The 249,141-nt window shown below is 38.6% G+C and overlaps 16 protein-coding genes across 33 annotated transcripts in view; 10 read left to right on the top strand and 6 right to left on the bottom strand.

Annotated features, from left to right (window-relative positions):
- Positions 1-21,707: 21,707 nt before the first annotated feature.
- On the top strand, positions 21,708-43,814 carry LOC134619229 (immunoglobulin-like and fibronectin type III domain-containing protein 1). The gene is made up of 24 exons (XM_063465001.1): positions 21,708-21,753; positions 23,042-23,101; positions 25,245-25,367; positions 25,510-25,649; positions 25,776-25,875; positions 26,151-26,193; positions 26,320-26,491; positions 27,613-27,817; positions 28,209-28,481; positions 28,597-28,857; positions 30,361-30,483; positions 30,650-30,766; positions 32,662-32,786; positions 34,204-34,345; positions 34,479-34,772; positions 34,996-35,292; positions 41,339-41,518; positions 41,649-41,777; positions 41,872-42,180; positions 42,481-42,566; positions 42,674-42,866; positions 42,961-43,257; positions 43,345-43,671; positions 43,769-43,814. The coding sequence occupies exons 1-24, from the start codon at positions 21,708-21,710 to the stop codon at positions 43,771-43,773; spliced, it is 4,047 nt and encodes a 1,348-aa protein (XP_063321071.1). The 3' UTR covers positions 43,774-43,814.
- A 1,624-nt stretch (positions 43,815-45,438) lies between these two features.
- On the top strand, positions 45,439-51,900 carry zgc:66479 (uncharacterized protein LOC327541 homolog). Its single transcript, XM_065469661.1, has 5 exons — positions 45,439-45,920; positions 47,323-47,810; positions 48,225-48,288; positions 49,211-50,264; positions 50,400-51,900. Coding segments are annotated over exons 1-5 (1,887 nt in total). The 5' UTR covers positions 45,439-45,641; the 3' UTR covers positions 50,402-51,900.
- Positions 51,901-53,381: 1,481 nt separating this feature from the next.
- Positions 53,382-59,207, top strand: LOC134619227 (protein phosphatase 1 regulatory subunit 12B-like). Its single transcript, XM_063464999.1, has 6 exons — positions 53,382-53,466; positions 54,740-54,830; positions 54,915-55,109; positions 55,228-55,303; positions 56,149-56,273; positions 59,082-59,207. Exons 1-6 carry the CDS (start codon positions 53,447-53,449, stop codon positions 59,205-59,207), a joined length of 633 nt encoding a protein of 210 aa, XP_063321069.1. The 5' UTR covers positions 53,382-53,446.
- A 26-nt stretch (positions 59,208-59,233) lies between these two features.
- On the top strand, positions 59,234-76,074 carry LOC134619330 (protein phosphatase 1 regulatory subunit 12B-like). 3 transcript variants are annotated; one of them, XM_063465096.1, is made up of 8 exons: positions 59,234-59,889; positions 64,918-64,934; positions 65,046-65,175; positions 66,663-66,767; positions 66,926-66,976; positions 67,125-67,175; positions 68,991-69,058; positions 73,730-73,830. In XM_063465096.1, exons 1-7 carry the CDS (start codon positions 59,788-59,790, stop codon positions 69,027-69,029), a joined length of 495 nt encoding a protein of 164 aa, XP_063321166.1. In that variant the 5' UTR covers positions 59,234-59,787; the 3' UTR covers positions 69,030-69,058; positions 73,730-73,830. The 3 variants fall into 3 exon arrangements, with proteins under 3 accessions (XP_063321166.1, XP_063321165.1, XP_063321164.1); XM_063465095.1 differs by having other exon boundaries at positions 68,988-69,058; XM_063465094.1 differs by lacking the exon at positions 68,991-69,058 and having other exon boundaries at positions 73,730-76,074.
- Positions 76,075-76,154: 80 nt separating this feature from the next.
- LOC134619537 (synaptotagmin-2-like) lies at positions 76,155-144,440 on the bottom strand. 7 transcript variants are annotated; one of them, XM_063465413.1, is made up of 11 exons: positions 144,424-144,440; positions 143,062-143,126; positions 114,536-114,605; positions 92,124-92,336; positions 91,625-91,785; positions 86,201-86,338; positions 85,804-85,971; positions 85,119-85,286; positions 84,484-84,601; positions 84,030-84,163; positions 76,155-82,578 (listed from the first exon to the last, which is right to left on the bottom strand). In XM_063465413.1, exons 4-11 carry the CDS (start codon positions 92,314-92,316, stop codon positions 82,363-82,365), a joined length of 1,296 nt encoding a protein of 431 aa, XP_063321483.1. In that variant the 5' UTR covers positions 92,317-92,336; positions 114,536-114,605; positions 143,062-143,126; positions 144,424-144,440; the 3' UTR covers positions 76,155-82,362. The 7 variants fall into 7 exon arrangements, with proteins under 7 accessions (XP_063321483.1, XP_063321482.1, XP_063321480.1 ...); XM_063465412.1 differs by lacking the exon at positions 144,424-144,440 and adding an exon at positions 143,349-143,377; XM_063465410.1 differs by lacking the exon at positions 144,424-144,440 and adding an exon at positions 143,228-143,342.
- A 318-nt stretch (positions 144,441-144,758) lies between these two features.
- oard1 (O-acyl-ADP-ribose deacylase 1) lies at positions 144,759-147,311 on the bottom strand. Its single transcript, XM_063463984.1, has 6 exons — positions 147,244-147,311; positions 147,000-147,108; positions 146,725-146,890; positions 145,380-145,438; positions 145,150-145,262; positions 144,759-145,019 (listed from the first exon to the last, which is right to left on the bottom strand). The coding sequence occupies exons 1-6, from the start codon at positions 147,306-147,308 to the stop codon at positions 144,872-144,874; spliced, it is 660 nt and encodes a 219-aa protein (XP_063320054.1). The 5' UTR covers positions 147,309-147,311; the 3' UTR covers positions 144,759-144,871.
- Positions 146,725-149,515, bottom strand: guca1b (guanylate cyclase activator 1B). The gene is made up of 4 exons (XM_063463985.1): positions 149,050-149,515; positions 148,482-148,631; positions 148,242-148,356; positions 146,725-148,015 (listed from the first exon to the last, which is right to left on the bottom strand). The coding sequence occupies exons 1-4, from the start codon at positions 149,251-149,253 to the stop codon at positions 147,891-147,893; spliced, it is 594 nt and encodes a 197-aa protein (XP_063320055.1). The 5' UTR covers positions 149,254-149,515; the 3' UTR covers positions 146,725-147,890.
- Positions 149,516-151,828: 2,313 nt separating this feature from the next.
- LOC134618699 (serine/threonine-protein phosphatase 4 regulatory subunit 2-A-like) lies at positions 151,829-157,316 on the bottom strand. Its single transcript, XM_063464216.1, has 9 exons — positions 157,179-157,316; positions 156,436-156,517; positions 156,085-156,255; positions 154,940-155,033; positions 154,781-154,818; positions 154,528-154,602; positions 154,216-154,362; positions 153,641-153,927; positions 151,829-153,094 (listed from the first exon to the last, which is right to left on the bottom strand). The coding sequence occupies exons 1-9, from the start codon at positions 157,210-157,212 to the stop codon at positions 152,805-152,807; spliced, it is 1,218 nt and encodes a 405-aa protein (XP_063320286.1). The 5' UTR covers positions 157,213-157,316; the 3' UTR covers positions 151,829-152,804.
- A 35-nt stretch (positions 157,317-157,351) lies between these two features.
- LOC134618700 (eukaryotic translation initiation factor 4E type 3-like) lies at positions 157,352-161,643 on the top strand. Its single transcript, XM_063464217.1, has 7 exons — positions 157,352-157,862; positions 158,684-158,756; positions 159,057-159,151; positions 159,236-159,296; positions 159,382-159,448; positions 159,600-159,755; positions 159,847-161,643. Exons 1-7 carry the CDS (start codon positions 157,696-157,698, stop codon positions 159,891-159,893), a joined length of 666 nt encoding a protein of 221 aa, XP_063320287.1. The 5' UTR covers positions 157,352-157,695; the 3' UTR covers positions 159,894-161,643.
- A 1,133-nt stretch (positions 161,644-162,776) lies between these two features.
- Positions 162,777-175,376, top strand: LOC134619167 (forkhead box protein P1-B-like). Its single transcript, XM_063464940.1, has 16 exons — positions 162,777-162,871; positions 165,448-165,588; positions 168,571-168,705; positions 168,792-168,881; positions 169,682-169,802; positions 170,040-170,145; positions 170,249-170,356; positions 170,628-170,715; positions 171,020-171,097; positions 171,211-171,406; positions 171,568-171,644; positions 171,735-171,836; positions 171,961-172,088; positions 172,880-172,934; positions 173,114-173,280; positions 173,376-175,376. Exons 2-16 carry the CDS (start codon positions 165,463-165,465, stop codon positions 173,536-173,538), a joined length of 1,740 nt encoding a protein of 579 aa, XP_063321010.1. The 5' UTR covers positions 162,777-162,871; positions 165,448-165,462; the 3' UTR covers positions 173,539-175,376.
- A 1,844-nt stretch (positions 175,377-177,220) lies between these two features.
- Positions 177,221-181,587, top strand: LOC134619226 (2-epi-5-epi-valiolone synthase-like). Its single transcript, XM_063464998.1, has 5 exons — positions 177,221-177,348; positions 178,750-179,380; positions 180,449-180,682; positions 181,126-181,378; positions 181,499-181,587. The coding sequence occupies exons 1-5, from the start codon at positions 177,221-177,223 to the stop codon at positions 181,585-181,587; spliced, it is 1,335 nt and encodes a 444-aa protein (XP_063321068.1).
- Positions 181,588-182,795: 1,208 nt separating this feature from the next.
- On the bottom strand, positions 182,796-211,801 carry LOC134618260 (microphthalmia-associated transcription factor-like). Of its 5 annotated transcripts, none has more exons than XM_063463590.1 (10): positions 211,724-211,801; positions 199,245-199,485; positions 190,069-190,284; positions 189,873-189,968; positions 189,497-189,614; positions 189,082-189,174; positions 188,929-188,985; positions 188,703-188,778; positions 187,625-187,772; positions 182,796-187,075 (listed from the first exon to the last, which is right to left on the bottom strand). In XM_063463590.1, exons 2-10 carry the CDS (start codon positions 199,431-199,433, stop codon positions 186,680-186,682), a joined length of 1,389 nt encoding a protein of 462 aa, XP_063319660.1. In that variant the 5' UTR covers positions 199,434-199,485; positions 211,724-211,801; the 3' UTR covers positions 182,796-186,679. The 5 variants fall into 5 exon arrangements, with proteins under 5 accessions (XP_063319660.1, XP_063319656.1, XP_063319658.1 ...); XM_063463586.1 differs by lacking the exon at positions 211,724-211,801 and adding an exon at positions 210,749-210,969; XM_063463588.1 differs by lacking the exon at positions 211,724-211,801 and adding an exon at positions 210,749-210,969 and having other exon boundaries at positions 188,929-188,982.
- Positions 211,802-216,960: 5,159 nt separating this feature from the next.
- frmd4bb (FERM domain containing 4Bb) lies at positions 216,961-236,504 on the top strand. Of its 5 annotated transcripts, none has more exons than XM_063465126.1 (24): positions 216,961-217,124; positions 224,485-224,550; positions 225,320-225,414; positions 225,539-225,631; positions 225,887-225,971; positions 226,319-226,375; positions 226,467-226,489; positions 227,270-227,353; positions 228,040-228,105; positions 228,374-228,431; positions 228,517-228,603; positions 230,019-230,095; positions 230,313-230,451; positions 230,524-230,665; positions 230,917-231,050; positions 231,224-231,340; positions 231,956-232,184; positions 232,262-232,315; positions 232,412-232,559; positions 232,788-232,955; positions 233,168-233,952; positions 234,393-234,531; positions 234,829-234,948; positions 235,596-236,504. In XM_063465126.1, exons 2-23 carry the CDS (start codon positions 224,485-224,487, stop codon positions 234,944-234,946), a joined length of 2,964 nt encoding a protein of 987 aa, XP_063321196.1. In that variant the 5' UTR covers positions 216,961-217,124; the 3' UTR covers positions 234,947-234,948; positions 235,596-236,504. The 5 variants fall into 5 exon arrangements, with proteins under 5 accessions (XP_063321196.1, XP_063321200.1, XP_063321195.1 ...); XM_063465125.1 differs by lacking the exon at positions 216,961-217,124 and adding an exon at positions 223,341-223,433; XM_063465130.1 differs by lacking the exons at positions 216,961-217,124; positions 232,788-232,955 and adding an exon at positions 223,340-223,433.
- Positions 236,505-237,566: 1,062 nt separating this feature from the next.
- lmod3 (leiomodin 3 (fetal)) lies at positions 237,567-239,815 on the top strand. Its single transcript, XM_063465117.1, has 3 exons — positions 237,567-237,854; positions 237,954-239,555; positions 239,750-239,815. The coding sequence occupies exons 1-3, from the start codon at positions 237,567-237,569 to the stop codon at positions 239,795-239,797; spliced, it is 1,938 nt and encodes a 645-aa protein (XP_063321187.1). The 3' UTR covers positions 239,798-239,815.
- A 1,944-nt stretch (positions 239,816-241,759) lies between these two features.
- LOC134619129 (PRA1 family protein 3-like) lies at positions 241,760-246,580 on the bottom strand. Its single transcript, XM_063464880.1, has 3 exons — positions 246,325-246,580; positions 245,239-245,456; positions 241,760-243,238 (listed from the first exon to the last, which is right to left on the bottom strand). Exons 1-3 carry the CDS (start codon positions 246,504-246,506, stop codon positions 243,063-243,065), a joined length of 576 nt encoding a protein of 191 aa, XP_063320950.1. The 5' UTR covers positions 246,507-246,580; the 3' UTR covers positions 241,760-243,062.
- Positions 246,581-247,423: 843 nt separating this feature from the next.
- Positions 247,424-249,141, top strand: part of LOC134619032 (NEDD8-activating enzyme E1 catalytic subunit-like) — a 5,904-nt gene continuing 4,186 nt past the window's right edge. The window contains exons 1-7 of one of the 2 annotated variants that reach the window (XM_063464727.1): positions 247,424-247,504; positions 247,607-247,645; positions 248,287-248,410; positions 248,560-248,640; positions 248,762-248,844; positions 248,949-249,029; positions 249,138-249,141. The exon at positions 249,138-249,141 is cut by the window's right edge and continues 40 nt beyond it. In XM_063464727.1, the coding sequence (XP_063320797.1) occupies positions 247,485-247,504; positions 247,607-247,645; positions 248,287-248,410; positions 248,560-248,640; positions 248,762-248,844; positions 248,949-249,029; positions 249,138-249,141 (432 nt within the window). In that variant the 5' untranslated portion in view covers positions 247,424-247,484. Of the gene's footprint in view, positions 247,505-247,606; positions 247,669-248,286; positions 248,411-248,559; positions 248,641-248,761; positions 248,845-248,948; positions 249,030-249,137 lie in introns of both variants that reach the window. The other variant, XM_063464728.1, reaches the window with a different exon arrangement.

Below are 249,141 nucleotides of genomic sequence, written 5' to 3'. Positions count from 1 at the left end.
AACATACTCTATACCCCGGGTCCAGGTACCTTCACCCCCAGAGGGGGAAACGGCACCCAGACCCAAGAGATGTGACCCTTTCCCCCGGGGTGGAGGAAAGCAGACTGCCCCAGGCTCCGCGGCAGCAGGGAGGCCCATCGGACAGCAAACACCTCCTCCCAGCCCCCTGCCTCGATGGCTAGTAGAGAACGGGGGTGTGTGAAGACCCCATACCTCCCTCCTCCCGCTCATGTGTAGTGTTGCTGCGTGTTGTTCTAAAGTGCATTTAAAATAAGGGAGGGCATGGTGCTGCTGCCAGAGAGCAGCAGGTGTTAGCACGGCCCCTCCCAAGAACCCTCAATGTCTACATGGATTTAAAATTGAGAGGTGGGCACCGGTGCCAGAGGTAAGGTTGAATACACAGACCGTCCACTGGACGCCGTTAACGTGGTCACCCTCAAGGCCCTATATATATGTGTGTGTTATGAGAGTGTGAGGAATGTGGATGTCTAAGTTGTGGAATAAAATTGAGGCACAGGTGGCCAGAAGGGGACGGGGGGGGGGGGGGGGGGGGGGGGGGGGGGGAATGCCTCCCCTGCACCCTGGTGACACACCCGCACCCCAAGGCCCTACCTGTGTAGGGCCAGCTCCCCTGCTGACCCCAGTAGGCACCCCCGTCCTCTGGTACCCACCAAGGCAAGGGTGCCCAGGCCCATCCAGACCGGGGCCTACGGTAGCAGCACCGCCAAGCCCCACAGGACCCGGGGAAGCCCACCCTACCCCACCGCAGAGGAAACTGTACCCACCCCAACATTCAATCATCTCCCAGACTACACAAGACAACAGACACCCAGGTTAGGTTTATTCTCCACCTCTCCTATGTCTCTCCCCCACCTGCAGAGTGGACTTGTGCAAGGATGGAACAACCTCCCTGCCAGTTGAAGAGCCCCCCAGTTAGGCCGATGCACCAGAGGCCCCCCGCGCCAGGGCTGAGCCCCTGTGCGCCCACCCGCCCACAACCTCTGCGCCCACCCGCCCACAACCTCGGCGACACACCGACGAGGACCGAAGCCCCCAAGGCCCAGCCAGAGCCCCATCACGGAGACGAAGCACCCCCGAACCCCAAGTCCCCCCGCCTGCCCCGGATCCACTCAGGGGCAGCCAGGCTACCAGGCCAGTAACCTACGTCCGCCAGTACAGACCATCCCCCAGCCCCGCTGCATGCAGCCACGAGGAGAACACCCTCTAAGAGCGACCAGAGCCACTAACCAGGTTATGACCACAACCCCCCGGGTTGAGCCCTCCAGGGATAACGTCTCTAGGGGTTCTCCAGGCGCCCCAAGCCCGTCCCAACCTCCACATCAACCACAATAGCTAAGGCGGGACCAAACCACGACCCCCCACCCCCGCTAGGTGATGGAGCCGATCAAAGGAGCCCAGAGGGATTGATCTAATGTGGTGGCAGAGGTTGTATCGAGACTAATGTGATCTATTAGATGGTTTTTATATTGATTAGGATTAAGATTATTTTTATTTTTCCAGTTCATGAGGACCGTTTTCTTGGCAATGCATAGGGCAGTAAAAACCACGTGGACTGTATTAGTTTCTGTAGTGACATCATCCAATTTTCCCAACAAGCATACTAAAGGGGAGGCTGGAATGTTACATTTCAGACACTTTGATAAGTCTTCACATATCTCACGCCAAAACTTCTGCACTGGTGGACAGAACCAAAGAGCGTGGATGTAATTGTCTGGTATATTGCCTTGACAGTGTGAGCAGTTGTTGGAAGATGTAAAGCCCATCTTGAACATCCGATGACCAGTGCACTCTATGTAGTATTTTGTATTGTATTAATTGCAGACTGGGATTTTTAATCAATTTAAAGGTTTTTAAGCACACCTGAGACCAGAAATTTTTGTCTAAGCTTACTGATAAATCTGCTTCCCACTTTGCAATAGGAAGGGATATTGATTCATCTATTTTAGAAAGTGTTCTGTATATTTTAGATAATAATTTGGGGGATTTAAGAGTAAGAAAGTGTACTGCACTTGGTGGTGTTTGTAATTCAGCTTGACTGAGGTAAAATTTCTTTTTTACTATGGATTTAATTTGTTGATATTCTAAAAATCTTTTCTTGTTGATCCCATATTGTGTAACTAGTCTGTCAAATGGAATCAATTCTGTTCCCTCTAATATATGTTCTAAGTATTTAATTCCTTTACAACTCCATTCTGGAAAATTAATCATATTATTGTTTTGTAATATGTCAGGGTTATTCCAGATAGGTGTACGTTTGCATGGGATTAATGAAGACTCCGTTATTTTTAGAAACTCCCACCATGCTGTCAGAGAAGAGCTGATGTTGATGCTTTTAAAGCATTCATGTCTTTTGATGTTTGAGCTGATAAATGGTAGGTCTGAAATCTCTAGATCATTGCATAGTGCCTGTTCAACATCTAGCCAAGGTTCATCTAAGAAGGTATGTTTTAACCATTCTGAAATGAACTGAAGCCTGTTGGCTAAGAAGTATTGTTGAAAGTTAGGCAGATCTAATCCTCCTCTATCCTTGGTTCTTTGTAGCGTTTTTAAGCTGATACGCGGGGGTTTATCTTTCCAAAGGAATTTAGAAATATATGAATCCAGAGATCTGAACCAATCTTGTGATGGTTTGTTAGGGATCATTAAAAATAAGTAATTTATTTTTGGCAAGATCATCATTTTTATAGTGGCGACCCTTCCCATGAGTGATATGGGTAAAGATTTCCATCTAGTCAGATCGCCTTCTACTTTCTTTAGAAGTGGGATGTGGTTTAATTTAGTTAAGTCTGAAAGCTTCGGAGAAACATTAATACCTAAATATTTAATATTTCCAGATTGTAGTGGGGCAGAAGAAGAATTATGGAAGGAGCAGTTAATGGGAAGAACTGTAGATTTTGGCCAGTTAATTGAATAATCTGAAACTCTTGAAAACCAGTTTATTAGAGTAATTACCTCAGAAAGGTTGGTTTGTGAGTTTTGCAGAAAAAGCAACACATCATCCGCATAGAGACTGATTTTATGTTCTATGTTCTTACATGTTATGCCCTTAATTGTTGTAGCCTGTCTAAATGCTGCCGCTAGTGGTTCGATAAAAATTGCAAAAAGCGAAGGGGAGAGAGGGCATCCCTGTCTGGTGCCCCTCAGGAGACAGAAGCTGGAGGATGTCTGGTCATTTGTCCTGATACAAGCTGTTGGGGAATTGTATAATATTCTTTTCCAGTTTATGAAAGAGTTTCCAAAACCAAATTTGTGTAAAGTTGCAAATAAAAATTTCCAGTTAACTCTGTCAAACGCTTTTTCTGCATCTAGAGATAATATTATGGTTTCAATGTTTTTACTGCATGAGTAGTCTATTAAATTAAGTAATCTACGAGTGTTTGTTGATGAGTGCCTACCTTTTATGAAACCAGTTTGGTCAGGATGAATTAAGAGGGGGGTTATTTTCTCTAATCTTTTTGAGAGAGCTTTGCAGATTATTTTGAGGTCTACATTTATAAGAGATATTGGACGATAGCTTGAGGGAAATAAAGGGTCCTTGCCTGGTTTTAGTAGGAGACTAATGTTGGCAGAATTCATATTTGGTGGTAGTCTGCCATTTTCCTTGATTTCCTGCAACATTCTGTGGAATACTGGTGCCAAAATTGTCCAGAATTCTTTGTAGAATTCTGCAGGAAAGCCGTCTGGACCTGGAGCCTTATTATTGGGCATACTTGTCAGGGCTTCCTGGAGTTCACCTGGCATCAGTGGCGAATCCAGTGCCATTGCTTGACTGTCTAGTAATTTTGGAAGATTTACGTTGTCAAGAAACTGATCAATTTCATTATTAGACGGGTTTATTTGTGATGAGTATAAAGTTTCATAGAAATCCCTAAAAATGTTGTTTATTCTTCCAGGGTCATATATTGTGTTCCCCGATAGATCTTTAACAGCACATATAGTTGTTTTTTCTTTATTTATTTTTAACTGGTTAGCTAGAAATCGACCGGATTTGTTACTGTGTTCAAAATTCTGCAAGCGAAGTCTTTGTACTAGGAATTCTGTTTTTTTATTAATAATTTCATTTAATGCTAGTTTTGTTTTGCATATTTTGTTCATTATTTCTTGATCTTGGTCGGACGCGTAGGCTTCTTCTAAGGATTTGATGGTTTTTTCTAATTCCTGAATATTTTTGTTTTCTTCTTTCTTTTTATGTGATGAGAAAGAAATTATTTTACCTCTCATCACAGCTTTCCCTGCTTCCCATAGAACAGAAGCTGATGTTCCGGGAGTGTCATTAAAGTCTAAATATGAAGTCCACTCTTTTTTAAAGTATTTGATAAACTCTTCATCTTTGAGCAGTGATGTGTTAAATGCAAGTAAAAGTTTTTACTTGGCGTAGTATTATTCTTGTGCATTAGTGTTAAAGATACAGGAGCATGATCGCTGACCGCTATAGGGTGAATCTCAGTGTCTGAAATGTCACTCAGCAGTGAGCTGCTGACCAAAAAATAATCCAGACGAGAGTAGGAGTGATGAACATGTGAGAAGAAAGAATATTCCTTACTGTTGGGGTGGAGGGAGTGCCATGCATCGCAAAGGCCATAGTCGCTCATATACTGTTTGATTATATTTGTGGACTGCCAATTACGCTGAGTTCCTGCTGTATTGAGCCTATCCATTTCTTCATTTAGTCCAAGGTTGAGGTCGCCTCCAAGAATAAGTGTGCAATCAAGATGTTCAGAGAGTGCACTAAAAAAACCGTGGAAGAATGAGGGATCATCAACATTTGGACTGTATATACTTACAATACATAGCTTTAGGAATCTACCCTCTGGATCTATAACTGTATCGAGTACTGTAAAATTAACATTTTTATGTATTAAAATTGCTACTCCCCTTTGTCTAGAATTATAACAGGCTGCAAACACAGTAGGAAACTCAGGTGTTTTAAGTTCATTTAAACCTGTGACAGGTCTGTGAGTTTCTTGTAATAAAACAACATCTGCCTGTAGTTTTTTAAGCTGGTTAAATATCTTTAACCTCTTTCCTCTGGTGCCAGCTCCATTTACATTCCATGTGATAAACCTCAGCGTGCCCATAATTGTGTGTGTATGTCTAATGATGTGCGTTGGGTGTTTCCTTTAGACGGGTGAAGAGAATGTGGAAACATCACTTGTTTGTAAATAGAAAGAGAAAAAAAGTGTGGTGAGAGGCTCCATAAGTCTGACTATGTGTGTGAATATTCACTAATATGAACAGGCGTGGCTTGCTTATGTGTCCTGTAAGTCTGTGCGCGCTGTGAGGCTGTTGTAAATGTGCTGCCGTTGAGCGCATGTGTTTGCGTGATCGTGGTGTGTGAATATGCAGAAATAGAGGGTGTTGTTTGTAGGTGAGTGGGGAGTAGGTGATCGCAGCAGTGAAAGAAAAGAGAAAGAAAGAAACCACGTGAACTGTGAGCGACAACAAAAAAAAGAAAAGAAACGGAAACATTCCAATTAAAGCAATGACGGAGGGTGACGGTGTTATATCTGCTATGACATCATACTGATATTACTAGGTTAAACACATGTTAAAGAAGAGAGTGTGAGTGAATAAGAAAAGAGTGTAGCGGGTTCTTATCTGGAGTGCAGTCAATATAACCACGGAGTGGTGCCGGGGTCGCGGTAGAGCTGTCCGTCCACGTAGAGCCGGTCCACGGCGATGACAGCACGGGAGCCTCTCTGGATGAAGTTACGTCGAACTGGAAACAGGACCTTGCGTCGTTCCAGGATTTCTTTGGGGAACTGGTCGTTCACGCTGAAGTCCGCTCCTTTCAGCTCCCTGCCGCGACTCTTCACCTGCTCCTTCTGTTTGAATTGGCTGAATTTGGCCACAATAGGACGTGGTCTCCCGGCCGGCGACCTCACGCCCCCCAAGCGATGCACTCTATCGAAGGCGATGTTCTTTACGGTGTCCTCCGGCAGCTTCAGGTGGATTTTAATGAAGCTTTTCACCGTTGCCTCCGCGTCCTCTCCGGGAGATTCTGGAATACCAGAAAACACAAGATTATCTCTCATGCTAGGGGCTTGTAGATCGATAACGGACTCTTTTATTTTTTTATTTTCTATGTTTAGCTGGGTCACGTTATCGGTGAGAGATTTGACCGACTCCCGTAGCGTGGCATTTTCAGCGGCAAGCGTTTCCACCTGCTGCTGACTGAATTCCAGGGATTCTCTCAGAGATTTAAATTCCCGGTGTAAAATCTCCACCAGAGACAGCCTCGCATCGAAACTGGACAATCGCCTGTCGATTGACTCCAGGATGTCTGCAATGTCTTTGCCGGCAGGCGATGTTGTTCCGGGGGAGTCTGCCGGGCGACATCTCTTCGATGACGGCGTCTCAATTTTGGCCGGGAAAGATGCACTCTGGGCCTTCTTCATTACTATATCTTGGAAACAGCGGTCGATGTAATCCTGGAGAGCGTCTAAACTCTCCCCGTTGTCCTCCAGGGTGTTAGAGGTGATATGACAGATGTAGTTAGTTATATGACAATTTGATTAGTATATTTGGTAATAGTGAAGATAAAGAAATTTTGTTAAATTCTACGCTACCATTCGCTTTTTTTCCGCCAAATCTCCGGCGTCTGACGTCACCTACAACATGGGTCGCTTACCTTACCCGTCACTTCCCTCTTTTCCAAACTTGACTGTTGCGCAGACAGATTTTGCTGGTGCATGGTTCATGTTTTACTACTGAATGGCTTACAATTGGTAAGTGTGTAATCTAATAGTGACCAAAGCATTCACAAGGAGGTTTTTTACCAGCAACTGCCAGCAACCACTCCTCAATAAATTGGGAACACACGTTCTTTCCTAGTGACCAAAGGTTGCCAGGGAATCTGCATCAAAAGGGCATTAGATAAACAATTTCTTTACAAGTTCTTTTTAACTAAAGTTTACCTGCAAAAAAAAAACAAAAAAACAACAACTTCGATTTAGGTAAATATTGTTGGTTAAATTGTGGTTTCAATACTAAGTTAAGGTTAGGAAACCATAATGATTTGGAAAAATGAGTGTTGGGTTAAGATTAGGAGAAAGTTATCATAACTAGACTATAGACTGGTTAAAACTTATCTGATGATGTTTTGAAATGACAAACTATAACCATAAGTAATGTATTATGTGTGTTTTGTTAAGCCCGTGCTTATTTTTTATTTTGTTTGTTGTCCTGAAATTTTTCATATTAGGTGTGAAATACTTTCTCATGGATTCCTGGAAAACTTTCAGTCATATTAGAATCCCCTTTTACCCACATATTGAAGATCACAGTACACTACTGAACTTATCAAGTCTCATTTACTTCAATATTCCTCTGCTGTTGATTGGGTTAAAAAGATATCTCACACTGGTTAGATGAAAAAAAAAAAAAAAACGAAATCCCCAAGGGAAGACAGCTTGGAGATATATTGTTGTTTTGAGTTATCTGTAGCATCTAGAAATATAAAAGCCAAGTATTTTCTACAAAACATTTCCAAACACATTGTGTGTAGATGCATAAATAGAATAGAATAATAGAATAATCCTTTAATTGTCCCACAAGGGGAAATTTGGTTGTAACAGCAGCAAAAAGACACATATACAAACAAACAGTACACAGGACACAGAACAGAAACATACACAATTTTTCTTAAATATGACACTTCCATTAAAATCCAGTTGCAACCAAGGTACAGGTATATGCATAATGTGTTTAATTTAACAACAGATTTATTTTGTATTGCCATTCAGCTTCAAATAACTATTTCAGTAAAAGGTACTGTGGATTTTTGAAACAGCCAGAGTAAAAGTAAGTTTAGAGGCATTTTTTTTCCATTTTAATTTACAATAAGGATTAGCAGTACATGCTAAAGAGGTGTTTCATGGGGCTAAGGCCCATCCACTTCATAAAAAGAACAGAAGGTGCAGTCTAGTCTTGTAGTCTTGGATGATTACCATTTTCCTCCATAATCCTTATTTCAGCCACTTCAACTTGGCCTCTGGAAAACAATAATCCTCATACAGTCACATACTATCATACACAGCACTGGCATTACACAGACACATTGATCATCAACATGATCTGCTTACATTTAATATATCAATATTTTGTAATATTGACTTAACTATGGAATAATTACTTTTGGTGATTTGCAACAATTTTTAGAGTCAAACCATTTTGTTTTGGGTGTTTGTTTTGTTTTGTTTTGTTTTGTTTTGTGGGGGGGTTCCCCACTTCATTTAATTTGAGAACAAATCTATAATGTTGAAAGATCAGTTTATCTATTCTGACAGATATATCAGACTGATTATAAAATCAGTCATATTAAAGATGGACCTTGGGTAGCAAAATAATTAACTAGGATTTTGATTTAAAGAGCTCTTTTACAAACCCTCTTTCTGGAAAAGACCCTTATACTGTGTTTCATGTTGTTTGTGACTCAGGATGGATAAATGGCATTTACTTCAGGGCACCATTAACTTGGGCTTCCTGATGATCTAGCATTAAAATCTAAAGAAGAATAAAAGTTAAGAAAGTTCAAAATATAATTAATACCTTTTTGAATTTTGTCAACTTTTGACAGTTGTTTTACCCTTTGAGATTTCTATGTTTAAAGTTTTTTTTATGTTCACACAATTACAATATTCTTATTGACTTACTGACTAAAATTTTATCTTATTGACTAAAATTTTAATTTCTAGTATTTCTACCTTCCCTGAGACCGAGTTTATGTTGGATACTAGCAACCTTCCAATGGAAGCAAACGCTCTAATCATTACACCACAGAAAGTTTGCCTTTACAAATTAAGGCTATTTATGTGGTTATAACTATATTTAAGAAAAGTTAAATAGAAAATTAAGAGGACACATCTGAAAGCTTTAGAAAGTTAATTAAAATTGTATTGTTACATTTTTAACAACAATTAATAACAATCATCACTCAAGTAATAAGTGAACTGGATCTGAATAATTCTGAATAATGAAGTTTATTTTTTTGCTCATGGTACAATCATGATCTGCAGTAAAGATATGTTTCCCTTTTTTTTTCCTTCCCTCAAAAGAATAACTGAGGCATAAAAGAAAAACAGCCCCACATTGGAGGTCATTACTTTTGGAGAATTTTCACGACCCTAATATTCAGTATTTGAGCCATAATGCCAAAAAAGACATTATAAGAGTCAAAGACGGCACTGGCATCAAATGTGTTTGACTAGCAATCAAATTGGCTGTAAAACTCTAATGAAATTTAGTCTGCTGAATTTATAAGTCAAAAATCATTGTGCTGGAGCTTAAAAAAACTCAAGTGCTAAGTGACATTTTTATAGAATACCCAAATTATGCTATACAGACAGTAATAATTCATTATAGTACAAACTTTGACGCATGGATGTTGAAAGGTCAAATTAATTAACTTTATTTTCTCTATTTTCACGTAGTGTGTTCTATATTATGGTTGAGAAACACAAATGATGTAAAAAGTGTTTTGTGTGATGTTAATACTACAGCAGTTTTTACTTCACCTGAGAAATTGAAACCAGAAAATATAAAAATTGAATTTTTACTGAAGAAATTTCTCCAGCAAGGTAGAAGGTGACATTAAATATAATTATGCCTGCAGGACGTAAATTTCCCACTGTGGCCTACCACAAAATAAATTCTCCAAAATTAATGGAGGCTCTGTTGTTTAATAAAATGAAAGCTTAAAAATGCACCTTTATGAGGGGGTTTCTTTCATCATCATTGAGGAGCAAAGGCCTATTATTATCATGGAATTATTTCTTGCCATCATTCCTCAGCATTGCCTACTTAAGGAAGGAGCTGTAAAGAAGAGCTATGGTCTCTAAAGGGGGAGATATACAGCAAGCAGAGCTTCACATGACAAATGAGGAGCTTGGCCCACGCTTATTTATGGCTACTTAAAGCTGTCAGGTGGAGATGATAAAGGGTGACCACTTGATTAGAAAGTGCTAGAATGGTCCAGTCCTTGTGACCTGCAACAGGGACAGATGAGCAAGGGAAAGATGTGATAGCACTGTTGAAACAGTTTTTTTCTTGGCAGGTTCAGCGGTTTTGGATTTTGGCAGATGAGAAAAGGATGATGGAAAAGGATGAGAATGACAGGTTGTCTTGAGAGGTGTGCCTATGTCGGGTCCATCTTCTTCAATATAACCTACATTTGAAATGACTGACATAAAAAGATCTGAGGATCTGCCATACAGTCATTGTCAAGCTATGGAAGATGGCAAAAAAACATAAATTACAACATGAAACAGAAGATGGACCGTAATGGGAGGGTTGATGGTTCCCTGGGTGATAGGGGAAGAAATTGATTTGGAAAAAAAAAATCAATTTGCAATCACCTTCATTACTAAGTGATGACCTTTACTTGGACATTTCAAATGTAGTCTTTCAAGCATATAGTTGGAGAGGGTGGGGGTAGTGCAGTTTGCCCATTCATTTTCTTTTTTATTGAAATCCATTATTAAAAAAAAAAGAAACATTTAGTAATGACTGAAAGGCTAAGCATACAGTTCTGGATTTTATATTTTGATTTTATATTTCATAGTTTTCTCACACTTTATTGTGAATATTAATATGGAAGAATATACACGATGGGACAGTTAAAATAACTCTGTAAGTACTTCAAAATTGAAAAATAAATACAATGGCCACTGCTATACCTAAAACCTCAACAAATCAGCTATACTTGTAAAGTTTTTACATGGTCAGCTTATGACCTCACATCTTCAGATGGCTTATCTACCATCTTCTGTATTTAGTGGGTCTTCTGCTGCAGTGCAGTTAAGAAGCAGTTCAAAGACTGATAGGCACTCACGGCCCTTTTTTTCCTAAATTGCTGCTGCTGTGCCATCTTGTTAAGTGGATGGTTAAGTATCGTGGTCTCGCTGAAGCATGTTCTGTTGGTTGATGGACTAGGATTTGCTGAGATAAGGAGTCAACGACACCAGGCATTACCAGCAACAGTCTCAACAATTTGATCATAGCTTAAATTGCTACATAAGTTGTAACTATGGTTAAAAAAAAAAAAAAAAAAAAAAAAAAAAAGAATAAAAAACAAAAACAAACAACAAACATATATATTCTGCTGTTGTTTCTTTATTTTGGTTTTGGAAAACCTTGAAAATCTTCAAATCCATTCAAAGGACATTTTTCAAGCGAAAAAGCAATTTGGTTGCCAATGTCTGTCTGTGCGCAGGCTTAGGAAAAGATATTAAGAGCACAATCAGTATCCACAATTAAATTATTTTCCTGTTGCCAATAAAGTCCTTTCTAAATCATAAGCTATTGAAATGGGTGTATTCTACAGTTTTAAGTTTATAGCTTCTGTTCTCTGTGATTTATTGATAATCTAAACTACAGTCCCAATCAAAAGTTTAAGACCACTTGAAAGATGGCAAAAAATAATTTTGATTTGTTGGATCTTAACAAGTTTCCAAATATAGCTTCAACATGCAACAGGAAGAAATGCGAGTGAGACAAAATATTTTTTTGAGCATGTCATTTATTGGCAACAACACTTAAACTGAAACAGACAGTTTTAAAGCTGATCAAAAGTTTAGGAGCACACCTCCAAAAAACTCCGTAAACCCCCCAAACATAAACTCAGTAATGATTAGCTTCACCATTATTGTTGATAACTTCAAAAATTCATTGTGGCATGCTTGATACAAGCGTTTTCAAGTGTTCTCCAAGTGGTGAAGACCGACACACTAAGGGCATCTACTGTCCGGAACTATTGTCCATTTCTGTAAACTTCCCTTGCCATCCATCCCAAAAGGTTCTCAGTTGGATTTAGATCAGAGGAACACGCAGGATGGTCCAAAAGAGTGATGTTATTCTCCTGGAAGAAGTCACTTGATCTGCAGCCAATGTGTACTGTAGCGTTGTCCTGTTGAAACACCCAGCCGTTACCACACAGACGAGGGCCCTCAGTCATGAGGGATGCTCTCTGCAACATCTGGACATAGCCAGCGGTTATTTGACGCCCCTGCACCTCCTGAAGCTCCATTGTTCCACTGAAGGAAAATGCACCCCAGACCATTATGGCACCCCCTCCACTGTTGCGCGTAGAAACATCTTAGGTGGGATCTGATTGTCATGCCAGTAACGTTGGAAACCATCAGGACCATCAAGGTTAAATTTTTTCTCATCAGAGAATAAAACCTTCTTCCACCTTTCAATGTACCATGTTTGGTGTTTCTTGCAAAGTCCAAACAGTCAGTTCTGTGGCGTTCAAGGAGACAAGGCCTTTGAAGACGTTTTTGTTTTTGAAGCCTTTCCGTCTCAGTTGCCGTCTGATGGTGCAGCAGTCGGCACCAGTAACAGCCTTAATTTGGGTCGAAGATCATCCAGTGTCTTGACGGACAGCCAATTAGATCCTCCAGCTCAGTGCTGGTAAAATTTTTTGGGGTCTTCCACTTGACTTTTTTGTTCCATAACCCTCAGGATCATTTAAGAAATTCCAAATGACTGACTTACTGCATCCCAACACAGCACATTGGCGCGTTGTGAGAGACCCTGCTTATGCCGTTCAACAACCCGACCACGTTAAAGAAGGGAGGGTTTTTTGACTTGGCCATCAGAACATCATGACAGTGTGACTACCTGACAGAAAATGAAATTAATCTAAATGTTTGAACAGATTTGGCCTTATAAAGGCATGTGGTCCTAAACGTTTGATCAGCTGTAAAACAGCCTGTTTCACTTTAAGCGTTGTTTTCAATAAATTGCATGCTCAAAAAAATGTTTTGTCTCGCTCCCATTTCTACTTGGTGCATGTTGAAGATCTACTTGGAACCTTGTTAAGATCCAACCACGCAAAATATGATTTTTTGCCATTTTTCAAGTGGTTTTAAAGTTTCCATCAGGACTGTATTAAGGCATATTGGTATAATCCAGCAATATAAATAATAAAGAGAAAATTTTCTATTGAATTTATCTTGTTAACCTCCTAGGACCTGGCATTCACATATGTGGACATCACATTTTGGGTTGTCTAGACCACAATACTAAATGTTGCTCTACAAGGGCCTGATATCCACTTACGAGGACAAAATTTAAAACAAATGTCCTCATATGAGGCCCTTGTAGGGCAAAATCAGGTAAAAAGATAATTCTTTGTTTTTACATCCATCAGGTCCCAATCAGCCCAAATAGCAAAGAGAAATTAAAAATGCATGTCATGAAAGAGTTCAGGTCTTAGGAGGTTAAGGAATCTATTTTCTACTTTATTATATGGTGATTGGCACAAGAACACAATAAAATTCTAGCTGGATGGCAAGACTGTCTTTTCTCTTGAACAAAATACTGCTGTAATTGCTTCTTGGAGTGGATTTTAGTAATATCCTGGTCCTGGTTAGTATCAGTGTATATATCCTTCGTGTGTACTCCGGTTTTGCCACTGGAGAAGGTTTATTCATTAGTCAACACAGAAAACTGCAGACCTCATAGTGTGTGTTCACATGTAATGATCCAAATTTAATGACATTTCTAACTTTTTCTCATGTAACCAATATCTGAGTCGTTTTTTTTTTTACTCTGTATTCAAAAAGTTTCTGTTTCTGGATTTCTAAGAGATGTGGACAATGAGGAAGCAACTAATTACTGTATTATTTTTGGTGAGTTATTTTTATGGTGCATAAAATGCTGGAAACTAATATAAGTGTCCACTACAATTTTTCAGACACTTCTATGTTTTGATTTGTCTGGTCAGCAGTTCAAGAGTTTAAAATACAACCATGAAAGTGAAAAAAAAAGAAAAAAAAAAAGCTTAGCAACAAGCAAAAACAAATTATCTGGATTATATAATTTAATAGTGCATGAAAAAAAAGTGTTGTTCTTGTTTGTTCACTTTCTTTTTCTTTGGTCTATGTTTTGGTCACAAGCTGTTTATACTGCCAGAATATCAACATTGGGTGTATTATGCATTACGTTAACTGCCAATGTGGGTCTAATCTCGTGGTCATAAATGCTGTGCAGATGCCATACAACATCAGGAACAGAAGGTAGACGGTGCTTTAAAATTAGGAGGAGCCATGCAGAGAGGCAAGCAGCCCCACACGACTGCATACTGCGGACTCCTAGGGTTAGGGGACAATGGTTCGTTTAATTTTGAATTTCAAGTTTTGAGTTAGTTCCTTCAGAAACAAATAGTTAAGAAGGTGATGATACATGATGCTGTACTAGTTTGATGCTTTCCCAACAAGCAACATTTTGAGGGCCATTTGTCAAGGAGTGTCACTGCATATTAATGTATGTTTCAAAGAGCAAAAGCTCCCTGAACGACGCAATCCCAATCCCTTCCAGACATGTATTTATCATTGGTATTGTAATACAGTTAGATAAAACCTAAGCAAGTGTTAATAAAATTGACCAATAAGTAATATGAATTAATTATTAAGCGCAGTAATACTTTTTTAATATTGCATGTCAGAGGGTGGGCATGATTATTGCTCAGCTACAGAGTCTCCTGAGAAGCCTTTTCATTTATCCCACCAAGATAGCCTTGGCATATCATCATATAGTGATTTTCATATCCAGTAAAATGAATCTATTCAGCAGATGGGAAATTCAGGGAAGAAAATTACGGTTGAAATCTTGATTTATTAAAATGTAAAATATATATATATATATATATATATATATATACATACATGCCATAAAAATAGGGAATTGTCCTTGAGTGCCCAATAACTATACAAATGTTTTGTGATAGCTTTGTCAGAAATTCTTGCTGTAGAAAAGGATTCACTTTGATTCTTACAAAAGACTGTGACTATAAACCAAGGAAATTTACTGCCATCTTGTGGAATCAATAGTGAAAAAGACATCCCAAATGGCAAGGGAGTCTAATCATCCGAAGTACTGGTCAAATAATTAACCCTGTGGGATACACATCACTCTAAAAAACATAAGAAGATGCTTGTAGGAGTTTCATTTAAGCACAAGTGACAAAAAGAGATAGCAGCAACCTTGTTTGGCATATAAACAAACTTTCTGATAGTTAAAACAATACTTCAGACTGTACTGTACAGCTTTACCCTTGGTTTGCTCCGTCTGAATTTATCTTATTATGTAGAGTGAAGGCTTGAGTTAGACCTGTATCGTAATTAGAATTCTCATATCACAATTTGGACTTAAAAGTAGGTGAAACCAGTTTCATTTTACTACTTCTAAATAAAATTTGTATAAAAGCAGCTGGAGTCAATCATTACCAAAACTGCCCAGTGATATTCCAACAATCTAAACTGAACAGTGTGGTGAGACCACAAGCTCAGCATTGTGTCTGCTGTTGAAGACTGTGCCATATTTATGTCAGTCCCAGGCTCTTTAATATCACTGTGGTATGGTGTTGATCCTAGATGGATGAAGACTAAGGCCACCTCTTAGACACATGTTTAAAAATCGTAATATTTTTGCAGAGGGAAACTGCACTGAATGCCATTCAGGCCAAGTATAAGCTCTCAGTTTTGAACAGCTTTGTTGTGATTGGTCGGACCCTAAGTACATCGATTCAAATGTAGCTTTACCGAGGGAGTACACAGGGAACAATCAGAAAGCCGGAGTGTGAGTGTTTAAAGCACACAGATTATTTGTCAGTGGGGGGAATTAATCAAGCTTGGAGCCTTTGGAGCTGTGAGTAATGAGGATGGAGATGGGCCACCAGGAAGATGTGATGAGGATTTAGAATGCAATTCATGGCAGGGAAGTACTATCTCAAAGAGATGAAGGCTTTTTCCCGCCTCTTTTTTCGCAAGCAGAGACTTTTCAGTCACATCTTGTTCCTGCTTGACTTATCTCATACATAAGATTGTGCAAGTTAAATAAATTGTCTTACTACTCCTTCAAGTATATTTAATGACAGGATTAAAATCAAGATGATAAGACAGTAAAATATTTTGTGTTTTCCCCTGCTGCAAAGCATAAGCCTTTCAAGTCATTTAAACTGAATCCAGGTCTTTAAGACTTTTACAGTTATATATTGTATGCCAGTGTATGTGATGTGCAAGTCATCACTGGCATAAGAGAAACGGTAGATCAGATGATTAACAGTATATAGACCAAAGACAAATGCATACATAATGTGTTACAGAATTTGTCTAAGAAACAAATGTTGTATATTCCAGTAGAAAGACAGCATCTTTTTGAAAACATAAAACTTCAAGTTTTTTATATATAACCTTTTATACAAATCAACTGGAAAATTATCTTTTCCCTCCTTTTTCAGATTGCACTTCCAATTTCTTTATGGTAATATCTGACTCTAGATATCTCCTGTTTTCATCAACAGGTGATATACTTGATGCAATCAACAATCCATTCAGTTTTTGTGCATGTATTTCAAGCTCCATATTTTGCAATTGTTTGTAAAATGCTCTGAAGAGAAGAAAACCATATACTTGCGTTAGTTTGATATTCAACATGCAGATAGGATCCTGGTGCTGAGTGTATTGATCTCACAAGAGATTAGATATGTTTTACATATGTCAAACCACTGATTTAAGTGACACATTAATTTATAACGAAATCACCAGTTACATGGTGAAGCAATACTATTCTAGCGTGTTACAAATTCAGCCCTAGATGAAATTCACATGGCTCATAACTGATATATTATTTCTCTAAATTCTTTAGTAAGCCACACTCTATATCTGTGTCCCAATTTTATAAGCATAAGCTTAAATCAAATCAAATTTGAATTTGTTTGTTTTCTTTTCTGCTGTGGACACTGGATCGCCTTAGGTTGTTAATCTCATCAAAAATAGCTTTTCATTACTGAGCAAAGATGCCTGGGCTGCTCTGGTCTGAAGCCCAGATTTGAGAAACCCAGAATACATGGACCACATTTCATCCACCTTTCTCAACACCTAGAAATGGCAATATACGCTGTCCATATGGCAGCGCCTATTTTCAAGTAAGGACCATATAACAAATGTATCACAATCACAGGATCTTCGGCATGTAATGAGTTCAATGATTTACAGCCATCAGTGGTCAATCAGCACGACAGCGGCCGTGTGAATGGCACCTAATGTATCAAAGCAATACCAGGTCTTTGAGTCGATTCTTGGTCAGTTCCAACGGTAAAAACAGGATAACATATATTGATTACGATCAAGTGTCAGAGAGTTGAGATAAGATCTGTTTAGAGAAACAGTGTTGAGATGTCATCAATAAAGTAGCTACTAATAGTAACTAAAAGACTGACTGGCTCTATTCACCGAATGTCTTTTTACTTATTACACCCATTCAAGCCTTGAGCTTGCCTTAACAATAACATGAAACATTCAGAAACGCATTCAAACCTGTACGCTCACAATCAGAACCTTGGACAATGACGAAACAAGGATGACAATAAAAACAGAAGTACAGGGAAAGACATGGAAGGAAAAACATCCACTGAAACCTTTATCGATGGCGTGAATGATATTAAAAGTCTGTAAAATTAAACCTACCTAAACACTTACCCTAAATGTTTACTTACTGCCATAATGGTCTATTGGGAACAGAAATTGCTATTAAAAATGCCATAAATATCTTGCAAGGAAGCACTAATTTCACTGAACCACATTATTTTTTTGTTTTGCATCAAAATTAAATAAAAGCCTGATGTGTCATTTACTTGTGCATTTCAGAGATAATAAGAAATCTCCATCACATTTTTATCAACATAAAGTCTGGATTAGGTGCTATCTGATAAATATGGCCCCCAACCACTTCACAAAACAGCTCTTTCCAAATGACCACACTCAAAGCCAGGATGGGAAAGCCAACCCTTACAAATAGGAGGAGAAACAATGCAGTTTAAATAGTGTGGATGCATGAATAATATTCATGTATCATTGTGGAAAGAACAAACAAACACAGGAGTAAGTTAGCGTGAAGGCCAATGGATTATACCAAAATGCAAATGAGACAATATGCTTACTCTTGGGAAACTGTCGGGGTGTTGCCTCACTATCAAACAGTTATCATATAAAATAAAACAAGGAACAAGAAAACAAATTCCATTCATGCTACAAATTTTGCTAGTGTAAGACATTCCTAATACAACTTCTTTTTTTCTTAAAGAGCTCGTCTAGTAGTTTCTAGTTTCTCTCCTTTCCTTTTTTATTTACAAATAGATAATTAGACATCCAAGCCATTTAATATTCCTGAAACTGTAAGGCATACATTTGTTTATAATTTTGCATATCGTTACATCACGTCATTATTTTGGAAAGTAACTATGTTTCTTTGTGAAATATCCTTTATTATGAAGACGTGAAAGGAAAAAAATGTAAACATCACTGGGATAGGTTATTTTACACCAGTTATTATCATTAGAAATAAATTCACTCCTTATTGAAAAGTGACTGACAAGACCTCTGCTGATGTCCTGTTGAGGTTTCCCTCAGAAGAGCTATCTACACTACAGAGAGTCAGGCCAGGCTGTCTAGTTAGCACCTCAGGGGCAGCTTTCTGTGGTTTCCCATGACTGGAATGAAAGCTATGCAGCATGACATTTCATCAATATAAGGAGGGTAGGCTGAGGGGGTTTAATTCCTAATCCAGCTGGTTTATGTGAGCTCCAGAGCCTATTCAGATGTATTTGAGGTACTACATGTAGAAGGACAAGCATGACATAATGCTGGCACCAACTGGACCTAGTGCTAGTAGATTCTATGGGTACCGAGAAAGAGACACCAAATGAGTTGCAAATTTGTTTTTTCCCCCTAATATTTAGTCCCTAGACAGTTTTTAAAGTATCATTTGATTAAATTGGAGGTGGTGGAACTATAAGTTAGGATTTGTTCAAAACCAGAATATTATAAGAACTCAGGGTGCATGTTTTAAGTGGCATCAGTTTTTCTAGAATTTAAAATGTGGTGTTTACATAATAAAATATTGAGTTCACTTGTAGATACAGTAGCAACATTTTTGCATGGACTGAGTTAGTGCTATAGGTAAGCCAGTGTTGTTTGCTACATCAAAAAGAGTTTATCCTCTATGCAACATTCAGATTAGGATATAACTGGCTTAACTTCTCAAGCTCAGTTATGCATTCTCAGATGTCACTTCATCAGTCTAATCTGGGCTTTGTCAGCCTTGACTACTGTACATACAACCAGCATGCAAATATTTGCACGATAACGTAATTATGCTTGGTTTTTGGTAGCATCACAGGATATTTATTTTCTACTCATGTTTACAGGGTTGTGCAAAAAACAGAAGTCAAGAAGTCAGACTTAAGCAGCAGATGAACAGTACCTGAATGCCATGTCCTTAAAAAATAGAACAGAATCTGGACCTTCAGTTGATCCAGCTACCTTTTGCTGAAGCCTCGTCGGAAATGGTCTCAGTGGAAGCTGGTGTATTAAGATTTTCTTTAAGAAAAGGTGAGGTAGGTTAAACTGCACAAGAACTGAAAATCAGTCACAGCAATCTGTAAAACACGGTGGACACTCTGTCATGGTTTGGGCTGCATTTCATCCAGTGTTGTTGGAGATGTCAAAACTGATGGAATTGCAAATGCAGAAGTATAGTCGGAGAACTATTCCTGAAGATTACTTCAACTAAGAGACAAGACAGCTTGCCTGAGAGAGTTCATACTGTGCTAAAGAATAAAGGTGGTCATTCAACATTCAATCTGGATAGAATTGTAAAACCTCTGGTTTTACCTTATTACTGTATTTCCATTTATGTTTGCACATGTCAAGAAATCATTGCACCTATTCCCCATTTTCCAAGCAAACTATAAAGAAATAGGGAGTGGCTCAAGACTTCATAAGACTCTCTGTAAGTATAAATCTTAAAATACAATACGATGGTCAATGTTTCTTCAGTAATTGTTTCTTGAGACAATTATAGTGTACCAGACAACCAACAGGCTGATGAACTGAATAGCACTGCCATGCTGTTAGCGAGTCAAATAAACACATGGGTTTCCATGGAAAGAACATAACAGGAATTAAATATAGTTCCCTCCCATATGAAAATTAGATTAGCAACTGCACAAACACAGTGTGTTAAATTCAACTATTGATGTTTACAACCGGCTGGCGTTACATCTGTTTGAGTCAATAATTTCATGCACTGTAAGTTGTCCACATTGCACATTTTAAAAACACTTATACACAATTTAAATGTGTGACAAATGTAATGGACATTCTGGTGCTTGACCTTGAGACAATCAGAGTCTTGTTCTTCATTTGATCTTCCCTTTCCAAAGTCACAACTGCTTCAGAGCTATGCTGGGATTATAAATGTCATAACCTTGATTATGTAATATATCGTAACATAAGAAGTACATTGCAGACAAGGGATAAGTACCTTGTTCGCAACATGTGATCTTCACTAATATCCAGACAAGGGTACAGTTCAAAGCGGGATTAAACTGAATATGTTTCAACATTATACCACCTCAAAGTTTAATAAAAAGATATGGCTTTGAGTCACTTTCTTTTCATATCTTCATAGGCCAAATTAATGCTTGCCTTTACCAGTTACCTGCCAGCCACCACTTAAATGGCTAATTTTATGCAGCTCCTAATACAGTATGGTTAAAATCAGCCTGTGATGACAGCTCAAACTGAAATCTGTTTCTTAAAAATAAAAAAAAAAGCCAGTAAAATACATTTTGAACAATTAATGCTCTACTTAACTGGAATTAAAATCCCCACTGATACTTTCACTGTGACAGTTACAGGTGTGTGTATCTGTAAGAATCAGAGACTACACAAACAAAATGAACTCACCAATCATTTTCTTGTCAGCAGCTGTTCTGTGAAAGATGAGTGTGCTGTCATCAGTAATTACCGCAGTGAGAGATAAACTTCACCACTAACTTGTCATTGGTAGCCCTTCCCTCTCCGTTCGGCTATTCATCCTGCCTTACCTCATCCATTGACCCACCAGCTCCCCCGCTCCCTCCACCCACTCCCTCTTAATAATAACCCACCCGCTCTGAGCATCCATCTGCCTAATCAGAAGAAGCCTCTCTTTGACAGTCACTACCTAGGCACAAGCTTGCAGACAGGAAAATCAAACATTTTACCCCCAAAGGATTTAATATCCAGTGAAAACGAGGAGGCAGCAAGTTTATAACGCATCTATAAACCAGTCTCAGTGGGAGTGAACACAGAGCTATACACAGGTAAAACACCCTTTTCTCTGTTTGTTTGAGACTGTGTGTGACCAAAGCTACATCCTAACCACAGGTTAACCTTCACATCTTTATTATATCCAAGTGGATTTCAGTTTATGAAGTGACAGAAGTTAAACAAGTTGGGTATTTACAGGATGTCCTCCAGAGGAGTATTAGGTTTCTACTGAAGAACAGTGGATCAGAGAGATGGTTTTCAATATTTGTTTGTTTTCTTTTTTTGTTTGTTTGTTTTCTTTTTTGTGTGCTTTTATAATATATGCAAAAGCATCATCTTCCTCATAACATAAGCTGTCATCACTTGTAAAGCAATGCCTAGAAAATGTTAACTGGGTATTTTCCCTACAGTACCCCTTAATATAATGTGTTTAGGCTCACGAGTTTGAAGAAATGCACTGGATTATCTTTTCTTATCAAATCAAAGATTATGCAAAATAACACTCTAGTACTCCCGTTGTTATCTGTTGCATTAACAATATTCACTTTCTATTTCTAGGTCGCCTTTTGACAGTTAACACTTGCCAAAATGTGGAAAAGAGGGAAGAGCACGGGGACCACTGCAAACAGACAATGTAAAGGACTACAATTCTTACTACTCTTTCGTTTTGCATTACATGTATGCTTCTTAAGAAAAAAAAATCAATCACTATTAGGCACAATATGCCGTCATATTCTCTTGGTATTATTTTTGCAATAGATAAAATGTTCCAAGTGTAAGAGATGGCTTTATTGTATCTAAAGAATTAAATATTTGTTCAGTTATTTACAAGCTTAATCCTTGCCAGATTTAGGCCCTCACTTCAGCCAGGAATATTCAAGGCTGTGTTGTATTATTAAAAATTCTCCAAATGCTTAAAGCATTATATAGAAGAAAAAATGTATTTTTATATCCTGAGTGAACACTTTGACAATAAAGTAGGCCTTTGGGGTAAAACTATTTGGCACCGACTATCTGTTATAAAAGCCTACATTAATCTTTGACACAGGCAAACTTAATTACTGTCTCATATATAGCAAACTGTGCACAAGTTAATTAATCACCAAAAGTGGTGGGAAATGAGCTGTCACTAATCCTGCCAAAACATAACATATTGCTACAGTCAAATAAACAATTAAGAAGGTAGAAAACCGCCATATGGTGTACCTACTGATAGATTTATGGCTTTAAAAACACTTTGAAATTCGTAAGCAAAATGAGTAACGCTTAGACTTCAAGACAATAATAGAAAAACTAGAGGAAAACCCCTGGACAAGCCCTGCTTAGCACCAAATAACAGACAGACACAATCAGTGAATAGGTGGTGAACACAGTGGAACATTTAGCAGCTAAAGAGCCAGATATTTCCCTCAGGAGTTGGTAGAGAACAGAAAGAGAACTGAAGGAAAGCCATTACTGGATTTTCAGGTGGCAAGAAACAAAACTTAAATAATATGTCGATGTTGTGTTCACAACTTTCTTGCACTGTTACCAGGTGGTGTCACACATGAAAACACTGAAACTACCCACAAGATACACAGAGCAGTTTCTCCGTTAAGTTATAAAATGAACTAAGAATTTGTGAGTTTTCTTAACTAACAGACATTTAGCCAGTTAACTAAAAGTCTATTCTCTAAGGCTTCAAACTGAGGATGAGAAGAAAACATCCCTGGATTAAAGTCGCCTGTCTGCTGCCTTTTACTGTAACTCTCTTAGAGCTTTATTCAGGCCTTTAAGAGTTTTCCTTTTCCACATTATGCCTTACTATGTCTTCAGCTCCTTTTTACTCAATTTCATATGTATACCACCTACTGTCCTACAAGCATAAACCAGCATTCCCTCATGTATTTGAGACTGATCTAATGTAATTTCTTTTCACCCAGGTTTCTCCCTTGTTCATCAATATATTCAGCGTTTTAATGAGGTGTCTGGAAGCAAAACAGGTGAAATGAGCACTGTTTTATTTTCTGTCGGACAAACTTACTGTTTTTTGAGGTTGCAATGCACTGGAGTGCTGTATCAACACAATACTGAGAAAGAGCCATTATGCTGAATAATGGAAAAAACAATGAATAATACATTAGGCATTACTGAATGCTGTGTCTGTTTGTGACCTGTTTTACCTTTGTATTGATAACCTGAAACACTACCTTGTCAAAGCAGTGACATGTTTAATTAGGTGGCAGCTCTCCTATTTCTGTCCTTGTCATAATAATCATTAATCCCTGGATTAATGTTGTTCTTTACTGACTCCTGTGTGATCCTTTGTCTTTGAACATTCAAAACCTGATAAAGAAATGTTCAGCTGCCAAGCAGGGAGGCAGAGGATCACAGAATTAATTCATGGCCTGATTTTTAAATGACTGAGTGAATTAGTCCATAGTCTAGTACAGAATGTGAGCTGAAGCTGACATTTGATTGTGAAGAGATTCACACTGCACATTTTTTTGACGATAAATTGTCTGGGTCACTATTTTATATTGAAATTGGCGAACATTCCGTATATCAAGCTTTTCTGAATGTTATATACACTCATCAGCCACTTTGTTAGGTACACTTTTCCAACTGCTTGTTCATGCAAATATCTAATCAGTCAATCACATGGCAGCAACTCAATGCAATTAGGCATGTAGACATGGTCACTTCATAAACCAAGCATTGGAATGAGGAAGAAAAGACTGGCCTGAGTATTTCAGAAATTGATGAGCTACTGGGATTTTCTCCACACAACCAGGGTTGTATAGGGTTTACAGAGAATGGTCTAAAAAAGAAAATATCCAGTGAGCAGCAGTTCTTTTGGTGAAAATGCTTTGTTGATGCCAGAGGTCAAATGAGAATGGCTAGACTGCTTCAAGCCATAACTCAACTAACCACTTGTTACAGCTAAGGTATGTAGAAGAATATCTCTGAAGGCAAAAACCATTGCACCTTAAAGCAGATGGGCTACAGCAGCAAGAGGACTACATTAGGTGAAACTCCTGTCAGCTAAGAACAAGAAACTGAGGCTACAAATCAGACTGGCTCATCAACTGAAGACTTGCTTCTCTGATGAGACTCGGATGGTACTGTATGTGCTGTGGAGGACATTTTCTTGGCACACTGTGGGCCCTTTAGTATCAACTGAGCATTGTTTAAAGGCCACATCCAATCTGAGAATTCTTGCTGACCATGTCGATCCCACAGCCTCCAGCTTCTAGCAGGATAATGCACCATGTCACAAAGCTCAAGTCATCTCAAACCGATTTCTTGAAAAATGACAATGAGTTCATTGTATTCAAATGGCCTCCACAGTCACCAGATCCCAGTCCAAAAGAGGAACTCTGGGATATGGTCGAATGGGAGATTCACATCATGGATGTTCAAACAACGAATTTGCAGCAATTGTGTGACGTTATCATATCATTATAGATCTAAGAGGAATGTTTACAGCAGCTTGTTGAATCTATGTCACAAAGAAGTCACTTTTGAAAGCAAAAGAGGGTTCACGCTGGTGTTTAAAAGGTTTACCTAATAAAGTGGACAGTGAGGGGAATTCTACATGTAAGATATTTAGATTTTGGATGTTAGTCATGTTAAAGAAAAAAAATAGGTATGGACATTGCCTTCAGCTTTGGGAAACTGGTGTTTTCTAAGAGTTTTTTGTCCTAATTATGATGTGAAGTACCATTCTAAAGCAATACACATTTAAGATATCCAAGAAAAACATTATCCTACACAATAATCATGTTCTTTTTCAAGCGATAGATGTTACCGTGAACCATAACCGACAGACAAGATTTTGTACTATTCACATCTCCAAAATTAAGGAACATAAATTGATTACCCTACGTGCTACTAGAGCTGGTATAACGTAGAAAAACTGACAACTAAACCTGGAATCAAAAGCAGTAAGATTTGTGCACTGTACTTTCCATTTGCAACGTTACTGTTGCTGTCAACACACTAATTGTCACTGGGAAAATGTTTGACATTTCTGACATCTGCTGGTAGCAAAAAAGAAATCTGTTTAGTTCAATCAAAACCAGCAAACTCATGATTAATTCTTATGATTAACTCTGTTTCTTATTTTCCCCCCATTTTGTTTAGCTGCTATTCGGAGGAGATCTAAGACCTCTGGAGTGATGATCACGCAGTATTTAGTAAACATGCCAGAGGGAAAAAGCACCCCTGATTTCCAGTGTAAACCAATGGCAGTAACTATTGAGAAAGGTGGGTGCTTTAAATTATACCTGACCATTAAAACTGATGCATTAGTGAAAGATATTGTTGCTTTGGTTTCAGCAATATCTTTCACATTATAAAACAGAACTCAAATTATAGATGTAAAGCTTATAAAAGACATGTCTTTTAGGAAAATTAGCTGTTTTCAAGGCTGTGGTGACAGGGGATCCAAAACCAGATGTGTCATGGAGAAGAGCTAAGGGAACTCTTTCAGATAAGGAAAAATTTCAGACTAAATATGATGAATCAACTGAGGAGCATATATTAGAGGTGAGTGAATAAATTATTCCACATGAAGATCTTGAAGTATTTAGTACTGATACTATTTTTTTCTCATGAATGTATTGATCTATAATGTATTTGTATGTGAATTGACACATAAATGAATATTTCCAGATTCACAAAGTGTCTGTTGCAGAAACAGATACATACAAATGCTTTGCTGCAAACGAATATGGAAAAGCTGTCTGCACAACAACATTAACTGTGACTGAGGGTAAGACTTGTCCATTAAACACTTTTAAAGATGATTCTGTACTTTCTTTCTTTTAGTGTGCATTTGGGAGAGTTTTTCTATTGGTGGAGTGCTCTTGTAGATTTTAACATTTCTTATTATTTAAGCTTATAATGACAGACACTGAAAAACGAGAGAAACACTGTAGCTCTAAGGGCCTAGTTCTGTTATTTTATTACAAAAATGATATAGGACTCAATGTGTATTTAAACTGGTATTTATCTAAATAAAACTTGAATTTCATTTGCTGTTTTCAGCTTCAACAAATCCAGCAGATTTCAGAAAACTGCTGAAGAAGAGGTAAGAACTGTAACCTATTAAAATACTTTTTAAAAGAGGACATTTCTGCAAGAGTATTAATTTACTTACTGATCCTTTTTTTGACAGTTGAATACATTACATTTAATATTTTCCTGTTATCTTCAGTAAAGTAGAGACAGCAGATGGAGAATCTGATGAAAGGTTCTGGGATGCTATGTTAAAAGCTGACAGGAACGACTATGAGCGCATCTGTTCAGAATTTGGTGTTAAAGACTTACATTTGATTCTCAAGAAACTGGACGAAAAGAAGAAGGAGAGATCACAAAATAAGAGGAAGGTATAACAACACCCAACTCTCACACTGGATACGATATCTTAATCTCTAAAACTCAGAATTAATAAGTAAATTCTTGATGTGTCAGTCATGGAGTGTAATTATTATTTGACTCAGCTGCTGATGAAGCATTCTTTCTGAATACTCACCAAGCTCATACTGTGCATTGCAACAATATGTTGATAGTTCAAACGCAAATATGACATCAGCAGAATAACTATTAACTACACTCAATAGCCACTTTATTAGGTACCTTACTAGTATCAGGTTGGAGCCCATTGTACCCTCTGAATTATTCATGACATAGAATCAACAGCATGCTGCAGACATTCCTCAGAGATTATATAGTATTGGAGTTGCTGCACATTTTTTTGGGCTGCATACCCATGAAACAAATCTCCCATTCCACCACATCCCAAAGGTTGTCTATTGGATTGACATCAGGTGACTTTGGATGCCATTTGAGTAAAGTGAATTCACTGTCATGTTCAAGAAACCAGGCTGAGATGATCCGTGCTTTGTGACAAAGCCTGTTATCCTGCTAGAAACAGATGTTAAAAGAGTGGTAAACTGCAGTCATAAAGGTATGGACGTGGTAGGTTGTAGCATTTAAAGAATGGTTCATTTGTACTAAGAGCCCCAAAGTACACCAAGAAAATGCCCCCTTCACACCATTACACCATCACCACCCTGAACAACACGAATCAATGCTCTCATGCTTTGAAAATCTGATCCTAGCATCTGAATGCTGCAGCAAAAACTGAGACTCATCAGAAGAAGTAACCTTTTTCCGATTTTCTATTGTTAAATTTTGCATTAACCAAGGGCCAAACATCATTACCTAATAAAGAAAGTGTATACATTTAGCCATAGGCATATATCATCTTTTTAATTGTTCATATTATTAACTGCATTCCTTTCACTTCTGAGATCTCTTCATTTAGGACCAAAAAAGTAAACAGATAAAAAAAAATAAATGCTTGTATAAATTTCCTAAAATAGTAACCAACAATCCAGGTCAGAGATATCGATTTGCTGATCCCTGTACTGTGTGTAAGTACTGTAAGTAATATACAAAGCAGTGAATCAGTTAGAAATAAGGTTTTTTTTTTCTGTGTACCTAGCAGGATGATATAATTCCCTACGATGAAAATGGAACAGAGAAACACAGTCTAAAGAGTGTTGGAAGGACAACGAATTTCTCTGTTAATGGCCTGATGCAAAAGGACACAGAGCTTTGTAAGGGGGATATTCAAGAGGCCAACCTTCGAAATGCAGGGCTGCCTCAAATGGATCCTGAAAAGTTCATACTCCCTGCAGAGTTTAAATGTAGGTTTAAAAACCAGCTATGGCTAGGCCTGGAAAAAAAAGAAAGTCTTCAGAACATAAGCATTTGGACAGTTGCATATTGTTTTTGTTGTACATTCGACTTTAAATAAAATAAATGTGCATATACTATATGCTAAAGCTTGTAAAAATTTACTGACTAGCCCATAAGCAGACACTAGCCATTATATTTATCCAGTAACATAACTTTAACAGCCGACACTGAATGTACTGAAGCACACAATCATGTCCAAATAATAGTCTTGCTGTCCCAGTACTAAGTATACAATGTTCTCTACATTCTCTAATTGAATAGAAGATGAACAATACTGATGATACATATATTATATCAAAAAGAAAAATCACATGAATATAATATTTTACTTTTTTGCAGTTTCCAAAGTCGACTTTGTGATCAAAATTCAAGAGATTAAAGCTGAAGAAAGGGAGGATGCTTTGTTTGAGTGTGTCCTGACACACCCACTACCTAACATCACATGGATGGGCAAAGGCAACATCCTGGAAGATGGAGAAAAATATAATTTAACTATGTCAGACCACAAACTCATCCATAGGCTCCTCATCAAGGACTGCCAGATGCTGGACAAAGGCATCTATTCCGCTGTGGTTGGCAATATATCCTGCAATGCCTGGTTGGTTGTGGAAGGTATCACTGTATAACATTACCTTAACCATTGCTATTTTCATATTATCATCATCATCATTATTATTATTACTATTATTATTACATAACTAATGATGTTGTACTTTTAACTTTTAAGCTGACAGTAATCCTGCACCTGGTGGTGAGAGGAGACCCCGTAAAACTACTGTGGCTCGTGGAGCACGGACTGACTTTGAGAAAGTGGCCCAAGAGCAGCAACTAAAAATACAAGGGGAGATGGAGAAGCTCTTGGCAGCAGTAAATGCAAAATACGGAGCAGGACATATAACCGACAAACTATCTTTAGAAGAACTGGCATTAGAAGAACTGACTTTAATCTTAAGCACAGGTGGAAAACACAGCAAAGTTACTGGACAAGGTAAAAACATGTATCTCTGACTCTGCCAGTACCCTCCCTGTCCTTTGGAGCAAAAACTCAACAAAATCTATTATCTCCTTAAAGTTAACTCCATTAAACTGTCCTATCAATCCTATCAGTCCCACATTCTGTCTCACCCTTCACGTCTTACCAAAGCATTTCTACTACCAGCACTGCAGTGAACAGCCAGTGTGGCTAAAACTGTGTTGATGATAAAACACGCTTACTGCTACTTATTTCAAAAGATTAACAGAGTGGATTAACTTGTGTCATTCCTGGCTAATATTTGGTCACCCAACTATGAGCCATCTTTTATTTTTCAGTGGCATTAAGTATGACATAGAAGACTTTTGACTTTAAAAATCACCATCTTTTATTTCTAACTGGTAGGTGAAAATCAAGAAGATCATTCTGAGGAGACTAAGAACTTCACTGGACATGCAACTAAATCAAAATACCTAAAACAAAGTCGTGACTCAGAAATCGGAGTAATTGGTAAGAAACATACAAAGCAGTACGTGTGTCCATTCCCTTGTTATAGACAGAAAAGTCTAAATATGTAAATAAATATTTTGACCTTTAATCCTGTTTTGTGTCTGTCCAGAGTCAACTGACAAATTTATGGATGCAGACCAGTCTCAAATGCTTACCATTAGTCAACAAGAGCTGGGGGAATCTGATAGAAACAATAACTCCACTGGGTCTGTCAAAAAACAAATGAAAAGAAAGAAAGTCCAAAGGAAACAACACAAATCTGGTAAGGACTGAATGACTGCATGCATATCTTATTCAAGATTATACTTATGTGTATTAGATATAAATATATAGATATAAATTATAAAACACTTTTCAACTCCACTTAAGCACTCAAAGCACTTTATACAGCATGCCCCATTTACCTATTCCCACTCATTCATACAAGCACTTGTTCCTGCACCTGATGTTTTGTACCTAACATTCACACACATTCATAATCTGATGAATACATTGGATCACAACTTGGGGTTCAGTATGTTACTCATCATGCAGAGTGGAGCAGCCAGCTTTCCTCTTGAGCCACAGCAACCCCAATGCACTGATGTACAGATGGAAAAACTGTTTATTGCTATATTATTGTCAGTTTTTGTGCAATATTGAATTACAAAATGTATTTTCTTCCATTTGTATTTTTTTTTAACAAAATGTAACCAATATGTATCTGAGGCTTTTGTTTCAAACCCTTACAAAGTTTTGGGCCGTTTCTATTTGCACTTGTAAATTATAGTCGTGAATTATTATTGTAAAACAGTTTAAGTAATATTGCACCATGAGAATTGCTGTCAAAGCTTCACATGACACAGTTAGCATAGAAGCTTTATCTTCAATAGTGTAAAATTTCAGAAAGATGTCCCTTAGCACTTTTTAAATTAAAATTTTCTTAATTAATCAAAGAAAACAAAATGCAGCACAGTTCAAAACTTAAAAAATCACTGGATAAAGTTGTGCATGTAATACCTGACACAGATTCAAACGAACTAGCAAGTGAAAACGAATCAAGTGGCTATGATGAGGATGAAGACGCTACTGACCAGGACAAGCACACAGTTTCTCCAAAGCAAGACCAAAAGCCAAAGGATGCACTCGATGGTAAGGGAGCACAATTAGTGTGGCATTGCAAGGGGAATTTGTATGATTCAATTTCCTCCATGAGGAAATTCAAGGATATATTCCTGGATATATGTTTTGCTTTAAACCATATATGGTATGATTTTGAAAGAACATTTCTAGCTGAGAGAAGATTTTTATTTTAAAGGTGAAAGTGCACGTCTGAAAGACGACATTAGGTGTGACGAGACTGAGGATGGCACTGAATCTTCAACACATATGAGGCGTAAAAGACACGCCCCTCCGATCGAAGATTTGGTGATTGGTAAGTTTTTTTTAAATTTTTGATGTTTTTTTTAAATCAATTATCTGTTTAACTAAACTGATTAACACTTAAACATGTAAAATTCAATTAGCTGAATTATTCCACTTTATTTCTGTCTTATTAACACTGACATGACTACCTTTACCTGCATAAACATACCTGAACAACATTCTGCACTTGTTGATAGATCGTGAAAGAAACATTAAAGTTTTAGATATTTATTTGTGGATGGAAAAGAAAAAAATATAATAAAACTATTATATTAAACTAAAACTAAACTAAACTAAAATTATCTGCAGATAGAAAAGACTTGTTGTTGTAAGATTTTGCATTTATAATTTATTTCATCTACCAATATCCAAAATCCATTAAAGTGTATTGACTGGTGTCACACTTCATAATCTATGGGACAGTATTATCCCTCTTTGGAACAATTTGGCTGTCAACCTTGAGCATTTTCCAACATAAGAGCATGACTCTGATCCTTCAACCTTTTCTCTCAAGTTTATTCGCTTCAGGTAGTTAATACTTAGTCTTATCTCCAACTCAAGTAGTTTATCCAACAAAGTTTTATTCCTCATCTCTGGAATTCATATCTTTAATTTGCAAAGAAAAGGCATCTAACTGAGATACTTGTATCTCAGTTTGTGACACTCTTTCAGTGCAATATTTAATCTCCTTATTTATTTCTGCTTTGATTTCCATTTCCATCCACTTCTGAAGAAAAACTCAGACTTGTAGATATTCATTGTTAGCAGTATTGTGTATGAATCCAATAATTGGATCAATTGGAACTCAAAAAGCTAGAGCCCAGTCTATGAAGAACGCAATGAAGAAACAGTAACATTGTCACCATTTTACTAAGAAAAGCTCTGTGTGACGCAAAAACACTTTATAAACAAGACTATGAAAATCTCTCTCTTAGATGCCAGTATATTGATATATTAAATAACAAGAAGCACTCCACTCTGCCAAGGCAGCTTACTCTCTGATCAGTATTTACTTTTAATGCAATATATATTTCGTATGTAGTAATTTAGTTTTCTTTGTTGTTTTTAAATGTACTTTAAGAAGTTTGTAATGTAGTAAAAAATAACATTTTGGAAAATATTCTCACTTTGCCCTTTAGATCAGTCTATTGACCTTGCAGTGGAAGTCGGAGTTTAATGTAAGATGATATTTTAAATCTTTATATGGCCCCTTACATATGTTGACAATATACTCCATGATTGTAAGAACTATATTTTATTAGTTATATGGCTTCTTGTCAATTTTTGACTAATAAATCACTAAATTAATCTTGAAGACCTTGGTGGATGCAAGTGAAATTTTAATGCAACATGATCCTACTCTAAAACCTGAACAAACAGAAAGAATGGTACTCGCGCACATAAATGCTACTAAAAACACAACCTCCTAGGCAGAGGTAAAAAAGGGATCATATAATCCAAACCTATATATAACCTCAGTTTACTTTAGAAATGTATATATTACAGTTAAATCAAGAAAGTGGTAATAAGGAATATTTTAAGTATATTGGAATGCAGCAATAGGCTTGCATTATTTAGTAAGAAGATAAAAATATTGCTTATATTGGAGTTTTCTCTGTGTCCAAGATATTATGCTGTATTCCCACAGCAGGGAGTTTCCGTGGGAGTAAAACTACACCGATAATTAGATCAATTGTTTAATTGTTTATTTTTTTATGTAACAGATCTGTATCTGGCCAGAAACAGGAAAGTCAAATTTCTTTTACCAAAAGAACACTCATTTTACAAGGTTAAAAAAAATTTACACAAGACGGTTTAAAGATTTAAATTAGACCAGTTACATTGAAACAAAATATTGCAAAATCAAAATTATTACTGATAAAAAATCATTTTAACTGTTCTTAGATCCAGGGGTTCAGTTCATCTGTGGTTTGACTGATGTCAGTGCGATCATCAATGAGATCGCTGAGTTAACATGTAAGCTTAGCAGTGAAGACTGTGAAGGAGCCTGGTTCAGAGATGGCAAACAGGTTAGTCAAACAAACATATACACATTATATTTCTGTTCTGGTACAGTTCTGTGTTCACCCACACACCCAAGTTACTGTGACAGTGGATCAATAAATTTTCATACCATGCCTAACAAATTCATAACTGAGAAAAAAAGAAAACAGGTCCGTTGTAACAGCAACAAAATAAATACATTTTTTACAAAGTAGCATTAGGGTCATATGTATTTGGACAGTTAAATTTTTTGGCAAACAGTGTCATTGTCCTGAGACTTGTGGTTTAGTTCTTTAGAATTCTGAGATACTGTCCTTGTGTTCAGATTCTTGAGAGCCTCTGAGTTTATATTTATATTTAAAGTTCTTGGTTCTTGTTCGTCCCTGTTAGTTCCCCTTCTGTTCTAGTCTTGTCTCTGTCTTCATATCTCCTGAATGAAGTCAGTTTTGTCTCACTCTGCTCTTTGTTGCGTACCTCCTCATAGTGTGAGAGTTTCCATCCGCCTGTTTATCAGTCAGTCCGTTCAGCATTTTGTTAGTCAGTTTGTTGCAAGCTTTCTCTTGCAACAAACTAACTAACAAAATGCTGTGCATTGAAGTGCAAACTTTTAGCTTTGCAGTAGCTTTGCCTATAGCCTTTATAGAGGCTCAAAGATATTTGGACAATTCACCAGCAAGCGGTTTTTTAGCCAGATGGGGCTTGTTCCTACATTTTCTGTGACAAATTAAGCATATAAAAGATCTGGAGTTGATTTCAAGTGTTAAACTTGCATTTGACAGGTGCAACAAGGTGCAAACCACTGGTTAAGCTGAAGAACAAGAACACCAGATAAGACTGAAAACATCTAAAAGAGTTTAGGTGGGAAACACAGCTTTTGGTGATACCCCTCTAGACTTCAGGATAGGATATTTATCCAACTATTCTTATATTTTTACCTGTGGTAGTTAATTTTAAGTATCTGAAATAAGCTGACTATATATAAAAACAGTAATTCCAAAACACAATGTAACATTTTGCTGCATCTCTCTACTTAAATTACATCTTGACTGTTTGATTTAAAAGCTACTTTGGTGGTGTAAAGAGGCAAAATTACAAACACTGTCAGTGTCCAAATTCTCACGGACCTAACTGTATGTAAATGTAGCACTCTACCATTCCTCGCCATCTTTTGATTCCTTATTGATGTATTTAAAATTTTTAAAAAGCCCAAAACTGACATTTAAAAAATAAAGAGTGTCATTACTGATGCCTGAAAATCATCACCGGTTTCAAGAACAGCTGTTCATCTTTAATTTATTTCAAATCTTTTGCCAGTGTTCAAGTACTTTGGGCCCATGTGGGAGACACACACAGCTGGACAAGAAGCCCCCTTTGAAAACCTAATTTTTAACAGGTTTTGCTTCATTTCTTTACTTTTAACTGTTTGCTCTCCTTTCCTATCAGATATTCCCAGATGAAAGTTTCACCATAACTAAAGATGGGCCGATTCATAAATTGGTCATAAGCAAGTGCACGGAAGAGCACTCTGGAAAATACCGTTTTGAGGCAGATGGCCGTAAAACAGAGGCAATGATAAATGTCAAAGGTTTGAGAACTGCTCATTAAAGCATGACATTTTGCAAACTGTAAATGGAAAATGTACAGGCATACTAATAAAGAAATGTTGAAGTAGATTACGGATAACATAATACTTCTCCAACTCCTAAAAACTTCTTTAGATCCTCCCAGGTTTGACCTTGAAGACCTCAGTGCTTTTACTGAGCCAAAGACAGTTAAAGTGGGGCACAACGCCATCTTCAAATTGCATTTTCTTGGACACAAACCCATAAAGATTCAGTGGTTCAGAGAAGGAGAAGAGCTCCAAGATGACAACAATACAAGGATAGAAAAATCTGCAAGCCACAGCCGGTTGCTTTTGAGCAGATGCCAGAGGAAGGACACAGGAGAGATCAAGATCAAGCTAAAAAACGAACACGGCTTCACTGAGGCACTCTCACGGCTTATTGTGCTTGGTGAGTGAATTATGGACAATGCAGAAGCTGAACAGATAAATATAGGTTTCAAACAACAGTAAAAATCTCCACTCACATACCCTCATAATATATTTGACAACCGATTTGAAAACTTGAGCAAAGTTGTTTTTCTGTTAAAAAGTCCTGTGATTATTAGTTCTACGTAAATACTGTCTCAGCAATACAGCAATAAAGTTTCTATAAAACCTTATTGCTGTTTCAGACAAACCAACCCCACCTCTGGGTCCTGCAGAGGTAACAGAGAGCTCAGCTACATGTATTGAATTTAGATGGCGCCCTCCAAAGGATGATGGTGGCTCCCCAGTGATTAACTACATAATGGAGCGTCAGCAAGTGGGACGAAACACCTGGAAGAAAATAGGGGAAATACCAGGTGTGTCCAGTTACCGAGACACAGGCGTAGAGCGAGGGCGGAAATACTGTTACCGCATCCGAGCAGTGACTGCAGAAGGCACAAGCGAAGTTACGGAAACTGACGAAATGCAAGCTGGCACACTTGGTAAGCAAAGCTGACTACTCACCAAGCTCAGTCACACAGAAATAACAGAATGCAAACGTCATATATTGATTTTTATTGTGGGATTCATTTGACTTCAACAGAAAAGGAAGCTTTTCATTATGAAATGCCAAATAGACGACCTTGTACCTTGTGACTGCTCACTGTCACCAGTTTTCAAAAAGGTTTAAAAATCTGCCAGTCAAAACTAGAGATGGACCGATCCGATATTACGTATCGGTCCGATACTGACCTAAATTACTGGATCGGATATCGGCGAGAAAAAAAAAATGTAATCCGATCCATTAAATATCAAAAAAAGCATCTCAAAAAACTTGCGACATGGCGTAACTCGCCTCATAACCGTAGCACGTCGGAGCAGTATGCGTCACGTGATAGAGCGGCTGTGTGTATTTGTAGTCTAGCTAGCAAACCAGCATTTCATCTCCGAGGAAGTTATCCCAGAGAGAAGTAAAGCAAGTGTGTAAGTTCATCTCTGAATGGTTGTAAAGCATTCCCATGTTAAGCTTAACAACCGATATATGGAGCGACTGCCTCTCGCTCTCCTGCTGCTACTTCAATCGTGAAACTCATTAATGATCAGCTGATCGGCTTTTCTGTCACGAGTCCGTCTCTCTTCTTTGTTTTTGGCCCACTTTGCACCAGAAAGAGGAAACCAGCGGCTGAACAACAGCAGAACGTTTAAGCTTGATAAGCTGTTGTTAGAATTTATTTAATATTACTTTCTAGACCAGGATCCTTTTCTACGTAGCGGACGGCTGGTAACTGTGCAGGAGCGGGTCTAGCAAAGTTTAGCCAGGGGGGCCGATGGGGCATGAACAGGGAAAAGGGGGCACAAAGACATACTTTTCTTTCCTATTTTCATTTAAAATGTCTAGCTTTTAATAAATAATTATCTGAATCTTACACCCAAAGTTTTAATCTGATATAAAATGTATAGAAGTCCATTACTGTATATAGTAACTGTTAAGTCTAATATACCCTAGTAAGCTATAGTACTTTTTCCTTTGGGAAAGTACCATCTGTGCAGTCTGCAATTCTGTGGAAGAAAGATGTTGAATCTATTTAATTATTCTTGAAAAATAATTTATTTCTGTGCATTTTTTTTTCACCCTGCATCAAATTAAAGTTGATTACATCGATTAAGCATCATCAGGTGGAGGGTGGGGGGTGGTTCCCCATTTTCTTTTGCTGGGAGTTTGCAACCCTGTTAGTTAGGTTGCTTAATATTTCTGCTAAGTACTCTTTAAAATACCAGAATAGGGAGGATGGAGTAGGTTTAATTTTATTAGATTGATCAGTGTTGCTGAACTATGAAATATTTTGGGCGCAGTGTTTTGTTTTGTTTTTTTTACATACAGGTATAACAGAATAGCTTTAGTGTTGTTGTTTATTTAAACTTGAGTATGAACTTATACAAAATGCAGCAAGATATTTAAAAAAACAGTTTTGTTGATTAAAAAACACACTATATCGGATTCATATCGGTATCGGCAGATATCCAAATTTATGATATCGCTATCGGACATAAAAAAGTGGTATCGTGCCATCTCTAGTCAAAACTTCAGGTTGCTGACATACAGTTAAAAGCAAAATGTGATCTCCCAATCAATTTACTTGTAAGATATATACAGTGTATATGTGATGATGGCACATAAGCTACAAAGTGGGTAGACTACACAGTGGGTAACTATAAAACGGTTACAACAAGCATTCTCTCTCTTATAGCACACAGCTAAAACATAACACACACAAACCACTGCACAACATAATGCAAAGAAAGTACTTACTGTTTGCAGATCTGCTTGAAAAATACTTCAAAGTGTCCCTCTGGACCATCTGCCTGTACAGCTTTGCAGAAATACCGGCTAGACTTGTCATATTTGACAAGCCTGAAATGGTCCTCACCTGAATCCAGTTATTCTCACCAGCTGTTAAAACTAAGCCTTTTTTTAAAAAATAATTATAAAAAATGATCCTGGGAGTGTAGCCACATGACCAGCAAGTCTTCAAGTCCTTTTGCAGATAAGCAAAGAGAAATTCATGTCATATTAAATAATTTTCCCTTTTAAAAACCTGCTGTTTTGTTATGTTTTTCCCCACTAAACTAACTTATTAGGTAGTTAATTATTTTTCACGGTTGAACCCAAAAATATAAACACCACTCTGTGTTTTCTACAATGGCTTTTTTAAAAATAGTAAGAAAGTAAAAAGTAGCTCTTTAGAGGATGATTCTATTTTTGTGCAAAGCTAACTGAATATTGTGCTATATTAACACAATGATAAAATAATATCACTAGATGGGAATTAAAACTTTAGTCTTTTTTAAATTCTAATTATACTCAGCTTGAATCTGAATAAAACAAACTGTTCCCTACATTGTAGATGGTGACTTTGCCTCTAAACAGGAAAATGTGTACACTTCCCACTGTACACAGAGGGATTCCACAGGTGGGGGAACCCTAAAATTGGCTGTAATGGCTCATTGTGGAGAAAAGAATCATAACTCACAATAATTTCTATGGAGAGTTCCAGTAGATTTTCTTAATATGCAGGTTGTGATCAGCTGACTTGCTGCTCTGTGTGGATTTATACAACTAAATTCAACCAGATGTCAGCAGATGTTTCATGAGTTGTCCTGGCTGATTTCCACCCTCTAGACTAGGGCTGCTCGATTATGGCAAAAATGATAATCACGATTATTTTCACTGAAATTGAGATCTCGATTATTTGACGATATTTATTCAACAATAACAATGTATTGAATAATGGCTTTAAAGATGTCAAAAATAATATAAAATAGTGTGCAAATACTGATAACAGTGCAAATGTTTGCAATATAAAAAATAAATGAAAAATGTAAACATCTATGTTTAGTGAACTTCAAAATACTGCATAATGTTGGTTGTTCACTGTGTTAATTGAGCAGTGGTCTTTGGCGAGGAAAACGTTACCGCGTTGGTTATCTCCTTGTGTCTCTGGGAGCTGGTGGGATATTTAGTCGCGTTGTACAGGGTAGCGTGAATGGAAGTCTGTGAGGATGAAGCAGGTGTTGTCAAGAGTTTTTCTCTATGCTCCTTCATTGTTTGATCGTATGTCACTTTGTGAGCGGTCTTCAAATGATTGAATAAATTTGTAGTGTTGCTCTGTGGTGCAGCTACGACACCGTAGCAAAGTTTCCACACTATGTCTACTTGATCCACGTCTGACTCCGCGAACCCATAATGTTTCCACACCACTTAAGTCGTTTTACCTCTTTTCAACCAACGGCATTCTTTCTTCAGCAGCCATTATCCTCTCCTCACCAAATAACTTCTGCTTAGCTTTCCTAGCTCTCCGAGCTTCCCTCGGGTCCTCTTAATTGTTGTGACGCGTGTTCGAAACGCAGAGAGGTGCGCTCGATTTGCCACACGGAGCAGCGCGAGAGGAGGAGCTAATAATCGGCTCAGTCATTTTTAATGATCGTTGAAAGCCCAGATCGTAATCACGATTAAAATTCGATTAATTGAGCAGCTCTACTCTAGACCATAGGCAGGGAATTCCAGGCTTCAAGGGCCGGTGTCCGCCTGGAGTGGGACACCATTGAAGTAAAGCAGGGGTCCCCAATCCCAGTCCACGAGGGCCGGTGTCCCTGCAGGTTTTAGATGTGTCCTTGATCCAACACAGCTGATTCCAATGGGTAAATTACCTCCTCAACATGTCTTGAAGTTGTCCAGAGGCCTGGTAATGAACTAATCATTTGATTCAGGTGTGTTGACCCAGGGTGAGTTCTAAAACCTGCAGGACACCGGCTCTCGAGACCTGGAGTTCCCTACCACTGCTCTACACTGACAGTACACTGTCTATGCTTTCTTTTTTCTAGATGCTATAAAGTTGGTATGAAGGTGGAATTTTAGTGAATGAATCTAAGCATCATCTGCTAAAACTCATCTACACTTCTCTGCTATACTTGATCAAACCTTACTATGACCATGAAACCCACCATGAAATCACAGCCATTGTGCACCAGTCACACACTTTTCCTTACTTTGCAGTGTAATGGATTTAAAGTATTTTCATACAACCTTTAAAATAACACTTAGTCTGTCTCAATTTGATTTGCAGCATGTTTCACAATATGAAAAAAAGAATGTCCCATGTACAGACCCAAATATCTGATATAAAAACATGACTTAAATGTAAGCTTTACATTTCCAGTTTATACCACTGAGCAGTCCTTACCTTTAATCTAACCTCTCTTCTTCCTCTCCTGTCCTGTCTTTCTTATCTTCCTCCATCTCTGAGTGAAGTTAGCTCTCTTTCTTTTCTCTCCCTGTGAAATACAGCAGCCGGACCTTTAGCTAGCGACACACTTTGTTGCTAAACTGCACACAAACAGTTTGTGTGTTTGCTTAGCTTGCAGAAACGCTGCATTTGAAATTACCTGCCACTTAAAAAAAATAAAAATAAAAAGTCACTCCCTCTATGCTCGCTGGTCTTCTGTAGGGCGAGTTAGATGCTTAAGAACCGCAACTTACGGATACCTGCAGTAGTTGTTGTCACACAAAAAAAAGAAAGAAAAACATCCTGACTGCACATCTCTTTTTACGCGACATCCTCTGGTGATTAATAAAGAAACAGGACTGGCAGTGATGTGTTTCTGTTTAGGCTCAAATCGGTTTGATGTTTTTTCGAAATGATAACGCGACCCAAATGCTTCAAACAAAAGTAACGGGCCTGTTTTGAAAATGTAAGGAGCAGAAAGTACAAATATTTTTTTCAAATGTAGGGAGTGAAAGTTTTGAAAAACAATTCTCAAGTAAAGTACAGATACCTGAAAATTGTACTTAAGTACAGTATTTGTACTTCTTTACTGCCACCACTGGACTTAAGCTCGGCTTTTTTGTGTATTTCATACAGGAAAGTTAATAGCATGTACATGAGTTAACATCAGTACATGATGTTATAGCTTAGGCTTAAAACAGATGACCACTTATATTGAAGCATCTGTTTTTACATGTTTCCAGTCCTAAAAGACTCAAAACTGTTTTTATACCAGTGGGATAATTTAGTGGCTTAAGTAGCTTGTATCAATGCAAATGATTTTATAGTTAATTATAGAAAATACAGGCACGGGTACATATAACCAGCAACAACAAATTTTACCAATGAATTTCTGTCCCTGTGTGCCTGGAATGGAGGGTTGTTTTCCGTCAGAGCAGCCTGGAAAACGCAGGTGTTACCACTGATCACAATAATGACTCTTCCCCTACAGTGTAACAACGAGCTAACAGGACCCTGAAAATGGTGTAGCTAATCTAAGCAGCAAACGTCATTATTTAGATCTGCTCTGCCTATCTGTGGCAAGTCCAAAACATGGTTCAAAATGCATCAACTGGTAGGAAAGCGGCGTTACTGCCCCCTACTGTGCTTTACTGGGCATATTCTCCTTTCTTAATGAATCAAGTGATGCGCAGTAAACAATTACTCTTTTTATTATTAACCATTACTTATGTCTAGGAGGATATGTAGTTGGCTCAGATTGCCTGTTTGTGTGTCTGTTTGTTAGTGGTATTACTGAAAAAGTTATGAGGTTTCCATGAAATTTTTACCAGTGATGGGGCTTGGCACAACTTAACTTTGGGATCCATCTGGATTACAGTCCACATCCAGGAATTTTTGGGACAGTTTACCACCGAGAGAGAAACATAGATAGGATGATATACATATATTATATACATATACTGCATTATGAAAATAAGAGACCTTTTTAGCCTTGGAGGAGGTGTGAAGCCTGGTGTTGTAAACTAAATTAACTTATCAATTATCAGTTTAGATGTTAATCATTTCAGCATAGTACATGTTGATAAATGAACATACATAGCTAAAACATTAACGTTTATATGTGCACTTATTGTTTTATCTACATAAATTACAGTGCTCTGATTCAAGGCTACTTCTTCATTTTGGTCTCAAGTAACAAAAAAAGCTATTTTTTTCTGATTGTAACCATCACCAGCACAATCTATTTCGTTTCTGCATTTTTCAGCCTTCCCTGGCCCTCCAGCACCTCCAAAAGTGGTCAGCGCTTTTGATGACTGTATAAATCTTTCATGGGCTCCTCCAAGTAACACGGGAGGTTCACGTATCTTGGGCTATATTTTGGAGAAACGAAAGAAGGGAAGTAATCTCTGGTCTGTTGTCAATGCCAATGATGAGCTCATAAAAGGTGCGTATTTTTAACTTACCTCAGTTTAATCTGATGGACCTGATGACATTAGACCATAACAGGACTCTTTTTGCTGTTGTTTTTCTCCCTTCCTCTCTTTCTGTCTTTCTCCATGTAAAATCTTTTGTAGAAAAGAAATATGCAGTGAAGGATGTTGTTTCGGGTATGGAATATGAATTCAGAGTTACTGCCATAAATCTCTCAGGAGCAGGTGAATTTAGCAGCCCTTCAGAGTTTGTTTTTGCACGAGATCCTAAGAGTAAGTGTTGCAACTGTTCTACATGAAACAAAAAAAATGTATTAACAAGTATCGCTTAGTCAAAACTAAATATCTGATGTTTGAACTACACCAGAGCCTCCTGGTAAAGTTACAGGCCTTAAGGTGACAGAAACCTCCTACACCCACTTGGTCCTAACTTGGACAAAACCAGAAGACAAACCAGGCATACAGGATGAAGCAAGAGGGTATTTTGTTGAGATTCGGCAAGCAGATTGCATCGAATGGTCCCGCTGTAATAGCACCCCCATCATCATGACTTCCTTCAGTGTGAAAGGCCTGAAATCAATGGACATGTACTGGGTAAAAGTGATTGCCATTAATGATGGAGGAGAGAGTGAGCCCGAGGAGCTGCCCAACTATGTACTGGCAATGCCCTCACCAGGTATGTCAACAAGTCTTAGATGTTTAAGATTCTGTTGGTTTGTTGCTGCTAAGAATTATTATTTTAAAGAAAATAAAGCTCCTCCCCCCCCCCCCCCCCCCCCCCCCCCAAAAAAAAGCCACTCTTTCTTGGTAGAATACAACATGTCTGTGATGATGTATCTTTGATTATATAGTTTTGTTCATTCCAATTAAGAACCCTAATAAATTACAATATGGTACAAAACCTTTTTTTTAATTGTTTTTTATTTATTTATTTATTTATTTATTTATTTATTTATTTATTTTGTCACCACTACAGTGAGGCCAAGATTCACAAACAACAAGATGAAGAGTTTCTTTGTGGTGCGGGCAGGAAACTCTGTCAGGATCACAGTCAATTTTGAGGTGAGAATTATATTTCAGCTTTATAATCAGCCAAACCATGGTTTCGCAAAAACAAAACAGGTGAGGCAATAAAAGAAAACGTTGAAGATATTCCTTTTTTTAAACAGGCTTCTCCTCGGCCAGCAATTATCTGGCTAAAAGATAATGTGCCAGTTACAAAGCGGATCACAATCAGTAACTCTGATGGCTCCTCCCAGTTGCTGATTCCTTCTTCTGAGCGCTCTGATTCAGGCATCTACTCCATTTTGGTGAAAAATCTCATAGGGCAGGAAACATTAAGTGCAGAAGTCAGGGTCACAGGTAAAATAAAACTAAAATTGTATGCTCGTTTTCTTTTGCAACATCTTTTCGAAACAAAAGCTGATGGATCTGATGAAAGTAAAACTGTTCGCAGATGATCCAAAACCGCCTGGACCAGTAGAACTGGAAGAAAATGTGCCTGGTACTGTGACAGTAATCTGGGAACCTTCTCCTGACGAGAAGCGTGATGACCGCCTCCACTACACCGTGTCCAAACTGGACTCTACCAAGCGTTCATGGGTCACAGTGGCTGACAGACTCTTCAATAACAAGTTCACAGTCTGCAATATCATGCATGGAAGGGAATATCATTTCCGGGTCTATGCCAAAAATGACATGGGCATATCTGCACCCTCTGAGTCACCAACCTGGGGGGTGGAGAAGAAGAAAGGTGTGTTTGTCATCTCAAACAATCTTAAAGTCCAAATACTCACTTTTTAAGAAAAAAAATGATCACACTGTGCCTGCTCTTTCATAGAAAAGTTTCTGGTAAGTGTACCAACCATGAAGGACTGTGATTTGCGGTGTGCCCCATCCTTCATTGTTCCACTGAAGCTGCACACTGCACCCAAAGGTTATGAATGCTATATGAGCTGTGCAGTGAAAGGAAACCCCAAACCTCGCATAACATGGTATCGAAATCACATCAGTCTAAACACTAACACCAACTATTACATCTCCAACGCCTGTGGAGTTTGCACCATGTTAATCCTCCGTGTGGGTCCCAAAGACATGGGAGAGTACAGCGTCATTGCAGAGAACAGCTTGGGACGAGCCGAATGCTCCACCATCCTTAATGTCAGAGGTGAGAAGAAAATATACTGGCTGTATTTACAGTGAGGGTTAGTTGGGGGGGGTTGATAGTAAAGGTCGATAAATCTGTATCTCTTTCTCTCACACAGAGTGAAGACATGGAAGATGCCAGTACTGTGTGAGCAACATTTATTTGAAAGATCAGCTGTGTAGCACAGGATGATTGGCAAGATTGTGCTCTTGTTTACTGAATTGGTACTGAAATAAAATAAATAAATAAATACATTTAAAAAAAATTACATTTGTTTATGGTGTGACAAGGTTTCCTGTTTGTTTTTGGTCATGATTTAAAGAGTCTTGGTTGAGCCCTTAATCCAGTAACCTGCAGAATACCCCTCAAATATTAGATCAGATGATGAATTATCTGAACAAATATTTGAGAGTTATTTGTAAAAATGGCTATAATTTATTGCAGGCATACACTTTAAATACTACAGCAGTGGTACAATCAGAATGTTTGTCAAAAAGCCCCGCAAAGAAATGTGTATTGTATTATTTACTACACATATAATCCCCTGATAGGTAACTGTGAGGCAAAATTTCTTTATGTCATATTTTGTAAAATGAATTAATAAAAAAATATGATGGAAACGTTTAAGTGGACACGAAACATGTATAAGTATTTATACGTATAAAGGCTAAATTATACCATGGAGCCATGCTCTCAAAAACTGCCATAGCTTTAATACTGTTGGTGAAGATGGCTTTAAGAAAGAACTGTTTACAGTTAAGTTTTTAGAAGATGTTTAGCGCCATCTTGTGCCAGTACAGAATGTCAACGGATTGGTTGGTTCTGGCTAATAGATTAATATTGTTGTTGTTGTAGTTGTTATCATCATTATTATTATTAGCTTAGTATATAATAAATAATAATAAATCGATGAGACTAAAACCAAAAATCATTCTAAGAGGATTATTTTATATACTGCCCCTGGCTGCAACAATAAGTTTTATGTTTTAAAAAAAAGGGATAAACTAAGTGGTTCCTTGTTGTTTGTCTAACTGCACCGAAACGGAAAATCCACCTGTTAGCTGTAATGTCAGTGTTTGTAAAATAAATGAGAACAGTTTATGTCAACCGTTTTTACTGTTCCCTATAGTTTTTAATTGTTAAACATTATTGAAGGCATATGTTTGGATGGACCATGGGTGTTTAGTAGCTCTGCTAAGAAAAACAACAAAAATAGTTATAGGGGAAAATGTGAGAGACGGGAAGACAAAAGACAACACGAAGGACAAAAATAAATGTAGAAATGAAGTATCAGCTGAAAAGGAAACATTCAAAAATGGAGCTGAGCCGTTAAACTAACGAGGAAGACTGAAACAAAGCAGCAAAGACCAAGAAAATGTTGACATTTTAGAAACTGAAGGTGACCTTTACTGCAAAGGGGAATTTTACTGAGTCAGAGAGTGACACTGAACACGGCCTTTCCAAAGTAACATTTTATATTACACGTTCAATATAAAAGAAAATTAATTGTACTTAATGAATATTTTCTTATGGCACCCTTTCGTTATATACTAGAGTGAGTCTGGTCCACAGTGGAAACGCGCAGACCTGCCATTTACACTTATGGCCTCTGAAGTAAAAAATAGCGCACAGCACTCCATCAGCGGACGCGCAGTGTTTCCATTAGATGACAGTCAACCACCCGGTGACTCAGGGCTCAGCCACTCCCGATGGCAGCCCGGCCCTCCGCTCCTCCTTGATCTTCCTGAATGGACAACCACGCTACCTACTGTTCACGCCTCCCTCTCTCACCTCCCTCACTACTGCTTCACCAACGACCCGCTGCAGCTTTATTGTGGAGTGATTAACCCGGGCCGATCGGTGCACCAGGCAACTTAAAGGATCCATCCGAAGTAAATCACTGCTCACACCACGGCCCAAGCGTGCTTACCCACCGGGTCCTTGAATATCACCTCACTACCTGATTAGGACATTGTGTCCTTTTGAGCGCAATGACAGCCAAGCACCGGAAAGCGAAAAACAACCACAAACATGAAGATAACATATTCAAAAATGAAGTTATGGAGACAGAAGTTCGCCCTGGAGGGAATAACTACACACTTCTATTGGTTTTATTTCTGATTTTTGTGATTGGAGGTGCCACCGGAGTGTGGTTCTGTTTCCAGCAGCACCAAACTTTAACCTACTTAACAGACAATCTCATGGGCATACAGATGAAGATAGTGAAACTACAATCCTCCCACGAAGAAATGCGACAGTCAGGCAGCAAGGTAAGAATGTATCCAGTCACCTAAAACTGCAAGCCACGAAAAGCACCAGATGCACTTATTGATAGCCAATATCTATAATAAACAACCAATCTTGTGAATCATATTTTCACGAGATTAGAATAAAAAAAAATCTCTGTACACACACACACACACACACACACAGAAAAAATAAAATAAGAAAATGCTCCAGCACACGTTGTCAGTTGCAAGTAAGGAAAGTTAGCTGCAGGCCTCTATCAGATTTCCACATGCCAACAGCCTCACTGGAGTGAGTACAAAACGCTGCTATTTCTAACATCCACACAGCTGCTGACGTTTGTAATGAGGATTATTCTTGACCTACAAATGCAGAGACACTGCCTGTACCAATGACTCAAATGTAAAATAGATCTCTTTTAGTCTCTACGTTCTGTGGAAAATTCTGTATTGTAATACCAGTCAAGAATATGCCCCCAAAGCTGTGCTGAAGATGCTGCCAAAATAATAATAAACAAGGCAGTAATGAGCCAAGGCTAAATTTAGTCTGTGATTTTGATACTGAATACCAGTTCAGAGGCTCTTTGCAGGCAATCTGAAAGACTGTAGAAAAGCAGAGAGAGCGATGTTGTGTGTGTCTGTCTATATATCTGAAAGGACACATTCTATGTAAGAGATAATTATATTTATAGTTAAACACATTACCATGAATGAAATTAACCTGTTATATCACAGTAAATAGTAGTTCATGACTGCCATGTTCAGTATTTTAGTCTTCTTCTTCTTCTGTGTTTCAAATTCAATTCATGGTATTCCAAGAAGTATTAAGTATATCTGTATTTCCTTCCCTTAAATATTTCTTCTATTCAGAAAAGTCAGGGTTGCAGAAACTTTGCACAAGAACGTTTCAGCTAGCTCAGTCTTGTTCGGCAAATATTTTCTGTATGAGTGGTAAATTGTTCTGTCGCTCACAACTGTGAAATGCTTCAGGATGCTGTAAGGATGCGGCTTAATGAAGAATCCAGAAAAGGTTATAAAGAATGCAAAAAAAGACAGTTTTAGCATAACTGCAAATAAATCAAAGATTTGACGTTAAGTGAGATTTCCTAAATGGCTTGTTCATGATCAGGCCTGTTAATGATGAGATTTTGGTGTAGCTACATATTTCCTTCCTCCAAGGATTTGTTATATTATATTATACTATACTATACAGAATTTAAGCAAACAATGCAATGCAAATAAAGGTAAAAGAAAATTAAAAAAAACTGTCCTTGGTGTTTCTGTCCCTTTAATGGTAAGAAAATCTTTTCCCAATAAACATAATTGTTGTCCAGTGACAGTTAAGAGTCTATCAATCATAAAAATAAGTGAGGATAATAGTCCCTTAGCTTGACTCATGTCATGTCATTCCTGTGTCTTGTTGCAGCAGCATATTTCGGACAACATGGAGGCCCGACTTAATGCCCTTGAGGAGTCCTATTCACTGGCCCAGAAGCAGGTGGGTATGGCCTTAGCTACAGCCGAACAGCTCAAGACATCAGACCTCCCTGCTCAGGTGCTGTCACTCCACACAGAGATGAAAACCCGCCTGGCAGAGATGCAACAAGCCACAGTGTCTCTGGAGCAACTGAGCCAGCTGCAGACCATGTTGAAAGGAAAGAGTGAGGAGTTTGAAGATGTTAAAATGAAGGTGGAGGTTTTAGCCACACTAACTGGTGAGCTAGCCCAGAAGGTCGACATCTTGACAGGCGGCCTGGAAGAAGCAGAATCTAAGCTGGAGGAGAAAGTTGGAGAAATTGCCACAGTGAGTGCCGCCCTGGATAGACAGGCTGCTGTGATGCTCAGACTGAAGGACCAGCTAGACGCCTACCAGACTCAGTTGAAGGCTAGCGTGGTCGAAATGACTACTGTCAGGTAGGTGGTGGAGTGGGAAAAAGAGCAGTGGAGAAAATAACTTGCCTCCTCTCACCCATAACTTTATGTTGTCTTTGCCAAAGCCCTGTTGGCTGCCACTGTCTGCAACTCTGTGTTACTCTAGACCAGAGTTGGTAGGTCTCTTTATCACACTGTGAGTTTGCCATGATCTATGTAAATATTTCTTTTGTTTTCATAAGTTTTAAAGCTGAAATGTTTGCTTAAAATTTAAGTCTTTGAAGCTTACATAACCATCAAGAGAACGTGGCTCACATGCGATTATTGTCATTTGAGTTTTGAAATAGAAGTGTTGTAATAAAACTATTAGTATATTTTGTGAGTAAAGCTTCATGAAGGTACAAAATAATGACCACAAGATCATAAGAGAAATTTATTCTGTCTTCTGTCTTTCAGAGAGTTGTTTGAACATGAACAGTCGCAGCGGCTTCATCAAGCCAGAGTACAGGAGCTTAATGTGGTACGTCACAGTCTGGAGGATCAAAACATAGCAGCCCATAATAACAAAGAAACCCATCGGGTGATCTTATTAATTAAATGCAAAATGGAAAAAAATAAAATGGAAAAAGGTAGCAAATCATGATCTTAGCAGTCAGGTCAAATTAATGTTAAATGGCAAATAAACAAATCAAATGTGAGTGCCCTTGCTGATGTAATATTTTATCTAATTTTGATATTTGTATGTTAAGCACAACCCTTTTAGTCCTAACAGTCAAATCTATTAAATCATCGTTTTGTTTTGCTTTATTCAGTCCGTCTAATAATATTTTTACGTTAAGTTTGTTGATGTTCATTCATATAGTACAGCTGCATGTGGCATGTGATATTTACATGATTCCTAAACCTTTTTTAAACCTGCCACAAGAACCTGAGAACTCATGATTAGGTAAGCAAAATATGGCCTAATAGCTCTCTAAATAGACTAACCAGGCTAGACCAGATTTATCTTTAAAAGGAAAATAAATAACAACTTGAAATACAATCAGATATCTAGGACTATATGTTAGATTTATTAGTTATTAAAATATGTAATGAAAGAACATTTTTAAGCTATCAAATTTAATTAGATTACATTTCAGTGGCAGAACATACTTGACATGGCTTAACACACATGCTGTCAGCACACATGGCCTCTTTACTATTTCCGTTCACAGTGTGCCCATTGGGAACCATAATAACATTTTCATCACATTAATTTGAAGAAGCTAATTGCCTGGCATGGATTCCCCAATGATTTTTATTAGCATTTACATTCGTGTGGTGCAGTTTCCTGTTTTGTATGTCAGTTAATCACATCACATTCACTGAGATACCTAGATGCCTACATAGCTGAATAGTGAATATTTTGCTCCAGTTATCTGATATGACTTTCCTTATCTTAGTCTGTGGCAGAAACTAAACCTGAGACCAAGCCTCTGGAAAAGACAGAGGGAGAAACAGTTCCTACAACTGAAGAAGAGGCAGAAACCAAAGAGGAAGAGGAAGCTGCAGGAAGTGAAGAAAAAGACGAAGAAAAACCTGTAGAAACTGAAAAAAGAGTGGAAACTGTAGAAACTGAAGAAGAAGCCTTGGGCAGTGAAGAAAAAGTAGAAAACGTAGAAACTGACGAGGAAGAAGAAGAAGAGGAGGAGGAGGAGGAGGAGGAGGAGGAGGAGGAGGAGGAGGAGGAGGAGGAGGAGGAGGAAGAAGAAGAAGCCTTAGGAACTGAAAAAGTAGAAGACATAGACACTGAAGAAGAGACACCCATAGCAGCTGGAGAGGAAGAGGAAGAGGTAGCTGCATCAGCTGAATCAGAAGAAGAAGAGACTCTTCCTACAGCTGATGAAAAAGTTACATCCACCCAAGAGGAAGAAGAGACAGAGTCTGATGAGCCAGAAGAACTAAATACACAAGATACAGCTCCTGTTGAAAAGGAGGAGTCTGCGACAGAAGAAACTGTTCCTACACAGCAGGCAGAGGCAGTAGAGGAAGATGATGCAAAACAAGAAAAGTCTGTTACTGTATCAGAAGAAGAGAAGGGACACACAACACTGACAGAAGAGGAGGGACACAATGCTGAAGAGCAGATGCCTGAAGAGGAGAACCGGAAAGGTGATGAAGAGGAGGCACCTGAAAGAGAGAAAGGTGAGGACGACTTAACAGTCCGAGATGAGAACCTCAAAGCAAGAGATGAGGATGAGACGGTGTTGGAGAAAGAGGAGTCAGAAGACGATGAAAGGGAGAAGTCAGAAGAACACGTACCATCTGGAGAAGAGGAGCAGCTTTGGAAGGCAGTGCTTGAGGCAGAACAACCAGATGTAGAGGAAGAAGTGTCAGAAGCAGAGGACGAACAGCAGGAAACAGCAGATGAAGAGGAGAACCACGGTGCAGAGGACCCACAGGAGGCTGATGAAGAAGAGGAGTTTTTAGAATTTGATGCTTTGCCAGAAGACAAATGTACGATTTCACTTTAGTTTTTTTCATAAATAATGGCTTGATTATCAATCCAAGTTATTAATTGACTATTCTGCCTTACTAAAAGGTGTTTACTGATATATCCATCCTAATATCTTCTTTTTAATGTTTTTACAGAGTGCATACCACCAGGAAGCAATTTCATTCTTTTATGCTATGGACCTATCCATCAAGAAAAACAGGAGCTTTCTCCGACTACCACCACTGTCTGCAATATGACAAATACTGTTAGAAAGAGTTATTGATCGCTGTTGTCGAGGTGCATTACTCATTTGCTTTCTGAAAGGCACACCTAATCGAAAATTCAGTCAACATGCAGAGCTGAAACCTGTACCTCAAAATCTAACATGGCTCGTTTTTGTAAGGAAATGAGTCATTCAGGGTTTACCTGCCAATAACAGTCTAACAAGCCTTAACCCATCAAATGATTATGTTTTTTTAAGAAAAGAAATTCCACTTGTCATAACAATTTACACTGTTTTCTACCAAGCTGTTAATGAAATAACAAGAAGCCAGTGCATAAGCTGTGACCTTGAAGCCATAAGTAATACCTGTCTTGGTGACAAAGTGTGCTGCTTTTTGTCACTGCCTGAAATGTATCACGAGAAACAACAATTACAGTACTGTAATTCATCGTGTCCCTGATGTTGTTTACACAGGAAAAAAAACTACAAGAAAATGGTAGAAAATCAATAATATGCAATAACTGAATTAATAAGAGTGTTTTTTTAAAGGTATGGCAAAGTTTATTAAACTTTTTTTTACTCTTTAAAGACATGTTTGTTTTTTAGTGTTTAATAACTAGAGCTGTGCTTGCTCTACAGATTTGGTCATTATCTTTTTATTTGCACTTTTTAACTGATTACAATTCCAGCCAGACAGAACACACTGGTGGTATTGTGAGATACAGGGAGGTCAAAAGGTTTGGTCCTGTAGCCAAGAGCTCATTATTACTCTGCTGCTTTTTAATCAATCATATTTTAATAAATGTTGTGTGTCTTTAACAAACAATCATAGAAAGACTATGCAACTTTAGAAAAAAAGCTTAATGATGCACCTCAGGGACAAATTGTTCTGCATATGAGGGGTTGGAGCCTGTACTGTGCTTAAGTTACATTTTTAGGACAGCAGAAGTATTCACATGTCATTCAAAGCATCAGTCACACCAACTAGAGAACAAGTTGTCCACAAAGCCAAGAGGCGACTCATTTTATACATCATCAAAAAATATCTTTTGACGAAAGCTCAGCTTTACAATAATATTGATGTAGTTTTCAGATTTAACTGTTTTTCTGCAGCACACTGACAGCAAAGGTGAATTGAGGGAGGAACAAATGTCGGTATTATTAACATGTTTAGCAACAGAAACAAAGCAAGAAACATGATTTCAAATAATGTGAGTTTTCCAATAATCAAAAATATTGTTGCTAAAGTGAGTGTAACCTTAGAGCAAAATATTTTAGTATCTCAAATGTCTTTTTTTCTTCATTTTTTTTTTAGGAAATTACAAATATGTGTATTCATATTTTACAAATGTGAAATATGTTTCCAAGAAGTGATTTTTACTGTGCATTTTTACAAAAAAAAACTAAATAAAACAAACCTATAGCGCACTGTTTTTTTTTTTAAGGTCGTGTTTATTATCAGTATAACAATTATGTTTGTAAAATAAACTCTGGTTCTTTCACTTCTGTATACTTGATTAATTGCTGCTGTGTCAAATTCAGCATGGTCGCCAGGAACACCTCAATCTGTTTCTTTTCTTAAACAGTTACACATTTTTTTTTATAATTTTGTCTCTGTACACCACAACACAGGAGCCTCTAAAAATTGAATATTATATATAAAAATGGCTGTAATTCTAAAAGAGTTAAATTACTTGAATTAAAACTAAAAGTTTGCTCTGCAATAACATTTTGATTGTTTGATATAAAACCCATTGTGCAGGTGTACCGAGGAAAAATTCTAATAAATGCCTCATTGTCCAAAATTCTATGAACCTTTTCACAATAAGTTATGCTGCTATCAAATGTTATCTATGTCCCTAAAACTTAAGTGCATTCTTCTATGCCATATTAGTGCATTAGTGCTTAGTTTTATTAAAAACTTGAGCCTGTTGTACAGTACTGGATGACATTATAATGAGCACTGAAACTTTAGTTATTAACACTAAAAAATGTTACTTTCCTGTGCACTTAAAATAGTTTTACTCCGCTGTATAAAGAAATTATGTATCTTTTTGGTTTACCAGTTTGCCACAAAATGTAACAAAATTCAGCTGAGCATGCCAGGTGTCACACCTTTCATCTTTTGCTAAACATGTTTAATATGTAAGTATGCTATCTTGGGTGCAGTGTTTAGGTATAAATCTCCATATTATGCTTCTTTATACTTTTAGTCTTCTAAAGGTTCAGTTGAAATATACCTTTGACCTCATGAAATATTAGTGTTACACAAAAAAATTGTAAAAAAAAAACAAACAAAAAACAACCCAAAAACAAAACTTTGATATGGACTGATATGCTGTAAAATATGATAAATACATATTTTCCACAAATTTCTGCTAAACTTTTAAAGTTTTAAAATGTGTTATTTAAAAGAAAAAAAGGATTCCAATACTTCCTGTGTCTTGCTTATATCGATATATCTATATTCATCTCAGTTTAGCAAACAACCTCATTAGTTATAGAAGCTAAATTTAGCCTTGACTTAACCATAATTGTACATTTAGTTATTAAGTTTCCTATGTGTAGATGGGATAAGGTTTAATCCTGAAGTAAGTGGATAAATAAACTAAGGAATGAATAACTAGATTGGTTAATGCACAATTCTGTTTTCTTTTTAGAATTCAAAGATTCAAATAATCCAGATAAAGAAAGATAATAGTCTCCTTATTTCTTCAAATAAAGTGCTAAATGTGTTTGCTGCTCACATGCACAGCTGAAGTATGCATAGACTTGCTTGCATCAGACCTTGGTAGATAGGAGCCTAAATTGATTGTGTATGCATCATTCAGGCAGGAAGTGCCCCCATCCCCCTCCTTTTCTCTTCCTCTCTCTCTCTCTTCACCCTGGCCAGTTCCAGAGTCCTTTTTTCTCCAGCCTCTCCCTCTCATCCCTGCAGCATTGTCTCAGTTCTTCAGTCTCTGACCTTCCACAGGGACCATGCAATCATTTGTTAGCAGGTAGGTTTCAATGGGGGGGCTGAGTCATGCTGGTCTATTCATGGATTCTTATTTAGCCATTTTCATTTTTAGATTTTCAATCTGTCAAGCGACCATTTTGGCAAGGCTCCAAGGCCTGATGTTTGTTATCTTAATGTAGAGTAACTATGCTGCTCTGTGCAGGTGCTGCAGGCCTCTAAGAACTAATGTGATGTGAGCCTTGGGATTGTTGCATATGGGGCTGAAAATTCATATTTTCCTTTGATCTATTTGATTAGCTTTTTTAAAAATGTACATTAGTAATTACTGTCTTAAGGCTGTTATTCTTGCTAACTTCTCTAGATGATTAAAAAGAAATTGTTTGAGTATGTGGCCTGAGAGGAGTAATTTGCAGTTTTTTCGCTTTTAAGAGTGGGTGGATAAAACCGAAATGTAAAACATGTAATAGTACTGGTTTTTCAGCATTCGCCTCTAGAACCCAGTATAGCAGAGATGGCTGCTATACTGGGTTCTAAATTCTTTTGTTCCTGATTATTTTCTTTATCAGTCGGTAGAATTATGCACATTAATGGAATCCAAGTCCTGAACTTTGCATACACTAGATTGTGCTGCTGTGCTGAGCAGCCCATTGAATCTCAGTGAACATTCAGGGTGACTCCACAACTGAAAGATCAATACCAGTAAAAGCATAGCAGAGGCAGTGCTAGCAGTTCAGTGGGTAAAACATGAGCCTCCCCACTGATGCTTGCTCAGCTTTTTATTTGTGTCTACGAAGACAGCCATAGATATCAGGCTTGCATCTTTTCAGAGCATGTTGATTCACTGATTTCCTGTCAAAGTGGGTAGAGTAGAATGCCAGGACAGACTATTAAAAAGTACAGAAGTGTGTTCAGCTATCACAGAAAAGCTGTGTTAGCAGCTTAACATACTTGCTGTTGTAACACTGGGTCACATAAAAGCCACATAATAATGGAATGTATTTGATTTTATTTGATTATGCTGTGTACAATTAATACTAGAAATTTTTACTAAATTTCGGAAGCTTGTAAGTAGATTTGGGATTTGTTAAGGTTTGTAATGCAAACCTAAATTGCGGCATATAGTCTATTATTGCTCATGTATGTAGCTTTGTTTTGTTAATAATACCTAGATAGTTAGATACTAAATTTAATGTCCCATTTGACTTGATTTGATTTTACATTTTTTAATTTAAAACATTGGTTCTTCATAGGTATGACTGTGGCCTCTTGCAGACTAATTACACCTATGCATTTGTGTGTTTTTCCCAACCCAGGTCGTATCTGACCCCTGTCAGGGATGAAGAAGCAGAATCTCAGAGAAAAGCAAAATCTCGCCATGCGAGACAAACTCGCAGGTTAACACAGGTACTGAAATGGTTGACACACGTTTAGATTTTGAAAGATTTAACAAACTGTTCACACATGTGAAGCTGTGTGAATATCCTGCAGGGTATGACTCTGACTGACCTGAAAGAGGCTCAGAAGATCAGCAGCCTGGAAGATGGAAAAAATGAGGATAGCAGCAGACTGGAGGACAGGTCCTGTCTGCGGATGAGCTTAACAGATGATAGAAGAGTTCAGCCTGGTGTGACAGAGTACACAGAAACAACTGATGTCAGTCTAAACTGGAGCCAAATGGACGAGGTTACAAGACAGAATTATTCAGAAATCGTTTTCTGCCTCAGATGTGGCTGATTTGAAGCTTTAGGTGAAATTTATGATTTATCTCTGTATTCTTCTTTATTTTACTCCAAATGTGCAGGAGGGTAACTTTGAAACCAGATTAGAAATCCTGCCTGACCTTCCGCACCGGCCTTACTGCAACAGCTCCTTCAGAGGTAAGAAAAACATCAGAATTTTTTTTGATTGTCGTGTTCTGTTGTGCTTCATGATCCATATGTTTTGTTCTGGGTTCCATGAAATATAATACAACAACAACAAAAAATGTGCTAGCAGCAGGTCACTATGATCCAGACTGTTAGTCCACCTAATGATTTCTGGACAGTTTTTGATGTTCAGGACTGTTCTTTCAATGTCATTTCAAACATCTTAACAAAAACTGTTGTTTTTTGTTTTTAAGTAAACATAACTTGTTAAAATGTACTTTGTAGGTAGTGAAGTATTTGATAAAAGTTACCCTGTAACTATTATCTGTTTAATCAGGCCTCCACTTGACATTCTTTTGTTATTTATGTTGTTATCTATTTTTGATTCTATTTTAACATACGTCTCTATTGATATTAATTCTGTTTCATTTGGTTTTAACTGTTGTGCAGTGCTGTGTGACTTATATGTTTATAAAAAGCACAATATAAATAAACTTTACTTGCACAGTACAGTAGTACAGTTTGGTAGAAAACTTTTCATGGAAGGCTGTTTTGTGTGTTTGTGTGTGTGTGTGTGTGTGGGGGGGGGGGGGGGTTGGGAGTGGCTGTGTTACAAAATGCAGACACAGAGCACATGAATTGTGTTTTAAGACACTATTAAAGGAATTAAATCACTTTTTTTGGTTTTCAGTTGATAATTTTTAAGAAGTTTTTGAGCTCTGAGAGCTCAGAATCACGAAGACCTCAATCTGAACATTAGGCCTTCAGTTTGTTAATCATAAAGCATGTCTTTATTTTCCATTATTAGTATTGATCTAGTATAATAATAAAAACACACACTTCCTTTATATGTCCAGTTGGCGAGAGATGGTGGAGAGATGAAAATCAGAACATTGCAGATTCAGCACAGCTGACTTTTGCTGCTAAGCATCAACAAAGACGGCCCTGCTTTGACACTGAAGGCTCAGACTACATTGCAAAGGTAGGTGGAAAACATCTATGCACTTTAATTTTAATAACACACACACACACACCAAGAGGCGAATGGTGGTTTCACAAAAGATTTTAACCATCTACCACTAGATGGAGTCAAAGGATTATCTAATCTATTTTTCCATCCATAGCTTGTTCCAGAGGAGGCCAGTATTTACAAAGCTTTTCTGTGTGATACATAGAAATTTCTTGAGAATGATTTTAAACTTAAAAATGTGATAATCAGTTCTCATGCTTCACAAAATTACTAAATGGTTTTTTTTTGGCATTTATTACAATGCCATGGAGGTATTAAATGCATCACCACTCTAATTTTAATATTGTGTGTAAGTCAATATCTGTTGGCACCATTGTTTCATGTTCATATTCTGTTCCTCCCTGACCTGAAAGCTGAGTGTGCTTCAAAGGCAGCTGCGCTCTGATCTCTGATGCAATATTTTAAGAAGTACTGCAATCACAAATGTCGAGCATGTGTTCACAGAGTACCGTAACAAGAAGTGCTGGATAATATCTCACAGAAAGATAGTCTGGATAGCCAACCCCCCACTCTCTTTAAGTCATTTTGATTCTTCACATCACATGGCTGAGGTGTCTCAGCATTCCATACCATATTGGGCAAAACTGAGACGGTCTCAGTTTAATCTTACCCTTGGATTCAGAGTGATTGGCTTTCCTTTCTCCTTTAAATTCTTAACTATTACTCTTCTCCCTCCACCTGCATGCTATCGGTGAAACACCCCTGACAAAAGCACTGACAAATTTAATCACTAATTACTCCTACTGGGTAAAATCTGGCAATTCACTTATTAAGTTTCACTTTAGATAATCTAGCCATCTGAGAAATGGAAGCAAAGTGGACACATAGATGACAGGGCTTTGACTTATACAAGACTGTATCCTGATAATAGATGATTATGAATGTCCTAGTAATACAGTATGAATGGAAAGTGGTGTCCATGTGAGCTGACTCCAGGTCAGAGATTTGGCTGTAAGCCTGTGCTGGAATCTGAAACAGAGATCTGTCAGTAATACGAGAGTATCTCAGCAGGTACTATATCTGTCTGTGATAATCATACAGAGCAGTGAGATTTTACCAGAAGCTGGACAGGCTGCCCATCGATAGAGTCGACCTCTGCGTGACTCCATGATTATCGGAACAGATTTTCCACAGTTCTTTTTATGATTTTTTCCAACAACAGACAAAAAGACAGGTGCAGAGTGAGACAACATAGAGATTCTGGTACTTAAGGGTGACAAGCAGAGATAGCAAGAATGCCACTTCAAACATACCTCTTTTTATCCTGGAATACATTATGAAATTTGATCTGAGTGGTAGTCCAAACTTAACTTCCACATTTCTGCTATCACTCAGGGGATCTTTGATAGCCACTTATTTTCTACTTTACTAAAATGCATGAGCATAGCATCCCATATGGAATATCCTAAGGCTAAGGGTGAGGATCAGACAGAAGGAACTCCAGCTGGGCTAGATTCTCAACACAACTATCCAAAACCAGTGCCAGTGTAATTTAATGTCTTATTTCCAGAGGGTCTCCAAGTTAGAATGTTTAATGTAAATATACTGCTAGACTACTCTAACTAATACCTAATTCCAATATCAGTTTTGTTAGAACTTACAATCCATGGTATTTGTCCTTAAAATTCAAGCACTGTAAAAGTTAGAGATGCAGGCAATGGTACTTGGGTTGGAAAATTAAGACCTGTTAGATTTCTAGTCTGGGTGACTTTCCAGCCTTAAACCAAAAGCCACAACACATCAGCTTCTCCACTTCTCTTTGATTCTCCCCTGTGTCTGTGCTCAGTTTCTTGCAGTCCTATCTTGCCTTCTATCTATTTGCCCTGAGCAAGGATGAGGGAGTATAGAGAACCGTGAAGTGCTTGCGTACCTCACTATAAAAGGAAGACAGCAATGAGCCAGCTTGAGCTGACTATGAAAGTAAGGGGTTACTGCTGGGTTGTTTAAAGGAACAGTTTGACATTTTAAGAAACACCCGTGTTCATTTCGTTGCCAAGAATTAGGTGAGAAGATTGATACCACCTGTATGGTCAACATGAAGTCAGAGCCAGTGCCGGATTACCTTAGCTTAGCAGGGAAAAGCAGGGAACACTGTTTGGTTCTGTCCCTGCTGAGCCTCATTAGTTAAAACATAAATTTTGTTTGTTTAACAACCAGAGAGAAAAAAAATTAACAAAATAAGACGTAACATGTTAATTAGAGAGTTTTAGAGATGCTGGGAAGCAGGTTTAGAATCTTTGAACAGAGCCAGTCGAACTGTTTTTCTCTTATTCGAGTGTTTTTGCTATGCCAAGTTAACAAGCTGCTGGCTGTAGCTTCACACAAGTCTGAGAATTCATTTAGTCTTTTCAAATAACTTCTGACAAGAAAGCAATAATTTATATTTCCCCAAAAATGTCCAACTATTCTTTAATAAAATGTTGACTATTTATAAACCTGTCTATCAATAGGCAAGTTTATAAAACTAAAACTAAAATCAATACGGCTGTGGGCAAAATGAAACAAGATTTCAGTTTCAGGAAGAGGAGATGTGTCACAAGTGCTCTGTGTTAACACTGTGTAGCACTAATACTGGCAACGTCCCCTCTCCATCACACTGTAGGGCGCACAGAGTTACTTGACACTTTACAGTTCTTGATGGCTCCTCAGGTGATACTGCATGTTGACCTACCAGGATACAAATTGCTTCAGCCCCCTCCTGACTCTGGCTTTGTGCTCCACCTCCTCTTATCCCTGTTCACATCGGTGGACAATTTTTAGCCCTCAGTGCCGAGTCTGTCCATAGCAGAGCCTCTGGCAGGCTGCCACAGAAAGCTGCCAAAGCTGAAGAGAGCCGGGAGAAGCAGGGGGCTGGGGGTTGGGGAAGCAGAGGGACCGAGAGGGTGACCAAATAGTGAAAGGAGCAGAAGAGAGAAAGCAGGAGAGGGAGGGAGATGGCAGAGAGTGTATAACTTTGGGGAACTCAGGAAGAGGCAGCAAAGGGAACAAACTTTTTCTCTCTTGTCTTGTTTTGGACTTTTGTGCATTTCATAGCGGACTTCAGTGCTGACAGAGCAGAACAAGGGATACTCATTCGTTTGCTTTCTTCATTGAATTGTTCTTTTTCTTTAGATCTCCAGAGATTATTTTGTTTTGTGGTTCTTTTTAACATTTTTATCTGCTTGTTGTTTAACTGCCTGAGATTTGAAGAAGGCGTGACCACACATTTGAAATCCTTCCAGATTTAGCAGCAACTGTGTCCACTTCTGGGACATTTGTGGCTGCACTGAAACACCAAACAGACATATAAACACACACACACACACACACACCTGTTGTTGCTGAGGATTCCCCAGGAGCACGGTCATGGACATCTGTGTCCCTGTTGCTTGAGGGAATCTGTGCGTGTGTGCAGCTGTTATCTGGTGGTGGCCTCGGTGAATGTTACAGTAGAAGCTGATCTGCCTGTCCGGGGTAGAGGAGGGAGATGTCATCCTACTACCCACGCACCAAGGACCTGACTCGCACCAGGAAGTCACTGACAGAATCGCCACCATCGTCTCCGTCCCCTACAGAAAAAAACTACAGAGTAAGCTTTATTTCTAGAGCGGTGCACCTTTGCAGGAAAAACTGAATGTGATACTTTTTTGTGATATTGTAGCAATTTTTGGTACTTTATTCCAGTGGCTTTAAATAACTTTAATATCACAACTCTTAGTTCATTTTTATCTTACTCTTTACTTATCTGTAAAGGGACTTTATAGTATGACCCCTCTGTAAAGTCAAAGAAAGAATAGTATTTTCTGTAGATGTTGATGACTAATCCTTAGACCAGGCTGATTTGTTGACTCATCTAAGACAACTGGACGCATCATTAAGCAGCTTTTTAAGAGTTCAGACATTTAGCTGAAGAATTTGTCAGTTAATTTATTAGATTTTTTGACTTTGAACGATAGATATATATAGATATATATTATAGCAGCATATATGTTTGGACATCTGCTGTTGGGATACTAACAGTTAAACAAAAAAACATCATTATATGATCAACAGTCTAATAGTTCATTTACTAATGTGTATTTGTCTAATTCTTCAGACACTTATCGCAGCTTATTTGTTGGCTTGTGAAAGCGAGGCAAGTATTTGCTCTGAAGCGCTCAGAGTCTGACCACATTTTCTGGAAAAGACTTTTGGATTGAAGCATTCCTTCTGTAATTTCCTGTTATTTTTTTTCTGCCTAAGTGGCTTATTCTCACGGGCGTAGTTTGACTGCTTATGTCAGTGCATCAGACTGAGCTGAACTCTGTGTGACAGGCACATTTAAAGGGAAAGAAAGAAAAGAGGGGGGAAAAATACCCAAACACAATGGGATCCTGTCTGTTTAGAAGCACGTACAGTAATGTCACGCAACACTACAGATACACTCATTATTATTGCACTGTTGCCAGCAGCGAATGCCTCTGGTGGATGTTTGGATTCTTTTGCTCGCATTTCAACAAGTGTCAGTCTCTCTCTGCCGGGGAAACTCTGGCTTTAATTTTCCATGAAGCCAGCCCAATCTGAATTGGCAGTGTGTTCCTGGGAGAGAAAAAGCCGTGGAGTCAGGTTGATGCAATAATTGTACCAATGTAATATGTGTTACAGCTGTGTGCAGCAGGAAGTCAAAGTAAACAGGAACACATTTGCATTATTGGCAGACACTCAACATTTGGCAGATGTTCACAGTGGTGAAATGTAAGTAAGCACATTAAGCCACGTGCTGTACAGAAGGAAGAATTTAGGATAGCTGAGATAGTCAGATCAGATAGTTTCTGCTACTTCTGCTTCATTATGTTTCTGGAAATATGTGCTCTCCATTCCCCCGCATTCAGAAATCACAGCCCACTAGGTTTATTTCAAATTAAAAAATGCTTGAATATGCAAACAAGTAATTGCACTAGATCCAAACACTTTTCCTGTAAAAATCTCTGCAGGTCCACAGAAAGATTTAAAAAAAATTACCTGATGTTCCACGAAAAGCAAAGACTCAAATTAGTCCCCCCATCAATAATTTCACACATTTGCTTTATCGTGTGATGCTATTGTGTGAAGAGATAGGCCACTTGGGTAGGACTCACTAAATGTAATCGTAATACATATGAATTAAAGCATCGATAGTAACAATATGTCCTAATAGGCAGTAATGTTTCCAAGTACTGTTATTTAAGAAAAATAACCCATTTCCACATTTGATTTGGTCATTTTGAAAACAAGGAAGATGCTCTTGGTTGCCTGGAGCTCTGAGATGTTGTGTAAAGAGTTAACACTGTAGAGAGGGAGGACTGGCTGAAGTAGGGAAAGGTGAGTGAATGCGGAAGATTTTTTTATGAGTTTATGTGTGTGTAGTGTAGTGTCATTTGCACTGGTGTAGCTCAGATTTTCCTACTGTAGTCAACTAGCCCGCTCTGAAGGAGTGATGCTGTGGCAGAAAGTGGAAAGGAAGAGAAGGCAGTGAGGAGTGTGAAGAGTCTGCTAATTATGATTTTCTTGGCTGACATTAGCATTATCATTTATACGCTCTAGCAGTGAGCTCATGCAGGTGGCTTGCGTGTGTATACTTCTGATGATGTTGATCCAGGCAAGCTAATAAAACTGGAAACAGTTCTGTTTACTGGGTGCCCATGGTAAAGCCAACACTGTTTCTGAGGCTGTTTTCACCAGTCTGACACACTGTTGTTCATCTGCTCCTCCTTCTTCTGCTCTGCCTTGCTAAGTTACATGTGGCACTTCTTCCTTCCTCAATTTTTCCTAACAAGGCAATCAGATTGGTGCAGCTGCCATCACAAGTAGAATTCAAACTATGGCTCATTTTCTGGCTTCGGTTCAATGCGGATGTTATGCGTTTATTAGTCGTATAAGGACTTGCTCTCAAAAATCTGGCAGTGTAATCCCCACAGGACCCGCTCAAGGTTTCACTGGTATTAAGTGTAAAAAAAAAAAAAAAAGCCTAATTTCCCCAATTTCCTAATCCTTTAGTGTGAAATAGGTTTGCGTACAGTTTGGTTCATATCTCCAAAAGCAGGCTTCATGAAAATGCATTCTTACAACCTGCTGCTTAATGAATGATTACACAATCTGATTGAGGAATCTCCTTGCTGTTGCACAAAGAGATCGGAGTGAGTGAGAGCTCTTCTTCACTCCATCCTTAGCCCTTTTTCATCTGAGGTCAGGGAGGTCTGTTTTTTCCTGGATAGCTCAGCTGAAGCACATGACCACATAAGGACAGGCAGCAGTGGCTCAGTTATGTAAACACTTGCTGAGGAACAGCTCCTACGATGCTGTGTAAAATCTCCTCTTAACTCACTAAATCTGAATGCAGGAATACCCATTGCTTTTAACATATACTGTTTTTCTAAATCATTCTTTTAACATCTGCTTCTTGTCTCAAACAGCTTAGACCACCACACTTGATGTTTATTGCCAAACATTTCTAAACACAGGTGTTTAAAGATTTCTTTGCCTGGCTGGAGATCAACTATAAATCTATGAATTTAGGGAAGTTTTACGAGACCGCAGCAGAGATCACGGATCAAGCTGGTCTCACATCATGCCAGCCTTTCTCACTGTATTACTTGTTTTTTCCAGTCTGGCATGAACAGTGAAAAAACCTCTCCTCATCATCTCATAACCACATTTATCGGCTGAAGGCAGCAAGTGTTTGTTTAGTCCAGTTTTGTTTAGGGCTCTCTGCAGTCATTTGACAAACTAAGTATGGAGATTAAATATGGGGTGAAATTCCTGGACAGGTCAGACCAATGCAATGCAAGGCTCAGTCAGTATGATAGCTGGTATCGACTATTTGAAAACAACTGAAGACATATGGGTTTTGTTTTAAGGGTTTCTAGGACAAAGCCTGTTCTTTCAAAAAAAGAATATGGCAGCTTTCTGTCTGATGGCTACACCTTGGCCCAAACTGGGTCATACAACAGGTCAATGATCCCACACATGCCAACGAATCTGAAACAGAAGCACAGAATCAAAGTGTTTCAATGGCACCATCACAATCCAGACCTCAAACTGATTGACACAACGCAATGGGACCTTAAAAGTGTTTTGCATAAACAGGTACTGTTCAGCTTCAGTGATCTGAAGCAACGGTGCAATGAAGACTGGACAAGAACTCCTGCACAACAATGTGAGAGACTAATAAACTCATACAGAAAACAGTTAGTTCAAGTTACAGCTGCTAAAGGTGATTCTACAAGCTACTGGATCATGAGGCGTACTTAGTTTTTCACAGAACTGCATAGTGTCCCATAGTGTAAACGTTCTTTTTCACATGACTATGAAGTAATGCAGGAAGGCAGTCAATAGCCATAAAAAATAGGTCCCTTAAAAGGGACATCTCTGAGGTAACGTAATTTCTGAAAACAGAAACCAAATACAGCCAAAGAACAGTATGCATACGCAACTCCTCCTGTCGCACAGTGCCCAGGCTGCTTGGTGAAGTGGAAACAAACACAGAATGTGATCACAACAGGCAACTTGGCAGCCACTTAGACTGGGCTAGTCATAGCAGGGACCTGCCAGGACAGTTTGATATCAGACTGTTGTCTGAGGTCAGACGGCAGCCTGTCATGCAAGGAATACTTGACTTCTGATGTCATTATGTCATATTTGTGCTGCAGGCATGCTCATTGCAGCAGCGTATTTTAAAAGATTAACCAGGCTCACCGGGGAGGTTTGACCTCTGCGAACCCTGTCAGAGCAGTGTTGGGGAGAATTGTATCCTACTTCTACATGCACTTCTTCCATCTGGGACTAAAGGCGTCCAAACATAGTTTATAGCTTATTTATTTATATAGCACATTTAATTACAACAGGAGCGTTGACCAAAGTGCTGTACAAGAATACAAAATACCTAATAAAATAACTTATGAATATGAATTAACAAATAACTCTCATGCTGTATTAAAAGCCAGTAAATAAAAATGTGTTTTAAGATAAGATTTAAAAAGATTGACAGTAGGAGCCTGTCTGATGTGTAGGGGTAAATTGTTCCACAGCTTAGGCGCTACGACTGCAAATGCTCAATCGCCTCTATGAAGCAGCCTCGACCTTGGTACGGCTAAAAGCAAAAGATCACTTGATCTAAGAGATCTAAAGGGGGTCTGCAAGTCTGCAAGAGGTCAGACAAATACCTGGGAGCCTGTCCATTCAGGGCTTTGTAAGTCAACAATAAAATGTTGAAATTAATTCTGAAGTGGACAGGGAGCCAATGAAGAGAGGCAAGCACCGGGGAAATGTGTTCACATCTTTTAGTACGTGTCAGAAGACGAGCTGCAGCATTCTGGACCAACTGCAGCTTTGCCAGGCAGGTCTGGCTAACTCCAGCATATAAGGAGTTACAATAGTCCAGCTGGGATGTAATAAAAGCATGAATCGCATGTTGTGATAATTCAACTGGAAGTTTTGTTTTTGTTCTCTGCTGTCTCAAAATGGAAAATATTTCTCAGCCAAGCCTTTGTTTGGTGATATCAAATGAACAGGACTCGATCTAACCGTGACAGAATATTTTCACAGTGTGATGATTCCATGCTGCTAGTCAAACTAACATGGCTTATTCCTTGTTTTTCAGCATGACAGAGTGTCAAGGTAAGATTTGGGCTTTTTTCTTCTGTATTACAGAACTGTAACAGGTAAGAGGAAAAAAACACTGTAAATAAAGCTGCCTTGCAGACTGGCTAAGAGCTGTGTTGCCTCTAGATTTGATTCCATTGGAGAGAGTGCTACAGACAAGTCACTGGGCCGCACCAGCTCATACACGCGCAGAGAGGCAAGGCTGGCTGCACTGAATAAACAGGAACAAGACTCCACTGCCAAAGACTATAAGAAGGTAGTAACTCTTTTCTCAGTTTCAAAAACACATTCTAATGTTACCGATTCAAAGCTGCAGTCCTGGATACAATTTGCCTTTAGATTTATGCACATTGTATCTATTTTTGTAGTGTAATGTCCCAGTAATGTAACTGGGCTTTCATGGGATTACGAGTGTCAGAAAGGAACTTTTGACCTGTAATCGTATTTTACTATTGTAATATTCCCTATTCAAGTATTTGCAGAAATGAAGTTATGTCTTACTGAGATTGCATCAAACCCGTATATGGAACTATGAACCTGCAATGCCACTATACAGTAAAAGTGGTAATACTGTTGATTTCATGTTGTCATGGCGGGGATTGATGTTGTGTTTGTGGAGCGGACCCAAAAACAGACACAGGAGAAATGAGCTGATGATCAAACAAAAAGCGAGCCTTTATGCGGCTGATACAAAAAACTGAAAAACAAAGTGAGGCGAAAGTAAGCTGAAAACTAAACTGGGGCAGAACTAAACTAACTGTGAAAACAATGACGAGAGACAAGAACATGAAACTGAACAGGAACATGTGACAACATAACAATGGAATAAACCAAACATGAGCATGAACACGGACCGGAACAGTGGGAGGGAAAAACTCTATGACTTGACGTGACCTGACATGAAGACAGACAGATGACCCAACAAAGAACAGAGGGAGACAGAGGACTTAAATACACAGGAGGGTAATGAGGGAAGTGGAAACACCTGAGGAGACACAGCTGACACAAATGATCATGACGCCACAGGGAAAAGTAAAACTAAACACACTGAACATGGAAACACCAGAGCTTTCAAAATAAAACAGGAAACATGGAGAGACACGAACATGTAAGGTTTTTGAAAAAGCTAACAGTTCTATATGTACTTTTACTACATTTACTTAAATAGATGTTGACAGGTGATGCTAACCCTAACTATAAACATACCTTAACATTATTATTTTTAAGACCGACAGAGACAGAGACCCCCCTTCCCCCCTGATCCCTCCTTGAAATTCGGGGACCATGCTCAAGTCAAAAGTGGCTCCATAGTCTACTGGTTTACACATTTACTGGGAGGAGGCACAAATTCCTTTGGGGTTGCATCAGGAAGGGCATTACAATTAGTTTACAATTGTGATAAGCATTCATCACCATCATCCTTTTAGGTTAGACATAATCAGATATCAACAAAAAATGCACACTCAATTTGGTCATGTCATAGTCAGAAACAAAAGAAGTAATGTTATTTTAGGCTTGGGTTTTTTTGAAAAAGCTTTTGCTACTGTGAAAAAAAAACTGTATTTATGTAAATATAATCGATGATCTTACATATTGTTTGAGTTCTGTGGTTCAACTTAAACTGTCTGTTGTTACTCTTTTTATGCCTTGTATCGTCATTAATATTTTGGTTATCAAAATTCAAATACTAAGACTTTCTATAACAAATCTATTCCTATATTTTTCCTTTTATTAACATTTTAGATGTATGCAGAAGCTTTGCATGAAAATGCAAAACTCAAGTCCAGGTTGCAGGAGAGCAAACAAGAGCTAGCCAAGATACGTTCCCAACTGGAGAAAGTCACTCAGGTACCTTTGACCCATTCTACAGAAAACTCACATTCATCCCTTCACTTCCTGTGTGCTTGAAGAAAGATTTAACTTTTTACTTCTTCAGTGAAGTCATGATTAAAATTTAAACCAGTTCTTCTAATAAATTTCTCCCATTAACATTACCCCTGTTTTAGAGACACGACACAATATCTGAAAGATCTTCAGTACTTGAATCAGAAAAAAGGGTAAGTGTCTTAACAACCTTCTCCTTGATAATACTACATATATTTGCATTCTTTCCAATCAGTTTCCTTGTCTACTTCAAATTATAGTCTTATAGCCTTTCATTTTTCCAGTAGAACTTACTTCAGTTTTTTTTTTCTTTAATTACAGGAAAAACAAACCCTTGAGAAAAGAGTGTCAGACATGGAGGAGGAATTAAAGGTCAGTCCATGCAAAAACAGTGTGTACTCACTTAAATGGCATCTATTTTGTCTCAGACACAAGTTGTGCTTAATTTGTCTCATTGATGTTTTCTCCCCAAAAAACATTATAATACTGATAGTCCTTGCCGGTACCTCCAGCCAAGCCCCTTTCACTCATTCTAAATCAAGCACACCTAAAGTATTTTTACAGAGCAGAACACACATATCGCTCACTGCAGAGTTGTGGTTAGCCAGGTGGGTTTGGAGTCAAGGAGAGAGAAGGTTAGTGCTTCAGGCTCATTACCCACAGTGTTCTGCTGGGCCACTTCCTGCCAGGCTAAGGAGGAGCCTGTGCTGCTGCTCCCCTGCTCCACTTATCCCACTGTTGGGGTGAACATTGTGACCTAGTTCCAGCTGAATACCGAACCCTATCCAAGCGCAAAAGACCTGCTTTTGTGAGACATTCCTGTGTTGCTCTGTGTGTATTCTGCCTCACAAAGAAACACAGGGCACAACTACAAAGAGATGTCAGGCCTGAGTAAAAATGGTCTGCAATTTATGTGGAAGCAATTACAAACTACACGATAAGATTATAATTTGATTACCCGAGAGAACCAACCAGCATAAAATAAAATGTGGAAAAAATACACAAAACTAGTTAAAGTAAAATGTCAATAAAAACACTCTGCAATGATTTGCAAATCTTGTGAGCCTGTATTTTATTCACAATTGAACAAAGAAAACATTTCCTATTTCATTAAAAATATTAGCTCATTTTGAATTTAATGGCAGGAACACATCTCAAGACAGTCTGAATGGAGCCAACAAAAGGCTGGAAAATTAAGTGGTATTAAAATGAAACAGCTGGTGGAACAATTTGCAAACTAATTAGGCGACAGGTCAGTAACATGATTGTGTAAAAACGAGCATTTTAGAGCGGCAGACTTTCTCAGACGATGGCATTGGTTTACCAACCTGTGTCTGCAAATTGTGTGATTTCAGGTTAATGTTTCTCGAAGTTAAAATTACAAAGACTTTGAATATCTCGCCATCTAAAGTACATAATATCATCAAAAGATTCAGAGAATTTAGAGAAATGTCTGTGCACATGGGACAAGGCCAAAAGTGTTACTGGGTGTCTGTGATCTTCGGGCCTTCAGGTGGCACTGAATTCAAAACAGGCATGAAATCACTGACCTCAGGAACACTTCCAGAAATTACTGTCTGTGAGCACAGCATGCCATGACTGGAAATGGAATTGGCAGTTTGCACATAGGGAAAGGCATCATCACTGCTGAATAGTACATACAAGTTTTAAAGCAACAATCAGGGAGCCCCTTGCATATTTCAGCAAGACAATGTTAAACTGCCTACTTCCCCTGTTACAACAACAACAACAAGGCTTTGTAGTAAAAACATCCAGGGGCTGAACTGAGCTGCCTGCACTGAAAACATTTGGTGCATCATGGAGCTAAAAATACCCTGGACTGTTGAACAGTTAGAGCCATATATCAGACAAGAATGGGACAGCATTCCTCTCCCAGAAGTCCAACACTGGTCTCCTCAATTCCTTCATGTTTATGGACTATTATTAAAAGGAGAAGGGATGCTTTTTTTTCATTAAAGTTGTCTCAATTCAAACACTGACATGCTTTCCGTGTTCTCACTAAAATGTGGGTTATGAGATTTGCAAATCTCTGCATTTTATTTTTATAAAACCCAACTTTTCGGGAATTCGGTTTGCATAATATATGCAGAATTCCAACGTACAACAGCAGCGTGGTATATAAGCAGCAGATGTTTGACCCCCGTATTGTCATGGTTCCTTCAGCAGGATGCCCCACTGCGGTTTCGCTGTGGGTACCAGCCCTGAGGGCAAGCTGTCTCAGGGAAGGGGGGACGGTGAGTGGTTGCTATGATACAGAGGTGTGACTGATACGTACCTATCACCTCACATGTTTCTGTTGTGCCAGAGATTGGGGCATGTTTACACATCTGGACTTTTTATCCTCTCAACAGTAACAGTAGCTTAGAGCGTAAAAGCTTTGGGAGCACATCACCTCAGAGAACTGGCTTGCACTCTCTCACAAAGTCACTTCTTCACTTTTAGCAAGTATCAGATTCTCCACATGGGGGAGCTGTTTCATTGCTGCCACATAAGTATCAAATTGCACCACCTACTGGAAAGGAAAAATAGCAGTAGCCTTTAAGAGGTATAGATGTGTCAAAAAAAGATGTTTATACGGTTATAAAGAAAATCCAATAAAATAAACAAAATCAATAAACTGCAGTTGTGACACTCAATGACCACAAGTGTCAGAATTCCTGAGCAGGTTACTCTCCGTTCCTATAAATGATACATAACAGCACATCTTTGCCTTTGCTTGCTGTAGTTACTTTTCTTGCAAATAGGGGTGCATTTTGGGGTTTTGGGCTACCCGCCCTGTAGTTCTGCACTTAATTAGCCTTAGTTATGGATTTTTCACATCAACAGCACTGTGTGTCGATCTTCCCTCTTAAAATAATGGGAATGTGGTAATACTCAAAGTGTCAGATTACTCTGCTGGGTTTTACATTTCAAATGGAAAAGCTCAATTATTCTTGACAGCCTCTAAACCTAATGAATAGTAACTCTGTAGAAATGATCCCCTAGAACCTGAGAGTGTAGTCAGATCTGATTTAATATCAAACAGCTCAATATTAAAAGAGTGTAATAAGGGATACTGGTCATTATGCATCCTTGGCTCACTGTGTCCTTTTCTTTACCACAGCCAAGGGCACCTTTCCAAAAACTGCGCTGTTTTAATCCAAGAGAACATTTAATGCATGAGCTGAAAAGTCCCCAAACCAGGCAGCTTTCATAAATGTGCGCAAGGCGAAGCTGGGTGTCCTCGTTTATATGTCATGCTTTGCCACATTCACCTCCACAAACTTGTCTGTCTGGGTGGCTGAAATGCCACAAGTGCCCTGAATAATGTGTATATGTGTGTGTGTCTGGTCTGCGGTTTACCTTCAGCAGTGGTGTCAAACCACAGACAGCTATGTTGAACCACATTGAGGTTTACCTCAAAAAAGTCAGGCCAGGAAGAGGGAGGAAATAAATGATTTCCATTCCTTTGACTTTTATCTGAAGAGGCTCTTGTGCAAAGGCTAAAATATAGCAGTGTTCATTATTTTCTCTCTTTTTTTAGCTTTCTATGAATTTTATTCCATCTTCTTTGCAGTTCTATGCATATAATAAAAAGTCAACACCTCACTTCTTCCCAATAAAGCCCACCTTTGATGAGCACAAATCCAAGTAGAACTGGCTTCATAACTTTCCTCGCTTTGTTGCAGCTTATGGTATTTTCTCTCAAAATATCTCTGTTGTGTAAATATTTGTTTATGTAAGTATTTCTGATAAATCCCTCAGCTGTGCTTCTTTGATTTCCCCTGTCTATGCTGCTGTGTGGGTGCATGCTTGTATGAGCGGATATGGCTGCAGTCTCTGTATGAGTATCTCTCTGTGCAACATGGCCTGCTCCCCGCATGCTCTCTCTGTCTGCCCCTCTCTGTATCTCTCTCCTCCTGTACGCAGGCTTTCCCTGCTCTGGCTCAGGTCCAGACCTTGCGGAGAGTGAACGAGTGTCTCCTGGCTGAAAATAGAGCCATGCTTCGCGTCCTCGCCCGCCTCTCTGAGACGGCCTCAATGCCGGAGACAGAGGACCTCTGATCCTCTGAGACCTTTCCCCCTTCCTCTTCTCCCCTTCCTCAGCCACATAATTTCTACTTCTCTTTCCTTCTGGTGCCTCTACAGCCCCTTCAACCTCTGCTGTGTTCCTCTCAGGCAGGTCTTGCACTCTCTTGATGCTCACGCTTTCCTCCCACCCCTCTCCCCCCCACACACACTGCAATGCATCCTCCTGTGCACTTTTTTTTTTTAAACCTAATCTCCTTTATGATCTAGACCAGCGGTCCCCAACCCCCGGGCCTCGGACCGGTACCGGTGTGTCGTTTGGTCCCGGGCCGCGAGAGTTGAGGCTCAGGTGTGAAATGTATGGTTTTCAGGGTTTTTATCGGTTTTCAGCGTTATTTTGTTATCGTTTTTATCGTAAACTCGGTTTTCCTGGGTCTTTTCACGTGTGTTATGAATAAATCTTCATTTTTTCGGTACCGGTACTAGTTTTATTTTGTTCTATTTATCCGCGACACCTTAAAGACCGGTCCGTGAAAATATTGTCGGGCATAAACCGGTCCGTGGCGCAAAAAAGGTTGGGGACCGCTGGTCTAGACCAACCCTGAAGCCCCCTTTCCTCCAAAACAGTTGTCACAAAGCCTTGTTTGAAGTTTAATTTTAGGTAGATTTGTGTGGCATGCTAGAAATGAACACTGTGTTTTAAGCTGCATTTATTTATTTACATAGGGGTTGCCATTTTGCATAAACACCTAGGACTCTGCATCATGGAAAATAGAAGCACCTTGTGAGCAGCTTTTATTTTCACAGTTAAATATATTCAAGTCCTGCGCAATGTGCTGTGCAATCAATGCAAAGTTGTTTTCCAAGGTAATAGCCACTCTATTGAATCTTCCAAAGGAAATGAAACGTGTCAGATCATTAGCCTTGAAAATGAACACGTGCTTTGTCACTGGATGAGACAGGGGTGCAGACGTACCAATAATTTTGTATGTTTTTGCTAATGAGCAGTGGACATGTGAAATTAAAGGTATCATTAGGCATTTTGGGGAAATAAGCCCAATGGCCTTTTTTTTTTTTGTTTTCTGAGTGTTAGGATCGATTCTACTCTAAAGTCTGTATGGCATATTTTCTGTTGGAAACAAATGGAAACATCTCACCAGCTAATCAAATCAAACCCCAAGAAACACACCCTGCAGTCTGATAATGGTTTAAAGATTTTTAGGGACAACAAAATTAACTTTAGCAAAGAATTGTTAAAGTTATGGCAAAATGTTTCGATTTAATGATTAAATGACTAATATTTGCAGAGCTTGACAAATTATTTGTTTTACTTACAGAAAAAAAACAAAGCCATAGTAGACTTGCTATAAATGAGTGTGGAATAACAAGGAAATACTGATTTATTTTCTTGTCCAATGTAGTTACAGTTTGGCATCTAGCCTGCAATTTCATCACTAGCTACAAATACATTTTTTTTTTATTTCAAATTTGGGGTTAGTGACTAAATATTCATAGAAGGGTCTGCATGTGGAGGCTGGGGTGGTGGAGGGGTCAACACTAGCACTTATATGTAGGAGTAAATAATGGGAAATTTTTCTGCTTAAACAAAATGCCAGATTGTGAGGGTGTAATTGGTGCATGATGCAAGGAAATGAAACACATTTCAGTGTATATGATATAGCGCAGGGGTAGGCAACTCCAGGCCTCGAGTGCCGGTGTCCTGCAGATTTTAGATATCACCCTGTGTCAACACACCTGAATCAAATGATTAGTTCATTCCCAGGCCTCTGGACAACTTCAAGACATGTTGAGGAGGTAATTTACCCATTGGAATCAGCTGTGTTGGATCAAGGACACATCTAAAACCTGCAGGGACACCGACCCTCGTGGACTGGGATTGGAGACCCCTGCTTTACTTCAATGGTGTCCCACTCCAGGCCTCAAGGGCCGGTGTCCTGCAGGTTTTAGATCTCACCCTGGGTCAACACACCTGAATCAAACGATTAGTTCATTACCAGGCCTCTAGAGAACTTCAAGACATGTTGAGGAGGTAATTTAGCCATTTAAATCAGCTGTGTTGGATCAAGGACACATCTAAAATCTGCAACACCCGCCCTTGAGGCCTGTTGTTGTTTTACTTCATTCTTGGAAATATTTTTCATGCTGTCTAAGCAGGTGTTTAATAAATAATACCACAACTTTTTCATTTCATCTTTTGTACAGATTAAACAAACAGTTTTAAAGGTGCTAACAGGAAAATTGCTTGCCTTTTATTCATTAATGCTAATCTAAATTAACAGCCCGCTGATAATTTATCGGTCATCTCGTCTAGCGTATTCCAAACCTATCAAACTATCATTTAATTTTTAATTTACAACATAGGATTGCCAACACAGTGGGGCTTTCACTCTCACTTTATGGATTAATATTCAACATATTGGGCAGGAACATGTTGACGTAAGACGTCTCTGCTCACTCACCAGTTGCGGTAACGTGTCCCAGCTAGCGCAGAAGGTTATTGTTTGTCTCCAGTAGAGGGGAAATACTTTGACAAAGAGGGTGGTTATTTTTAGTCATTGCTTCTCATGAGGGACATGACCTAGATTTGGGGAATTGACCATCCCTCACTTTGCTTCTCTCTGACTTCATTCTCTGTCACTTTTCACATTCAGGACATACTGTCACTGTCACACCACACTGCATGATCAAGTACTGTAGAGCATGTCCTCATTGCCTGACTTTAAACTTCAGTGAAAGATAACTTTAGTGGTGATTGAAGTTGCAGTGGATAGTCCTGGTTTAAGTCACAAAGATGTCAAGTAACCATTTAAATGACACAGCAAAAGCTGTATATTTCCCTGGTTTTCTAATATTGTTTTCTCCCTCTCTTTTTCTAGGTCTTAACAGAGCTCAAGTCAGACAACCAGAGACTAAAGGATGAAAATGGTGCTCTCATTCGAGTCATCAGCAAACTGTCAAAATGAAAAAGATATCTGATGCTCCTCTTGTGTGTCTGTGGACCCTCCAACCCTGAAATAGCGGTGTCATTATCCACAAGGTCCCAGGTTTTGACTCGTATCTGAGTTACTGTATGGTGACAGGCTAGTTTGGTTGCATTTTCAGAAACATCCTACTAATTCCTGTTAGAACTTGTGAAGATCCAAAGAGAAGTGTTAGCAATCTTCAGTTAATTTTACCATTATTAAAATTAAAGTTTCAACTATTTTTTTCCTTCATTATATGTTGTTTGTTTTAGGAATATTTGTCACGTGTATGAAATAGGGACCAGGTGTACTGTTGACATTTCAAATCCAAACAAATGCATCAGATTGCGTGAGGCTACTGTACCTAATAATATGCCATATAACATTTTGACACTTTTACTTTGGTTGTTACTTGTGCACTCCATAATCGTGTTTTAATATATTTTTTATTTGAAAGAGAAGACAGTCATTGACTTAGACTGTTTGGAACCGTAGCTTTCTCCTTTCTTGACCTAGTATCTCATTTCTCCTTTATTATGATGTGAGACGTTAAAGACGTTAAAAACTTATCACAAAAACACTTTGACTTGCTTTCACTCTAGGCTAAAGATAGTGAAGCTTCATAAAATGCATGTTTTGGGGTGTGTTTGCTTCAATTGACAACATTCTCAGGTTTGTCACTCAGCTGTTGCTGCTCGCCACAGTTGAGTGCCTCGCAGATGTGGATTTCCTTGGAAATCTGTGGGTGTTTTTCTACGGTTGCAGGGATGCATGAATGTGATGCACTTGACAAACCTTTGGAAAAACTATCATTCTAACAGGTCAGACACAAATTTTAGTCCAATTTTCAGCTTTTTTAAAATTTGCTAATAGACATTAGAGTTTAATTTACCTAGTATGCAAAAAATGTAACATGTATATGTGAGCTTGTTAAAGGAGACTGTACAATAGGCCTGAAAGGCTACTTTGTACATGCACATGTTAACAGTGCTGCTGTCATTAGCAGCCCTGTGACACATTCAAAATGGTACACTTTCTGAGAGGAGATAATATTAATGTTTGTCACACTTTCCTTTTTTGTGTTTTCAGCTGCCTTGCTTTTTTAAATGCATGTTCTTCCTAGAGGATATTTTTATTGAGCTAGTATCTCATTTTGAAAACAAATGAATGCCTGAAGAGAGAGACACCCCGAGTGCAAATGAAAATGCCGTATATATTTTGTTTTGTAATAGATATATATTTATTTATTTATGGATGTGTTAGTTTTAATCTTTATATTTTGCATAGTCAGTTTTGTTTCAAAGGAGTACACTGATTATTTTTTAGCTGACCCGTTGGCCTTCCTGTCATTAGGCGATTAAAATACAAATACCAGAATCGTGCACTTCCTTGTTATCATTGCTCTGTGAGCCTTCACATTAATTGGGTGGCCTTAAAAATCAGCAAAAGCCAGCGCTGTGAAACATAAACTGTTATCAGCTCTTTTATTCTGTAATGATTTCTCACAATTTTAATAGGTCTGCAGTTGTTCAAAGACTTTGTTGCCAATTTATAAGGCACACCTAGCTTCAGAGCAAGCCTATACTGCAGGCCTTTTAACAAACCAGAACTTTACCAAGCTTCTGTTTTTGATCTGGTTATTTTTGTAGGCTATATTTACTAGTGCTATGGCGATTCAATATCTTTCAATATTAGTGATGTCATGTTTTTATTAGTTGCAGTATGAAGGGACTTCCTACTTCTAATGGTTATTTAAGAACTAAACCCACAATGCAACAAAGTGTAGAGATTGTGAGTTTGCTTTAAAATAGGGTTGAATACATTGTGATTTATAAACTAAGCTCTGCATTTGATTGATTGATATACCTTTATTAGTCCCACAAGGGGAAATTTCAGACTAATTTGCATGAAATCTCCTTCTGTGCTGTACGTGGTGTGAAAGACACAGCAAGGATTTTGGTATCTGTCTTCTTTTCACTTAATGGTTAAGTTAACCAAGGTCCTCAGTGTTTCATATATTCCTTAAACCATGTGATGGTTTTGGAGTCCAGCCATGCCACATGCCACATTACCAGTGTTATGTTTGCTCACATCCACTAATTGAACTATAAATAAGCTACAGTATGATTCTGCTCTCTCTACATGTGCTGTAGATATACTGATTTACCGAGTTATTGTATATTCAACAGTCTGAAATGTTCTGAGTGGTGGCATAACACAGACACATTGCTTAATTCACTCTGCTTAATAAATGGTAAAAGGATGAAAATGTTTTGTTTTTGTGACATTAACACACAACGAACAGAGGAAGAGGAACTGCGTATTAAATACAAACAAGTCATGGTAATTAAAAGGCCTTTATTTCCTATTTGTTTTTACAGAACTGTTAACACATATGATAAATTTGTAATAAGTTATTTGGTTCCCTTGATAACTTTATAAGGATCCCCAACGTTTGTCCACATAAGGGTCAAGAGGAGTTTGTGAGCAACGTTTGTGTCCAGTCAAGGGCTAAAGCATGCGATCCACAGTAGGCACAAGTACTGACATGAACACGCGCACCACGACACTAGACACGAAGAAACACGGCTAGAGGACACAACCTGACTGTCCTCTGATGCTTTAAAAGAGGATGAAGAGAAAGAGGTGAAAATAAAAAGGGAAAAGAAGAGTCTTGAGAATACAGTTGCATCAGGGATGAGGGGTGGAGGACTAAGCGCTCAAGAGGGGAGTTTGGTACGCTCCTGCATGTTTGGCAGTATACAGTATGTCCATGTTGTAAACATGAAGGCCGGCATTCTTTACGCTCAGCAAAAGCAGTTTCAGTGGAGAAATCAGTGAGCCTGCTTCCTATTCAGCATCATGAAACCGACGGTACATGGTTGGTTACACGTAAACGAGACAAAGAGGCAATGAGAAAGCAAATGTGACAGAGTTTGGTGGCACATCTCTATATTCTACATTAAAGGCATACATCACAGAAAATTAAATGGCAGAAGAAGTGATTACACATATGCACAAGAATACAAAGGAGAAGTACAGCGAGTAATAGAGGAGACAAGACATCATGTTTCAAAGTGGCGTTTTTACCCGCTGAGAGGCTCCTCGACACATTTTGACAAGGTGGTAAAAGATCTGCTGAACTTTGGATGGTTTCCCTTTTTAAATCCCAGCGTTTGCAGAAAAATCGAATAAAACAAACAAACCACAACTGTGTGACCGGTGCTCTGAAGCTGTCTGCACAGCTGAAAGAGCACACAGTTTCAGATGCGGATGTGCATAAAGATATTACACAGTTACACAACCAGTAAGAGAACAGATTAAATTCCAGGTTTAAAACACAACTAAGACTGTTGTTTGACCATTACAGTCAAACGCACAAAGATGCACATTTACGAATGAGTAATGTGTCCCATGCATGCAGACCTGTACTGTATATTGTATAATCCAGTGCTGTGGTTTTGCACCGTGTCTGCTAAAGGGCATACACCTCATCTTTTTTTCCCACATACCCAAATACACACAACTCCCAGTCCCCCATAGAACTTGTCCAGCGGTCATGCTAAAAGGTACTAAAAAAAACCAAAAATATATCTCTAAAGTGTGCTATAGATTTACCTGTAATCACCTTTGCCTCATCATCTGAAGTGTTTGTCACTGCTCTGCGTGTACTGTTATTGTGGCTTTGCAGATTCAAACAGTGGTGATGAGTGCAGGCAACCGTAATCAGGTAGTGGCAGTATTTTTAGAAATGCGCTGAAATTTTGTGTTTAAATTATTCTCAGTGCATCATTTGGTCACAGTCTATAGCGTTAACGGGACAGTGAGTAAAAACTATATTGCATTAGACAATGTGTAGCGTCACACAACACACTGCAGATTGTTGCCAGAACAGATGTGGCAGTTTGACAGATCTGGCAGGATTGAGGTGAACTTAAAGGAATAGTTCCACACTTGGAAACCTTGCTCATGCTCTTGCCTAATATTGATTGGCTGACACCACCCCTGTGTCATTGGTTTTTTTTTTTTGCTTTTTTAAGTATAAAGCTCAGCACAAAGACTGGAAAAAGAGGTTGCCTCACTCGAAGTAAGAAAATATGCCTACTAGCACCACTAAAGCTCACAAAGTAACACATAATAACACTGTTTAAAATATTCAAAGACAGAAAAGAAAAAAAAAGGAATAAAACAAACTAGGGGAGTGTTTTTTTGTTCCATCAACAACTGATTTCAGGATGACTAAATAACACAAGCTTCATATTTTAGTCTGGACTGTGGAATCAGTTGTCTTTTCAAACTCTCTGCAAACTGGCAAGTCATTTCCCAAAATGTGAAACTATTTCTTTCAGTTAATTTTACGTGCATGACATCAAAATGATTTTTTCTGCCATGTGCCTGTGAAAATCATAACTCTATGCATAGTTCTATGGGAGGGATTCAGGGTTAAAACTTGGGTTCCACTATTAAGTTTCTCAGTTTTTGCTCTCATTTTTGTTGCTTGAGCAGTTTGCTCAAATAAAAAAAAATGAAAAGAAATAAAAAGAAAACAACAAAAACAAGGGTAACTTCTGATTAATTGTACATGTAGTCACCAGTACATTCTAAACTCTGCTAAACTGGAAGAAGAGAAACTAGAAGAGTGACCCAGTTTGGTTCATAAATTGCACTCAGCCCAAGTATAGAACACGCTCTCGTATATATATATATATATAATTCTTAGCGTTATTATTGAGAATCTATTGTGATGTCATATCTATTATTTATACTATCAAAACAAGGCATATACATTACTAATCACAATACTGGAAAATCAGCTACCTCTATGAAACAAGGACATCAACAGCTCCGAAAGTAGAAAAAGACACACTCACTCTACTAAACTCACAACTGTTCTCAATGCTCACATATACATTAAATGGATTTTTGCCCTCTTAATGAACAAAGACCTCTGAAAGGAATGTAAAAGAGAAACACTGGCCAAGGAAAATGAAGACATGTCAGATTTTTTTCTTCATAAATAAACTCTAGCTACTCAGCTGAGCTCTAAAGAGTTAGTGCTTGAGTTTTATGGCTTTAGTTTTATCTTATTCGTTTATCTTGTATACATGTACACGTATTGTATAATAAACACAGCAAAAGAGACACAGCCGTGAAGTATTTCAGGTCATTTAAATAGAAGAGAAAAGTAAAAACTTCCAAGTAAAGAAGAGACAAAAAGGGATTCCAAGTCATTCGCGTTCACTGGAATGGAACTATTTGTCTTTTGGCCCCAGGAAATGTATTTTCTATAAAGATATGATCCAACAGACATCTTTCTTGGTCAGTGCTGGCAGAAAACTGACTCCTACAATCCACCTACAAATTGCACATTTATTCAGCCTTTTCTAATAAGTTATTTCAGAATCACACTGTGTCAAATCTGCTATTAGAAACTGCTTATATCTTAGACTTGGAGATCCCCTTTCCCAAACATTAAAAACCCTAAATACATTTTTTGAAATAAAAAAAAAGCAATAGCAATTAAAATTCAGAAATGTGTCAAATATTGGCCTTCAGAAAGGTGCTGAAACAAAACAGATGGCAGATAAAAAATAAAAATAAAAATTCTGATCACACAGAATTAGATAGCAAGCATGCGGCTACATTTTCATCCTACATGAACTCACACACAGTACTGGACGACACACTTGCTTAAGAATTTCAGGCGTGGAAAGGATCTTATTAGTAATATTACTCTAATATCTGTATGACATTCTCTCCAGTGACCCTCATGGAAAATAAATACATATTTGTTTCATTTTAGAAAATATACAGTGCATCTTTTTTCCCTTCGTCGTGTTATTAAAATGACAAATGACACCCATTTACGTACACGAGATATTTTTGCTTCGTCTCTAAAACATGCTCTTATGTACAGTATTTTGTATAAACATGCAGTATCAACGTGTATGAACTATGTATATAGGCAAAACTACACACCAATGGGTTGCTTGATTGCTTCCGTGTTGCCTTTTCTTTAGTGTTGTTTTCGTTAACTGAAGAAAAGAATGATGGGACATGAAAAACTCAACTCCTGTCAAAGTTTGAAAGAAAAACGTCTGATTTCCAACATTCATTAAATTCCCAAAAAGCTGTGGTGATGTCTAAAAAGCCGACCGCATTTACTTTACATTGACTTATATTGCACACAGTTAATGGGTAGCTTTTGCCGTTGGTGCTTTCAGACAGCAGGATTTGCTCTTTTTATTTGTTTGTTTGTTTTTTTTATTCATAGCTAGCTCAGCAAGGAAGTGTATTGGGTTCCAAACACTCTACACATATCAGGAGCCTTTTCTGCTTTATTCAGGCTTGATGAGTTTGGGCTTTGTTCATTCCTAATATTTCTCTTCAACAGAATATTAATATACAAACATAGAGAGCCAAAGTGATCCCAAAACTTGTACAGCCAAAATATGCACAATATCATATCATTCTTAGACATCTGTGTTGGGCTTGTCAAGCTGAGGACTGTGGGTACCTCATGTATGATTCAAGCTGCAGTTTTTAGACTGCAGAAACTTAAAAAATATTTTTAAGGTGTGCCCTGGTTCAGTTTATAGATTTGGACAAAATAAGCTAAAAAGATTTAAAATATCTGCACTTTTAATTTTTCAGCAGGACCTCTAACGTTTTACTTTAAATTAATTTTTTTTATGCAACACTTTGGCTCTCTATACTGGACCTAAAACATTCTGTTAAGAAATGCATTAAACTGAAGGATCTCTCTGTTATTATCAGGTTCATTTATATGAGGAGACCCGTTTGGCATGCCACATGGTGCCACAGAAAAAATTCAATCTCACAACATTTTATCACAGAAAAACTACACAGATCAAAGAACAGTTTTACCACAGAACAGAAAAATACCCGATAGTGCAATTATATTCAACAGTTTGGTAAGCTGTGTATAAAATACACATGGATCAGTGCCTTCTTCCAGACCACACCCTTGCAATCAAGTGAGAAATATAATATCCAAACAATTAAAACGCATACGCAAAAAGCTGAGGCAAAAAAAAAGCAACAAAAACAACAACAACAACAAAAAAAGTCAATCACTGTCTTGCTGTCTGTTTGTTTTTCCTTTATTACAGCTAGCAGTAACTACTAACATAAATGATTAAAGCTCTGGTTTCTAAGTGTACTTAAATGTAAGATTTTGATTTAAAGTGCTTAAGGAATAAAAATGTTTGAAGTCAAATAGAAAAAAGGAACTGAGATAAAAGGAAAAAGAGATAAAAAAAAAACAGGGGAAAGAAAGAAATGAAGAGAACAACACTGCTAACTGGAAGGCGTCCCTGGTAGTTGAAAATTGCTTATTTTGTTACTTGGAAGGCTTGTCTCCTTTATGACTGTAAGACGGTTATAGGGATTCCTTTGAAGTAAAACCCTTGTGTCAAGTCCATGACTAATGGCAGTAGCACTGAACAAGTGAGATACAGAATCAGAGGCGTTGGGAGGGGAGGTGGTAGACTGCAGGCGGTAATCGACACCTTGTAAATATCATGTCATTGGTGCTTGGAATCAGTCTTTGTTGTACCTGCTCTGATATTTCCACGCTTGTTGTTCCGATGACAGATGCAGCCTTTTTGCACGGTGGAAAAAAATATATACACAAATACCCTTTTTTACTCCAAATCCATTATTCCCTCCCTCTCCCCTGACACACCACTTTAAGGATAAACTAACACTACTCGTGAGCCTTGGGTCCCTCAAAAAGATCTTGAATTGAATATTTTTCTCGTCTACTTGAGTATCAGAATAATAATAACCCGTTTAGAAAAAAAGGCATGGAGTTTCACTTTCCTCTCAGTTTTCCTGAGACGATGGGCGGAAGGGTAACTAATCAAAAAGGCAGTGTGTTTGTGGGTAACTGGATATGTGTCTATCCCTACTTTGCTACCCACCTCTAGGAATGTACTTTAAACTAACAGAATCATCTAGTATGATAACTGGCAGGTGTGGAACATGGTGCACAATACACCTAAGGAATGAACCTGCTTGTGTTATTTCTCTATCATATGGCAGTATAAAGCATTTTATTATTAAGCTCTATTCTAAGCAACACGTGTCACTAAAGGGAAAAGATAAGAAGTACAATATGAGTGAATGTTGTATGTTTTATCCCCTCTATGACCAGATTCCCATATAGCACTCTTACCCTTCTTCATATTCTACTATGTATTCTTATAATATAATGGAACCACAACCCCAATACAAAAATAGATCTAAAGGAAATCAACGGAGCATCTGTCCATCCTGTAACTTATCTTCTTTTTTTAGTGGCATGATTTTATATAACATGATGCTTTTTTTAAACTATATTTCCCTTCATGTCAAATGGTATCAGTGGATCTTTTGAAGGGTGGCAGTGGGGGAGGAAGGAGGAGAAGGGAAAAAATGTGGAGAGGGGAGCAGATGTGCAGTTGGGGTGTTTTTCTGGAATATACACTGGGAAATGGTGGGAAATGCATGGGTGGGTAGGTGTGGAGATGGTGTAGGTGGGTTTACTTCTTGGCATTCAGGGCTGCGAGGGCGGCATCCACCTCTTCTTCTGGCTGCAGTGGATGCCACTGGGCAATGGGGCGACGGGGGTTGGCCAGCATGTCGGACCAGTGTTTCAGCCCAGCCCCTGTGGACTTGCTTCCTACCCAGATCTTCCCAATGGCATCATTCTTGCCAATCTTGTCGTAATCCAGCACTGTGATCACAGCTTGGATTTTCTGGGAGAGCAGGAAGAAAGGATTACAAAATCTGAAGTAGACTGTAGAAATCTGACGTTACTGAAAGATGTTTTAATTGGTTACTGGTGTCAGAAGCCTGGGGGGTGTTTATGCTTTCTGCAAAGTATGAGCAATGCTTAGTGTATAGCGTCCTACATACCACAGACAGTCATCATATACAATGTTTTTGGTGCTAAAGTACATTTAACTTCTATTTTATAACATACAGTAACATGTGACAGTCATGAAAAAAACATTTTCATCATAGAGTCACATGACAACTTTCTTTTTCACATGATAAAAATATGTTTGCATGGTCAGTGGTCACTTTGGTCACAAGTGATAATAAATGGGTGTTAGTGTGGTGGTTTTCATTGTTTGAATAAAGTTAGATGAGAAGATTGAAATCACTCTTATGTCTGTACATGAAATATAAGATGTCCAGTACCTCTAAAGCTCAATAATCATCGCACTGATCCCACTTCTTGTGTACTCTACTTCACTACAACAGCAGCGATGGCAGCAACTTAACTTAAAGACTCTACATTAAGCTATGCTAACTGGCTGTAAGTGGTAGTCTCAAGTTTACCAGACAGATACAAGCATGGCGTTAATCTTCCAGTCTATAAAAAGCAAGAGCATTGCATCAATAAAAAAGCAGAGATGGATCATGAAGTTTTCTAATAAATGCCACCATAAGCTACCAGTCATACCAGACCCAAATAAGGCTGCTGCAGGAAAACTCAAGAGTATATTTAAAGCCAGAGTGCATTTTTATTACTCATGAAATTCTCTTTATATTTGCAAGAGATGGCACTACACATTGATTTACACCTTATTTCAATAAAATGCTAGAATGACTTTTAAATTTTTGTGATCATTACCATGAGCTGAAAACTACAAATACCATCATAAATTTCATGAAAGGCCTGAAAATTAGAAAGCCTGTATACACAGGTTGATTTACATACTCGCTTAACTGGAAAATACCACATCATGTTCTCATAAAATAAAAGGCAATTTGGGATAGTGACAATTTCATATAAATATAACTGCCACACAGTCGTTCGTGGTATGCTTGATCACAGATTACTTGATAGACAACATTTATATAAAGCTCGTTAAACAGCATGTGTCGACAGGATGCAGTGTTCATTAGCGTAACTTTGTGCTGAACATTGGGGGGGTAAATTCCCAGATCTCTGGGTAAATTCCCAGATGATTAAACATGCAACTATTTTGCTGGTAATACCTGAAATGAGTAAAGAAAATCAACAGCCTATTTATGCAAGATAATTTATAATTTTATTGGGGGGGTTATATTGGTTGGGTCTGATTATTGGGGGGGTCATAACCCCCCTAACCCCCCTGGAAATTACGCCCCTGGCAATGTTACTCTTTCTGCACCTGCTAAACGTTAAAGATTTGACAGGACTATTCCGCATCCTTACCTGCATTTGCTCAAGAGGGATCTCAAAGCTGAAGGACTCATTGTAATAAGGATTCAAAGTGTTCTTTTTCACTGTCGTCTTCTTCTTCTTCAGCCTCTTTCCATTCTGCAAAAGGTTGATTTTCACGTATGGATCTGAAAACAAAAACAGAGGAAAATCACGATAGAGGCTGACAGAAATCCCTCGCACATGCATGCTTTAGTCGCACTGCTTTAATGCACCAACAGATGGGGCCAACGCTGAACCCAGAAGACGTGAGGGTTGCTGCATGGTGAGTACTGCAGCGTCAGCACGTGAGCAGAGCAGAACCAACCTAATGGCTGTGCTCACATGCTCTCTCCTCCGCACAATGCAGTTTGCTACACGTAAATGTCTCTTTGCTCCAAAGAAATTAATAAGGAATAAAATATTTAAGCTTAGTACAGTATATATATATAGAGAGAGAGGAGCCCACCTGACAATCCACCCACATCCATTTTCTTGAGGTTCTTGGCCTCCAGAATACAGATGGTGAGTTTGCCGGCAGTGGGGACATAACGCAGGGAGATGCAAATGTCACCCAGCTTCTCCGGCTGTGAGGACGAGGCAGGAGGAGAGAAAGTTAAAGCAGATCTGAAGCAGAACCTTTTCTTTGCAAAAATACATAAACTGTGTCATTTATATAACATTTTAAGTAAGCATGTTCATTAAGAATAATTCCTGCTGCCATTACTTTATTTTTAATACTATCTATATAGCTGATGTATCCAAAGTTAATAAAATATCAGCAAGAAATAATTACAGTGGAAAAGAAGCTCTGTAGCATCACAGCATACATTACTGCTGAGACATAGGAAGAAATACAGAAAAGAAATTTTAGCTATGCTATACTGGTTGAAGGAGAATGAAAAGGGAAAGACCAAACTCTTGAATGAGCTGCACAAGAATCCCAGAGGGAAAAAAGTATTTCGTTTTAATTTATGCTTAAAGTGGACTTTTATTAAAGAGCTTTCTTAGAATAGCCTTGTAAAGAGGCACCTGTGTGGACATACAGCCGGTTTTTAAAGAGTGATATCAGCAGTGTGATAGAGGTAGTAACAATCTTCTTACCTCTTCTTGATCTGCACTGTCCAGGTCTCTCCACTCCTCAATTGGCTTTGCCAAGTCAAGGGTGTTCATGGGTATTTTAATCTCTCCAATGACGTCGTGCTTAGAGAAGCGATCAAAGTCATAAACGGACATTACCAGAGTCTTCCCTCCCATCTCTTGGAATGGTATCTGAAAGATAACAACCCATTTACCTATTTTACTAATTTAAGTTTAATTCAACTGGTAGCAATGATCACACATTTCTAACGGTTTATGACAAAAGATACTTGATGTATAAAAGATCAGATAAATCTAGATCAGACCAGTATTGGCTGTTGCCCCTGGCCTGGAGCTTCATAACATGCTGCTTCAGCAGAGCTGCCTGTCCCTGACTTTGACAAAGTAAAGCTGAGTTGTTTTCACAGAGCTGTGTCAGCACGCAAAGTGCACCAGAGGTGGCCCTCTCCTTTAATTTGATTCTCTACCATATTCTCCTTGTCAGACACCTTCAGTGTGTCTGCTGCTTTTCATCACTGTTGAAAAGAAATAAGAAACATAGTACCTGCTCAGCTCTAGAGGACAGAAGAGGGAAATTGGAGGAGAAACTGACTCTTATCAGGACCTGTCCACACATCAAATGACTTGACATTCATGTTGTTTTACTAAGTAATTAATAAAGGCCATTTAGCTTTTGCTAGTAACATACCTTAAAGGTAAAGGTCTCATTGAATACAGGATTCAGTGTTTTCTTGTGAACCTTTGTGTCAAACTTTTTCTTCTTGTCTGGGAGGACAAAGACTTTCACATAGGGATCTGAGGTGCCACCGCTGTCCATGGAGAGGAGATCAGCGGCTTGCAGGATTCCCACAGTCAACTAGGGAATAAGAAGTTATGCAGTTAAGGCAGGAAAGGCTGAACTAAAACTAAAAACCCAATTTTGGTTTCATTTTTATTTTGGCAAATCAACTAAGAACTACTACACCAGAAGATATGCTAAAAAGAACATTTAGCATGTGATGCTTCACACATTAGTAACTACTCACAGAGTCTGCTTTGAGTTCATTTTGACAAGAAAATGTCAAATAAACTACTCAAGCACTTGCCTTGTTCTCTTGGAAGTCATAATCAATTGAGTACTGCAGCTTCCCTAACTTTTCCTTCTCCTTCACTTCCTCTTCTTTTTCATCCCCAGTCAGTCCAGGTTCCACATCATCTTCTTCATCATCGTCATCCTGTGGTTTCTGCAATGACAGAAGGGGGGGACGGGCGGCAGAAAAAGGAGTGAGATGACGGTTCAGCGGAGCCATCTGTGCTGAACACCAAACCTTGGGTATCAGCAGTCGGGTTAGTCACAGCACCTACCTGCCACTTACCACCGTGTTACTAGTGCAATCTGCTCATCGATGACCACGGTTGCAACCTGACTTGATTTCACTATTTCTTGGGTGACACCATTTGCTGTTTTTCTTTTTTCTTTTTTTTCATGAACACTACAAGTCTTTTAAATCTGCGTAAATCAAAGGCAGGGAACTACAAACTGTTGTACAAGTGTCGTTTCAATAGAAGTGTATGTTATGTAAAAGACTGAGAAAGAGGGGCAGAGAGAGATTAAGATTAAGGAGAGAAACAACAGAATAAAAGCAAATAGAAAAGGAGTGAACAAAAAAAACAGGAACAACTTACATTGCAATGCAATCTAGTACAACAGCTCTGCGAAACCCTTGGAAGGGCTCAATTTCACTTCTTAAAGTCACTGTAAAATCTCAAATTAATATGACTCACTTGTGTAGCTACCAGTAATAGTGATATTACAAGGAGTGGACAAAAAAACAGAAACAGAGCGGGGAAGAGGACTTTTACTTTGAAGGAACAGCATCACACAGGCAGCTGCACAAATCCCAAACATGACTCATTCCAAATGAGTCATATTAAGTTGTTTAAAAAGTCTGAAAAATTGTGATGGCGTATCCCACACAGAGTAACGCTGTATCAGCAACGAAGAGCCAATGTCAAAAGCAAGCATGTTAAAGGATATCATGGGATGCTTTTCAAAAACAAGTTAACATTTATTACAGAGCTACTGCATTATTGCATTGCAGTGCTAGGTGTCCTTGCTATTTAATCCGCTCCGTGTACAGTGTTTCCAACAGAGGCTGAGTGTCCTCGCTGAGTGAATGTGAAGGACAGCGCTATCAGGCGTAGATGTGATTTGATCAAAGCACTGACGCAGTATTTACTGACACTTCATGAAAAGCTCTCATACTTGCTCAAACCACGGTGATATTGGCAGTCTGGCAATCAGGTTTACTGTAAGCCAGACTATATTAATGTCTGGCATTTATCTCCTCCTGACAACCTTAAATCCCATTAATGTGTTTACACTGGTATTGTTGTTATGACTTTGCTTCAATTACTGTACTCTGGGCTTACTGTTGTAACTAAGTGAATGATTGAAAGATTTCATAATTTATTCCAGAGTCCAGATTTTCTAGCTGATGCAAATTATTGTCCCACTTAATCACACGCCAGAACAACATTCAGCAGCTTACTGACATTTAACTGCTCCTGAGATAATCAGGGCATGATGAAGAAGATAATTCAAATCTTCTGTTATCGTGCATCTTGCTTTTACATTACACCCAGTGACTCTTCAGGGTCCCATATCTTTAGAGGCGGTCACGACTAATCTAGCAAGAGCAATTTGCTAAGATATGAATCTTAAAGTAAACTTTCATTTTGCTATAAGATACTGGATAATCTCTCAGCGTGGCCTCCTTTTCTACGGCTCCCCTCCTGAAAAAACACTGACGTCTTCGTGAGATCCAGCTACTTACTGATCTGGAAAAGGAACAGGGCATCCACACAGATAATGCATACACTACCGCGCACACTCACTACACAGCATACTGAAGCCCACCATATGCACACGCACGCACGCCCTTAGATGCATACAACGGCATGTTAGGACCATTCTAAGGGGTACAGGATAACGTGAGAATTGGGAGAAAATTCTGTGATTTGTAGAACTGTGCAAAACACTTGAGCCATCCCTCATTTCTTTATATTTTACTTCCAAGGAGTCAGTCTTTCTTGTAATCTTTAAAGTGGTCTTGAGCAATAATTTTCGAGGCATTCTGAGAACCTTGCAAAGTTTTTCTTTGGATATTTGCTGCCAGTCCAGTCTTTACACCTGATCATTTTCAGAGGACTGTTTTCTTTTTTGTTTATTAAGCTATTTAACACTGAATTATGAATCATTTAAGCATAAGAAATACACTTAACACAAGGAATGAACCAGTGTTGTGTCTAAACATAACAGACAACTTAACAAAGAACCAATTTTATCTTGTATCTTTAGGGACTTTGTTACAAGGAGGAAGTTGCAACATGTGATCTGTTTCTATTTCTTAAGTTGAGTCTACAAAAAACATAACAGTTTCATAGGCATAAAATAGCATTTTGCACCAACAGGTTATACCCAAAAAGCTATTATCCAAAAACTTGAACGACTGACGACCTGTCCAGCGTGTACCCTCCCTCTACCCTAAGACAGCTGGGATAGGCTAAAGCCCCCGCTGCGACCCTGACAAGGATAAGTGGAAGAGAATGGATGGATGGATGGTATGTGGCATGACCTTTAAAAATGTGACGAAACTGGACAAGTGGAGAACAAAAGAAGACGTGGCAGGCCTAAAAAAAAGTCTAGGGCAGATCAACCGTATCTGAAAGTCATGTTCTTAAGAATCAAACTGTGAAATTTCTGAATCATGGATGTTTGAAAATAACTCAATGCACCTATTTCCCAACTTTCCAAAAAAGGTGGCTCAAGACTTTTGCACAGCACTATAAGTCGTAAAGTCCATTCAATTTTTATGTTAAACAGGAAAAAATGTTCCTGTCAGGGAACCACATCGCTTTGCTCTCCAAGGCTGGAGCGACCTCACCACACCACATATGTTTTCTTACCAATGTGTAGACATCATATTATTGTGATTATGAGACAAAATTTCTAATCTAAAAAGTTTCTAATCCGGACGCTAAGATTCATTTAATTTCCTCTACTGCAGCCAGCACGTACGGAAGGAGCAGGAGCATTGACCCAACCTTGCAAACTGAAGCTAAGTGGAGGGTTTTTAACCCAAAAAATAAATCTTTTTGTACATTTATGGGCATAATCTCGTACTTAGAGTATTTTTCCCTCACAATATTACCCTCCATACCCTGGCTCTAGAGTTTTTTTTTTATTTTACCTAGAATGGCCCGAAAATGCTGTTGAACATGCAGACTTAAATGCATGCTTCACACCGCCACTCACCCATCTCCCCCACACACACACGCACGCACGCGCGCACACACACACACACACACACACACAACCAAATACACTCACATTCTCACACAGTGTCCTACGTGGCATTCTGTATCTTTATTGTTGTAAATGCTTTTCATTCAAGCATGCCAGGCCACACAATGCAGGATCCAAGAATATTTCTGATGGTAAATGTAAATGGTTTATCTTGTGATGTCTTAAGTGTGGTAAAGGTTATGCGTTGATGTTTCATTTAAACGTCGAAGCCCCCAAAAATCTATATTAATGTCTCAAGTGAAATGTACACATCCACTGAGGGATCATGCTGAGAATTAGCAGTTCCTCTCGAACTTTCAGAGGGGGTTCAAAGATAAAGAAATGGTACGTCTGAATGAATGCCCTTTCAACTCCATGGGTTGAAATGTAAGCTCAGTACTGAGTTTTTATTAAGCAGAATGTGTACTAAAGCAGCCGGTTGACTAATGTGGCCTTAGGTTTGGATCGACTGAAATCAGGCTTTTGCATTTGACTGAAGATGTGGGCAAACATTCTGGCCCACCATTTCTCTTCAATGGCACCCAAGTGCTTCGGGGAGAGAGAGGGGATCAATGACTGTCACCTAGTATGTCAGCAGCATGGGTCATCCAGGAAAGTTACTCTCAAGTCAAGTTGTGGCCATTCAATGGTACCTACTGCAAGGGCATATGCTGGTCTTTGTCAAGGGGTACAAACATCTTTATCTGCTGTGGAACTCGGAGCATGTTTGCACAACCCGGGGTACACCATATTTATTTTATAGCTAAGTTAGCAAATCTTTGAAGAGGAATTATTTGTAAGACATCAGTATTTTTGGTCGTGATACACAATAGAGGCCTCTAATAGTGGAAACATGCTCCAAGCTCTCAGTAAGGTAAAGTTTCAGCTAATATTTGACAAATATCCAGCTTACCCCTTGCACATGCATGTTAGTGATCTCTAGTGAGCTGCTCAGTGCACTCATCATTCAAAGGCTCAACCATAGGATGAGTTTCATGTTCATTTCAAACCATAGACAACAGATGTCTGTTCTGTTTTTTTTTTTGTTTGTTTTTTTATGCCAAAATTGCAATCTCTGGATATACAAGACATAGCATTTAGTGCGGCATATCAGTTCAGTGGGTTTTGCGAAGCAGCTTAATCGCTCCCATGGAGTCCTCAAGCACCCACAGCACCTAAGCTTGCAAAAACTAAGGAAGCCATAGCACTCATTGACATCATCACTGCAATCCAACCCCTCCAAGCCCAGCCCAGCCCAACCCCACTCCCACCACCGCTCCCACCCTGCCCTGGTCTGTGCTTACACAGAGCGGCCAGAGAGGGGTGCCGCGTGCTATCAGACCTACCGTAGGCAGAGAAGTCCACCACAGTCAAGATACACGGAGCACACATAAGACACAAAGCAGGAAGGAGGAGAGCAGAGACAAAGGAAGAGATTGAACTCACAGCAGACACCAAAGAAGGGTAATCACAGCAAATGTAGTTAGCTACACTGTAGGGACTGAGGAAAATGACAGACGGAGAAGCCCCCTCATTAGCACAATCATATCTTGTCCATTGGAGTTTTAAAATAACATCAATTTTAGATATGTTACTGCACCGCATCAAATTATCAATCATGTTTGTGGAAAAAATAATAATTATAGGCCCAAAACAACAGCATTGTACTAACTAGTAATTTAAATAATTACTCTTTCAGGACGAGGAGAAAAACAATGGCTGTTCTGTATGTTAAAGTCTTGTCATTTTCCACTCAAGTCCCAAAGCACAAGTGAGAGAAAGAGCAACAATAACATTAATGACAAATACATTAAATGAAAAAAAGAAAGAGAAAAAAATAAATTAAAAAACATTAACCATGGTGGATAAAGAATGTAATTAACAACTGTGGAGAAAAACTGGGTTAGAAAACATCAAAATCGTAAAGTTTTCATCTAGCCTAAAATCCAATACAATTCAAACAGGCTAAATTATTTTTAAAGCTACTCGAGTAAAATATGGAAAAATGCTTTTTGTTATTATTTTATTACAATGCCAAACACAACACCCCTAAGCCTTTATATAATAGGCATATTATTATAGTCACATATAGGTTAAAGACATTTGTTGTTTGCCTTGCTTCATATTCAGTACAATTATAAATTATATCAGGCAGGAAACATCCTCCTGAGGCAGAACATACCTCTCCACCTTTCAGGTTCTTCATTCCCATGTCACCCTTCCCCTTCTTGCCCTTCTTGTTCTTCTTCTTTTTGAAACAGCACTTCTTGACGATGCAGAAGCAGCATGTTAGAATGAGTAAAGCGGCGACCACGGCGATGGCGATGATGGCCCATGATGGCACTGAGGAGCATATACAGACCAGTGTACAGATGAACCCACACAGAAAAGCTACAAGTAAATACTGTGACATTTGACCGACCAATCATTAAGCCTCCTGTCACGTCCTGGGCCAAATATATTTAGTAAAAGGTGGTAGGTTAGCAATTAGATCTAGTGAAAATTAGATTTCTCCGCCATTAGGAAGAGCAGCCAGTGATCAATACTGAATAAAGACATTAAAGGGCTGCAAATGCCTGCAGCACAAAGAGAAAATCTAATTCCAAATTCATTGCTTAGAGTTGTATCAATGGGAACTGGGTAATGGCTGATCGGATGTTTGGGGCTTGCGTGGCACTCACGTGGGATCTTGTCGATTTCATTCAGGAACTTGTTTTTGATCTCGTCAAAGGCATCATTCTTGTTCACTGGTTCGGTGGAGTTGTCTGCCGAGACTAACGCGACCGGCGCTGGAGTCACAGTCAAGGCACTGGCTCCCGTTGGCTTAGCAGCGACCATGGGCGTTGTCTGATGCCTGAACAAGTTCCACTTCATTTAGGCTGCACGTACTGTCCCTGAAAAGAAAGGGGAGGGGGTTATTAGTAGGGAGACCAGACCATTCATGACTTGTTCTCAACCAGCATAATATATTCCACCTGTGTGTCACTACACTGCCAACATTCAAAGGTGGGTATTAACAGTTTGACATTAAAGGGTTGAGTCATTTGGCTGATTTTCACATTTTTTGAAGATGTTTGAAAGAAAAAACTACACACACGAGTTATAGTAAAGCATTAAGTTACTAGAAAACAATCAGAAAGGCTAAAACAGTCAAATACTTTGTTTGACTTAAAAGATAAAATATTTAGGTATTAATGTTTCTCCCAAGCTTGCAGATCTAACTAAATTAAACTATATCCCACTTTTAAAGAAAGTAGAAGGTGATCTGGCTAGGTGGAAATGTCTACCCATATCACTCATGGGAAGGGTTGCCGCTATAAAAATGATGGTATTACCAAAAATAAATTATTTATTCTCAATGATCCCAACTAAACCGCCACAAGATTGGTTCAGATCTCTAGATTCATATATGTCCAAATTCCTTTGGAAAAATAAGCCCCCACGTATAAGCTTAAAAACACTACAAAAGACCAAGGATAAAGGAGGATTAGAACTACCTAACTTTCAGCACTACTTCTTAGCCAACAGGCTCCAATTTATCTCAGGATGGCTAAAACATACCCTCTTAGATGAACCTTGGCTAGATGTAGAACAAGCACTTTGCAATAATCTAGAGATTTCAGATCTACCATTTATCAGCTCAAACATTCAACGACATGAATGCTTCAAAAGCGTCAACATTAGCTCCTCTCTGACAGCATGGTGGGAGTTTCTGAAGTTGACAGAGTCTTCATTAATCCCATGCAAACGTACACCTATCTGGAACAACCCTGACATATTACAAAACAATAATATGATAAACTTTTCAGATTGGAGTGGTAAAGGAATCAAATATTTAGAACATATACTAGAAGGAACAGAATTTATTTCATTTGACAGACTAGTTACACAATATGGGATCAACAAGAAAAGATTTTTAGAATATCAACAAATTAAATCCATAGTAAAACAGAAATTTAAACCGGGTCAAGTTGAACTACAAACACCACCAAGTGTGGTTCAATTTCTTACTCTTAAAACCCCCAAATTACTATCCAAAATATACAGAATGCTTTCTAAAATAGATGAATCAATATCACTTCCTATTGCAAAATGGGAAGCGGATTTATCAGTTAACTTAGACCAAAACTTTTGGTCTCAGATTTGCTTAAAAACCTTTCATCTAATTAGAAATCCCAGTCTTCAATTAATTCAATACAAAATACTACATAGAGTGCACTATACAGGTCATCGGATGTTCAAGATGGGCTTTACGTCTACCAACAACTGCTCACACTGCCAAACCAATTCACCGGACAATTATATCCACGCTCTTTGGTTCTGTCCACCAGTTCAGAAGTTTTGGCGTGAGATATGTGAAGACTTATCGAAGTGTCTGAAATGTAACATTCCAACTTCCCCTTTAGTGTGTTTGTTGGGCAGCTTAGATAATGTCACTTCAGAAAAGAATATAGCCCACATGGTTTTCACTGCCCTATGCATAGCCAAGAAAACAGTCCTCATGAACTGGAAAAATAAAAATAATCTTAATTCTAACCAGTATAGAAATTATCTATTAGATTACATTAGTCTTGATACAGCCTCTGCCACCACATCAGATCAATTGCTCTGGGCTCCTTTGATCAGCTCCATCACCTAGTGGGGGTGGGGGGTCATAGTTTGGTCCCACCTTCACTGTTGTGATTGGTGTGGGGGTAGGGACAGGCTTAGGGCGTCGGGGGGTTCCCCAGGAGCATCTTCCTTGGGGGGCTCAACCCGGGGTAGCGGTCATGGCCAATTAGGGGCTCTGTTGGCTCTTAGGTGACGGTTTCCTCATGGCTGCGTGCAGCGGGGCTAGGGGAGGGTCTGTGCTGACGGACGTGGGTTACTGACCTGGTAGCCTGGCTGCCCCTGGGTGGGTCCGGGACAGGCGTGAGGTTCTGGGGGCGCTCCGTCTCTGGGCTGGGGCCCTGGCCGGGCCTCGGGGGCTCGGGTCCTGGTTGGTGTGTTGCTGGGGTTGTGGGCGGGTGGGTATATGGGGGCCCAGTCCTGGCGCAGGGCGCCGCCGGTGCATTGAGCCACCTGGGGGACTCTTCAACTGGTGGGGGAGGTTGTCACATCTTGCAGGAGCTTTCCTCTCTTCAGGAATTCTCTCTGCAGGAGGGGGAGATATAGGAGAGGTGGAGGAAGATCTCAGCCTGGGCGTCTATTGTCTTGTGTAGTCTGGAAGATGAGTGGATGATGGGGTGGGTGCAGTTTTCTCTGTAGTGGGGTCGGGTGGGCTGTCCCGGGCTCTGTGGGGCCGGGCGGCGCTGCTGCACTGGGCCCTGGTCCGGATGGGCCTGGGCCCCCTTTCCATGGCAGGTTGCAGAGCATGGGGGTGCCTACTGGGGTCAGCGGGGGAGCTGGCCCCAGGGAGGGGTCACTTGCCCCTCTCTTTCTTCCCTCCCCATCTCCAGCTGCCTCCCTCTTCCCGCTCCACCACAATCACCCACACATGCAGGGCCTTGGGGTAGGGGTGTGTCACCAGGGTGCAGAGGAGGCATCCCCCCCCTCTGTCCCCTTCTGGCTGCCTCTGCCTCAATTTTATCTCACAACTTAGACATTCACATTACTCACACTCTCATAACACATACATATAGGATCTTGGGGGTGGGCTCACAACACGGACCCCAAATTACCATCAGGGTGTACACCGCACCCCTGGCGTCGTTGCCCACCTCTCAATTTTAAATACACGTAGACATTGAGGGCTATCAGGAGGGGCTATGCGCTTACCTGCTGCTCTCTGGCAGGTAGCTCCATGCCCTCCTGGGTTTTAATTGCACCTTAGAACACATATACATCAACACTACATATGAGCGGGTGGAGGGAGGTTTGGAGTCTTCTCACACCCCCGGTCTCTGCGGCCTGCTGGAGCGGGGGGGCTAGGAGGAGGAGTTGGCCGTCCGACTGGGGTCTGGTGTGTGGGGCCTCCCTGCTGCTGCGGAGTCGGGGCAGTCTGCTTCTCCCCACTGCAGGGAAAAGGGTAACACCACCTGGGTCTGGGTGCAGTTTCCCCCTGCAGGGGCAAGGGTACCTAGACCCGGTTCTTAGAGTACGCTTGGGGAGTGTGATTGTGTGTACAGCGTCTCTTTATGTCTGTCTCCACGTTGGTTGAGTGTGGAGTAATTGCCTATGAGAGCATGAGGGTGGGAATGGATGTTTGTATTTGAGTGTGCCTGTATGTCTGTGTCTATATGTCAGGTTGGGTATCAGACGACACCTCTCTGGGGACATCTCAGGCCCTCCAAGGTTTGGAGGCCTATCTCCCCCCACCACTTCCCCTGCCGGTGGCAGACGCCCTCAGACATCGATGCGTTGGTGGTTCTTTGTGTCCGGGGGTGGGCGTCCGGGTACACACCGGCTCACTCCTTGGTGGCTGCTTATCCGGGCCTGGAACCTGGGGCTCGCTCGGGCCACTTCGGGGGTGGGGTGCCCTCGGCCTCTCGGCCTGGGGCTCGGTCACTCAGGCACAGCTGGCTGCCGGCGGAGCTCACGGGCACGTCACTGCAACCCCCCCTGGCTTCTGCTCCGCGGCTGCTGAGTGATCCCTCATCTGGGACTCTCCTCAGCTCTTTCTGGGACAGTGGCGCGGCTGCCCCTCTGTTGGTCTTCCTTGGTCTCTTGTGTTCTGGGGGCCTCTGGATGTCTGGAGTTTTGATCTCCTCCATACCTGCTTCATGCCCTGGAGGATGGGACTGTGGCCCCCCACACCCTCTAGCAGATCATTACATTAAGGAACCTTTTAAATACAAGCGCGCTCATGCTCACAGGTGTACACACAGCTGATCACACACACAAACTACACCCTTTTTGGCTCCTACCTCAAAGCACACTGTGCGCTGTCGATCTTACGTGCTGCACAATAATGTTTAATATTAAGTATTTAGTGTTATATTCCCATATATCATTGTGATCTTGTTTATTACTCTCGTTTTCTTCTGCTTGTTTTCTTTTTTCTTTCTCAACAGGTGATCCAGGTGATCGATATATGTATTTTTTGTCTGCTTATTTTGTTGCTTTTTGTTTTTTGCCCTTTATCCCCGTCCCTCTTCTCCGCTGTTTTTTTTTTGTGTTGTTTTGTTTTGTTTTTTCCCCCCTCTTTCTTTCTCCCTTTTCTTTTCCCCTGTCCCGTATCTAGCAAGTAAAAAAATAAAAAATAAAATAAAATAAAATAAACAATAAAAGGTAAATCAAATGGACCATTACAGCAAGGCTGGGATGGTCCATTTGGTAAAGTAAATCCGTTGGGCATCTTTCTTCGCCTTTAGACAATAATTCTGATGGCAAAAGAACCAAACGGGACAGGTTTAAAAAAAAAAAAAAAAAAAAAAAAAAAAAAAAAAGATAAAATGGATATATGGATGGAGCTGTCTTATGAAAGTCGTCTAAATCATCGGTCCCCAACCATTTTTGCGCTACGGACTGGTTTATGTCCGACAATATTTTCACGGACCAGCCTTTAAGGTGTCGCGGATAAATACAACAAAATAAAACCAGTACCGGTACCAAAAAAAGGAAGATTTATTCATAACACACGGGAAAAGACCCAGGGAAATTGAGTTAACAATAAAAACGATTAAAAAATGACGATAAAAACCGATAAAAACCCTGAAAACCATAAATTTCACACCTGGGCCTCAACTCTTGCGGCCTGGTCCCCAACCGTGGCCCGGGGGTTGGGGACCACTGGTGTAAATGATACAAAAGGTATAGGAGAGGGATAGCTGATATATTCGATTCATGGTTTTGATATTTACTCCCTTTCATGACATATAAAAATGTGTTTGTTAGCCACTGAGCCCCAAAAATGTAAATCACCAAATTAAATACAGGTCATGACAGAAACAAAAGATTCATTCACAGAACTTGAACTTGTAAACTTCTATGTAGCATTAAGTTGGACCAGTTGGATCTTGGTTTTTACATTTTTAATACTTGGTAAGTCCCAACGCTACTGATTATTTTGAGGAAATATACCTACAAAAAAAAAGCAAAAAAAATGTTATTACTTCTGCTGAAGTATCACTGAGATCAATATAGCTCCAAACTCTCTCTCTCTCTCTCTCTCTCATGCCTCCAGTTAAATATATATGTAGTAGTATATGCAGAGGCTGCTTTCAAATCCATCTGCTGAATCCATCCAGAAGGAGAAAATTATATTTACAAAATGATTTTGTGACAGTGGCTTAGAAGCCAGTTTTGATATACTATGCAATGCTGACAAATCAAATGCGAAACTTGAAATTTCCTGAGTGCACACAGTGAGTAGAGAGTGTCTGGTGTCCAGAAGTTAAACTTCTGAAATGAACAATATTTGCATGTATATAGCCTTAAGATGTTTCAACTGGGGAAATGAGAAGCTGATCTGTGTGCATGTATGTCTGTGTGTGTGTTTCTGTGTTTGTGTAACATATGCCAAAGTGAATATTTTAAATATGACTTTTCTTTTCAAATGTCTGGAGAGGGCCCCGTGTCAGATTGGCGACCTGTCCCGGGTATACGCCTCTCGCTCTATGGTTGCTGGGATAGTCTTCCTCTAATATAAGCTGAGAAAGGAGATCTTTGGGTTCCCAGAGAACCTTGGGTAAGGCTCTGTGATTTCATTTCAACTTTGTTCATGACGAGCTCACCAACAATTATATAACTTAACAATCATGAGGTGAATAGTATGCAATTTTTATTTTATTTTTATTTTTTTTGCTTTTGTGCTATTTCCAACTCAAATTTTTAGACATTCTCTTTATTTATCTTGCAGTCAGCCAGTTCATCCACTGTCTGAAACAAGACGTTGTATCTTTTAATTGGCTGCCCCTCACAAATGAAGTATTTGACCTGTGGCTAACAGGGCCGTTTATTGCTCACGGCATTTGTTTGCCTTATATTACTGTATTAGGAATATGCAAACTTTATTACATGATGAAGAGCTAAGAGTAGACAAAAACTAAAACAGAGTGTGTAGATGAGCCTGAATCTTTGGCTCCCAACGATTATTTGTACATAGGCTGACTTTATTATGTGAAACTCTGGTTATGGGTACTAAAGGCATTTGCTGCTGTAGCAGCATACATGACAGTAAAATCATAAGAGATCCATTTTAACATATTTCATAAAATTCTGAGGTCATTTGCAAAGACTTTACTTGATCAAGGCACTAACGCAATTTTTTGTCTGATGTTGCTTCCATACGTGCGCCAGCTGTGCCTGACCAGGAGAGATGTTTAACCACAGACAGAAACAAAATGAACTACTACTAGCCATTCTCCTGTGGTGTTTCCAGAGGCCAAACAAATTTCAATCAGAGCTCTTATCTGTTCCAGAAATCATAGAGTGACAAGTGCAGCTGAAAGCAGCCTGCCGACAGAGCGATGAGTGATTGGGCAAGACCTTGATTCAGAAAGCAGAACGAGAAGACAAGCATAACAAGAGCAGACTTCTGCTGCTGATTTCATTAAAGTCATGGTGATATGGGGAAAAAGAAGGAATTTCCTATTTCTCAAGTGCCAATTCTCCAGGATGGTGCCAGAGATTCTGCTTCTATTTATTGCTACATATAAATTATTCAAATTGAGGCTGACAGCGGAAAGGATAAGCTTATATTATTCAGGGGCCAGGACCACTTTATACATCCCAAAATATATTATGTAAAATAACTTGTGCTGCTGTTATGCAGACTGATGTTACCAGTGATGAACATCTTGTGAATATATACATAGATGGGGAATTGAACAATTACACAAACATTGTCAGTTATTGAGAAAATTACTGAGGAATGCTTTCATCCATCACACATTTAAAAATGAGTGGGCTGTTCAATGAAACTGCAATCACAAGCCTCACTGTCTCCACTCTCCACTGTATTATGCATTACAGTAGATATTGTAGCGCTGTTAAAGATATCCACTTACATCTGAGGTTTATGTGCATTTTTTCCTTTTTGTCCCTCACATTTGATCAAGTCAGACCAATCAAATTACTATTCATGGTTATGTGTACAAGAATTTTATCTCCTCCACACTGAGGACGAACAGAGGGGACACAGACTTGTTTTATGACAGACATTAGCCCTGTTTTACAGCTAGCTAAGCCCTTACTACTCGCTCCAGTAAAATCAGATAAATAAACCATTTTTATTTTAAAGAATGCCATCAAACACCAGACAATGGCTTTTAACAAAACTAAGATTTGAGAAAAAGATCTCCTTGTGGAGGCTGCACTAAATACCAAATACACACAGTCTCCAGGGTAGGAAACTTAATCTTCTGAATAAAAAAACAGGTCATATCAGACATCCAAGCAAATTGACCTTGCAAGGTGCTTGTTCCTTTTCTCTGACTAGATCTAAATATGAATATCCTGAAATAACTTGCAACAATAATGATCCACAATGCCTCGCTATCTAAATAAAGGAACATTTCTTAATGGGAAATTAAGCATAAAAAAACAAGACTAAGAGTTTCCAGCCATGCTAATAGCTCCTGCTGCATCAGCATGCTGTCATGCTAGCAGCTATGACATTCGCCGTGCTCACTTATTGTGGTTAGGTGCTAGCAGGCTAACATGTGCTCAGGGTGATTGGTATCACGTATCACGGTTTTGCAGGTATTTAGTCTTAAACCTAAAAGTTACAGAAGATAAATGAGTCTCCTAAGTCGTTACAATTAATTTTTGTTTAATAAAAATGCAAAGCCACCAATGTGAATCCTCAAGTGGCACTAGAAGTAAAGCTAAGTAATTATAATGCATCATCTGGAATGATGAATATCTGCACAATATTTTGTGTATTTTGGAGACTTTAACTGGGTAAGTGAAAACTTTATCTTACTGCTGATAAATGAAAAGTCAAAGGATCCACAAAGTCATTAAAATTCTTCCATTAAGGAGGATAAACATTTGTACCAAGCCTCAAAGTAATCTATCAAATAGTTGTTGGAACTGTTACGCCTCCTCTTCTTTCTGCTCTCGCTGCAGGGTTTCTTTCTGCAGCAGTCTGTAGGCAGGAAGAGCTGCTGACATATTATGGGTATGCCTGTGTAGGCCTCCACAACAGCTCAAATAAGCCTGGCCTAACTTTTTTTTATCTGTCTCCTTCCAAGGATCCACATCTCGTGTATTTTTTAATTTTTAAGAAATGAACTTATAATTGGCATCCTAACCTTTCTATCCCCTGTTTTCTCACTCGCTATGAGCTGCAAGATGTTTCTGCCAGCACCAAAGTAGTATACTAACCACCAGGCTGACACTACTAAGAGCCATGTCGAAGTGTAGCTGATAACTACAAAGATCTGCTGTAATCCACCATCATAAATCACTACAGTGCATATATGTAACATATTAACACGACATTTTCACACTTGTGCAGAGGTTCCAAGCAAGAAAACTAGGAGTCAGACTCAGAAGTTCAGTCCCTGAACCAACAGATTAAACCCTGAAGATAAGTAACAGTAACAGTAACACTGCTTGCCCCTTGCTCATTATCATCACTGAAAGGCCCTTGAGCAAGACACTTAAGCTCCATCTGCTTCAGCGGAAATGTACAGTGACCAGCAGATCAGACAGTATTTGTACTGGGCAGCTTCCAGATCTAAATGTGTTTAAGTGTTTGAGAGTTGAGCAGGCCCTGAAACAGCAGCAGTTAGGGCCAGGAAAGCCCACCCTGGATGGCATAAATAGCCTTTCCATCCAATATATATTTAATATAAACCATGACTACTGGAACTCTGTGGGAGGTTTAAGCTCCATCTTTCAATGTGCGTCTCATTTCGTTAGAGTTTGAGTCATCAGAATTAGTTAAAACAAAATGGCTCAGCTGCACGGCACACAGCAGCACAGCTATGGGCATGATCCTTCCCTTATCACGAAACACACTGCTCAGAGTTGGATTGAGATCAAGCATATTTAGCTTTCCCATGCAAACAAACTTGGTATATTAACACCAAGTACAAGCACAGCACTTGTAAATGGTACGCAAAGGTTAAATATTTGTCTTTCAGTAAAAGGTGGGATAAAATGAAGGTGAAGGCAGGTGGTTTTAATTTAACTAACAATCACTGGAAATGCCAAAGGTTGTTTCTTTCATTAGTAAACAAATTAAAGACATTTTTTTAAATACATTCATCTTTTCAAATGCATTAAATAACTACTTCAATCCTTTAGTTGCAGGAATTAATATGCATCTTGTTGCACAGTAATATTTATATGACCAGATTCAAAATTAGAAAACTTTTTCATAAAGTAACATAGTTTTTTAAATCTTCTGAATTTTTTCCTATTTTAAGTTGACAATGCAACAACCTCCCCACCTAGATCTGATGCCGCAGATCATGTTTGGTGTCCTAACCTAAGCTCCAAGCTTTAGGAGTGTGCTTTGCATCATATTTAAGAGCACGAACTGCATGTGTTTTATGCTGTAAAATAAATAAGATTAGTAGGTGATATTTAACAAAAAATACTCAAGGCACACTAATGGTTTACCACATCATATGTTGTCTTCATCATCATTAGAGGAAAATATGAGTCACTTAGAAACACTCCAATATGTCTCCAGGCTTATCACTATTATTACCCTGCACCTGTCAAATCCTAATGATACAATCAGTGTGTCCTCATGCAAACATAAAAAAAAAAAAAAAACATCACTAAGAAACATGACTAAGAAATTCTGTGCCCCTATCTGAGGTCATGTGCATGACATGTTGACCATTGTGACATCCTCTCCAGCGATGGGAAACCCCAGGCTGCAGATAAGCCAACTGCAAGCACAGGGATTGTGTTTAGTATGGGCTTATTAGCAACCAGGTCAGATCTACGAGAAAACAACCTAAGGAGAGTAAGCTAAAGTCACGCAGCTGTTTCACTGCACAACAACAGGGCAGCCTGAGTAGCAATTAATTAACAATCTGCAGCCAAAGAGCCAGGTCTGTTTTCCCTCTGCGCTGACACTTTGACTCTATAGCCTTTCACACAGCTGTCCAATAGTTGTCATAGTATATCTGTGTGTGTGCAGCAAAATTATAGATCCATCCAGACTTGAATTCAACTGCAGCGCATGGCTTTAAACCCCAGAAACATCATAATATCTACTTTCAAAATGGCTTCTACAAATGAAAAGAAAACCCAGGGTCATGTGACTGCAGCCTGGGGCAACAGTCAGGATCAGTGGGGCGGCAAATTAAGTATTGAATACAGTAAAGCACTTTGAAAAGATACAAAGAGAAAGGACAGTAAAGGGTGCTTGGATGTCATTGGCCACCAGACGACCAGGGCCCTAAAAGATACAAAGCAATCTGAATTACTCTGACCCCAGTGAAATCATTCAACCCCCACTGAGGCTCCTACCATCTGTGACATTATGGCTTCTGTGTGGGTGAAGTGCTTGGCCTCATACTGAACTAGCTGTGCATCCCACACTGAAAAAAGAACCAACTTAATTGAATTATTTCAAGTGGTAACACCTAATTTAATTAAGTTCTTTGAAATGAAGTTAATACATTAGATAAATCAGTTGTGTTACTCTATGTATTAACTTCATTTCAAAGAACTTAATTAAATTAGGTGTTACCACTTGAAATAATTCAATTAAGTTGGTTCTTTTTACAGTGCATGCTGCTTCATAGCCCTATAAGCCTTCTTAATGTGATTGTTTATACAAGAAGCTACATACATGCAAAGCCTTTCATACTAGACAGACCCTTAAATTTTGCAGAACTGACCGTCATGCAAAGTAGTATTTCTTTCACAGACTATCCCTTTGTGATAAGTTGCATGTATGGGTGTGCTCTAATTTTGTACTTTTGCGTTTCATGCTGAGTGACTCTTTCATCTGAATCCCAATGAGCTATTTTAGGTTTGAGCCAAGTTGCATAAGATATTGAGGATATCGTTTAAAGGGTAATTGTTCAAAGGCATCACGCAAATCTCGAATTCATGATAAACACACTTGAAGAAACTGGACGAGGAGAATACTGGCTCAGCTAGCACTGAGTCACAGCTGACCTCTGACTCTCTAGGCTGGATTTCAGCTGAAAATGTGGACTGGAACATTAAGAGAATAAGGAGCATTGTATTTTATTAGATCCATCAGACAGAACAGCACTGTAGCCGGAAAGCTGAGCTGAGATGGTGGAGTTCTTTCAATTAGAGATAATGTGCAGCTTTATTCCTGAACTCTTGCTACTTTATGGTAATTCACCCCTGCTGAAATGGACTCAGGGCTCCTATAGTCATAATGGGCTCATTTTGGCCAAGTTTTAATAGGATTACTGTGAGGATACTGATAGTTGCCTTGCTTGTTATTTACCAGCAAATACACAGTGTGGACAAAATCTAAGATTGCAACTCACATGTCACTTTATTAGGTTTACCTTACTAGAACTGGATCAGAACCCTTTCTGAAGGCACTATTTATATTTTCAGTATTCATGTAATATATTAATGTAATATTATTCATGGCTAGATTAGATTAAAACATATACACTCACAAGTCACTTTATTAGATACAGTTTGCTAGAACTATATTCTGACCCATGGGTCATACCAGCCTCAATTTTTCATAGCATAGATTCAACAAGGAAATTCAAGGAATGTTGTAAATATTCCTTGGAGATGTTGGTCCATATTGGTCCACATATGATGGCATCACACATTTGCTGCTAATTTTCAGCTGGACATCTATTATGCAAATTTCCCATTTATGTTCAAGAAACCAGTTTGAGATTATCTGATTTTTGTGACATGACATCTTAACCTGCTGGATACATTCATTAGAGATGGGTACACTGTGGTTACAAAGGGATGGACATGGTCAGCAATGACAGTCATATAGGCTGTGGTATTAAAAGGAATCTCAACTGGTACTGAGGGGCCCAAAGTTCCACCACACCTTTACTTCACCATCAGCCTGAACATGGATACAGAGCAGGGTAGATCGATGTGTTAATGTTGTTTATGCCAATTTCTGACCCTACCATTCAAATGTTGCAGCAGAAATCAATACTTATCAAACCAGGCAACATTGTGCAAATTGGAGCCTCAGTTTCCAGTTCTTAGTTGACTGGTATGGCACCCACTGTGGTCTCCTGCTCACAGGATAGTTTCTCTTTTTTGGTATTCTCTGTCAACCTTAGAGATGGTATGGGAAAAATCCAGTAGATCAGCATTTTCTGAAATACTCTGAATCATCCATCTACAAGACACGCCATGTTCAAAGTCACTTTAATCACCTTTCTTCCCCATTCTGAATCTTGGTTTAAACTTCAGCAAGTGGTCGCGGCCATGTCTACATGCGTAAATGCACTGAGTTGCTGCCTTGTGGTTGGTCGATTAGATGTTTATGCAAATGAGTGGCTGAACAGGTGCCCCTAACAAAGTGGGCAGTGAGTGTATATTTATTTGTATATGCAAAAACACAATTATACTGCCACTGGATTACAGTATTAACAATAGAGTTTTCTGTATTGCTCTACAGTACTTGTAACAACAAGTTTAGCAGGGCTCCATGGGTATATCTTGTAAAGTCTTTCATGTTACTGCATCTCTGGTTCATCACATATAAAGTCCACTTATCAGATTTCACCAGGCATGCAGAGTCAGATAACTGCTAATTGTATGGCAGAGGCAGATTTCTGCAAGGTAGCCTACTGGAGTTTTAAAGCACTCCCTGTTTTGCAATTACATGGTAGACAGCCAACAGTCTGACAAAAGCACTTGCAAATCCAAAAACACAGCATGCAGTGTAAAATATGCTTCAGAGCCAGATTCTTCAGTTCATGACCAACAGCCTTCAAACTGCTAGCCACAATAAATCGCTATGAGTATGCCAAGTGTCTGTCAGATGCTATATTTTATTTAACAGCGATTTAAACAATGAACTCCCCCAACATGGCTCAAACGTCAGTGTTAAACAGCTCTCCTATAAAGTGTTTATGTCTCCTTATTTGTGTTAATGTGGCACATGATGGAAGTGCTGTTAGAAAAGCTGCTGTTAAAAAAGTGATGGCAAAGCTTACAAAATTAAATCTGAAATTTTTATAACAAAAAAGAAAAACACTTTTAAAAGTGGACAGTAACGCTGTAAACATTACTCTGCACCAACAAAGAGCAGATTGATTGACATTTACATACTCACTCAGTGACTGATCTGCTATACAGTCAGCGAAACTGCGGCCATCTAGGACAGGATATTTACAGAGACACTAGGACTCTGTGTACAGCTTCAGAGCTGCACGAATACTCTGACTGCAAACATAAACAACACAAGCATCTACAGAAAAAAGTATGACCATCCATCAGCGAGGTCAGCAGGGCAATTACACTTTTATGTCAACAAAATGATGGAAATCCTGCTGATGATGTGAACGCACTGACTGAGATAAGGATGTTAAAAAAAAGGTGTTTTGCAGATCATCTCACTAAAGAGAATTAAAGAAGAGCCTCTTTCTCATCTATCGCATTGTGCACTGATCCAAAGGGTGGTCCAGAGGGCCTCATTTACAAACCTGCTTGTGTAGATAAAACAATGCTTATTCTCACCTGCAGCTGAATGTGATTCAGCTATTATCAGGAGGGATCCTTGAAAAAAGAGGGGGTGGGGGGCGGATGCCAGATTTTGAATGCTGAGTGAGGAGCTGCGGGGATCATTTACAGCCAGTTGCCATACATTCTCCCTCTCCCCCTCAGCACATCCCCTTTCCCTGTCCCCTGATAGGTCGATTAATCATTCTGTCACAGAGACAGTGACCCAATCTGCATGTAAGGTTGTGCAGAGGAAATGTGACGGTGCAGAGGGCTTCTGCAGCATTGCAGATAGGCCGCATCTAATAACAATTAAAAAAGGAACATACGTAGGCAGTAAGACTGCTAAACGTAAGGATTTACCCACTATGACTGCTCTGAAGAAGTGGCTTGGCTGAAATAAATAAATAAATAAAATCTGCACATTTATAGATAATGAAAATGAGTATTTATAAACCTACCTAGACTAGCATAAAGACTGCAAACAATGTAAATAGCACTTCTTTAAAAGTTTTGGTAGGTCAAAAAAGTAATGCCTCTTTGATGCCAAATCGAAAGTAACGCCTGAGATGCTCAGCTTATGGCCCACAGGTAACATTGGGATCACCAAGTGGCTGACTGGACCACCATTTTCTAATCCACTAAGAAAATTTTACTTGGGAGGTCCCAGCTATGTCAAGCCAAAGGATTTCCAATTAAAATGCAGTTGCTGCTCCTGGATGCAGTAAAAAACCATACATATATATCCAAACCAAGTCGATATATTCAGTAATTTAATGTAGACCTGCTTGAAACTTAACTGTTCAATATTCATGTAACTTTTCAGACTACTAATCACTGGGTAAATTCAGAGGTTTTGCTGTAACACTGTTGGTGTTACACAAAACAGTATGATGAAACATGCTGAAAACCACATCAGTAATTCTCCAAGTATGCCCCTTCTCTGTCCTGTGCTCTCTCTGACCATCACAAACTGTCTCCTCCAATGAAGCTAAGGGGCCAGAAAAGAAAGCTGCTGGAAATTTCACCATGACTAGCATGTTTTTTTTCTCCCTGTAAAGATTAAAGAGTGGTGAAACTGCCCCGTCAGCACTGCAGGAGGCTGTGACTAGTGACAGTGTCTAACCGTTTAACACTGAATCTCTCTGCCATCGCCTGCCAGCGACACACCATCACATGGGCTTGGGCCAGAACTGGAAAGGCTCGACTCTCACCTGGAGTGAAAAACAAATGGCAACTGAGCAATCACCGTGATAGCTGCGTTAACGTGTCAGAGAGGAAATCACTGACTCATTCTTAGAGTCCAACATGGCTGGCATTATCATTTTAAACAAGCTTTTGCTTGTGGAATACTTTAAGATTTAAGCTTAGGGAGAAAAACAATTTAACCTAAATAAAGCTATGGTAAGTTGGAAAACAACAGTAATATGGGTGAAAGAGGGCACACCCACTCTAGCACTATACTGTAGCACAGGATACAGGCTGCACAGTTAGAATAAGCCTCTTTTCTTTGTGTTCCTCTTTAAGCAGTTCCAGCATTCGGGCACCAGCTGCCTTCTTGGAGAGAGCCAAGAGAAAAAAAGAAATAAGATTGGTGAACTTCAAAGCTTCCTCTCATTTTTCTAGTTATGTATGAGAGACTCTGAGAGTATTTCTTAGTGCGAGAGCCACTGGGAGCGGCTGCCTGAGGTTTGAACTTAATGAGCCTGCCTGAATGTTTTAGAGCTTGACAAAAAAAAGAATCATCAGAGCATGCTCAGTATCACATAGCCTCTTGAATACTCTGCACTCTGAATATTGGACATGTTAATACACAGATAGAGTACCTACAGTTCTGCATGAACATATAACATGATCCCTGACATTCTACAGTGTACTTGTCTACTCGACTTCTTAGAATTGAATGATCATGTGACCATTTCAAATGCAAGCCATTGACTGACTTTGATCATTGTGACACCAGATACTAGGGGAAAAATAGACCTAGTTTAAATCCCAGTATGTTATTCAGAACAAGGCGGAAGAATAAATAATGAATTGATAATTAACAATTCTCTTTGTGCATGATGTAAAAATTGTGTTGTATTTGTAATTTGCTTTCAAAGCAGGATCAAAACTCCTGGCTTTCAAAAACACTGCAAAATAACACCCTAGCTATTTTTAGTCTATTTGTTAAAGTGAATTTTAATTAAATGGAATTTAATAATAACTCTGCTGTGATAATGATAGGCTCAGAATTGCAAGAGTCAGAATTAGGAATTAAGAAGTACACGCAGCTCATTATAGGTTTCGTCCTTGGTGCTGTCACCTCAGTGCTGCCTATGCTATATGTCCCATGAGAGACAGCAGAAAAAAAAGAGCATCCTGCAGCACTTTATGAAATCCCCACCCCTCTCTCTATACTCCTCAGCACAACTGTCAGCCTCTTTTTGTGTCTAACTGCTCAGTCTAAAAAGATAAAGAGTAGTGGAGCTTGTGTGTGTTTTGTTACATTGTGGACAGACCTGGGGTTTGTGTGTGTGTAGTGTGCTTTTTCTGGCTCCACTTGCCTGTTTCTTAGTATTTAGGGAGGTTATGAGAGTTACCGGTGTAGCTAAAGGGGCAAGCACAGCATCTGTCAGCAGGGCAGCCTCCTGGACACTCTCCAGGAAAGAGGTACAACATCCACCAGGCAAGCTAAATGAGCCGTGATCAATGAGAATAATATACAGAGCCAAAGCTACACTCCCCTTCCAAAAAATTTTACGTAACACTACCTGATTTGAAATCATTAATTTCATGAACTCAAGGTCCTGTGGCTAGATCCCGGGGCAGATAAGGGCCCAGGAATGGTCTGTATTTCTTTTACAAGGAATCATCTCGGAGTAAAGTTGGGAACACATGCATCGGTAACATGCACACAGCACCTGCGTTATTGTATAAGGAACGAAAAAAGAAATGCTGAAGTTGGACACTGCAGGTAAAAATCCTCCAATACGGCAGCAACCACCAGCCCGTAACTCTGTTCCAGATTCCACGAAGGAAGTGTTCAAGCAGAGCTGAGAAGAGACTTTAAAATACATCCTTACCTAGCACTACCGTAATTCCGTAATCCTGTTCTCCACAACAGGCAAACCCATTCACCAAATAGGCACTTAGGATTAATGCTACAGTGCCTTAATAATGTCCCTCGACTGCTTTCCCATCAGCACCAGAAACTGCAGTCCTCTTCGCACTGTTTCCACTGCAGCAATACTTGTTCTCCTATATACACACACGCTCTCTCAGTCATTCTAGCTGTGACTACCCCCACCTCTGTTTCTCTCAATCCCCTCCTCCTCTCCCTCTCTTCACTCTTTCTTTCACTGAATGGAACCCCCTCCCCTTCTTTCAGCTCTCCCTTCCCCTCGCTTTCTCTCCATCTTCAATCTCTCTCTCCGTTCCAGCACTCACTGCTCGGACAGCTGATTTGTGATGCTGCTCACAAGGTGCTGTATGCAGCAATCTGTGCCCCGATGCATAAGGGCAATCCAAAAGCAGCCAGATGCTCTACAGTTTGACCGGCATCCATATCCTTATTCCAAAAACCACTGCTGCTGAAGGACTCAATTGGTTTCGGATGTGTCCCTCAGCTAACAAGGCTGCAAGTGTTTGAAAAAAAAAAAACGTGGAAATGAAAATATGCACAGAGGAAAAAAATGATATATTACAGAAGACATCGCTAGCCAATAATATGCAGACACTAAGATGCCTGCTTACCTCAGCAGTAGTTTGCTGCTTTGGCTCTCTTTTCATTTATCTTCTTTATGTTCTTTGACTAACACCCCTGCTACTGTCATAATAAAAGATTTATTCTAGATATTCATACCAACCTAAACCTTATATAAATACATAGATATATAACGTTAAAAAACCTTTCCAACCTGCTTTACATACCGCAATAATAAACAGAATCTTTTCTGTATAATTCTTTGCATAAATATTGCAAAACCACTGAAATCCACAGCTTTTTTTTCCCTTACAGTGGGTGTTTTATTGGATTAATGAGAAGATGTAATGCACACTTTCACTTGACGCCAGTGGTCAACCAGACAGTTTGGAGCCCTTGGGGCACTGCTGTGTGTCACTGGGAATTATCATCCTCCCCTAAGTGAATCATCCACCTTATTGGCCTGCAATGAGCGCTGGAACCAAAAATCAATAAAGTCTCAATCACTAAAAAGGGAAGGGGTAGGGATAGAAAGGGAGGTGGGTTGCTGCAATTTCAAAACATACATCTGGAAGGGAGGATTGCAATTTGCTCCCTTTCTGTGACATTGCCATTTCTCAGTGCTGGGTCCAGGCCGTAATAGATACTCGCTGTTTTTGAATTAGAAGTGATTTGGTAATTAAAGGGAAGGTAATGGTATTCCAATAAAGAAAAATGAGTAGAGGGCTCTGTACATCTTTGTCCACTCCATATATCCTCGCCTTCTCCTGCTTGGCAAGGATAATTTTTTATATATTTCTTTTTTATTGTATCACTGAATACCTCAGTGGCAACAGGGCTTCAGTATCTTGCCCACAGGCACTTCAGCAAGCAGTGTAGGAGCTGGGGATCAAACCACTGACCTTCCAATTGATGGACAACCTGCTTTATCTTCTGAGCCACAGGCACCCCTTTAATCGTTTCTTTAATAATAAATTTTACTAATACCATTAATAACAGTGGTTCAGTGGTTAGCACTGTCGCCTCACAGCAACAGGGTTTGATCCCAAAGTGCCAGATGGGGCATTTCTTTGTGGAATTTGCATGTCCAGCCTGCACTTTCATGGTTTCCTATCGGCTTCTTTCCAAATTCTAGGTGTGAATGGCCGCAAGTCTCTCTGCTTTAGGCCTGACAGACCTTTTGCCTTACAACAGGTGGGATAGGACAGTTGGATGGATGAATGGGTGGATCTTTAAAAACAGCTAGCAAATAAACAATTTGAGTTTTATTTTTAAAGGCTAATTTACTAACCAGCTGATTTTATGGTTTACAGCAAACTCAAAAAATAGTTATTTTTTTGCATCTTTGTTCAGCTGTAGACTGATACACATTTGGTATTAGTGAGTTGTTAGAGCAGCAGGAGGGTAATTAAGGAATTGATTCAAAATGACTACAGTGCTCAATCATCAATCCAAGAGTGTGACTCACTAATATATACGCGTGTGTTTATGTCTGTGTCTGTGTGTGTTTAATTAATAAGGAAGTGAAAGCTGAGGAATAAGCTGTACCAGACCTTGGCTACACAAAGCACTTGCTATCATGATCTTTTTATTGTTGGTTTTGGCTTTATTGGTGTCTTCTGGTCTTCTGTCAACAACAACAACAAAAAAACCTGAAATACGTTCTTAAAAATCACAGAGACACAATCCCTCCATCTAGTTTTGCGTAGGGTGAAAGTAAAATGACAGCCTTCCTGTCTGTTAATTTACAGACCATCTCTGTAAATTAACAAATGTGACAATATCCTGCCATCTTCGCTGATCTATCTTTTTCACATTATAAGAGACATTTCATAGCCTAGTGCCCTAGTCTGAATCAGTATCTGAAGAGTGCAAACAGCATAATGATACGCTGAAGATTCATAGCATGCTGGGTTCACCCGTAGTAAGCAACACTGGCTTCTCTTCATTGAAATGTGAAAGACAGAAGGGTTTTTAGTGGCAAATGAATCAACGCTCTCATCATAATTTGTTTGCTCCCGACTATTGCTGCAGCAGCAGATTCTCAATACAATAATAATCTAGTAATCATCTGCATAATTTCATTGAGTAATAAGTATTAAAAAAAACTCTAACAGACCTTACTTTGAACTAAACAGGCCAAGTCTCCAGAGAGATTCAGTGCAACTTAGAATCCATATTTAATAAGGGCTGCGTGTTGTGAAGACTAACTGCACAGAGCTCACAGTCATGTATTAGGAGCTGCTCAGTCAATAACTATAGGCAGCCATTAAAATGCACTACCCAGCCTTCTCTACAAAATCACATGTAGCACCATGTGCTTTTCTGTGCAATATTAAACTCATGTAGCTCCAACAATGTGACTACATTCAAGAGGAAACCAGAATCTTGCAGTGACTCCACTACAAACATTCACAAGAATCCAAGTACAAATAAAAAAAATGAAACAAATAGAAAGTGTGAAAACAAATGCTAAAAGAAAAATGCTACAAAAGCTCCCTAATATAACTAATAATTGTGTGTGCCACTGTCTCAAAATGATTACCTGCCGTTTTTCTGCAGCAGCTACGTCAATAGCAGTTTATCCAAAGTGAGCACATCATTACACCCTTGGCCAGGTCCAGTAGAATTTTTCTTTTTCATGTGGATTCCCTATTTGTACGTGTATTTACTGGATTAGGAGTGTGTTTCTGTGTGTACTTTTGTGTATTGCTTTTCTCTTTAAGTACTAAAATAGAACATCGAAAAGGAAGGGGAAAATAAAAAGCACATAAGGAGAAAGAAACCACGAAGCTTATTTTCTGTGTATGTGAGTAGAAAAAGGAAACATTTCCAGGCAACAATTATAGGTCCTGATACAGCACATACAGCAAATGTGCAAAAACACATGACATCATCTCATATTTATTTTATTAAGCGTAATCTTTGCATTTATGCATGTAGCGGCTTTAAACATAAAGCAGGTCAGTGTTGTCGCTGTTGCCCTGTCTCCAAATCTTTTTAGTGACTGCTGCCTTCATGTTCTTGTGGTAAATATTTCATGCTGTGGCTAGCAGTCAAGGATTTAAACTGGGGGTTCTGTATCTTTGCTGACATGTGGTACTGCAGATGTGAGATGAGAGCAACAATGCAACACTTTGTGTTTCATTATGTTGGCTCATTTTAGATCCGACACAGTGAGGGAAACCTCACTGCTAGAGCCATATAGATACATGTGTGCTTCCACACTGCTGTTAAGAAGGAGCAGGTGAAATGATCAAAGATTAAAGGGGTACTGTAAGGAGGAAAAACATAATTTAGGACTAAAGGACATATTTTGGTAATGTTTGTTTTTTTAAAAAAAGGGTCTTTAACAACTCCACAAGTGAGTACATATACTTATATCTATTATTATTATAATGATTTGGCAGCTTTAAGTAAAACACAATCTGAAAATCAAACTGATCAAAGTTAATCTTTGCATATAGTCTGATGATACACCGTTAAAAGGCGATATAAGTTATAATGAATTTCATATCGACAACTGATCACAACTGACAACTATTTTATTACTATTTCATCAAAACAACATCTTTTATCCCATTTTTTAGAGCTTACTGGTGCTTTCATTTACATGTTGCACAGAACTACAATACCACAATCTTAACTTCTCACAGAATTACCACATGAACTTGAAGGTTTTTTACAGTTTACAAACCAGGTGATCAGCATTTAAATAATGGCAACAATCTTTGTTATTCGCCTATGGTGCCACATTCAATCCTGAAACTGATCCCCAGCTCTTACTAACTAATCGTGCTGCACATTCAAACACCTAATTGTGTGCCACTGGTCCCCGGGGTATGAATTCTCATTCAACAGATGAGCTGATCAATATTAATAACAATGAGGCTGACACAGGGCAGTGAGGGCTGAATAAGGGCAGATGGACAGAGCCAGTATAAAGGCAGAAGCAAGTAAGCATCTTTCAAGGCGTGGCTGTTACCCGCTGAGGTTTATTAGCTGTCTGTAGCCCCTGCAAGGCTGGAGCTTCCATCACTCATGGAAATGATTCTGATTAATCAGCTGAGTGCTGGAGTGTGCAGGGTATACTGGAGACAGGCAAATCCTACAGTAAATCATATTTGCTCACAGTGGGCTGCGCCGTCATGCGAACCACGCCTTTCCCGCTCACTACACACTGCAGTGGGCTCCCTCCTCCCTGGCACATGCAAAGATTTTCTAAGAACAGATGGTAGAGCGGGGAAAGCCCGACTCACGTTTCATGCTGACATCTAGTGGAGTCCAAAACATGTGATCACACAGGGCTAAAAATCGATTTACATATTTCATAATGCAGTGGTGATTTCATTTTTTTGGGACTTGCTGTGTAGCTCAAACATTCTACCGAAAAAAATTTGGTGTGAGACAAACGCAGCCGTTCTTCAGAAAGAGTTATTTTCTATCTCTCAAATAATAAAATTCAACAGGATTTTTCTTTCGGGTCAACTACTGTTTCACCCCAAAGCCCTTCAGAATGTTATATTACCAGACAGTTTCAGAGAGCATCCAGCCATAGACAGCCTGCCGTGTAGGCCGTGCTTTCAGTGGACAGTAAGGGCGCAGAGGCAAGCTGGATTTCTGAAATGACTAGGAGAATGAATGATATTTCTGAAAGTGGAGCTGCAGAGGATGGAATCATGTAACAATGTGCAGTGATCTGTCTCTGCTTAAAAAGAACGGTCACAGCAATGATTCTGGACCGCTCTGCTGAAGTGGAGAAGCTTCTCCTCCCCTCCCTCCCTTCTCTCTTTATCCCTCTGTGAACTTTCCAGCTCACCCCCAACTAATGTAGTCAAATACATAGTATGCCTTTGCTTGTCTTATACTTACAGCCAAAAGCTTGAATCTTGAAAGGTATATCTGGAAGTAATCACAGTGAGAGTGTTGTCAGGTGTAAATCCTGTAAGAGAAAGAAAATGGCATTTTTAGCCTTGGAGTAAAATAACAATCTATGAGGAAATGCTCTTGCTTAGTAGTTTAATGAAAATTTGGAAACTTGGCAAATTTAAGGTTGATGAAAAACTTTAATCGTCTCTTGGGTGATTTGAAAGCATTTCAAGATAATATATGACATTAAATCCCACTCGGTGAGCACATATTGCTAGTGCACATTACAAAATCTTACTCCAGCAAATCATCATCATTTTGTGCCAATAAATACCGATAGCTGCCTGCCTTTCTTTCACACAAACAAGTTGATATATCCTGTTTTGCTCCCCAAAATGGCAGAATGAATGAATTATCCCTGACAGCTATCCGTTGCACACTACTGCTCAGCAGTTATTGAATTAACTCATTTTCATTACCGTAATGGCACTGTAATGACCTAAGTCAACAGAGCTTTGATTTCACAACACAAAAATTGTTGCTTAGTTTGTCTCCAAACTTATGTGCCACAACATCTCCAAGGTGTTGTTTACTATAAAAAAGCATTTACCTTTAAGCATATCAAATCAGATTTCTTGTCAAAAACAAGACAGTTGTTCACCACGACTCTTAGAGCTAGGTTAGACAAATAAGAGATTTTAACACAGGCAACATGTCTCCCATTTGTGGAGTACAATGTTTGCTGAATTTTGTGAAGAAAATCACCTTTGGTACCATCAGTGTTGAAAATAGGAAATGTCTGACATTTCCTTACTTTAAAAATAGTCAAAGGCTACAGGTGTTGCTTGATAATTTGGGAATTTCACTTATTACTTTTCTGGCCAAGAGTAAGCTGACAAAATCAATAACAGTTTTAGTTCTTTACTCTCTGCACACCCAGAATTGGTTGACTTTGTATAAGCTGACAAAAACCTCCAAAAACATTTCTAAAGCTCACTGTTTATCACACTTAATTTTCTTCTTCCTTTTTTTGTAAATCTGCACCAAAAAATGCAGATCAAATGCTAAGCTAAGCTTAGTATCTACGTGCATTTATATTTAGCATATAGACATGAAAGTCACATCAATTCACTTGTCAAACAAAGCCGAATAAATGTTCCCCCATTACGATGCAGCTCTAAGATCATCTGTTCTTTAGTGATCTTGCAAATCCAACTTTGCTGACAAGAGCATTGATGAACTTCTACAATCAGTCAAATTCCATCTTTATGCTTAAACCTCAGAGGATATTTTATTTGGGGCCCAATTTCCTTCTTCTGTTTTGGCAAAACAATCAATTTCATGACTCAGTGGACTTAATTGCTTTATTGTAATTGTATCATGAAAGACATCCACAGGGAGAGATAACCAACTTCATTTTGTGCACTTCAGTGAAGGAGAACAATCCATACAATTTAAACCTGCCATCACCAAATCCAATTTTATTCTGTGAATTTCTGTGTATGTTATACATTCATTTGACTTTTCTAAACAGTAAAATTCTCAAGATCACCACTGAGATCAATTCATCCTTTCGACCTGCTGAGACTAGAAAATCTAACACAGCTACAGTACTGAAAGAGATTTTTTTCTTATGCTGGTGTTTTATGGTGTTTTTTTGTATTTTTGTTTTAATGTGAACACACCCAAGGCAGATGTAGACAACAAGATGGCTGATGAAAAATATCAGGACTACACAAAGGAATAACTTCAAGGTACATGGAAGAGTACAGACTTTTTTTTATCTTTCAGCACAGAGAAATACCCGCAGTCCTCATAGAAACACTGTGAAAGTGTCAAAGTGAGCTGTTTGCAGCTAGCTGAGGGGCACTGGTGACAGTGAGGAGAAAAGCAGTGCTTCGACACTGCTTCACGCTGCAGCAGTCCAAGAATACAAGTGGCATTTTTTTTGTACCCTAAAAAGAAAGGTCAAATGACAGAAATGTGACAGAAATGCAGAATGAAAAACAAAAAACAAAAACATTCAATCTAACTGGATCTCAACCTTAAACCTTAACAGAGAAGTTGTTTTTTTTTGTACTGCATGCTTATATAATACCATAATCCAAAAGAATCTCAGAAATAAATCTCAAAAATAGATTTTACCCTGTAAGGACAAATAGAAAGTAAAATCTCACTCTACATCATAAATTAGCTAGCTGACAAGAGAGACAGACTCTGATGTGCAGAATCACAGATACAATCACGTTAAAGGGAATTGCCTCGTGGTGAAAATAATTGGATCCTTCCTCACCTATTTATGCCCCCAAGGGCCCAAACTACGCAGAGGAAAAATAACTGAATTTGATAATGACTTGGGGTTTTTTTGCTTCCCATATAAGCCCACATCAGTGAACCATACTGGCAGTGGACTCCTATCAAAATGAACATGACGAGTCAAATTGACAAAGGTCAACTATAGTACAGATACCTAGGTAATTGCAATCAGTTTGTTTATCACACTATAACATGGCACAGAATATACATCATCAACTGTTATTTTTGTAGCACATGAACTTGAGTTACAGTTGACTAATTGCTAGATGTGACATGCAAGATAAATGAAATACAATAATTCCATTGCAAGGTGATTGCACAGGCCGCCTGGTGTCTCCAAACAATTGAAGTCTGACTCAGACTGCAATCCCACACAGACAGGTTGCCAGCATGTTGCAAGCATTCTTCGTTGATCGCTGCAACTCAGCTGCAACACGTGTCTCAACTCAGCTGGTTGCCAACTTGTATTCTGGATATATTACTGTACATAAGTAAGTCAGGAAGTCAAAATGTCATTTTTGCTGTTAAATTATGACTTACAGTAACTATGTTGCTATTTGTGGAGGAATTTCTGTTTCAAATTATGAGGTTCTGACTGTACTTCAAACTGATATTAGTAGTTTAATTGATTGGCAGTAATTAATGAGAATTTCTGTTCGGTGTGAACAGCTATGTTGACAACAACCAACGTATTATTGCCAACTTCACCCCAATCAGTCGCAAACTGATAACAGACTCATAGCAGACTGACTCAGTTTTACTGTCACTTTACCACCACGTCCATGCACCAAAGTCACTTTGAAGATGGCAACTAACAGCAAGCAATCAAAGGTCTGGTCCCCATCTTTAAAGCAACCATTTCAAACAAACCATTTCAAAGCTAATGCAGTTCCAAGTTCATTTCACACAGTTGCAATAATTGTGTTTGTGCTGTGGTCTCCAACCACTTGTTTTTGGGGGGTTTTACCAGTGGGATGTTAGCATTAGCTTGCTGCAGTGCTTACTAAAATACTTCAAAACATATGATAACACTGCAAAATTTCAGGGGCAGGATGACCAATCGGCTATTACATTAAGACAAAATTTTACTTGCATTAATATTTCATACACCCATCATCAAAATATCACTAGTTGCAAAATTTCCAAATCCATATGTTTATCAAATCTTACTGACATCTAACACAAAGAATCCTCTGATTATTCTTTTTTCCTGGATGATCTCTGTTTGGTAAGGATCACCATGTAGTCCAGCAACAACTGGAAAAGTCAAACAGTATGAAACTACAGAGCCTTCCCATTCTTTAATGAGATTACTGTGCAGCTTTTCAGACAGCACTTGAATTGCTCAGCCCCGAAGGATCCCATGTTTTCTTTTTCTCTCTCAGTCTCTTACTCTCTCTGTCTGTCTCCAAGACACGTGGCTCTCCATGATGGTTGCTACAGGAGACTTTTGGGGGCTCTCAGCTGCCCTGGGTCTCTGAAGCGTAGCATATGAACACTGGAAGATGTGCATGTGTGAGCAAGGAGCTTTCCACGCAGGAGGGATCTGGCCCAAATTTAATCTCTCTATTGTGAGGATGGCGGGTAAGCGAGAGAGAGCGAGAGAGAGAGAGAAGGGCCGTGCCTGCTGAAATCCCACTGGCAGTGCTGCAATGCAGGGGTTTAACAGTGAGCCAGAAGGCAGGCAAACACATTAAAGAATTGGCCTTTGCATGACACACAAGACACACGCATTTAAGCACAAACATAAGTGTACACAGATGAGTGATTGCACGCATGCACGCTTACAAACGCCGATTTGATATGAGATAGCTGTGCAAATAGAGTTTGACAGGCAGGAAATAATGATATTAATATTATAAAATGCTGTGACATTGAGATTTTAAAGTAGATTCTCTCTAAGTTCTGTCATTTGCAATTTCTTAAGTATCAGGTTGCATTTGTAATGCAAAGACAGCTAACTGAGATAGAAACCATTAAAAAGACTGAAATGGTAAATGTTCAGAACCTTCAGTCTTCAAGTCCATAATTGGAAATAGAAAAAAGGCAATATACATATTTTAAATATTTATAATTATTCATGTGTAGAAAAGTATATACACTCACAGCCACTTTATTAGGTATACTTTGCTATTACTCGGTTGGACCCCCCTCTTACCTTCAGAACTGCTTTATTCTTATTCATGACATTGATTAAACACAGAATTTAAACAAGAAAATTGAAGGAATGTTGGGAACATTTCTCTGCGATTTCCGTCCATACTGACATGATAGCATCAGATAGATTTGTCAGCTGCACATCCATGATGAGAATTTCATGTTCCACCACATCCCAAAGGTGCTTTATCTGACTCAGATCTGGTGACTATGGAGACGATTTTTGTACAGTGAACTCACTGTCATGTTCAAGAAACCAGTTTGAAATGATCTAAGCTTTGTGACATGGCGCATTAAACTGCTGGAAGCAGCCACCAAAAGACTGGTAGGCTGTGCACACAAAGGGAAGGACATGATTTCAGGCAGGTTGGGTTATTTAAATGAGGGGTTTAAAGCATTCCAAAAAAATATTCTCCACACCATTACACCGTTCAACAGCAGACTGAACTACTGATATAAGCCAGAATGGATCCTTGCCTTCATATGGTTCATGTCAAATTCTGACCCTAAAATTTCGTCAAAATTTGGGCTCATCAAAACAGACATTGTTTTCCCGTGTCTTCCATTGTCCAACAATGTTCCTAGCTGACAGGAGTGGAACTCAGTCTGGTCTTCTGTTTCAAGGTTCAATGTGTTATGCACTCAGCAATGCTCTTCTGCATACCTTTCTTAAAACGAGTGGTTATTTGAGTTAGTTTTGCCTCCCTATCATCTTGAAGCAGCCTGGCTGTTCTCCTCTGACCTCTAGCAGCTCACTTGATATTTTCTCTTTTTCGGACCGATGTCTGTAAATCGTAGAAATAATTGTGAAGGAAAATCCTACAAGATCACCATTTTCAGACCACCCCATCTATGAACACCAAATATGCCACTATCAAACCCACTTACTCATTTTGATACCTGGTTTGAACTACAGCAGGTTGTCTTGATGAAGTCTACATGCCTAAATGCATTGAGTTGCTACCATGTGATTGGATGACTAGATATTTTGTTAAGCTCTAGTCAGGTAGCTCTGCTGATCGGAAGATTGGTGGTTCGATCCCTGGCTCCCTCAGTCTGCATGCCAAATATCCCAAGTTGCTCTCCATCCATCGGCGTGTGAATGTTAGTTAGAAAGCATTGAAAAACATAAGAAAGTGCTTGGGGAAATGTGGTGTGTTGTATAAAGTGCTTTGAGTAAAGGAGAGTAAAAAGGTGCTATACAGGAATCAGTACATTTAATAAGCAGTTGAGGAGGCATCCCTAACAAAATGGCAAACAATCATCTTAGGTGTGTTTGTGATGGCAGGTGATGGTTTATAAAAGTGCATACCTTAAATACTTAGTTCTTTTAAGATTACATATTTCTGACTAACTGGCACTAAAAAACAATTGTTAACGTACACTGATTAAATTTGATTAACACTGGTGCAAAGATATACCTCCAAGACAACAACAAATCATTTATAACATGATTCCTATTAATAAGATGGACAGGAATATACATTTTAAGGCCCTTAGGAATTTCTATGTTTAGGTTTTCATTCATCAACTCAGTGGGCACAGTGCACCATTATTCTGAATATAAAGGAAGGGGTGGAGGCAGCCATGGGCTTCACTTTTAGCCCATACTGTTTCCCAGAGTATGAGAGGTGAAGAGCGTGATGGGTGGCTGCTTACATGACAGATTGCTGACTGCGGGAGGCTTTTACAGTCAGCAGAAACACAAAATTTGTGACTCCTTGGCTTCTTTATGTTCCCATACAGTGAGTAAACAAACAGAGAATGAAAACATTTTATAACTTTAAAAATATTTGATCTTAAATAAAAAATGGAAGACAACATTAGCATTTGCAGGATACTCTAAAATATATTAAACAATGTTTTGTGATTTGTAAACTTACTACACCTGGCAATGTTTTTTTTCTTCTTTTTTTCCCCTTGGGCAAAGCCTCTGATCTCCTTTTGCTTGATATGCTGTGACCACTGTTGGTTTATCTATAAGCCCACCAAAGCTTTGCTGTCATCATGTCACCCCTCGAGAATTTTAAGGATTAAAAAACAGCTCCCACGGCTCTTCTGACACCAACAGCTTGGTTCAGTTGGGCATTTTGTTGCTAGTGGTAACTTATAGTGGTATAGTTTAACTGATGTTAACACATCCAGCATGTTGTCAGTTCATGAAAACCTTAACATGCATCTTTTTTTCTATTGCCTAAATACTTTGTTAGATTATTGTCCAAATGTTGTACTAGCACTGGTATTATAGTTTGTATGATTTGTGTTGTAAAATTTTATTTCCTATCATTAGCTTTCCAGGGGGCTAACAAACCAAGCTAGCAACTATACTTCCTTGACCTAATATTAAGGTACAGTAAAAGCTGAGTTAAGTAAATGTTGAATTAATATTGTGATAATTGCTTATGTATGCTAAAGATAAATATCCACATAAATCTGTAGTCAGTCGGATGAAATGGATATTATTTATCCCACAAGCTTATGAGTTGTTTACTTTTAAAATCCCCAAAACATTAATATAGGGGGAAGAAAGCCCCTTACACTCACCACTTCATTAGGTAAATCTGACAAACTGCTCATTAATGTAAATATCTAATCAGCCAATCACAAATCACAATCACAAGCACCGGAATGGTCAGGAAACATGAACATGACATGGTTGGTTTCCTCACAATCATTCCTCGGTTTTACAGTGAAAAAAGATTGTGTGAAAAAAATAAAAATAATTCAGTGAGTGTTCACTGGGTGCTACTCCCGCCAAACAAGAAGTCTGCAGCAACTACGTGAAGCTCCATGTCAAGTCTCAGAGGAATGTTTCCAGCACCTTGTTGAATGCAACAAGATGCTGGAAAGGCGCTTTGTGCAACAAAGAATTAAGTCAGTCCTGAAAGCAAAAGAGGGTCCAACCCTTTGCTAGCAAGGTGTAACTAAAAAACGTGTCTACTGTAAATCAAACACTTGTAGGAAAATGTGCTTTCATTTTCTTGACAATTTTTCTCAGATGAAGCTACATCTTTGGTGATTTTATCTCAAAACTATTTGAAATAAGTAAATTTGTCTTGATACATGGAAAAACTATATATATATTTTGATTAAAATTATTTTAAAATGAAATGAAGTGCTTATATAAGACATCTAACGTTTATGTTTTTACAACAACAACTGCTATTCATGCTGACAAAAGAGGTCATTATCAACCCAGCAACCCACTGCACTCATGGTGTCGTAGCCCTACTAATCTAGCATGAAGTAAGGTGCAACATGAAAAACTGAATTATTGGCATAATGGAACAAAAACAGAAGAACTCAGCATGACATTTTAGTCCATAAAACCAAAACCACTGTCTAAAACCAAAACTTTCTGACAAACTACAAGACCGTTAAATAAGTAATCTTGACTAAGATAGATCTACTTGCACTTTCAAAACGTACATAAAATGCATTTAAAGTCGAGTTGCATGTAGAACATTTTCAGGATAGGATTAATGCTTATGTTCATAACTGGATGAAGCTGTTGTTTGATTTGTGAAGTACTGTATTTAGTCTAAAGGAATACAGCTACAAATACCATAAGAGTGATCATAAAAGAATGAATTCAATTTGGGCATTATTTGCATATGTGAAGAGATCAAAAATAAAAGATGCACATAATTTGAAAATCTGACTTTGACAAAGCTGTTTTGCACTTGTCACTGTTGATCAAACACCCTCATAATTCTGTTAATTCAAGCATTAAATAATTTAAAATGGGTAATACCATCTCAGTAACAAGAAATAATAGCTTGTAAAGCTAATTAAAGACAAACAAGTCTGAAATGAGTGAAATGCTTGAACATAAAAACAATCTGGTTAGGAGATATCTCGTCAGACACAAAGTATATATTACCTTAACCAAATCTTAATTGCAGGGCACCGTGGTATAATATATGAGGATTCAAATTTTCTGATTTGTAATCACAACAACATTTTACAGCAATATTATAATGCCTTCATAGCCCGTCTCTTGTCTTTGACTGCTTCTGAGTGATTAGTTTTCTGCATAGCTGTAGCACCTACACACATACAAGGATGAAAGAATAACCTAACACCCTTCAGCAAAGATGTTGCTCTCATTATTGTGGACTGCTCTGCGTTAAGCCTAGGTTAGATCATATTTAATTTAGATGCATAGGTTGAAAAAAACTGCTGTGGCTACAGATCTATTTCAGTTAAATTTAAAATGGCTGCATCAAATCAATTTCAATGTCCTATCTGGCAGCAGTTAAAAAGTAATTACTCCATCAACTGCATGACACAGCTTAAACATCAACAAGAATGATTTGTTTTTTTGCACCATATTTTTCAGTCCTCAGACTTTTTAGGAAAACAATGATCTGACTTCACATATTTGAAGCAAGTACTATTTTTCACAAACCTACTGTCCATAAATCCTGGCGGAGAGCGCCTACTTTCCTCTGGCTACTGGCTTCACTCAGAGACAAGAACTGTGTTTATGTGAAGAAACAAGGCAATTCGTCATCCAGTCCCAAAGAAATGGTCAACAGCAGGGACAAAATGGCACACATTTCAGATTAATTGCTTCCCTACATATCTGCCCAGCGAATGAAACATAACACTACAGACCACATTAGACAGAAAGAGAGATCACAAATGGTTGAGGAATGTAATGAAAAGTATCGATTTTCTTATGTTATTTTAGGTGGAACACCCAACTATAAAATGTTGTGATTTAATTATTGTAATGGGAATAATTGGTTGACCGTTATGAAAGAGGACAATCTATGCAACGACAAATGTAAAAAAGGATGAACCACTCAAAAGCCTCCAGACTTCAGTGTCTCTGAATTACGTGCTTCCTGAGAGCAGTGTGACGACAGAAAAACAACAAAGTCCTCGGGGACCAACAAACTCTTATAAATGTCAAATAGATTTTAGTAATGTGCCCCGCAAGCGCCAATTTCTTTTGGACAAGGCCTTTCAACATAATAAACCATGTTACCTACCAAGCCCCATGTATAGCTAAGGGAACAATCTATACTCCTACAGTTCAGTGGGTGCCACATGTCTGCTGAAAACCAACACAGCAGTTAACCATTATGTTTATTATGTATCCTTTGTGCTTTAATCGTGTCCTATCATATGGAGGTCTGAAATGCTTGAGACTGAGAAGCATCCTGTTATAGAACAACATTAAGATGCAGAGATAAACTCAAAACTTGTCAGAGGCAGGCGGATGTGCTTTTTTGCTCCTTGCAATGCGGTCAAAGGTAATGTAGGACAAGGGATAGACAAGCCGCAAGTGGCAAGCAAAGTGGCTGCTCATGGGGATCATTCACCTTCACAGCATCAGTGAACTCCATTACAAGTCAGGACCAACTGTTGGAAACCACTGAGCCATTAGTCAAACACAGATTGAGTTTGACAGCTAACCTCTTATGATGATCTCCTTGCACCACATAAAAACTGACTTTTGTTGCCGCATAATCTTGTTGTTGTACTCAAGGAAGACTCGCTGCACCGCTATAGCTCAGAGCAAAAAGCAGAGAAATATCATTGTAATAATAATAAATTTATGTAGTAGAGACAATCAGAGTATTTGAACCATCTAATAAGCTGAATAAACCATAAAATCCTAAATGATGAAATAAAAAAAGAGATATTCTGTCGCCTGTGACTCAAACACACAGTCAGGAACTCCTCTGTATAACAGCATGTTGAATTTAATAAGGCTCACTGCAAGTTGTTTCTTCCCACCATGGTGACTTCTCACTTAAAGTTTTTAATGTACACGTTCTTAAATTAAAACTCCTACATGGGTTTAAACAGTTCAATATAGTCTTGCCCTCCTGTGATGATTTATCCACTTGTGTATTAGAGAGAAATATTACTTACTTTTCAAAACTAATGCCATTACTTTTTTCTCAAAGTCACTGTCTCCACCTGAGCGATGGAAGATCTGACCTAAGAACATTGCAATATTTAACTGAGATCATCTGTAAAGTAGACGGAGTCTTTTTCAATTAAGTGTTCATTAAAAACTAAATTAGGTAATGACCTTTGAAACACAGTTGCAAAGGGAAGAGAAGAGAAAGGTAGACGTGCTCTTAAAACATCCATCACTAATTAAAATAAGAAATCTCAGTGCTGTGCTTCAAGGGTGTCGCTTCCTTCATTCTGTCAATAAAAACAACCAGCAAGGCTTAATTACATGACAATGTATATGTCATTAGCATCACATTAACATTCAATTGTCACCTACTAGGTTCTAACCTTTTAAAATGTTTAAGCTACATGCCCTGAGAAAGCTTAAATATCTGGCGTGCTCACCTAAAAGATGCGTTTCAGTTGAATTACTCCACTGTAGCATAGTTTATATTTATGACCCATTTATACTTGGTTCATATACTTTGCATTTATTTTTTTATTAAACCCACATTTCTTCGTAATGTAATTAACATGTATTTATGAAAGAATTTTTAACAACAAACACAGAGGAATTCATAGATCAGAAGGCATACATAAGGGATGTGCCTGCAGCCAGACAGTAGTGTATTATCACCTGCCCTCGCATGGCCTCGTAATCTGAGAGCGAGATCAACAATCAATGGAAGGAGAGAAGGAGAAGACAAGACCAATCGATGCCTTTTAGAAACACTATGGTAATTTGCACTTATCAGTTTGGAGCAGCTCACTGCTATGAACTTCAAGGAATTGGATCACCAATAGATACAAGTTCAATTTGAATCCCCAAAATGTTTTTAACATGTTTGTAATCATGGTATTTTAACTGACTTGTCTTGAAATTGCAGTTCTGTGCAGTACAGTGTGAGTCTGTTGCTGCTGCTTTTTGTTCAATTCAATTCAATTTTAGTTATATAGGGTCTTAGTAACAATCGCCTCAAGGTGCTTTATACTGTTTGGTCATGGCACTACAATCAGACAACCCTGGTGAGCAACCACCTGGCGACGTTGGAAAGGAAAAACTCCCTTTTAACAGGATGAAACCTCTGTCAAAATCAGGCACAGGAAGGGGCGGCAATCTGCTATAACCAATTGGGGTTGAGCGGAGGAAGATGAGACAAAAGACACACTGTGGAAACATGCCTGTGTAGAGTTAAAAGAGGGGAGGGATAAGGAATCCCCCAGCAGCCTAGGCCTTTTCCAGCATTACTAAGGCATGGGTCTCCCTGATCCAACCCTAACTATAAGCTTTACCAAAAATGAAAGTTTTAAGCTTAATCTTAAAAGTAAATCCAAACTGGGATCTGGTTCCACAGAACCAGCTCCAGGGGCCTGTAAGCTGACGGCTCTGCCTCACATTCTACTTTTAAATATCCTAATAAAAGAAGGCTGCAATCTGAGAGCAAAGTATTCCACTGTGATATGGTACTGTGAGGTCTTTAAGATAAGATGAGGCATAATTATTCAAGACCCTGAATTTGAGGAGAAGAATTTTAAATTTAATTCTACATTTAACAGAGAACCAACGAAGACAAGCCAATATGGGAGAAATATGCTCCGTCATTCTAGACCCTGTCAGTTCACTCGCTGCAACATTTTGGATCACCTGAAGGCTGATACTTTATTATTGGTAAAGTATAATACTATAATAATTTGGGGAAACAATTAAGAATGTCTTTTGACTTGTGGATCTTTGGTCCTAAACTGGACTAATTAAAATTTTGATGGATGACACTGGGATAGCTGTGGCTCAGGAGGTAGACCTGAGGTAGAGGTAGATCTACTACTTGGAATATTGTTGTTTCGATTCCTGGCTCCTCCAGTCTGCATTCCACAATATTCTTGGGCAAGATACTGAACCCTGAGTTCCTCTCGGTGCGTAATCTGAGTGTGAATCCATGTGAATTCTAGATAGAAATCTCTTTTGTGGGTAAGTGGGTGAATGGGACATGTTGTATAAAGCCCTTTGAGTGGCTGAGTAGAGTACAAAAGCAATATATAACAACCAGTCTATTTGCTCATCAAGTCATCAGCCAATGTTATAGCAATCATTTCAAAATAAAACAACAACAACAACAAAAGCAGTTACCAAAATCATTGGTCTTTAACCTCTTGGCTAAATACATTAAATATTTTTTCAGACATTTCAGTCAGGACTGGACAAACATACAAATTGATGGACAGACTGTAGTATAATTACCTAAAAACAAATCTCTTTTACAAGATATGAAAAAATGACTCCTTTCATAAAGCAAAGTACCCAAATACTGTGCTGTAGTAGAACCGTCAGACATTTTTGGCAGTCAGAGTCAGCTGGCAAAAAAAGCATCAGTACTTTTCAGGCTTGGCAGGTAGATGTTACCACAAGTTGCTTTACTTGTTAGCCAAAATCATCCTGAATTTTCTAAAAAGCCAGAGCTTGCTAACACGGGTGTATTTTATGAGTCCATCAAATTATCCCAGCGTGATGTTGTAATGCTAACAAGGAAGCAAAACAGTTCTGAAAGGGGCTTATTAAATGTCACTTTCGAAACTGCAAACAACAACTGCAGGGCCCAGTGCTGTAGTCATTTCAACCAGAAAACATTAGGGACTAAAAATAGTGATGCAACAAATTTATTTTCTCTCTGAGATGAAGAGACTAATGTTAAAGCATGCTAATGATTACAAAATGAAATGCATCAAATCCACTTGCAATGTGACTGAATTCCCTTAAATAAATTAAAACTTGTTGCTTAAATGCCAATTTTACAGGTAGCCTTAGGATTGGATTCAGTCCACAATAAAAACAACCATCATTTCTACCTTTTACTGCGTCCCAACAGATGTTAGCAAATGCCCCAACAATTAAAAACCACAAAGCATTGAAGAAACACATAACACATACCAAATATTTCCACTTGATTGGCAATATTTTAAATCCTACACAGGCAAGTGACAGTATTCCATCAATTATTCAGGAGGAGTAAAGACTCACAAAAAGTACTGCACCCCCGGCTATGCAGCAGTAAATCACTGTATAGCACACCATCTGCTGCCTGTCAAAGCCAACGGTTGCTGTGTGCACAGGAGTGTAGTGCAACACTGATCCATAAGTCCAGGGTGATTTCCAGTGCAGGTAAAACAATGCTTTTTCTCTAGATATTTATTATGCCTACGCTTCGTATTAACAAATGATTTCACAATATACACAATATTAGCAGTCTGACCTGAGCTGAAAGCAGTGCAAAAAAAGTGCCAACATTTCTCTGGCTGTAAAAGGGTATTAAAAAAAAAATGTCATCAAATATTTATCGTCCACAAGATGGGATTTAAAGATGATTCTCCCTCTCGTTGCTGGTTCCTTCACCTTCATTAGTGTTGCAATGCTTAACCTCCTCCTGAGACAAAATATCCCATATTCAGACTTCAATAATGCAACGCCTTCATTCTTAGGGCTGAGGGCTGACTTGCCTGATGTCTGACTAATCGCTGACAAAGCTATGGCTTCACTGGCTATTTTTGGGCACATAAACAGTGGAGTTTACAACAATATTCCACTACTTTGATATAAAACAACACAAACTATCTTGTTACCAAATGAATCTTTCAAAGTGAGCTTGGTTTCTGTGGGTTCTTCTTTAATTAACTTAATGTCTCCTTGTAGTAAAAATAGCATCACTTCCATTAGTTAACTGTCAAAGTGCAATGACTTGGTTTAGTATTAGCTGAGGCTTTCCAAAAAACCCATATATTCAAAAAGTCTGTTGGAAAATGTCTAAAAGAAAACGCCCTGTTGTGAACTGCATTATGTCCCAAACTGAAATGCACAGAGTCAATGCGGATCTCATTATGTTGTTGATTATCAGTTATTCTGCATGCCAGACTCAATATTCTGTTTTGCCATTCACCCAGTCAAAGAATGACAGTCTAATTATTTGCTGTGTTTACATTTCCTGATGTCTTCATGTAAGACACTGGCTGCATTTCACCCATTCCCTCTCTCTCAGGCAATCCTTTAAAATGTTGATTTAAAGGATTCCCCAAGGCATGTCTGTACATGAAATTACACTGCTTTGAAAAGAATAACACTCTGCTTTGTGTCTGACATAGTTTTTGCCATAAAAAAGCCTGGTTAGACATTCCTATTATTGTGCCCATTTCTCCACTGTCTTTGAACAGAAAAATCTATGAATATGCAAATGGATTTAAGAGTTTGTTTGCAAGATACAAGATGACTCATGTACATGTGCGTGTGCGATGAGCTCTCTAAGCTAAACTAGTTAAGTTGTCACAAATCTTACTAACAGGTCGATGCCTCAAGCTTATAAGTGCCAGCGGAAAAACTGCTCCATTTTCAGCATTAAAACATCCAAGTGAAGCAACATTAACTAGAAGAATTAATGTCCAAAGTTTCCAATGATAAACTTTTACTGTTCAAATTTTATATCCAAATTCTGCTACATTGCTACCTTTTAGTTAAATTAAGTAATAACGTTTTACTTTTTAGTGTCTGAAACCAAGAGGCAAAATTATGTCTCCCACATTAATTCAGCAATTCATTAAGCAGTGGCCCTCGGAATAGCACTGTACCTCCAAACAGCAGCACTAAATTATTAACTCCACCACATTTAACACATTGCATCATCACAAAAAAGTGCCACTGGCAGAGCTTAATGTCAACCAATATTTTCATTAAAAATTGATATCTGTGAATGATTTTGGCTTCAAAGAGTTAGAGGAGATCTAATTCCAGCCAGTATGTCCTCAGTGTTTCATGCCTGTCTGATCTGTACTTCCTAATGCCTGTATCTAGACATAAAAACTATGAATTTAAAAGGCTCAGCTAACAGAGACTTGCTTCTTGAAAGGCCAAAACAAACAAAAACTAAACAAAACAACAAGTAGCAGATGCTGTAAAATGCTGCACAACGCAAATGTTTCACAAATCAGCGGTTCAGTTTTGCATACTGAGTTTTGCTCTTCAGTTTTGCTCCAACATTGTGTCCTGAGAATCCCACAAGCGGTGGCAGCTTAACCACAAGCTTTATAAAATCTGCACAATACAAACTGCACAGTTTAACTTCGATTGCAGCTTAACTTTCCAATTTGGATTCACTTCTTCAGTTTGTAATATGAAAATGGTGAGACTGCAAAAATGAAAAGAGCGTTTGTAAAGAGATTCTTCAACTTTTCAGCCACATGCTGGGAACTAGATAAGGAGAAAATGTCAATTTCAGTGTATGCATGAATTACTCTGTAATTCACAGTTTCACTTTGCTTTCAGACTGAGAGCAGCGCAATCAGCTAGTCACCATTAATTTCTCATAGAGCTCAGGCCAGCATGGAGTCAGACAACAGGCTTGACAGCTCAGATAAAGCCAAGCTGAGAAGTTAACCACTTTTTGCTAACAACAAACAAATTTCCATAATTTGGTTTCATTTTATATATGTAAGATCAGCCATACAACTTTAAAATGTTCAAGACATGATACGGTTACCCCCACTGTGGGAGTCGGTTCCTTTTTTTTGATGGGGGGCACTTTAATTGATTGTACTTCATTTTTGCTTGCCACTAGAAATTGTACTTACCTGTAATGACGATCATGACAGTAAATATTAAGGCAGAAGTATTTAATTTGTCTACTTTTAAAGATAGAGATAAATTCAGAGCATTCTGCAGTAAACATTTGCTTAGACAATAAAATGTAAGTGAAGAAAACAACTGATGTCAAACAGTTCAAATATGAATATTTCAGCTCATGTATTTAAGTGCTGTATTGTTGTTCGACTATAAGAAACTTGTGTAGTTATACACAATCAAGGTTCTTAAAAAAAGGAACCTTGATTATAATGATTATGTGAATTACAGGCCGATCTCTAAGCTCCCGTTCCTGTCTAAAATCCTTGAGAAGATAGTTCTTTCACAACTCCAGGCGTACCTGGATGAGAACGACATTAATGATAAATTCCAGTCTGCCTTCAAACCACATCATAGCACCGAAACAGCGTTGCTTAGAGTCCTTAACGATCTTCTTCTAATTGCTGATACTGGACGCTCTGCGGTCCTAGTTTTATTGGATTTATCCTCGGCCTTCAATATGGTCGATCACAACATCTTATTAGCGAGGCTTGAGCATACTGTAGGCATTAAAGGTGTTACCCTTGACTGGTTTAAATCATATCTCTCCAATAGGTCCTTCTCGGTCAACCTGGGCACCTGCTCTTCCTCCGCTGCACCTGTCTGCTGTGGCGTGCCTCAAGGATCTGTGCTGGGCCCTATTCTTTTCTCACTCCATATGCTCCCTCTAAGCGCAATCTTTGAGAAATACCACACCGCTTTTCACTGCTATGCTGATGATATACAGATCTACTTTGAACTAAATGATGATCTTGCTTTGTCCTTGCACTGCTTTCAAGAGTGCATGCGTGAGGTCAAAGAATGGCTCTTAGGAAACTCTCTTATCCTAAATGATAAGAAAACTGAAATCGTGGTATTTGGCAGCAACATTCCTCGTGGCCAACTTCGTGATGCCTTTGGTTCCCTTATCATTTCCCTCTCTGACACTGTTAGCAATTTGGGCGTGTTGCTGGACAGCTCTTTCAAATTCAATAAACAAGTGTCTGCTGTAGTTAGATCTAGTTTCTACCAACTGCGTTCCAAGGCTAGGCAGTATGTTCCACATAAGGACCTGGAAAAGCTCATCCACGCCTTTGTGACCTCTAGGCTGGATTACTGCAATTCACTTTATTTCGGTCTTCATTCTGCCCTTCTTCATTGACTGCAAGCAGTTCAAAATACTGCGGCACGCATTCTGACCGGAACTGGGAGGTTTGCCTCTATTACCCCTGTTCTAGCTGACCTGCATTGGCTACCCATTAAATACCACATCCAATTTAAAATACTGCTGCTTACGTTTAAAATCACCAACAACACAGCACCGAGCTACCTTATCGAACTTCTTAAATCATATGTTCGCGCCAGAGCACTAAGATCATCTACTCAGTTACTCTTGGTGCAGCCTAGATCTCGGCTGAAGTCTAGAGGTGACTGTGCGTTTGCCTTGGCTGCGCCAGAGTTGTGGAATAACCCTCCTATTGCTATCCGAGCGTCCGATTCTATCCAATCATTTAAATCACGGTTAAAAACCTATTTGTTTAATCTCGCTTTTCCTGCTTGTTAATGCCTGTACCTGACTCTTAGACTTACTCTATTTTCCTTTATACATATCTTTTATGGCTTGTGCTTTTACAATGTTTTTACTTGATATGTATTTTATGCTACCCCTGTGTATTAGTGACAATGACCTGTTAGTATATTTGGTACTTTGTTAAGACCTTATAATACTCATGTTACTTTCTGTCTTTTATGTTAAGCACTTTGGTATACCGCTGGTTTTTAAATGTGCTCTATAAATAAAGATGCATTGTATTGTATACACAAACACAAACCTTATTTAACATTACCAATGCTAACTAAGGTGAAATAACATGGAATTCTAAAAGTCCAAAGAGAAAGCTTAAATTCGAATTGCTCTCTGCTGCATCACAAACTTATCTCATGGGTAAAAACTAATTCAAAGAGCAAAGTAATGCCCAGACAGTGATCAAAGAGCATGACAAATCAACAGTGAAAATGGAGCTGGGTAAGAGTTATGTCAATAAGAAGGGGGGATGTTTTTGGACCAAACTTTTCAAGAAGCCTTCAAGTGTGATAAATGTGCTGAGGACTGTAGTGTCAGGAGATAGTCTGTCATGAAAGACAGCAACACTGGCCGGATGACGTGGAAAACAGCGGAACACTGCATTTAATCAGGTTTCTTTTCCGAGACGACACTAATCTATCACATTAGGCCGAAATCAGACATAACCCTGATACACTCCAGCTAATCTAAATATGTCATCCATCACTGATAACAGCTACCAATCAGCAAAATGGGAGACGATAACAATAACATCTATTTCTACATCTGCTTCTACATTCCACCTCTGTCCCTGCAGGCACCCAAAGTAACCACCAGTGTGACTTGTTAGAGTTGCCTCTACCCTGGTCTTTGTGTGTTTTCACCATCTTTCTTAAGGCAGAGCAGCTAACCAAAAAAACTGCCCACTGTGTCAAGGACATTTTCATAAGTCTGAGAGAGAGAGAGAGAGAGAGAGAGAGAGAGAGAGAGAGAGAGAGAGAGAGAGAGCACCCCACCCTGCAAAATATCACGCTTTCTTTCACAGTGTTTCAAATGCATTCCAATGAGGGGGCACAAACCAGCCATGTCCTAGATAAACAGTGCCCTGCACTGCATTGAATGCCTCTCAATTGCATTCGGGTTTACATAATGGCAGACAATGCTCAAGGATGCGCATCACTTCCAGAACTCCATATGAAAAAAATACAGACTGAAAAGCAGACTCCTTGATATTAAAAAAAACAAAAACAAAAAAAACAATGGATGATCTCCAAGATGACTTAGAACACACTGAAAATAGAAGCTGTAGAATAACGTGAAGGTTTTAGTTACTTTTTTAGGGAAATTATATTGCTCCTGTTTCTGGCTTTCACTGTTTTTAGTTTCTCCAAGAAGTGATGTGATCCTAATCTAATTGATGACATTAAAGATTCATGATAGAAGACACATGGTTTAGAATTAGTGTATTTACTCAACAAAATGATGGTTCCCTTGTAATGAATAATGCCATACTGAGACTACTGGTTAGAGCTGTGTATAGTCATGTGAGAGTGTCCCTAGTTTAGGCTGAGGCTAAAGAGTCAAGTATTGACAAACCATTGCTTACAGCAGAGAAACACACAAGGGAAACCTGGGGATGGAGATGATGGTAAAAGAATTCTTGAGTGGCCCTGAATGTCTATTTGAAATATCACATTAATAAGGTATAAACAGTAATAACAATTGCTTGGCATTCAATAATTCAATAAAGGAAGAGAATGGAGTAACAAAATGTTTATAATTTTGCAGTTAATCTCATTAAAAAACAATCCAAAGAAAAATTAAACACATTAGTCCACGGTAACCCCCAGCATTCAGCATACAGCATGGCACAAGATCATAGCAGTGGCATCTTGATGTTTCTCCCCATTTTGTTTACCTGTTTTTCCTCCTGAGTTGTCAGATATTATACAACCACTTGCACGCACGCAGCCTCTTGGCGATTAACACAGCTAAGATTCACAAAGCATTCTTGTTTAATGAAAAAAGATGCACAGTTTGTAAGACGACGTACAGTGTGGATCTCTGTGTCTTGAGGCTTTTTGAGCAGTGATTCAGGAAGACTCCAGATAAGAATAGAGACAGCGAAAACTATATATTCACAGATATATATAGCTCTCCACATAACAATATCATGAGAGGGTTTAGAGAACTGGACAAAGCATGAGAGCAATAATTTTGATCAATATAGTCCAATGAATGTCTTGTCCCTCGCGTAAAATAGATTTTGCAGCCCTCCATCATGATCTTGGAGGCACCATCCAATTTGCTGTCAAGTCAATAATCTCTTTGGGAGAGATCGAATCTGCAAGATTTCCTCAACTTGGCGGTAAGACACAGCCAAAACACACAAGTACTCTTCACTTCACTCTTTGTAGAGGGAAGTTAGATTAAAGACAATTGTTTCTGCTTGTTTCTAACACCTCTCTGAAATGCAGCCTCACTGAAAACACGTTAGCTGAATACAAATGAACACCAGGAATCTTTTATTCTGGGAACGACAGCAACACAATGACCTGAGTGGTGAATGAGTGAAAAGGATGAATCAACACCCAGTGGAGCACCTTCAGCTTTATAAAGCACCATAAGTGACCTGCCACTCACACAACTTTACTGGTGCACTGAAGTTACAAAACACAATGGTAATGCACTTGAAGTCAAACCCAGGCATCATTTGCTAGTATGGCTAATGTTATATACAGTGCTGTGCAAAAATCTCATATATCTTGCTTCCAAGAAGCCAAGTGGTCTTGAAGCACAGTTTTCCTTTGCTTGTTCACTCATTTTCAGTCCTGTCCTTGTACCTGATCATGTTCAGAGTATTTTAAGACAATTGACACCAACCAACGACTCACTCAAGGATAAAAAAACAATGTACCTAACTCATGAGAAGAAGCTGTGTTTTGTGTACACATAAAATGCCTGCATGTTTGTATGCACTTTTGTTACTAGCAGCCTGTTGCAAAGCAAAGCTATTATCTGAAGACTCCAGCAAAGTTAATCAGAAATGTTCTCAATGGAAGGGTGGCTGTGAAGATGCCATTCTTAAGAAAGCGAAATAGGGGGGAGAGAGATGGAAGTATGCCAAACAACACAGGGACTGGTCTTAATATCAGTCATAACATGTCTTATGGAGTGATGAATCTAAATGTAAAATGTTTAAATCATCATCAATGTACAGAGGAGATCGGGAAAGAGGGATAACGATGAGTGTCTACAGCTATCTGTGAAACACGGTGGAGGCTCTGTCATGGTTTGGGGCTGCATGTCAGTCAGTGGGGTTGGGGATCTTATCAAAAATTGATCAAATAATAATTGCAGAAAAGTACATTCACATTTTGATCCACTTATCATTACATCTGGAAAAGTGTTGGCATGGTAACGGCTTCATTTTTCAGCATGGCATTGATCCCAAACACACCGCTGCTAATACAGTAAAAGCCTGCATGCATAGAAGGTACAGTCATGGACTGACCTTCCCAGAATCTGGACCTCAACATTACTGAAGGTGTGTGGGATCAACGTGTGTGGGTATTGATTATATTTTCATAGTGCAATACATTCTGTATTGTTTTCTTTTGATACACAGTGATCATCTATAAATTATATAATGGCACATGTATGCTGTACAGAAATTAAAATGCATATATTCATGTAAAATACACATGATAATATGACAAGTAAAACATGTTCTTGCTTTCATTTTTTAAGCGTATTATTCTTTCTTATCGCCTACTCTAACCAATAGGTACGCGTAGCAATACACACATGGATTTTTGATTCTGTATTCTGTGTCCTTCGCCTGCATGCTGGCCTCAAAGAGAAAGAAGCAGCTCTCATGCTGAGCACCTACTCACGCAGCTAAAATATTCTCTTTCCTTCTTTCTCTCTCTGACTGATTATATTTCAGTATTCCTCTAATGAAAAACACAAATTCTTGTACACCTGATTTGTAAACAAACAGATCACACAACCTTGCAGGTTACATGGAACAACAAAATTATAAAACTCTTCACAGCAGCCAGCGGTCTAAATTCATTTCAAGACATTTCAGACTTGGTAGAATTTCAAAGCTTGGGATTATTTTAAAGAGGAACAAAAAAAATCTTTTTTTAAGATTTTCTGTTGATGTTTGCACCGCTCCGAGCGTTCTGCATGTCAGATGGGCAGATCTTCACTTGGCAACACTGAGAAATGGCAACTCGGCTCTCCCACTGCAAAACCCCGTGGGAATGGAAAGGGAAAGAAAACAGAAAATGTCTCTTCATTTCTAAGATTTCAGGGGCCAGAAAAATATATTTAATGAGGCTTTGTGTTGTTTCTCTGAGGAGCAAAAGAAAAAGAGAGAGAAAAACTTCAGATTGTGCTGCCAAATGCCTTTTGGAGTAGGCTCAGATGAAAAAATATAGATGAAAATACACACAAAGCCCTTAAAACTGTATTTTAAACACACACAGACCCTGGGGGTGTGTTACCATAAAGACAACTGTTGACAGACATTTACAATATCCACTGTCATTATTTGGGCAGATCAAATCATGGCTCCAAAGCAATACTGTTATTGCAGTGATGTGAATAGTCTTGTACCTTTCTCTAGTTTCTATATTCAAAGTTCAATTGAATTAATTTCAATTCAAAGGCTGCACTTGCACCAGATATTGTCAGGGTTGTAATTTTAGTGTTATTTTCTGACTCTAGAATGAAACTGTTGTTAGTACCAGCTTCCTAAATGTATATAGAGAGGCTGGAGCTCAGGGGATGCATTTCAAATGTCTCTGTGCAATCCCTTAACCCTCTTGACAAGGACAGATCTCCAGAGTAGCTTTTAGCAGGCGCACTTCAAAAAAGAGTGTCACTATTATGAGCAGAAAATCAAAAAGGATATAAAATACAACATATGGGCAATACAGAGGACACTTTTATATTTATTTTACAAGACTGTAAAGATTTACTTTAAAGCAGTGAGGCCATAACGGCTGGGAATGCTTCAGCAGAATAGTTGCCAAGAACTCAGAATATCTGCAGTGATGATGAGGTTTGGGTGCAAGCAGAGTGTGATATAGATCTGGTCAGTAAACAGCCTCCTGAATAGAGTGAATCTAAACAGGTTCCTAACCTCTGACAGCACCCAAGACTAACGTATTTATACATGTCAAAGCCTGAGGTTATTCAATCAGGGAATCCATCGAGCAGTGTGCTTACTTAGCCCTTGGGGGCAACAGTCAGCTTTTTATGGTTTCTGGTATAACCTATAGATATCCAGGCCATGACTCCTGTGTTCATCTGTTGGTTGCACACATAAAAGAAAACAAAAAGGATACAAAAGGCAAAGTATTTTAGCAAATACAATCCCTCTTTCGTACCCCCAAAGAGTAGTAGTAGTTGGCTGATTTATATTCATGCAACTACAAGAGAACAACATTAGAAACCAGAAGGTTTCTGCCATAAAAAATATTTCCCTTCCTACAGATTCTACAAAGTCATATGCACAATATGTTCACAGACTTTAGAATGCATTAAATGTATGCCTCCATAGACATTCATTAAGTCTATAAGTACCTAGTAAACCTTCATATTGCATGTACATTAATGTAAATGAAGATCCCGTGTCTATGTGAAGTGATTAAATGGTTGAACAGGCAGATGATTCTAATGCAGGGAAGCTGTGTTTAAAAATAAAACTACGGAGAGAAGAATAGAGGATGTCTCTGAATACAAAGAGGCTAAAAACAGCAGGTTTCCTGCAAAAATGTCAACACAATCTCACCATGTTAAAAAGAAAAAAGCCCACAACACAGAATCTGTAAAGATGATGACTTAATATGGAAATTAAAGCAACTCCTCCTCCTTCCTCAGTGTCCCATTCAAACAGAGCAGATAAGAGCTACACCAGATGTGTCATATAGGAAGGTGTTTTTCTACAAATTGGATGATTAACAGAGCAGTGCAGCCAGCATTGAGACATTTGGCTGTGGGACGCAGCTCAGTGAAGAATGATTGGCTTTGAGGGCCAGGGGAGCAGATGGGACAGGGACATGGAGCTGGACTAAAAGACTGAGTGTTCCCACTTGGTTTTCCATCAGGATATCACTTCCATACTGGTCTGTCTGTGCCTCTTAAAGAGTGACTCCACCTATACAAAAGGGGCTATTTCTGTATCGGCAGTGTTACGCCGACTTGCTCTTCATGGGACGTTATCTCTGCCTTTAGCTCCACCCTCTTAACATTAATTATGCAGCTCAATGCAGCACTCCAAATCCCTACTGCAGCTCACCCACACTACAATACTCCACTGCTTTCTCCCACTCTCTGTCTCTGTCACAACCAACCCACAAATGAGTGTTTCTCTCTTTTTCTCTTCAAAACTATGTTCTCAATGCTCCCTAGTCAAAGACAACATTTTCCTTCTGTGAATATAGACACTTAGACAGGGCAGAAGCAATTCTCTCTTCCCTTTGTCAGACTTCATATTAAAAACTGAAATGATTAAATGTGTGAAACATAAGTAGGTTGAACAATCGATTTCTAAACCACCGTTTTGATCTTTTGTACCGGATGGCCTCATGAAAGAAATGTTTCAATCCAGCAATAGAGTAAGCATCTGATGTTAATGGGTACATTTATAATGATTGCGAGTTGTATTACTATCTTTAGTTGCAGTGTGACTCACAAGCAGCTCATATTTATATTGTGTCATTTCCAAAGCCTAGTGCTGATTTTTCAGTGCAAATCAGAAGCAAACACAGTCTGATGTGGCGAGGAAACACACTTAACAGCTCAAACACCTGTCTGGCAAGGTGTAATTGACTCAACCACTCCTGAGCAAAATCACGTTGTGTCACAGGAAGCAGAGAGAGTCCACACTACGCAATCTGAATCAGCCACATCAGCAAAGTAGAAGAAAACCAGAAAGCGTAGAATGGGGGAAGCTCTCACACTCCAGCCAACCATCCCCCAGGCAGGCAGTGGGATGGAAACGTTGCAACTGTTTATGGAAGCAGAAACAAGCTTCTCTTTTGTTTCCTAGAGCTTTTCACGTGATTAAGATTCATTTTACATTTGCATGCATGTGTTTGCATGTGTGCACGTGCATGTGTTTGAGAGTGACAGTGAGAGAGTATTACTTGCCTGGCCAAAAGCTGAATAATTAATCCTACAGAACTGAAGTGTGAGGCTACAGTTTAAGTTATTTATGCATACTGTACTCTGCCTGACATTAAACTGACTAAGGAGTGTTTTGTTTTGGGTTTTTGTTTTTGAGCCCACATCAAGTGAAGGTCTTGGTAGTTGTTTGTGGGACTGTTACTTCATATCTGCCACACATGCCTTCATCAAAAAAATATGAAGCCAAAGGCATGCAAACGCCAGATATTTAAAGTTTGATTTGGCTTGCTTCCCTATACTTGCCATTTAAATAAATTGCTCTCCTCTGTGTGCAAAGATGCTAGCTCTTGAACAAAAACAAACAGTGAGGCAGATGTTCCTAATGAGGAAAACATGGCCAGAGAAGGTGGGATCATTTAGTCAGTACCCAGCAAAGTGAATGTGCTATATGCTTACATAATCCAGGGACTGACTGTGAATTGACTACTCCCTCTGTCTACAAGGCAATGCGCTAGCAGGAGCAGGTCGGCTGTTTTGTCACGTTCACCATGTTTCCGTCGCTCTTTAAAAATACGTGCATCACTAGACTTCAAGAATGAACACCGAAGAGTGAACAGCATTTTCTCAGGTTGCCGTTCTCCAGCAGGCAGCCCTCTATGCTGTGCCGCTCTGCTGCTGCTGCAGGGGTCTTTTCAGTGCATGGAACCGGATGGTGAACAGAGAACACAGCGGGGGCTGGGCACTGCAATGTACTGCAGTGCTCGTAGCTCTGCTATGCACACCCACTCTCTTCCATTCTTGCTCTGCCTCTGACAATCTCTCAATCTCTTACTCTATCTCTCTACCCCTCTCTGGCCAATGGTTGTATCATTTGTCTTCCCTCATCTCTTCTCTTCAGATTCGTTATGTGCTTTTCCTGCCTGCTTCTCTCAACACTCCTATGGTTGACTGCAATCGATATTTCCCTTGCTGTCTCTTATATTGTTCTTTTAAACTACCCTACCCTCTGTTTCTCACATGCACATAGACATGCACATCTATAAGACTAATACATATATACATCAAATAACCTTTACCTGGAGAGTTATCTTAGCCTGCTTCTAACCCCATTATTCCAGACTTCCATTTTTTCTCCAAATGGAGTAGAATAACTATAATTTACATCTCTATATTAGCAGTACAAGTACACATACACGCAATGTCATTGGCACCACTTGCTGTGTTTATCAAGGTGTCATTATAGCATCCCCAAGAGAGACTGCTCGGCTAAAACATCTGCAGCATCCTCTATTTGCATCTGAACAATCTCAACAAAATAGCCTGGTGAGTTTTTACAGCACCTCTTCTTATCCTGAGATGGGCAGTTTTGAGATTGTTGCTAAATGTACAGTGACAGCCGTTGTTGCTCCGCTATGTTGCCTCCACCATCATTTACAGGGGCACACTAAACGCCCATGCCGCACAGCATGGGACAGAGGATGTCACGCTTGGAGGATGAGCAATGACAAGCCCAGCAGCTGGTCCCTTCCCCCAGAAACTTCACAACTGTTAGAAACAGTTACGCTAATGACTTACATGCAGTGTTTACAAAGTTATCGAGATAAACCTTGCAGGCAATTTGATTATGAAACAAGAAACCTCTTTCAAAGCGCTTACACAAATAAATACAAGAATATGACCGCAAATGTTTTTGGTGTGACTCATTCCATCTACATTCCATCTAACAGCAAAAGCTTAACCCTCCTCCATCTCCCACACTCTGCATTTATCTTCAAGATGCTGTCTACTTCTTGGAATGGTGAGGGGTTTCATATCTATTTCCCATTAAAGAGCAGAGGTTTCTGATCATCACTTCCTGAATGAGTTTTACAGTCTGGCAGCAGCATCCTGCAGAGACACTTTTGTGGTCGCTTCATAAAACAAAGCTTTGTGTCACAGCAGGTGTCAGAGCCGTATGAAGAAAAGTCATTGCATGTAATTTTCATTTTTTTTGCAAGCGATGTGTAGAAAACATAATTAATTGCTAGCCACTGTTAACTGGAACGATGTGTTGTTTCTCTTTTAATAACATTGTCATTTGGATTTTGGGTGATCACTCAATAAGTCCATGTAAAACCCATTTGTCAAGCTTGAAATATCTTGCTGCTGCAGTCGGTTTGATGGAAGGAAGGCTGAACAAAATCTCAGTGCTGACACTCCCACCTAGAGCATACAGCAATAATACAGGTAGACAAGGCCAGCCAAAACATTTTTTTTTCTTTTTTGTGTGTGTATTTTCTTTTCAAAATGAAACTGTGAAGAAGCCACTTTTCAGTTCCTTCACAAAAACACAGCTCTTCTTAAGGTAAACTGTGTTCTAGAAGAAGAGAGGTGTATGAATAATGAAGAAGCAAAGCCACACAGCCACTGCAAACGTCATATAACAATTTAGAAAATTTAAACAGGCAGGGTATTACATCAGCTAACCACACATAATTAGGAATGCCCATTAGCCTTCACTAAACATTGGTTTGCTTCAAACTTTATAAAGGAAGCGCTTGCAAAAGGTCCCTGCTATGTGCACTGTCCATGGTGCTGAAACAGATTACATTTTCTTCCCAACCCTCTTTGTACCCCTGTACATAAGAAAGTCTTGAAAACTTGAAACACAAATCTACATTATGATCAGGTTTAGATGTATGTCTCATGCTTATAGCTACTATCAGAGTACAAGGTACGAGCTTCACTTTTAACTAATATGAAAACACAAAAAATTGCTCATCCAGTATTTTCAGCATCCTCATACACAACACGTTAAGTCCATCTATTATTTTTCCCTGCTCTGCAGCAGGCCAGTGTTCACAGACATTTTCAGCAGAGAAAACATATAGTGCCCACTGCTGGACAACATCACATCTTCATTCAGAAATGATCAAGGTCAGATATACAGAACAGAAAGGAGGATATACTAAATTACTGCAATTTCTCTTAAATAAAAGAATGAAATCATTAATATAAAAACATATAATTATGAATAACCCCATTAACTGTACGTCAACTTACTATCCTTTGTTGTTTGAGCTAATTTTTAACAATAATAATAATAATTCATAATATTATTTCTATCTTTTTGTGTTTCTTTAGTACACTTTAGTCAGTTCAGCCAATCAGAGAGCCTACTTTTGCTGCAGGCTTAGACCAAACAAAAACTAATCGCCGGTCTCAAACACTATCAGAGCCAATTCAAACTGTTATCTAAGCAACCCCACTGACACCCAGAGTACACAACGAGAGCGTGCAGGATAAAATTATAATGGGCTGACGTAGTCTTTTTACCACACTAAGCTTATCACAGTGTACCTATTCACAATATAAGTAGCAAAACTTCACTTATCCCAAACCGGGATAGGTGAAAACGAGGTGAAACTGTGAGAGCAAATTTGGGAAGCTGGTAGCTGGTTTGGGTTGCTTCATCCTGGCACTGTCTGGATGCTGAGGCAGCTCTGCACAGGGATGTAATGGGATACTGCAGCACTAGAGAACCGTGTGCACAGAAACTTGCCTAGGAGCATCAGGGAGTCCCACACTAACCTTCCCCCTCCCTCTTTCTCTCTCCTTCTACGTTTTCATCAAATATTATGCAAAAAAGAAATGGAAACAAACAGAGATCCATGTATGCATTTAAAAGGGAACTGTGTGTGAAGAACTAAAACAAGGAAAAGAATAAGTAGACTCACTAACAGTGAACACAGAACACAACTTCAGAAGTGAAATAATCAGGCATGCTTGCAGAAGGAGAATGCAGCTGCTTACCTTTTGTGCAGGTTGCTCTCTCCTGGACACGGAGTTCTTCCCCCTTCTCTGCAGATTCCCAGACACTTTGAGATAGAGAGAGAAATAATCAATCTCTTCTTACTTTCTTTTATTTCCAATTTCAGAATGAATAAGTCAGGAGTCTAACATAGCAGTGTAGACACACCTTTACTCTGTAAACTCTGACACACACACACACAGACTCCCATTCAAATGCACCCCAAGACTGGAGTACCCAAATTGATAAAGATCTGCTCAGGGGAGGGATAAAAACTACACACACTCACACACTGCAGTTTTTTTTTTCTTTCTCTTGCTCAGCCGCTCTGCTGCTTTTTTCCTGCTGTCTTTGCCTGCACTGCTTCCTGATTGGCTAAGCTGCTCTTCAATAACATAAGCTCTCCTCTTTAATTGGAAGGGAGCCAGTTATGTGGTGCACCAGAAGCCCTCCCGCCCAGCTCATCTCTCTTTTTTTCTTTCCTTTTTTTCCCTAAGTGCCTGTGGAAAAGAATGCTGAGCTCTGCAATTTCATACGCATTGAGCAAAGAAAAAAAGGGACGAGGATGGGGAGAGTTTATCAGTGTTTGTGTGTGTGGGGGGGGGGGGGGGGGGGGAATGGGAATGAGGGAGAGCAGTGTAGGCGAGCCAGTGTACTGCAGTGGGACAAGCAGACGTTGCATGGGAACAAAGAGACAAGGGGGCTATAAGGTGGGGTGAGAACAGATTTCGCTGCACTGTCCAACACCGGCAGCACGTTGACTGTGACAGCAGGTCAGATGAAGGGAGATTTCCCTGTGCTCACTGCAGCACAGCTAGGTGGCTCTGCTGCAGTGTGGAGTCTAATTCCCAGGCAGGAAGGGGGATGGGAAGGGAGGAGGAGGAAGAGAGCGGAGGCTGGTTGCAGTGATACCAAAGTCTCCCAGCCAGCCTGGATATATGGGAGGAAATGGGCAGCCAGCCGCAGTGTGCACAGCGGTTAATGCCTTTTCTTCATGAATTATTGAAAGTGCCCCAAAGGAGAATAGGAGGCTAGCAGGCAGCACACTGTTCAAGCAGTCTCGCCACTACTGACGTTCGCGATAATTACCAGCACCTGAAGTGAATATCATCGCAGTTAGACGAAGCCCCCTTTAGAGATTGCAATAAAATATCTTGAATGGAAAATGTATGTCATTACCTCTCCCCTTTCCACTTGAATTTCATCATGCGTTAAAAGGCTTTCCCATACTGGAGAAAATGGATGTGCAGGATTGACTTTGTGGTGTCAAATTCCCTGCTCTCTTTCACTCACATCTGGTCCATTGTTCCTCGGCTGCATTAAAGCACAATACCCCAGCAGATCAATAAAGAAGCATACAATACCTTGAGCATTTGCAGTGGCCATGATGAGCACTCCAGAAGTTATATGATGACCACAGAGAAAGGCACTGTTTGCTCAACCAGCAATGTAAATGCTTAATGAAAGAAGGGGGAGATAAAGAGATAACTGACGCTTTATACTCAATCCCGTGGTATAAAACACACCATATGAGATATTAAACTGAGTTCATCCGGGTTCATCTTAATTTAGTGATGAACAAAGATTAAAATATTTTGGAAATAGTCCCAACAGTCATTACAAAAAGGTTCTATAATAATACCACTACCAGTTGGGTATGAGCTTATGTGGGTTCTTTTATAAAAAGAAAGCTTTATTTTCCTTCAACAGAGAAAATAACATGTTTCCAACTCCAAAAAAATCCCCAAAAAAATCCCCTTGGCTTCATATACAAAAGTACATCAGCATTTCAATAATCAACATTTCCATGAATCATCTGCGTCTGTTTTCCTTCATCACTGTGGTCTCTTCTTTCTGAGGAAGACTGTAAACTGTGATGGAGATGTCTGTGTGTTTGAAGACCTGATCCAGTATCTCTGACACGCTTGTCCACTTGAGTCGATCCAGGCCACAGCCGATACTGTCAGAGAAATAGATCAAGAATTTAACCACCACAGCAACTTAATAAATGCCACAATTAGTTGATTTTAAAATGAATTTATTTATTATTATTTCTCTCAATTAAGGGTCACAAAAGACATTATACAAACCGAGGCATCGATATTCTTGATACTTGGTTCTTCAGGCAATGTGACCTCATGTCCTCCAGGCTCTGTCTCAGGCTGTCATAGGTGGGTTTCTGGCTTGCCTTTTTCTTTGTGATCTACAATAAAGTAATAGAAAAACAACATTTCATTGCACTAACCACAACAGCTTTTGAATAAAATCTCTCGATTTGTCTAAAAGTGTACATCTAGTGAATTTTAATCAACATGTGTACCAGATAGTAGACAAAGCGTCCATCACTTTTCAGTACGGCACACTGTCCTGTCACTTTTTCTGTTTGGATTATAAAGAATAGAAAGACAGAAAGAAATATAATATCCACATTAGAACAAGGCTTGATAAAAAAAATGATTCATAAATCCCTAGACCCTCACTAACACACCAGAGGACACACACAAAAAAAAAAAAAGTTAGAAAGTAGAGTTGTTTATCAAAAAGTTTACTAGCCTGAGAACCAAACAAATCCAAAAGCAAAAACTCATGTGTCATTGCTGTGGCACAAAGTGTCTGGGCACTATCCTGTTCAAACACATCCTCCCTCTAATCTGCCAAGGCATTTGATGTAATACTAGGCCTTGTTTGACACAAACATTTTAGAGAAAAACTGTTAAGGGAACTCTTGGCCTTTTGAATCTGCCGTGCCATTTTTAACAATTAATATGGAAAAACAAAAACAAAAGAGCAACACGTGTTCGTTTCAAGTCAGTGTTACACCATCACAGCTCATCCGTGATTGTATGACTGTACTGCTATCTTTCTATTCAGAGACACTGTTTGAATCTGTTGTTAATATCCTTTTATAACCAAAAATAAAGCTTCCAGACTGAAGCGTCCACATGATCTGTCAGTGCCTTGCAAAGCATTCGAGTATCTTCGTGTTGTGTTTAGAGAGACCCTGCACCAAGTTGGCTGCTATTCATGCGAATAAAGTTGTGGGCTAAGCTTCTTTATGCAAAATTAGAGGCATCAGGTCCAACGTCGCCTCTGAAAACTCCCCAAAACTTTCACATGTTAAGGCAAAATTATTCAACCTATTCCTCACTTCAATTGTTCTCAGAAACAAAGTTCAGCAAGTTATTTTTGAAACATAAGAGAATGTTTCCAAACGAGTCAGCATGTTAGTCCAGTTTGTAACTTGTGAGGAGACAGTTTATGAAAAGAATTCATCCGGTCAAGTGCAGATGGGTGTTTGCTCAGTTTTCGGAGGTTACACAAGAGAGCGAGCACCTGTCAGTCGCTGGTGAGTGGCACGCCCAACAGGATACAAATACAAAGTCACATTTACACATTTGTCATACGATACTACCCTGACTTTCTGTAAGAGTGGATGTGTGTGGAAGAATATGGGTTAATGTGTACACAGAGTCAGACAAAATTGATACAATGTGGTACTCTCAGACAGTGTAGAAAAAACTCCTAACCGAGGCTGTTACAAAAAGAAAGCCAGTGAGGAGGAGGTTAAAGGCTTTTAACCTTTTAAAAAAACTGTCTCCATGCTGGCAAAATGATCACAAGACATCTTCATCCCTGATGAATCTTTAATAAAAGGGTTGACTCACTTTGCTCTTTTAACTCAGTTACCCCTTGAAACCTCTTTCTGAATTCCACAGCTATGCCTGCCCCCATACGGATGTCCTCACTGATGCAGTGGGCCAGAGCTTCATGCGCAGGGCAGGAGAACAGGTCCCCGGTGACATAACTCAGCCTCCACTTGTGTTCTGCAGGCTAACCAGGAGGGGGCAGCATTAGACAATGTCGTGAAGCATAACGACGGAATAACAAATACAGTAAACACTGGTGTCTTGACGGAGAAGCCCCAGAAACTGAAGTTTACCTTAGTTGTGTGGGTGCTGGCCGACATATGAGGTTCGGACGACATTGACAAGCGGGGGTAAAGCACTTGCAGGGCGATTTGATTTGCTGTTAAGTATCTTGAACACACACTACAAACACACGGAAGTATCGACATTCAATTTCTGCTGGAAGACCTGTTTGCTAGTTTGCACAGTACGCTGTACGCTAGTACAGTCGCTTGTATGATTTACAAACTGCTAACTGCAGAAAGCTGTTTAACTTACGTATATAACACCGTTCTCAGAAGGTTAGTTGGTTTGGAGCAGTATGAAAAGCTGCTACGTAACATATCGTCTCGCGAGAAATAGCGAGACTTTGTGGACGATCACACCTTCGGAATGTGAGGGTTTGTCAGATAAATATGCAAAACGAATAATTTAACTTTTCCATTAGAATAATTGCAAAGCATACTTTAATAGAACCCAATTTTTAACAGTATACACTAATTTTTGTGTTTAAAAGTCTTTTATTCAACGCCTATCAATAAAAGTTGGCTACTTCCTGTGGTCTCCTAAATTTATTTGGTGTTTTATATTTTAAGAAATTCACATTTCACATTTATTGTGATTTATTAATATGTTTATTGGATAACTCTTTTTTTTGCTTATATTATTACATATAAGAAAATAAAGCAAGGGCAGACAAACAAAACCTACATCATCATACGCAGCAATAAATGAAATATTGTGAAAATCTCAGCACTGATGTGGACATGTATCTAAATATGATACAACAGCATATAGCACATTAGCAGTCAGACAGTATCAGTGTTTTATTTTATATACATATAAACTGCAATATACACAAAATCACAATATGAATAGTTACACATCAGGATTGTGCATGACAGACTGACGGTCTGTGCTTCCCCCTAGAAGTCCGCACTACGGCGTCGCTCATTGAGCCAGTCTCCGGGGTTCACATCCATCTGCAGCATCTTCATCACCCACTTGTCCCTCCGTGCTCCATCGATGAACTCATCCAGTGAGAGCTCCCCTAAGTGACGCAGGACAGTTATTCTTTGGGTTATTCTTAGTATACATTTCTTCATTCCTGATAGATGACCATTGTAAAGCTTGCACCCACCTATCCTTTTAATATAAACAAGCAATAATGGATATACATACAGTTTTACATTCACAATGCCACAGCTGCCTGACACAGACATTTTAAATCATCCATGGAACATTTTAAGCCGTCAGAAACCATTGCAAACACTCACCATCCCCATTTTCATCAACCAGCTCAAATATCCGGTCAACCACTTGGTCTGGGGTCAGCAGATTACATTCTTCATCCAGCTCTCCATGGCAGGCTTTCTTCAGCCGATAAATAGACTGAGAGTTACAGGAAAAGATGTTACAGTGACTCCTTCACTGACTAAAGTTCATTAGTCAGTCACTTCAGCTGCATAATATCAACTATGCATAACGCATGGAGACTTTAAAATAGTAAATATTACCTCCACAATTTCTAGAAGCTCTGTTTTGTCGATGCACCCGCTTCCATCTTTGTCATACATTTTGAATGTCCATTTAAGTTTATGCTCCAGTTTTCCCCGAAGGACTAAGTTCAAAGCTGCCACATACTCCAAGAAATCAATGGTGTTGTCCTGTGTGCACACAAGGTTCAGATGTTGTGAAGGAATACAAGGATGTGACTAAGAACCTAAATGTTTACTTCAGTGTGGACTTTAACCTGTCAGAGAATAGGGAAAATTATCCATTATTCCTAGAGCTAAGCTGAAACATCCAGTTTGCTTGCTGTGTATACCCTGAAAACCCAAAAAGTATTCTCAGTGAAATTGATACATGAACATTTATGACATTTTTCTTTACTCCAACATATTAAGTTAGCCCTCAAAATTGCTCCAAATGAGTTTTCTGCCCTTCAAATGATAAAATGATAATGGGCATCAGCTGAAACAGCACAAGCAACCTTCCAAATCATCAAATGTGTATTAATATCTTGTCCTGCTGTGTAGTTTGGTAACAATGTTAAAATGAGACAGAACTGAAGTTTGTACTTACTCCGTTTTTGTCAAATGCTCGAAACATGTTTTCAATGTAATCTGCAGCCTCCTTGTTATGAGTAACACCAAAAAAACTCTTGAACTCGTGCATGAACAGCGTTCCACTTGGGCATTCCACAACAAATTTTTTGTACCATTCCTGCAGCTCCGCCACATCGATTTCCTTGTCTTGGTCACTCTCTTCACTCAGGCGTTGACCCATGTTGGTAATATTTTTATACTTGCTGAAAATCACAAATATTATTTCTTACATTACACAAACCTGGTTTGACCTGGTTACATTTTTTAAGCTTCCACCTACATTACAAAATGAAAAAAGTGCTCAGTTACAGAGCCAGTGGCTGCGGCTAAGTTTGTGCAAATCAGCAAAAAATAAATTGACCAATATGGCATGAAAGTCCATAGAAGCTGAATTGTTATTCGGCTCTCAATTGTGGCAAATCCCTACTGAAAGTGAGGATGAGACACAGACTGCTATGGATCACATGATAAAGGATTAGAAATGAACACTTGTCAAATTCAATTAGTCCACAGTCAGATTATGAGAAGATTGTGCTGCTGCTTGTACCTATACTAAACTAGAAGAAAAACAATACTGTGTGTAAAAGTTGTGGGGGAAATGACATAAAAGGGTTTCAAGGATCTCTGATTTCATTCAATTTTCACAAATTAAAATGTATTATTATTTAATTATATGATTTAAGTTTACATTAAGGCATAAAATGCCAAAGGTAAGCTAAGGCCTAAAGTCTGTATAGTGTATAAAAGTTTTGAATCGAGTGATTTAAGGCTTTACAAAGCAGAGCTGGAATTCAAATTTTAGTTTTTGAGGTTATATAATTTAGGGAAAAATCAAATGGATTGATAGAATGATCAAACAAAAGGTCAAGCACATTAAAATAAAGTATTACCTGTGGGCTAATAGGTAATCTATTCCAAAATAGAAAGCTCCTGACCCGTCTGATAATTCACTCAGCTCAGTCCTTTAGTTATCCCTGGAAACCCTGACCTTCAGGTGCCAGGTAATTAACTGGTACCCTGATTACTCTATGAATGCCCACTCTAGTCTATAATAAAATTGTTGTCACTAGTGATGTGCATTTAAATCCACCTCATATCTCAAAATAGAAATTCTATTTTGGAAAAGGGTCAAACATCAAGCAGGCTTTTGGTTTTGTTTTGTTTGTTTTTTTAGTAGAAAGCAGACTTGGAAACAGCAATACTTTTTCAATAGAACATCAGCGTTAGCAGGATCTTATCTTTTGTTTATAGGTGAAAACATGGCTTGGCCCATTTCCTTCCTGGCTAAAATACGTGCTGACAGCAGGAATAGTGATAATCTTAGCTTAGAGGTTTCAAGGCCATTGGGGAGTCACTGGATGATATCCTCGCACGATTAAAATGATTCACACCTCCTGTCTTACACAAGAGATATTCCCCCTCATCCAGTCATCGTGCAAATGCTTTTACCTGTGCTGATCACCCGTTTCTACACCCATGCCTGGCAGTTTTCTGTAATGTATTATATATATATATGACATTGTTACTTCTAGAGTTTTAGCTTAGTAAAATAAAAGCAAGCTTTCAGAAAGGAAGCAGGCAAGCATGTTATGTAACATACACCTACATTAGTTACACCTTGCTAGTACCAGGTTTTTCCCCTATTTGCTGTCAGAACAGCCTTAAATTCTTCATGGAATAGCTTCAATAGGTTGCTGGAAATATTCCTCCAACATTTTGGTCCATGTTGACATGATACAGACACGCTGCTGCTGCAGATTTGTCAGCTGCTTATCTGTGATGTGAATCTCTTGCTCCAACACGTTTCAAAAGTGTCATCCTACTGGAAGCAGCCATTAGGTAGACTGTGTGGTGCTTAGGGGTCTGAAGTGTGCTAAGAAAATATTCTTCGCCCCATTACACCACCACCAGCAGTCTAAACCTTTGATACATAGCACTTTTTTTTGTTTTTTATCTCTTGGTTTCTAATTTTGGTGAGCCCTTGGGAATTGCAGCCTGAGTTTCCTGTTCTTAGTTGAAAGGAGTGGCACCTGATACAGTCTTCTGCTGCTGTAGTCCATCTGCCCAGAGATGTTCTTGTTGTAAGAAATGGGTATCTGAGTTACTCAACTAGAAACAGCCTGGCCATTCTCCTCTGATCTCTGGGCATTTTGTCACAGAGAACTGCTGCAAGCTGGTTATTTTCTCTTTTTTATACCTTTCTCTATAAACTATAAGACTGCAGGGGAAGATTCCAGTAGATCAGCAGTTTCAGACCAGCCCGTTTAGCAACAAAAGTCAGTCAAATCACCCTTTCTTCCTATTCTGAGACTTGCTTAGAACTTTAACAAGTCTTCGTGACCAAGTCCAAATGCCTCAATGCAGTGGGTCGCTTCATTCTGAATAGCTGAGTAGACATTTACATTAAACATTTGAACCATTTGCACCAAATGTGGCTGTTGAAAAACACTAGGCATGCTATCAAACTCATGTTTTGGCTAAGGTTATGGTGTACCACCAGCATATAAATAAACTATGCTAACATTGACGTATATATCGCTGAAAGCGGAAAGTTTGAGTGGAACGATTTCACAAGTGTGACTAAAATGCTAGATATCAACAGATAGGTGATACAGACAACAACTGTACATATAATTTCATATTTTTCTCTGGGCTAAAATTTTATAATGTCAGGAAATGTTTCTATTCTCATAACATTTTGAGTGCAGCTAAACAATAATTCCCTGGACACAATTATTGTGTTAACATTAACCCAGATAAGCAACTCCCTTAACACCAGCTGGGCAAAGTACACTTCAAATTTCAGCATTTATTGCTTTCCATGAATACTATGATACAAGCGCAAGCCTTCAGTTTCCAGCGATGATCAGTTTTACGAAGGCAGTGGACATTTATTACAAGTCTACAAAAACTGATTTACATACTGATACATACTGTAAAAATTCCTAATTATCAAAAGTGACGACTGTAAACTAAGGTATGACATACATAAAGTGTAAAAGTACCTTGTATTCTGTTTACAGGGCTTGATGCAGAAATGGCTACCCTTAAGCAAAAGCAATATTCTATCTAACCAAACTGGTTACTACAATACCGTTTTATACTGGCTTCATAGAATGAAAACCAAAACTATAACATTTTCCACATCCTTCAAGGGGTCAAAGCTGACAAGTGCAAGATAATGTTAATAAGAAATATATTTACGGTATGTGCTTCATAGAAAAAGCAAACAGACATATGTGAAGCATTGCTTCACATTCTATATGGCAGGTGTCCTCGTTCACCTTAAGAGAGACACATTCATTAGTGAGATAGTCAAAACAACTGTGCTTAGGCTAAAACAAACTCTATCAAACATATCTTTATGGAAATACATGCCGAATGAATAATGAAAATTCAGAGTACATCAGTTACATTAGTTATTAGGGTTAAATTATTACGTTCAGATATAAAAATCAAGGAAAAAGGATTAGAAAAACTTTTAGTCAACAGTGAAAAAGGCAGTCTCCGTAATCTTCTTTTACATCCATGCCTTCCAGTTTAAAGACCAGGTGATGTGTGGCCTTGAGAATTGAAACTGATTAGGACAAAAAGATCCTTCTGTGAGGAATCTAGAGGTTCACATCACTCTTGGTCCTTACAGGTCCACAGTGCTACAGATATACCCTTGGTGTGGTATCATACAGTGTAAAAAAAGAAAAAACAAAGTCAGATGGCAGACAGGCCTTGAAGTTAGTCAAGTTCCCCAGGCTCTATTGCAGTCTCTGCACTGTTTGAAATGCCAGCAACGCCCTCTGTTGACAAGTCTGGTGAATTACTGGAAGAGGGGATCTGCTTGTCACTGCTTAAGTCATCTCCATCGCTGCTGTTTCCTTCCCCACTGTCCGGCTCAAAACTTTCCTCTGATGGAACAGGCTGCTCAGATTCGTCCACAGTGCTATCGCTCTTCAGAATGTGGTCAGCTGTATCCTCAGATGAGTCTTCTTCCACCTCAGAGGGTCCTGATTGTGTGCTGCTTGGCTCTGGAAGCAAAGTAGAAGGTATTTTAACATGATGTTTTAAGTGACATTCTGCGGCAACTAACTTGTAGGCTATCCAGCTAAATATGTCAATTTAAAGACTAGTGTTGTAAAGTGGGCAAAATAAGTATTTCAACAAGAATCTGTGAAGTGGATCTAAAATATAAACCTTTTTAAAGAAGTGGCACAGAGAGCAATAATACTTCAATATGGGAAGACACATCAATGCACCTTTATCAGAAGCTAAGAAGGTATAAGGTGAGAGATTTTCACAAAACTATTCAGAACATTTGCCTGTTTGAAAGGCACAGAAATATTGCTTTAACTTTAGGCTAACTAGGTTTTAGTTAGTTTGTATTTATGTTCTACTACAGAGAAATAACATCATCCAAGAGATCTGTACTAAAAAGATCTATGTTGTCTTTTTTGCAACACATATAAGCCCCTGTGTATTTGGACTTATAAGAATGCAACTATTATGAAGACACTATCAATTACTGTAGTGTCAGAAGTTATAAAATAGCCTAAATAAGGATCATGAACACATACCATGATTGTCCGATACACTAGGTGTGTTACAAGATGTTCCACTTTTGTATTCTTGACCACAGGAGTGCTTTGAAGACTCTGGTGTCTCTGGCGAGCTCTCTGGCGAGCTCTCTGGCCCTTGATGACAAGACGACTCATTTTTTTCATTTGTTGTTTCATTCTCCTCCGTTTCATCAAATTTCAGTCTCTTCACCTCTTGCTTATCACCATCAGAATCCTCTTCTTCTGGGTGTTTATTCTTTATCCCACTATTTGGTGTCATCTCACCTTCTGATAGTGAGGTTTCACTGAAACAAACACAGTAAAAGCTGTTAAACAGATTATATACTGAAATGCCAGCCAATGAGTTGCTCTTTGTTTGTTTTTTTCTTAAGGCAGAGTCTTGACAAAACCTAATTATAAACGAGAGGTCAAGAGGTGATCTCTCCTCTGTAAAAACCTTAAAAGGAGGTTTTTACAGAGGAGATATAAAACAACTAACAAAAAACTAAAAAGCAGGAATTAGTGTAGTGTAGTAGTGTGTCAAGAGTATAATACACTCTTGATAGGACATATTACCAGATCAAACAATTTACCTTACGCACTGCTCCTCCACCCCCTCTGTGGCTGGCTCTGGTTCTTTGCTGACTGGACAATCAGGGAGCCCGTTGGTGGAAAGTGATGTTGGCAATGACAGCTTTGGTCTGTTAAGTGGTTTTGGTGTGCCTGGCCCATTCACATTTCTACTCCAAAAGAACAAACTATTATTTCTGACAGGCAAGATAGCTTTGTCTTTACTATACTGTGGTTTTACTTATGTTATTTGGCTTTAAAATTTTCCCACTTGCTAGCAGTTTATGAAGCAATTTCAAATTTGTATAAATCAGTCACTGACATTTTGCACCCACCTGTCTGTATACAGAGAAGAGTTGCCAGGAAACATCACCCCATTCATTCTGTTTATACTGGATGCCCCATTTTTCCTTTAAAGAGGTAGAAAGGCACAAAAAAACAACTGGCTGTTAAATGGCTGCTGTAAGTGTGACTCAATAACAATGCATAAAATCTCAGGGGACCATTACTGTCAACAGAAGCAGCTTGAGAAAAATACAGCACACAGAAGAGCAAAGGAAACAGAATCTTAACAGCCAATGTACTCACTCTGATGTGGGGTACATACAGCTCACCACCATTACATTCTGAAAAGGAGAAAAAATATAAGCTATTTTTTCAAGCCATGAAATGTACATTTACATTCTGATATGCTAATATTGTTTATCTTTTTGTTCAAATACTAAGATAATATGGTTTATTGCTCACCTTCTCCAAACCCCTGAGAAACTTGTCTGTTCCTGTGTAGTTTCGCTTGGGGTCCATAAGGAGTTCACACAGACGCTGAATGGTGAATGGGATTCTGTAAAGTTAGAGAAATATTTAGGATCAGGGAACAGATGATGATGAGCATAAGCAAGTAAGAGTTTAATACATGCAGCCAAAAAAAGAGAGAAAAAGAATAATCTACATGTATCTACAGTCATAAATGATCACAAGCTGTGATGCAAATAATTTAGTGAGATTGCTTATTAACATAACGCTTCATATAGTTTGTTTTAAAGTGTTAGAAGTGTTCCCAGTGCACACAACAATTGCTCAAATACAGATATTTGAGAGCAAGGCAATGATTTTAGAACCTAAAAAGGCTACTTCCAACTAAATACGTTACTTTGCAAAATATGCACGAAAACTATTCTCACTGAAGGTGGAATCAATAGATCTGCTTCACCACTTGAGGCAAAGACACCGCTGAATACACCCAGGCTACTAAGCAGGAGACGCTCGCAGTTGGTGATGTGAGAACCAAAAGTAAACAAATGACTCCACCGAGCATTGCTGGAGCACTCGCTAGTTGCACTCTATATGATAGTAAGATTACATCCCAGGTAGAAAACATTGTTCATTTTTTATGTCACAATATTGTGCAACCTCCCAGATACCTTTTATTCTTTTAATTAAAATTTCCAGGGGAAAAAACTCGGTATTCTACTGTGTCACTGCTATTGCACTATAAGGCTGCTGTTGGCATCTTGTTTCAGTAGATTCACACTGCAGTCACACTGCCTGCAAGATTCAGTCAGCAATTCAGCATTTTTTCCCCTATCAGAAATATTATTATTGCAGAATTTCTTAAAATATTGTGATATAATTTATGAAGGTATATTGCCCACCCTGTTAGACAGACATTAACGCACTGCAGCACACAGTGAGCAGAATAAAATATGAGTAAACCTTGTACATTTTTTATATAAAATGCATGCTCCAATATCTAGACGTTTTTGTGGTTATGTTTTGATTTAACAGACAGCATGTAAGAATACCAATAATAAAAACTACTGATTAAAACTCAGTCACTACTGAAGTTGTGACTAAGTATTTGTTTACCATTGCTCATTATAATCTCAACTCACCCATTGTATCCATCCACTATTTTTAAGATCCTCTTCTTCATTTCTTCAAATGGGACAAACTCTACATTGGGATTATGTGGTCCTCTCTGTTCTGGTGTTGCAACATGAAAATCATCCATGACTTTTTCCAATTTAAACATGAAGTATGTTTTGAACTGTGACCATGGGATCCTGTAAGACAATGCAAGTTTGCTTTAAACAAATCTGCTAGGGCACTGTTGATTTTATTTGCAGGCAAACTGATGTCAGTATTTCTGTTTGGCAAAAAAAGTTGTGTAAAATTGTTAAGTGCAGTTGTGTAACATTTAATGGGTGTAGCCATCGTTCTTGACATGTATCCATGGTACTCACATCGGTTGCCCCGTCTTGGCAATATGACACAAAAATTGCTCCAATAGGGGACAGGTGTCTTTCTTCCCTTTCTTCTCAAAATCTGCAAAAGCCAACATTAAGGAACAAAAAGAAAGTTTAACTTTAATAACTTTAAAACAAGCTAGTAAACAACGCTGATCCCCAAGATAATAAAACAAATGCATGCGGCTGCACTGAACTAAATATGAAAGGTGAATACTTTTAAAATAACCAGAGAAGATAGTGTTTGGTTTCAGGCTTCTCCAAATTACAGTGTAAAGTGACATCAATTAAAATATTTACTGCTGCATCAAGAGAAAATACATTTGTTAAAGAAGACCAAATGTTAAGTGCAACTTCATAAAATCCCCAAACCGTTCTCAGTTAACTATATGGAAAGTTCCCACAAGTTAGTTAGCTAGCATTTTATTGTTAGCAGCATGTTGTGACGTTATCAAGCTAGCTGTTTACATAATCGCTAAGCGTCCGTGGGGAAATAAATAGGTGTAAAGTGTGTGAAGACGAAATTTTTGCATTCAGAAGACAGCATTAAAATGGTGAAATCATGCAGAGACTGAATTCAGAGACGCTAGATGCTTCTTCTAAACGCTAGTTGTTGTTGATAAGCTAAGTTACGAGATAACGTAGTTAGCAAACATGAGACATTTTGCTCAGGGCATTAAACCAAACATAAAGGAAAAAATTAATCTAATAATAGCTCATTTAACAACTGCAAACATTGCCTTGAAACGCTTCCAACAATGCGTCGATGTCCATTGCTGTGGCCAGTCACAGGCAAGAAATACTTGCAGGTTAGTAGCACGTTAGCAGGTAGCAACCCAACAAAGCTGGTGGCAGTGACGACTGCGCATGTCAGCAATTACGTCTTCACATTTGCGGAAGACGCGAAGATCAACAAAGCAGAGCGCTACCCCCCGCAAAGAAATAAGTTGCTAAAATTAAAATACTTGTTATTCTCGCCGCCGAGGTATTAATATTTTCATTTACTGGATGTGCAGGATTACGTGACGGAAACTTCTCGATCGCTCTGGCGCGCTGTAGATGCCGCAGGCAGTCAGCGGGGCGTCATCGTTTTGTGTTGTGACGGCGCAAACCGGTGAAGCGACCAATGAGTCAGCAGCTGATCGTGGTTAGTTTTACCTAAGGAGCCTATATATTTACACCACGGACGACAGCAACAGTGAAAGCAAGACATCTGCTAGTTTTTAGTACGCGGTCACTTGGCTTTCAGTGGTAACGATGGCAGTTCCAGTAGCTGCATTACAACTGAGCTCATCATCCAGCCCGAGTCTGCTGGAGCACAACATTCATATCAGTGACAGAAATTTGGGAGGGATTTCTAATAACAATAACAATGGAAATGACACCCTGCCTTTACATTCTCCATGGACATTCTGGCTTGACAGGTAAGAAACTGTTTAATTTCACCCACTCCCGGTTGTGTTAGCAGTTGCTGTAGTTGTCTGGGTGAACTCTTTGTTGTTGACCTGTTATGGAGAACAAAGAGGGGAAATGAATTTATCAGGCCTCTAGTGTAAGTCAGGCATTGCAGCTTAGATAATATAACAGGTGATCTTAACAGCAAAACGCGGATTGTTATTGTTGTTTTTTCTTTATTTAATCAGAAAGACACAAGATGCACATACAAAATGCTTGGTAATGGTGATGCAGCTTATCTGCCAACTGTTTCCTGTCTGACCTACATAAACAATTCCTCTTCTTGGAAGGATCTTAAAATAAGCAAAGGGTGTAATTATGACTGGCTGGCTGAATATTAATAACTCGGCGTGATTCCAGATAAGGTCACTGTACGTTCTTATTAGCACAGGTGTTATTCTGTTGCTGCTCATGTGATTGTTATTGTTTAGTGAGTCACTACTTCTGTTAAAATAAAATTTACTTTTACTTCTCAATAAAGTTTCTAGTTTGACACTAAGTAATCAGAGCTGAACATAAGCAACACTGAGTTACACAAGCCCATCGTCCACTGTGTGTACAAATCAGAGGGTGCAGTGTTCAAATGGGGTCAGTGTTGTTTACTGTTTACTGGCGTTTTTGTCATCTGATCCCACCCCCCAAAACACTCTACCCTATCCTGTCTGCTCAGAGGGCACATGTGATTAATATAGCTCAGAAAAACGGTTTATTTAGTTGATCTGAGATATTTATAAGCTTGAATTTAAAAAAGAAAAGAAGGTAGAATCTGATTTTCTTTTTTTCTTGATAGATCTCTACCAGGAACAACAGCAGCTGAGTGTGAGTCAAACTTGAAGAAAATCTACACTGTGGAGACTGTCCAGGTACGATGAATACACAAAGTGGTTGTACATCTGTTGGTAGTTGGCGTTTAAAATGTTTGTGATTGACGTCTTTGTATTTAAAAGCAATTCATAATTTTATTCAAAGTACTCTCAGCTCTTGACTAAGCATCTTGTATTAGGAATGCCAGTTTATCAGTGGGTGTGTGTAGATAAGAGTAATGAGGAAATTCTTTTTGGTCACTGCAAAATATCACCAAGGCCAAATGTCTGTACTCCGTGTGTTGGTAAATGGTTCAATAAAATGACCCATTTCCTCTGTTCACCTTTGCTCTGGAGTAGAACTTTTGGAGAGTTTACAACAACATACCTGGGGTCTCCAGCCTGCCACTGAGATGGAGCTATCATCTGATGAGAGGAGAAAGAAAACCACTCTGGTGAGCTGAACCTCAAGAACAACATTTGTTTTCACATGATGTCATTTTTATAATTTGTAATGGCACTTCCTTGTTTGCATACAGGGAAGAAGAAAGCAATGCCAAAGGTGGTGTGTGGAAAATGAAAGTACCCAAAGAATGCACTGTAAGTTATACAACACATTTAAGCATTTATTTTGTACACTACCTACTTTCATGATCATTAAATAAAGTTGTCTTCTCATTTATAGTCTGCTGTGTGGAAGGAGTTGCTTTTGGCTACTATTGGAGAGCAGTTCAGTGATTATTGTGCTGCAGGTAAAATTCTTTTAAATGTTCTTGATTGTGATTTTATATATATATATATATATTTTTAATTATTATTATATTCTGTAAAACACCATTGCTATTATAGCTTGCAAACACTATGAGTCAGAAATGCTTAATAATTATTTTTTATTTTTTACAGAGGATGAAGTAGTTGGAGTCAGCGTTAGTATAAGAGACAGAGAAGATGTCGTTCAGGTCTGGAATGGAAATGCTTCTTGTGTTAACGAGTCAAACATCATAGGAAGGATCAACGAGCTCCTTCCACAAGTACCTTTTAAAGCGGTGTTTTATAAACGTGAGTATTTTCTTCTTTTCTTTGGGTGTGGTATCATCATTTTTAATGACTGAAATCATGAGATGTGATAAGATCTTCTGTTATATTTCAGCCCACGAGGAGCACCATGCTTTCGAAGGAGGTAGATCAAGACATTAGCAACTCTCAAGAACCTTTTTTTGTGTTGGTTTTTTTTGTTGTTTTGTTTTGCTCATGAACATGTTTTAATTTTCTTTTTGGGGGGTTTGTGATAATACTGGGGCAAATTTTGGAGCATTCGATTTGCTTCATGTATCATCTTAATTACCTCAATGTAGTTCACATATAAAGCCTCAAAGTCAAGGAAATTTCACATCTTTTAAGTATTACTGTCATACATGATAAAAAATATCATTGTTTTAGTCTAAAGTAAAAGTCAGTTTAGTTTAAATATGTCTACGGCAGTATTTGTATGTTTAGGTTTTTGGTTTTTTTTTTTTCTTCTTTCTTTTTTTTTTTTTAATACTGCACAATTTTACAGAATTGTAACCAAAACAGTAACGCGTGTAGATGTATTCTACCTTACTTTGTGTAGTTTACCAAGCACATAAAAAGCTAGGTCTTTGAACTACATGTAATTTTGGGGGATTTTTGAGCAAAGAAAGTATCACAAGCAAACCTTTATATTAACAACACATTACACAGCTTTTCTAGCCAGCAATTTTATCTTTTTGTAAATTACAGTAAGAAAATACTGTTGTCTGTTCAGGACAAGACGAATAATTAGTATTCTGTAAGGGGACTATTTGAACATAAATTGCACTTTTTTTTTTTTAATTTTCTTGTGTAGAATAAGAGGAATGGGGAAAGGAATATGTTAGTGTTACAATAAAGTGACCTTGGTGCACAAGACACCTTGAGTAGATGCTGAGAAATATATGCAATAATTTCTATTCTGTAGGAAATTTGCCGTGTTGTGGTTGTCATTTTTATTTAAGCCTCTGCTCTATATCAAGCACTTTGTACTGTGTATATAAGATGTCTGATAATCCCTGTAGAGTTAACAGCATATGGAGTTGTGGTAACTGAGACCAAATACAATTTGGTTTTGTGTCACCTTTTCTGATCAAGTGCAATCTTTTTATGTATTCTCTTAAGTCTGAAGTACATAAAACTGCCCCCAGGAAAAATGACCAATAAATACACAACACACAGAAATCTATCACAAGGGCATAAAGAAGCTGTTGCTGTTTGGAGCCAATTTAAATATTTTTAAGAAGAGCTGTTATTGTAGCAGCAATGCCAAAACTGCAGGAATATAGTTTATTTCTGTTGTACTAAGGTGGTTTCAGTTTCTCGAAAATTCATTGCTTTCTGTGGTGTCATGAGTAAACCTATATATGTACAATTTAAAATCAGCCATGTTTAAGCACTGTCAAAATTCATATTAATATGTCTCACCAAAGGCGCCTTTTCAACAGAGCTTTTTTTTTTTTTTTACTGATACTGCAATACTCATACAATTGACTTGATTTCCACAAAATTACCATTGACACCAACAGAAAGACTGCTGCTGTCATTTATCAATCAAATGTTGACGTATTTGTAATGTTGCTCAGCTTCAGTACTCTGCTAGATGAATATAGCACTTGCCAAAATTGCTTTCTTTAACCCATATTGTTCAGTTTTTATAGTAACGTTAAGAGCACATACTGTAGGATAAGAGAATAACAATAGCGTTTCCTTGCACATGTACAGCTGACTACTCACTGCAGATCTCAGACCTTGTAACTGATTGTTGATCTTGGATGGTGCCTTGTGTTCATCAGCAGTTTACATTGTTAAAGTCCTCTGTTTTCTGCATATCGAAACTGTATAATTCTCCATTAGTTTTACACATGTTTAAAAGAAATAAAAATGTTTAAACTTTCATGGTTTTTCTTTCTTTTTATTAATACTTTTCTGCTATAATTTAATTAAACTGAATATGAAAGAATATACTGAACTTTTAGGTGCTATCATAATAGAAAAACACTGTCGACAGGAGTCCCAGAAAAGGTCATGTTTTAGATGTGTCTTCCCTTCTTCTTCTTGCCAGAGATCACTGCCTGAGCATTTAAGGTACTGTAATATATGCAGAGTAATCCTACACCCTACGGTACAGCGAATGGGGGGAAAAATGATAAACTACTTCGTTTTTTGTTTTTTGTTTTTGTAACGTGGCTGTTGGTTTCTTAAGAAACAAAAATCAAGTGTACTTATGGATTCGATTTCATGCCATCCACAGGTAAAATATCTCCCTCTTGCGGTCACATAAAAGCACGGGTATGCAAATAGAAGGGTCCATTTTCATCTCTTAACTCTAGTAGTCTGTGCTGAAGATTTGGCGTTTTTGTTGTGATTATCATTAAGCCTTACGGAATTTTATCACCCGTAAGGTCCATATTAACAGCCCTGCCAAAAGTACTGAGCCAGATTTTTGTATTAATCGACGTTTAGAACGTACTAAAATAATATATGGCGAACCTACCTTCAACAGAGAAAGTGGAAATAGCGCCTTTTGCACTAGACTGAGTAACCTCAGTGCATGCTAATGGTTAAAAACTACATAAATTAACACATCCTGTCACATATACTACGAAAATAATACGATTATTACTAATCCAGTTTAAAACGGTATTTATTTATTTTTTTAAATATCCTTTAAATTTTGATACAGTAGAAGTTTTTTCTGTTGATTGAAACTTGAAGCCACCTATGCAGACTTTATAAAATGAGTGCATACGAGCAAACGTTGATAAGCTTTCTATTTTTTTTTTTTTTTGGATAATATTCCAAGAGTGGTTTATTTATTTTTTGTTATTTTATTTTAAATATTCACATTTGTATAAACAGGCCGTGGACCTGTCCTTTAGAATGGCGACTATTTCTTCTATGGACAAGAAACTAATATTTTGTTTCCTGATAAAATGCGTCAAAATTTAAGCCGCTCTCAAACAGTCCGCGTGTGAACCTGACGTCACCATTGTTTACTTTTACCTAGGCCACGCCCTCTGTTAGCAACTTGTGGCTAGCTCGGTACCGAGGAAGGCACTGCTCCGAGGGATCTGCTTCAGACACCACCCCGAGTCAAAGACTATCCGCGTGTACATAATTCTGTGAGTAAGCGTTAATTCACCCTAGCGCGTTCACCCATTAAATGAACACAAAATGTAACATTACATGTATTGTTATATTAGCGTGGGGAGCGAAACGAAGAGGAGAGACAGAAACGTTTCTTGCAAGCTAGCGTCAAGACTGCTGTTAGCTTTTGTTGTAGCAGCTACTTTGAACGAAAATGCTTCCCGCAGTGTTGGCCGTTTTTCTGCCTGTTATTTATTGTTATTAGATAAGGCTAGGTCATGTGTATAGTTAACAAAGCAGACTTTAAACCCGTTTTCTCCGGGTGCGTGTTTTATATTAGCTTATGGCTCAAGTCCTTAACGGAAATCTCAGATTGCAGTGGTGATGTTAACGGATATCGATTCCGTTCTCATTGATAATTACATTGCTTTAATTAACAAAATAATGTCTGTTTCAGATAACGTTCATTTGTCTTTTTAAGCTGAGATTTTAGGTGTTGGGTGGGTGTTGAAATTTTCGGCTGTGCACTGCGCTCTGGATGTAGTTAGGCGTGACGCTGAGTTAACTTCAGACAATACAACCTCAGCTTGTTAAATGTGGAATGACTATATTATTAAAACAGTCGTATGTCTTGCACAGACCAGCTTATCGCTTTGAATGCTTATACTTAAGATGGGCAGTCGTGCCTCGTAGACGAAAGCAAACTGAAACCTAGACTTAGCAACTGGTTCAGCTGGTACCTGTAAAATGTAATGGGTTAGATTTAGGCGCCTTGTAATTCATTTTAAATAACATACTAAGTTAAAATTTACTGTTTGTTTTTGTTGATCTGAAGCTGAGCAACATTTTCTGGCATAAATGGATAAAAATCCACATTAACCTTTCAGCAAATTGCAATTCATTCGACTGGTCTGAGAGGAAACTAGGTTTCTGCACCACAGCAAGGCTCAGTTTTAGGCTTATAAAATCTACCCCAGGTTTAGCATGAAGATTAAAAGAAAAGTCACTTTAGAAAGTAAGATCCATATGTAAAGGACTACCACCTAGTTCCACCCAGATTCAAATCCACTACAAAATCAAAACTCAGCACTGTCTTTTTTTCTCTCGTTTTTTAAGCACATGCATGTGTCTTTTATAGATTTCTCACAGGAGTGTACTAAACATAATTCTGAGAAAATGGGTATCATATAGCTTTCTCAGTATCACTCTTACATAAGTTAACAGTTAAAGAGTATATTATTCAGCTTTAGTTACTGACTTTTACTGATACGACATAGTAGTTCCTCCATGGAATTAGTCAAAATATATTCATGTACAGGATTTATTTCTTTATGAAAAGCCCATTTGCAGTGTTTGCTTACATTAAAAAAATAGTATTGGTTTTCATTACTAGAAAGTTGCCTTTGAGGCGAGACCAATAAAAATGAATGCACTTGCTGTTCAGTCCGTCTCAAAAATGCTGGCACTACAGCACAGTTGGATGAAATTCTGTTTTGTTGCATGCATAACAAAACTTGTGAGGAAATCACACTATATTCGGCCTGGATTTTAAAACTAAGAGCAACCCCCAACCTTGTTTAAAAAAAAAAAAAGAAGCTTTGACTGGAAGCACTGCCCTCTGTCTACAGAGCTAATCCTGAAAGCAAAAGCAAACTGTGGATGTCTCATCAACAGCTGTCTGTTTTAATCAGTTATGTTTAATGTTATAAATTGTAGGAATTACCTACTTTTTACCAGCAAGTTTTGACTCGTCAGTGAATGACACATCACCACTTTTAGACATAGCTTTCTATTCTACGAACCCCCCACGTTTTCAAAGATTTTTTTTTTTCTAAGCAAGGTGTTGCTACTATTTTGTTCACAACTTTATCTGAGTGTATGTAATCTTATCACATTGTCTGTCAGATGTTTCCAAAATGTTGACATTGACATTCAGTCGTGCCTAACTGATTGATTTGATTAACAGATTAAACAGACTTGAATATGTGGTTGTGGGTATTGCTGAAAATAATGGCTTTATCCTTGAAGCTGCGTGGTCTGTTTCATTTCGGGTTTTCTGTGTAGCTTTCCATCTGCTTATAGTTGTTTGCCTACTTTATTTATCTTTGTTTATGCTGCTTGGCTTTTGACTCAAACACTCCCAAGCTGTATACATAAAAGCCTACTTGTGCATTGTACTACCTGCCACAGCCGTTTATCGCACCACCTGGTTAATGGTAAATTGTTCCAGAAGGAAGATATGTTTGCACATAAACACGAACCCAGGGCCCCTGTGTTTACAGTAGCCATGGCAGCACTCAGTTATTCAACAAATAGACCTACCGTCCTTCTCTCTCCCTTGTAGAAGAGCGTGTTTGTATTGCAGGGTAGGGCTGTAACAAAGTACTTTTTGACTTTGGTAGAAGCTGAGTTTCTCTAGCATAGTAATTTTAAAGACTGCTGAATACTGCTTAAGTTATCCTGAAGAATGGGCTTCTTATCATCTTGTGAAGTACTAGCTTTGCCAAAGGTGTCCAGACAGTTGCATTCACCTTGTCTGCCCTCCTAAACATATTATAATGGTTCATATTTATTATTTTTTTTCCCCATTTACACCCGTTTTCTTTTACAGGTCATAGAAGTCCAGATGCATGAGTCTCGGTCAGATCCAACAAGCCACACCATTCAAACAAATCAGACAGAGAACGGGAATCATACTGAGAATGAATGTCGACTGAGGAGTAGCCAAACTCCTCCTCCAGAGGCACCCAGGGTCAGTCACTCTCAGCTGCATTTGTTCAACACATCAGAATATCTATCTATCTATCTATCTATCTATCTATCTATCTATCTATCTATCTATCTATCTATCTATCTATCTATCTACAATATTAATGGATCAGAATTATCCTTTAATTTATTTAATTTATTTTCTTTGTTTGTATTTCTGCAATGTGATTTACAGATTAATCTGTAACTTTGCTACATGTGCTCCAGACAGGTCTGAGAGTATGTTAATTAAAGTCAGTGCTGCTTTAATATGTAACTGACCCGATAATTACACTATTTCCAACTATTTTCCCCAAGCAACTTTTTCAGATATATGTAATCAATAAATATACCAAACAACATATAGGTCACCAGCTAATGGGTTGGTCTGGATAATTATCTTTGGATATTGCACTGTTAGATCAAAATTTCGTTGTACATGTACAATGACAATAAAGGGCTATTCTATTCTATTCTATTCTATTCTATTCTATTCTATTCTATTCTAACAAGCAAATGACATGGAGATACCACTAAATGCTTCAGAATCTTGATTAAGAGATAATCATTTGTTTGTTGCTGCCCTGAAGCAAGTTACATTCTGTTCAGAAATGCTTAAATGTTTTCTCTCTTCAGTGCGTATGTGCTACTCTGTTACAAAACCATGGAGTTGTATTGGGGATGTGTCAAGATGTTTGTCCACAATGTTACAAATCTGTCCTGTAATTGAAGCAGATGTGTTTTCTTCACTACGCGTGAATATTTATTCTGGATTTGATTTTATGTATAACTAGCCTGGTATCCAAGCGGCACACACTTATTTGGACATACCAGGTAGATGATGCCATCGAACTCTGTGCACAGCTTATTGCTATATGATAATTTGAGGTTCTTTGTTTTGCCTTTTTAGCACGTAAACCTAAACCCTGACCGTCTTGTTTTATTTGTCTCTGTTTCTGCAATCTGCAGTATTCTATGTTTATTCTGAAGGGGAGCACAAGGATGGGGGAGCTGGTGCTGAGATTCAGAATGGGAAAGGAGAGCATAACTCCTGTTTGGCAGAGGGATCAGTATTTCATTGTTAGTTTTGTTCACGCTCACATCATGTAGGTTAGAGAGGCTGTGTTAGATTGTGAGGCAGAGCCTTGTTGCTGAGCAGTATTTTTCTTTTTTCAGTGCCCAGATAAACATTTCAATGGAGATTATCAGGTTTGTTGAACTAATTTTAAAAAAAAAATTGTTCTGTAAAATTGTGGTGACAGAAGGCTTGTTTCTTTCAATTTGTGTGCTTAGTTAAATTGTGTCTGTATGTCTATGCATGTGTTAAGCCTTTTTTTGTTTTTATTAAACTTGAATTCATTTGAGTTTCCTTTTTTGAGCCACATCCATTAGGACATTTTAGTAAGCAATACATCTCATAAAGGGAGGCATATTGTGTTTGTTTTTCAGCAACTTTTCAGCATTTCTATTTGCTGTCAGTCATCTCAGAGTTCACAAGACCAGTCTTGCGGGAACAGATCTGTGTTTACACTCAGTTGCTCACTGGTATGACTTTCAACAATAACAACAACAGAAGATGTTTGGACTTGCTGGCTACCATGGCAACAGGGATTAGGCAAAGGCTGTTGTTGTGTTGATGGTGTCCACAGAAAAATAGAGGGGCCAACTGGCTCTGTCTATGGGATAGACCTGTTTTCATTGCTTTGATGGCCACCTCTGCAGCATTGAGTTTCATAAGAAAGGACAAACTAAGAGGCAGTCATCTGTTATTGTTAGCCCAAAGCCTCTGTGAAATTCACTGTCAGTTTGTTTACCCGATTCAAAACAGACTCTGCCTTGGAGAGAAATGTTTGTTTGTGGTTCAGACCTTAATTAAAATACGAATCTCAAGTTCTGTTTTCGTAAACAGGCTCTGTATGCTTTTTTATTCATTATTTATATCTCTGTGCAATTTTGATTACTCTGTTTATGTTTACTGTAAACATCCCCTGAGCTGTGAGGCTTGACAGTGAGGGGGAGGGTGTGGTAATTGCTGCATGCCTAGCACAGGATGTTGTTGTTGTTTTTGTGGTACTGGTTGTTGTTGTTGTTTTGATGGAGTTCTAATTCCCCTAAGCCATCCAGTGCTGCCGTTGTTTTTGTTGGGTGCATTTTTAGCTGAAATGATTGTTAAACCATTTCCCAGAGACTGACCACGGTTGTGGGAATAACAAACAATACTAGTACTGTGAGTAACTCTAAATATTTTTTTTAATTTGATCAAGGTGTGTGTGTAGCTCCAGTTGTTTGCTGACAAATTGATTTTGATTTATTAGAAAAAAACTGATTTAGGTATTGTAATTGACATCCAGTTCATTTAAGAACTGTGAAATACAGCCTCTCTCATTTGCACTATCATCCCTTTTTAAAAAAAAAAAAAAATCATACACGATACCAAAAATGAATTATCTTTGCATTGCAGACAATGCATGTGAAAATGTCAGCATGGATTTTAGGAATGTGTCATATTTTTCCACTATTATTTGAAGTTTTATTTACAAAGTAAACCAATTAGAGGTGCAGTCATGCACAACAGTAGGTTTGACAGTATGTCCCTTTAGTGGCCAGTTTTCTGCTACAAAGCATTAACTTCAGATAATACAAGAAAATTGCTTTATATGTGGATTGGCCAAGCGATCGGGTGATCCTAAACAGACATGCTTTGTTTGAGCAGCACACAGTCTTGTGAAGAAGTCAGATGGAAAAATACACATATGGCCAAAAAAAATAAACCTTTTTGTTTACATGTAAGTGCACAGATGGTTAGAACTTGCATAGATTTGTTGTAGCATGTATGCACAACCATAGAAAACATACATCCTTTGTGTATTATTATACTTGCCTGTCAGTGCAGCAGTATGTCCTTCACAGACTTGATTTCCTCATGTTTTTCTTTTTTTGTGTCCCATGTATAGACTTTAACCTTTCTATTTTGTCTTTGATAAAGGTTCCAGTGTCATTGTCCATGATGACCCCACCAGCAGAGGCTCCACAGCAGCTGCAGCAGACATCACAACAAGTCCTCAGTCCCCAACAGCTTCAAGCCTTGCTCCAGCAACAGAAAGCACTCATGTTACACCAGGTAATGTATGCTTAATATTTTTCCTCTTCTACACTGAGCACAATTTATTTGTGAGGTTAACTCCAGTTGTATCAACATGTCTGCAGCAACAAATTCAAGAGGTCTTCAAGAATCAGCAAGAGCAGCTTAATATACAGCTGCTGCAGCAGAAGAATGCTGGGATTGTTAGTCAAGAGGTAAGATTTGTTTGTTAAGCGTTATTTTTTATTTGCTATAGAGACCACTGTGTATAGATATCAACATTAGGGAGAAGGTTTGTTCATTTCAGTAGTGCTTTTAATACTAACTGTACCAACTAATTCTAAATGATCATCTTTGGTATAACCAAGAGCTCATATTGTTTTACCTGGAATAATACTTTTACAAGTTCTAGCTCTGTGTTTGTAGATTGTAACTGATGTATAAAACAGCACTAAAGCTAGGCTGTAACAGCAGCAGATTGAGGTTATATCTGATGTTTTATAAGATGTGAAAGATTTTTATGACTCCCAATTAGTTTAAAGGCTGCTGTATACTGTTTCTCCTCTAAATATATCAGGATTATATGTTTTATGTACGTCACATCTTCAGATAGTATACGTTGCTCTTTCCCAGTATTTACACTTGAAAGCCTTGTGGACTTGAGTACACACTTTGGTACCAGCAAGTGTGTTTGTGTGTCCCATTTACAATCAAAAGCCACACAGCTTGTGTGCATGAATTTGTATAGCAGCAAGGCATCATCAGTCTGTCCTAAAATCATTTTTCCATTGCCACTCACAATATGTACTTTCTGTTGGCTCTTAATAGAAAATCGTAAGATAAAGTTACGCTTGTCTGAGTGCACAAGGCAGCAAGTGTGGGTTTGTTCTTGCTCAAATTTGTTGTATTTCAGTTTGCAGTTGCATTTCAATGCAAACAATCAGTAGAAAGAGTTCATTTGGCAATTACAATATTGCAACAGATAAAGAGTTCACTGACTGATGTTCTGTCACAGCTGACAGCCCAGCAGATTGCCATCCAGCAGCAGCTCCTTCAGGTGCAGCAGCAGCACCTCCTCAACCTTCAGAGGCAAGGCCTGCTGTCTGTGCTTCCTACCAGCCCAGCTACAGCCCCAGGTATGTGTCTAACACTCCCTGTTGCAGATTCATTTACTGCAGAGCTCAAACACCTAAACAGATTGTTTTCAGTTACAGTGGTTGGTTTTTGCTAGTGATTGCCAGAATGTTAGGTTTTAAGTAAACAGTGATTTTTATCGTGATCTTAGTCATCTCGAGGAAATTTTTCTCCGTAGAATGCAGTAATATCCCACTGTATTGTACAACAATTTATCTATAGTGTACATGCACTTTTAGGCTGTGAGAATGGTAGCATCCTGTCAGCTGGTGGAGACACCAGAGAGTCTTCCAGTCAACAATCTACCACCAATGGTCATCAAACTCTTCTGAAGAGGAAAGACAGGTGCTTTTGAAATTTCCAGTCTTGTCTAATCCTTAGTTGTTTTTTCATTTTATTTGTATCTAGCTTTCAGTGCACTCACTCTGTTGCATTATGTGTTTTGCAGTGGTCCGCTGGATGAAAATACACAGAACAGCCATCCTCTGTATGGAAATGGGATGTGTAAATGGCCTGGCTGTGAGACGGTCTTTGGGGACTTTCAGGCATTTCTCAAGTGAGTGTTGAAATCTAGCATTCCTCTAAACTGGTGTTCATTCATACATACTTGGATATACAAGGATGTGCCATTGCAATAAATGATAAAGTAATATATTTATTATATGAGCAATGATATAGTATATTTAATGTTTTGGTGAGGAGCAGTGAGTGCTTTTTTGCTGCATTACAGAAGCATACTTTAGCATTGTTTTGTTTTGCTCCCTCCTGTTTGTGCAGGACATTGTTTCCCTGAAGCATGTCATGATTTTGAATTTTCTTGTTTGCAGACATCTAAACAGTGAACACACACTGGATGACAAGAGTACAGCACAATGTCGTGTACAGATGCAAGTGGTTCAGCAGCTAGAACTGCAGGTACAACATGTTTTCTTTTACCTAATACTTTTAGATTTTGTTGCTTCGTTTTCCCTTTCCCTCTCTAACTTTAAAAATTGAAATGCAACTATGATGATTAGTGTTGTGTTGAGTCATTTTTTTTTAACTCTCAAAGTGTATGTGAAAATTTTTGCAGTTGTGGTGTGTTTTCACACCAGCGTTTTATATTTACACCTCTCAGGAGGCCAGGAAAGAAGTAGTTTCCACACCAAACTTCACATTGTCATGTAACACAGAATTAACCATCCATAAACTTCTATTTTTGCCTTTCGTTTTAACACAGCTGAAGAAGGACAAAGAACGACTGCAGGCTATGATGGCTCATCTGAAATCCTCTGAACCCAAACCTGCAGCACAGCCTGTAAGAACCTGCCACAGCTGTTTCCTTCAATTAAAATAAATAGTGTTTTGCTTGTAGTTACACCAACATTTTGCTGACTTAACTGCTTTGTTTTCTGTTCTTTTTTTCTTCAGGTTAATCTGGTGTCTAATGCATCTTTCTCCCAGGCAACATTGCCCAAAGGCCCTCCTCCTATGAGCATTTCTCAGAGTGCCACGGCACCATCCACACCCTTGACACCACTCTCCGAATCTCCCTCAGTTCTCACTCCCAATAGCATGTTCACTGGAACCCCTGTAAGGAGGCGATACAGCCGCTCTGTAAGCCAAGGTAACTGTGAGATCATAAGTCACAGCTTTTAATTAATAATGTTTTCATGGGGCAAAAGTGCTGAAATATGCTTCTACTAAGATATAATTGGAAATATTTGTTATATGCTTCACTTTTATTGTGCATATGTGTAAATATGGCTTGTTAATGTCTTTACACAGATATAATTGATAATAAGGAGTTCTACTTGAGCACAGAAGTTAGGCCTCCATTTACTTACGCCTCTCTCATAAGACAGGTAATGTGGAACTTTTTCCAGCCACGTAATACAGATCACTACATCTTTTCTGTTATTTGGAGCCTCTCTTACACGTTCTATCTCTTTCAGGCTATATTTGAATCACCTCGCAATCAGCTGACATTAAATGAAATCTACAACTGGTTCACAAGAAACTTTGCATATTTCAGGCGTAATGCAGCTACTTGGAAGGTATTGATATTTATATACTGTATATTAAATGTCATTAAATATTTCAATTTGAAAAGGGAAAAGAAGCTAATTCCTTACTTGAAGTGTGGAGTTCCTAAATGTGTGATTTTCTTATATTTTGCAGAATGCAGTCAGACATAACCTCAGTCTCCATAAATGCTTTGTACGTTTGGAGAACGTGAAGGGAGCCGTGTGGACAGTAGATGAGATTGAGTTTCACAGGAGGCGGCCCCAGAAAGCTGCTGGTAACGGGTATGTACACTTTAGACGTGACGGCAGTGCACTTTCAGCTGTTACTAGAAGTCAGACGCTTGGCATCAAGGAACTTGACCTTGTAGCTTTACCCCACAAGTAAAGAGTATTTACTGTCAACAGGTCATGGAGTTTTAAAGGTTTGGGAGTGTGCTATGATAAAAATGGGAAAAAAAACTGGGGGGTTTGAATTACAGATGTTAAATGATTAAATGCTAAAAAATACCCAACAACAACAAAGGAGAACATCTAAATTCAGACCCATGTGTTTTGTGAGCAACAATAAATGGCCTGCTTTTTGCCATTCACAAGACCTGAAATTGTACTTTTACATGAATTCAATAATAATAAACCAAAATCTGTAGTTGATCAAAACTGTTACGAGGCATGTTTCTGATTGCATCGTCTTGCAAAGATGACTCAAACTCTTAGCTATTGTGGATTTTGCTAAGTAAACAGACCTGGAGCGCCATTGTATATTTTGGCAGTACTCGTAGTTCCTTCAGATCGAGGGAAATGTAACTTAACACTATCGCCCTTAGTTACTGTTGCTATTTCAGTTAAAAATGTGCGTTTAAGATAAGCTTGCATTTCTGAATTCCTCTTAAGTCAGCTCCATGCACACAGCTTCTGCAAACAAATACACTTTTAAGCATATTAGAGGGAATTTACACATTCAACAACATTTGCCTTCAGTAAAATTCCAGGACAGAAGTATGAATATAGTTTTAGACCATTTAAGTATTCATACTCAAACGTAATAATTTGCTCTTGTATTTATATGCTAATAGATCTCTGCTGAAGAACGCCCAGAACCGTACAGGCCTAGCTGGATCTGCCCTTCAGGTAACAGAGAAATGTTAATTATCTTGTTGTTTGTGTATATTGTATTACAAATAAAAAGATGTTGATATACACAACATACAATTGAAGTATGTTGTAGCTTGATGAATGAATTATCCTAACATAGTATATGTCTTTAAGCAGTGCTATAAATACACCTCTGACAGTATTACTTTTTTCAGGGTGGTGGTCTAGAATGCAACAACTCTCTATACAACCCAGCTTCTATGGGCAGCATCCCATTGCACTCCTTGCCTCATGTTCTCCAGGAGCAGATGAATGGAGCTCTCGCTAATGGATCTGGATACCAAAGTGACAGCAGTGCAACACAGTCCCCACCACAGGCTTTGTAAGTGTCCCTATTCACTGAACTCTTCAGTGCATTTGAATTACCTACTATTTGAAGTCTGATCACATTTTCGTTCTCCGTGTTTACCAAACCAGCATTAAAGAAGAGCAGGAGGATGAGGAGATAAGCGAAAATTATCCCTATGAATCTCCGGAGAGCACAGACGAGCACGGCCACAGCCCAGAGATGAACAGAGACGATGACAACGGTAGCCCGGAGAGGCCCAGCCTTCATCTTGACCGTGTGCCTTCCCTCTGACTTTGAAGTCCAACTTCTCAATGGCAAGGCTGCCAATATGACTTTGTATTCCAAAAAAAAAAAGAAAAAAAGAAAAACAACTTCAGCTTCATCTACGTAACCAAACACTCTGTTCTTGGGAATCTTTTTCTGTTATTTTTTTCTTTCTGTATTTATCAGCATCTCTTATTTTTTGTTTTTAATCTAGCTCTCAAGTGTTTTTTTTGTACAGTTAAGTGAGATCACAAACAAAATTTGTGAAACTGTCTGTCTGTGATTCTTCTTCTTAATCGTCTTCTTTTAAAAAAACAAACAAACATATATATATATCTGTACAGAAAAGGACCATAATGAGCAGAGAAGCCAAAGGAAAGGGAAAATTGATGAGCCCCTTTCAGACATGGGATAAAAAAAATTACTGGCTTTATCAGTCATTCATATCTGGATTACTTTCATGTGTTAATCATCTTCATGGCTTCACTCGCACATACAGTACCTGACGGTGACTTGAGAGAGCGTGTGTGTGCAGTATTCACTAATATTCAATATGCGTTGGTGGCAGTATTATTATTGACTCAAGTGAAGTGCAAACACACCTATGGAATGTTTAGTTCTCTTTACTCATTACAAGCACTGTGTGTGTGTGTGTGTGTGTGTGTGTGTGTGTGTGTGTGTGTGTGTGTGTGTGTGTGTGTGTCTTGTTTTTCATTAGGAAAAAAGCTAGGCATATAAAAAAAATATCACTCTGTTTTCTCTAGAAACTATTTAACTACTTTTCAACAGTCACCCCCATCCACAATGACTGTGCATGTTTGTGGCAGACTTATGACATGCTAGTTTTGCTGGGCAGAGCTTGTAGTCATCTTTGGCTTTGCATGTTTCTGTTGTTTGCACAGTACCATCTAATCCCGCCATGCCGCTCACGTTTTTTTTTTTTTTTTCTGTCTGGGAGTTAATAGTGCATTCCTTTTTTTTAAATTTTAGTTGTTTAATAACAGTTGGTAAATGGTTTCTAGTTGCATTAACACTACTATCTTGAGTAATTGTGCATTCCTAAACATTAATATGACTGAATGAATTCAACCTTCCACTGTGTTCAAAGTAATGCGTAAATGTTATTTAGTCCAACCTCTAGACTGCAGTGGCGACTACAACAGAAAAGTGACCAAGATGTTCACACGAAGATGAAGCTGACATGTTAAAATGCCGTCAGGTTAATGGTTCATGTCTGAAAGGGGCTGAAGTAAGCACTTCACAATGATAGTCCTACTCTTTATAGCTACTTAATGCTATGCTGGGGCCACACTACCTGATTTTATTTTAGTAGTCATAGTATATAAAAATTTGTAGAGGAATAAAAAAAAAAAAAATGTTGCTTTAAAAATGAAAATGTTCACTGCCAACATGATCTGATATATTTGTATTTAAGGTATAATCAAATGATCAAAGGAACACATAGCGTCTTTATACTTGTTGGTCTTTTTCACCTCTTCCATCAACATTGAAATTTGCTCTAACTGAGCTTGTAAGATTAGATACTATAGATTTACCATTATTGTAAACCAATGCATCTCTATGAATAATAAATTCCTCATGATATATGTGAATAATGTATGTGTCTTTGATTTGGTTTTCTGATTGTTAATTTGGGAAGAATTTATTGTTTCACATGCAAAAATTAAAGCTAGGTGCATTTTTTTTCAAATGCTGACAGCTCAACTTCTCAGCAGTAAGGACACTTTTTTTGTACTGTAGTATTGTGATATGTCAGTTTTAAATATATGCAAGTGCATACTATAAGCAAGTGTTGTTTACAAAAACCAATGTAGTGTTAGAAACACTGGTTGAGGCAAGATAATAAATGTTGCATAAAAGAGCATTTTATGCAAGTCTTGTCTGTCTTTACTTAATAAATGAAGGGGTTAGATAAGTCGCTTTTGTTGACCTTCCGTCGATGTAATACTGTAACTGAACTGATGTTTGGTGCCGTATGCTGTCACAGATTTGTTGCTCTGCTTCTTGATTAGAAGTTACTGATGGATCAAGAGTGTTGTCACAAAGTGTGTGTGTGTGTGCATTATGATGTACTCGATGTGCTCAAACTTAGAGGGCCTGCAGATGAAGATACTACAGATTAAACCACTGGTTGAATTAATACCAGCACATACCGGTAATCACCTTTAACAAGAACAGCATGCAACTTTGTTATAGAGCCCCTTGTGCCACTGAAACTGAAACAGTGCTTTGCATTTTTGTTTTTTACAAAATGCCAACTCCTTAATAATACTCCTGTGAACTCTCAAGAAATATAGAGGGGTAGGGTCACATCATGCCCAGATTGGGTAAATACTATTGTTTAAATACTTGATATTAGTAACAGCTACAATAAAGTGAGGACATTAAAACTGAATGATGTGGCAAAAGGAGTATTTTGACTCTGCACAGTATATAGAGTGTCCCTAATCATCTACTCAACCCAGCAAAGTTGAGCCAAATTACAGAGTGCAAATGAACTGTTGCTTGTTGAAGTCCTACTGAGCAATTGTTCTCTATTATATACTTTAAATGGCACCTCCCTGGCGCTTTGAATATTTCAAACTGCCTCATAGAATAACTTTGCTAGTAGGTTGTAAAACCCATTAATGGTTTTACAGTTGTATTGTTTGTGCATTAAAAACCTTTCCTCTGTTGTTTATATCCTTTCTTGAAAGGAAACACACCTGTGATGGGCGGTCTTTGAGGAAAGAAGTTGGGCAAGTTGGTGAGTGGGATATGTAATCTGGCACCAGTTTGGAGAAAAGTTGGACACTGTTTGATATTCCTGTAATTCCCTGGGTGGCAGGAAAAGGGGTGGATTCAGCTTTTCCCCGTGTTCTGACAAGTTCAGCAGCAGCAGTCTTTTTTTTTTCTGATGATTCATACCTGCCTGACACTAGAGTTATTATGTAGCACTAAAGGAAGAATGGTTGCTGTAATTAAACAGCTTTAAACTGTTGTTAATTATTAAAATTGTAATTGGGGCAATGGTTTGTGGTGAGATATGCAGTAGAAACAACTTTCAAAGGGTGTAATTTCCTACTGTGCAATTTACATACCTTCGTTGAATTTCCTTTGTTGTATTTTACTTTTTTATCTCCAACAGGTGGCTTTGGAACATTTATGTTTGCCTGTCTCCATTGTCATTTCCATGAGGTAATTATTCTGTAAAAGGTACATGTCTGAGCCACGATTTTCCCATACACAAATATATCATGCCATCCAGAGGAGGGGGGCAGTTTCAAACAAATGTACTGTAACTGCTGTGGTGCCTGCCAGGATACAGGAGAACTTACAAAGCTGGGTATGTAAATGTAAGAAGCATGCTAAAAACCTCTCTCTTGCCTTGAATTTTTGACTTGCAGACTTGTGGACACAAACATTCTTTAGAGTCATCACATTCATCAAGTTGTTAACTGCTTTCTCACCCCAAAATAGAGTTGGTTAGATTAATAAAATAAGAAAATAGCCCTCAGTTGTTCCCATGCTCACCCCACGCAGTCGAGTAACCAAATGCCAACATGAGACTCAGTCCAGCATGCAGGAGTGTAGGGTGGGGGTTTACGCTATGTTGAGTAATGTCCTCTACACTGACGCCCTGTATGCCATTAGCATGAATAAAGACATAGTAAGCTGAAGACACTTGGCAGCCTGGGACTCTGGGAACATGATTTCAAATAACAACTCCAGTTGTTCACAACAAACTAAGTTTAATCTTGTTCAAGTGAAGGGAACATGGATTCGACAAAGTGACCAGTTCCAGCTGGCAGAGGGAAAGTTATCAGATGCTAAAATGTAAGTATAGAATGGAAAATTATTGATATCTCAGTGACGTGCAATAGAAGCAGGCAAGTTAAGGGCACTTGCCAACCGTAATTAGCAAATACATTTAATCAGGTTGTTTTACAAACCAAAAAACTTTGCTGAAAAATCTCAGATCTTTTTAAAAAATAATAATTTCAAAGATATCCGTGCTCATCGGTTATGCTGTATGTTCACTATTTATACTCTTTGACTATATGCTGATTAGCATTCTCCATGGAGCAGTGAAATGCCTTTCTATTTTAAGCTACAGTCACCCATGTAAAATATGTACAGCAGTGGTGGAAGAAGACCTTTTAAGGCCCTGAAATGATATTTTCTCAACACTACAAGCTCAAAATTTTAAAGAGGTTTTTCTGTTTTCACATGCAATAGTTCTTTGTTTTTCTTTTGCCATTCAGACTACACTGAAGTAGATGAGTCTCATTTATAACAATGTTATAACATCTCTTTACACCAACCAGAATGCAGCACCTTATTAGTCAGAATGAAAGAGTAGCTGGATTGTCTTATCACTTACAATTAAAGCTGGTCAAACCAGATTTTAGCTCTAATGACGTAGGTTAAAGAGTAATTATTATAGGCAATAACAAAAGCAGCTCTAGAAAAAGCAGCTTTGATAGTTGTTTATTGAGTTAGTTTTTTAAGAGTAAATGTAACAATACTGACTTGTTAAAGTGCTGCATTGAAGGTTCTTGTTAACACAGACAAAAACATTTGCAAAACAAAATGTACTTGGAGTTTTTTCATAAAAAAAAGCCACATTTACATTGGGTCTTACTCATCAGTGGGTGTATGTTTGAGGTCTAATCTATTTAGGTCTTGCATGCATTTCTTTCATCATAAAACATTTGCAAAGCTATTTTCCAAAGACTTTTTAGTCCTGCATTATTTAAATCCACTGGTTTTTGTGGCACAATCTCAATTCTAAAGGAGTTGGGGCACTTTGTAAAATGTAAATATTTTGCAGTTGTAGTTGCACGTTGAGATACTTCTTTGTGCATTATTCCCACATGTCACTGGGATAGTATTCAAGTAATATACTGCTTTGTAGAGCAACTAGAAGTCAAACCTCTGACTTTTAAATGTTTTACAAATAGAAGCATTCATTTGTAGAATGGTGGTTATTATTGTGTTAATATGTAATGTTACATATTAGCTTTTATACAAAATGTAACTTCAGCTCTCAAACAAAATAAGTCAAGTAAATAACAGTATTTACCCACATAAAGTGAGGTAGAAGTGTAAATTTGTATTGAATGGAAGGTATAGGGTAGTATTCTAGCAGGTGTTTTGAATGGAGACAATTAAATGTTTTTCCCTTCTTTTTCTTTTTTCTTATTTTTTTTTACTTTATTGTGAAATTATCTCTAGCTATGAGAACAAGTCAGAACATGGGGTTTCCTGGACAGTGGTCAGCCCTGTTGTGTTCACCTACAGAGTTATTCAGTGCAAAAACACACTGGATCCCACGAATGACACACTGCTCTGGGGTCACTTAGGAGAAGAGGAACTTAAACACACCTTAAGTAACTGCAAACCACCGAAGCGATTTGTTGTCATTGATGAAAATGTCAATAAGCTGTATGGCTCCCAGGTTTCTCAGTACTTTAAAGCCAGAGGGGTCGTTTATAAGATTCTCCCTCTGCCCACCACTGAAGAGAACAAGTGTATGGAGTTAGTGACCAAGATCCTGGAGGAAGTTCATGAGTTTGGTATCGACAGACGCTCCGAGCCAATCGTAGCCATCGGCGGTGGAGTTTGTCTGGATGTGGTGGGCTTGGCGGCATCTCTCTATCGCCGAAGGACCCCCTATATTCGAGTGCCGACCACTCTACTTTCCTATATTGACGCCAGTGTAGGGGCAAAAACAGGAGTCAACTTTGCCGGCGGGAAAAACAAGCTGGGAAGTTATGTCCCACCAGTGGCAGCCTTCTTGGACTGCTCATTCTTCCAAACTCTCCCACCACGTCAGATCTCTAATGGGATGGCAGAGATGTTAAAGGTGCTGGTCGCTGCATGATGACTGATCGAGAGAATGAGTTTCCTGATGGTCTTGCATGTATCAGCCCATTAACTCCTAAATGTATGTAATTTGCTTGCAGCTCACAGTAGAATGATCTTATTGTTCAAGCCATTGTTGTTGATCTTCTTTGGTGTCAGACTTTTAATATTTTGTGGGCAGGAAGTAATAACTGGCGAGAACAAGATCCATACTATTTGCAAACAAGATAATAGTTGTGTACAAATTCTACAGTATCCAAAAAGCACTGAAATGTATCAATAAGACAGCTGATACTTCTTTTTGCTCATCAATAATACATACTACCGTTTTCTCACCTGGACACAGAATACACAAAGCTGATTCAAGTGTCATAGTTGGATGTTTTGACATTTGGCTCATCGCAACTAACCCTCTTGTAACCACAATTTAACCACGGAAGTGTTTACTGCATTTACTTACTCACAAAAACCTAGATTTAAACTGCTACATTTTAAAATATCGCTAATAAGATATACAACTTTAAGTGCCTATGCTGCTGAAAGCCAGCTCCTTTTAAACCTGAAACTTGTTATAGTTTCTAGCGTCTGTTTATCACCATGTGCTGTGAAGCATGCAAAAGAAAAAAACTAAAGACACCCTCCACACAAAAAAATGTGCTTTGTTTGTTGTTCCTTCACTCAAAGGAGCTCACACAATGCTGTGCAGACAGATATGGTATGTGCAGCTCCGCAGGGGTAAGATTTCTTCATGCTTATTTTAAAACTGAGTTAAAGGATTAAAAAAAAGAAAGAAAGAAAATTATGTGAACAGGTTCACACATTCTGATACTTTCAGTGATGTAGAAGATTTCAGCTTACTGTTTAAGAAAGTTTTATCTGGTATTTATATTAAATACTTTTATATCTATTAAACATGTCTGGAGGGAATCTTTGAAATTCATTTTCCCACAGTACAACAATGCAATGCATGTGATTGTTTATTATTAGATATTCCAGTTTAGAATAGAGTGTGTGTCTTCTCTTTCTCTTATTGCCAACTATTAAGTGTTATTCTACTGATACACTTTAGATGGCTCTGATGAAGCACCGGGGCCTGTTTGAGTTGATGGAGACTGAGGGCAGGAAACTGCTGCATACCAAACTGCAGGTTTGCGAGACCAGTCCTGAACAGGAAGACAGCGCCACAGCCACCATCCGCATCGCTATAGAAACCATGCTTGAGGAACTGGCTCCTAACTTGTGGGAGGATGATCTGGACAGGCTGGTGGATTTTGGTCACCTCATCAGCCCAGAGTTAGAAATGGTCAAGAAGTATTTTCTATTGTAACAATATTCTATAACTATTTTGTAGCAATATTTGAGAGTATCAATTCACTCATTAAAGGGGACCTACTATGTTAATTTCCAGCTCAATATCTTCTACTCTTGGACTCTTTTATAGTATCTTTGCAAAACTCACAGCTCAAAATAATCCTTATTTAAGGGTTTGCATATAGCAACCCAAGAGATGAAAAAGAAAAGCATAATAGGTTCACTTTAAATGTGAATTATTGTTACAGAGTAAACTTATTTAGATATTATTTTATTAGCAGAGCAACCCAAGAGATGAAAAAGAAAAGCATAATAGGTTCACTTTAAATGTGAATTATTGTTACAGAGTAAACTTATTTAGATATTATTTTATTAGCAGTTACTTTTTGGAGATTATCTGCACACAATTAAGTGTAACCTCCATGTTTTGCACAGAGAATATTGCCAGCACTGCTTCACGGAGAGGCAGTCAACATCGATATGTCCTTCATGGTATATGTGGCCGTCCAAAAGGGACTTCTCACAGTAGATGAGAAGAATCGTATTATCCAATGCATGCTGAGTATGGAGCTTCCTGTGTGGCACCGGGACTGCACTCTGGAGCTGGTGCAGAAATCCCTTAAGGAGCGTCTGAAGCACTCTGCTGGCTCTCTGAGGATGCCTCTTCCCACAGGATTGGGAACTGCAGGTAAAATAATATACAGTAAAACTTTTCTTTCAATAATCAATTGACATTACAAGTTACACTCTCTCTGTTACATAAAGCATGCTCATTAGCGTGTCTAATTTTTTTTTTCTTATTTTGTAGAAATCTTTCATGGTATGATTGGTGATGGAATTCTTTGCCAAGCCCACAAGAAATGGACTGATGAGCTTTCTTCATCAGGAGGCAAATGAATTTTACATGACAATATCGACAATATAGACATGATATAGATACACAATTGCTGCTGATTTTTCAATTGCATGCCCACCACATCCCCAAAGGAGGGTTACAGGACTGAGACCTTGTGATTGTGGAGGCCACTGAGTACAGTGAACTCATTGCATGTTCAAGAAACCAGTTTGAGCTGATTTAAGCTTGGTCACATGGTGCGTTATCTTACTTGAGGCAGACATCAAAAGATCCTAAAGGGATGGACATGGTCAGAAACAATACTTAGGTAGACTGTAGTATTTAAACAATGCTCAGTTGGTACTAAGAGACCCAACGTGTGCCAAGAAAATATCCCCCACATCATTACACCAGCCGGAACTGTTGATACAAGGAAGGGTGGATCAATGCTTTTATGTTTTGTACACCAAATTGTGACCCTACCACCCGAGTGTCACGGCTAAACACAAGATTAGATCAGGGAATGTTTTTCTATTTTTCTATTATGTAACTTTGGTAAGTCTGTCTGTATTGTAGCTGCAGTTTCCCGTTTTTAGCTGACAACAGTGGCACTTGGTGTAACAAGCTATATTTGGGTTACTTTTGCCTTCCTATCAGCTCGGAGCAGTCTGGCTATTCTCCTCTGACCTCTGGCGTCAAAAAGGCAATTTTACTGCTTTTCACTGGTCATTTTCTCTTTTTCAGACCATTTTTTGTAAACCCCAGACATGGTTGTGTGGGAAAATTCCAGCAGATTATCAATTTCTAAAATACTCAGACCAGGTCTTCTAGCACCAACAACCATGCCATGTTCAAAATCACTTAAATTGCCTCTCTTCCCTGTTCTGATGCTCATTTTGAACTCAGCAGGTCGTCTGGTCATTCAACTCTTTAGTTAATGGTTTACAACACACCATAATATAATGCAAAAGCTACAAAAAGCAGTTGGCAGAATAAAAAAAAAGAAAATATCAAAAGCAATGCAATAATTTTTGTATATACAGAAGAGGACTTTATCTTATAAAAATGATACGTGTTTAACTAAACTTACTGTGTTGCATTATCCCTTTTAATTTAAAGTGTAGCATTCTAAATGACTGAATCTTTGTAAATTAAGTAAATGAGTAAAACTGAACACAAACCAAAGATGTTTGTTTATGTGAGTTTCAAATTGCCTCTAAAAACATTATAATTAGTATTGAGAGGGAAATAAAGGCAAACTCCACCAACATTCAAATAAAACTTTTAATATTTCTCACAAGATAGTTTCCACATTGAGTACCATCGAGTTTGAGCTCACTAATCTGAAACCAGTGGGTACAGTAACTACTGCTACATTCATCTCTTATAAACTGTAACAATAAGAACGGTAGCAACATCAGCAGAGAACTTTGTTTGTATGAACCACAGGAATGACAATTAGAAGACAAGGCCTAAATTGAGCTAACATACCATAGTTTTTCATTAGTGGTTTATCCATAACATGCCATAACAATTTACAGCTCAGAGAGTCATTATGAGAAACGAGTTAAGTGACAGCTTTAAGTAACTGCCACCACATAGTGTAATGTTTATATCCTTTCTTACAGTCACATTTTAGGGTTATTTGATTTATCTGTTCTACGTTTAGCCACAGATCCATGTTACAGGTATGTGGGTGTTGTACTGTTTTGAATCAGTCCCTGGACCTGTGTCACCATAAGAAACAATCTACAGTCCACTGAAGCTTCATCAATGACAAAAAACCCAAACAAACCAACACATTAACTCAAGGTTCACTTCTCAGCTTGTTCAAGAACTTGGATTTTATAGTTAACATCCTCATTGGATAGTAACACTGTAAGATAGCTGAGCTGCTATTGAGTAATCTTGAGTCATATTCTCTACAATGTTCTTTCCACATACAAGAGTGAAGTCTAACTGTGTACTTATTTGCATTTTACATATAACCTTTGGGTAATGATCCATATATTGCTTATAACAAAAGAGGTTAAACACCACTAAGAAAGGTGGCTTTGCTTTGCAGGTTGTGTCTTTGTAGAAATGTATTGCCTACATGTGGCACACAATTTGGCAGTTGTTACTGAGACCTACATTCAAAGTTGTCACCTAGAAACCTACGAAACACTGCCTTCAGTGTAAAATTTCATTAAAAAAAATAAAATGAAGAGCTACAAAATATGGAGTTCCAAAGTGTTCGGTACTACATAAATATATATAGTATTTGAATATTAATCATAGGTATATAAATAAGTCAAATATAATAACACTATTAGTCTACAGCATCATTACTGGCTTTGTGAAGCTGTAGCACTGCACAACGACACTTTCAGGTAAATGCAGGACTGGGATTAGTGGCAATGTTTTTTTGGTAGTGAAAAAAAAAACACTCTAGAAGGTTAGCATGACAGCCATCTTTGATTATTTTCCTTACAGAAATCGTGTGAATATATTCACTGTATATATTACCCTGATCATCCACGTCCCCACTATAAGAATCAGTGGCTCAGCAGCTCATTCTTGTTCATATTCAAAGCCTCTACTGCAAAGGTAGCTGGCATTAGCTCTGCTCAAAAGGTCATTGGTGCCTGTTGTGGTAGCAACCTAAGGACCTGGTGGCACTCTTGAAGAAAGGCTCGCCAATTGCACTTATAGAGGTTACTTTGGTAGTTAACAACCAGATCTTTATTAGATCTGTAGATCTGTATTTGCAAGCAAAGTATGGTTGGCTGAGCTCAGCCTTAGAGACAGGACGATGAGCATGGATATCTGGAAGGAACTCAGAGATGCTGATATGAAGCAGTTGGGGTGGATTGGACATCTACTGGGGGCTTCACTTTGGAGGTTTTCTGCATACACCCATTTGAGAGAAGACCCTTGGGCAGACCAGGGATTATTTATCTTATTAAGCCTCGAAACATCTTGGTGATACCAAGCAGAAATTGGTAAGCTCTGCTGGGGAAAGGACATCAGGTATCCCCTGCTCAGACTGCTGCTACCATGACCCAACTTCAGTGGAGTGGAGTCAGTGGTTGAAGAAGTCAGATTTCTAAGTCAATCAACATACTAAGTAATTAATTATAATAATACAGAACACTAATTCAAATATTATGTAAGGGTATAATTATTAATTACTTATATATTTTACTCTGCATTTATAATGACTTATTTCCTAATTTACTTCCTTATTTAATGTTGAACACTTTGGCGTTCCATAATAACAATACTCGTGATTCTTTTGTTTGAGGGACTTGTAGTGTAGCTCTTTAACAGACTGTAGCGCTCTATGAAGCTCCACACACCAATATAAACATCAACAAAACATTTTTTTTTCCTTCTCTTTCATCTTCAGGGTAAAAAAAAACAAGTTTAAGGCACTTAAATGAAAAGATAATTGCCTCGACACCATTTCAGACTCATTCATAAAGAGAAAACCCTTTGAAGACATGATGCTGCGTTACAGGCACAACTTTAACCATTGCATAGTTTGACAAAATGGAGGCTGTGCTGTAACAGGGCTCGTAGTATATGGCAGGTGGTTATTAAAAAGGTATACCTATGGAACATGCTAGAACTGTTCAAAACAAACTGTGGAAATATACAACAACCATCCAAGAATCCACAGCTTTTCACAAGATTCTGTATGCATTTGAAATAGTTAGTTTATGCTCAGATTTAAAAGAAAGACAGGCAAACAAACCAGGTTTCAATTATCAGAAGTCATTCCAGTGTTTTGACAATGTCACGCATTTCATACAAAATCCCAAAGCAGTCTCCTTATACTCCTTGGCAATATAAATGTTCACATCATGAAAAAAAATGTCCTGAATGTGAAATGTCACTGACGTGGTATATCAAAAAAACCCAAAAAAACAACAAGAATAATTTAGGAAATCAAAGGAAATTTGTAAAATCTGAGATTAACAGGTCTGCAGTATTACAGTATGAAGTCTGTGCTGGAATACTCTAAGTTTAACCAGTTATGTCTGTCTGATCACTAAAGATAAAAAAAACCCATTACAATAATTGATTAACATCTATTAGATTAAAAAAAATAAAGATTTCTATAATTAAGAAATCTAGAGCTATCAAGTGACAACAGCTTCTTGTCAGACCATTTATAGCCTATTTTTATTCTACTAGTTTTGAGACAAATTTGGGGGTATTTTGGCAGTTTTGGCATTGAGGAATGTACTGGTAACATACTGTGTCTGTTATTGGCACTGGGTAGTTAAAGAGTGTGTGGTGAATGTATAACACTGAATAAAAGACTAAAATTATTCTCATGTAATGAGTTCATTGTAATGATCTTAAAAGAGAGATTCTAGCTTTTATTTATTAATTTGTTAAATGTGCTTTCATTTATTAATAATGGCTCTTTCAAAATCCATGTAATAAATTAGCTTTAAGGGGAATGTATTCATAACATCTTGTTTACACACGTGTGTGTATTTATATAATCTACAGATGATTTAATATTTGTCAAGCAAGAAATTTCAACTGGAAGACTGACAAAGACTCTAACAGCCAACACGTGCATAGCAATACGACAACGATGTATACACATCTTAATAAGGCATTGGCACATTCAAGTTCAATCTAAGACACACAGAGTGTAATGCACTATAGTAATAAATAGATCTTTTTCCTTCTATTATTGCTATTGATTTAAAAAGCAGTGCTTATCTCACCACAAAATATCTACATTTCTGACCATGATTTATAATTTCCCTAGATTCTTTGGAATCAATAGAAAAAAAGGATAATCTAGCCTCTATCCAAAGATAAATGCATATTTTTTTTAAATATAAAAACTTCTATTTTTGTAACTCATTGTCATCAAAGTATTGATTAAAGCAAACACTTAAAAAAAATCAGTCCTTGAAATCAGGGTCAAGGGCTTGAAAAGACATAACACGAGAAAAGAAACAAACAATTTGGAAAAAGATTCAATACATGTAAACACAGGTGGGAGAGAGGAGAAATAAAACAAACAGAGAAAGGACAACAAACAGAAGAAAGCCTTTCCAGCAGCTCAAAGTGTGTTTGCCACTGACTTGTAGCAGTAGGTGGAGGGGCTGAAAATGCAGGTGAGGAGTGTTCCAGTAGGGGGTGCTAACAACCCTGCTCATTCTCATCCATGCTTACACTGCTCTTGCGACTGCTGTCCTTTGAGGTGTCTGGGGAGACGGATGAGAGCAAAGGGTCGCCCCCCCTCACCGGTGATAAGGTGTCTTCCATGAGGATGTCGTTGAGTTTGGAGCCCGACTTACTGTGAACGCCGTAGTGGCCCTCGGAGAAGTTAGAGTGGCCTTCGTTTAGCTCGAGGTTGCTGGGTGTTTCAGGAGTGCAGGCGGGGTGTTGTTGGTGATGGGGATGGAGTGTGTACAGGTCCTGGTGACAGTCCTCCAGAGCAGGCTCTTGCTTGATGGTCCGTACCCCAATTTCAGCAGAGCAGAGCGCTGAAGATGCAATGGCCAGACCGTGAGCCCGCGCCTGCATCTCTAATTCCTGTAAGCCAGAGAGCGACACAAACATGCGCAGGTTAGGTATTAGGTTAGTGAGCATTTTTTTTGATCAGACTCCTAATCTTCTACTTTGAGGTTTGAGGATGAATGTTAAAGTATTGCCTTTTCTTTACTGAAAAGCAGAGTGGGAGATAGTTAGCAAAGCTGCCAAGTGAAGGTTTTTAAATATCCAACTGACTGTGACTGAGTCATTTACCCTTTAAAACGTGCAGAAGGTTTTCTTTTTCCCCCTCTAATACACCGATGTGCAACTCTAATTAACTACAAAGAGCTCAATGTTTGCTGAGTGGAATCACACAGATTCAGACTCCTCTCATCTTATGATCAATTTGTTACAAGATGACGATCTTAACAACTTCGCAGTGTGAATCTGTGCCTTTCCTCGCTTTCCCTTAAGCTTTGCATATCTCATAAAAGTGTATTCATTTCTTCCAACATTAGTATAGACGTTTTTCTCCTTCTCCTCTGAAATCCCTACACATGACACATAATATAGTTTTTTGAATTTTCTCGTCTTCATCAAAGCTTTTACCTGTATTCTCAACATCAGGTGCCGGTTGGCATGCTCAAGCTTCTTCTGACGATTCTCCAGCTCCTTGGCCCTCTGCTGTTCCCGCTGCAGCTTCCTGATGTAGTCCACTGATGCCTTCAGGATAGTGCCTTTGTTCCAGCGCATATCTCTGATATTTAAAAAGGAACCATTATTTTTACATCCAAACGTTTAAATGTCAGTAGATAGTCTAATGTACGCCTGTTCAGTTAACAATTAAGAAAGAGGAGAGAATAAGATTGAGGAAAAAGGAGCAGAACTTTTGCAGAGGTCATAGAGTTCTATGCAGAAGTTGTTACTACACAAGATGTTTATGCACAAGAGGTAGCCTGAGTCACAAGCAGTCATAAGGATGACCCTGAGCTCCCTGAAAAAAACATGAATGTTGCAGCAGATGTTTTGCAGGAATAAAAAAATGATCTTTAGTCAACTTCATGGGAAAACATCCCTCCTGAGGATTTCATTTGTACAGTTAAGGTTAAGTTAGGTCAAGTTGGAAGTGGTATTGACACCTTACAGGCAACTAATAAAAATTGGCAATGCTAGAAAGAAAATGTGTGCCTGCTTTTTCATACTTTTTCATAAATGTGTACTCATTTAAACCAGGTCTGCTGGTGAGAATCTTGAATTTGTGCGTGTGGGTGGAGGAACCAGCTGGACTTAATCAAAACAACCAGGGCTGAACAGACATAACAAAAGCAACTGGGATCTTTTTAGACCCACAGGCGAGGTCAAAGGGCACAGCGATGAGAGAAGAATATGGTTAAAAGCTGAATTTGACAGTGTAATTATTATAAGCCTCATATTACGTTTACAAATTTACAACATCTGCCTAAATCGAAAGATCTGTATAACTACAAACTGCATATAACTGAATGACCAGCTAGAAAAATGCAATTAAAACACAAATCATTTCCATTTGCTGTTTCATAAGCAGCAAATCTCTCCACTAATCTTGAACACTGGGTTATTAATCTTGCATTAGACTGGCTGGATGTTTGTGGTTGCCATTACATGTATTTTTAGAAGAGTTAATGTAAGAATATATTAAGTAACTTACGGGTCATTTGATTTTGGAATTAAAGTTCCCAACTCCTTAATTCGATCATTGATGTTAAACCGTCGCCTTCTCTCAACTGCAGAACAAAAACAGAAAGGGGAAAGTATAACTAGGAATATAAGTATAAATATATAGATATTAACAAGAATTTGCTAATGTACTTAAAAATGTAGTTTAATAATTAACCCAGTGACAACCAAAATCACATTTAAGTATTCTCACTTACTCAAATTGTGGTTGTCCTTCTTCTGCCTCTCCTTTGCCAGGGCTCTTACCTCTGCTTCTGAAAAAAACGCATTTTGGTTGATCGACTAACCAAACAAAGCACGTATACAAAATGTGCAGCATCCACATTTTAAAGCTAAATAATCAGACGTACCCACAGGGAACCCTTCAGGCCTTTGATAGGTGTCAAATTTGCCACAGGATCCTGACTTATCCAGCATATGCATGATGGCCGGGGATTGTGAAACTACATGAGTAATAATGTTGTTTTCATTATCACAATGTACAGAATTGAAATGCAATACAAGACAATAGAAGACATAATCATGTAAAGTCAAAATCCCCACACACAGGAGGATTACGAAAGCTGGACTGGATACAAAATGCTATATAATGAGCTGCGCAAAGGCCTGGAGAGTAGAACGTTACATTATCATATGTTGTTACAGAATTACTGTTGCCCGTGCGATACAGAAGCTGAACAGATATTGTTAAATGGCACAAGTTAAACATCTGTAAGAACTTTATTTATTTTTATTTCTATAGCTCTGAGTAATTTTCATGCTTACCAGAGTATTCCCTTTTGATGTTTGGCAGGTTGGCAGGGCAGGAGTTGCTGATGGGCAGACCTTGCTGGGGCATACCCTGATTGCCATACATGTCCATGAGGTTAGCAGGCACAGGGATCTGGGGAATTGAGAATTAAAACAGAGAGAAAAAGACGTAATATTATGCATATTATTGTGTGTAACAAATGACAGTTACATATGAAGCGCAGCACAGAAGACATCAATTACAAGGCCAAAGTATTACACCAAGGCTGAAATCTGACATCATGGAATTTGCTTCTGTTTTACCCCAAGACACATCACATGAAATGCAGTCATGTTGTAAACTGGCTGGTATGGATATACTGACAAGTGGATAAATCATGAGCATACATACCGTGTTTGCCATCTGAAGTCCTGGGTCCATTAGGCCGAGGATATCATCGCTGTAACTGGACTCCAGACTAATAATGTCATCAATTACATCGTCCATCTAAAACCAGACAAAGTACAAATAAGTCCAGCATTACTGATCAATTAATATCCAAGCATCATTAATTAAAAAAACGGTCTAAACTATGTGGAGACCTCACCTCTTTCTCGCAGTTGGAGTTGAGGGTCAATAAGGCCATAGGGCTGTTAGGGGCACTGTTGCCCGGCCCTGGCGGCATGCCCCCGTGGTCAGAGGACTGGTTGGGGCAGGGCAAGCTCAACGCCTGAGAACCAAGCTTTCCCAGGTACCTCTTCACCTGCTGCTGCTGGGACCGCTGGATGTGGTACTTGGTTGGGTTCTCCAGGTGAGTCTGAACCTATGAGTGGAAAGAGGAGTGAGGAAAATGCCAAGAAAAATGAATATGTATGTGAGAGGTAGGATATCTGATCTAAAGATTAATGGCTGTGTTGATGGTTGCAGGAGGCTCCACAGAACTGCTCCAACTACTGAAAGAGAAGTTATGCAAATATGCAGCTTGGTCACAGTAGCAATGAAATAGCACCAAAAGATGGAAGCTCATTTCAAAATGAGTGCTGCTTTTTATAAGTGCTGTTTCAAAGTTGTCTTTTATTAAAAACAACTCTAAATATAGCTCAAAGTCTTGTCTGTTCTTTGTATTTTACAGTACAGAATATAATATTAAAATCAACTTGACAGAGACTTCAAATCCTACGATGCATTATGCATTTTTCTTTTGAGACGCTGTCAAGAGTTGTTATCTCAAAGTCTGAGGAGTAAACATTTTCCACATATTTTTCTTCAACTCGACTACTTTCTGCAGCTCCACAGTAACAGTCCACATATTTTAAGGAACAAATATTGCACAGGCTCCTATCTCTGCACTCGCCGCTTAAGGATAAATTTGATTTCTGTAGATCATTAATCCCCACACAGCATTAATGATCCAGAAAAGCTTCTGCAGGCAAATAAACAAACTTCAGAGGCAGTGTCTGTCTGGCTGTAACATTTTAAATTGAGCAGAGCTGCTCCAATCCCCCTCGCCTTTCCAAGTTTATATTTAAACCTTCCCGTCTTATGCCTGCTTACGTTTGATGCAATTACGAATCAGTTTCAGGATTGCAAAATGTAGACGCTGTAGTTTATGATTAAATTTAGATACATAATGCAGTATCATAAATGGCAAAGACACATTTGTGTCAGTTTAAGACGAGAAATTTTAATTTAACCTCTCACATTATCTTTGAATCTATATTCATTTTTAAACATACCTCACAAGGTTGATATCCAAGCATCTCAAGCATCATTTCCTGTTTTAGATGTCAGATTTAAAAAAAACAAACAAACAAAAAAAAAACAACTCTAAACTGAGGAGTGCTCTAGCTGCTTCCTTCTTGGTTGCACCAGACGACTAAGGCTGCTAATAGGAGGACAGACACACCAGCTCATCTTTTAAAAGGCAAGAAACTTCATTAGTTATGCATGTCAGGGAATCTCTGTCAAATACAATGAGCCTTTTTAAATGTGTGTTGTTTTATGTAAAATCTGTATTTATTACTTTATGGTGTATCACTTGATGTCAGGATGTGGTGCAAACAGTTAGAGCCTTTGTTTTGGAAGGGCACCTCTTTTACTGAATCTTGCCCGGGGTGCTTACTCTGCCCTATCCACTTTGTTAACCCATGTGGATGCTTGGCGTGTGCTCCCTGTTTAACACAGCACAAAGAATAAAGTCTATTTCATCCTTAGTTGTCTTCAGCTTGCATCTCCTCATTTCTCTAAATTATATTTTTAATTGACAGGAATAGGCGAATCATAAGCCCAAAAAAAATTATGCATTTGTTGTGCATAAACTTTAAAAGTCTATGCTTATTAACAGACCTGAGGAGGCCACGGGCTGTAGATGAACTCTAAGCTACCCCTGGCATTTTCCTCTGCCTATGTGAAAACTTCCTCAGTTTGCACACTGCACTCAAGAGTTTCAATTACAGCAAAAGGTTATAAAAATTAGTTGTTGAGACTGCCTTATAGAGTATAGATATTACTTAGTCCCATCTGTTGAAACTGATTCCAAATAAAAGTGTGATAGTCATTCATGTGTGCAGGTTTGCAATGTTCCAGATGTATATTTTATTATTTAAAATCATTGGTATTTTCTGTACACTATGGGCATTCCTGTGATCAGCCTTATAATGCATAACCAGTATTCTTATTAACTATGCACTCGCTGAATGCAGATTATTGTAATCTAATATAAATGTTCTCAGTTTTCACCTAGCACTGTCATAGAGATCATATATGATGTATATATTTTGTGTGTATGTTCTGAAAATAAACAGAAATGCCTCTCAGTATTTACAGATTTACACATTTTAATTCAATAAACTCTGAAATGTAAACTATAGCAGACTAGTTAGTTTGATTGACTTAAATCACTTTTACAGGTGTATGTAAATAAAGCCGAGTATAACCATTAGGTCAGGTGAGGTTATCAATCTTATTGTCTCTCTGTGACTGTCAAATTCTTCTTTCCAGAACAGAAGTTCTTTCAGAGCCTCTTTTCCATGTTCATGTACCATTGTTCTTCAGGGGATACTCATGTGAGCCACATTAACATCCTCTACAACTGCCTATTAAAAATTGACACTATAGCTAGTTTTACTTACAAGAGCTGAGTCACATTATCTAGTCACACTTTGTATATCCTGCAGCTAAGACTCAGATCACCTTGGGCTGTAAATTGTCCTCACAAGGTTGTAAAGCTGACACCACAGAGGGGGGCACATTTACAGTCAGTCAATGACTCATTAACAAGAACGACATCACAATCTGGGCAAAAGAACGAGGCTCATTAGTGATGGTCACTAACAACATTCTTTATTCTTTACACTGCCTTCACCATTGGTGTCTTGTTATGCAAATGACGTCACCTGAAAATGTATAAAATTTGATCCATAATCAGATTTTATGCCACTTACTTATATGCATGATGAAATGATTACATTTAAAACTGCAGAGGCTCCGATCCTGATAATGGACTGAACCTAATCAAGAGCTATTAATGAGCAACACAATTATTTGCAATGCGCGCATAGATAATGTGTAAGCAAACAGTGAATTCTTGTTATCTACGGTATTTATCAAAGACACAGGCTGATTTAAGTCAGTCACATTTTTTAGAACAGGCTCTTAATTTTTCATTTTGATGCTGAAACAACAACCTTTGTTGCTACATTTTAATAAGGCCCCATAAAGTGTGTTCTGAATACATATCAACTTGATGTATTTATTTATTTATTTTTAATAATTTTGCTTTAAAACTACTGTTAACACTCTATTTTAAAAAACAAATCAGTATGTAGGAAAACCTGTATAATCCACAGCATATGCCATAGCACAACCAGTGGCATTGCAAATGCTTGTTAGTGTCTTATTTATTCATATGAACTCTTATCTCAGCTTCTTTCAGCTGCTCACTTATTTGCAGGGGGTTGCCACAGTGGATGGATCCACATATCTGATTTGGCACAGATTTTGATGTCCTTCCAGATGCCCTTCCTCCTAGGGATTTATGTCTTCTTCTAGTCCTAAACGTGTGATCTTCTGCTTTGTAGGCAAATGCTTTAACCCCTACATTATGGAGCCTCTACTAATACATGTTTAAGCACAATGAAGAATTATTTCAAGTAGTAATTACATAGACAGTGAGTGATTTTTCTGAAAATTAAAATCTGAAAATTTCTTAATCTCAGAATCGAGTTCAGGTCAGATTCAGTTCTCAAGTATTGCAAATTTTGCTGATAATCAACCCCAAACATCAAGAATGGATCTGAAACTCCACACTGTATACTGCTTACTGTATCAATTTAACTGTATTTAACCAATCGTAGTGGCACAATTATTTTTATGTTTGTCAGATTTCCCAAAACAATTAAATAAAACCCTCCGAACACATTTTTTTTCTCGTTTTTGTTAACCAGGCAGGTTCTTCATGTTCTATTTAGTCTTATCAGTTGTTTTTTTGCAACACTTGGAAGTGCTGAGAACAAAGTGAGATGTCTTTGCTTCTTTTTCAAAGTCATATGTTTTGAGTAAAGGAGAAATCAGAAACGCTGGACAGAGTCACGGAATGTAAAATTTACAGCTTAAAAAATACAGCGCTACTTTTTAAAATCATGGCAACTGTTTTGGTTGCTTTCTGATTCATGTGACTAGTTTCAGGTTAAAATCATGCCTTTTGATAATTTGTAAAGGTATTTGGTATTAAATCCCACTCTTAAAAACATGCTATAACATGCTACCTCTGTGTCTTCAGGCAGATGATGCCGTATTGGACAGAAATATGCTAATATACAGTAATATTTCTAATACTTGAAACTCTCTTTTTCATTCCCTGTTTTTCATTTTTGTAATATTTCCGTTACAGTTTGAGATGACTTGCCCAGTCCTTTCAGCATAGATACAATGATGAGAGATGTTTTCTCCTCCACAGCTTTTCTTTCCCAGCCTGTAGCGTTTAGCCTCTCACATTTATCATTTGGCCCTCTGGGGAGGTCCAGACCATCAGCTTATAAGCCACTGCTGTAAGCGTAAACGTACAGAAAGACTGTTTGTTATACACACAAAGACACATGTCTTGTGTGTGTGTATAACAAACCACACGTACATGGGTATTTTTGGCCTTTCTAGGCTTCTCGGCCTCCTGTCCACGTGCAGACACAGCTTTTAAGTTTAAGTTGAAAAAGTAATCCTTTAGAAAACTTGCATGGGAAACTTTTTATGAACACTGTTTGTTAGTGATGATGTTTAGACAGAAAACTCACGGTGTCAGTGCTTCTTATTTGCCAACAAGGCTTTGGGGTTAGGGTTATATCACCATCTGTTAGTTTGGCAAGCTCTTGGCAGTAGAGTGTTTTTGTATTTTCATGCAGACAGAGATTTGTTTTATAAAAAACAGTGATTGTGTGATTGTGATTTTTCCTAAAACTATAAAAAAAAAACACCCATGTACGTGTTAACTAATCCTCTATCCTTGTCTCATGCATTTTAACACATCCACAGCTGATAGCTGGCACTGTCTAAAGATAGAAACAAAAAAAAAGTTTATAAGGGATTACTGTAGGAAGCCTATGCCACCCTCTCTCTCTCTCAGACACACACACACACACACACACACACACACACACACACACACACACACACACACACGCACACACACACAGAATTCTAATATAGAAACAAAGAGGGCATTCAGGGCATTATGTGCACAAGACAAAGTATAAAGGTGCCCTAATTAAAACTACAAGCACAACTGCATACACCCATTAATACAGCACATGTAACACTTGGCTTTGAGTGAGTAAAAGTCTTGATTCATTTGTGCTACATTTACACACTGCAGGGTTAGGGTTAACTAAAATGATTGGCCGATCAATGAAAATGCTAAAAGACAAAATAAACAAACAAATAAACGAACCTATTCTGATAACTTAATTTGTCATTTGAGTGAATTTTGAGGTGACAGTAGTTTCTAGATTCAAGTGCAGTGGAGCTAAGAATGTAAGGACTTGCTGCTTTTCTTTGTCCATGTGATGGTAAACCGAAGAGTTTGTGTATTTGGACTACTGCTCGTAAAAACGAGCCTTTTTTTAAGATATGAAGCTGGAATTTAACCCTTTAAAAAATGGTGACGTTTGTTTTTCACTAAAATGTATCAAATGAATGAATGATACAAACAACAATGCAAACATAAAAATAATATAATTTAGAATGAATCTCATTCTAGTACATGTAACTAGTAGATTTAGGCAATCTGTGACAAAGACATGTTTAGCAGGCTAAAATCTGTTTGTTCTGTCTTTACATTGAAATGAGCACAGGGGCTTCTTCTAGCTTGTTTTGTCCTCAGGGATTTCCTAAATTATCACACATAATTAGATGATCTCACTGCTTTGGGTGAATTCAATGGAGCCCCTGAAGGCTCACAGATCCCAGCCTGGAACATCTCGACCTTGTCAAGACATACTGTTCCTGTTGTTACATGGAAATAATTTTAGGTGTGACAAATCATTTGTTTATAAGGTGGAAAAAGGATCATTTAATGGTGTGCTTACAAAGCTGGCACACTTTGTGGAAACACAGAACATACATAGAGTGACAAACGTCTACAGGACTGCTGCTGCATATAAACTACGGGCATGAAGTTTATCATGGTGATGTTCATGATTGATTTAGAACAGATTCATCACGTACTATTGCACACATCTACAATTAATCATTAGGTTTTCAGTTTCTGTAAAGGCCCAGCACGCAGAATAATGAATTATAGAGAGATCTTAGTGCCAGCAGCCAGCATACAAACTTCACTTAACAGTCTTTCCAAAATACAGTTTAGAAATGTGGCATCAACTTCTAACTCTTGGCATCTGTATCCATGGAAAACAAGAAAGCTTGTTGTTTATCATCTCGTTTTTAGCCACCAACAGGCCCAAGGGCATAAGCAACATAACCCCCAAAGAGTCAGAAACACTGCAGAAATGAGCACAAAGCATCCAGCTGTACTAAGAGAGGACGTAGGGTTAGTGCAGAATGACAAACAGTGATTTGTATTTTTTGACTTGCATGCTACAGGCATTCCATGATGGTCCAACCAGGATATATTAACAAGACTGCCCCCATTTGCTATGCAGACTAGAAGAATAGGCCACTTTGTCTCACAGTTAAGCTGCTAATGTGCTCTGCAGAATTTGCAGACAGCAACTGTGATGCTAATGTGAGCAGCAATTTATGGGTTTTCCTCTGTACTTTTGTAAGGCTGTCATGCAAAAGCCCAAATTACCACCAAATAAAAATCTTGTGTCTTTTGTATAAAACTTGGGTTAAAATTAGCAGGAACTGCTAAAAACAAAAAAAACCTCCAACCAAACAAAAACAGACATTATGATCACGTGAATTTGCTCATCATCTACAATCATATTGAGCAAAAAGATACTAATAACTAACGTGATTAAAGTGATTAATCAGTGTTGGTTACTGCGGACGGAAATGTTATTAAAGCTATCCTGTAATTTCATGAAATGAACACTGAAGGTTTCTTTTTTTACATGTCATTGTGTGCTGAATCAGTTCTGAAATCCAAACTGAAATATCTGTGTGGTACTTCTGTGTATTTTCTTTTGTATATCGGTCACGAGCCGTCATATAATCCACAAAAATCGTACAGGGTACTTTGTTCTTTTTGTGGCGCCATAAATCCTTTGAAAAAGGAAAAAAAAAATAAAAAAATCAGAAATCATTTTTTTTAACCCTTTAAGAAACCTATCCTACGTAAATTTCAAAGCAGTGTTTTTTTTTCTCTAAAATATTCCATGGAATGAAAGGGCTGGGGGCTAATTACAAGCATTCTTCACTGAATTAGCGTTCGGTGTGTGGTAAGGCTGTGCTCGCCTTTTTCTTGATCCCCAAACTGATCCCCTTCTTATTCCTAAAAAGGTCAGAGGTCACTTGGTTAATTAAGGGTCCAATCAGTCTTTAGATAAACTCATCTGAGCTTAATGTTTGCACTTTTTGAGGTCCAGCAGCTCTGCCTGGTACCCCTGAGCTTTTTGTGGACTCTGCTAATCTACCAACAGACAGGAGAGCAGGTTAACCCAGCTCAACAGCACCAAGCTGGAATGGCCTTTTCATTTGAGGACTTCAGTCAATGAAGAATTTCTGTAAGCTCTCGCCAAAGCAGAAAAATGACTCTAACTTGATGTATTGTACACAAGGTTAGGGTTCGGGGAGGGGGCGTCCTAAATCTTTCAAAGAGCTGCAGATTATAGAGAGTAAGTAATGTTTATACAGTGTGAGAAGGGTAATGTTTTCAATGGCTATACTGTTTTTGTCCTTCACTGTTGGCCCATGCCACACACATCCAAGGGTGATGAAAGTGTGGCTGGGCAAGCAACCATGAAATCTCAGAGAGTGTTGTGGGTGGATTTTACTCAACAAAGATTATTCAGTAAATCACAGTTTATCGGCATCGTTACTACTCTGAGATTAAACAGTGCAATTAAAATGTAGTAAATGTGTAGGTAAAATTATGACTAAAAGCTGTTAGCATACACGCAGCTGAAATTGTTAGCCAAACATAATGGATAAACAGCGTGAATAGCTTCATACAACTGTCAGCTAACAGTATGGATTAACAGTTGAAATCGCAAGATAAAACCACAACTAAACTGTTGACATAGTACCGATTAACTGATTAAACTTTTACCTAACAAGCACAAATGTCTGACATAGACAGATTTTTAGACCTTTAACTACAGGCATTATTAAACATAAGTATTTGTACGAGATTCTCTTATGTATCACATATATTTTTCACGTGGAAGACTTGTTCCTGTTATTGCACAATTTTCTAAAAGAGGAAGTCAGAGACAAAACCAGCTGCTTATTGACAATCCATGTTAAAGAAATGCAAAATCTAAAAATGCACAAAAAGGCAAGTGTCCCCGTGAGTAATTACACTAACTACACAATATCTTAACACCTCCATAATGATATTTTTTTCATAAATCACAAACACGAAAGTTGAAAAAAACGCACTAAGTTGATATGTAAGGAAGACAAAATTCTCATAATTTGCACAAAAACACTTTCCAAATCACTACCACACAGTGTTTTTTATATGGAAAGCCACTGAATTCAAGGTAAAATGCCAGAACAAAAACACTACAAAACAGCAATTATACCAAAATCCTCAGAACACGACAAGTCGAATGAATTTCTAAAGATGTTTCATCAAGATTGCAACCTCTGAAAGCACATGCTGTGGACAAACAGAAAGACTTACCGAAATGCGTTGTTAAAATGCGCTCTCGAACACTACGGTCTCTACTCGTACAGAAAATCTTAACAGTCTCCTGTCCCTCAGACTGCCAAGGAATCAAAGCTATGAAAAGATGTGAATGTAGCTGAGCAAATAGGATTAAAGATGGCTAAATCCAAATGGCTGGAAGCACAGCATGCATTAAAGAGGAATTCTCTCAGGAAAGATAATCCCCATATACGCATTTTAACACACTTCACTCACTCCTGTTTTTTTTTTTTTTACACACAGTCATAGTAAACCACAATTGCCCGACTATTCATGCACGAGTCACTAAAATCTATAAATACATCTGGACCATTCAGGCTGCACCAATGACACATACAAAGTTTAATTCCACAAGTGGAAACTTTATACAGATACCGTAACAGCCTTCTAATAATACACACCACCCCATTCTTTGTTGCTCCCTACCATCAGAAACTTGAACCATGCTTTCTTACCTTTAGCACCTCCATTGGGACCTGTGCAGCAGGTGGTAAACTGACCGGGACACTGACATTGATGGCAGGCGTTTGGGCCTGTGTAGTTTGTGTGTACTGGGAGGCCTGTTGTCGCTGCTGCTCCCGCCGCTCCTGCTCCTGAAGCTGTTCCCGCATCAGCTGTTGCCGCAGCAGGATGCGCGATGTCATGGCCGAGGAGCTCAGCGGGGGCTTGGATGAACTGTGTTGGTCTGACGGACTGCTGCAGAGGGGAGAAAGGGATGATTGGAGAAGATAAGAGAGAAGGCAGAGGGTCGATTAGAAAGATGAGGTGAAAAGAAAGAGTGCTAGAAAGGGTAGAAAGGGGTCAAATGTGAAAGGAGAGGTCAAGAAAACCAGAAAAGCCAGAGGAAAATTGAGGGACGATGGATGTAATAAAAAGCCAATGTTAGCATGAAGAAAACTGGCAGAGAGTTTGACTTCAGGGGAAGAGGTCAAAAGGGAACTATTAACTTTTGTTCTGCAATAGTTACTTTTAAATGACTGGTTGATCTATGTTGATAACCTGTTATTTTAACCTTTGATGATCAGCCATCATCAAAAGCTTGTCAAACAGAACAAGCAAAGCTATGGGAATTTGCAATGAGCATTTTTGTTGCTATTTTTTATTTTACAAAGATAAATAATTAAGCAGCCCTGCTTATTTGCTCTTAGAAAACAAATACTTGAACCTCCATTAAATCACTTACTATCAAGATCTATTATCAATTAAGATGCCATTTCAAAAAGGAAAACAATGTTGTGATTTTAATGACTTTGGAAGGCACAGGCATTTTGCATTTGTAGACAAAACAAAAAGAGGAACATTTTGTCTGTAAAGGTTGTTTCAGTTTTCCCACTCTTTTAAATTTAGATGGCTACTCCCCAGACAGAGTCCTGAAGTCCTAAAATAGAGAGTCTCTGCTGAAGCAGAAGTTGTCGGGACAAAGCCTCCATCGAGTGAGTGATCCTTTTGATAAAACTCAGTAAAATGTCTGGCCAATCCAGCTGTGCAGTAATCGCACTAATTAGCCAGCGGAGTCAAACACAGCCTCAGCTTGCAGCGTATTCAGTGGGTGTTGAGCCCTCAACATACCATAAATCTCCCCTCAGCAGTGGATATAATCTCATTGTCTACAACCACACCCACTGAACCCTGCACCAGATATTAGACAAAACAATACTGTATAACAAATATATTCAATATATTATAAAAGCAAAACACAGGCTGAACTCTGGCTTTTCTCTGGAAGCACTTCAGTGGTTTGGGTGTCTAAATTCAACAGCTACGTTTCTTCCTTTGTTCCTTTGTGCTTCACCCAATATATGGAATCAGGTTTAGTGTTCAAAAGAATAATTCCTTCTGCTGTGTGACTTTGGGCGATTGTGTTTCCTTTCATCCCACAAATTTCATAACAAAAGTCACTAGATCTAAAACTCTTGATTTCCACTGCCAGAGCCAGAGGCTTTGATTCTTCTTTTTTTCCTTTAATCTACTTCAGTGATTAAATGATCAATGGTTTGTTCCAAGAACAAATTAGTTTCTGTTCCCTTTCTTTCCGTTTTACAGTTCAAATGTGACATTTGAATTGATTTGGAACTACAGATGGATTTATTGTTACATTCTTTGGATAAACTAGAGCTGAATAATAATAATAATAATAATAATGATAATAATAATTAGTCACGTTTGTTACATGTTGAATGCTTTTGGTTGGAGAAATCAGCTTTTGTTAAAATGAACATTTTTTTTTAAAATGAATGCTTAAATAAAAAAACATAATATACACTGAATAGTTTAAGTACATAAATGTACTGAATAGTACAGTCCCTTTATCACCTACTAGAAATCAGTACTCCTAACTACTTGAGGAACTTTCTGCTTAATTTGGATTTTCACGTATCTGACAGCTACATTCATGGAGATTTTAAAAACACAATGAATTTAACAAAGAAGCTGTAATGTGTGAAAGAATATAAAAGGGCAACACAGTAGCACACAGTTTAATCTACCACTTACTTAAGTACTTGCTTTTTACTACGTACTTATAGATGCACAGAGTAGCTTGCTCAATTTCTGACCACCAGGGGTGCTACTGAGCAAAGTTTTTGGGTGGGTCCACAGTTTGTATAGCATTGTTTGAATTTGTGCTGTGCATAAATGTCAAGGTTATAGTTAACTTCAACTAAACTCAAAGCAAAAACTGGTGTGGAAAGAGTTTTATGAACCTACATAAAAGTGGAAAGTTGCCTTAAAAAGAAAACTAAAATTACATGACTAGTTACAGGAAATGTTTTTTGTTTTAGTCTTTGTAAATTTGCTCACATTTGTCAACACCGCCAGCCTGATGAGGCATTGGTGCGTGCTTATTGAGAATACAATGTGTACATGACTCTTAAGTCAAATGTTTGCACAGTAATAGCCATTACAAACTTCCTAAGTCTTGCCCCTGGCAAATAGCCCACTTATTAAAATAATGCAGTAAAATGAATACTGAAACTAATAAAAAGTAAACTAAAAGGAATTATTTTTAACTAAGAAAAATGTAAACATGCATACCTATTTTGAAAGCTAACTTAGCTTTACTGAATTAAAAAAAAAAAAAAACCCAACTAAAAATAAAGTAACTGATGAGTGACTCGGTGAAGGTACTAATGCTTTTAGAAACCCGTCAAATGAGTGAAGCTAAACCAAGTAAGCCTCTATTCTGCTCACAGGCGTACAAGATTTCTCTTTGTGCATCCTTTTGTACTAGTGTATATGGTCCTCAGACTATCAGTATAATATTCCTTTATTTTGATGTTGCTTATGGGAGAGAAGATCCTGTATCCTGTTTTTGCTTGTATATGCGATCAGTTATGGTTCTTAGAAAGCAAATAAAAATAGTAAAAAATCGACATCGGCAGAAGTAAAAAGTCAGAATTGCTCAAGAAAATTACAATCGATACGTTTCTTTTAATCTTATAACTGCTTTGCAATTGATTAAGAAATCATTTCTAAAGATGATGTGAAAACCACAGTGATTCTGAAAAGCTTGCTGTCCAAGCTTGAGCTGAATTAAACCTGTTGCACATTTAGGGTTGAGTTTAGAGTTTTACAGCAGGACAAAAGTGCATTACCATGTTATTCTATTTTCATAATTGTTGGAAGCCATAATTGTAACCGAATTCCAATTCTGATACAAGTGCACAACACTATGTAATTCAAAGCACTGTAGGAGGTAGCATTTTAGGCTAAAAATATGATATGACATGATCTAGGGGTAGTGTTATGATAAACTTAACCTTAAAAAACATGAGAAAAATATGACTTTGGAGAGTTTTTTTCTCGTAAATTTTCGCGTTCTTTTTGTTTTTTTTGTAAATGCACCTGTTTTGTTTGTGTAAATTTGCTATTTCTTTCATAAATGTGCAATTTTTTTCTTATAAACTTTAAGAAAATTGCAAAATTTCTCTTTTCAGAACCCTCAAAAAACACAATTATTTCTTTAGCATCTTTAGCTGCCCTATTACAAAACTGTACAACATATGACCTCATGCCTTTTTTATTACGTTCTTAATAATTTGATTGACTTGTGTTTGTGTATATGAATGACCAGAAACCTCTCAGAAAGGCAAGGCTGAATGTCTCTGTCTCTTTCTCTCTGTTTCTTTCTTTTGACTGTTTGTTGGTTCTTTGCCAAACAAACCCATGAAAGACATAAAAAGCTCTTTTGTCCTTTTAAAATTTCATTCGTGTGTGCGCACACCTCCTCTTATGTTCGTGTGTATCTCAAGGGAAAAAAAGAAAAAAACAATGGTTGTACAGTCTTGAAGAGTCCCACCCACTCAACTCATGATTCCTCTGATTCTGCTCACTACTGTGCCTTCATCATACTTCACCATTAGTCAAACTGTCAGAGCTGAGACTTTGAAGCAGGATTCAGTGACACACTAAAGACAACAAACAACCAGGAAAATACAGCTAAATACTGCATCAAGACAGAAATCAAGTAACATTGTGGAGCGACAAAGTTCTGAGAAGAGTCAAAACACTGAGCTGTTAAAGGAAAATACTCTGCAATAAAGATGCACTGCAGCTGTAAAACTGCTGGTAATTGACAGGAGATGGATTCTGCAGACCTAATGACTTCTGTGTGACTGAATAATAACTCTACCATTACAGTCTCATTAAAAAAAAACAAAAAACTAGCATGCCCAAACATGATACCTCTTCTGTTATTAACTTTATGTCTTAAGTATGAGATTTCTAAGCTTTTCAGGTACTCACTCCCTCGCTATAAGTGACCGGTGACCAGCTGCAATTAACTATAATAGCCTGATAAATGTATATCCTGACATACAAAAACTATTCAGCACATAAAAACACAAGGAGAAATCTTCCAAGACTACTTCCCACATACAGCTCAGTGCATGGTGCCCTTCATGTGTACATAGTGTTGAACAAACATATAGATTCCAAAATAAAGCCTTAATGCACTGCAGCAATACCACAGATGCTGAGGCGCCATACTCACAGACAGTCAAATGAACAGGGTCTGTACACTTGCACTCCTACAGCCTCCATATTTGTTTGTTTTTCCCTGAAGGTGCACCACCCGCCCTTGGAGAGCAGTGAAAGTCATGCTGGTGGTGCAGCGCTGAAAGTGTGTCAGAGAGGGGAGGCTCCAGGGCCCGGCCTGGAAGCTCCAATCGCCACGCAGAGTCCCAGGCATAGGACCAGCCCCGTGCAGAGCAACAGCAAAGCAGAAGAGAGGAGCGTGCAGGCGTCCGCTGGAAACACAGTGTCCATCAATACGCTGCTTTAAAACCACGCAGATAGTGTTACGCTTAGAGACATGTGCCGACACGTGTTGGGTAGATGGACTACAACCAAGTAGGGGTCGCTGTCCTGTGAAAATCTTGTATCTCAAAAGTATCATAACTATCAAAAACTTGTTTGCTTTTGCCAAGTGACACTGCATTTTGGAGAAATTGAAAGGATTTCAAATGGTTTATTAAACCTTAAAGTCTCCCTTTATTTGTAAAATATGCTGCTTATTGTTTCCTCTCATGTTTGACCTTCACAGTGCATAATAATAAGTTTGACACTACCAAGCTGACTTCACATTCATCTGCTGAGGCATTAACCTTAATTTGAACTAAATATGTGTACATATTAGCATGACTTTGTTACAGCTTTCATGGCTGATACAAATACTCACTTTCAAATGACAACTGCAAAAAAATAAACAGGAGAATGCAACATATGTTCTGCTGCTGCAAGAGGCTGGCACACTACACAATAGAAATGAAATGACATGAAAGAAAAATAAAAGACACACTATGTGCTCATTTTCATTAGTTTAAACATCACTCCCCAGATTAGGTGTATTCTAAAGAACCACATTAAATTCATTAAAGCTCAACTTTTCTCCCGCTGGTGGCCGTTCAGTGTGTTTTCATCATTTAACTCAGTAGCTTCTATTTAGGTAAATAAAGGGGAATGGGATGAATTGTGGAAGTAGGCAGTGACTTACGCAGACCACATTGCATATAACTATACAGTGAGCACAGGATAAGAGCAGTGAAAATAGGCAATCTAACCAAGACACAGGCAAACTGAATACTAGTAACAATCCTGTCTCCTTTTTTCTTTCTCTCTACCAAACTGCAGGAGTTGCTGCCCTTCTAGCAGACTACACAACCTCTCTGCTGGAATACAAATGAGTGATTATGACCCTACATGACAGTGCATTGATCTACTTGGACTCCTGTGCTGATCAAACATGCGCAGCTTGGTGCAGCTGGCATGATAGTATGAAGTCAGTCACAAGCAGGCAAATCATAGATAATAGAAGGCATCTGTATGCATGTCTAGACCGTCAATTATGTGGGGTTTGTACACAGGGAATGCAATAAAAGTGATTTTTTTTTGTTTTTTGTTTATTTGTCTAAAAACCAAACAGAAAAACAACTGTACAAATGATTCAAATGAGGTAAATAGTTTAATCCTGTAAATATCTAGGTAAACATCTGGGTAGAAACTTTGTATTTACTGTGCATAAACACTGCATAAGCACGGGAAATGCCTTAGCATCATCAAACACAGACAAAACAGCATTTTGTTGTATAGCCTATAAAGTTATATATAGCAATGCCTTTTTGGAGATATGGTGGGGCCTTATTATACGCATTATTAGGTACATGGTTTTAATGTCGTGACTCACAGATATCCTGACCTGTAGTAAAGCAGCAACTGTCACTGACTGCTGCTATAATAGCCTTTTAAAAACAAAAAAAACCAACCCAATGGTCTACAAAACAATGGCTATTCCATAAAGAACTGTCAAAATAAAATTATACATAATTATTTCACTCTCAAGTACAAAAGCACAACAAAACAGGGTCAGTCGTAAAAGCATCTAAAGAGAAAATCAGGTACTTTGCAATGTACTTCCAGGAAGCCAGGACTGGATGGGATAACTAGAACTTGCTGGGTCTTATTTCTGTAATTAGGCTCTGTGCTCTTAGTAATTCCCCTCACTTGTGTTCGGCAGGATGGCCTGCTCTAGCTGCAGCTCCCTCTCTTTCCTGTGCGCTTTAACAAAGAGTAAGTAGAGCTTCCAAGGACAGTAAGGAGGAGCCTTTAATACGTTTCCTTACAGCAGGTTGAATGAGTGCAGAAGATTTTCAAGTTCATTGATATAACAATGATGTGCAAGCACAACATAACAGCTTTTCATTCTGAGACTGATTTATCCTCGGCTTTCCTTGAAGGTGATAACAGACAATCAACACATTCTTCCTTCGTAAATGAACCATGGTAATGATTCGTTGCTGTAAAATATGACTCTGAAAAAAAATAACCATACGCAATTATGTGCGTCTTAACCACAAGTTCAAATTTATTAATTAAGTCACCGTGTAAAGGTATTTGTTTTAGCTGTTTAACAGTGAAGTGTATTTTTTTTCAACAGCTAATGCATGCTAGTAATTACTTGTTATAACTTCTATATATACTTGTAATAACAACTTACTGCTTAAATAGTTAATGAGTCATTTCAGTCTTTTTTCAAGCGAACGTGCCAAAGATTCACTGGTTCTGGTTCTTCTTGAATTTTACTGAGTAAACAACGAATTAATTCTGCACTAATCAATAACGAATCATCTAGTTGCAGGCTTCAGACGTGATCATGCCTGAAGGCTACATTTTTTTTAACTGTTAAGAATAATGACTTGTGTCAATAAAAGCCACACTCAAAGGCCTCTTCTGTTATTGCAGTTCCTTCTGGGCACCAACAGAGGCAGACAAAGATCACACATCAGGAATATTAAAACTGCAAACGCAAATCAATCAGTAAATAAAAGATGTAGAGTTTATGATTTTTCTTTATTTTTATTTTATTCTTTATGAAGAAATCTTAAGCAGATGTGCTTGAAAAGCCACATAAGAGGTGAGAATGCATAAAGATAACCATGGTTACAGGACAAGTTGCTCTGACTGTATTTTACTCCAGCCTCAACACCTGTCTGTGTCACTTAAGCCCCTCGGTCTTTCTTAGATCATGGATGAACCTTTTTGGCATCTCTGTCTAGGACACCCCGTGGGAACAAGCTGCTCTGGACACATAGTTTCATAACCCTCAAACTCTAACTCAGCTCACGACCACTGGCTCATTGCTTTGACCTTAAATGCCTATTCTGTACTTCAGTTCTATTGCAGAAGAACTTAAATTGATATGTGGATGTCCCCATCATTTTACTAAATTCCCTTTCCCTCTTCCTTATTTTAATTTGAAAGGTTTATTTTGTTACCAAAATATTACTACAAATGACCAAGATGTTCATTTGCTTGTTAGACACTAATAAGTTGTGAAAACTACAATATTTCTTCTGTATTTCTCTGCGTCCTTGTCATTTTTAGGTAAAGTAAAATGTCTCTTCCAAAGAACTCCATCCACATTCAAGACCCATCATCTTTCCAAACATGCCTGTAAGGACTGTGCATTAACAGTAAGCCTGAGGTTATTTTCTTTTCTCAGCTATCATTATTATGTAAAGTGCCCTAAGGTTCATCATAATTTCTTCTTTACCAAAAACAAAAAACAAAAGTAAAAAAGTAAACAGAGTTTTGCAGCGTTAAAAGTTTTGACCGCAGTCTTCTTTTTGGGGGGTCTAATTTATGATTCAATTTTTGCTGACTTAAATCTGATTCTTCTTTATTTTCAGCTGTGTAGAAGAAAGTTTTTTCAGGAGACTTTGAGTTCCATTCATGTTTTACCCCTCAGGCCAAGATCCAAGACAGAGAACCCGAAGTGTAGACCCGACCCACAAAGACCCATTGCCAGCTATTGAAACAGATATTTACTGAGCAACATAAACCAAGTCCCATTGTAAAGTTTTCACATTCATTCAATTCTTTATTTTCAGCTTTGTATGATTTGAAGAAAGCTTTTGAGGAAGTCTTTATATTTCAACAGACAGAGATGCACTTACAATAGTTAATGAAATGATTCACACTGACAATCTTGTTAACAATTGCAATTTTGCCACAAAATCTTGGGATCCAGCATTCATGCGGGTGTAACTTTGATACATACTTCCACGCCAAGATCCCAAATGACAAAAAGTTCGAAGCTCCATCCACAAAAACCCAGTCCCACAACCCACATGACCAAAGGGTCTGCCAATAAAAAGGTTTAGAATACCACAGAATACCCCCAATGTCTGTGCTCCAATGGGCCACAGTAGTTTTTGTGGCTTATAACAAGCAGGGGTTTTAATGTTGTGGCTGAAAGATGTACGGCATTAAATGTTAAAAGTGATCATTCTGGCCTAAATTGTTACGGAAACATGTTAATTGAGCAACAAGAAAATTTCATGGTAAGGCTGATATTAAAGCAACACATTTGTTTGTTTGGTTTCTTCTGCCTAGTGTCTGCTAATCTTTACTGGCCGGGGATCTTTCTGTGTAAGACATTTGAATATTTATTCATCCATATGGATTTAATATAAGCTATGCTCAAAATCTAGCCTGTTCATTAGAAAGCAAAACTTTCAGCCTCTGTATTGACTGAGGGTGCAAAAAAAAAAGATCCCTAGACTCACAGTTTCTGATATAACACATTCCCTGCTAAATTTATATAGCTTATTTACACTGCATAGAAGACTAGTTTTGCCGCCTGTCTCACATCTATATTAGGCACAAAAAGGTTGGCACGACGTCAGCAGCAGTCTGTGTGCTCTGTCAAACTGATACGCAGACAGCCAAAAAACAAATAGATCTATGAAAGCTAAGATGACATTTTGTCGCACACAAAACTTCAAATTTAAAAACTTCTTAAGCAGCTATTAGAAGACATCAGACAACTCAGTAATCAATCAAACTAATTATAACCATTTTGCACAAAACTGTCTTATGGCACAGTCATCGTGACTATTTATTATGCTTGGTCATCTTCATGTGATAGAAAGGGGAAGTGGGATACCTTCAATCAAAGCCACGGTTCAGACGACTTCACACATTCAGGAGAAAAATGACATAAAGAAAAACAAACAGCAATGATTCAGAAACCGTGAAGATACTTTGCGTATACTTGGAATGGCTGCTGCTGCTGCTACACCAGCAACGAAAACAACACAGCCTCAGATTCAGGCCAAGGATGTATAACAGTGTAATGACATTTCACTAATGAAAAAATTGAAGACATTAGTTTAAAAAATGCAGAACTAGGTTAAAGGCTAAGACTGTCCAAGATGACAGTTCTTCCTCAAACAGTTCTTCTAACTGGTGTTTTGACTGAATTTAGAGAAAACGAGACAAACCGCAAATCTGCAAGAAAATATCAAGAACGAGAGGAAGGAAAAAAAAAACAACTGGCGTCTAGCGAATGTCTGCAGCAAGAGTTCTGTCCGAACACAGTGGCGTACTGTCCTCTGGATGTCTCGCCCTGACAATGAGGCCATGTATCACCACCTCTAAACTACGTAACAGAGAGGAGCAGACACAAAATACAAGAACTCTGACACCATCCTGGTAATAGATGCATAATCGTCATCACCATCCTCATCACAGAGGGGGCATGAAAATGTTATAACTTACGACTTATATTACACCCCAACAGTATTTCATCGTGATTTGAAATCACCCATGAAGGTTGATGTGCAATCATAAATTGCAAAGAAAAAAATGTATTATTTATTTAATAGTAACACCTGCTAAGGGATCTGTGGTTGTTACATGTTTTCCTACTTAATTTAAATTGAATCAATCACACCAACTGAGTATTGAGAATACTACAGTTCACTGTCAGTGAGGTGTTTAGAATAAGAACAAAAACATGGTCCCCTAAAATATTAAAACAAAAAAATTAAGTCCACCTTCCAGTCATCTCATAGATTTTGCTACATATTTCCCAGCTCTGGGATCAATTTTCACTCTTAGTAAGAGTGAAAATTGTAAGACAGCAAAAAAGGGAATTTTCTAAAGTTTCTCAATATTGTTTTGATATGCTATACTGTTGATAGGAAATCTGTCATTTCATTGCATTAAACACATGTATAAGACATATGTTTAAGACATCAAACTTGCTGTGCATTACTTCCAGAAAAAGGGTGAAAGGTGAAACAACACATAGATCTGACTCAGCTAAATGTTTCTGAGGCCTCAGTGTGTCAAAGCTGAAACTAAATTAGTAAACGTCAGTGCTGCAAGCTGTTTTTTGTTTCTGTTCTGTGTCCTTACAAGAAAGAACTGTTGTCAGGACTTGGAGCACTTTGTCCAGTACTACATGCACTTAAGTTTTACAACTTCTTAATAGGCCAACAACTTGCTGAAAACTAAATTTTGTCTGCCTCTTTGGTTGCTGATTTATTTTATTGGTGTAAACAACTTAAGAGCATTTAATATTAACTGTGAGCTTGTAAAGAAGGCAACACTCCTCCACTGAAAGAAACATCAGGTTTGATTTATTTATTTATTTATATTACCACAGCTTATCTAACAGTTAATACTTTCTTACACACTTTTGACACTTCAAAGCTGTTAATGCACAAGGTGTAGTGCCATAGTAGACTTATGGCACTTTTCCCACACATGTTGTTATGCAGTGATACTTAAAAAAAGAGGTAGTTCTCAGGAGATTTAAAGAAAAATCTAACAAATAACAATAACTCACCATTCTGCTTTAGGAGCACCTGAATATCAGCCATCAACACAAGACAGGCTGAGCATCACCTTACTAAACTCTGACCTGTCTGCTCCTCTGTGAGCTAATATTTGAAGTTGATGTTGACAAGACAACACCCATGTGTTGCATAACTTCATGCAAGCAGGATGACCATAAGGAACGAGGGCTGAAACCCGGGACCAGCTTCAGTAACATCAATGAGGAAGCCATTCATAGACTTTGGACAACACTTTAAAAAGTCTGCAGCCAAATTATCACCTTAACCCCAAAAACGCTCCAGCGTGAGAAATAACTGTCCACGGCAAAAGAACTGACCTGTTTTTCAAGGGCTGACTCTTCAATTCGTAATACGTTTTAGGCTCCTCTTGAAAATCCTCTCCGACCTCGAAGTCGGGAACTATTCCCGATTCCGACTGCATACTTGCAGATGTCAACTTTTGGAAACGCAAAACCCTCTTTAAAAAACAGATATTCGTGCCCCAGTACTCCGCACAGTACCAACCGTCAACGCAAGCCTCCTCTGCCCAGGATCCGGAGCTCTGTAGTCCTTCGCAGCAGCGGCTAAAGTGCAGCTAACGGGCTCAAAATGATCCTGAAACTACAACTACCAAGATGCTCCGGGGATGTATTCTGATTGGCTGCAGCATCCGAGGGGATTTTTACCCCCCCCCCCCCTTTTTTTTTTTGCTCGACCAGTGAAATTGAAATGTCAGTTTCATTTCCATAAGCAATATTTATCCCGCAATGTGGATTTCGTAATAATTGGCTGTAAAGACTTATTTTGAATTAGTAGCGTCTGCTCCAGTGGCCGTGCGTCTTTGCGTTCTTAGATTTTGCATTTAAAGAAATGGTCTGCACATTTTTGCCTGAATGCAGATACATTTAATATTGGTTAAAAATAATGGAGTGCGTTAATTTGCTATCACAATAAAAATGAATTATTTTATACCATGCCCACCACCCGCAAAAATAAAAAATAAAAAATAAAAATCCAGCCTTTGTGACCTGGGCATGCTGTTCAAGCAAGTTTGCGAAAGCACAACTACATTGTTTGCAAATAAAAATAAAATATATAGTGAGTTGTTTTTAAGCCTTTAAAGCACATATACCCAGAGTGACCTTGAAGTAAGTAACAATCAGACTGGCGATGTGAGTTTCTGATAATAAAAAAAAACCAAAAACCAAAAAACACTGGATGTAGCAGTCAGTTAAATGAGTAAATCTGGAAGCAATCGCACAGAAACTGTTCAGAAAATCTAAATAAAAAACATAAATAACGGCACTTCTTACATTGCAGGTCATTCACAGCCTTGATATTTAGTGTTTTAAGTCTCTTATTGGGTCATGCAGATATTGCACCCGACTTTAGACCAACCTCAAGACGAGCCTCATGTCTCTGTTTTTCCCCGTTTCCCTGTGCAGACTGACTGACCGCTCGTCTCCCACTCTCACCCACGCGCTGTTCTCAGCAGCACACCAAGTTTGGTCTCCTCAGTTGAAGTCTTGTCTGCCACTTGGGGGCAGTATAGAGCTAGAAAACAGTTTCGTGAGCCCGCGGGGGTGTGGGGGGCACCCTCTATTATAAAATGGAAATTTAGAGGTAGTTCAATATTTGCATTCACCCTCATCCTGTTGAACTGGTTTAAAGTCTGTATTTTACCAATGCAAATAGAATGCAAATATGATTCTGCTGGAAAGCACATACCCGGAGGCTAAAAATAAAGCCTTAAATAAAACGATGATAGCTGAACAGAATGAGAAATGGGATCAGAATATGTTTTTTTCTTCTTCTGTATTTCTGCAATACTATTTCAGAGACACATAGCAGAAAAAAAAAAACCCTCACATAAAGCCAGCCAAATGACATGACACAGGAGCTGTAGAGAATCCGATCTACAATATACAGATAAATTACTTTGGATGTGGTACTTGGGTGAATTGAGGTACTGATTACCCAGGCCCTCCAACTGCATTAGACCTGTAACATTTGTAGACTACTACAGCTTTTGTAATTACTTCCGGATATATTTTTTTAAGATATATTTTAAATAATAGTACTTAATGACACAATAAGGACTGGCGAGTACAAATTTTGTTCCACAGTCCAAAATATAATATTCTCTCAAAAAATATTATGAAGTCAATTTATTTTGAAAGTGATTCTAAGCACAGTGATCTTTCTATCTTTGAAACATCTTTTCTTAAATACCTATAAGAATATGCTGATTTTGCAAATTATAACACATAAATTAATATTCTTCAATAAGCCCAGTGAAGCAAGAACATATAAATGTAAGGACCTGAATATGAGAAGAAAAAAAATCACTGTGTCAGAAGAGTCCAAAATTCTTAGTTTTAATGCCAGTGCAAAAGCCTGCTCACCATCTATCCACCCATCAACCCATCCAGCCAGCCAGCCATTGTATTACACAAGGGGACCACAGTATGTTGGGTGAAAGACAGCATGCACCCTGCACAGATCGTCAGTGTCAGCACATTAGTAAATAAACTTGATTCAGTGCCCTTAGGTAGAAAACCAATGTTTGTGTTCATGTTTTCCAAGTTATCCAAGTGTCAGTGCTATATCTCTTTTTGGCAGAAATGGTTTGTAAATAAATACTTAGACACCTCATAAACCTTTGTGGCAGTTGCGCATTTAATGATTTTTTTTTCATTTTGCAGAAAAATAAAGTGTTTTATGGCCAAGTTTGCATGGACAAATATCTGGTCAATTGTTGAAATAAAGTTATTATAAATTGAAAACCTTCACAATTTATACGTTTAGCTGAACTCTTAATCTTCAGCTTCAGCTTCATTTAGCTGGGCATACACAAAAAAATTCTACTTCACTTAAATTTGAGTTCAGGACTGATTTGTTAATAATATTTGTTTAATATTTGAATATCTGAATATACACATTGTTTTGTAATGCCAATAACATCTTCAAACCCTGGTACTGGGAGAAAATAAGAATACTTTGGTATCAGTTAATTAACAAAACAAACAACGACAAACTTCTTTAAAACAACCCACATATCTTGCATCATCCTGGCTATGTGCCCTGAGATAAGTGAACACAGGGATAACTATTCAAAGACTAACACACTATTATTTACTCAAGGATGTGCAGATTTGAAAGGCATTGGCAGCCAGTGCAAACATTTCTGCCATATAAAATAACACGAACTGCAGTGGAGGTCATCGATAACGGCTCAGGTATGAAAAAACACTCTGGTTTACCTTTGTTTTCAGTCACGGCTTTTAACTTGAAGTCTGTCAGCCAGTCATCAGTGACTTGCAACCGTTTGCCAAACAAGATCCCGGAATACGAGCCAAAGGTGTCCGGTTGCTCTAGTAAGGATGACTATCAGCTGCTGATCAGCTTGTCTGTTAAAAAACACACCAATCCAAGAGACCAGGAATCATTTTTGCAAATTTATTACCATAACGAATGTCAGATTACTTAAGTATTATTATTTATTATAAGAATGTTTATTTGTGTTTCAGATACAGTTTTTTAAAAATAGTAAGTAAAAGCTTGTGTATATGTCACCTTTCAATATAAATATAACAAGTGCTTCACAACATAAATGATAGAACATAAAAACAAAAGTTTAAAAAGATACATTTTAGCTGCTTTTTAAAAGAGTCCACAGTTCAGTGGGAGAGAGTTCCAGAGTCTGTGGGGAACTGCTGCAACAGCTCTATCTCCTTTAGTTCTTGGTCTTATATGAAGCCCAGCTACCAAGCCCTGATCACATGACCTCAAGGACCTGGTGGGAATCTATGGATGCAAAGATTCACTGACGTATGCCAGTGCTTGTCCATGCAGCTCTCTAAAAGTCACAAGCAGAATCCTAGAGCAGACAGGAAGCCAGTGAAACTGAATTATCAATGGTGTGGCATGTGAGTACTTAGAAGACTTAGTCAGATGCCTCGCAGCGGCATTCTGAATAACCTGCAAAAAGGAAACTTTGTCAAGACAAGTGAGCAGTGAATTACAATAATCCGGGTGTGACGAAATAAAGGCATAAGTTACATTTTTCAAATAAGGGGGTGACACAGTGAAACTCAACTTGGCAATACTTCTTAAGTGATAAAGGCAAGAGCAAACCAGAGACTTAACATGAGCATCCACAGTTAAAAAGTTACCCCAAGATTCCTGATAGAAGATTTACCAAAAAGGGCGAGGAGGGCTTTCACTACCTTAGGCACAAATCGGTCAGGGGCACAAACAAGGGCTTCATTTTTCAGGGAAAGCTGTCAGCCATTCAACTTTTCAAGTTGCTTAGTAGTCTAAGCACCCATGCAAGGTCTGTAACTTAGAAAACTCTTTGTGCATAACAGAGATATATAACCGATTGTCATCTGCATAGCATAGATAAGCAATGTCCTTAACAGTGGTAGACATATGCTGAAGAAAGCACAGCTATAACAGAAACAGTAAAGACTCCAAAACAGAACCTTATAGCTTGGAAGCAGCTACAGAGAAAGATTAACTTGACAGATTTGAAGACAGTCTCAGCAAAGCAGACCTCTATACACTCTCAGAAAGAATATTTTCATTCCGCGTCCAAGTCTAGAAACGTTTCTCCCACCGAAAATGTAACGTCCAGATGAACAGAATCAACTTTGTGGAATTTCCTTTCCTGCATGATTGAGCATGCATCAGGACACCCCCATGCAACCATCAAGTATTTCAGCCTGTTACACATAATGTGATTGTCAGCAGTCTCAAAGGTAGACCTCAGGTTGAACATCAGCAAAACAAAACACTATCCAGCACATGCATCAAAACAGCATTTGAGAGTACAAAAATAGCTGTTTTGGTTTAATGAGCTTCAAGAAAGTCATAGTTTATCAGTGATGCTGCATTTCTCCAGGACTTTATGAAAACTGAATGGCAGTTAAACACAGTCGTGCATAAGATTTGATGGACACCCCTTAAGTAAATATTGTGTTTTCATTGTTCAGTGAAAATGATGAAGACTGATAACTTGGAGAATACTTCCTGTGAGCAGTTTTAATGAGTATTTTTGGGGTTCATTAACTGAATTGCAGTTGCTACATGCTAGTTGCTACCAACAAAAAAAGAAGCTGTCTTAATAAGTATCCCGATTCCTGGAATAAATTACAACCACAGCTTGCCAGTGATGATAGAATAATTTCTAATGAGGGTAATGAGGGAATCCTACTCTTTTGTTTATAAGAGCATTTTTCCTGTAAGGAGGAGACTCATTGGGCAGATGGTTTTGGGGGATCTTAATGAGATACTTATTCATGTCTGATGTCAGAAATCCAAGAGCATGGGGGTGGGGATACCTCGCCGTGCTGGCAGGCAACGGCATTTACAGCAGATTGCAGTGACACTAGTGTTTTTGTTTTTGGCTAGGGGTCTAGGGTCAATGAAAAAGCAAAACAAAACAAAATAAAACAAAAGACAAACCCAAACCAAACAACAATTTGTTAGTTTATGTCAATGAGCTTCCTTTGAGAAAACTGAATGCTAGATGTGACTTTGGTGCCTGTTTCCTTTGAAGAATTACCAGATGAGCCAGAGTAAAGGCAGTAATGAATATTTTAGGAGCATCGTCACTCCGGAACAGAAATGAATAGCACATGTGAAACACACACCAACAATCTGGTTGAGCAGTCCTGTGTCTTCTATGTTACACAGGTCCAAAATGTGTGAAGCGCTAAACAATTATATTACAAAAAAAATTTGCTTCTGTGAATATTTTTAAGACTAAGATCAACTTGTGGTGTATGGAACAGCTGTAAGTATATTTGATGTCAAAGCACTTAAATATCAAACTGATCTTTATCAAGAAGTGACCCTGAATATGGCAAGTAAAGGGAAAAAATATATCCAGTCATATATTCAGTTAAACATATTTATAGTAAATCTATTTAAAAACAATTAATCAAGCTTAAAACATAACTAAAATAGTTACTGGTGAATGGTTTGTTACAATTTCTTTTGGTATTGGTTTTGATTTTGTTCATTTTATTGATCATATTATTGATGTATTCGTATCAATAAAGACTTGCTAGTCGCACTGTGTATTTTTTTTTGATCGATCTCAAGAAGGTGTTGAGAATAACTAATGAGAATTCAACAATTTGATAAAATAGGACCTATCTGAACAATATACTTCCGCTTGTGAAGAATGTAGAAATTTTGAAGATAAAAATTCAAAGATGTTCGAAGATCATTTTAATTAAGGGCTACCACGACAAAATATAAACACATATGTATGTAGAACACTGTGTGTTTGTTGGGGTTTTCATGATATGAAATCAAGCATAAATTTATAGGGTTCTGGAAGAGAAAGCAACAGAAAGCCAGTCTCTCGGTTGCTCTTCATTGTTATGGGGATCCAGTGTGAACCAGGCCGGCCGGCATCTGCTGGATGAGAGAGAAGGAGGGGGGCAGAGCAAGGGAGGGAGGGTGGAGATGCTGGGCTTGTTCACATAATAGCCGGCGGGTGAAGGCGTGGTAACTGTGGCTCGATACGAGGCGTGTGTGCGCTACAGTATCCTAGTACCGGAGAATGAACATGGACAGCGGCTGCACGGCGGCTCTCCTCCCTGGTAAAAGCGGCCGTGGAGAAAGCTGAACGAAGCGGATCAATATGCAGGGGAAGCCTCACGTTATCAATACCAAAAGCAGGATATAAGGAGTGCAAAGGTAAGGCGATATGTGGTGCGGTGGGGCAGATTGAACCAGCGTCAATGAGCTGTGAGGAGACAAAAGTAGACTGAGTCATGCCTGCATGTGATGTGAGGAGGGAGCATCAATGAAAATTACAACAGCATGGGTTTGGCTCTCAGCCGCGACTGGTGTGTTTCCTCAGTAAAAGAGGGTGTAGTTTTTTTTCCCTTTTTTGACACATTAAGCTAATCATGGGGCTCAGGTGGAAACCACCCATGTACAGTAGCCTACAGTAGCACATTCATTGTTCTCCCTGCATAGAGGAAACTGGCACCGGTGGGCTTGTCTCATTATTGGGTACTGTGGGCCATATAGGCTGCTGATTGTAGAGGATAAGACGATGTGAAATGAGATCGTCAGATGCATGTTTAAGTTTTAAAAAGTAATTTATTGGCCGCTGGACTGAATGAATGCATCATGCAGAAACCTATAGCACACTGATTTAGGGAGTGTGACTTGGTGAATAAAAAATCCTGGATGAATCATCATTTTACCCAGAACAGCAGCAAATCATGCTTGACCAAAGCAATTATCATTATTTGGTTTTCTCATGTATAATTATCTATTCTCCTGCACATGTGTTACAAGGAGAAAATTTAGCGTGGATTAACAAGGACAATAGGCGGTTTGCTACAGTTTTATTTCAAGTATAAGCCGAGATATCTTCCTTGACGCCTCCATGTTACCTTCGAACTTTGTTCTTCTTTTGACTCAAACACTCTGGCTGGAAGATAAGTACAGCTAAACTTGACATTGACCTGCAGATGCTATGTCAGAGGTGAAGGAAGAGATGCGTGTATGGGCGTATTTAAAGCTTCAAGCAGTGTAAACAGGAATTGTTGTTGTAATGGTTGTCTGTATGACACACATGTCCAGCATGAAGCTTTGTTGCTTTTCCTATTTGCTGAAGAGGAAATCCTGAGTCGTTTATCACCAAAGTTGGTGGGGTTTGTGCATTTTGAACAACTATTTGAAAGGTAAAAGTGTCATAAGATGTCTGTAAAAACCGACCTGTTTTCTCACATCCTTCTAACTTGTTACTTAGTATGAGAGCCCAATGTGGATGAGATGCTCTTTTCTGCGTTTAATGCTACTAAAAATGTCTCAGCACTCAGTTGGCAGCCTTCCATTTAAGAATCATAGCCTCCTGAGACAGCCTGAGAAATGTGCTAAAGACAAAGTGGGAGAGACCTATTTTTGGATGGGCCTTAATCTTATATTGATATGCTTAACACAGATGGACCAAATTTGATAGATTTAATATAGTAAAGTATAGAGCAGCAAAATGATACAGGTCAGCAGGTGAGGTTTTGGGACTTAGTTTGTCCTATGAATAAGTGCAGATGGATTAATAGATTTATAAACAAAAAAAATCTTCTCATCCTTGCCATACTGTGCCATTAATTTGAGATAAAGGTAACAAAACACAGTCTGATTGCATGTCAGCCCACGTTGCTGTTATATGGTGATCTTCAAAGGGTTACTTTTTTATCCAGATCATTGAAAGTTGGTCATGTTCCATTTTCTCCACCCATGCATGTCTGTGCCTCTGTGCCACATTCCCGTGCTCTGCAGAAAGTCACTGCAGTAGTTTGCAAAAGAAAAGCTCTGCAGTTTGAGATACCAGTGTTGTCAGTGGGGACAGCCTCAAACGAGGGCAAATATAGGAAAACTCACCAATGTTCACCGCTCACAAGCTAGTCTTTGCTTTTTCGGACAGTCTGTTATGATCTATCTTAAACGCAGAACTGAATTTCTGCATTCCGATAGTTTTTATGATATCTGTAACCTGAATATGCAAACTATGATTAGGAAAAGTGTAGAGCTTTTCAAACCTTGTGACAAACAAATGAATTTACAAGATAAAGGGCACAAACTAAAAACACTATCTCAAAATGGTAATATTGCTTCGTTATCTTCATTTGACATTTACATAGCAAGATATTTCAACAGACACTTGACAGATTGCATTTAAATGTAGGGTTTCTAATTATTTTGGTGGCCTTCTGATCTTTTCTCTGACACCTACATAAAGTAACGAGCTCAGATTTTAAGCCAGAAATATCCACACTCTTTTATTTCTAATGAAGCTCTTTTGATGTCTCTTGTCTATGTCTATGTGTCCCTGTAGTGCTTTACTGCACTAATTTCCTGCATTCTGGTGAAATATTAGACACCAATATGTACCATTTCTGGATTACGTTATGATCCAAATGGCCTTATGTCTGTATAGAAAAATAATTTTGCTTATACTGGAGTATAACACTGATATTAGACCAGAAAGACAAATGAGATAATGTAGATTCATAAGCCTAAGTAAGTTTAACTAAAGCCTAAGCAGTGATACAGATGGCAGTATGTTTCTGTCCTAGTGTTTATTAGATAGACTGGTGCAGGCATTCATACACCTATTAATATGAGTTGTTCACTTTGCTCCAGCTGTTTTTTTCTTTTATGAGCAAATACATGCAAAATAGTATTACATATGTATTCATATATACGACTTTCTTATCTACTTGTTTTGTATTGGTTAGTAAATCTGAGTATGGTACCTACTAGGCATCTGCTTATGGGATGTGTTTATTTAGGTGACTCTTTTAGTTCAGCTGCAAAGAGCTTTCAGAAAACGACTTGTACACTTATAGTTTTGTTAAAATACAACAAAAATATGTTTAATGCAGACGTATTGATATGTTCAATGATTGTTGTGGGGTTTCGGTTATGATTTCAAGCACATCGAGCTAGGTTTCAGTTATATTTTACTCATGCACCATCAATTGAAATGCAAATGCTGTCTCCTTTTGAAATTATATAGCTTTTCTTCTTTTTAATAGACACAGTCATAATTAGTCAAAATCAGTTCTTGCAATAGGAGATGGAACAAAATTTCAAGCACTCTGAGCTCTGAAGAGCTTATGAAAGGACAGGACCCGAAACTAAGATTATCCTGGATGTTTAGTATGTTAGTTAGCTTTTCTGCTGGCAGCTTTACCCTACTGCAAAGAATGCTGCTACTTGTAAAAATGCCAAAAAATATATATATATCACAGTCTCCTTCTGTAGACGTCCTTTATGGGTTGGAAATAGAAATTCATGCTGCATGATGACATCATTCACATGAATCTGTCCCCTGTGATGCAGCCCGTCCTTGTTGTATCAAAGACATGCTGTGTCATAAAAAATAAAACAGATATTTATCCCAGGTTTTAATAGATCCATAATATCATGAGCCCTATTGTGTTCTTGAATTTCCCAGATATCACAAACAGCCAGACAGGTTCTCTTTGTGAGAAGACGTACACAGATACCATTTGACCACTGACAGCATGAGTCATGGTGAGATATCAGATGAGGAGATAATCCTTTGCTGTATGCTTCGGCCCACTGCCTCTATAACCAGGGTTCACTGGTCTGTGCTTGGACCTCCATTTTTTTTGACTGATATAAATACTCATTAAAAATCCTGTCAGGTTTGTTTCTTTAGGAGAGTTCAGAGAATACCAAAACAAATGATTCCAGTGATGTATTTTTAATCATTTAATTTATCCATTTCTATTTCAGACAGTCTCTGAAGTCATCAAGGGTCATCAACAAGAGTACTTCACAGATTTAGTATATAACACTATCATATAACAACAGATAACTTTCTCACTGACACCTACATAACCCAACTGCTGGTTCTGTTAAAGATCGAAGTATGGCATGCTGGCAGTGGGCTAAAGGAGCCCAGAGTAAAGACAAGAAGTGGGCTACAGATGTTTGGTCACTTCTATTGAACTCCACCCCCCCAGATTCTCTTCCCTTTCAGACTTGTAATCTTCAGTCCCAGACGATGCTGATTCAAGTCACATCAGTGGAAGACATTTATCCGACTTCACACACAGCTCTCTAGAGCCATAGTAGGCTTTACTTTTTTTCCCTATATATGCCATAGCATTCCCCAAGTCCCGTAAATGGAGATTATCTGTAAAGTCAGTAGAGTTCTAAGCTGTAGCTGCAGAAAATGATCTGATGATCGTACATCGTCATAGCATTACAGAGGAACTGTAAGATCTCTTGAATTCAAAACACTGAAGTTAGTGAGTTTCTCTTTGCTGCTACATTGTATTGGATGTCACATCCTGTTTGTAGCCACTTGAATTCACAGGCAGATTTCATTTTTGTTCCTTTAGGCTTCATGTGTCTGTACCTGTACCTGTAATTGTATTTTGGAGTTCATAAGTTTTTTTTCCTATGTTTATATGCAACACATATGAAGTAAAATAGTTTGGAAAATATGCACATAGTATAATAATTTCTGTCAATTTACAATCGTACCAGGTGGCTTCATGTAAACACAGACACTTGTGTGTGATACCAACCTTCATCAATAATGCATGAAGACAGGAAACTAAGATAAGATGTGCTGGAGTCTGGACATGACATTTAACCAGTGTGATGTATTAAATACTGACAGCCAGTTTGCTCAGGAGACAGAGAAATTCTCCTGTTGGCTATTGTACAACTTTCAAGCTTGACATTTTCACTGTCGAGTATATAAGACAAAAATTAACAGCATTTATTTTCAGTTTCTCATTACCAGAAGGAGCTACATCTCATCATCTGTATGTCTTGCCGCAACATACATGGGTAGTCTTTGTTAACAGTTGTAGCAGCATATAAGACGGAGGCCACATCTGCACCATCTCCAAGTCTCTGCTGGGACATTTCATTGTAGCACGCATACATCTGAAAAGCTGCCTTTATACCAACCTCAGGCTCCCAGACTAAAGCAAAACCTGCAGCCTGCGGCACCATACTCAGCCAGTGCCTGTCCAGTCTCTAGAGAGACAAACAAAAAGACTGACAGCTCTTTGATGTCCGTCTGCCATGCCTATTTTTACACAACGGTTCAGTGCTTGCCTTAGCACCACGGGGTTCAAGGTTGCCCTTTTATTTGATTTTATTCACTGAATGGGTTACGTTTGGTTGACCTCATAGAACTGTCTGCTGGCTCATAATAATGTATACATTACAGCATAAATGTCAGATGAAGGTTTGTGCATATAGTTATTTCATAACCATTGGTTTGAAATCACAATCCTCGCTGTATCTCAGTTGTGTTTAACTCTCTGAAAAACTGAAGGGTTATCTGGGATTGCTGGGTCGGATTTAAATAACAGTCCTTGTACTGATTACAGCTTTCAGATGATTAATGGTGTAGATTCCTAAAAATAATCAATCCTCCACCCAGTCACTTCATTTATATTCCATAATAAGTGTATGCCATCCCAAATGAATCTGACTCTCAGCTGCTCATCTAATAACTGCTCATAAAAATTCCTCCGTGAAGCATGGCTGTTTAAGAAGCTGTTTTCTACTTATAAACTTCTTCACATTAAGCCATGATATTTCTTGCACCCTCTAGTGGTCAGTGCCTTTACTGTACATGTCAGCATACAGTAATGTCATGCTTATTACAAAGTGCGTGACCCCCCCAGTATGATATAGCCACAACTTAATAAAGCTTCGATCAATGCAATAATCCCCTCATGGCTGTCACAAGCCGCACACTCCAAATTAATTGGATTTATCGAATGTGCACTTTTACTTCAAGCCATGAAAGACAATTTATGAAAGTCACATTATTCAGGGGCTGGAATTGGCAAAGCAGTCTTTAAAAGACTAATTTAATGAAGTGACTTGGTGTATGCTTGTCATTCAGAAATCAAGGCACTTTTTTGGGGGTCTTATGAGAAAAAAGCATCCAGAGGAATGAGAAAGAATGTAAAGGAGAAACTGCACTTTGGGGGAATTTCTCCTGCTTCTATTGGCAGATAACGTCTCTCAGTTACAATGTAGTGGAGAAGGATGCAGGAGAAACCTGATATCTAGATTCAAACCCCTTCGGGTAACAGACACACTGCTGAAATAACAATAATATAAAAGTAAATTAGTCTGACTTAACAGACGATATAGACGTGGTTAACCGCTTATAGTTCTTGTGTGACCCATTTTGTTCGTATTAAGAACCAGAGCGTACTAAACTGTGGTCAGCCATCTGACTCAGCCTTCCCCCCCTTAGGTCAGCTGTTGATTTCACACTCTATAAGCCCACAGTAGAGGCCTGGCTCCTCACTCAAATAACCTATGGAACAAGTTGCTGTTTAGACCTGATGATCTGCTGCTGATGCTCAGTCAGAGCCAACAATTTCATGGTCTGGATCCACGAGAAGAAACGTATTAAAGATGATATCTAGTCAGGGATGCATCCACACCTGCACTCTCCCTGGAGAGGTTTACCAGGTACAGCAGCTGCGTGTTTTGCTACAAATGTTAGAAGTTGCGATCAGCCTCATTCTGTCAAACAAGGAGGCCACTGGATCTATCTAGTGTACCTTTTTCAGTTTCTGAGGAGGTTTTGTTGAAAAACTGGTTAACCTCAATCTGTCATTTTTGTGTTGTTTTTAATTTATCAAATGTACAGTGCTTTCAGTGTTTCCTGGTCCAGGTCAGTCTAACTTTATCTTTACAAAAAGGGTGGTTTTTTTTGAAGCGCAAAAATGCTATTAAGTCAAAATATGATATGAAGTTGAATTAGTTTTGCTATGATTTGCTATGAACACATTTTTGCTGTTTGGAACTTGATTTTACTCTTTTGGCAAAAAGGTAGAAAATTAATTACAGTGGAAGAATAAGTCATTTTTTATTTGCTGTCAAGATGGTAAAAAAATGTAATTAGATTTAATTTGAAATCTTTATAATTATCCAAGAATGTATCAAACCATCATTCAGAGAAAATGCCCTGTCGGACTTTTACTCTAATATATATTTTATTTAAGAGTTAAATTAGTGTTGTATAAGCTTGACGTAAAGAAGTAATGTGTGAGATTTTGTAAATTTTCTGTGCAAAATCTGAACCTGTAAAGTAATTATAAAACAGAATTTGATCTTGGTAACAAAGCAACAAGAAATAAAAATACTCATAAAATGATTTTGTTGGAAAAGCTGTGCGACTAAATGCAAAATGTGAAAGGTTCAAAATGTAGGGACTTCAAATCCCTCCTTTGGTTACTATGGCAACAAATACTTGACACAATGGTTTTATTGTAACAAACAACGTCAGTGTCATGGTTTTCTTTTTTTTTCCTTGAGACGGATCATTGTGCTTACTACCTTGGCTTTTGCTCACTTTGTCTTTTGTAAATACGTTAACTGTTAAATGCCAGATGCCATCATGGTAAAAAACAAAAAAACAAAAATTCTACTAACACATGAATATCTTGATATAACTGTCTCTTGTGTTTATGAAAAGCTTTCACAGACCTTGAACTTCCTCTTTTATTTCCCCCTACAGATGACTGAGGGCAAACTGTGCCAAGTGCACTTATTGGATGACAGGAAGCTAGAGCTGCTGGTTCAGGTACAAAAAACTAAAATCAATAGTTTTTGTAATAATTAAAATGGATCCAAGAATTCTGTGATTTTTATGCATAATGTTAAAAGGACTTTGGGTAATCACCTATGCTTACTGCAGTTCCTATTAGCTCACTGAAGTGCTTCATCATCTTAACGTAGTGAGAAGAAGCTGAACATAATGAAGCATTTAGCAGCTGAAAAGCTGAATATTTTTCTCCTACGCTTGTGAAGCTAAAAACTGAAATAGTGTTGAAGGGAATGACAAGTGGACTTATATAGTACAGGTGGCCCAAAAGAGTCACAACTGTCAACTAAAGTTTTCCTTAAAAAGTAATGACATATCAAAGGTGTGTTCACAACTTATTTTCCGCTGCCCCCAAGTGGACAAACTCCAATTTATTGCATGTTCCCTGAGCAGTTGGACTCCCTCTTTAGCTAAATAACCTAGGTGTCTGTACTGTGAAAACATCCAGGGCATAGCAAATGCAGGGTTCCTCAGGATTGTGGTTTGATACCCAGGTCTGGATGTCAGTGTCCTTATGAAATTGTGTGTGAACCACTATGAGTGGTCAGTAAGACCAAGAAGGTGCCATATAAACGCTGTCTATTTACCATCAAATAGTATATTGTCTCATCAGCACTATACTTTTCTCTGTGTACCCATTTCCAACAGACTTTTCAATTAATTAAGTGTATCTTTGACACACTGACTTTTAAAAATTGTGTATAATTTTGATTAAAGTAGTTGTTTATATCTACGACTTCCTTCTCAGCCGAAGCTTCTGTCTTATGAACTCCTTGACTTGGTTTCCTCCCACTTCAACCTCAAAGAGAAGGAATTTTTTGGTCTGGCCTTTTTTGATGACAAGTATGTAAATTGCAGTGTTTATTTTTTTTCAGTGATATGGATATTTTTACATGTGTGCAAGTGTATGTTGGCAGATGATTACAAAGGGCAGCTTTCTGATGTTACAGTTTGTTTACTTTTGCAGTGGCCAGTGTAAGTGGTTGCAGATGGACCGCAGAGTCCTTGATCACGACTTTTCAAAGAAGCCCGGGCCCATTGCCCTGAATTTCTTGGTCAGGTAAGAAATTCTTGTTTCATGCAGAACCCAGGTTCTCCAGCAGGGTGCAGTACTTTGTTAACGTTGCGTTTTATAGTTTAGTCAAGAAACTATCCAGAGATTTTTATAGAACTCATTTGTGACAATGCTGATGGTATAAATCAGTGTTTGGAAAGTCTTTGACTGTCTTTTATGGGGTTTTTTTGGGGGGGTGGGGTTCACCCAAACCTAGTTCTAATCTTAATGTGTGTATGCATTTGATTTCACCCTTCATAGGTTTTATGTGGAAAACATAACACAACTTAAAGATATCATAACAGTGGAGCTGTTCTACCTGAATGCCAAATCTGCTGTCTACAGTGTAAGTGCTTTCTCTTATTTTTACTCGATTTTGAAACAATGCAAAATGATCCTGCTACACCGGGTTTTTTTTTTCATCACAGCTTGTGATGATTCATTGTCTCTGGACCCTCAGCTCAGCAGACAATAGCTGCAGGGCACACTTTTCTTACTCTGCTAGCTGGAATGTAAAACAGACAGCGTAAGAGAGTAGGATAATACAGGGGTTGATTTGGAGAATAAGCAGAGGTTACAGTAGGGCAACGCAGAGCAGATTCTATGTTTGGATCTGGAAAGCTTTCTCTCCACAGGCTTCCACTTCTGAATCATATTTATTTTTTTATTTTGTTTGTCTATTATGTCTCTCAGGGGATTATTGAAGTGGAAAGTGATAACGTCTTCAAATTAGCTGCAAATGCCTTGCAGGTTAGTGCTTTTAATAGCCTCGTAAACATGCATTAATTGCCACATCTAAAAGCATGCCATCTAATAAGATATATGTTCTGTTCATCACCAGGAGGCTAAAGGAGACTATACAAGGTAAGAGCATCATCATCAGCTGGTTAAGAAGTATTTAACAGCAGCAGGAGGAGTTAATAGTAAGCTCTTAGCGAAGACATTCAATAGGTCACTTGTTTCTCCAGTGCAGACAACAAAAATCAATAGCAGTGTTATGTGAGGCTCACCACATAGTGCTGAGCAGCTAGCACCAGGCAACTAATGAATCTCAGAGTGCTGATAGAAGCTAAGTATTGCAGAGTAGATACACCTTTACAATGTACACAGTAACGGATAGCTGTGTTTAACTGTGGTGGCTTTTGCTATTATACTTGGTGCTTTCAGAGGTAATACTGCATGTTATTGTGCATGTTGGCACTGGTTTTGGTCAGCTGATGAAGTATGATGGTGTAGAAATATTTCTTCATTTCAGTATGTTCTGTATTATAGTTGCTGCTAAGGCCACAGCTGCTTCTGAGGACACAGTGGTTATATGTTCACTATTTCCTCTGGGATTTAGGGTGGCTTTAACTTTTAGGGCAAATTTCATACTCACTTTAAAATCTTGACATGGCAAGTATTCTCTAGGTTGATCCCAATATATTTAGAGCCAGTTTGAAATTTTGCTTTGTAGATTTAAAGAAATGATATATATAAATATCACCAAAAAACCCCCAAAAAACTAAAACACCAACGCTTTCAGATCCTGTACTAGAATAAAAGTGATACAGTGAGAGGTGTTAGGAAGATTCACTACTACTTATGTCAAGATTTTTAAATCAACTTCCAAAACAGTTACATTTTTCTTCTTTTCCGTTTTAGTGATGAAAACACTCGAGCTGATTTGAAGAAACTACCTACTCTTCCCACCAAAGTACTCAAGGAACACCCATCTCTTGCATACTGGTATGTTCACAGGAAATCATGTTTTTACATTCAGCAAAAAGTGCATAAAGCCCGTAAACAGAGAAAATACTGTAAGACATTAGTAAAATAAAAGTTTACAGGTAATAAAAGGGGACTTATGCTAATTCCCAGCTTCATATTCTCATTTTGGACTCTACCTTTGCATGATCCTTGTATACATTATACTGGGCCTATATGGACACTACTGGGTCATCCTTATGTCTGAAAAAATCAATTTTAGCTCCTCTCTGTTTAAGGTCTTCTTTCCTTTAAGCAAGCTTTCTTCTGATTGGCTACCCCTCACAAACAGAAGAACAGCAGTTGGGCGGGGCTCCAGTGTTCTCAGCCAGAGCTGTGCGCCTGAAATGACCATATTATGGATATCTGCTGTAACTTATGTCATATAGAGCCACAGCCAAAAGTCTGAAACTGTGTTTATGTATGCTAATATATAGCATATAATATACATGCCAACACTGTTAAATACAAGCATCCAATATGGAACATGATAATAAACATAATAGCTCTCCTTTAATTAAATTGAATGTGTAAAGAAACTTGTAGAATACCATATATACTCGTCTTTTAACAATCAGTTGATCAATTAAATTAAAACAATTTGTTTACACCTCAATTTATCTTTCCCCGGCTAACTATATTGCCTTCTCATTTATGCAACATTACAGTGAGGATCGAGTTATTGAATATTATAAGCAGCTGAAAGGTGTTTCTCGAGGACAGGCCATTGTGCAGTAAGTAATTAAATTGTGTTGCTACACGAGTAAGAGGAAGACAGTGAATCTTTTTAGGCTTTAAATTCATTAATCTTACTCTCACCTCCATTAGCCCTCTCCCCATCCCTTTCCCTCTCTGGCACGCCTTTTCTCATCATCTGATAGAAATCAATAGCTCCCCTTCAGTTGCAGCGAGATCACACTGATTCACTAAACAGAGATCAGATTCCCACATTTGAGATGTTCAAAAGCAGCTGGAAGTTTGAATAAATGTTTTTTGTTCCAGGTATTTGACGTTGGTGGAATCACTCCCAACGTATGGCGTCCATTATTATGAGGTTAAGGTAGGCCTTTTTGTGATTAATATGACATGACAGCTGTTGCACCTGGAACTGTGTCAGCCCTAGGAGCTCTGTTCTTGCCTTACAGGATAAACAGGGGATCCCATGGTGGCTTGGAATCAGCTATAAGGGCATTGGCCAGTATGATCTCCAGGATAAATTAAAACCTCGGAAGGTAAACACTCCCTGGAGCTCGATCTTTAAAATGGCTGCTGCTTTTTCTCTGCTCCACTAATCTGACTGTGAACATGATAGCACAAGGCATGTGTAAGGACTGCTGCTGTTGCACACGGTGTGTTAATTCACGCATCATCTGTTTCACTCGAGCAAAAGGCTGAGCTTCAGCTGCGCCAGACAAGGCTAGACTTGAAAAAAAAAGAGCAAACTCTCAGTGTTGATGAGGCTGTCACTTATCCTTAATGAGGTTAGTGAGTTTTGAATAACTCTCTGGAGAATCATGGAGACAGTGCGAACTTGCTTTTCCCGTTTCAGTGGTATTGTTTTAGCTTGTGGGTTGACAGGAGAAACACCCATATGAGTGATTTGTCAGCTATGTCTTCCACTAGGTGACTTCAGTACATCCCAGTGCAGCGGGATGCAGACATGCACCAAACTGCCATTACGATAGAATGTGAAGGTTCAGTGCAATTTGCATTAAATCACTAGCAATGCCTTCCTGTTAAACCTCTGTATCGCTCAACATGATGCAATCCATCGCTGCCTGATGCATTGCAAAATTGTGCAAGCTGACAGCTGCAGGGTGTGCTTTTGAGAGGGAAAGAGGGTGTCAGCTTGTGATGTCAAAGAAAGAAGGGGTTGGATTTGGGCGTTAGCCTGCATGTTCGCAGAATACCTGAGGAGACAAGTCAGGAACTGACAGGAAGACAGTACAAACTATGTTTTTGTATTGACAGCAAAGCCAGGGAAGACTTAATAACTTTACACACAGGACGTGTGAGGATCTATTATTCTGGTAAGGCTAAATACTACATGTCTTTGTCTTGCCAACTTTGAATGTATTTTATGACTTAAATATTTATCACCCTTTGAAATTATTTGGTTTACGCAAACCTGAGCGGACAAAACTCTGTGTAAGCTTTTGTTTGTGTCTCATTCGGATTTTGTCCAGACGTACAGTGAGTCAGAAACCTAAATGGATTGATCATATTAAGCTGTTGTCAGTGAGCACCTGGGTGATAGGGGGATGGAAATGATGAGTGTTTATATGACGACCCCTTATGGTATTCTTCTCTCTCCAACACCTGCATTATTGCAGACTTTGCATGCCAGGTAGACAAGACTTTAATCACAGTTCATGTTACAGTCTGGCTTTTTAATAACTGTGGGTGAAACAGACTTGAGAAAACACCTGCTCAACATAGTTTTTTTGATATTAGTCATGACCATCATGGTTATCGTGTTCTAGGTGTTTTTGGAAAAAGAAATACATGAAGAATTTTTTTCATATGAAGGTACAACTAGACATTACTCTGTGCATTATCCAAACATCCAAGGTGCTGTATTTCAGAGTGTGAACAACACATATGCTTTTCTCTCATTGGGAATGGTTTTTCGTGTTTTTACCACCAGCTGTACCAGTGGAAGCAGCTGGAAAACTTGTACTTCCGTGAGAAAAAGTTTGCCGTAGAAGTTAATGATCCACACAGGTGAGCAGCGGGGGATCCTCATGTAGAGATGCTTGTTGCTGTTCTTACAATGACCGTTTTTACAAGTTGATTATTATGTTGTTTTCATTTTTGTTTAGTTTCTAACACTGATATCATCCATCTTTAGAACATGTATCTAAAGAAATCATCATTTTTCACTGCAACTTTTAGTTTAACTGCGACAAAAAAAAAAGCATATTTTCCGTGGTTTGTTTAGGAGAGCAGTAACCAAACGAACCTTTGGGCAGACGGGGCTACTCATCCACACGTGGTATGCAAGCCATTCTTTAATCAAGACCATTTGGGTCATGGCTATTAGTCAGCACCAGTTCTACTTGGACAGAAAGCAAAGCAAAGTAAGTGTCAGCTATGAGTCACTGCACGTTTTTATTGCTCTTTGTTTTACATTGTTTTCTTCATTCTTGTAGGCTAAACTCGGAACAACAAGAAGTTTAGAGGAGATTGCAATGGACCTCACAGAGCATGGAGGGGCGAAAATAAACAGACTGGGTGATGTGGGCCTTAAGAATAACTTCATAACAGCCAGCAATGGTAGTCTGGTATCTACAGGTTGGTTATAATTATTTTATATAAGAAAGCACATTTCTGTGTAACTTGTTTGTATGGTTTTACATGTAAAACTGTAACTTCAGATCAGATTTATCGTCACAAAGAGCTATAAACATTCAGCTGAATGAGATTTAAAAAGAACAGGTGACACGTGAAGGAGTCACACAGTACACACGCCATGGGTGTGATTTTTATATTAATGGGTGTGGTAGGCTATGTTGGCAATTTCAGTTAGAATTCTATTTTTCCAGGTTCAGCAGACTCTGAAATGAGTGAAGAACAAAAGAAGGAAAAACTCGCTGAACTAAGAAAAAAGGAACAGGAGATTCAAGATATTTTGGCTAAGAAAACAAAAGAGCTGAAGAAGATCTGCCTGAGAGAGGCGGTGAGAAATCATTTTGTGCTACAGTTATATCGGTCTATTTTTTCTCAACCCCACATTCAATGTTTGGAACTCCTTTTAATAAACCGCTGCTCTGCCGCTGGTAGATTGATTGTTTCTGTTGTTGCACTCACCTCATCTAAGTGTCCAGAGGATTTGTTGTTTTGTGCTTTCAGGAGCTTACCGGCAAACTGCCAAAAGAGTATCCCCTTTCTTCAGGTGAAAGACCACCACAGGTCAGACGGCGAGTTGGCACTGCTTTCAAGTTAGATGACCTTTTTCCCTACAATGAGGTGCGTATTTAACTGCATTTTAAAGCATAAACAATTAGTGTATCTTTTTTAACACTAAAATTGTTTCACTTTTAGATTTTATTTTTTAGATTTCTAATAATGTCAGCAAATTGCACAAAAAGATCACACCAATATTAACTGAGTGAGGAACGCAGCTAAAGTCTGATGGAGCTTAAGCTTTTCCTTATAGCTCTTTTTTTTTTCTCTGCGTTTTTACAAACCCATCTCTGTGTTACGCGTTGCAGTGGGTGGCTCTGTTGTGGTGCTGCAAATACTTGATATCATATAAAATCTGAAGCTGAAAACAATGACTGCGTGTCACCACTATGAGCCAGCCTACTAAGACACAGATATTGTATTTTAGTCTATTCTATTATTTTTTTTAATGAAATTATAAAAAGGAAAACATCATCATCAGTCAGAGCATTACACCTGCAGTGTTGTTTTAAATAATAATTTTAATTAGGTTGACCTGATATGAAACTCTAATTAGATCTATTCTGTAACATGTTCAGTGAGCACATTATAATTTACTTACATGTACCTGCTGAATATCTGAATGCTTGCTCTCTATTTTTATCTCTGGTTATCACCTACGTTTTCTGATTTATGCAGGATCCCATCCTGAGAAACCTGGAGAGCAGATTTGCCCTTCAGCAGAAGATTGTGGAGGCGGCTAAGAAGCTCGCAAATGAACCAGAACTGTGCAAAACTGTTAAGAAGAAAAGAAGGAGAAACTGTTTGGATGCTATGCAGAAACTGCAACAGATAGAGGATGAGATGAACCAGTACAGAATCAAGAAGGGGAAAAAGCCCACACAACGGGCCTCAGTGATCATTGCAGGTACGTTGGAAGATATTTGTTGCTGAATGTGTTAGATCGAGTCACAGCAAGCACAAAGTTGTTTTCTTTTCCTGCAGATGAACTCGCTCGTTCAAACTGCAGCTCTCTGTCTAGTCTCCCGCTGGATGATGGTGAGTCAGACATCTACAACACAGGTGATGCTTTCTTATTATGACCAAACCCAGAAAAGAGGAGTGTCATTTTTTTGTCACTGTGTTTGTAATCAGATGATTCAGACAGTCTCAGTCAAAGGCCACGCTCACGGTCAGTCCAAGGATCCCCTCAACTAAGTCCAATGCGATCACTGGGAGCAGAATTTGATTTGGAGAGACAAGCATCTCCACGGGATAATCACCACAACAAGAACCACAACAGGTTGGAATTTTCTGTTCAAACTGTTTATTGCTTGTGTGAGTCGTAGAGTGGAATCTAATTTGTTTTACAGCCTTATATTTTATTTAAAGCTGTTTTCAGAATGAGCAGATGACATCATGCATCGGCAGAGCCCATAGTATTTGTTGTGTCATGTTTGCCTCATTCCTTTCCTCACATTTTTTTACTTCCTTTTTTTTTAAATCCTGTTTTGATACTGCACCCATTTAGATTAGCTGTTGATGGCCAGGAGGCTTCCAATTACTACCAGAATCCAAGAGAGGTCTCCTCCACCCACAGTAGTCCCTATAAAACCCTTCCCAGACCTCCTAGAGATCCTCGCAGCATGCCTCCCACCCCGGTTATGACCCGCAATGCCTACAGCAGCAGTCAGCTCAGGTGTGATCTTTGTTCCCCTGCCCTGCCAAGCCAGTGTTTATCCTTCTTTATTTTATTTAATCAAACCCTTGCTTCTCTTAATACCCTAACCTTCCACCATGCTTTCACATAAAACCTTAACTTTTATTTTAACACCTAAATCCAAAAATAATATCCCGTATCTTAATCGTGATCTTCTCAAAGACACTTTGAAATTGGTGTCATTTTCCCAGGTTGGAGGGATCTCCTCATTGCTTCAGGCACCGCAGTGGAAGTCTGGAGTCTCAGCCTCGGCTGAGAAAAGACAGAGATTCAGAGAAGCCCGTCTTTATCTTGTCACCAGCCCACCGCAGCAACAGCACAGAGGTATTAGAAGATTGCTCCTCTTACACGAGCCAGTCAAGTCTGGACTACTGCGGGGCTGCCAACTCCCACTACAGTACACTGGACTCCCGTACCTCAACCATGCATCGTCTTCACAGAAAAGTAGAAGTGTATGGTAATACTGGGAGCATGCCAAACTTGGTCCAGCACCATTCTGGTTGTAATTATTCATGTGAGGCCTCACCACACTATGCACCCAGTGCCTACTATGTTGCCGGCTACCCCTGTCCGGACATGGAGCCTTATGCTAATGGTGCCTATGTATATGAGAATGAAGTCGAAGGCCACTACAACGTCAACCCATCCTACCAAATGAATGGGTATCACGGACATGACAGATTCAGGCACTACAGCAGTGATGGGACGGATAATCTTTCTCAGAATCCGTATGCAACAGTGAGGCCACCACGGACCAGAGAGGGGCCTAGAAATGAGCTCTTGGCCAAGAACATGCAGAAGGCCCTGGTTGCAGAGCACCTGAGAGGCTGGTACCACCGAAACAGAGGCCACAGGGAAGGAGGGAGGGGATTACTGGCTGGATATGACTTTGACAGTGGCTCTCAGCTCAGCTTGGGATATCAGACCATGCCGGCGGCCTTCAGCCACTCGAGCCGAGCCACCTCTTTCTCTTCAGGTACAGTCAAACGCATTAGCGTGAGGGGAACTGTCAATAATACAATAAAAATCAAAATCAATGTTTGTAATTTAGGGAAACATTAGGCTGCTGTTCAGGTTTAATAACATGAAAAAAATCATAATTACAAGTTAATTGGTCATGTTCTATAGTATCACTGATGTTAGGATGTGTAGGCTGCTTTCCTACTCACAGGATTTTTATTTATGTGTTGTTTGTGTATATTTGAGGGGTTTCATTTATTCTATCACAGGGTTTTCTAGGCTGCCATGTGAGAAATAGACCCAGTTTCTGGGTTTAAAGATATACATTCATAAACTAACAAAGTAATAAGTATCACATAGTATTTTGTGTGAGAGTAATACTATAGTTTTTGAGGCTTTTGAGACATTGTGCACTCCAGCGTTATTTGAGTGTTCATGCTTTTCTCTTCTTTTCAGTTTCCTCAGCAGAGAGCACAGGGAACTGGCGCAACCAGCTGGCAGTCGGCCTGACAGAGTTTGATGCACCTGACACACCTCAGTACCCTCATCCTGGAGCTTCAGCATCCCTGTACAACCGCAGTCCCACACATAACAGGTGAGTTCTTCGGTTCACTGAATCTCCACACTGAGGCTGTGGTTATAAATAAAGTCAATAAGTTGCAGTCAGACAGTCATAATCATTGGATTAAACTAAAATGCTGATTGTTACTTTCTTAACAAAATGGTAGGCGGGTACCCTGCCGCTCCTCTACATCTGGATGATACATGTATTTTTCTGCATTCTTTTGCTTTTCTTTTAAAGAGCGGTTTTATTTTATGATTGTATTCTGCCAGCGTGATCTGTTCTCCTTCCTCTCGTTACTTGGCTTATGCTCTACGCTCATGTGTGCAGAAATTCTCCAGAAAACAAAGAGTCTGACACAATGCTCCAAAAATGTGAGTCAGTAGATGTGGTTGGCGCTGAGGCCACTAGTGCAGCTGAACCATCAGACAACCTTTCTAGCACTTAAGGGTGAGACCAAACACAGCGGGCCACTTTGTGTCGTGTTGCCAGTCGTCTCCATTCCGACATCCCGCCGTCATCCGTGTTATTCGTGTACAGCTCATTCATATCATCTATTTTTTTTACACTGTGTTTTGCTGTTTTTGAGGCTCCATTTTTTCAAAAATGCATCAGTCATCATAATCAAGGCCATGCACCTAATATACAAGGCAAAGACTTAGAAGGATTATTACTTGTTTAGAAAGTACACTTTGTTTGCATACTAAAACTACCCGAATGCAGAAAACGGAAATTCAGTCTTTTTGTAGCAGTGAAGGAAACTCGGGAGATAAAAGCTTAGCAAGCCTTATTAAGATGAGATTATGAACATCTGAAAGGCAGTCCATCCTAACAGCTGAGATATTTAAGTCTGGACAAAAGTGACCAAACAACCAATACTGTCCCTCCTAAAGTTATATTGCCAGAGTGAAAAGGCCTTGCCATTTACTCTATAAAACCCTGGTCATGTTGTATGCCTTCAAAAATATGGTGGACTTTAAAGTGCAATGTATTTCCATTTCCATCCATCAGCTTTATTTAAAATGTCAGCCTTGTTTCTTGTTCTCAAATAACTACTACAGTGGATCTTACCTAGTCTTGTGTTATTGCCTGTACAGATTTTACCTTGATGGGAGCTACATGAGCATCCACTGAAGAGGACCAAACCAAACTGTGGCACAAATAAAGCCATAGCCAGCAGCACATGAAGGGAATGGAGTGGAAACGCAGGCTTTACACAAATGTTTTTGGCTGCCATAACCTCGTCTTTGAAGGTGTTTTCTCGTTTTGGTTTTGGCAGAGAGGTGTACACCGTCCTCATGTTATCGTAATCTCTAAACACAGTGATGACACTCTTGAATGATTTTCCCATGTGCCTTGGATTGGATGAATTGTACAGGCAGATGAGAATGTGTCAAGAAACTTTAAAATGTTGCACAACCACACTGGATTCAAACCGTACTGTGTATTAAAAGATAACAAAGCTAACAAACGTGTTTTTACTCAATCCACCACCATGTATTTTAACAGAAACTAGCTACTGCCTTATACAAATCAGTAGGTTATAGAATAAAAACAAAAAACAATTGCCACTTTTCTCTCATGATAAATGATAAAACTCATCTTAAATATAACATCGAGATTGAAGGCAAAGCTTGAGCATGTTTACAAGTGTGACATGACAAAAGCTGGGTTAATCATCATTAGAACAGGCTGTGTATTTAATGACGCTCCATTTCTTCATTTCTTTAAACTTTAAATCAGAATGTATCATGTCAATATTGTTTATAGAACCATTAGTCTTTGTTAGTGCTGTATTGTGTTTTAAAATGCATGGTGAGAAAATAGATTTTTTGGATTAAAAAAACGCAAACAAAAACAAAGTTCAGACTTTTTTATATTAACAGAAGACCACTGCCATAAAACATATCCATTTCTCATTGTTTTCTCACACATTTGTACAGTCAGTGTGTAGTTACATGTTGTTAGATGTTGTCATAAAATATTTTCCACTCAAATAAAAGGTGAATAAACATATGTGTGACACAAATATGCCTGCTGTCACTTTCTTTGTGAAGCTTGCACAGTTCTTAATGGTTGAGTTCTGCTAAGAAAAACTTAAAGAAATCAAACTATTTACTGAGAAATTATAATGTTAATGATAATGAATGGTATTCACCAAGAATCATAAGGAGACTAATCCCAGCCTCTTATCTGTCCAACAAACATAGGCTAAAACCAGGCTGTTAGCTAACTGCAAATCAGCTAGCCAGAAAATATCTGTATCCCTGCACTTGTAAAGATTGGCAATTACTTTCATCATTATTATTGAGATAGTTAACTATCTCAACATTTTGAGTTACTCCTGAGTAAATTTTTGAAATTTTGAGTTAGTAAGCTAAAAAGCTGATATTTAAAGTTATTAACCCAACATTTGCTCGAGTGGCAGAAACAAGTTTTTCCTTACAATAGAAAAACTGCCCATTCAAAAGTGTACAAACAACAAAGGTCTCCTCAATAAAGAAGATAACTGCAAATCTTCACTCTGAAAGGAGTTTTTATGTTTACATGTGGATGAAAGGCCAAAACGTATAGAAAAATATACTACCTAACTGTGGGTCAGGTGTATACAAGGCCTAAAGTGATTGTGATAATGAACCCCTGAAAACAAGCTAACTCTTTTGGCTCATGGTTTGTTTGTTGTGTAACTCTGGGAGGAGCTCTGTTTGCATGGGACATGTTAACCCTCCCGCTAGGCCTGTAAAAACATCCCACCTGCTGCAGTCAATCCAGCGTTTTCCTTTTGCCTGAAGCAACTGTCATCTCAAAAGATTCTGATGACCAGGGCAGCTGGCAGAACGGTCTGAAAAAAGAATGTTAGCATGTCTTTCCCCTGTTGGTACCGTAAATATCTTCCATGTAGTTCACAGGGTTTATTTTAGTCCGTGAGGCAGGATCAAACGGTTTCTAGCTAAAGTCAAAGTCAGAGGCTTCCCAGTTTGCTCTGTGTTGAGTCAGAGATTGGATAAAAAGTTGTTTTTTGCCTTGATATCGACAGGAAAACACAACTTTAAAACTTCAGTGCAAGTATGTCTAACGGCAGAGACCTTGAGGATCTCAATGAAGAGGACATTGATGAGGATGAAATCCTTGCAATGCTTTCGCCTGAGGAGCTTAAGGAGCTTCAGAGTGAGATGGATGTTATTATTGCACCAGACGAGAGTGTACCAGTAGGACAGAGACAGAAGGACCAGACAGAAAAACCTCCAACGGGGACGTTTGACCACAGATCCCTAGTTGATTACCTCTACTGGGAGAAAGAGTCTAAACGTATGCTCGAGGAAGAAAGAGTGCCTGCTACTCTCCTGCCCAGTGAGGTAAGAGATAACTCTAGCAAAGGTTCATGTACAATTCAGTTTTTGGTACATACCATAAATGTCATAGTTCTAATCTTAATGTCCTAATGTACTGTTTAGAAAACCTTGAGGGAGGAATCTGAAAAGAAAGAAAAAGAAGAAAACACAGGATGTGGCAAATATGAGGTGTATGAAGTGATAGAGGAAGTCATTGAAGAAGAAGCTGCAGATTGTGAAAATGGAGAGGAAATTATAGAGGAGATTATTGAGGAAATTGTTGAAGAAGTTGATGAGAGGGATGTAAAGGACAAAATAATAGATGTGGGAAAAGAGAAAGAGACGAAGCAACTTGCTGAAGTCCAACCTGAAAATGCAGGTGAACACGCAGAGCCTCTGGATATCACAGAAAATGCACCAGGAAAAAATACAACTGACAGTCAGCCTTTTTCAGGCACAAAGGAGACTACTGAGACCTTAGCTCTGAAACACAACACTGAAGATAAAGAAGGAAATAAAAGTACAAAATGTTTGCCTCCCCAAGAGGCTCCAGAGGAGCCAGAAACAGTCGAGCCCAATGAAAAGCTTCCAGAGAAAGAAGAGAGAAAAATAGGTAAACTGAAAATTCCGAAGCTTTCACTCAATAATATAAAAATTACATCAAGACCTTCAGGAAATGATACAAACTTGGAGTCGACACTTGATAAGATCCGCAAAAACAACCCCTCTATCACTGAGGTAAACCTCAACAATATAGAAAACATTCCCAAAGAGATGCTCGTGGACTATGTCAACGCCCTGAAGAAGAATAAATATGTTAAAACATTCAGTTTAGCCAACACTGGTGTCGATGAAAATATTGCTTTCAATCTAGCCAACATGCTACGAGAGAATCGCAGCATTACGACTTTAAACATTGAGTCGAACTTCATAACTGGAAAAGGCATCGTTGCCATCATTCGCTGCCTCCAGTTCAATGAGACTCTCACAGAGCTGCGTTTTCACAACCAGAGGCATATGCTAGGTCATCACGCAGAGATGGAAATCTCTCGCTTGCTCAAGGCCAACAACACCCTTCTGAAGATGGGCTACCACTTTGAACAGCCAGGGCCCAGGATGGTAGTGACCAACATTTTAACAAGGAATCTGGACCGACAGAGGCAGCTGAGGAAGGAAGAGCAGAGGCAGCAACAGCTAAAGCAGCAGAGGGAGCTGATGCAGATGTATGAGAGCAGTCTCAATCTGCCTCCTGGTTTACTTGAGATGCTGGGATACATACCACCCATAGAATTCCTACAGGAGCATGGACTTGTCCCACCCTCATCAGAGCTGAATGCTGTTGTGCAAACACAACACCAGACAGAACAACCAGAGCCCCAGAAGAAGATCAAACACAAAAGCATTCCCAAACAACCCAGTGATGAACCAGCAAACCCATTAAAGGATGTCCAGCTGAGGAGAACTCCAAAAAAACGTGATCCTTTATTTGAGCTGGACCCAAGAGATGATAGAAGATCAGAGAGGGCAAGCTTTCAACTGAGGAAGACTCCCAAAGTGAAGGATACAGGCAGTGCAGGGAAGGAGGATGAAACGGCCAACCTGACTGACGTGATCAAGTCTTTAAAACCTGTCCCTCGCAGACGATTACCTCCAAAGGTTGACCTCACACCTCGTGATCAGCTCCTAAATGATATCAAAAAAAGCAACGTGGCTTATCTCAAATCTGTGAGTACCTTAGAATCAGTATTACCTGAAATTACATTTTTTTATTGCTCAAAAAGTGGAACAGTGTTCAAGCTCACAAAACAGAAGAGCATTTATCATAACACTTTCATTTTCTGAAGGTGTTTTAAAAGAGCATGCATTGTCCTAAAAAGCAAAATAAACCTGCTGTTCCTTTCCTTTGTTGCTTCTCACAGGTGCCTCTCCCTAAAGCCCTGGAATCAAGTGAAACGAGTCTCCTGTAAGGCGCTGCTGTTTCTTCACCATAGTATTTGTTTTTATTACACATGCTCAGTATTAGTCACTTCAAATGAACAGTACAAATTGCTACTGAACTTTAATTACCTAGAGAAAAATACTGGTTAGTTCTGTTTTATTTCAATACGTGATATAGTCTTCGCAAAGTCACAGCAATTATAAACACTGACTACAGCCAAATATTGTGTATTAATTCTACAGTAAAGCGTGTTAACCTTTCATAATTTGAAAGCTCTTCTGAATACAGTGCATGGTTAAGAAAAGTGTATTCACACAGTATTTGTTCATGATGTCTACATATACAACAATTTCTCTAATCTTTGTGCTTAAAATGAATTAGCAAGTGTGTCTGATTAAATGTTTGTGACTTAAACATTTTGCTATTAAAAAAATATAAACCTTCCACTCTTTGCTGGGGGATGTTTTTTTACATTAATTTAACATCACTGGTCACTGTAGAGGTGCCATTAGCTGTAACGCACATCCATCCCGAGGGAATCATTTTTTCATCCTGAAATGAGCGCTGGATATAGAAACAAAAAATTACCCATATAATCTGTGTAGTAAATTCATGCCTCCCAGACAGTTTATTCAAATGATATATAAATCTGCAAAGGTTTTATTTCCCCCACTAACCCGCCATTCAGTAGTCGTTTTTCTCTCTCTTTTTTCAGTAAAATCCTACAGTATACTTTTTGTTTTAGACTTATCTGGAACAAAGTCTGCAACATAAAGTACTTTGCAAAGGTCATTTATTTGAATATAACAAAAATGCCAAAATTAACACAGTTTGAGCTCATCATCTACTAACTGTAAGGTCGGTAGTTCAATCTCTGGCTGCTCAAGGCTGCATGACAAAGTGTCCTTGGAGAGGACACTGAACCACAACTTACTCTCGGATGTTTGTTCATCATAGTGTCAATGTGAAAGAAAAAAGAACTTAGGTATAGCAAAAAAGTTTGTATGAATATGATGAATAGTAAATTGTATTAAGTGCTTCGAGTGCTCCTGCAGAGTAGAAAAGCACTATATAAGAACCAGTCTATTATCATTTAACAATAATTTGGTTTAAAATTGTGCAAGCAGAGGATGAAAGAAGAAGTGGGAAGCTGAAAAAAACTGTCTACAACAGCATGCAAAATTCATGTTCTTAAGAGATTCGGAAAAAAATCCAGGCAAGTCCTGACAGAGGAACTGAGACATTCATGTGGCTGTTCAGTTGATCCATCTGCTGTTTGCTGAAGCCTCATCAGATATCTTCTGAGTAGAAGGGTGGATGTCAAGAAGTCTTAAATAAGGGAGACAGGGAGAAAAGGCTGAGGTGTGCAAAATTATACGAGAACTGGACTACAAACCAGTGGCAAAACATCTTGTGCAGTGAATCTAAATTTGAAATTTGGTTCAAATCACTTTCAATGTCTACGGGGTGGGGGTGGGAGGGGGCACAACCATGACTGTCTACAGCCATCTGTAAAACATGGTGGAGAGTCATGGTGCCATGGTTCAGGGCTGCATTTCAGCCAGTGATGTTGGGGATCTTATCAAATTTGTTTCATTTTGAATGCAGGAAAGTACAATACTGTCAGGTTTTGATCCACTATACATTACCATGTGGAAAGCATCTGATTGGCAACAGCTTAATTTTTTATCACAACAAAATTTCCAAACACACTGCCAATGTAGCAAAAACACACCTTGATAGGAAAACACACAGGGGATCAGTACCAGACATGATTTGGCCTCTCCAGAGCTCAGACCTCAACATTACTGAAGCCAAGTGGGATCATCTTGACAGAAAACAGAACAAAAGGCAGCCAACATCCAAAGAAGAGCTTTGGATGGATGTCCCACAAGAAGCCTGGAGATCTATTCATGAAGACTACTTAATGAAAAACCTTTCATTTTGCCTGTGTTCAGGCATCATAAAGAAAAAAAAAAGATGGAGACTCTGTTTTTACCTCATATGCTGTATTTGTTTGATGTTTGCACATTTCACAAAATTGCTTCACCCACTTCTCATTTTCCCAGCAAAATATAGATATGAGCGATGGCTTGAGACTTTTGCACAGTACTGTAAATCAAATTACATTTATTTTTATAGAGGACAGCCAAATTTTATTTCTATTCATCGCTTTTCAAGAATGGAAATGTCACCAAAAAACATATATAACACACACACATATAATGCTGCATCCAAAACCAATTAAAAACGAACTGACATTTGAGTAGGTAGCATGTACAAACTGCGTTCAGTGTGCATTTCTGAACAGAAATGGGGAAAAAATAAATATGAGCATAAAATAATAATTATTGTAACTTTTTCAGAATTCCATGAGATGTCGACTAATGAACAGGGGAATGTGGTAAAAGTCAATTGTAAATTTATTTTTTTAAAGTACATTTCTGCATGCTAAAATAATGACACATCAGAAATAACAAAAATATACATAACATATACTCAAACGATAAAGCTGCACTTGCCATTCATTTTTCCGTATTGCATAGCTGTGAACAGAGGGGATACACTCAGGCCACCCTGTACAGTCAGAAACTGTATGCACAAATCTTGTGACAAATCGAATATCCACACTGCATTATTATTTTAGGTTAGGACATGTAACAATGTCTATGCAAGAAGCAAACTTTTTTTCAGCATTCATAAAGCTCCTGCAATGACAAAATTGGAGTTATTGCGGTTTAATAAGCAGTTCACTTGGTGGCAGCGGTGCGTTTTGGTAATCTGGGTCTACTCGGTGAGAATAAAGATAAACGTGCTCATTTTGAGGTAGCAAACTGAAAAGAAATGATTTTTTTTTAGAACAAATATAACTGGTATCTAATCACTGTTTATTCAGCTCAAACATTCTATTTTATTTGGATTGAATAAATACTTGATTACTGTGTAGAACAAAGTGCACTGTCAACGATGGGGAATTACGTGTCTGTGGACATATTTTGACAAAGGAATGCTAAAAACTTTGATCCCAACATCCAATCCATACAATGATTGTGCGAACCCTGTTATAATGAAATGATTCAACTTTACCCCTTAGATATTGTGAACTCACACAAACATGTAAGAGCATATATTAAACTAAAAAAAAAAAAAAAAAAAAGTGGGAATGAAGAAAAAAAAATCGGTAACTTTACTATTATAAGGGGTTTAAACTGGAACTCATCAGACAATTCTACAGAAACTTTAATCCATACTGTATGACACTGATTTCTTTTGGCACACTCTTGGCTGCACTCTTACTCCTTCAGTTTGCTTTCAATGAAATCCTGAATCTTATTAATTTTCTCCTCTTGTTGGTCCAGAAGATCCATGATGATGCCCATGGGGGTCTTCTTTAGCCCAACACCTTCAATCTTGTTCTCCAGCCTGTTTTTCATGTTGCGAAGTCTCAAAGAGGCATGGATCAAGATTACTACGGGAAAAACAAGAGCAGCCTATTAATATTGTTTCAGTAAGGAGGGGATAGAATACATTTAAGTATAGCAAGGTTAATGTTTTTAGTGAAACACATGTTGAGAATTGCCAAAACAAAATGTGATACTGCTGAAATGCAGACATTAAGCAGGTGTTAGGAAAGGCAAATCTTTTATTTCCATGTCAGACAGATACTGAATGCATGACATCAGCTAGTAAATGTGGTCCTGTCAACAACCCATAGCAACGAGTCAACACAAGCAGCAGTGGGCACTCCTCCTGGGAAGAATCAAACTGCCTCATCTGTCTGCCACAATGTTAGAGCTGCTACATTTGCTTGAGGAACCTAACCCACCAATTATCTGAACCACTCTGCTGATGGTCAGAGTCTAAAAATATTTAGAGAGAAGTAGCCTGTAATACTGACTTTATTTTACAATCAGCATCAGCAGGAAATGCGCATCAGCAATTCTGCACATACTGTTCAAATGCTTCAGTGAGTCAGAATGAGAGAGTACCTGGAAAACCTTATTCACTCTCAGCAAAATCCTCAGTTATGTATCTCAGTGTGACTCATCGCCAGTCTCCCTGGCAGTTTTCATTGCATAACATTAGCCAGATGTTAGCAATATACTATAAGGAACGGTCTCAAGTCTGTACAAGTTGCGAAGTTCCAAAAGGTTCTTAATGTAACAAAGTTAGCAGATGTTTCCCTTTCAAATGTCAAGAAACTGTGAGTGAACCAAAGGAAATTCCAAGCTTGATTAATCGGAATCGGAATACTTTTATAATCCCTAAGGAATGATTTTATGAGGAAAACTGCTCTATTAATGATATTAATTATCATAGAATGAGTCATCATTTTTTTTTTTATATAAAATGACTAAAAGCTGAATTAATTCCAATATTATAATATACAGGATATACTGTGTTTTATTTTTAAAGTGAGTAACCAGTGTAACAGATAAAATCAGGTTAATATTAGAAAGAAATTCACAATATCTTTATTGGGAAGATTTTAAGGGAGAATACAGATTTCAATCAGAGCTACTCCTAAGAGCCAGAATTTTTCTGTTGTAGATACACTAACAAATATTCTTAGATATACAGCAGTCAGGCATAACATTATGACCACCTGGCTAATATAGCATTTGCTGATCTGTTGAGGCCCTGACTTTAGGCCCTGAAGGTGTGTTATGGTATCTGGCACCAGGTGTTTGCAACAGATCCGTTAAGTCCTGTAAGTTGTGACGTGGGGCCTTCATGGATTCGACTTAATTGTCTAGCACATCCCACAGATACTCAACCGGATTGATATCTGGGGAATTTAGATGCCAAGTCAACACCAAACTTGTTGTTATGCTCTTCAAAGGTTTCCTGAACTATTTTTGCCCTATGGCAGGGCTCATTTTCCTGTGGAACGAGGCCACAACCACAAAGGAATACCATTTTCATGAAAGGGTGTACATGGTCTACAATAGTAGGTTCTTTACCTTACAGTAGTAGTGGACATGTTAATGTTCATTCATGAGATTCAAGCCTTACTACGGGGAATGTAAGAGCATTATCACCATAGAAATCTTGTTGTTTTGAAACTGCATGTGACAAGTGAAGTGAAACCATGCGCTCACTGGCTAATGCCTTTTGATCGACAAGTTATTGGCCAGTCAGCATATCCTGGATGCGCTTCCTTTCCCTTCTTAGAATGCCCCATGGAGCAAAAAGCAGGTGACTTGTGAGTCTTTTGTATTTCAATACTGATGCTTTCTCTGCTACATGCGCTGAAAGTATTAGTAACCACTGAATTTGGAGCACATTCTGCTGGACAAACTGTTTAATGAAACTATTTCTAATTAACCCCAAGCTAAAACAAAAATAATAATTAACTGACGCTATAATCAAAAAGTAGTGTACTTGTAGTGTTGTGCTGGGTGTTGAGAAATTATCCAACATGGTGAATATCAAAATGAATGGAAAATGCTTGTGTAATATACTTACAGAGCAAAGGAAAGGTGATTCCAAAGATGAAGACCATGACTCCACCACAGAGTGAAAGCAGAAAGTAGCTGGTGACCATGACACCAATGACAAACAGAGTGGGGTTCTTCCTTTTGAAGTTCTTGATAGTGGCCTTATTTTCTCCTGCCCAGACTGATCCTGCAAAAACCAGTGTCACCACAGCTCCACCCAGGAACATGCCAAATGGATTCATGAACCTGAATATTGGAACACACACACACACAAAGGAAACTGAAATGCTGTGCATTAATTTCACTACATATATAGTTGTGGTCAGAAGTTTACATACACTCATCATTAGCATGAATGTCAAGATAATCTGGGCTTGTAATGATTTATTTTAACTGTTCTTTTTTCCAGACTGGAATCATTGTACAGCACACATCATTACTCCATCCTAAAAAATAAATAAATAAATATAACAGTTCAAAGAAATTATTAAAAACTTAAAATGACAGTGATATTCATGCTCATAAAGAGTGTATGCAAAAATTCACATAGACACATATTATATATAATTTAAAATTCTTTTAAACAGCACAACCTGCTGGTGGTGGCAACAATTAGTAACTACCACTTTGCTGTACACCAAAAGCTGCAAGGCCTGCAAGAGGATGTCGACTCACGATTTCCACTACATCATCCTGCATTCAAAGCAGCAGCTTGTATGCAGGAAACGGCAACAATATTGGGCGGCCGATGGTCAAATTTAGCATAACTTTTAAATAAGGTTAATTTTACATAAGTTTTTACAGGATGTGTACGACATGCGTGCAGTATAAAGCACCAGCTCAGCATTTAGGCCATCTAAAAAGTTACTTTCTCTGAATGTTTTAAATGTTGGAAAGAGAGGACTTGTAGGCCAAAAGAGGTTAATCTATATGGCTAGTGACCATCTGACGACTGTAAAGATAGAAAAGAGCTTCACAGCAACACAGTGCTAAATGCAACAAAAATAGCCTGTGTGGTCACAATGGGTGTGGATAAAAGGTATGCAAGAGAATTAAGCTCAGAGCAGCAGATGCTGGCCTGTCTGCGTTAGCCTGCTGTCAACCCAGGACTCACCCTACAATGAGGAAAACCACCACAGCCACGGCGAAGTAATTCGTCTGGTAGTACATCAGATTGCTGATCACTCTGTTGTTCCACTTTGCTAAGTCTCCGAATTCCGGCTTGCCGAATCGGTCCGTTCCGGGGAAAAAGTCGTCCCACGGTCTGAGGGGTGCGAGCTCCATTTTGGCTGCCATATCTTCGGCGTGTCGTTAAGCGACGCAAACAAACACAACACCACAGCACACGCTGCGTAATATTTTGACAGGTCAGCTGATCACCGTCAGAGGCCTGGAGGAGGTGGCAGTCCGAAAGGACAGAAACGCTCTCGCGAGACTTTAAACGAGCCTCAGTCTTCAGCGCGTGTTAACTGTTTTAGGACTTGCGTTTATAAAGTGCAGCAGTGCCATTAAAAAAAAATTATTTTATTTTTGATTAGTTAGCACCTAATACCAAAAATTGTAATTCATTAATTAATACAAAATATGGCTTATGCTTTGCTGTTTTGTCATCTTCCTTTATACTTATATAATTATAATCTTATTTAAATATATTTCTGTTCTGAATTTTGTTTTTTTCAGTGTTTAGTTAAATTCTCTAGATTTTCTATTATCTGAGTCCACTGTAATCAGGGACATCACCAAGGGGGGTCAGAGAGGGCACTGGCCACCCCCCAAAATTTGCTGCCTCCCCAGTGCAGCGGCCCTGACTGTATTTTAACATCCTTTTCTCAGTCGATGAATAAGTTCTAATCTCTATTTTACTACGTGCATTCTCTCTATTGTTTGCTATAGCAATAATTATAATAATAATAATTACTAGGAAAAGAAACAGATTTAATGTAGGCTAAAACCACAAAAACATTGCATTATTTTAAATAGTGTACACGCTCTTTGGCATTTGTAAAGTCCTTTATCTCAAATTGTGTTCAAATTATGGAACGCAGAAAGAGAAGAAGAAGACATCACTGGGCTATTCACCTATGGATAATTATTATCTCTATACAAGGCTCTTCAAAGACATGCAGATATGCACATATGTGTGGGGAAGGAACCTCATTTCTGAACCAGGAGAATTATATATCCCTGTATGCGCAGTTAAGAGTCGGGGCTACAGCGCAGCTTTGACACTCGTGAACACAGTACTCTGAATCGAGGACATGGGACCCTGAAAGTATGGCGGATGCCGAGGAGCCGTAAGTCGTAATTGATGGAAATTATTATTTTAACGTAGTTAAATGCTGCCCCTTTGTCAGCAACCCAACATGCCTAAAGACAGTTTTATTTTTTTCTTCCAGGGAGAAGAAAAGAAGGCGAATAGAGGACCTAACTGAGAAGTTAGTGACGAATCTAAATAAAGGTCTCTGGCAGCAGGTTTGCGTTGCTAAGTGAGCAGCGACTGCTGGGCCAGCAGATATGATCAAATCAAACATTTTACCATGCACGCAGGACTTATTAACCCACCATTATATGTTTCTAGAAATCATCCATGTAAAACGTGAATCCAGTTAAAGTCTAGAGTTTATTGCAAGGGTTGAAGTTGCATTGCTCAAATCAGCTTTCATGCAAGACCTATTCGGAATGAGTCACTGTTACAGCCTTGTGTCTGCTTCATATCACATGCATTTTGCTTGCAACCCCTATATTTTTCTATCTATATCTATCACCCCTTACCTGGGTAATCACTGTCCTTGTAGTTAAATGCAACATGGATATGCAATCTTGAGACACTGATAGAGACCACGTATTATCTGTTCAACAACAAGCCTATACAGGAAATATAAGTGCTGTTATCTTAATGCTTTAGTAGATTGAGACCTGGTTCTATGACTTTTATCTCTAACAGGTTTCTTAATATGAGAGTCCTGTTCATTTTGGCTGCTCTTTTTAGTCTTGAGATAAGTTAGAAGAAGTGTAAGCATAAATTGTGTTGTAATACAAGTCCAGTGCATCTTGTTGTGTTGTGTTGTTTGCCCAGAATGGCTGTAGATAGTGGACACAGAGATGGTGGCTGCGATTGGGATGGTCGTTGGAATCATGTGAAGAAGTTTTTGGAGCGACCTGGCCCGTTTACGCATCCTGACTTTGAGCCAAGCACTGAGGTTACATGGAAATGTTTTTTATGTGCATGCTTCATATATGTGACTGAATAAGCCAAACAAGATAAGGCTATAGCTGCACTGTGAGGTTAGAGGGTTTTTAAAAATCTTAAATACCATTCCTTAAATATATCATATTTCTTTCATACCAGTCCCTGCATTTTTTGTTGGAAACATGCAAGATTCTGGTGATCGGAGCAGGAGGACTTGGCTGTGAGCTGCTGAAAAATCTGGTAGGAAATGGCAAGCTTGAATGCATGTTTTGTTAAGGTTCATCATCAAGTGTAAATCGAACAAATGCAAAGTCTTTTTAGTGGTTTAAATAAGTTCTTACATAGTCTTTCTTTGCTTTAGGCCTTGTCTGGGTTTCGCCTCATTCACGTGGTTGATATGGATACTATTGATCCGTCCAACCTCAACAGGCAGTTTCTTTTCAGGTAGGTTTTTAGCTTTTTTAAATTTCACCATGGTTTAATACCACACAAGTACTGATTATGCACAATGTTTCATATATAATCAAAACTGACGTGTCTCTATTTAGACCCAACGATGTTGGACGACCAAAGGCGGAAGTGGCTGCTGACTTTATTAACAGCCGTGTCCCGGGATGTAAAGTTGTTCCGTATCCTTTTATTGACAATTTTCTTTAAATACAACACAGACTGTGTTTACAATATATGACATTTACTGTGTGCTGCTATCATGTTATCACCTTCTAAATAATCTGCAGTCAC

This window comes from Pelmatolapia mariae, linkage group LG20, assembly GCF_036321145.2.
Source record: "Pelmatolapia mariae isolate MD_Pm_ZW linkage group LG20, Pm_UMD_F_2, whole genome shotgun sequence".
Lineage (NCBI taxonomy): Eukaryota > Metazoa > Chordata > Actinopteri > Cichliformes > Cichlidae > Pelmatolapia > Pelmatolapia mariae.
Note: the sequence above shows the minus strand (reverse complement) of the source record. Positions and strands in the feature narration are given on the sequence as shown.

Coding starts and splice junctions, on each gene's coding strand:
- LOC134619330 (XM_063465094.1), top strand. CDS start 59,788: ATGTCATCCTACTACCCACGCACCAAGGACCTGACTCGCACCAGGAAG. Junction 65,176..66,662: donor CTGCCAAAGACTATAAGAAG/GTAGTAACTCTT, acceptor TTAACATTTTAG/ATGTATGCAGAAGCTTTGCA. Junction 66,768..66,925: donor AACTGGAGAAAGTCACTCAG/GTACCTTTGACC, acceptor CCCCTGTTTTAG/AGACACGACACAATATCTGA.
- guca1b (XM_063463985.1), bottom strand. CDS start 149,253: ATGGGTCAACGCCTGAGTGAAGAGAGTGACCAAGACAAGGAAATCGAT. Junction 148,357..148,481: donor AGCTTCTAGAAATTGTGGAG/GTAATATTTACT, acceptor TGTAACTCTCAG/TCTATTTATCGGCTGAAGAA. Junction 148,016..148,241: donor GGTTGATGAAAATGGGGATG/GTGAGTGTTTGC, acceptor TGCGTCACTTAG/GGGAGCTCTCACTGGATGAG.
- zgc:66479 (XM_065469661.1), top strand. CDS start 45,642: ATGACAGCCAAGCACCGGAAAGCGAAAAACAACCACAAACATGAAGAT. Junction 45,921..47,322: donor TGCGACAGTCAGGCAGCAAG/GTAAGAATGTAT, acceptor GTCTTGTTGCAG/CAGCATATTTCGGACAACAT. Junction 48,289..49,210: donor GAGTACAGGAGCTTAATGTG/GTACGTCACAGT, acceptor TCCTTATCTTAG/TCTGTGGCAGAAACTAAACC.
- LOC134619167 (XM_063464940.1), top strand. CDS start 165,463: ATGCATGAGTCTCGGTCAGATCCAACAAGCCACACCATTCAAACAAAT. Junction 168,882..169,681: donor CTGGGATTGTTAGTCAAGAG/GTAAGATTTGTT, acceptor GTTCTGTCACAG/CTGACAGCCCAGCAGATTGC. Junction 171,407..171,567: donor CAGCCGCTCTGTAAGCCAAG/GTAACTGTGAGA, acceptor GTCTTTACACAG/ATATAATTGATAATAAGGAG.
- LOC134618700 (XM_063464217.1), top strand. CDS start 157,696: ATGGCAGTTCCAGTAGCTGCATTACAACTGAGCTCATCATCCAGCCCG. Junction 159,152..159,235: donor GGAGAAAGAAAACCACTCTG/GTGAGCTGAACC, acceptor GTTTGCATACAG/GGAAGAAGAAAGCAATGCCA. Junction 159,756..159,846: donor TAAAGCGGTGTTTTATAAAC/GTGAGTATTTTC, acceptor GTTATATTTCAG/CCCACGAGGAGCACCATGCT.
- oard1 (XM_063463984.1), bottom strand. CDS start 147,308: ATGTTACGTAGCAGCTTTTCATACTGCTCCAAACCAACTAACCTTCTG. Junction 147,109..147,243: donor CTGAGAACGGTGTTATATAC/GTAAGTTAAACA, acceptor GTGTGTTTGTAG/TGTGTGTTCAAGATACTTAA. Junction 145,020..145,149: donor TCAAGAATATCGATGCCTCG/GTTTGTATAATG, acceptor TTTCTCTGACAG/TATCGGCTGTGGCCTGGATC.
- LOC134618260 (XM_063463586.1), bottom strand. CDS start 210,852: ATGCAGTCGGAATCGGGAATAGTTCCCGACTTCGAGGTCGGAGAGGAT. Junction 189,615..189,872: donor GACTTCAGATGGCAAACACG/GTATGTATGCTC, acceptor TCAATTCCCCAG/ATCCCTGTGCCTGCTAACCT. Junction 188,986..189,081: donor GCCTGAAGGGTTCCCTGTGG/GTACGTCTGATT, acceptor CGTTTTTTTCAG/AAGCAGAGGTAAGAGCCCTG.
- LOC134619229 (XM_063465001.1), top strand. CDS start 21,708: ATGTGGAAAAGAGGGAAGAGCACGGGGACCACTGCAAACAGACAAT. Junction 34,773..34,995: donor CTCACGGCTTATTGTGCTTG/GTGAGTGAATTA, acceptor TTGCTGTTTCAG/ACAAACCAACCCCACCTCTG. Junction 41,778..41,871: donor TTTTGCACGAGATCCTAAGA/GTAAGTGTTGCA, acceptor GAACTACACCAG/AGCCTCCTGGTAAAGTTACA.
- LOC134619129 (XM_063464880.1), bottom strand. CDS start 246,506: ATGGCAGCCAAAATGGAGCTCGCACCCCTCAGACCGTGGGACGACTTT. Junction 245,457..246,324: donor GTGGTTTTCCTCATTGTAGG/GTGAGTCCTGGG, acceptor TCCAATATTCAG/GTTCATGAATCCATTTGGCA. Junction 243,239..245,238: donor AATCACCTTTCCTTTGCTCT/GTAAGTATATTA, acceptor TTTTTCCCGTAG/TAATCTTGATCCATGCCTCT.
- LOC134619227 (XM_063464999.1), top strand. CDS start 53,447: ATGCAATCATTTGTTAGCAG. Junction 54,831..54,914: donor AAACTCGCAGGTTAACACAG/GTACTGAAATGG, acceptor AATATCCTGCAG/GGTATGACTCTGACTGACCT. Junction 55,110..55,227: donor ACTGGAGCCAAATGGACGAG/GTTACAAGACAG, acceptor CCAAATGTGCAG/GAGGGTAACTTTGAAACCAG.
- frmd4bb (XM_063465125.1), top strand. CDS start 223,377: ATGATATCTAGTCAGGGATGCATCCACACCTGCACTCTCCCTGGAGAG. Junction 232,185..232,261: donor GGCCTCAGTGATCATTGCAG/GTACGTTGGAAG, acceptor CTTTTCCTGCAG/ATGAACTCGCTCGTTCAAAC. Junction 233,953..234,392: donor AGCCACCTCTTTCTCTTCAG/GTACAGTCAAAC, acceptor TCTTCTTTTCAG/TTTCCTCAGCAGAGAGCACA.
- LOC134619226 (XM_063464998.1), top strand. CDS start 177,221: ATGATTTCAAATAACAACTCCAGTTGTTCACAACAAACTAAGTTTAAT. Junction 179,381..180,448: donor GGATGGCAGAGATGTTAAAG/GTGCTGGTCGCT, acceptor GATACACTTTAG/ATGGCTCTGATGAAGCACCG. Junction 181,379..181,498: donor CACAGGATTGGGAACTGCAG/GTAAAATAATAT, acceptor CTTATTTTGTAG/AAATCTTTCATGGTATGATT.
- lmod3 (XM_063465117.1), top strand. CDS start 237,567: ATGTCTAACGGCAGAGACCTTGAGGATCTCAATGAAGAGGACATTGAT. Junction 237,855..237,953: donor CTACTCTCCTGCCCAGTGAG/GTAAGAGATAAC, acceptor TGTACTGTTTAG/AAAACCTTGAGGGAGGAATC. Junction 239,556..239,749: donor ACGTGGCTTATCTCAAATCT/GTGAGTACCTTA, acceptor TGCTTCTCACAG/GTGCCTCTCCCTAAAGCCCT.
- LOC134618699 (XM_063464216.1), bottom strand. CDS start 157,212: ATGGACATCGACGCATTGTTGGAAGCGTTTCAAG. Junction 154,363..154,527: donor TCTTCTCTGTATACAGACAG/GTGGGTGCAAAA, acceptor CTTTTGGAGTAG/AAATGTGAATGGGCCAGGCA. Junction 153,928..154,215: donor GTGGAGGAGCAGTGCGTAAG/GTAAATTGTTTG, acceptor TGTTTGTTTCAG/TGAAACCTCACTATCAGAAG.
- LOC134619537 (XM_063465413.1), bottom strand. CDS start 92,316: ATGAAGTGGAACTTGTTCAGGCATCAGACAACGCCCATGGTCGCTGCT. Junction 91,786..92,123: donor TGAAATCGACAAGATCCCAC/GTGAGTGCCACG, acceptor TATGCTCCTCAG/TGCCATCATGGGCCATCATC. Junction 82,579..84,029: donor TCCCTCTTGAGCAAATGCAG/GTAAGGATGCGG, acceptor CTGCTCTCCCAG/AAAATCCAAGCTGTGATCAC.